Source organism: Geotrypetes seraphini, chromosome 5 (assembly GCF_902459505.1).
Source record: "Geotrypetes seraphini chromosome 5, aGeoSer1.1, whole genome shotgun sequence".
Taxonomy (NCBI): Eukaryota; Metazoa; Chordata; class Amphibia; order Gymnophiona; family Dermophiidae; genus Geotrypetes; species Geotrypetes seraphini.
Window position 1 is genome coordinate 159259030 of NC_047088.1, and position 243508 is coordinate 159502537.

Sequence of the window (243508 nt, forward strand, 5' to 3'; positions counted from 1 at the left end):
TACTATATTTGTCTATTTTTCTATAGTTACTGAGGTGACTGCATATTTTAAAGTCATCTGTCTTGACATCTTTGAAAACCCCCCAAATATAAATGATAATTAACATTTTCTCTGCGTATAGTATGCTTTGTGGTTTTTAAAAAATGTTATGGTTACCATTATGAATTAATAAGATATTATGTGTACATGAAAAATGAATGGAAGAAATTGGGGGCGGGATTGGGGGTGTGGTTAGGGCGGGGTTGGGTGGCAGGACTGAATATTAATAGATGTCCCATTTTGATGAAAAAAATAAATGGGTCACATTAATCATACCATCAATTACCTGAAAGCGTCCAATGCCATTGGCTGACATACAGCCCCAGACCATGATTTTTGTCAGATGCTTTACAGTCAAGTCCAGGCACTGTGGTTTGAAAGCCTCATTCTTAAATCATCTTACAAACAGTAGCGCTGGCCTCTTAACACATAGAAAGTATTCTCATCACTGAAGAGAACATTTTCCCACACCTCTGGAGTCCACAAGCTGTACTTTCTGGCCCACTCAATCCATTGCTCTCTTTGCATCGCCATTACCAACAGCTTCTTTCTTGCTCTACAGTCACGAAGGCCAAACTCCAGGCACTGCCGACATACTGTTGTGGCAAATACATTCACTAAACACATTTCCTGCCACTTGGCTGACAATTCTGGTGATGCGAGTTTGCGATTTGTCACTGAGATCCAGAAAATAACCCTGGCCTTTTGCTTTGTCACCATCTTGGATTTGTGTGGATTTGTGTGGTCTTCCATGTCGAGCCCTGTCAGTCACATTTCCTGTCTCTTTCTTACTGAGCAAGCATATGACTGTACTTTGATTGCACTTCACCCTGGCTGCACGTTCTTCTTTTGAAAGATTTCTAACTTTTTCCATGTTGCGATTATGCTGTCACTGGAGTAGCAGACAGTTATAAAAACTGATTTTCCCGCTTCGCCATAGATGCGTGTGAATGCTGCGCTGTGATTGGTTCATCAAAACAAACGCCACAGGTTGAAAACGGAGTGATCTGATTGGACTGTTTCGATCCGGTTTTGATGTTAAGATCTCAACATTTTTTTACATTCTGCAGTTTATGTATCACAAGTCTTAAATCTGAAGTCCTAAATCTATTTAAAATGTGCAGGGTGATAGAGCATAAAATTGTGAATACGTCAGTATATAATATGCAGCAGTAGGCATCAGAAATATTGCTGTGATCCAGCAAGAAAGAGGGAAAAATGTATTACTCGTAGGTGATGCAAAATGTTTGTACGGCTCAGTATTTTATTTATCTTAGTTTCCGATATATCTATACAATGATCCATTGCTGCTGCTTCTACTTGAATGCTGTGATCTAGGAAAGCTTTTTCTTTAATAATTCCTGTTTTCTAAATAGCTCTACCATTGCATATACAGATCTGTGTGAGGTAAATCCGTCCAGTCAAAGGGGCCGTGGCAGTGTTCCGACCCGGTCTCGCTCGCGCTTCCAGACGAAGGGGAAGAGAGAGAGATGGCAACGGGTCTTCTCCTTCCTGCTGGTGTGCGAGTACTGCCGACTTTGCTGCAGGGGATGGAGGAGATCCGAGAAGTTTGCGGCTTGTGGCCAGCACGACGTCAGGCTAATGGTTTAGGAGCAGAAACCGAAATGGAAGTCCGTGCCGCCCCGAATCTCCTGCTCTCTGTTGCCCTTTCCCGCAGTGCAGCCCCGCTTTAACCCACGGGTTAAAACCACAGGCTCGCACTGCGTGGAAGGGCGGCAGAGAACAGGAGTGCCTCAGCTGTCTGGTTACGTTTTCAGGGGACCCATAAGAGAGAATGTTCAGGAGAGTTGATCGGCCAGCCCAGTCGGTGTTCCTTAATTTTTTTGTGAATCACTGCCTTTCTACATTTGAATGCCCTTCCCCTCATTGGCATGCGCGGATTGGAATCGGATCGGGAGGAAGGTTAGTGAATCCGGTCCGGGTCAGTAAGGGGTCGCTAAGTGGTTGGGACTTGATCGGCGGGCTTAGTGAATATAGCTCCATGTCTTTCAAACACACAGAACACAGAAAACACCTTTGCCTAGTATGGAATATGTAATCACAAACTAACCCTTCCCCCTTTTATAAAACTGTAGTATGGTTTTTAGCCTCAGTGGTAACAGCTCAGATGCTCATAGAATTCTGAGCATCAGAGCTGTTACCATTGCAACAGACGCTAAAAAACGCTCTACAGTTTTGTAAAAGGGGGGATAAAATAGAAATATGTAGACAAAGGTTAAATTGAACCACCAGGAAGCACTTACCAGATGGTGGCCACTCCAGGACAGAATTAAACTGATACAGATTCTTGTACTTTAAACTGAGACTAGATAAGTCAGTTGAAGCGGTCCAACGTCCTGAGGTCTGCCAACCCCCCAAAAGGAAGGCAGCCGGCTAAGCAGACACATCAGCCGTAGGACCAGAAACAAGTGACCAATCGAGTAACCAGTGGTCAAGAGACCTTCAAGTCCCTGTTCGGAAGCCAAATGAAAGGTCACTTGGACACACAAAGTCAGAGGCGTGAAGAAAATACAAGTTTTATTCACAGCATGCATGCTGGACCCCTGAGCTCCAAGCTGGCTCAGAAGTGCCGAAACCAGGAAGTTACAGAGATATTTATTCATTTTTCTGGCTATACAACTGAATTCTAGAAAAAGTTTTTCACGTGTTACTTTTCTTAACACTCATTGGTTCTAAGCTCACACTAGCAGGTCACTAGCAGGACACTTATCTAACTCTTACAGTTAAATGTACAGAAGGGCAGGGTACATCATGGCTCAAACTCTTATCTATTTAGCTTACAATGTGGTAAGGTGGGGACATACATTTTAGGCAGATGAAGTCAATAGATTATACACTGTTTTCAGCTATGTAGGCCAGAGCAATATTTTAAACAACAGTTAACCATTTCATGACCCTACAGTAATAGCTCAGATGCTCATAGAATTCTGAGCATCAGAGCTGTTATCATCGCAACAGACGCTAAAAAACGCTCCACAGTTTTGTAAAAGGGGGGATAAAATAGAAATATGTAGACAAAGGTTAAATTGAACCACCAGGAAGCTGGACTTTGGGCTGGTTAGCACAATACCAACCGGACAATCCTGCAGCTGACCGAGCTCCAGTCAGCTGGAGAAGGGCCCTTGCCAGGCTCTTTAATTGCCGCGAAGCAGCGGAGATATTTCCGCCAGTGCTTGTTAGCACAATACCAACGGGACAGGCAGTCCCACAGCTGACTGAGCCCCAGTCAGCTGGAGAAGGGCCCTTGCCGGGCTCTTTAATTGCCGCAAAGCCACGGCCCACGGTTGCAAGCCTCGGGTCGTGAGTCTGAAGAGGCATGGCCAAAGGGGCAGGACACACCCCTTTTGAGCCCCTTCAGAGTAGAGAGTTGCGCGGGTACAGAAATCCCACCCGTCCCCACCCATCCCCGCGAGGAATCCCTCCATCCCCAACCATCCCTATAAACTTCAGAAATAGTTATTTCATTTAATTATGCTACTGAATTAAAGGCTCTGGTAGAAACCCATTTACAAATAAGCAAAAAGACTTTATTAATTTGGAAATATTAATTGGGAAGAATACATACTTTGTAAACGGGTTTCTACCAGAGCCTCTAATGTTTATAAATTTTTATCAACACAACTAATATACTACTTTATCCTGAAGCAAAAAAAAAAAAAAAGAAATATAATTTTTTTCCTACCTTTGTTGCCTAGTTTCTGCTTTCCTCATGTTCTCATTCAATTCCTTCCATCCACTGTCTCCATTTGCTCTGTTACTGTGCCTCTCCCTTTCTCCCCTCTTCCAAATTGGTCTGGCACCAATCTTCTTCCCTCCGCTCCCTCCATAGTCTGGCATCTCTGTCTTCTTCCCTGCCAGCGTCTTCGCCCCACTCTCTCTTCCCCATGTCCTTTCAGTGTCCTTCTCCCCCCTCTGTCTTCCACATGTGCTTTCAATGTCCTTCCCCCCCTCTGTCTTCCCCATGTCCTTTCAGCGTCCTTCTCCCCCTCTGTCTTCCCCATGTCCTTTCAGCGTCCTTCTCCCCCCGTCTTCCCCATGTCCTTTCAGCGTCCTTCTCCCCCCTCTGTCTTCCCCATGTCCTTTCAGCGTCCTTCTCCCCCCGTCTTCCCCATGACCTTTCAGCGTCCTTCTCCCCCTCTTGTCTTCCCCATGTCCTTTCAGCGTCCTTCTCCCCCCCCGTCTTCCCCATGTCCTTTCAGCGTCCTTCTCCACTCCTTTGTCTTCCCCATGTCATTTCAGCGTCCTTCTCCTCCCCTTTGTCTACCCCATGTGCTTTCAGAATCCTTCTCCACCCCTTTGTCTTCCCCATGTGCTTTCAGCGTCCTTCTCCACCCCTTTGTCTTTCCCATGTGTTTTTAGCATCCTTCTCCCCCTCTGTCTTCCCCATGTCCTTTCAGCATCCTTCTCCCCCCTACTGTCTTCCCCATGTGCTTTCAGCGTCCTTCCCTCCCCATCTGTCTTCCCCATGTCCTTTCAGCGTCCTTCTCCACCCCTTTGTCTTCCCCAGTGCTTTCAACGTTCTTCTCCCCTCTCAGTTTTACCCATTTCCCTTAAGCGTCTTTTCCTTTCCTCTCCACTCCACCTTTCCTCCCTCCCTGCCCCTTGCCTTCATGGCGCTTCCCCGCCCGCCCGACAACAAAACAGGCCCGGTCCGACAAACCTCCCTGCTCTGTGGCCGCGAGTCTAAATTACCTTCTTACAGCAGCTGGAGTATTGAAGCTGCTGTAAGAAGGTAATTTAGATTCGCGGCTATAGGGCAGGGAGGTTTGTCGGACTGGGCCTGTTGTCGGTCGGTCGGGGGAAGCGCCACAAAGGTAAGGGGACCTGGCCAGCTGCACCCGGGGCGGACCGCCTTCCCCGCCCCTCCTTGGTATGCCACTGCCTTTTCCCCACCTGCCCTCCTGCAGCACACAGCCGACCGGAAGTCTTCCCGATGTCAGCGCTGACATCGTGGAAGACTTCCGTTCGGATCGGCTGTGTGCTGCTTCAGGGCAGGTAGGGAGAAGACAAGACTCGCATCCAACCCCACAGGAACCCTGCGACCCTAGGGGGTGTCTCCACGGGATCCCCGTGACCTGAAGGGGGAACCCGCGGGATCCCCGTAGTCCCCCATTCCCGTGCAGCTCTCTACTTCAGAGCCCAAGAGGAGCAGGGAGCAGGTATTATCAAATCCTAACACTATGGACAAAAGGAATGCCAAAGTTGTTACATCTACTTCAGTGATGGGCCCGATGGATCATCATCTTTTGGCTCCCGTTTTACCATATGTGGAAGAGCAGATAACTTTAGATATTCAAGATGCTTCGTTATCCTCAGGGGAACCATCACCACCTCCTCAACCACTACATCTTGGGAAAGTAGAATCTTCCCCCTTACAGGAGGAAGCTGTCTCGCCCTTACATTTGTATATTCTATCTGGACTGGAGGTTTCAGGACAATCTTTATCGGGAGTTAAGGGCCCGACTCCTTTGTAGATGGCTATGGAGCCAGACTCCAATATTCTCCCTAAAGATAAAGTTATCACTTTAAACAATGTATGGCTAAGTGTTAATAGAATTGACTGGGAGTCGCCGCAGGAGCAGACTACTGGGCATGATGGACCACTGGTCTGACCCAGCAGCGGCAATTCTTATGTTTTTATTACAAAAAACCGTTTTGAATTTATGTAAAAATTAATGAGCATGAAGGTAAATTAGGAGATACAGCTAATAAGTTAGAAAAATTAAATCAAGCTGCGAGTACTTTACAGGTTAATGCTACTTCTAACATCAAAGATAGTATGATGGTTCATGCTAAAATAGAGAAATTGGAGAACTCACTAAGAGCTAAGAACCTTCACTTTTTAAACTTTCCTATTACACATTATCTTTCTCCATTAGAACTCTTGAGAATGTATTTGAGGGAAATATTGCATTATTTTAATATGGAAACTTTTGAACCGGATAACCTCTATTACATCCCAAGAGCTGCTAAGGAAACGGTAGAGGAAGGTGAAATGGATAAATTAGTTTCACTTGATAATTTGAATGCATCACAGTTTTTTGAATCTTCTAAAGACATAATAGATAAATGGGCAGCACTCCTGGTGGCCTTCAAGACAGAGTTAGAGAAACTGGCTATTTTGAAGCTATACTTTGTGGAAAAGCCTGTTTTGTGGCCAACGGGTAATAATTTTTCCTGATGTCTCTAGACAGACCCAATTTAAAAGAAGGCAGTTCCTACTGCTAAATCCAAAGGTCTTGGCAGTTGGAATGTCCTTCTTTTTAAAATTTCCATGTAAGTGCCTTATTTCATATGGAAGTGAGAAATATGTGTTTTTGATCCAGACCAGTTGGAGGATTTTGAGGATAAACCTATGCTGAAAGTTTAAGGGCTCCTTTTACAAAGGCACGCTAGCGGTTTTAGTGCACGCTTAGCACGCACTAAAATGCATGCACACTAGCCACTACTGCCTCCTCTTGAGCAGGTGGTAGTTTTTTGGGTAGCGCATGCTAATCTGGTGTGTGCGCTAAAAACGCTAGCGCACCTTTGTAAAAGGAGCCCTAAATTTTCATCTTTATTTGTTTAGGTTTTTGTATGACATAGTAAGTAAGCCACAAATCATGCCTGTCCACGATGGTAATGATTAATTATTTTGATTTAATTTCTTGGACTGGGAACTGGAGGCCATTAAATGGGGAGTAGATCACTGATGACTAATTTCTTTATGCCTCTTTATTGTATTTTATATGCTGAAATGTTGTTGATATTCATGAATATTTGTTATTTAATTGTAACAAATAATGATAAATAAAGATTTTTTTTTTAAAAAAAGAAGCTGGACTTTGCATACAATGCAACACCACAGAAACAACGAAGCATGTCCACTAAAGCAAAAAAATAAATAAATAGAAATTTTTTTCTACCTTTGTCTTCTCTGGTTTCTGCTTTTCTCATCTTCTTGTCACTCTCTTCCTTTCATACACTGTCTACTAGTGCTGCCCGATTCACGATTCAAATCGGTTCCTGATTCGGACCCTCCCCCCTCAAGCAAGCAAGCTGCTCTTACTGGCCAGCCACTGCCGCATCTCTTTAGAGGGCAGGAGGGAGAGTCAGTCGGGAAGTGCTGCTGTGGTTTCCCCCCGGCCTCCCTGAAGGACTTCGCATCCCATCCCATCCCCCCCCCTCCCGGGAAGGCCTCCGTTTTCCCTCTGGCCTCCCGGCAGCGTTTACCTTATAGCTGGAGCCTGCAGCGAAGATCGCGGTTACAGCGTCTTTACTAAGTGCTTTAAGCTGTTTCCTCTGCTGCGGTCCCACCCCTCCTCTGAGGTCAGAGGCAGGATCGGGGTGGAAGAAACAGCTGAAAGCACTTAGTAAAGACGCTGTAACCGTGATCTTCGCTGCAGGCTGCAGCTATAAGGTAAACGCTGCGGTGAGGCCAGAGGGAACACGGAGGCCTTCCCGGGGGGGGGGGGGCAGTCCTTCAGGGGATGGGACAGGCCTTGCGGGGTGCAGGCCTTTAAGGGGGAAACAAGCCTTCAAAGAGAGGGACAGGCCAGGGATGGTGGCACAAGCCTTCAGGAGGGACAGGCCTTCAAGGGGGGGACAGTACAGGGATGGTGGCACAAGCCTTCAGGGGGGGACAAGCCTTTAAGGGGTAGGACAGGCAGGCTTTTAAGGTGGGGACAGGCCAGGGATGGTGGCATAGGCCTTCAGGGGGGTCAGGCAGGCCTTCAAGGGGGGGGACAGGCCTTCAGGGATGGGGGTACAGGCCTTCAGGGGGAAGGTGCAGACCTTCAGGGGAGAGGCGCTCTGGTGTAGAAGTACATGGAGTGAAGGAAGGGGGGGTGTTCAAAGAGACGTGCATATGCCGGACTTTTGGGGGGAAGAAATAATGGGTCTAAAAATAAAAAAGAGGGAGAGAGATGATGGACAATGGGATTTAGGGAGGGAAGGAACAGAAAGGGAGAGAAGTTGGACACAAGGGATGGTGTGGAGGGGGGGATAGAGATACTGGATAGGAGGGTAGTTGGGGAGAGATGGTGGACCCTGGGGTGGTGGGGAAGGAAGGAGAGATGTTGGATGAAAGGGTAGTTAAGAAAAGGTGGATCTGTGGATGGAGACGAAAAAAAAGAAAGATGCCAGACCTCCGGGGGAGGTTAGAGAAATGGAAGGGGAGGACAGAGATAGCAGATGGATGGTTAGAACGGAGAAAGGAGAAAGAAGAAAGAAGGAGACCCTGGCAAGCAAGTTATCAGAAGACAACCAGAGCCTGGAACCAACAAGATTTGAATAATGACCAGACAACAAAAGGTAGTAAAACTAATTTTATTTTCCATTTTGTGATTACAATATGTCAGATTTGAAACTTGTATCCTGCCAGAGCTGGTGTTAGACCGCAAACATGAGCTAGGATTTAAGAGAGAGAGGAAAAGTCTTTTTTATTTGTTTACACCTCAGCGCCAGTGTGGTTAGGAGAAGGCAAAGGGAGTGAAGAGGCTATAAAAGGGGTGAAGAGGCTATAAAATAAACCCAATTTGAAAAAAACACCCAATTGGGCAGAAAAATCTAATCGAATTGAAAAACCAATTCAGTAGTCTGAATCAAATCGAATCAAAATTTTTTTCCTGATCGGGCAGCACTACTGTCTACCCTCTATCTGCCCCTTCTATATGACATCTTATCTCCTATGCCCCATCTAGAAACTGTATGCCTCCCCCTTCTATCTCTCCCTTCACCCCCATTGGTGTGGCATCCATCTCCTTCCCTCTCCCACACTCCCATGGTCTGGCATTTCACTCTCTCCTCTCCCTTCCCCCCACTTCCATCAGCCTCTTCCCCCTTTAATTCACTGACTGTACTGTATCATCCTCGCCATTTGTATTCTGTAATTCGCTAACTGTCCAGCTCTCTTCACTGTGAACCGCCTAGAAGTCGTAAGATTATGGCGGTATAGAAGAAATAAAGTTATTATTATATTATTTCTTTCCCTCCAACCCAATTCCATCCAGTATCCTTCCCCCTTATGTGTCTCTTCCCTATCCCTGCACACCAATTCCATCAGCATCTGCTCCCTTTCTTTCCCTCCAACCCAATTCCATTCAGTATCCTGTTTAATTACTGCCTGTAACCCTGGAGGGTTCTCTGAGCAGAGGGACCTGAGTTGTATTGCTAAGAATATCGGGAGGGACCAAAATTACTCCTACTCCCGCCAGGGTGTTAGTGTGGTCTATTTTCTGGCACAGGATGGTGATCAGCCACAAGATCATCAAGGCCTTTACCAAAAAGCATCTGGCATCTAAAGGAGAGCCTGCTCAAGGTAGCCTTGGATGCTAAGTTACCTGCCCACTGTCAGATCCAGAGCATCCTGCAAGCTGAGAACACATAAGCCAATACCTTCCTCATGACCCTAAGGTAGTATAGGGCATTTGCCATATAATCTACCCCTTCTTGCACAAGCATCATCCTCCACAGAGGGCTTTCGGTGCAGTCTAGTGTGGCAGGCCTGAGCAGCAAAGGAAGCTGCAGCACCAGCCTTGATCCTCAGTGCAAGAGCTTCAAACTGCTTCTTAAGAATCATGTCCACCTTGCGATCCTGAGCATCCTTCAGCATAACACTCCCGTCACTTGGGAGAGCAGTATGTTTAATGACCTGGATCACCGACAAGTCCACCTTCGGCTGGTCAAATAGCTGCTGGAACTCAGATGCCATGGGATAAAAGTCTAGCCATGGCCTTAGCAACCCTCAAGGACTCCTCCACAGTCTCCGACTGCTCTGTAACCAGGTCAGTAAGGTCTGGATGCACCAGAAAAGATGACGTCTGGATGTTAAAACCACTTATGATCGGGCACTGGGAAGTGGAGGGTTGAACTTGCAGCTTCAGTTTCTTAATAGTGTCAGAAATAAAGTGATGGACAGAGACAGACGTGAAAAGGCGGTGGATACGAGAGTTGTCCTCCTGGTCCAGAGCCAGGGAGGCCTTTTGAATTCCGGACTCAGAGAGGGAACCAGAGTCATTCAGGACTGTATCAAAGCCCCGAGATAAAAGCAGCATAGAGCAGTGATGGCTAACCTTTTTGAGCCCGAGTGCCCAAACTGCCGCACAAAACCAAAGAATTTCCTCAAAGTGCCAGCACGTCAATTAAACCTTAATAACAAGATTTTAGTATCTAAAAACTCTTTATAAAGTTGCCTGAACTATGTAACATCATTTTTAAAGGTTGGAATCTTTGTATTGTCAGAGAATCAATTTGATTCACAATCCTTTGGTTTTAATTTCAATTTATTGGCAATTTATAATGTTTTAATGATTTCATTCAATTTAATGAATTTAGGAAGAATTTGATTCAGTTACACAATATATTTTAAATGTATTATTCACATAACATGTCAAATGTATCCTGAGTAAAAAAAAAGATAAACTTCTTAAAACTGTTAACTGTGTCAAGACTCGGTGTGCATTCCCAAAGAGTCTATACGTTTTTTTGTAAAATTTACAATCAAATTAGAAAATAGTTAAATCATTACATTTCTAATAATATGATGTAAAGAAAACAAAAGAGCTTTCAATTAAACCAACCGTTTTTATTGGAAATTCCAGATTGGAATACAACAGGGCCATGTAAAGTCCCTTTTTTAAATAACATCTTTAAATAATATTTAAATAACTTAGAAAGTGTCTTAACTGCAAACTGAAAACACTGCTTCATGTAAACATATGCATTGGGCATGCTCTGAAAAAAATTAATGTGATTTTTGTTGTTGCATGCATGCTGATAACTTGTCAATCCTTGGCTCATAGTGCGTTAATTTCAGAGCAACACATGCAGCACTCATGTCATCCGTTAATCTGTTTCTAGCATCAGATTTTATATGATTCAAAGCCGAAAACAGCTGCTCACAAGCATAGGATGACCCAAACAAAGTAAGAAGAGCAATCCCAAGTGCTTTCATGGACTTAAAATTGTCTGGCAGAGAATTCCACGCTTTTAGGATTTCATTTTCAGAACTGCTAGCAGTGATTTCATTTGTCACCCTTTCACACTCAATACGTTCAAGAGCCGCACGCAGGTCATTGAATTTACTTTTCCAGATAGAGCTTTCTTGAAATTCCAGTAGCTCCATTTCCAAATTTTGAATATCCAACCACTGTAAGCAGGAAAGATCAGGATCTTCAAATGTGGACTTTTCTGGGGAAGTTATAAATGAAAGGGTTGTTTCCATCTTACGGAACTGAGAAAATCTTTTACTAAAATTCTCCTTTGCTTCGGCTACAATGGTGGAATATGCTTTGTGGATTTCCTGGTGTTTTTTATGACTGTCCACAAATGTAGAATTATCCAAATGTATTTTTAGGTTGGGAAAATATTTTAGCTGTCCACTCTCAAGGTCTTTTTCAAAAACATGCAATTTTCTCTCAAAAGCTTTGATGTCACTAAACATGCTTTCTGCTGTTTTTCCCATGCCTTGTAATTTTTTGTTTAGTACATTAAAGTGGTTAGTAAAATCTGTAAAGAACATGAGGTTGGTAAGCCAGGCCATGTTGGTGAGTTGAGGATAGTCTTCCCCCTTTTCGTTCATAAATAGCCTAACTTCTTCCAAGCAGGCCACAAATCTCTCTAACACTCGTCCTCTGCTCAGCCGGACATTATTGTACATCAGTAAAGTGTTATATTGTGCCTGAACCTCATCAAGAAGGGCTTGAAATTGTCGAAAATTAAGAGCACGCGCCATGATGAAGTTCACCATTTTTGTTACATCTTTGAGGACATCGTCAAGTTTTTTGCTGCTTTCTTTGGCGCAGAGAGCCTCTTGATGTATTATGCAGTGAAATTGAATCAGTGGATGTTTTGCTTCCTTAGCAAAGAAATGAATGAATCCTGATGTTGTCCCCACCATGCTAGGTGCTCCATCGCTAGTAACTGAAACCACTTTTTCTGGACTTATGTCTAGTGATGAAAAAGCCTCCATCACAGCATTGTGGATATCTATCCCTTGTGTTCTTCCAGGCAAAGACAGCAGTTTTACCAGCTCTTCTCTCATGATGTTACCAGTAGCATAACGCAAAATGAGCGCTAGTCTTGCATGGTTAGTAATATCTGTACTTTCATCTAAGCACATGGAGTAGAAGGGTGCTTTTTGTAATTCGCAAGTAAGCTGTTGACTAACATCAGCAGCCATTCGCAGAACCCTATCTTTTGCAGTATTTCTGCTTAGCGGCTTCTCAGAGATGTGCTGCACAATTATATCCTTGTTTTGGAAATCATGGAAGAGTGAATTACTCCCAGCCAAAATTGCCTTTTTGATAAAATCTCCATCAGAGAGGGGCTTACCATGTTTTGCCATGCAAAGTGAAATTTGATGATTAGTTTTTGAAAGATAGTTGCTAAAACTAAGAGACTGGGAGTGATATTTCTTTAATTTTCCTACAAGGAACTCTTTTCTTTGAGCTAAACCAAGTTCAGCAACACTGTTATGGTTGGTCTCAAAGTGACGTTTGACACTTGATGTGTGAGACACAACACTTTCATTACACATAATACACAATGCTTTCCCACTGCGTTCAATCACTCCATATGTCTCTGTCCAGGCCTCTTGGAATGGTCTTCCACTATCTGTTTTTGCTTTTTTTGCTGTACTCATTTTCTTTGTTCAAGACTTCAAGTCTACAAAAAGATAAAATTTGTATAATAAAAAAAATCTAATGAAGTGCTGTATACAAATCCGTCCCCATAAAAAAATATGTGATTGGGGAATTTTACTAATTGTAGACATCCGTTTTGGTCAAACAATATACTGTCCGGGTGAAAACCGGACTTGTGCAACCTGAGTGTATGGGAAAAGGACTTTTATTTTTCATTATTGGAGCCTTTGTTATTTTATTATGATGTTTACAAAAGCACTGTGAAGGGCCACATATGCACTTTACTGTTTTTTGCTATATTGAGTTTTCCATAAGGTACAGCGCAGAGGATTAGTGTGTTGGTTGTTCACAGAGAGCCCAGCCCTCCTCTCAGCTTACTGAACTTCTCTATGCAATCATCATAAGCAGCTTTTTTATTTCCTCGAATTTAGCATGTCCCCCATGGAAGATACAGAGGTTTTTACAGAGGAGCACATTATTAGACACATTAACTTCCCCCCATATCCTCACCTCTCTAGCATGGGAGCACTAGGAACTGTTCCTGATTACAGATGTCAATGTGGAGTCACACTACAGCCTCACTGAGTTCCTGTGACAGACTCAGTGTGAAGCTTCTCTTCTTCCCCCCACTTCCCCCTCACACACTGCCTGGCTCATAGGATACTAAGGGGAAGACAGGCAGGCTAAACATCCACTCACAGGACTGCAGCCAGCACAGGAGGATGGGCCGCGGCCCACCGGGACAATGCCCGGTCCTCCCAATGGCCAGTCCGGCCCTGTTGCCAGGTGAGCTGCAAAGCAGACAATGGCACACTCGCCTCCCGCCGTGCCTCATATCTTAATTGCGGACTAGAGAGTTGCGCGGGGACAGAAATCCCACCCGTCCGCACCCGTCCCCGCCAAAGTCTCACCCGTCCCCGTGAGGAATCCCACCCATCCCCGCGAGGAATGTCCTCCGTCCCTGCCCATCCCCGTGAGGAATCCCCTCCGTCCCCGCCCGTCCCTATAAACTTCAGAAATAGTTATTTCATTTAATTATGCTACTGAATTAAAGGCTCTGGTAGAAACCCATTTACAAATAAGCAAAAAGACTTTATTAATTTGGAAATATTAATTGGGAAGAATACACACTTTGTAAACGGGTTTCTACCAGAGCCTCTTTTGTTTATAAATTTTTATCAACACAACTAATAAACTACTTTACCTGAAGCAAAAAAAAAAGAAATAGAATTCTTTTCCTACCTTTGTTGCCTGGTTTCTGCTTTCCTAATGTTCTCATTCAGTTCCTTCCATCCACTGTCTCTCTTCCTTCTGCGTCTTCCATTTGCTCTGTTACTGTGCCTCTCCCTTTCTCCCCCCTTCCAAATTGGTCTGGCACCCATCTTCTTCCCTCCACTCCCCCCATAGTCTGGCATCTCTGTCTTCTTCCCTGCCAGCGTCTTCTCCCCACTCTCTCTTCCCCATTTCCTTTCAGCGTCCTTCTTCCCCCACATCTTCCCCATGTCCTGTCAGCGTCCTTCTCCCCCCTCTGTCTTCCCCATGGCCTTTCAGCATCCTTCTCCACCTCCCCCCCCGTCTTCCCCATGGCCTTTCAGCGTCCTTCTCCACCCCTTTGTCTTCCCCATGTGCTTTCAGCGTCCTTCTCCCCCCCCGTCTTCCCCATGGTCTTTCAGCGTCCTTCTCCACCCCTTTGTCTTCCCCATGTGCTTTCAGCGTCCTTCTCCCCCCCCTTCCCCATGTCCTGTCAGTGTCCTTCTCCCCCTTCTGTCTTCCACAAATGCTTTCAGTGTCCTTCCCCCCCACCCCGTGTTCCCCATGGCCTTTCAGCATCCTTCTCCCCCCTCCTTCTCTCCCGCCCCGGGTGCAGCACAGCCGGCCAGGTCCCCTTACTTTTGTGGCGCTTCCGCGACCGACAGACCAACAGCCCCGGTCTGACAAACCTCCATGCCCTTAACCGCGAATCTAAATTTCCTTCTGCTGTAAGAAGGTAATTTAGATTCGCGGTTAAGGGCAGGGAGGTTTGTCGGACCAGGGCTGTTGTCGGTCGGTCGGGTTAGCTCCACAAAAGTAAGGGGACCTGGCCGGCTGTGCTGCACACAGGGCGGGGCGGACCGCCCCCTCCCTTGGTAGCCACTCGAGCCCCGAGGCTACTCCTCCTTACCTACCCTGCCTGCAGCACAGAGCCGAACGGAAGTCTTCCCAACGTCAGCGCAGACGTCGGAGGGAGGGAGGGCTTTGTTTACCGACGTCAGCGCTGACGTCGGGAAGACTTCCGTTCGGCTCTGTGCTGCAAGCAGAGCAAGTAGGGAGAAAAGCCGCGCGACTTAGTACATCCAGCCCCGCAGGAACCCCGCGACCCTCGGAGGCGTCCCCACGGGATCCCCGCGACCCGTGCAGCTCTCTATTGCAGACCTTCCCGCATGCCAGCTGCAAGGCCTTCGCGTGCCATAGGTTCGCCATCGCTGGCATAGAGTCTGACCTCCAATCCAGCTAGTCGTGCTCCGAAAGATCATTGGAACTAGGGCTTGGCTTGCTTAATTGAGATGCTACCAAATACAGGCTTCAAAATATCACACCCTACCCATTACAAAAACTGAATAGAGAAGGTGGGTAATGAAATGGTTAAATGTTTATTTTTAAACCAATTTGTTAAATACTTGTAATCGCTAAGACCTGCTGACCAAAATACTCAACTTAAAAATAAATTTTTGGATAACTCTCTATTTAAACAGAAAAATGAACACTATGATGAACTATAATAAACAAGGGAGGTCAGCGTATCATAATGTGATAGAAAGGTCAGTTTATAGGACCTCTTATAAACTCTCTAAAGTTGAAAGGGGATAGATTCTGTACAAACGTAAGGAAGTTCTTCTTCACCCAGAAAGTGGTAGAAAGCTGGAACGCTCTTCCAGAGGCTGTTATAAGGGAAAACACCCTCCAGAGATTCAAGACAAAGTTAGACAACTTCCTGCTGAACAAGAACGTGCGCTGGTAGGGCTAGTCTCGGTTAGGGTGCTGGTCTTTGACCAGAGGGCCGCCGCGTGAGCGGACTGCTGGGCATGATAGACCACTGGTCTGACCCAGCAGCAGCAATTCTTATGTTCTTAGATATCAGTTCAAGTCCACATCTTGTGTCCTTATTACATAATCATGTAATAACCTCTCCACCCTGCTTATTAATCATTGCTTAATCGAGAAGCAGACATTAGCTAAGCACAGCAGATCAGAAACACCTCTGTACAGTTTCTTTGTAGAATAACTGGAAGGGGGCACTGTGCCCCACCTCTACTGTATGTGGGAGGTGCTCAAAGTTGTAAGCATTCACACTTCTGCAAGTCCAGTTCACAAGAATGGATTCATCACCATACGTATGGACTCCAGAGATGTATCAGAATAAATTTTGCTATTGATTGGAAAGCTTTTGATTTCACCTCCCTTGTGTTTTTGTGTGCATACTTCTGTAAGGTCGATGACTTCTCCTCCTCCTCCTCCTTCCTTCCCACAGGTCACAAATAACTCCCCAATTTCACTGTTGAGATAGAAAAGCTTCCAATTTATTTTTCAAACATATGTTTTGCATTAGCAAATAATTTTTACAAAGAAAGAATAAACAGATCATCCTGAAAATAATATACATTGTAGGGTTATTGGTCACACCTGTTTATTAGCAAGCGCTATTGCAGATACATGTATTATTGCAAGTAATGACAGCTGAAAGGAATGCAGCAAGTTCACAGTTGCAAAAGATAACATTCCAATGCATGAAAATGTATACACTCAGATAATTCATTGCAAATGTTACACATTGTTATATAGAGCTTGTGTTCTCAGTACTACATTTTGTTATATATACATGTAGTACTAAGAAAACCTTATCAAGCATAATTAATGCAGTTTTTTAACCAGTGACAGCAAGGCTTTTCTTTGGTAACCAACTGTTTACAGATTCAACATTATCATTCTATTTTGAATCCTGAGATACTGCTGCTTACTCTAAGGGCCCCTTTTACAAAGCCGCAGTAGTAATTCCCCTGCAGCAAATGTAGCAAAGCTCATTCAGTTTCTATGGGCTTCACTGCATACGGCACAGGAGAATTGCTACCGCGGCTTTGTAAATGGAGTCCTACCTATCCAGAGGTAACAAAAATTGTAGAGTAATAAAATATGAGTTCAGAAGTCTTCACACACCATAACCTAAAGCCATTTTGTTTTAAAAATACCTTTAGCAATAATTCTACATTTGAAAAAGCATTATAAAAATTTTTGTAAAAATGTGTATGGGAAATGTATACTAACATTTTATATTACAGATTCTATCATGGAGAAATGAATTCCCAGCAAATGAACAATATGAAAAACTTGAGTGCAATAAACAAAATCTTGATATTTATCATGGTAAAATTCTTGGTCATGCTGGATATTAAGGTAGTCCATTTCATGCTTTTATTTGCATGATAGTCCTGAGCAGAGAAATTTAAATGAATGATGAAATACCATACATTGCCTGAGTTACCCTTTTTTAAATAAAGAAGACTGCCTCCAGAATGCTAGAGAGATTTTGATTTTTCAAATTACAATTTTTGGAACTGACCATTTAACACAATATTAATAGTTTAACCCACTCCCCCCCTTGTTATGAAGCTGCATTATGTTTTTTTTATCGCAGGCCATGGCAATAATAACTCCGTTGCTCATAAGAATTTTATGAGCTTTGTTGCTTTTTACCGCTGCAGCCTGTGATAAAAACCCTAACCTGGCTTAATAAAAAGGGGCATTAATTAGCTGGACACTTCAAAGCCCCTAAAGACATAAGATTTAAGCACAGTTAACTCAAGTTTCAATAAGCTCAAGTCTGTATGCCAGGAGACAAACACGTACAGTACATAAAAAATTATACACTGTTCCAGCTATGGTTTAGTCATATACAGTTTCAAATAAGGCATGTTTTATAAACTGGAAAAAAAATAATTCATGTTTGTTAAAAAAGCAAATCAAAAACAGGTCATCAAAAATGCATTGTAAAAGTAGTTACTACAATATTTGTTCTCTTTGCTTCATAAAAAAAAACTATGAAGGGACAGAGTTCTTTCAGATTTTTTACTGGCAGTCTCAGACAAACTCCAAAAATCTATATTGATTATGATAAAATAGTTAATAAGAACTTTTGTACAAACTATTACATTTTAACAAATCAGATGTGTATTAAGAGAGAGTGCTCAAAAAAGCTGCATATCTTACAAAAAAATGCTAACACTAGTCTGGATCATGTCCCCAAGAAGTTAGATGGCTTAACAGCCTTTCAAAATCAGCCTTTCAAAATTCAATGGCACTGAAAACCAAGGAACATGCACTACAGCTCCAATTATACTTTGGTAACAGAATTTTCACTGTAGTGATAACAGCTCTTTGTAACCAGAACCACCATATTTATATATATTCAGTTCTGGGAGGAATGATTATGTTTTTGCTTTCCCAGGTGGAGATGTAATAAGGCTAGTGATATATGGCTAGTTGATGTGGAAAACTTGAAAGGCAAAGAAAAACACATGCAATAAAAGTACAAAAGTACATAGATGAGATGTAAATGCATGCTATTGACTTGCACACAAACAAATGTTCAGAAGTTATACTTGTTAGTACTAATACAAACATATTTATTTGGAATAACTCCATGTTATACTACCCATTTAAGACTTTTTATTAAGGTGTAAACTCCATGTATGTACGTATATTTTAATAATTTTTTTAAAGAGATGATTTCAAAGTTAATCAGTAACTAGATTTTCTAGGAGTCTGAACGTAGATAAATCCGTAATGTTGCAACATTTCATTTGTCCGATATGGGCTCTCAGATTTCTTAGTGGTCTGCATAGATCTGAATATTAGTTTTCAAATTTCGTATAGGCATTATCCCCTTTAAATAATCCTGAAAAAAAACACAAAGAAAAAAAGTTACTATTCAAGTAATATAATTTTTAAACATTAGAGGTCTTATGTTATACTTTATCTAAACTCCAAGTTTCTTACCAAGCAGAACTGGAAATCAAAATATACAAACTAATTATAAATTACTAAAGTGTGGTGCAGTGGTGAAAGCTACAGAATCAGTACCAGCACCCTGAGATTATGGGCTCAAAACTATACTGGGCAAGTCACTTAATTCCACCATTGCTTCAGGAACATTAGATAGATTGTGAGCCCACCTGGACAGACAAGGAAAATGCTTGAGTACCTGAATAAATTCATGTAAACTGTTCTGAGATCCCTTGGGAAAACGGTATAGAAAATTGAATAAGCCTAACTGCACTTATTGTATACTATAATTTTGACATAGTCATACCAGTTTAATTAACATTTTTCTAACATTTAGCATCTATTAACATAATCATAACTTTCCTTTACATAAAAAATTACTGTATTTTTTCGCTCCATAAGACACACTTTCCCCCCCCCCCCCAAAAGTGGGTGGAAATGTTATATTCATGCTATAAGATGCACAGACAATTTTTTACCCCACTCCAATCCCTCCCTGTCATACCTTTTTAAAATTGCAACCCCCCCCCCCCCCGGTACCTTTTTAAATCCCCCTTAAATCCTGGTGGTCCAGCGGTGTATTGGCAGGAGCGAGCTTTCCATGCTCCTGCCCCTCCCTTACTGGACGGCTGCCTCATTATGTCAGAGCCAGCGGCACACAAGGTAGGAGCAAGCTTTTTGTGCTCCAGCCTGGCCCCGTGCTGCTCCCTGAATGGCTGGCTGCCTTCAGTTCTCAGGGAGGGGGCAGTGGGAGTACTGACTCCGTACATGCCCAGTAAGCGTAAAGTTTACTAAGCTAGAGGAGAGCTCCGGCACATAGGCTTCACCAGCGGACTTCAACTACAAGTGTGCCTGCATACCCCCTGCTTGTCTCCAGAGAAAGCTGGTGTAAGTGTATGTGTACACCTTAAATGCAACAGATAAGTTACATGCTTAAGTAGGGGCAATGCCTATGTTCCACACATGCTCTACCCCTTTTATGTTAATTGCTCTTAGGCACCATACTAATATTTACACACCTAAGTACTAGTATTAACATTTACATGCATAACGCATGGTTACAGAACTACCCTTTTTACGCAGGATAGATAGCACTAGGCTTGATCTAATTAATTTTTTCCAATAATGGATATGCTGGGTAATGGAAATTTTTCCAGATAAAAGCATATAAAGTAAAATAGAAGAGTTTTCTTCAGTTAACAGAACATGGGCAAAGTCTATAATTTCTGTTAGATGATGGGTGATTTCAGAGAAAAGAACTTTGGTTTTAAAGGTGCTTTTCTGAAATGACATGTACAATATATGCTTGTATTTAAAAGCTTTATCCAAGAGGCACTCAATTTTTATATATAAATGTTCTTGTGAGGATCACCAATCAAATTCACCACGATATATATCAAGCTCAATATATACCTCAAACTCCTCACCTTTAATGTATAATCCCTAGCTCCTCAGAAGTACCACCTGGGCTCAAAAGCTTTCAAAGCCCTAGGCTTTATGTACTACCTCCTTACTGGAGCCGTTATCAATTTTTACTCACAAACTTTATTTTAAAATTTTTATTTAACAACCCTTCTAGCATGTTCCAAGGGTACTTAGCTTTTAATTGTGGTCTTCTTTTGAGGGAAATAGGAACCAACATGTTTCACCCACAGAAGGTTTTTTCAAGGTTTATTATCCCTTAGCAAGCTTTACACCGACATATATGACCACTCATATATGTTAGCCAATCACTGATTTTCAGTGGCATTATCAAGATAATACCTCTGAAAATCTTAGCAGACTTCCCTGGCACTATTCAGATAATGCTGAGGTGGAGCCAAGGCAAAATCACAAGTTGTCCAGATAGCACAGTTACTTACCGTAACAGGTGTTATCCAGGGACAGCAGGCAGATATTCTTGACTGATGGGTGACGGCACCGACGGAGCCCCGGTACGGACAATTTTAGAGTGATTGCACTCTAAGAACTTAGAAAGTTCTAGCTAGGCCACACCGTGCGTGCGCGAGTGCCTTCCCGCCCGACAGAGGCGCGCGGTCCCCAGTTAAGATAAGCCAGCTAAGAAGCCAACCCGGGGAGGTGGGTGGGACGCAAGAATATCTGCCTGCTGTCCCTGGATAACATCTGTTACGGTAAGTAACTGTGCTTTATCCCAGGACAAGCAGGCAGCATATTCTTGACTGATGGGTGACCTCCAAGCTAACAAAAAGAGGGATGGAGGGAAGGTTGGCCATTAGGAAAATAAATTTTGTAAAACAGATTGGCCGAAGCGTCCATCCCGTCTGGAGAATGCATCCAGACAATAGTGAGATGTAAAAGTATGAACTGAGGACCAAGTAGCAGCCTCAATGGAAGTGGAACGGAGGAAAGCTACAGACGCTGCCATACTTTGTGGCCCGTGACAGAACCTTCCAGTGTCAGGCCCGACTGAGCATAACAGAATGAAACACAAGCAGCAAGCCAATTGGATAGGGTGCGTTTAGATACAGGATGACCCAACTTGTTAGGATCAAAGGACAAAAACAGTTGAGGAGATGATCTGTGAGGTTTAGTGCGTTCAAGATAGTAAGCCAAAGCACGTTTACAGTCCAAGGTATGCAAAGCCTGTTCACCTGGATGAGAATGAGGCTTCGGAAAAAATTCAGGTAGGACAATGGACTGATTAAAATGAAAGTCAGACACAACCTTAGGGAGAAACTTTGGATGTGTACGGAGAACCACCTTATCATGGTGAAAAACAGTGAAAGGTGGATCGGCCACAAGTGCATGCAACTCACTGACCCTCCTAGCAGAAGTGAGAGCTATAAGGAAGACCACTTTCCAAGTAAGAAATTTGAAATGTGCTGTGGCCAAAGGTTCAAAAGGAGGCTTCATTAAAGTAGAAAAAACCACATTGAGATCCCAGATCACAGGAGGGGGCTTGAGAGGTGGTTTCACGTTGAAAAGGCCCCTCATGAACCTAGAAACCAAAGGATGAGCCGAGAGGGGTTTTCCATGAACTGGCTCATGAAAGGCAGCAATGGCACTAAGATGAACTCTGATAGAAGTAGATTTAAGACCAGAGTCAGACAAGGAAAGAAGATAGTCCAACACCAGTCCCACTGCTAGAGACATGGGATTATGGTGATGTAAGAGGCACCAGGAAGAAAACCGAGACCACTTCTGTTGATAACACTGAAGTGTGGCCGGTTTCCTGGAAGCATCAATGATAGAACGGACAAGCTGAGAAAGGAATGAGTGAGCCGAAGTCAGCCCGAGAGATACCAAGCTGTCAGGTGCAGAGACTGTAAGTTGGGATGCAGTAGGGTCTGCTGATGCTGAGTAAGTAAAGAAGGAAACAGTGGAAGAAGTATGGGTTCCCTGGAACTGAGTTGAAGTAGAAGGGAGAACCAATGTTGCCTGGGCCACCATGGAGCGATGAGAATCATGGTGGCTTGTTCCCTCTTGAGCTTGAACAATGTCCGCAGCATGAGCGGTAGAGGAGGAAATGCATATAGGAAGAGATTGGTCCAATCCAGGAGAAATGCATCGGGTGCCAGACGGTGAGGAGAGTAGAGTCTGGAGCAAAACAGGGGCAGCTGATGATTGTGAGGAGCTGCAAAAAGGTCCACCTGAGGAGTGCCCCATTGAGCGAAAATGGACTGGAGAGTCAAGGGGTCGAGAGTCCATTCGTGAGGTTGGAGAAGTCTGCTGAGATTGTCTGCTAAGGAATTCTGCTCCCCTTGAATGTAGACAGCCTTCAGGAATAAATGACGAGCTGTCGCCCAAGACCAAATCCGTTAGGCTTCCTGACACAACAGGCGAGAGCCCGTCCCTCCCTGTTTGTTGATGTAGTACATTGCAACTTGATTGTCTGTGCAAATGAGTAGTACTTGAGGAAAGAGAAGATGCTGAAATGCCTTGAGGGCATAAAACATTGCTCGGAGTTCCAGGAAATTGATGTGGTGTTTCTTTTCCTGGGCAGTCCAAAACCCCTGAGTTTGGAATTCGTTCAAGTGAGCTCCCCAGGCATAAGGGGATGCGTCTGTGGTGGTCACGAGATGATGAGGAGGTAGAGGACATTCAGACACTGTCTTAATCTCAGACACTTTTCTCACATACTCACTACTTTTATCCCTTAAATTTCTATTTTTAACATTTAAACTTTCACACTTGGAAATGGCAGGGAGAACACGGAGCGCCAAGACTACTATCAAGTTCAACACTCCAGTATCTGGAGAGACCCAGGGGATGGCCAAGGACTCTACACAGAAGGAAGAAAGTGCCACTGAGCGGAGGACAGATGTCTCAGTGCTGACCGAGGCCATCCCCCTCCCACGGTATGCTACAGTCTCTACGCAGACAGAGGAGATGAGACAGGTAGAAGTAGACGAGGATATCATGCAGGAACTGCAGAGCCTCAGGGAGGAGGTGAAACGCTTGAGGTGCATCAGGGAGGACGAGGCCTTCATCGACGATGCCATCCAGGAATTGTCTCACATCACAGAACGAACCCACGACAAGTCCATTCTTGGCACTTCCAAACCTACGGCTCTAAATTCTACGATTGGAATACAGGAAATGATTGGAGATGCCGGTCCCTGGCAGCTGGTAACCTCCTCTACTGGCAGGCGAAGAAACCCCCCCCCATTCTCACTTTCTTCTTCTTTTTCTCTCAAACAGGGCAATTCTACACCAACCCCACAACTCTCCCTGAAGAACAGATTTCATGTCCTTCAAGAAGGAACTGTCGAGGATGAAACAGAAGGGGCTCAGGAGAATTCCAAACACAGAACATCGGCTATAGTAATCGCTGATCAACCCCCTAGGAAGGAGCGTAGAGTGGTGGTCATCGGGGACTCCATGCTAAGAGGCACCGAAGGGCCAATTTGCAGACCAGATTTGCAATCAAGGGAGGTCTGCTGTCTCCCTGGAGCCAGGATCAGAGACATCACCACCAGTCTAGACAAACTTCTGAAACCTACTGACCATTTCCCTATGTTTCTTATTCATGTAGGTACCAACGATACTGCCAGGAGCACATCAGACAGCATCCCTAAAGACTTCGAAGCCCTGGGAAAGAAGCTGAAGCAGACAGGAGCACAGGTGGTCTTCTCATCAATTCTCCCAGTAAGAGGCAAAGGCAGAGACAGGGAAGAGCGTATCCATTGGACCAACGAGTGGCTTCGCAAATGGTGTTTGGAGATGAACTTTGGATTCCTAGACCACGGAGAGGCGCTACAAGGACTACAGGGATCTGACGGACTACACCTGACCAAGAAAGGCAAGAAAGTATTTGGACATCGACTAGCACGACTACTTCGGAAGGCTTTAAACTAGGTAAGTTGGGGGAGGGTACATACACACATTCCAGAAAAGCAAGGATCCACCCTGAGGAAGCAAATAGCACCCACACTTCTGAGCCTAGGGTAAGTACCCATAGTATACACAAAAAAATAGGAGCCATACTAACAGGGACAGGAGTTTGGAGAGCTATGTATGTTAACGCATACAGCTTGGGCAACAAAATCCTGGAACTAGAAACAGAGATAAGGAATGCTGACCTTGACGTAGTAGCGATATCCGAGACCTGGTTCACAGACTCGCATGGATGGGATATGGTTATACCAGGCTACAAACTACTTCGTCGGGACAGAGAGGGCAAGTTAGGAGGGGGGGTAGCACTATACACTAAGGATAATATCATAACCACCAGAATCACAGAGGTTAGATACACAGGGGAATCACTCTGGGTGAACCTGGCCAGAGGGAATGAAAAATGCCTTTACCTCGGTGTGGTATACAGGCCTCCAAGACAAAAGGAAGACAAAGACAAGGAATTGATAGAAGACATAGAGAACATCACTTTGCGTGGCGACACAGTACTGTTGGGGGACTTCAACATGCCAGATGCAGATTGGAACACACTCTCAGCAACTACGTGTGGTAGCAGAAGAATATTAACCTCCATCAAGGGTGCGCAACTAAAACAAATGGTATTAGAACCCACAAGGGAACAGGCAATACTGGACCTGGTACTCACCAACGGAGACAGTGTCTCGGAGGTATTAGTAGAGGACACGCTGGCCACCACTGACCATAACATGGTATGGCTCAACCTCAGGAAAGGCTTCTCTAAATCAAACACAGCGACGAGGGTCCTCAACTTTAGGGGCGCAGACTTCGACAATATGGGAGACTTTGTCCATCGAGAGCTGCATAACCATGCAGAAACCGACAATCCGGAAACTATGTGGTCAAATCTGAAATCCATACTGAACGAGGCAACTAACCGCTACATAAATACAGTAAGCAAACGCCGGAGAAACAAAAGACCACAATGGTCAACAAGGAAATTTCGGAACTCATTAAAAAGAAAAAAGAAGCATTTATCACCTACAAACATCTTGGGAAGAGGGAGGCAAAAGAAGACTATCTGTTCAAATCTAAAGCTGTCAAAAAAGCAGTCAGAGAGGCTAAGCTCCAAACAGAAGAAGATCTAGCATGGAACATTAAAAAAGGGGATAAATCCTTTTTCAGGTACATTAGCGACAGGAAGAGAAACAAAGATGGGATAGAACGCCTCAGGCAATCAGACGGAAACTTTGCAGAATCTGATTCTACCAAGGCAGAACTACTAAACGAATACTTCTGCTCAGTATTCACCTGTGAAGCGCCGGGAGCTGGTCCACAACTACAGACAAAAGACAGCCAAAATGACCTGTTTCAGGATTTCGAGTTTACGCCCAGTAGCGTCTACTACGAACTTTCAAGACTCAAAGTAGACAAAGCCATGGGACCAGACAATCTACACCCCAGGGTGCTCAGAGAGCTGTGTGATGTTCTGGCTGAACCACTATCAGTGCTCTTCAATCTTTCCATGCGCACGGGAAGAGTACCCCTGGACTGGAAAACGGCTAACGTAATTCCACTACACAAAAAAGGCTGCAGAACAGAAACAGAAAATTACAGACCGGTGAGTCTCACATCCATAGTGTGCAAACTCATGGAAACACTGATCAAACAGAAACTCGACAAAATTCTAGACGAAGAAAATCTACGTGATCCACACCAACACGGATTTACCAGGGGAAGGTCCTGCCAATCAAATCTGATTGACTTCTTTGACTGGGTGACTAGTCATCTGGATGCCGGGGAGTCCCTGGATGTGATATATTTGGACTTCAGCAAAGCTTTTGATAGCGTCCCACACCGTAGGCTGTTGAACAAACTAAAATCGATGGGATTAGGGGATACACTCACTACATGGGTTAAGGATTGGCTAAGCGGTAGACTTCAAAGGGTGATGGTAAACGGTACCCCCTCCAAAACGTCAGCCGTGACGAGTGGAGTACCACAGGGTTCCGTCTTAGGGCCGATTCTAAACTAAACTAAACTAAACTAAACCTTAAGTTTGTATACCGCATCATCTCCACAGAAGTAGAGCTCGACACGGTTTACAGGAATTACAAAAGAAAGGAGTTACAATGGGAAGAAGAGGAGCTTGGCAATAAGAGGAGAGAGAAGGGATTAAGTGTAGAGGAGAGGGGGGGAGTGGTTACATTTTGGAGAAAAGCCAAGTTTTCAAATGTTTTCTGAAGTGTTGGAGGGAGGTCGCGCTCCGGAGAGGGGCGGATAAGCTGTTCCACAGCTCGGTGATCTTGAAGAGGAGGGATGTTCCAAGTTTACCTGTATGGGAAATGCCTTTTAAAGAGGGGAATGATAGTATGAATTTCTGAGAGGATCTGGTGGAGTTGGGATTTGCGGAGAGCCAGGATAGTGGAAACAGGGGAGGAAGGATACCGTGTAATGACTTGAAGGTTAGGCAGGCGCATTTGTAGTGGACCCTGAGGAAAACTGGGAGCCAGTGAAGCTTAGATAGAAGCGGGGAGACGTGGTCAAATTTGCTTTTTGCGAAAATTAATTTAGCCGCGGTATTCTGAATCCGCTGGAGTCTGAGAAGACTTTTCTTTGTTAGGCTTAGGTAGATGGAGTTGCAGTAATCCAGTCTAGAAAGAATAATGGATTGAACGAGGATAGCGAAGTGTTGTTGGTGGAAGCAGGATCTGACTTTTCTTAGCATGTGAAGGTTGAAAAAAGCATTTTTTTACTAAGGAGTTGAGGTGATCGTTGAAGGACAGTGTAGAGTCCAAGATGATTCCCAGAACTTTGCTTGAGTGTTCAAGCGGCAGGTTGGTGCCTGAGGATAGTGGGATGAGGGTGGGCAGCTGATCTAATTTTGGGCCTAGCCAAAGGAGTTTTGTTTTGGTCTCATTGAGTTTCATTTGAACGGTGAGAGCCCAGGATTGGAGGTTCGTTATACAAGAAGAGATGTTGTCGGAGAGGTTGGTGAGGTTGGAGTCGGTCTCGAGGAGGACTAGAATGTCGTCGGCGTAGGTGTAGAGTGTCTCGAAGGGGGAAAGTTTGAGGAGTTTCAGAGAGGACATATAAACGTTGAAAAGAATCGGGGATAGAGGTGAACCCTGAGGAACCCCGCAAATCGGTTTCCAAGGGGAGGATGAGATACCGTTCATGTTAACGAAGTAGGAGCGAGAACGTAGGAATTTTGAGAACCAATCTAAGACTGTGGAGTTTATGCCAATTTCAGAAAGTTGAAGGATTAGTATGTCATGATGGACAATGTCGAAGGCTGCGGAAAGATCAAATTGAAGAAGGACAGCGAACTTGTTGCAAGAGTGAAGATGTTGGACTTTTGAAATTAAAGAGGCCAAAAGGGATTCAGTGCTAAAGTTGGGTCTGAAGCCATGTTGGTAGGGTAGTAGAATGGAGAATCTCTCAAGATAGGATGAGAGTTGGGTGGCTATGATGGACTCCAGCATCTTGGTCAGGAGAGGGATGTTAGCTATTGGGCGATAGCTGGACGGTGTGGAGGGGTTTAGATCGGCTTTTTTCAAAAGAGGGGATAAGGCAATGACTCCCATTTCTGCAGAAAATAGGCCTGAGAGTAAAGCAGAATTTATAAGTTTGGTGAGAGATGAGATGGCTTGTGTGGGAATATTTTCGTATAAGTAGGAGGGGAAAGGATCCAAGGTGCAGTTGCAGGCTTTTAACTTGAGGCAGAGTTTGGAAACCTGGGAATCGGAGACGAGATCGAAGGTGGTCCAGGATCTATCGGCTGGGATATGGTTGGCATCGGTTAGATTGGGGTTGGGGGCGGCGAGCACAAGGGAGTTATAAGAGGGTGTTGGAGGGAAGGAGCATCGTAAGGTGGTGACTTTCTCATTGAAGAATTTTGCTAGTTCATCAGCAGATGGAGAGGAGAGGGGTGTGGCGGAATCATGTTTGGAGGATATGGAACGCCAAATGTTGAACAGTGTATTACTTTGGTTGTTGGATCTGGAGATTTTATTGCCATAGTAGTTCTTTCTTGATTTTTTTAATTCAGTATTATAGAACTTGATGTTCTCCCTCCAGGACTGTCTGTCGGTGGTGGATTTAGATTTTTTCCATTTTCTTTCCAGTATTCGACATTTCTGTTTCAGATGTCTGTGGTATGGAAGGTACCAGGGAGCCTTGCGGGAGTAGGAGACGGTTTTAGTTGATAGTGGAGCAAGGGAGCGGTAGGTGGTTTCAGAGAGGGTGATCCAGTTGAGCCAGTTGGATTCAGGGCTTGGAGGATTGGGAGTGATGGAAAATAGGTTGAGGAATTTGTTCCAGAACAGGTCGCTCGTAATTTTTTTCGGAAGGTAATGGGATTGGGGGTGCGTGGTGGTGGTTCGAGGTATGACATGAAGATGGGGAGGCAGAAAGCTCCTAGGAAATGGTCGGACCAAGGGACAGGTTCCCAGCGAGTGTCGTCCACCGAGGTTTTGTAATCGGTGAGGTCGAGGAAGGTGATAAGGTCTAACGTATGCCCCTTTTCATGGGTTGGGAAGAGAGCCGGGGGGGGGGGAAGCCTAGAGAGTTGAGGAAATTATTGAAATCGATAACATCCTTGTTGGTGGTGTCGTTTATGTGAAGGTTAATATCTCCAATGATTAGTAGTCTTTGAAATTTGAGGAATGCGTTAGTGATGGTCTCAAGGACGAGATCAGAGGATTTATTCCAAGGGGAGGGAGGGCGGTATAGTAGAAGGATGCCCAGTGGGTGAGGATGGAGTTCATCATTGACAGAGGCTAGCATGTATTCTAGGGAGGCGTGGCTGCCCTTTTCTAGCAATTGGACGTCGAAGAATGATTTGTGAAGGAGTGCCAGGCCACCTCCTTTTCGATTAGTTCTGGGGGAGAAGAGGCCTTGGTAACCGTGAGAACAAAGTTCGTTTTGAGAGAATATGTCGTCTTTTGTGATCCATGACTCCGTGATGAATAGGAATCCAGGGTTAAGATCTTCAAGAAGGTCCTTCAGGATTTGGGTTTTGTTGCATGCAGATCTGGCATTGCAGTAGAGAGACGGTACTGGGGTTAGGGTTTCTATTCAATTTATTCATAGGAGATATGACCCAAGGGCTCAGAGGAAAAGTATCACTGTTTGCCGATGATGCCAAACTATGCAACATAGTAGGTAAAAGCAGTGTGCCTGACAATATGACACAAGACCTACGACAGCTGGAACAGTGATCGTCAACTTGGCAGTTAAGCTTCAATGCTAAAAAATGTAAAGTGATGCACCTAGGAAAAAAAAATCCACACAGAACTTATACACTAAATGGTGAAACCTTGACCAGGACCATGGTGGAACGTGATCTAGGAGTTATCATCAGTGATGATATGAAGGCTGCCAATCAAGTGGAGAAGGCTTCGTCCAAGGCAAGACAAATGTTGGGCTGCATCCGTAGGGGTTTTGTCAGCAGGAATCCTGAAGTCATAATGCCGCTGTACAGATCCATGGTAAGACCTCATCTGGAGTATTGTGTTCAATTCTGGAGACCACACTACCGGAAAGATGTGCTGAGAATTGAGTCGGTTCAGCGAACGGCTACCAAGATGGTCTTGGGGCTCAGGGATCTCACGTATGAAGAAAGGCTAAAAAAACTGCGGATGTACTCACTGGAGGAACGAAGAGAGAGGGGAGACATGATTGAGACCTTTAAGTATATTACGGGACGTATAGAGGTGAAGGATGATATCTTCTGTCTTACAGGGCCCTCGGTCACCAGAGGGCACTCGCTGAAAGTCAAGGGAGGGAAATTTCTTGGTGATGCCAGGAAATACTTCTTCACCGAAAGGGTGGTCGATCATTGGAACGAGCTACCTCGGCAAGTAATTGAGGCCAACAACGTGTCAGATTTTAAGAGAAAATGGGATATCCAGTGGGATCTCTAGGGGAGTAAAAGTCAGGGAGTGGGTCATTGGTATGGGCAGACTTGATGGGCCGCGGCCCTTTTCTGCCGTCAATTTCTATGTTTCTATGTTTCTAGATGAAACAGTAGACCTCTGGATAGATTTGAAGATGTCAACCACCAAAGAAGCGACTGTCGAAGAGACGAGGTCACAGATATGTGTTGAGAGCAAGGATCCATCGCTTGTGACCACTGGGTCGCTAGGGTCCATTGAGGAGTACGCAGGTGGAGACGTGCGAAGGGGGTGACATGTACTGTTGAAGCCATGTGCCCCAAGAGCACCATCATGTGATTCGCAGAAATGGTAATCTGTTGAAACACCTGCCGACAGAGATGAAGGATGGTCTGAAGGCAGTTGGATGGAAGAAACGCCCTCATCAGAACAGTGTCCAGAATGGCTCCAATGAATTGAAGTCGCTGGGTTGGAATGAGGTGCGACTTGGGTAGATTGATTTCGAAACCCAACAGTTGAAGGAAGTGAATGGTCTGGTTGGTGGCAAGCAGAACAGCCTGAGGAGAATAAGCCTTGATCAGCCAGTCGTCCAAGTAAGGGAAGACTTGAAAATTGTGAGAGCGGAGATAGGCCGCTACCACAATCAGACACTTGGTGAATACCCTGGGAGAGGAGGCCAGACCGAAGGGTAGCACCTTGTACTGATAATGATTTTGATTGATGAGAAAGCGTAGATATTGCCTGGACGTCAGATGGATAGGAATATGTGTGTAAGCCTCTTTTAGATTGAGGGAGCATAGCCAGTCGCCCTGAGAGAGAAGAAGGTAGAGGGTGGAAAGAGAGAGCATTTTGAACTTCTCCTTGACCAAACATTTGTTGAGATCTCTGAGATCTAATATAGGTCTGAGGTCTCCGGTCTTTTTGGGAACTAGAAAGTACCTGGAGTAAAATCCCTGACCTCGCTGATCTTGAGGAACTTCTTCGATGGCATTGAGAAGAAGGAGGGATTGAACCTCTTGAGCTAGAAGGAGGGACTGAGACTTGTTGGAAGCAGACTCTTTTGGCAGGCCTAACGGCGGAGGAGTCTGAAAATTGAGGGAGTAGCCGTGGGCTATGATAGAAAGCACCCATTGGTCAGTGGTGATTACTTCCCATCGAGTCAGAAAAATGTTTAGTTGACCTCCTATAGGCTGTGGAAGAGGACATGAGGGAGGAAGACTGGCAATGCCCTGGAGAAGTGAGTCAAAAGGGCTGAGTCGGTTTAGACTGAGCAACAGGCTTTATGGCAGGCGGCTGTTGTTGGCGAGCCTGTTGTTGTTGCTGCCGTTGCCTCCGAGGCTGAGGAGGATGAGGCTGAATTGGCCGAGCAGAAAAACGCCTCTGATACGACGTCTGCTGCCTAAAAGGACGAGGAGGAGGGGGTTTCTTTTTGTTTTTCAATAAAGTATCCCACCTCGTCTCATGAGCAGAAAGCTTCTGAGTGGTGGTATCCAGAGAATCACCAAACAGCTCATCACCCAGGCAGGGAGCATTGGCAAGGTGGTCCTGGTGGTTCACATCAAGGTCTGAGACGCGAAGCCATGCCAATCGTCTCATCGCTACAGACATAGCAGTAGCTTGGGATGTCAGTTCAAAAGTGTCATAGATGGAACGGACCATAAACTTCCTGAGCTGCAAGAGACTGGCAGTGCATTGCTGAAAAGCAGAAAGCTTGCGGTCAGGAATATTACATTACATTACATTACATTAGGGATTTCTATTCCGCCATTACCTTGCGGTTCAAGGCGGATTACAAAAGGTTAATTAAAAAAGTAGAGTTACAATGATTAGCTAGAGAGGTAAGTTGTAGATCTTATAAACATTTAACGTGTTGTTGTGGGTGAGGTGGTTTGTAAAAGAATTAATAGGTGGTCACAGTGGAGGTTCTTTTGTTATTGTTAGTGCGGTAATGGGTAGATCTAATGTCAGTTTTAGAGTTACTAAGAGGTCGTGATGTTATTGCTGCTTCAGGAATTTCTTGAAAAGTATGGTTTTTATTTCTTTTCTGAACGTCCTATAGTCTGGGGTGGTCATCAGAAGGTTGGAGATCTGGTTGTCCAAAATATATTTTTGAAAAGTGGCCATCTGCTGAATAAGATGTTTCAGGTAAAAGGAAAAATGGAATGCATAGTTACCTGAACGGTTGGCCAACATAGCATTTTGGTAAAGTCGTTTACCAAATTTGTCCATAGCCTTGCCCTCTCTGCCAGGAGGGACAGATGCATACACACTAGAGCCTGCAGATTTTTTTAGGGTTGACTCCACCAGCAAAGATTCGTGTGGAAGCTGAGGTTTGTCAAACCCTGGAATAGGAATAACTTTATAAAGTGATTCCAATTTCCTTGGAGCTCCTGGAATGGTAAGAGGAGTTTCCAAATTTTTGTAAAAAGTTTCCCTTAATATATCATGAAGGGGTAACTTTAAAAATTCTTTGGGAGGTTGGTCAAAGTCTAAAGCATCCAGGAATGCTTTTGACTTCTTAGAATCAGACTCCAAGGGGAGAGAAAGGGTGTCTGATATTTCCCTAAGAAATTTGGTGAAGGAAGAGTGCTCTGGCTTACTAGCAGGATCCTGCACCGATGGGTCAGCCTCATCCGATGAAAAATCCTCCTCGGTACCGAGGGAATCCTCGGAATCATCCCATAAATCAGGGTCACGTACCGATGGAAGACGGCCCTGAGATAGAGGAGTAGAGGATTCGGTATGCCTGGTTTTGCGTACCGATTTGCCTGAACGCATCGACACCGTACCTGGTGACTGTAAAACGGTACGGGTGTCAGAGAGCGGTACCGGATCAGAGGCCGAGTGAGCAGTACGTCGAAGAGACTTTGGCTCTGCCGATAAAATAGGCAAAGACATGGAAGAGGCAGATTTAAGCAGTGCCGATAACGTCGATGCCGACAAAATAGGCTGGTCGACGATCGGTACCATAGGCTCAGTGGGGACCGACACCGGAAGGTTCGGAGTTAGCAGAGCCGGGAGCAGGTGTTGTAATTGCTCCTTAAGCTGGACCTGGAGGATGGATGCTATACGCTCATCCAGAGATGGTCCCGATGGCACCGGTACCGCTTTTTTCTTGCTCGGTACCTGCGGTGCAGCTCGACGCTCAGGCGAAGTCGATGCCGATGAAGAGGCAGTGACTTCTATGGGAGCGGAGCGTTTGCGGGGCCGGCGCACAGTCTGCAGGATTTGGCTCACTGCATGTTCGACTGGCGGGCCAAGAACAGTAAGGGATGGCTTCTTAGCCAGCTTACCTGCAGGGTGCGACACCGAAGATGCATCTTGCGGTGTCGAAACCACCGGTGTCGATTTGGAGGAAGTTGCTGGAGTCGATGCCGGTGGAACTTCCATAGCGGCACCGAAAAGAATCCGCTGTTGAATTTGGCGATTTTTCAAAGTTCTCTTTTGAAGAGAACTACAGTGGGTGCACGTTTCTGCCCTATGGTCCGGACCCAAACACTGAAGGCACCACTTGTGCGGGTCGGATAAGGAAATAGGGCGTGAACACTGCTGACACTTTTTAAAACCCAGTGAAGGGGGCATGAAGGGAAAAACGGCCGTAGCAAAATTGAAGCCCGAGGCTTCGATGGTGCCAACAGGCCCCGCCGGGGCCGACCGAAAAAAGTCGAAAAAAATAAGACTTTTTTTTTTTTTTTTTTAATTTTTATCAAGAAAAGAAATAAAAAAGAAAACGTGAAGAGTTTCACGAGAAAAAATACGCGAGCGGGAAGGCGAAAAAAAGAGTATCCAACAGTCGTTGGAAACACGCGTCTTCTTAGCTCCGCGGAAACTAAGAAACTGGGGACCGCGCGCCTCCGTCGGGCGGGAAGGCACTCGCGCACGCGCGGTGCGGCCTAGCTAGAACTTTCTAAGTTCTTAGAGTGCAATCACTCTAAAATTGTCCGTACCGGGGCTCCGTCGGTGCCGTCACCCATCAGTCAAGAATATGCTGCCTGCTTGTCCTGGGATAAACCTATGATATTCAGTGTCCTATCTTTTCTGGCAAGTTATTTGGGCACTGGCACCAATATCAGTGGTATGGATAACTTCTGGCTACTGCTTTATACCTGAATACTGAGGGCCTGATTCTGTATAGGATGCCTGGTCTCAGCAGCCGCCTAAGCAGCTTTTTGAGAATCGCACATGGGCATCCTATACAGAATCAGGCCCTCAGAATCCAGGTATAAAGCAGTAGCCAGAAGTTATCCATATACCACTGATATCAGTGCCAACTGGAGTCTTAGGCCTCCTTTCTAGTGCATCCAGGAATGCACTGGAAAGGAGGCCTAAGACTCCGATTGGCCCAGGTGCCTAGCCATCTGAGCCAATCAGGACCTTAGGATCCTCCCCAGTGCATCTCAGAATGGAAGGGGAAGGGGAAGGCCCGCCATTTTCCATTGGCGAGCCTGCCAGCCGAAGGGTGTATGCCGAACCTTCTGTTTATAAGATACATGGGTGGGGGAGTGATCTCCCCTTTAGGGAGATTGCTGGGCGAGTGTGGAGGGGTGTCAACGGGTGGAGGATTGGTCGGACGGTGGTAGAAAGGAACAGATGGTAAAGGAGGGAGGGAAGGATGGTGGTGGAAAGGAATAGAACAGACATTGAAAGAGGGTAGAGAGGAACAGACCCTGAAAGGAAATGTGGAAGACAGAGTGGGGAGAAGACGCTGGAAGGGAAGAAGACAGATGCCAGACTATGGGGGAGCGGAGGGAAGAAAATGGGCCCAACCCGACCATGTGCCCAAGGCCCCGCCCCCAGGAGGGACCTAAGGCTCCCGGGCCTATTCTGATTGGCCCAGGCGCCTTAGGCCCCACCAGTAGGCAGAGCTTTGGGATGGATGGGCCAATCCGGCCTCATTCCGTCATTGGCTGCCTGCCGGACAGGCGGGTTTGGCTCCCGTCTGTCCGGCCAACTACACAAAGGTACGGGGAAGGGGGGTGGGGGTGTCGTGGGGGTCGGCCAGGGGGGTCGCGGGTTGGCTGGGGGGGCGGTCGGAGGTTCTTGGGGGGGGCAGTCATTGGGGGTAGGGGGGTTTGCGTCGAGGGCAGGAGGGCCTGGGATCCCTCCTGCCCGTAATGTAGTGCAGGGTGGGGGTAGGGGGTCGCCGTGGCCAGGAGGGTTTGGGCTCCCTCCTGGCCCGAACAACTAGCGGGGGGGGTCGCCAGGGCCAGGAGGACTTGGGCTCCCTCCTGGCCCGATATTGTCGGGGAGTTGGGGAGTCGGCGGGGCAAGAGGGCTTGGGCTCCCTTTTGCCCCGATCGTGTCGGGGAGTCGGGGGGCAAGAGGGCTTGAGCTCCCTCTTGCCCCGATCGTGTCGGGGGTGCCGCGGTTGGCTGGGGCAAGAGGGCTTGAGCTCCCTCTTGCCCCGATCGTGTCGGGGGTGCCGCGGTTGGCTGGGGCAAGAGGGCTTGAGCTCCCTCTTGCCCCGATCATGTCGGGGGTGCCGCGGTTGGCTGGGGCAAGAGGGCTTGAGCTCCCTCTTGCCCCGATCGTGTCGGGGAGTCGGGACCGCCAAGAGGAAGCAGCAGGACATCGGTAGGAGCTTCTACATGATGGGGGGGGGGGTCGGGAGGCTGTGGGGGTGCGAGCGGTCCTTCAGGGTGGGGGTGTGGGTGCGTGCGAGCGGTCCTTCGGGGTGGGGTGAATCGGACATCGGGGGAGGCATCAGGCTTTCAGGGTGGGGACAGGACTTCAAGGGGGAGAGGAGAGTCGGGGCGGGCGAAAGGAGAGACGGGGTGGCCAGAGAAGAGTCGGGGCGGGCGAAAGGAGAGTCGGGCAGCATGCGCGGTATACGGGTGTGCGCGGTATATAAAAATTTCTGTACATAAATTTGTGTTTTTCGCGTGCTATACCCGTGTGCGCGTTTTACACGGGTACGCGTTATCTACGTGAAAATACGGTACTTGACTACTGTAACATCGCTTATTTAGCAATTTCCCAAAAGAATATGCAACGTTTACAATTGATGTAAAATGCAGCAGTCAGACTGATCTTTGGGCTGAGGAAGTTTGACCACGTGACACCCTACTACCGGCAGCTGCATTAGCTGCCAATGGCGGCGCGCGTAAAGTTTAAATTTGCCTGCTTTTGCTTTAAAGCACTACACGGACTTGCCCCTAAATACATAACTGACCTTTTCTTCTTCTCAGCCAACAGACACAAGAGAAGTTCACATTCCAATTTCGTTTCCCCCCCAGTTCGAGGTTGTAAACTGAAAAAACACCATGAATACCTTCTCTCACACCAAGCAGCATCATGGGGTAAAGACCTAGAACAATTGCTTTCGCCCACTACTTATGGGGAATTTAGGAAACGTCTAAAAACACACTTGTTCCTAAAGCATCTAGACAACTGATCCTCTCTTCTCTCTCCCCTCTATAGCGATTAACTTGTCCTTTTGATCTCTCTCTCCTCAACAATGAATTTCCTGTCCTATTAATTCTCTTTCTTCCTCCCCTCTTAAAGTCAATTCAATTTGTTACCTTTGCTTAATCTTCTGTAAACCGCATACAACTTCACGGTATTGTGGTATATAAGCTGTTATTATTATTACTATTATATTGAAGATAGGCCCAAGAACCGAGCCCTGAGGCACACCGCTAGTTACTTTCTTCCAGTCCGAGTACTTCCCATTTATGCCCACTCTCTGTCTTCTGTTTTACAGCCATTTTCCTATCCATCTTAGTATATCCCCTTCTATTCCTTGTCTGTAGTTTTCTGAGAAGTCTCTCATGTGGTACTTTGTCGAACGCTTTCTGGAAGTCCAAGTATATTATGTCCACCGGTTCTCCGCTATCGACTTGTTTGTTCACCGTCTCGAAAAACTGAAGTAATTTCGTCAAGCACGACTTCCCTTTCCTGAATCCATGCTGACTACCTCTCAGCAGGTCATGGGTATCCAGATGCTGGACTATGCTATCTTTAATCAAAGCCTCGACCATTTTCCCAGGGACCAATGTGAGACTCACAGGTCTATAGTTTCCCGGTTCTCCTCTTGATCCTTTTTTGAAAATTGTGATGACGTTCGCTATCTTCCAGTCTTCTGGTATCCGTCCGGTTCTAATTGACATGTTAGCGAGGGATTGCCTACATATTTATATTCTGTGCTTGCCACCTTCACAGTATAATAGTAATCAATACTATTGAGATATGAACATTTTTTTCTAGTGGATGAAGAAATGAAGAAAAAAAAAAAAACACCTTCCTCCTTCTTGCTAAGACTGACAATGTGGGCCGGTGGGGTAAATGCTCCGACGCCCACAGGAATTTAATAGGCATTGGAGAATTTGCCTCACAGCATTCGGCCGCATGGTGTTGGAGTATTTGCATCGCAGCACTCGGCTGCATGGCTTAGTAAAAAGAAGGCTGAAATAATTTTTGATTAAGAAATTTTAAATACAAATTTATATTTTTCAAAACACATATGGATTACAAAACAGCTTATAGAAACAAAATATTCAGTAATAAATAAGGGTCTTACCATATTTCTTCCTGATTTCATCATGTCTATTTTTCATTTCTGCTCTCCTGTAGGAGGAAAAAAAACCTGCTTACCAAAACCTAATCAAAAATATATTTGCATTTGATTTGCTACTATCTGGCAGGCAGAAATGCTTGGTCATTTCCTTTGATTCACCATCTTAGGGCATCTTTTACAAAGATGCGCTACCTATTATTAAGCACGCAATGGATTAGCGCGCGCTATAGCGTGTTCTAGCCGAAAAACTACCGCCTACTCAAGAGGAGGCGGCGGCGGCTAGCGCGTGCGGCATTTTAGCGCGTGATATTCCGCGCATTAAAGCCCTAATGCACCTTTGTAAAAGGAGCCCTTTGTTTACTTTTGCAACGAGTGTTATGTATATCAGAAGCACGCCCATGAACAGTTCAAATGAGCAAAGGAAACTAAAAATAATATAAAACAAAGCTGAAACATCATTGACAATATTGCTCCTCACCTCTGGTACATCTCTGAAATCAAGGGCTCATTTTATAAAGGCACGCACTAAAATGCCATGCGCGCTAACCGCTACCGCCTCCTCTCGAGCAGGCGGTAGTTTTTTGGGTAGCCAGCGCTAATCCGATGCGTGCACTAAAAACGCTAGGGCACCTTTGTAAAAGGAGCCCCAAGTGTAGCTCTCGTTTTACCTTTTTCTTTCACAGCATTTTATCATCTCCTTTCTTTGGTGATTTTAGTGCATATCATATTTTTAATATTACCAGAATAGCCTCTCACTGTGACTTATCCTGCTATACACCAATGATATGTGCAAAAAAAATATTTTTGATAATTAAGAGATTTTTTCACAGCTATAGTGTTTGCACATATCATATTTATAGAACATTTTTATCCTACTCTTCTGCACCATCATTAGGTGTGTGTGTGGAGGGGGGTGGAGTCTGAAGCAGTACTGTCCTAAGATGAAACAAGGGAGAGAGGACTGAAAACAGTGACTGTTGGTAGGGGGAGGGGACTTGTGGACAGAAGTATATTAGTGACAGGCAGAAGAACACAAACGGGATAGTACGCCTTAGAACAGCAGATGGGATTTATGTGGAAACAGATTCCGAAAAAGCCAAACTACTGAACGATTACTTCTGCTCAGTCTTTACCTGCGAGGCACCTGGACACGGGCCACAGCTGGAAGCAAAGCCAAGCAAGGAAGACCCATTTCAGAATTTTGGGTTCTCACCAGCTGATGTTTACAGCGAACTGCCAAGACTCCAGGTGAGCAAAGCCATGGGACCAGACAAATTGCACCCACGAGTACTCAGGGAGCTGTGCGATGTCCTGGCGGAACCGTTAACCATGCTCTTCAATCTCTCCCTAAGTACGGGGAGAGTCCCCCTGGACTGGAAAACAGCTAACGTCGTTCCTCTGCACAAAAAGGGTTGCAGAGCGGAGGCTGCAAATTACAGACCAGTGAGTCTCACATCAATAGTGTGTAAACTCATGGAAACACTACTTAAATGTAAATTAGACACGATTTTGGATGAGGGGAATCTAAGGGATCCTAGTCAACATGGATTCACTAGGGGTAGGTCATGCCAATCCAATCTTATCAGCTTCTTTGATTGGGTAACAGGAAAGCTGGACTCGGGAGAGTCTCTGGACATAGTGTACTTGGATTTCAGTAAGGCTTTCGACAGCGTCCCACACCGTAGACTATTAAACAAGATGAAATCAATGGAGTTAGGTGAGACACTAATTGCATGGGTCAATGATTGGCTGAGTGGAAGACGTCAGAGGGTGGTGGTCAACGGCACCCTCTCTGAGACATCGGAGGTGACCAGCGGAGTGCCACAGGGCTCGGTCCTGGGTCCACTCCTTTTTAACATATTCATAAGGGACTTGACCCAAGGGCTTCAGGGTAAAGTAACTCTATTCGCTGATGACGCCAAACTATGTAATATAGTAAGTGAAAGCAATCTGCAGGATAGTATGATGCAGGATCCGCTTACGTTGGAAAACTGGTCCTCGACATGGCAGCTGGGCTTCAACGCTAAGAAATGTAAGGTTATGCATCTCGGTAGCAGAAATCCATGCAAACCTTACACCTTAAATGGAGAAACACTAGCTAGGACTTCAGAAGAAAGAGACTTGGGAGTAATCATCAGTGCAGACATGAAGGCCGCCAAACAAGTAGAGAAGGCCTCATCCAAAGCAAGGCAACTTATGGGATGTATCAATAGAAGCTTCGTTAGCCGCAAATCTGAAGTCATAATGCCACTGTACAGAACCATGGTGAGACCTCATCTGGAGTACTGTGTGCAATTCTGGAGGCCACATTACCGTAAAGACGTGCTTAGAGTTGAGTCGGTTCAGCGGATGGCCACTAGGATGATCTCGGGGCTCAAGGGTCTCTCGTACGAAGAAAGACTAAACAAATTGCAGCTCTACACTCTAGAGGAGCGCAGGGAGAGGGGGGACATGATTGAGACATTTAAATACATCACGGGACGTGTCGAGGTGGAAGAAGACATCTTCTTTCTCAAGGGACCCTCGGTCACAAGGGGGCATCCGTTCAAACTCAGAGGAGGGAAATTCGATAGTGACATAAGGAAGTATTTCTTCACAGAAAGGGTAGTAGATCACTGGAACAAGCTTCCAGAGCAGGTGATCAAGGCCACCAGCGTTATTGACTTTAAGAATAAATGGGATGCCCTAGTAGGATCCTTACGAGGGTCGAGTTAAGGAACTAGGTCATTAGTACTCAGACTTAATGGGGTGGGTCAGTAGAGTGGGCAGACTTGATGGGCTATAGCCCTTTTCTGCCGTCATCTTTCTATGTTTCTATGAAACAAGGGGAGGCAGAGAAGCAAGGCTGGAAAAAGTGGCTATTGGAAGTGGAACAGAGTAACTTAGGCCTAGATTCACTAAACCTCTAAACCGTGCACGATCCATTTGCATGCTGGCTGACGAATTCAGTAAAGGCCTGCATGCAAATGGGGACGATCGTTAACACGCCCCCTACCCATGGCCAGGATCAGTAGAGAGCGATCCCCGCTCATGTGCACATCCTGACAGTAGTGACAGGAGAAGCAGCTCAGCCCCAATCTCTTTTGCCTGCTCCCGGACTCTCCTGCTCTCTGCTGCTGTTCCCTGCAGTGCAAGCCCATGGTTTTAAAGTTGGCCTGCACTGCCGGGCAACGGCATCAGAGAGCAGGAAAGTCGGGGTGAGCAGGCAGGAGAGATTGGGGTAGGGCAGGCAGGAGAGTCTGCAGTAGCCCGACACCTCGGCCTGACATTCCCCCTGAATTAACCCTGACCGGCCCCACCACCTTACCCACAACCAGCCCACCCACCACACGTACCTTTTAAATAGTTGGGAGCAGGAGGGGTGCCTAGTCCCTCCTGCTCCTTAGGGCAAGGTTCCCCTTCGGGAGTAGGAGGGGAGAGCAAATCAGGGCAGTAGAAGGCCGCGAAGCAGCGTGTTTAGAGTGCTGCGGCCGCTGCTGGAGTCTGCACGTTTGTCGGGACCACGGGAAGGGAAGAGGGGCGGTGGCAAGAGACTAAGGGAGCCGGCCAGACCGCGGGAAGGGAAGGTCGGATGGGAGGGTCAGACCGCAGTGGGAGGGTCGGATGGGAGGCTGAACAGGGGTTTGGGTGTGCCGGGGAGGGGGGGCGAAGATGACGCCGACGAAGATGAACTGTCTTACAGGGAGGGGAAAAAACCCTAAGTGCGTATGCGCACTCCTGCGGCCACAGACCTACAGATCATGGAAGCACACAGTTAAGAGTGCGCATGTGCGGCTAGGGTTTTATTATACAGGATGTATGTCTTTCTTTCTCTCTCCCTGGCCCTTTTCTTTCTGTCTCTCTCCCTTGACCACTGTCTTGTCTTTTTTTTTGTTTCTCTCTTTCTTTTCTTGGCTTCTGGCTGTCTGTCTTTATTTCTGTCTGTCTCTCTCCCTTTCTGTCTGTCTCTCTGTCCCCCTGTCTGTATATCATTCTTTCTCTCTTTCTCCTTGGCTGCTGGCCGTCTGTATGTCTTTTTTTCTTTTTCTCTCTCTCCTTGGCCGCTGCCTGTCTCTCTGTCTTTTTCTCTCTCTCTCCTTGGCTGCTGGCTGTCTGTTTTTCTGTCTGTCTGTCTTTCTGGCACCCTGTCTGTCAGTCATTGCTTCATTCTCTCTCTCTCCTTGGCCGCTGTCTGGATGGCTGTCTGTCTTTCTTTCTATCTGTCTCTCTGGCTCCTTGTTTGTTTGACTTTCTGTCTGTCTTTCTCCCTGTCTGTCTCTCTGGCCCTCTGCCTGTCTGTCATTCTTTCTTTCTCTCTGTCTCCTTGGCCGTTGTCATCTGTCTGGTTTTTGGTTTTTTTTCTTCTTTCTCTCTCTGTCCTTGGCTGCTGGCTATCTGTCTGTCTTTCTGGCCCACTGTCTGTCTGTCATTCTTTCTTTCTTTCTCTCTCTCTTTCCTTGGCCGGTGTGGATGGCTGTCTTTCTTTCTGTCTGTCTTTCTGCCTGGTCCCCTGTCTCTCTCCCTGGCCCCCAGTTTTTGTTTGTCTGTCTCTCTGTCTGGCCTCCTGTTTTTCTGTCTCTCTGTCTTTCTGCCTGACCCCTGTCTTTCTTTCTGTCTCTCTCTCTGCCTGGTCTCCTGTTTTTCTTTCTGTCTGTCTCTCTGCCTGGCCTCCTGTCTCTGTCCTTGGCCTCCTGCCTGTATTTCTCTGTCTCTTCTGGCCCCCTTCTGTCTGTTGGCCTCCCAGCACACCCCTCCCTCCAAAGCAGCCCCTTTTCCCTCTCCCCCTCCACTTCCCTGAGCCGTATTTTTTTTTTTTTACCTTGCACACCCTCCTGCAAACCAGCACCGGAACCAACACTCTCCACTAACAGGAGAGAAAATGCCTGCACAGCCGCTGTGAAACTGCCACCACAACCGCCACTCTCCTGCCCCGACAAACCGCCAAACGCGCCTGAAGCTGACTGCGCAGACAGCGCGCCTTCAGCCACCACACCTGCCTCCAGCCCCTGCAAGCGCCGTGCGGTGTAATAGCATACTGCCACAGAAGCACACCTCACGGCGCGAGGAATCACGAAATTTCAAGAGCGCATGCGCGCTCTAGGGTTTTTATTATTATAGATGACTGGGAAAATAGAAACTATGGTCCATCAAACTAAAAACAAGTTAGTCATGCCGATTTACCTTTCCTCCTGACGAACTCGCCGTTGCTCATTCTGTCTGGCAATTTTTTCATCTTCTTTATCTGGCCTGCAGAAAAGCACATTTTATCAGTTATTGCATCAAGAAAAATTATTTTTGCTATTTAAATTTAAGGTCTAGAGGTAATAATTAATCACAGCTACTGGAAATCTAGCTAAAAATAAAGTCTTCAACAGTACATATAAGTATTGCATGAAGATCTACTTACTTTCTGCTCTTCTTTTTATTGCAGCAACAGTAACAGCAGACAAACAAGCCAATAATCAGAATTCCTCCTACCACGGACATTGCAATAATCAAGGCCTCAAAGTTTACTGGAAAAATAAAGAGTATACATTTAAATTATGTATTAAGGAACAGATTATGTCTATACTTACTGCTAATGACTTCTAAAGAAGTGGTTTCCCACTTGGATTACTGTAACCGAGGGGTCTTTTACTAAACAGTTTGCATGCAGCTATTATTAACACCGGATTTTACCATGCTGCAGATTTAACGGGGCAACCAAAGGGTGAATTCTTAGCATCTGCTGGTAAAGGTGTCATGTTAAACTTGCAGATTCCACACAGTACTTTGATTGGAGTTAGCACAGAGGCACTTAGGCCCAGATTCTGTAACTAGAGCCGTTGTTGGTGGTCGATCGCGTGTCAATCATGTGACAGCACTGGATACAGAATCGCACCCCAGGCAAAGGTAGGCACCAGAAATGTAGGCAAGGGTTTTCCAGGCCTATATTTCCAGTACCTACCTTTGATGTGAATCATGCCTCCATGCCTAACGCCACTTCTGGCATTAAGCACACTCACAGAAGCATTAAGCGGCCTAAAGTGCCTACAGAAGCACAATTCCAGTGCCGATTTTTAGGTGCAATGAAACTTAGTTAAAAATGTTGTTTAAAACTGTGATTTTTTTACTGAACTTAGGCACCTAAACAAAATAAATAAATAAATTGGTGCCAGTTAGAGAATTCAGGCCTTAGCACCTATTTAGGAGGCAATGTGGATCTGAACTAACTTAAAAATGCAGATTAGAGTGAAGTATTTGCAGCACGCTAACCACAAATGCTTTTCATGCTAATTCTTCACCCATAACACACCCCAACACAAAAAAAACACCTACCATACAATTTACAGCACAGTAACTGCAAAACTAGCGCAACGCCTCTTAACATGGTTATGCATTAGCATTTACTGTATGGCAAACCCTGTATTAAGTGTTAAACATGGAGTGAAGGAGTGGCCTAGTGGTTAGAGCAGCTGCCTCAGAATCCTGAGGTTGCAAATTTGATACCCAGAGTCACAGGGAGCTGCAGAGGGAAAGTCACTTAACACTTCATTGCCCCAGGTACAAAATATGTAAACCACTTTGATTGTAACCACACAGAAAAAGTGGTATAACAAATCTCATCCCCTTTACCCTAAAAAAGGCCCCTCAGCCTATAGGAGGAGTCCAAGCAAAATCTGTCGGTGCCTGTAGCCCATCCAGAATGCTGCAGAATACCAACAAAAATATGAATGGGATTACCTGAAACTTGAAATCCCAGCACTTGCACTGGGTACTTATGCTTTATCAGGTTTAAGACCCTGGTGCTGGCCTTTAAGATGATGCACCATTCTACCTCAACTACTACATACCACTCTGTTCTCTAGCCAAACCCCACTTAAAGTAGGGCCTATATGAACATCAGCTGGTTCAGTCCTAATAATTACATAAGTGTTGTCAAAAGGCCTGGAAGCAGCTGGACAACACAACTAATTTCCATCAACTGTGCAGAAACTAGTGATTTCCATAGTAATGCCAAGAAACTAAGGGGCTCATAATCAAAAAACAAAAACGTCTACAAAGGGGCCTAAATGGGTACTTGGACGATCAAAAGCCTGATCGTCCAAGTTCCCATAACCAAAGCTGGTTATAGACATATCTAAAACCAGCTTAGGCCTTTCCCTTGCCTCTAAACGCATAGAGTGAAAAGAGGTGTTTTTAGAGGAGAAAGGACGGGAGGTGGACCAACCTAGACATAGTCGTACAGCAGGTATAACCAAAAGTTTAGACAAGTTGCCTAGTCGGCACTTATACATTTTGCCTTAGACCAAGTCAAAACAGGTATAAGTGCAGAAAAAGGGGCCGCTGAGCTGATCGCGGCAGCCACGATCAACTCAGCATGCCCCAGCAACCTGCCTACCCTCCACTGCAACCATCGCGGCAGGAGAAATGGCTCATCTCCCCTGCCGCGATAACGATACCTGGAACACCATCCAGCCCCATCGCTTTGTCTACCTTTATTTTAGCTAGCTTCTCATGAACACAACCCTCTGAAAATCGATCAGAGTCTATTACTCCTCCATCCCTATTCACGTTTGTCTTCTGTGGTCCCACGCCTGGCAAAAATATTTCATCCTGTTACTTACAAATTCAGAGGAAGTCAGAATAATATGCAATAAATAATAATTTGCTTACCCCAGCAAACCCCCCAACGCGCTGCATTCAGTTTACAAACTGCCAATGGCAAGATACTTTTCACTGGATATACAAGGCACTGCTTGGTAGTACTACACCAGAGACACTAGAATAAAAAAGAGGAAAACACAGAAATGTTGCTTACACTTCTCCATCGTTATTCGCGGGGGATACGGGCAGAGTCGGACCGCGAATGGCAAAAAACCGCGAATATCCGGCTCTGACCCACCCCCACCTACCTGCCGCCTTCCCAGCCTTACCTCTCGAGACTATGACGCGAACTCCCTACAGCCATTTCCTCATGGCGATCTGCACGGGGCAGGAGCGTAGGAAGATCGCTCCTGCCCCGAAAGCCCGCTAGACCACCAGGTAAGGCCGGGAAGGCGGCAGGGAGGTAAAAAATATGGGTTTTTTAATTTTCCCCCTCCCCAGAAAAAAATCGTGATCATTTGAAATCACGAGTGCAGAAACCGCGAATGGGGAGGGGGAAGTGTACATGTATATTGGGGATTTAATATTGTGGATTGCACTACTGCATGCCTCATCAAAAAAAAAGTGTCAAAAAAAACAATATAAAGCAGGTGGTTTTAAATTGACCAAAGAAAAGCAATTTTGAGTTGTTAATGTCCTGTTATAAAACAATAAATTAAGTTCTGACATGGACAAGATATGTGGACAAATGCAGGTCAATGTTTTTTTACATATGGACTAGAAAAAAAAACACTGCTGAAAGTCATGGAATTTATTACATTTTATGTTTTTTATACCTCAGTCAGTTTTTTAAAGCACTAACTAAAAAGAAACTTTGTTCATATTATCAGTCGCATCATGTGATCTCACTGCTTTCTTCAATGGAATGAAAGGACAGGCTTCATATACACAAAAACTGTTGCTATCCAAGTAACTATACAGATTTTTGTTCTGTGCTCCTAAAAAAACTGTCCAGCTTATATTTTCCAATATGTTGGTGCCCCACTGGATTTGCAATGCAGCAAAACAAAAATAATTGTAAAACATACATACTCTAGAGCAGTGTTCTTCAACCACCGGTCCGTGGACCGGTGCCAGTCTGCAGAAATTTCCTGTCGGTCTGCAGGGTCGGCACGTGCATCAGGCCTTAGACAATGCTCTTCAGCCGCCGGTCCATAGTATAATCGATGTGGCATTGTCTTCGGGCCGGCTCCCTCTTCCTCAATGCTGCAGTGCACAAAACCGTGGGCACAGGCTCCTATGCGAGTCCTGCACCTGAACTGGGAGCCTTCTCTCCGACGTCGCAGCATCAGAGGGAAGGCTTCCAGATGAGACACGGGACGTACGAGGAGCCGCTGTCCATGGCTTTATGCACTGCAACACTGAGGAAGAGGGAGTCAGCCCAAAGGTAACACCGGAGGGCAGGCCAGAAGGCAAGGCACAGCATGGAGGGAGGGGATAACAACGGTAGGGGGGATGATTTTATTTTTTAATTTAGTGATTGATTTACATCTGCTGTCTGTTCAGGAAGGAATGCATTTGTTTCTTTCTTTTCCTCTGGGGTTGTACTGCCTGCAGTCTTGCATCTTAGGGTATGTTTGTATACATTAGTACTTTTAGTTTTTGGTCAAGTATTTGCACGAGGTTATCTGTGTTCTGGTAGGAATGAATATTGAGAAGCACACTGTATGCTTTGTGTAGTTTAATTTTCTGGTTAACCAATATGGGGTTAATAATCAAAAAAAAAAAAAAAAAAGAAACGTCTAAAAAGTGTCCTAAATGGCTACTTGGACGATCAAAAAGCCTGATCGTCCAAGTACCCATAACCAAAGCTGGTTTTTAGACGTATATAAAACAGCTTAGCCTTTCACCTGCCTCTAGACGCACAGAGAGAAAAGAGGTGTGTTTAGAAGAGGGGAAAGTGCGGGCAGTGGGCGGGAGGAGGGCCGACCTACACCTAGGCGTACAACAGGTATAACCAATCCATTTGACAGGTTGCCTAGTCGGCACTTAGACCTTTTTGACAGACGAAGTCAAACCAGGTCTAAGTGCTGAAAAAAGGGCCGCTGAGCTGATGGCCGCTGGCGCCATCAGTTCAGCAGCCTGGCAACCTACCCACCGCAAGCATCGCGGCAGGAGAGATGCCTCATCTTCCCTACCGTGATGCCATCACTCTTCTACCCGAACTGCCGCGACCCACGGCAGGAGATGCCCTATCTCTCCTGCTGCGGGTCGCGGCAGTTCCGATAGAGTGATGGCATCGCGGTAGGGGAGAATAAGCATCTCTCCTGCCGCGATCCATCACCCCTCCCCCCACACACACACACACACAACATCGGGGTAAGAGGGAGGCCAAGCCCTCTTGCCCCATTGAACCGTGGCACCCCCGACGATATCGGGGCAAGAGGGAGCCCAAGCCCTCTTGCCCCGGCGATCGTGCCCCCCCCACCCCCCCGAATCAATATGGCCAGGAGGGAGCCCAAGCCCTCCTGGCCCCGGCGACCCCCCTTCCGATTGAAAGGGCCAGCCCAAGCTCTCCTGGCCTCGGCGACCACCCCCCCCCCCCCACGACTGGATTGGGCCAGGAGGGAGCCCAAGCCCTCCTGGCCCCAGCGACCCCTACCCCCCACTACATTATGGGCAGGAGGGATCCCAGGCCCTCCTGCCCTCGACGCAACACCCCTCCCACCAACGACCCCCCCAGAACCCCCATTCGCCCCCCCGCCGACCAGTAACCCCCCGGCCGACCCCACGAACCCCCCCACCCCCACCCCCCTTCCCCGTACCTTTTAAAGTTGGCCGGACAGACAGGTGCCAAACCCGCCCGTCCGGCAGGCAGCCGACACCAGAATGGGGCCGGATGGGCCCAGCCGTCCCAAAGCCCCGCCCACAGGTGGGGCCTAAGGCGCCTGGGCCAATCAGAATAGGCCCGGGAGCCTTCTCCCTTCCCTGCTCCCCCTGTCTAGCATCCACTAGCCCAGACAGCCTCGGGGCTTTTGCTCGGCCGGCCCACCTCGCATTATCGAAGTTGGCCGGCCTAGCAAATGCCCCGCGACTGCTTGATGAAACCGCGGCTGCTACCGCTGCTGATCCAGGGGTGAGAAGAAGAGGCGTCCCGGTAGCGGCAGCTTAATCAGAAGGCAGAAAGTCAGCCAGAGATTGGGGCAGGAAATCAGCTGAGGCAGACACTGCACATGTGTGCCACGGAAGCACGGCGCACGGAGATTGAAGTATGCATGCGCACTATGGGTTTTATTATAGTGAATGCTACCTTTAATATTAAAAACATGATTTTCATGCACTAAGAATGTTGAATACAAAGTTCAGAGTCTGGAAAACGGATAAAAACAATTTTTTTCTTCTTACTACCGAATGGATGATGGAAAAAAATTATATATACAAAGGGTTGACAGAATTTCTATCTGAGGAGGGAAAGGAGAGCTGGCCTACATTGTAAGAGCTTATCGCAACATGGGATCTCCTTACCGTGATAAGTTTAGCGGCTGTGACCAGCCATCCCGCATAAATGATCGCCGGCAGGAGGGATGCCCAATCCCTCCTGCCAGAAACCCCCCCCTCACACACACACACGTAGATTATGGTAGGAGGGATGCTCAATCCCTCCTGCCGGAATCCCCCCCATAGATCGTACCGCTACCCCCCGGGTCCCCCATTCCCCCTCCAGACCCCCCCCCTCACCTACACAAGAACCCCTCCTAACCCCCCCCCCCCCTTTTTGGAAGGCAGATGGATGAGTCTGTCCGGCAAGCCCGCCTCCGTCTGAATGAGGTGGGCCTGCCCCTTCCCGGTGCATTGTGGGATGTATCAGGAACAGGACTAAGGCCTGATTGGCCCTGGCACCTAAGGCCCCACCCATAGGAGGAGCCTCAGGCACCTGGGCCAACCGGAATCTTAGGTTGACTCGTGCTTATGCAAAACGCTGCAGAAAGCAGTTACTTACCGTAACAGTTGTTATCCAGGGACAGCAGGTAGATATTCTCAACATGTAGGTGATGCCATCCACAGAGCCCCGTAGCGGACAGCCTCAAAAGCAGACTTGCTTGTAGAACTTCAAAAAGTTCACGAGTGCTGCACCGCGCATGTGTGAGTACCTTCCCGCCGAATCAGGTCACGCATCTCCTCTGAGGTACCTCAGATGAAAGGGAGAAATGTTGGATATGGTGGTGGAGAGGGAACAGAGGGACAGATTGAAGGTGATGCAAGGTAGAGGAATATTGGACATAGTGATGGCATGGTCCTGGAGAGGGGTGATAGGAGAAATGAGGAATGGGCATGGGGCTGGTGGGCAGTGGTGAAAAATGCTGCACATGCTCCAGGGGATGAGAGAGGGAGAAATGTTGGATACGGCGAGGGGAGGGTAGAGATGCTTGGATTTCTCAAGGCAGATGGACAGTGAGAGAGAGAGAGAGAGAGAGAGGGAGACATGTTGCCAATAGGGGTGGAAGAGAGAGGAAGAAAAGTTGGACTTATGGAGGGACAGAGAGAGATGTTAATTGGGGAAGTGAATGAGGTCCAACGAGATGAAGCATGCAGGAGACAGAAAGAAATATTGCATGCACAGTCAAAAGGAAGTGTAACCAGAGACTCATGACATCACCAGACAACTAAGGTAGGCAAGATGATTTTATTTTCAATTAGTGATCGAAATGTGTCAGTTTTGAGAATTTATATCTGCTGTCTGTATTTTGCATTATATTTATCTATTTTTCTATAGTTGTTACTGAAATGTCATTGTATATTTTAAAGTCATCTGCCTTAACCTCTTTGGAAAAAAAATGAATATAAATGATAATTAAGATTTTCTCTGCGTACCATGAGCTTTGTGGTTTGTTTGTTTTTAATTGTGTGGTTAACATTATGTATTAATACGATTATATTGTGTGTAGTTGAAAAATGGATGGAAAAACTTGCATTACAATTAGTATTATTACTATGGGGGTGGGGGTCTGGGGCAGAGCCTGGGTGGTCTGGGGTGGAGCTTGAATGGGGTACTCAGTTGATATTTGTTAGACTTAGGGAGTTACTTGGCTTGAAGAAGTTGAGAAACACTGTTTTAGATTGTCCAAGTGCCGGCTTAGGTAGGTTTGACATATTTAAGTTTTGATTACGAGCCCCCCTTAATATGTGCTTATATATTTATGCTATGGAAACTTCATTCTTTTTCTTGGATGCCGTTTGGCGATAGCCCTCATATCACTTTAATCTCAGACCACGACATTAAGCTCACCCACTATATTTTCTTTTGACTACCATCACATCCCAGAAACTTTTTTTTTTTTTTTTAAGACATGTGCTTTCCTGGTTTACTTGTTATCTGAAGAATAGCTATATGTTTTTCCAATTCTTCTTTCAGATCCCTTCATATATATTACGATACATTGAAATTATTAACCAGCCTTCTGTCATGCTTAATTTCCATCTAATCTACTCTAATACTTGGATTTGTATACCGAGACTTCAATCTAAGAGAGCTCAACTCTGTTTCCAATAGTTAGATTAAGCTGAAAGAAATATGGTGAATGGATCTCAAAAAGGATTAATTAGCAAAGTGTTTAGTAAACAGAATAGTTTTCAAAGCCTTACGAAAAGAAGAAAGGGAACCAGAACTTCTCAGGAAAAGTGGAAGATCATTCCAAAGTTGTGTGAACTTGAAGGACAGAGAGAGGCCAAACTCTTGGTTCTTAAGTTGTTGATCGCCTCTTGCAAATGAGAATCTATAAAGATTCCAAAATAAAGGAACTAAGGGAGTAAAAATACCAAGAAGAATTTTAAAAACAACACAGGCACACTTGAACTGGACTCTAAAAATACACTGGGAGCCAGTGAAGATTGAAGAGCAGTGGCCTCACATGATCAAACTTACACTTCCCAAAAATCAACTAGGCAGCAGTATTCTGGACCAATTGTAATCTGGAGAGACAGGTTTTTGTGATTCTGAAGTAAAGGGCATAATTGAGATGAGATAGAATAATCGATTGAACCAAAATGGAAAAGTGGTGTTGATGAAAAAGCTGTCTAACTTTTCTCAGCATGCGTAGATTGAAAAAACATTTCTTAAATCACAGAGCTGATCTGGTCCTTAAAAGAAAGCGAAGAGTCAAAAAGAACTCCCAGGATCTTAGCAGAAAACTCGATTTGCAGGAGAGAACCAGATATCAATGCTATAAAAGGAAGGTCTTCTAAAATGTCCCATTTCCTTTTATAGATAGGTCCTCAATTACAGACTTGGATCTTTCATGGAAAGACTGGTCAACCATAGACTTTTATGTCTTTTTTAACATTTTGTATTAATAAAGTAACTGTTGGGTTGATTCACAACATAAGAACATAAGAATAGCCTTACTGGGTCAGACCAATGGTCCAACAAGCCCAGTAGCCCGTTCTCACGGTGGCCAATCCAGGTCACTAGCACCTGGCCAAAATCCAAGGTGTAGCAATATTCCATGCTACCGATACAAGGCAAGCAGTGGCTTCCCCATGTCTTTCTCAATAACAAACTACATGGACTTTTCCTCCAGGAACTTGTCCAAACCTTTCTTAAAACCAGCTATGCTATCTGCTCTTACCATATCCTCTGGCAACGCGTTCCAGCGCTTAACTATTCTCTGAATGAAAAATTTTCTCCAATTGGTTTTATAAGTATTTCCGTGTAACTTCATCGAGTATCCCTTAGTCTTTGTAATTTTTGACGGAGTGAAAAATCGATCCACTTGTACCCGTTCTACTTCACTCAGGATTTTGTACGCTTCAATCATATCTCCCCTCAGCCGTCTCTTTTCCAAGCTGAAGAGCCCTAACTGTTTTAAGTCTTTCCACATAGGAGAGGAGTTCCATCCCCTTTACCATCTTGGTCGCTCTTCTTTGAACCTTTTCTAGCGCCACTATATCTTTCTTGAGATAAGGAGACCAGAATTGAACACAATACTCCACATGAGGTTGCACCATGGAGCGATATAGGGGCATTACAACAGTCTTGTTAACATCCCTTTTTTAATAATTCCTAGCATCCTATTTGCTTTTTTGGCCACCGCCAAACATTGAGTGGAAGATTTCATTGTATTGTCTACGATGACACCCAGATCCTTTTCTTGGGCACTAATCCCCAAGGTGGACCCTAGCATCCATTAACTGTGATTCAGGTTATTCTTCCCAATGTGCATCACGGCTTCGTAAAAAGAGCCCTAAGACTTTGTATATATTCATTGTATGTTCTATTGTACTTCCAGTAAAAATTTCATCAACTTCTGAGACAGTCAAGACCACTTGACCATAACATAATCATATTTGATATCATCTCTGGAGAAAATACACACAAGAAATCTAATACAATAGCATTTAACTTTTTAAAAAAAGAGAATATGATAATTTAATGTTTATTGTTTCTAGATATACCACTTAATCCAACACATGGGCCAAAGTGGTATATAGATATAAAATATATTAACATTTTTGAAAGGAACTCCATATAAAGATAGGAAAGAAAACTCACATACTAAAAAGAGCAACTGAAATTAAAAAATAAATAAATAAAATCATCAGTTATAACGAGACTATAATAATAGTTATCATGGTTTAAGTCCTAGACTCCCAAGGTCACACAGCAGACTCGTGTTAAGGTAGATGATGGTAGAAAATCAAGTAGGTTTAAGATTGAATACTTTTTCAAAGAAGAAGGATTTCAGCATTGCCTTAAACTTTATAGAAAGCTGGGTTCCAGGCGAACTTATGGAAGGAAATTGTTCCAAGATTTTGGTGCAAGAAAGAAGAAAGCAGACTTTCTGGTCACCTCAAAAACCTTGAAGAGAATGGTAAAGAAACTTAGAGGAGCAGCTGCAAAGGTTAAAAATTTACTTCATGTGTGAAAGTTAATTCAAAAATATCATCCTGGAAGCCCAGACCAGACCAAATATATTCCATGAATTAAAAAAGGAGGAAGGAAGACCAAACAGCAGCTAATGTGGTTAACAAGTGAGGTAAAGAAAGCTATTATAGTTAAAACCCCACTCGCACCCTCCGCTCAAAGTCAGAGATACGCCTATGCACCCCCCCCCCCGGAAGATCCCTGCTCACAGAAACTGCCCACAAACGATCCTACAGCCACTTCATTCCACACCTCTGGAACCAACTCCCCCCCCAACTTAGACAACAGAACTCATTATTAACATTCCGTAAATCGGTAAAGACCCTCCTCTTCAACTAAAGATCTCCTCTGTCTTCTCCCCCCCTTACGCCCCACCCCTCCACTCTCCTATCACCTTCCCAAATTCCAGTATAACCCTCTCTTACTCTCTCCACTAACAAATTGTACCTAAACGCATATAACTTTCCTTAAACTAAACTACTGTATTTCCCCCTTCTCTCTTTCTGCTATACTCTCCCTGTATTAAATTCTCTCAAAATCTATAAATCCAATCACTAAACCTGTTGTATTACTTATATGTCTAGTTACTCTCCACTGTGTATGTTCATTTGTAGACCGTTCTGAGCTACTGGGAGGACGGGATAAAAATCCAAATAAATAAATAAATAAAAGAAAACCATTCAGTAGCAGAAGGATCCGACTGAAAACAGGAGGAAACAGCATAAGGAATGGCAAGTTAAATGCAAGGCGCTGATAAGGAAGGTAAAGAGATCTTGAAAAGAAGATTGCATCTAAGGTAAAACACATAGGGCAACTTTTATCAAGCCGCGCTAGCGGTTTAACACGCGTAATAGCACGCTTTAAACTGCCAGCCGCGCTAGCCGCTACCGCCTCCTCTTGAGCGCGGGGGTTAGCTCATGATGAAACGTTGCGCATGTTAACCCCGCTAGCGCGGCTTGATAAAAAGAGCCCATAGTAAAAACTTTTTTAGGTATACTTGAAGCAAGAAGGTGGGACAAGAATCAATTGGACCTAGATGACCGAGGGGTAATAACAGATGCTCAGAAAAGAAAGGCCATAGTGCAGAAATTAAATTAATTCTTTACTTCAGTCTTCACCAAGAAAGATGTGGGGTGATACCGGTGCCAGAAATCGTATTTGAAGTAGAAGTCAGAGACACTGAAACAAATCTCTGTAATACTGGAAGATATAATAGGGCAATTTGACAAATAGAAGAGTAGCAGATCGCCTGGACCAGATGTACTGACCGAACTGAAAAATGATTGCAAAACTATTGTTAGTAATTTGCAATTTTAAAATCATTAAAATCTAGCATGGAACCCGAAGACTGGAGGGTGGTCAACGTAATAAGAATTTTTAAAAAGGGTTCTAGAGGTGGTCTGGGAAATTGTAGACTGGTGAGTCTGATGTCAGTACTGGGCAAAATGGTAGAGACAATTATAAAGACCAAAATTACAGAGCATATACATAAGCATGGTTAATGAGACAAAGTCAACAAGGATTTAGTCAAGAATAATTTTGCCTCATCAATCTATTACATTTTTTTTGAAGGGGTGAATAAATATGTGGATAAAGATCTTGTGTATCTGGATTTTCAAAAAGCATTTGACAAAAGTACCTCTTGAAAAACTTGAGGAGATAAGAAAGTCAACAGATAGGAAGTAATGTCCTATTATGGATTATGTATGAACTGGTTAAAAGATAAAAAACAGAGAGTATGGGGCTCATAATCAAAACAAAAAAACATCTAAAAAGTGGCCTAAATGGGTACTTGGACGATCAAAAAGCCTGATCGTCCAAGTTGCAAATACAGAACCTTTCTGGATAGAACTTTCAAGTTCCCAGCTGGCAGACAGCAAACCTAGTTAGGCAACTTCACTGACAAAGCCAGGCAGACCTATGGCGCCTTTCAGAAAGAAATCAAGACCGCTCTATTCAATAGATTTATTTCCCAGCCAGACAACGCCCCCCATCCTAAAACTTTTCTCTTTATGCTGATACTACGCTTCTTGACAAATGTATTCTGCTCTTCTCTTGACTATTCGGTGTCTTCCTTACCAACTGTATTCTGTAATTCGCTGACCATCCAGCCTCTTTGATGTAAAATGTTTAAGATTATACTATAACCTATTTGTAATCTGTAAACACTGATTACTCAGTGACTTCCTACCTGTTCTCACCTTGTAATTCGCTGACTGTACAGCTCTCTTTCACTGTAAACCACCTAGAAGTTGCAAGATTATGGCGGTATAGAAAAAATAAAGTTATTATTATTATAAGTACCCATAACCAAAGCTGGTTTTAGATGTATCTAAAACCAGCTTAGGCCTTTCCTCTGCCTCTAAATGCATAGAGCGAAAAGAGGCATTTTTAGAGGAGGGGAAAGAGCGGGAGGTGGGCCTAGACATAGGCATACAGCAGGTATAACCAAAAGTTTAGGCAGGTTGCCTAGTCGGCACTTATATGTTTTGATTTAGACCAAGTCAAAACAGGTATAAGTGCCGAAAAAGGGGCCGCTGAGCTGATCGCAGCAGCTCAGCGACCCCAGCAACCTGCCTACAGGCCAACTTTTTTTCAGGTACGGGGGTTAAGGGGGCGATCATGGGAGGGGGGAGCGCGAGGGTAGGAGGGCCTGGGATCCCTCCTGCCCATATCTTAGTGGGGGTGGGAGATAGGGGGTTTCGGTGGGGTAGGAGGGCTTGGGCTCCCTCGTGCCCGGATCGAGTCAGGGGGGGTCGCTAGGGCAGGAGGGCTTGGGCTCCCTCCTGCCCGGATTGAGTTGGGGGGTTACTGGGGCTGGAGGGCTCCTTCCTGCCCGATCCAATTAGGGGGGAGGGGTGGATCGTGGCACGAGAGTTGGCTCATCTCTCCTGCCGCGATAGCATTCCCAAGTGCCGCATTTGGCGGCACTTGGGGGTATCGCTATCGCGACAGGGGAGATGAGCCATCTCTCCTGCCACGATAATTGCTGGGGGGGGGGGGTGGATTCTGTAACCGGTGTTGTTTTTGACAGACACCGGTTACAGAATCCAACTTTTAGGTGAAGGACTGGCCCCTCCTTGGCCTAAAAGCCCTTGTTTTGGGCATTTGGGACTTCAGATTTTTTAGGTTGATTATATGGTGTAAGTTTAGGCGTAGTGGTGGACTGGGTGTTTAAATAGTCTCCTTGATTATGCCCCTCCACGGTTAAATGGTCAATATTCTCAATGGAGGAAGGTAAATAGTGGGGTTCCCCTGAGGTCTGTGCTGGAACAGCTGATTTTTAACAATGACCTAGAGATGGGAATAACTAGCGAGATAATTAAATTTGCTGATAACACAAAGTTGTTAAATCGAAAGTAGATTGTGAAAAATTGCAAAAGGACCTTGTGAGACTGGGAGATTGGGCAACAAAATGGCAGATGATGTTTAATGTGAGAAATGCAAAGTGATGCATGTTTAAAAGAGGAATCTGAAATTAGCTAGGTGATGCGGGGTTCCACATTAGAAATTAGGTGTCCCTCTTTCCTTAAAGAACCCCTCAGAAAAAGGATCTAGGCATCATTGTTGGAGGATACAATGAAACCCTCTGTTCAGTGTGCGGTATTGACGGCAAAGAAAGCAAATAGAATGTTAAGAATTATTAGGAAAGGAATGGAAATCAAAGATGAAAATGTTATAATGCCTTTGTATCGCTCCAATTGCAACTGCACCTTGAATACCGGGTGCATGCAATTCTGGTCGCCACATCTCAAAAAAACAAACAAATAAAAAAAGATATAAAGGAATTAGAAAAGGTAAAGAGAAGGGCAACAAAAATAATAAAAAGGATGGGACAACTTCCCTTTAAGGAAAGGCCTTTTTATATGGGACATACCCTTACATTTGGCAGTGAGTGTCCCCCGGGTTGGGGGATGGCGACAACCAAAATATACAGAAACAGACTCACCCTGCAAGAATGGGCCCCTGGGGCCACTGGCAACTACAACACCCAATGTCAGGGGCTATAGAGGGCAGAACCTCTCTGTGCTCAACCAGGAAAAGGTCCTTTGATCAATCCCTGAGAGCCTTGACCACAGACTTTATCAGGGAACACAGACTAGACTGTGGCCCAGGTAGATGTGTCCAATTTCTCAACCTGCTATACTAGTCCAAATTGCACCATCTGCTGGAGGCAGAGAAATACTGAATTATCCCAGGCTGCACCACTTCTTATGACAGGAGTATCATTGGAATAGTCAAACTTTCTGTCTCCATCATCTGCTTTGCGGGAGGGGGGGGCGGAGGGAGAGAAACACTGGTGTGAACTGGTCTAGAAGTATATCAAGTTTTAATATACACTTCTCCCTCCATATTCGCGGGGGGTTGGGGGCAGAGCTGGCCCGCGAATAAGGAAAATTCACAAATAACTTTTTGGCCAACTCTGACCCACCCCCGACCTTTCCCTGGTGGTCTAGCAATGACACGGGGCAGGAGCGATCCATGCAGAGCCATGCTGTGAGTTCCTGTGGTCTCATGAGACTACAACTGGAGTGCCCGTTATAGTCTCGTGAGACCACGGGAACTCACAGCATGGGTGCACAGCACGGCTCTGCATGGGGCAGGAGTGTAGGAAGATCGCTCCTGCCCTGTGTCACCTTTAGACCACCAGGTAAGGTCTGTGCATGAAGTTGCCACCGGAACTGTGTCCACAGCGAGCTGTGCTCTTGCTCGCCTCCGATCGCCGCCTCCTCCTCTGATCGCCTCCTCCACCTCGCCCTGATCAAAGTTCTGGTCGATGCGGGCTGCCAAAAAAATTGCAAATATTTGAAACCACGATTGCCAAAACCACGAATAAGGAGGGAGAAGTGTAGGTGAAGAACCTTTTTTCATTGGTCAAGTCTGTCCTAAAAAATTACACAGCAGATGAAACTGTTTGCCTTCTGGGTAGAAGACTTGAAAACCCACATTCCAAAATAATGCATACACACTACTCATTTCAAAAACGCTAGGGCAATTGTCCTCTAGGCAAGGAAATTAGAATTGCATAACCAGAAAATATGCTGTTCAAATAATGGCAGTATACTGTTTCAATAAATTTATCCAAATGAAAAAGATTATGTATGACTTTCTCCATTATCCAACTGTTTTAAAACAAACAAAATGTCCACATGCCAAGATAATGGACCATTACAAAACTGCAACCACTTCCCCCACTGATCAGTATCAAGAAGTTCTAATGATTTAACATACAAACTTTTTATAGCTACAAGGAATATATATATAAATGTATAAAAAAACAACAACACAAGAGTAATATTGTGTAGAACCAGTTTAGTATCACATGACTAGCATGTTTCTAAGTTAAATGAATGTCAGTGCTCATTTGCTCTTCAGACAAAAATTAGCAAAATCTTACTTACTGTAACATTGCTCAGGCACTGTTCACAGCTGGTATTAGTAAACTTAGAACAACCTATAGAAATAAGAGAAAGAATGTCAAACTTGGATTTGTCCCCAAGAAAAGTACCTATACCATATATGTCCACAACAAATTTACTTTCCCAACTGATAATCCTATTTTATTTTATTTGTATGACACTAATTTCATCTTTGTTCCTATGCTACCAATTCTAAGCCACACTGATCGTAAGTTATGATCACCTTTTCACCATTTAAATTATAACTCCATGAAAATGCAGCATTCAACTCGAGCAGGCTTTTAGGTGAACTCTAACCACCTAGTAGATTTATTACTTTCTGAGTTCAAGGAAACAAGACCTCTCCAGAAAGATAAACAGTGGTTGAAGATGTTTCTTCAGATAGTCTGGACCTGACTGGTTTTCTTGAAAAATCTAGAGAAGAGGTGATTATTTTTAAAGTAAAGTCTCATTAAAGCATCAAAGATCTGAATATTCTGTTTCCTGACTTGGCTAGAACTATGCAGTGTAAGGAAAAATTCCTTAGTTATTGCCTTGGAAGCTAAATCTCAAGATATCCTTGCAAATGTCTTATCTTACTTGATGCTCACACTGCAAAACCCTGTATAGGGAGGAAATAAGCAATCCAGTTGAAAAAATCCTTACTATATAAGTCGGGGAGTAGTACACCATATTCTGAAATCACAAATAATATAAATCTTTGAGGAGTGAACTCAGCATTAGGGTGCCCACCAATCTGGGATGAAATTCACTCCCATGGTGTTATAAACAGCTTGTTATAATGGCCAAAGACCACCGGACCACTCTGTTACATCATGTTATACTCCGTGACAAACCAAAATTGTGTGACTATTTCCCTAAAAAAATGTTTTAAGTTTAGATCAAAGAAGCTGTCACAAAATTCAAATTGGTGGGGACCCTAATACTGAGTTCACTCCTCACACATTTATATTATTTGTGGTTTCATAATACAGTGTACTGTACTACTCCCCGATTTATATAGTGAGGATTTTTTTCAACTGGTTATCTTACCCGATATCATATGTATATTTTCTACAAGTCTTTGTAATTTCAATTTTTCTCAGAAAGAAAAGGTTCTGCTAGTAATGGAGGAGTTACCCCTTAAACTGTGCTGTTTGTTTGGCTGTCACTCAACTTTCTTGTTCTTCAATTACTTTGATCCTTTTCCTTGGGTACTGTTGCATTCTTATCCCTCCTATATGGACTATTTAGAGTCTGTATTTTAACTGAACAAAATGAAAAGAAATGTTGCTGAACTGTTGTTTTTTTCTGTAGACAGCAGGATTAATAAATCACTTAAGTGGGCAATGGGATGAACAGCTCTCCCACAGCTCAGAACTTGGTGGAAGAAAACATGCATGATCCTTCCTTTGCATAACAGTCTCTTCAACTCCTCAGTTCTATAGCTATAGAAAGAAAGCAGCTCTCTTAGCAATCCTATTATCTACAGAAAACACCAGTTAACAAATAAGCAACATTGCTTTCTCAGGTACACAAATGACTCCTAAGCTTAGTTATGCTCAGTTTCATTTATCTTAGGGATAGATTCACTAACCTCTGAGTCTGTCTCCGATCCGTTCCCGATTGCATGCAGGCCAACGAATTCACAAAAGGCCTGCATGCAAATGTGGACGATCGTTGACATGCCCCCAACGATCCTGGAGCATGCACAGACCCAGACAGTAGTGACAGGAGAAGCAGCCTCCTGTCACTGCTGTCAAGGCTTCTGCCAACTCTTTTTTTTTTTTTTCTTTTTTTTTAATAGGCTGCAAAATATCAGACCTATATAAAAAAATGAAAAAAAGCCTCCCCCCGACATGGCATACATGCCCCCTGCCCGACCCGAACCGACACCCCCGTACTTAAAAGTTGGGAGCAGGAGGGGTACTCAGTCCCCCTTGCTCCATAGGCTTCCCTCCTGTGACCGGCACAGCCTTCACCCCCACCCCCGACCGGCACAGCCCACCCCCGGCTCAGCCCCTCCTGCTCCGTTGGGAGCAGGAGAGTAATCAGTCCCTCCTGCTCCTCTGACTCCAGCGACGCATCTGCTTGGGCCTTAGGCCCCGCCCCGGTGCATCATGAATAAAAAAGTCAGGCAGGCCTGTCAAAAAAACCTGCAGACCTGTCGGTAACTCATTTACTGACAGGTCTGCAGCAGTCAGGTTTGTCAATAGTAAAACCCGATTCAAATTAGCCAAGCAATTGTTAGTGAATCAATCACTTGTCTATTTTGCATGGGGTTTTACTAATTTGCATGGGAAGATCGGGACAGGATCGCTACAGGATTGCATGGGGTTGGAGGGAAATCGGGTCGCAAAGGTCTCGCAAACCGATCGGTACACGATCGGTTTGCTTAGTGAATCTTGCTCTTAGTCTTTATAGCAGCTTACATAATCAACTGCTGTAGTTGTAAGCTCATAAGGACTGAGTGGCCTGCACCTTTTGACAAAAGGTATTATTTGCACCTTTGGTATTTCACCAATGCTGTGCCAGATTTTATAAGCAGGTGCAAGGACTGTGTAAAGAAGCTTCATGTGATGAATAAACAAGGATTCAAGAGATAAAAAGCTCAAGTACATTATTTAATCTGTTAATACAAATTACTCTTTCTGATTCACAGATGTGACCTGGAGCAGAATGTTTCAAACATTTCTAATTTTCTCCTGCTTTATACCTCCTTTCAAACCCTTTGCTAATCCTCTTACAACTACTATCACCCACATACTTGCAATTCAATAAAATTCAGAAAACTACCTATGCTGCTCCCAAAGTATGAAACTCTCCCACTGGAGCTCAGGACTGAACCCTCTTCCTCAGCTTGCCAAAAAAAGCAGTTCATCATTCAGATGTATCCACTAAAAAGTAATTAACTCAAGACTGAATTTTTCACTCTGTTTTCAAAAACTACTGAACATTTTGACATTATCTTAGATGTATTTCATCCTCCTTTCTCCCTTTTTTCCTCTCTTCCCTCATTTCCCCCTCCTCTTACAAAAGCGTAGCGCCAGCAACAGTGGTAACAGCTCCTACGCTCATAGGAATTCTACGAGTATCTGAGCTGTTACTGCTGCGGTTGATGCTAAAAACTGCACTATGCTTTTGTAAAAGGAGGGGTTAGTGATCTATGGAAGAAGAGCTGACCATATTTACATCGATATTTAAAGAATTACATTGGCTGCCTGTTTCAGTCAGAATCATCTTAAAAACAATGTGTACACTCCTGAATATCTTTGATTTAAGGCCCCTGTAACAAAGCAGCAGTAAATGCACCAAATACCATTCAGTTCCTATGGACTTCGGTGTGTTTACCACGGCTTTGTAAAAAGTGCACCTACTGATTAAGTAGATCAGCAGTGGTTTGGGGGTTTTTTTTTAAATTGCATTCTTCTCAGAACTGTTTATTATAGCTCCCTTCCCTTCAGATGGTTAACTAAAGGCCCTCTTCCTTCTAGGAGTTAATTTATTCAGGACCTTCCATGTGAAACTCATTACCTGATATTATCAATAATGTGACTAGATATCTGGGTTTTAAAGACTTGGATTTCTGAAACTTATTTCTGTTAGGATAGACTGCCGTATTGATTTATCATTCAGAGTTCTACTGAATTGAGTAGTTGTATTTTATTTTATATTATGATTGTTTTACTATTTTATTGTACACCACTTTTTTACTTTTGTAATAAGCAGTTTATCAAATAATAAATCCAATCCAATCTGACCCAATCACCCTTTAACCCCCTTTTAGTCCCTCTGGACATGTAATTCTAAACTGTTTGGTTGCATTTTTAGTGTAAACAGTAGTATATCAAGCACAAAGAAATGTCTTATTGTTAGTTTATACAAGGTGGTCCAAAAGCATTCCTCCCCCCAGGAAGAAGGAAGCAAAAGTGAGAGCGGCATAAAATAAAGAAAGAAACTGTGGTACTGATACCCCAAAATTTGTAAATCAGAAATAAGAATATCTGCTGTACAAGGCCTGCAAATCAGAAAACCGCCGAGCTGAAGCCATGGCCACAAGAAACACCATGTTCAATGTCACAGCCTTTAGAGTCTCAAAGGACAAGGGAGAAATGGAGCCTTCTGTAAACTGCGAAGAAGTAGCTTAAGACTACTCCAGACAGGGCCTCTTAAGAGGTGTACGAATATACTCCTTTTAGGAACTGAACTACATGAAGCTGCAAAGTAAGCGAAGAGCGAGATACCTAGCCCTTTTAACAAGCTAAGATTGCCATTTGAAGGTGAAGGGAATTGAACGCTAAGCCCTTGGCAATACGCTTGTGCCAAAAAAGAAAGAATATAAAACGCAGAAGTCTGGAAGGGTGCCAAATGTTGAGAAGAACCCAAGAATGGAAAAACATCCAAATGGTAGCGTAAGCCACAGGTGATGATGTCTATCGCCTGGAGAAGAGATGAAATAACCTGCTTCGCATAACCCTTACACATCAGCCATGATTTTTCAAAAGGTAGGCAGTAATATCAAAGTGGGTTGAATATCTATGTTGATCGGACCCTGGGAGAGAAAATCCAGATATACCGGGAATCTGAACAGTTTGCTCGTCGAAATACTCATCAGATCCGCAAAGCATGGACACTGCGGCCAATCCAGAGATTCTCTAATCACTGTGCTATGAAAGCGAGCTCGAGAAGGCAAATCCATCCAATCATCGGCCATGGGAAACACCTACAAAAGAGAAACCATAAGCGAGAAAGATGTAATGCTCCTACCCCCTCTGACTATTATTCCCTGCGTCTGCTGAAGAAGCTAGGAAGCTTTGAATTTCAAGACGAGGCCATGAGGTCTAGATCTAGGAGATCTCACCTTTATACAAAAAGCTGGAACGCCTGAGCGAATAGTTCCCAATTTCCAGGATGTAGAAGATTTTGTGGAGATAAAGTCTATCTAAACCCTGTTCTTGTCCCATAAAATGATCTGCCGAAAGAAGAGGAAGATGAGATTCCACCCATTAAAGTAGAACCATTACTTTACTCGCCAACTGAGTACATCATGTTCTTACTTCCCTGGCTGTAGAGAAATACCACCGTCATAACACTGTCCTAAAAGACCTTTATCGTCATGTCGGAAGAATGGTCTAAAACTCCTGAAATGGTAGCCTGACCATGCTTCAGTGTAGAAGAATGAACGAGTACCGAGTCTCCTGTGAAGACCAGACTCCTTGCACTGAGGATTGAAGGTACTAAGCCCCCCAATCCGACAGCCTGGGATGTTTGGCGAGTATGAGCCAGTCCAGCAAAGACCAGGGCATGCCTTTGAAAAGTTTAATGTCGCTGAGTCACCAAATTATACTAAGCGATGCTTGAGGAGCCTACTAGTTACTACAATTGTAGCCTTGAAATACTGAGAACCACCGGAACAAAAGCAACTGCTGTAGCATTCTCACATGAAAGCGAGCCGAAGTGCCCAGTAGAGTGAGCACCATGGATCCTAGAACCTGTACAGAACCCCATACTCTTGTTCTTGATGACTGAAGAAGGTGGCAAACCTGAGACTAACCTGTTGCCCTAATCTCTGGGAATAAACACATTCCTCTGCTACGTGAATCACAACATCCCCCAATATTCCAATAATTAGTACAGGAGAAAAGAGTTCTTTGGAACTTTGAAGATTCACATCCAAAGAACTGAAGAAAAGAAATCACCCGTTTATGTCTGTCAAATTGACCTGGCTGGAAGATGTCCAAATCAAGCAGTGGTCTAAGAAAGAAAGTACCTGAATCTCTTATTTGCGCCAAAACGCCACTACTGCCCTCATTTTCTAAAATGTTTGTGGAGTCGTGGCTAGGCCAAATGGCATCTGCCAAAACTGATAGCACTGCTCGATAAGAGCCCAGCAAAGATAGTGCTGATTTGATGGCCATAGGGAAATGTAAATATTCTCAGTTTTTCTTCGGAAATATCTAACTCTGAGAAACTAATTTACTAGAATGAGATCCAGCCCCAGTCTGATCAATTCCCCCATCTTGGGCACTATGAAGTAAATGGAATAACTTCCCCTTAGTTCCAGAAGAACTAAAACTACTTCCCTGAGTTCCAGTACCACTTAAAAAGAGGTTTCGCACTAACGTAACCTTTGGAAGCTCAATACATGGTGACTCCAAGAAAGAATCTGAAACGAGGAGAATTCAAAGTTGCAAGCATCCTGAAAAATGCCCAAAGCTCCCTGACCTGGCATTATAGTGTCTCCCCCTTTACGAGAAAGCCTAAAGAGTTATCAGAGGAAGTCAAGACCCCTTCAGAGTGAAGGGCAGAAGATCGGAAAAGGGTAGACGAGAGCTGTAAGTTCTGGAAGAAGAAAGGAATTTCCCCACGAAAAATCCAGTTTTGCGATGTAAGGAGAATGTTGGAATTCTGGAACCAGTACTAACTCCATGAAATGTTAGTCAAAAACTTACTGCCTTTAAAGTGAAGACGTACTAGATGTAATCTAGGTGTATTTATCACCCCATGGGAAACAATATTCACCCTAATTGTTATCAGAAAAAGTTCACATTCCTAAAGAAAGCTTCAGGGGTGATTCCAACAGCCACATTGTATGTGCTACTCTGTGGGTTTGGGAGAATAGGTAACTTGCCCTGGTTAGAAGGACACGCACAGCCCTTCCTTCCAGTTTGAGGGGCTGTCTAGCAAACACCATAAGAAGATGGCTACCTGAGAAATCTGCGCGAGAAACTTCAAAACTTGCAGGTCCTGGCACCTTAGAAATAGAAAAAGACAGTTCAAATAGAAAGATGTGAAGTGCCATTATGACCCTAGAGACTCCCCCAATTCTTAATCTATTCGTACTACGTTCAGGAATCAATTCTATAGTGCTACCAGACACACACAGCGCTGCACAGAAGCACAAAGAATAACACCACCTCTAAACCTCCATAGACTCACCCTTCAGGGACCCCAAGAGAGACAAGAAGATACCTATATAAAACACAGGGTACTCTCATGCCACTGACATCACTGTGCAGCAATTTGCTTTCTGCCAACCCATAACGGCGAAAAACCGAGATTGGACGGCTGAGTACAGGGCAGAATCTCTTTCTTAAACACAGTGAGGTGTAACAGTACAGTCCCAATTAAAGTAGTTGAGTCTTTTGAAGTAAAGCGGGAAAACACACACACACCAAGGTATATCACCACAGCAGTGGTAAAAGCTGTTGAAACACTTCCGACACTTAGAGAACCCCCAAAACAGGGAAGTCGCGGGATACAGTGACCAAAGTCAGCTGCAAAATAAACCCCGTGAATGCTGCGGTGCTCCCACTAGCGCCGGAAACCCAATCACATGCTTGTTTCATGCCAAAATGAACCGGGTCTATCAAAGGTGTATTAAAAACATACACGGAACCAACCATTAAAATATTTTTTCACTGTCATGTCATAAAATGCTTATACATCTAGTAGTGCTATAGAAATTATAAGTAGTAGTAGTAACTTAGGTGCAGATATTTAGGTCTGATTTTTCTTGATCTAAATGGACACCAAAATGTTAGTAACACATATTGCCACTAAGTGCAATTATATATATGGTACATGCCTTTTATAAAATTGCACGAAGAACTGTTTTAGTTGGTGCCAATTTTTTGGCACTATATATAGAACTAGGCCCTTAGTACCTCCTAAATAGGAAGCAGTAAGTTTTCACATATTAGCTCAGAACAGATAGCATGTGTTAATCGAAATGTTAAACCATGATCTGCAAGAAACAATTGTGGGAATGCTCCTTCTTGATGTTTGCTAGAAGTCAGCGCTGTAGTGTGTTAACATACTTTAGTAAAAGACCCCCTCTTAAGGCCCCATTTTATCAAGCCGCAGTAGAGCATTTTAGCGCTGGCCGGTGGAGGTAAATGCTTCAACGCTGATAAGAATTTAATTAGCATCGAATCATTTACCTCACCACAGTGGCTTAATAAAAGGGGGCCTAAATCATTTAAGATTTGAACCAAAAAGAAAAAAATAACCTGCTATAAAAGATTGCAATTTTCTGTTATAAAATAGAGTTCAAAATTATAGCTCAGTTATTCTATACTGCCTGAAAATCAGTTATATACTTTGTTTAATCATTTGATTAAGTTCCATTTAGAAATTTTTCTCATGATTGTATTTTATTAAAATTTATAGCCTGCTTGTACCTAACACTGGGTTTTACTAAACAGTAGTAGAGGTTTCTACCACAGGCTGGCGAGTTACATGCTCCACTCACAGAATTCCTATGAGCATCGGAGCATTTATCTCGCCGTTTATGAATTAACTTCTGTGGAGCGCAGACTCGACTCTGAAGAAATAAATAATGAAACATGGTCATGTCGGTGGAGGAGCTCCCTAATTAGAATTATCTATAAACAAACAAAAAAAGATAAGTTATTTTAAGAATCCACATTGAGATTATATATATCACAGAAATATAAAAAAAGTAAAAACGATCTAATAAAGAAAATGGCTTATTGCACATGGGTTTGTTGGAGATTGATGTAAACTAGCAGAGCATTTGATGCTCTAACATGGTTTCCCGATGAACAAATAAAAGTGATCACTTTTAGTGATCCAAAAAATGAAAGATTAGGGAAAAAAGGTTAAGACTAGTCGTTTACCTGTCCTACAGATACAAATTAATATACAATCAAACCTTGGTTTACGAGTAACGTGGTTTCCAAGTGTTTTGCAAGACGAGCAAAACACTCTTGCAAATCGTGCCTCGTAAACCAAGCGTTGACTCGATTTGCGAGCCCCCACCCCCGACAAACCCTTACCACGATCTGGCACTGGCACACAGCACCAACCCAGAGGACATGCCGGTGCCGGAAGAGCTTGCCTTTTGCCGCCAATCTCTGCTGGGCTGGGCCTTGAGCATCTGCGCATGCTCAAGGCCTTCTGGCTCCCACTCTCTCCGAGATTCTGAGATTCTAAGAGAGAGAGGGAGCCAGGCCTTGAGCATGTGTAGATGCTCAAGGCCCAGCCAAGATCGGCGGCAAAAGGCAGGTTCTTCCAGCACCAGCACCGGCATGTCGTGTGGGTTGGTGCTGCGTGCCGGTGCCAGTTCGCGGTAAGGGTTTAGGTGGGCAGGCGATTCCGGTTCTCGGGGGTGGGGTGGGAGTGCACCAGTGGCCTCGAGGGTGGGGGGTCTTTTTGGGAAGGGGTGGGGTGGAAGCAAGCATTGCTGGTGATCTCGGAGGAGGGGGGATGTGGAATAGAGAATGACACGGTGGCGGTTTACCCGCGGCCACCGCATTTTAGCCGCGGGTCACCCGCCGAAAACGGGGAAGAAAACTAGCAGTCACTGCGGCGACGGGGACAAGGCCATTCACCGCCCGCGGGGCGGTGAATGGTCTTGTCCCCGCAGTGAGGCATGAAGGATCGCGCAGTCCCCGCAGCTCACACCCGCCTGCCCAATCGATTCTAGTGTTTAGCCAGCTCTCTCCCTTCTCCTCACCTTAGTTTGTAGATTTTCTTTTTCGGCGACCCGCACGCTATCAGAGAGCCGCGAACCCGCTGCTGCTCAGTTTCGATCTTCTGCTCTGATGCAACCGGAAACAGGAAGTTGCAGCAGAGCAGAAGATTGAACACTGAGCAGCCGCGCGTGCGCGGCTCTTTGGGAAAGCGTGCAGGTCGCCGAAAAAGAAAACCTATAAACTAAGGTGAGGAGAAGGGAGAGAGCTGGCTAAACACTAGGATCGATTGGGCAGGCAGGTAGTGGCTGCGGGGACCGTGCGATCACTAGTGTTCCCGGCTCAAATTGGAAGGAGGGAGTGAAAGGGAAAAGGATTCTGGGCCAAGGGGATGAAGTCGGAAAGAAAAACCCACAGCCGGAAAGAAAGGGAAGGACTGGCAGGTGAGCCAGATGCTAGAAGCAGGGGGGGGGGGAAGAAAGAGGGAAAAAAGCTAGATGGGGTTGAAAAGAAGAGACACACTGGTATGGAAGAGGAAGATAGGGGAAATCTGGACACAGGAAGGTAACAGAAAGAGGGGAAATTATGTGCATGGGGCATAGGGACAGAGACATAAAGGGGACATGCCATGGGGATGGTATATGGACACAGGGGGGGGCAATGACAGATACATAGGGGAGATATTAGAAATGGAGAAAATAGGAGCACAGAAGCGAGATGGTTTGTGGGGATGGGACAGGGACCGAGCTTGCAGGCTCCAGTGGCTTGCACAAATTACATTGTAATGTGCCATGAAAATAAGAGGAAGGAAGGTAGATAGGCCACGCGAGAGGAGCTGAAGGGTAGTAGAAAGGAACAGATGGTAAAGGAGGGTGGGAAGGGTGGTGGTGGAAAGGAATAGAACAGACATTGAAGGAGGGTGGAGAGGAACAGACCCCCAAGGGAAATGTGGAAGACAGAGTGGGAAGAAGACAGATGCCAGACTATGCGGGAGCGGAGGGAAGAAGATGGGTGCTAGACCAATTGGGGGGGGGGGGGGTTAAGGGAGAGGCACAGTAACAGCAAATGGAAGACGCAGAGAGAAGACACACAGTGGATGGAAGGAATTCAATGAGAAGATGTGGAAAGCAGAAACCAGACAACAAAGGTAGAAAAAAAAAAATTATATTTATTTATTTATTTTTTGCTTTAGGATCAAATAGAATATTAGTTGTGTTGATAAAAATTTATAAACAAAGCCCTGCCAGCTGAACATCTCTTTCTCTAGTTCAGCAGCAGGAACTTTGATTTATAAGAAAGGAATAAGCTAAATATTACAGTACTAAGGCTTATATGGATGCAGCGGGGACGGTGACGGGGCGGTGAATGGGATGGCAGTGGCGGTGACGGGGTGGTGAAAGGGATGGCGGTGACGGGGCGGTGAAGGGAACGGCGGTGACGGGGCAGTGCAGAGGATGGTGGGCCGGTGACGGGGCGGTGACGGGGACAGATTTTTTCCCCGTGTCATTCTCTAATGTGGAACCAATCAAGCGAGTTTCCCTTACTTCCTTTGGGGAAACTCACTTTGACATACGAGCACTTTGGTTTACGAGCATGCTTATGGAATGAATTATGGTCGCAAACCAAGGTTCCACTGTATTTATATTATGCCATACCTTTTTTTTTTAATGAGCACAGATGCTCTGTGTGTATGTTACACATGCATAATATCTGCTCCAATAAAAAGAAAAAACCCCAACATGAGCCAAGCACCGCCCCTACACAACCACAGGTCTCTTAAACCTCCCCCCCCCCAGTAGAGACAGGAAGGATGCACTCCTGCCACCGCATAAATCTCGTGCGCAAGCCAAAATTGGCTGGAGGAATTATGGCAAACCTCCGCTCAAATAATTTGCATGCAAACTTGTTTGTGCATCACTCGCTCTTTTGGAATCGGCAAAAATCGAACCGCAGCAGACGCACGCAGTCTTACCGACCCTATTTACTGCATCTAGCTCTAAGTGAATTAGAAGTAAAACACACATAAAATGCAATACATAACTACTCACAATAATACAAAGCTTCCAGATACACAGCCTAAACAATATCCTCATATAAAATTCCAGCACCAAAAAAATTACTTTTTACAAGCAGTACTAATTATTGAGTCTCCTCTGATGGTTCATGTTGCAGTTTGCAGTAGTACTGCTTGCAAAAAAAAAAAAAAAATTGCCACTGGAATTTTATATAGTAGTTCACTCATTGCCTCTACCAAGGAGTATTTTTCCTCATGGCTCTTACTGAAATCTGGTGTTTTATGCTTTACTTCAGTTTCCAGAAACACTGGGTTTTATCCAAACCTTGATACAGCAACAGCACTATTTTCCAAGAAAGTTTATTAAACTTCTTTTGGAAAATTAATCCACCATGCATCAGTCTCCCTTTTCAGTTCCCCCTTTCATATCCCAGTCGAACACTAAATCCCATTCATGCACAGTTAATCCAGCATTGGTTGCTTTGGAAGTAACTAATCCACACTTGAATCCACTTGCCTGACTAGAATTAATGACACCAAGAGCAAAGCAAAAAAAGAGCTAAATCAGCACAGCTGGGGGATTTACCAGTTGTGATCGTCACGGCTTTGCCTACAGTTGTTTGATGCAGCACGAAGACAGATGACGGTCACACTCGGGAAGCAGCGTGCGCTCCTCCGCTTGCGTGCCGAAGAATCTTAGCTCACCTGTGTCAGGTGCGATCACTGCGAAGCCCACAGCCGACAGCGCGCAGAGCCAGCCGAGTAGGCAACACCCGCAAAGCCTCACTCTCACCATCTCGGCGTCCAGAGCTCACGCAGAAACCGAATGAAGACAAGTTCCCTAAACGGGAAGGTGGTGGTAGGGGGGGGGTCTTTTTCCGGAGCTCTTCCTGATGGTTACCGACGAGATTTAGCGTGTAGAAAGCGTCCAACAAACCATTACCTCGTTGGTTTTCAAAAAAGTAGCTAACCTATTCCCCAGCTGCAGGAACAGGGAATAAAGAAAGCAGGGCGACGGTTCTACTTTCTCCCTTTCCCTCACTCGACAAATAAACAAAACTTTTTTTTTTTTTGTTACTAAACCGTGACGTCACCTTGTGTCACCGCCTTTCACGCTTCGAACCGCCCTCGGGCCGAGGCGGTGTGCGCGCGCGCGCGCGCGCGCGCTGGAAGACGAATTCAGACGGATGGGAGGAGGGCTGTGTTTAGTTTCACTATTGAAGCGTTTTGAAGGAAAAAAATAACTTTCAGTGGATGAATGGGGTTGCTTAATCTTTGATATTTAGGCTGGAAATTGGAACGACGAATGAGGTGATTAATTTGTAGATGTCGCCTTGTTAAAACGCATGCAGCTTGTGAAAAATTGTAGGCAGACCTTAGGAAATTGGAAGACTGGGCATCCAAGGGGCAGATGAAATTTAATGTGGACAAATGCAAAGTGATGCACATTGGGAAGAATAAGCCAAATCATAGTTACCAGTTGCTATGGTCCACCTTCGGGGTTAGCGCCCAAGAAAAAGATCTGGGTGTCATTGTAGACAATACAGCAAAAACAAAAACTCGTGGAGATGGTGATGTTCAGGATGCAGGCTTTATTAAGAAATATACAAATTCATAAGCCACATAAAATATATCTACGATCCAAACAGTTGGGAACTATGGACCCAACATGGTCCATTATTGTCTTCCTTGGGGGTCCTATAAATTTATTTATTAAGAAATTTATATACTGCATACAACTATGCGGTTTCTATGATATACATAGAATCTTGTTTCCCTCTGATTATCATGTATAACAGACATATCAAGACAACATCGTTAATCATCCCTGTTAAATAGGGATAGAACACAAATTCGATCAATTCAGAAGTATAAACAAGCTTGAAATCAGGAGTGTCCAACCTTTTGGCTTCCCTGGGCTGCACTGGCCGAAAAAAATGTTTCTGGGGTGGTGCAAATGCTGCAGCAAGACAGAGGAGGGAGCAGACAAAACGGTAAACACCCAGGGGCAGCAGAGGAAAACACTGCATTGCCTTCGACCATGGCCGCACAAAATACTTCATGAGGCCACATGTGGCCCTCAGGCCGCAGGTTGGACACCCCTGCTTTAAATTATACTTTGATTAACAATTTCATGAATATAATCTTACAATATTGAATGAGCGCATTCATATATTTTTTCGAGTGAAGTGGATGTGCTAAATTTATAAAGTGACTGGTGCAGAAAAAGGGGAAATATTGGCAAGACATGAGTAAATAACATTGTTGACAAGTGCTATGTAGCAGACAGATGTGAATAAATAACAGGCCAATCAAGGTGCAAGAGTATATCCAAATAAAGAGCTTTGCGATGAAAATCAAAAATCGAAGGATGAAAAACGGCAAGTGGATATGAGACTAACCAAGGTGCTTTACAGTGAGACCATCAGAAACAAAAAGATCTGCTATGTGATCAATACCAGATAAGACTTCATAAATTGAATTGTATCTACCCTAAAAGTCCTGATATAAAAACATGGATTATAAACTGAAAACTAAAAACATATGAGAAGTTGAATATGCTTAAACAAAAAGTAATAATAAAATAGCAAATTTAATCAGACCTTTAACAAGAAATTAAAAACTATTAGCAAGAAATTAAGAAGAAATTAAAAAATCTATTAGCAAGAAATTAAGAAGAAATTTAAAAGCTTCATGCATAGAGTTATGGCAAAGGCAAAAAACCTTAGAAACATATTTAAAAAGACTCTAAATTAGACACCTTCTGTCCAATGTGTGGCGGCAGCGGCGACCAAAAAAGCAAACCAGTTGCTAGGAATTATTATTAAAAAGGGATGGTTAACAAGACTAAGAGCTCCTTTTACAAAGCCGCGCTAGTGGTTTTAGTGTACGCACCGGATTAGTGTGCGCTAGCCAAAAACCTACTGCCTGCTCAAAAGGTGGTAGCGGCTAGCATGCCGGGTAATTTAGCGCACGCTATTCCAGGTGTTAAGGCCCTAGCGCGGCTTTGTGAAAGGAGCCCTAAGAATGATATAATGCCTTTGTATTGTTCCATGGTGCAGCCTCACCTGGAGTATTGCGTTCAATTCTGGTCTCCTTATCTCAAGAAAGATATAGCGGCACTAGAAAAGGTTCAAAGAAGAGCAACCAAGATGATAAAGGGGATGGAACTCCTTTTGTATGAAGAAAGACTAAAAAGGTTAGGGCTCTTCAGCTTGGAAAAGAGGTGGCTGAGGGGATATGGTTGAAGTCTACAAAATCCTGAGTGGAGTAGAACAGATACAAGTGGATTGTTTTTTCACTCTGTCAAAAATTACAAGGACAAGGGGGCACTCGATTAAGTTACAGGGAAATACTTTTAAAACCAATAAGAGGAAATATTTTTTCACTCAGAGAATAGTTAAGCTTTGGAACGTATTGCCAGAGGTTATGGTATGAGCGGAAAGCATATCTGGTTGTAAGAAAGGTTTGGACAACTTCCTGGAGGAAAAGTCCATAGTCTGTTATTGAGAAAGACATGGGGGAAACCACTGTTGCCCTGGCTCGGTATCATGGAATGTTGTTACTCTTTAGGTTTTTGCCAGGTACTAGTGACCTGGATTGGCCACCATGAGGACGGGCTACTGGGCTTGATGGACCATTGTCTGACCCAGTAAGGCTATTCTTATGTTCTTAACATTTTTGTATGTCTAATTTATCTTTTCTTTTCTTTTTTTTCGAGAAAAGAAGGTATTTTGGGCCCTCTTTTACTATGAGCGCTGGAGCATTTAGCGGCTTAGTAAAAATAAAAAAGGGGGGATTAATGATCACTATTGGGAAGGAAAGAGGAGCATAGGGCAAGGAGAAGGGATAGAGTCAATATTCTCTCTAAGGACCGAGTTCATGTGAGCAAAAAATGTATTTTGCGAGCAAAGGACTGAGTTGATGTGTGCAAAAAATTAATGTTACATTACCCTGATGGTATTACACACACTGCATTACAAATTAAGAAATACAAATATACCCCCCTTTTTACAAAACCATAGTGCGAATTTTAGGGCATACTGTGGCGGTAACAGCTCCGACACTCACTATGAGCCTCAGAGCTGTTACCGCTGCAGCCATCGCTAAAAATCACTCTACAGTTGTAAAAAGGGGGATAAATAAAAAAGATGGAAAATAAGATGATATTTTATTGAAAAGACTTAAAACTTTATTAATTTGACTCTCAAAGGCCAACACCTTCTTCCAGGTCAAGTAAGCTGGCCTGGCCTGAGAAAGGAGGTTTTGGTCTGACAGTTGGTCAAAAATGTATTAAAAAATAGTTCAATAAAAAGATATCATCTTAACCTATTTATGGCCCCCTTTTATCAAACCGTGTTAGGGGTTTTTATAACTGGCTGCTGCAGTAAAAGCTCCAATGCTCTTAGGAATTCTATGAGTGTCGGAGCTTTTACTGCAGCTGCTGGCGATAAAAAGAAACAACCCCTAACGTGGCTTGATAAAAGGGCCTATATTTATTAACCTTCATAAACATGAGTAGCACACTACTTTATCCTTAATTAAAAATAAAATTCTTTTTTCTACCTTTGTGTTCTGGCTATTCACTTCTCTGGTTTCTGTTTTCCTCTGTCTTAAGTCTCTTTCCAGGATTTTTCTCTCTTTTCCTTTTGGCTTTCTTCAATTTATTTTTCTACCTCTATGTCCAGATTTAACTCATTCTTACTAGCTAGTCTTCAACTTCCCTTTTTCTTACGGTCTACTGGCAGATTTTCATCTCTTTCCCTCACCCTGGCTTTCCTATTTTACTTCGTCTTATTCCCGGTCTTTCCCTAACTCTGCTCTCTTTCTCTTCCCCTTCTATACAGTGTTTGCCCCCTTCATATATCGGCCCTTTCCACTTCCATCATTGTCTCTCATCCCAAATATTTGCTCATTAATCGCCTTTCTTCCATCCAGCATCTCTCCCTCTTTCCATCCAGTGACTCCACTCTCTCCCTTTCCATCAATATCTCCCTCCTCTGTCTCTTACCTCTTCCATACAATCTGCCTCCTCTCTCCCCTTTCACTTCCACTTTCTATCATCTCTCTTTTCTCTCCCCTCTTCCATCCAGGCTTCTTTCTCCCATCTTTTTTTACAACTTATTCCTCCCTCCCCTTTCCATCCAGCATATCCCCTTCTATCAATATTTACATCTTCTTTGTATCTCTCCCCCTCACCTTTCATCTAGCATTTCCTTTTCACTTCCCCCGTTCCATCATGCCCTTCCTCTCCATATCCTACCCCCAACAGCTGCCCTCTCTTCCCTGTTCTTTTCTAGAATCTGTCTTACCACATTTATACTAAATCTACCCCTTCCCTCTCCCTCCATCCAAACTATTTCCACCAGCTTCTGCCCCTGTTTCTCTCCCACCCCTCTTCCCCTAGCATCTGCTCCCTAGCATTCCAACCATTTCTGCTGCTTTCCTGAAGTGCAGAAAGAAAGAAATGCAGTGCAGAAACTGAAACAAACTGACTGCAAGACCTTCCCATACATTTGCGCGGCTGCTGCCTTTGCCCCAGAAGAAGACATGACATCAGAGAGGTCAGGCCAACAGCCATGGGTATGTATGGGAAGGTCCCGCAGCTGATGTGTTTCAGTTTGCCGCTATTGCTGTAGGCTCGTGAGAAGATATAAGGTATTTAAAAGTTTAAAAAATGTTCCCTGAAGGTGGGGTACAAATGAAAAGAAGTTTATTGGTATTTATTGTTATGGTAAAGGTGTTGTGGCTGTGTAATTTTAGATCGCCGAGTTTAAAACAGCTGTTCTCGGCTAAGTGCACCAGGCTGCTAATGGCAGGGATCAGCTGATGCTGTTACTGTAAAAAAAGATTCTAAAGTTAACAGTTTTAGTCAGTTGGGAGGGAAGCAAGTGACAAGCAGCTGAGTGTTGAGAGCTATCTCTGTCACAGTGATATTTTGTGGTAATTTTGGAGTTTTGAGAGGATGTGCAGTTTAAAAACATAGAGCCTACGGATGTTAAATGGCTCTTGGTGAATGGTTTTTTTTAAAGGTTAAAATGGTGTGGTTAGTCCACTTTCCAAGGTAGTATAAAGAAATAAAACGAAAACCAAAGGAAATAAGGTGATGCCTTTTTTATTGGACTAACTCAATGCATTTTATGATAAGCTTTTGAAGGTAACCCTTCTTCTTCAGATCAGAAATAAGCAAATGTTGACAGATATTAATATATATAGGAAAACATGAAATCATTTCAGGGATAGGAAAAGGGAGGGGTGGGTTCTAAATGTTTAAATGTCTTTATAGTGGGAAAGAAAGCCCAGATCTCTGTTAAGTCCTGTCTGATAGGTGTCAAAATACCTTATTATTTTGATTTCAAAGGTTTTACATTCTTGGATTGTTTTATAGTTCCCTTTTAGTATTCTCCCCATAAAATCATTGGTGCAGTGGTCAGTTTTTCTAAAGTATTGTCCTGGTTCGTATTACAATTCTTAATATGATATCTATGTAGGTTGATTCTGATCTTTAGCAATTGACTTGTTTCACCACTGTAACATGCCTCTTTGCAATTTTTGCACTGAATGATGTATACCACATTAGAAGAAACATGTGGAGGATCTCTTTATGAGTAACCGTGGAATCCTTGTTCTTGCACAGTTTGCTACACCACAAGGATGTGCGCCATTCTCTTCTTCATGGGTTTGTGTGTGGAGCTTGCTTTTTACCAATTTTTGTTTGATTAGGTGGCTGACGGAAAGCCAGCAGAGGTGGAGCTGGGAATATTTCTGGAGTAGTGGTTGTAGATCTCATATTTTTTTTTTTCGTTTTTCCAGCTCTGAATTGTATGTCACTACAAAGGGGGTCCGGTCTATGGTTTTCTTGTCCTTGTAGTGTAGTAAGTTTTCTCTGGGTGTTTTAAAAGATGAGGCAATATTCTTGGAGACTAGTTTAGGGTTGTATCCTTTTTTTTGAAGGATTCAGTCTTTAGGTGTTTATCTCTGTCTCTTGGATCAGAGTAGATGCAGTGGTATCGTGTGGCTTGGCTGGGTATAATGGATTTTTTTTTATATGTTAAGGATGAAAACTGGAATTGTGGAGGTAGCTGCATCTGTTTGTGGGTTTCTTATATATAGATGATTGTATGCAGCCATTGTTAATAGAAACTGTAGTGTGTAGAAAATTTACTTTTTCTGGGGAATAGTCAATTTTGAATTTGATTGTAGGATGATATGTATTGATAGAATTATTTGAGAGTCTCTTCTCTCTCAGTCCAATTCATAAAGATGTCATCAATATACCAGTGGTATTTAAGGGATTTTGTATTAATTTTACTTGTTCAGTTTTCTCGATATTGGAAAGGATATTTGTGAGGATGAGAGGAGGGGAAGGGTGACAGGTTTTGTTGATCCTTGTTTTATATTTGTGATTTATAAAATGACAGCTGTGCAGAATATTGTTTCTTTTTATACTTTAATAAAATTATTTCAATATAAATATAAATTTGACCATGTAGCTCCTCTTCTTAAAGAAGCTCATTGACTACCAATTGTCCACAGAATCTCTTTTAAAATAGCATTATTAACATTCAAAATATTAACAACTAAAGCCCCATCATTCCTAGAAAGATATAGTATTCCTTATACTCCTACTAGAAGTTTGAGATCAGAGGACAAAAACCTTCTAGTAATTCCATCGCTTAGTATAATAAATACAAGACAAGATATGATCTTTTCTGTTACTGCACCTAGAATATGGAACTCTTTACCAGCATTTATTAAGGAAGAAAAATTGCTAATTAAATTTAAAGGACTGTTAAAATGCTGGTTGTATAAGGATGCCTTTGAGACATAATCGCCGGATTCTCTTTTGATCCCATTCATTGCAGAAACTTTCACTTCCTTTGTCCCAGACCTCAAGAAACTTTAAAAAAAAAAACTCTTGTTAATTTCCTTTTTACTTTTTCATTACACTTTTAAAATTCTTACCCTCCCCTTGTACTTACCTTTCTTGTTTACTTTGCTATGCTTATTGTAGTTCTCCCCACTTACCCTATGTATAAGTCTGTAATGTTCGTGTGTTTGTTGTAGTTAATAACTGAGACCCTATTTTTAATTGTAAATCGCTTTGAATTTATGATATTACGATAATAAAACTTGAAAACTTGATAACTATTCAAGGTTGTATGTCAACTGTTCAGTTGGGATCAGAGAGAGTTTAAGGGAATGTGGCAGGGACAGGGACAGAGTTTGTGGGGATTGTGCAGGGATGGGGACAAACCTTGTCCCCACGTCATTCTCTAGGTGCCACTTTCACTAATAAAATATTATAAAATATCTTTTTTTTAATTTTAATTTTTTATTGAGTTTAGAAATAATATACAAGATAACTCTTGCTAAAGAAATACAGATAAGAAAATCATAAGGTATATTTAAACATAAATAGGAAAAAAATATATATTCCTTAGACCACAATAAGGCCCTCCAGGAAAAGGAATCAGAAAATGGTGAAGAGAACCTTCTAAGGCAGGGGTGTCCAACCCGCGGCCCCATGAAGAATTCTGTGTGGCCCCGCTCATGATGTGGTGTTTCCTCGTGAAAAATTCTGTGCAGCCCTGCTCATGATGCGGTGTTTTCCTCTGCCGGCTCCCTCCTCCGTCTTGCTGCAGCGTTTGCTTAAAGTCGAGAGCAGCGGATCCTATGTGCCTCTTGCGGCTGACCCGGAAGTGTTCCCTCTGACGTTGCGACATCAGAGGGAACGCATCCATATCAGCCGCATGGAAGATGCTGCCCGTGGCTTTGAGCAAATGCTGCAGGCAGGGCTTTTGCTCCAAGAGCCGCAAGTTCAGTGCTGCCTGTAACTTCAGCCAGATCCTGGGGAGCCCATAGTGACTGAACATCAACGTGGCCACTGAGGAGGAGCTGATGACCCTGCCGGGGGTGAGCTGGGCCGGGGCAGCTGCAGGTGGTACGTGCACCCATCGAACCCTTCCCCGGTGTGCACAAGTGACAACTCTTGCTGTGCGTGGCCATATGGAATCTACAGCACTGCTCCATGGACAAGGCCAAAAACCCAGTGCTCTGCATGACCCTGCTGGAGAAAGGGTAAAGGATCAGCGGTATTAAGCAAATGCTTCACTTGGCCCTGAGGGGTAATTTTGGGGTGAATGCTGCGCTGCTGATGGTTGTGTGAGGGGGTGGAGAAATGCTGCTTTTGCACAGGGAAGGGAAGGGGAAAGAGAAATGCTGCTGGTGCTGCTGCTGCTGCACTCAATTGGGGAGAGAGATGGAAGGATGGAGAAGGAGAAGGAAAAGGGAGGGGAATGAGAGATGTCAAGTCCATGGGAGGGAGAGATGCCAGGGAGTGGAGGGGAGGGAAGGAGACAGATGCCAAGCCAGGGGAAAGGAAGGAGAGAAAGGAATGAGAGGGGATGCCAGATAATGGAGGGGGAGGGGGAGGGGAAGGGGGAGTTGGAAGGAGAAGAGAGATGCCAGGGCATGGGGCAGGGAAGGGAAACTAAGGAGACAAATGCCAGACCAGAGGAAGAAGAGGTGCCAGAGAGGAGGTACCAGTGCATGGGGGGAGGGAAGGAAAGGAGAAGAAAGAGATGTCAGAGCATAGGGGAAGGGTGGAGACAGAAAAATGGAGAGGGGGTGAAGCTGAAATGAATCATATACAAAGGAGAGAAGGAGCACAGGATAGACAGTTTATGGAAGGAGCATAGAAAGAGGGAAGATATATGGAACGGAGAGAGAGCAGACAGAGAAATGGAAGGGGCAGAGAGAGAGGGCAGACAGTGGATCGAAAGGGCTGATGTTGCATGGATGGCAGAGAGAGGACAGATGCTGTCTAGAAAGAAGAGAGTGAGAATAAGATGATTAAAGCAAGGGGGATTTGTTCAGAGATGGTTTTTTTGGGGGTATTAAAAGAAGTGCCAGATTGGGCGTGGGGGGAGAGCTTATGGGACCAGAAACAGAGGACAGAGAGAGATGGTAGGTAATGGTCTGAAGGGAGAGAAGTTAGACCTGGGGTAGTGTGGAGGAAGAGGGAAAGAAATACTTGAAGGGAGAACTGTTGGGAAGAGAAAGAAAGAAATGGTGGACCTGGAGAAGGGAGGCAGGTAGGGGAAGTGATGGGATGGGGGACAGTTGGGAAGAGAAAGGGAGAGAAGTTGGATCTGGGGATGGGAGGGAGGGAGAAATGTTAGGCCTGTGGATGGAAGGCAGAGAGATGCAGCATCTCTCTCTTTTTTTCCTCCATTTCATTGTTCAGCATCAAGGGGGGAGGGAAGAAGAAAAACAAAAGAGAGGGAGCAAATTTTTGGACCATGGAGATAGAGGAGGAGAGATGGAACCATGGGAGGGCAGGAGGGAAGAGAGCTGGGATAAGATGATGCTAGGGGATGGAAAGAAAGGAACGGCGTTATAGCCTGACCAGTGGAGAGAGGGAGGGGGATTCTTGAAAGTAGTGAGCCATGTGGATGAGGTAAAAATGGAGATGAGTGAGAGAGCAGTGAGTACAGTGGTAGAAATGTGGTAATGGGGAGTAGATAGAAAGGAATAGGAGGCTAGGAAAGGAGTGAGATGGAAAATGGGAGAGCTAGAGACAGAGAAGATGGAGAATTGAGAGATAGCAGAACATTTAAAAAAAAGAAGGGTAAGAAAGAAGACAAGATTTGAGTAGGCAGAGGCAGAAAAGAAAAAGTTAAGAAAGCTGAAAGGGAAAAATCAATACGTTGGAGACAGGCATAAGGAAATGGAACGAGAGAAGAGGAGAAAAAATGGACAGCAGACACTGGAAAGAGAATTAGTTGAAGATAGAGAAAAACAGAAAGAGAAACTGGGACCAAGATGATGGAAAAACAAAACATCCAGTCAACAAGGTAGAAAAAATGGTTTTATTTTGAATTTATTAACTGGAATATGTTAGCTTTGGGATATGTGCATCACAATTATTTTTGTATTCAGTGGCTTAGTCACATACAGCTGATTTGGGGGAGGGACGAGCCCAAAATTAGTGGATGGGCACCAAAGTTTCTCCCTGCCTGAGTGCAATTTATAAATACTTGAGCTAGTGGGGATTCGCAAGCCCTGCCAACTGAAGACATCTTCCTCCAGTCTGGCAACTCAAAATCTCCAAGCTTTGCAGCCAATGGCAATATCCTCAAGCTGCCCCTGCTTTCATGCATGCATGAAAGCCAAAGGGGGGGGGGGCAGGGAGGAGAGAAGGCAGCAGCTCTGCAATATTGCTGCCAGCTGCAGAACTTGGAAAGTTGGAGGGCGAGGGGGAGGAGGTGGCTGACAGTTTGTGAGGCTAGTGGATCCCTACTAGCTACAACAGGGGAGATGTTCATTTTGAGGGAGCCTAAGCTCAAAGTGGGAGGCCCAAAAAAGCAGTAATATTTACCCTGATTGAACAATCCTCCACATGTGCTCCTGATTGCTGATTCAGCATTCCGCTCTGATGAGGCTCATTTCTGAAGAGACTCACCATAGCTGTAATAGATGTGAATGGGAGAACCAGGAGCGCGCATCCCTGTTCATCAGAGTGGGGATGTGGAAGCCTGTGGCTGCTCCCACTGTCACGGTTCATGTGAAGGATCACTCAGTCAGGGTAAGTATTACTGCTTTTTTGGGTTCCTCTCCACAGTGTCCCTTTAATGAAGGTTTATTATTAGATACGTACATCTTCTATATTAGTGATTGCAAATTTGGGACCTGCTCAACCTTTTTTGGCTCATCGGCTAGTGTTAGTGTTTGTGCGGCCCCAGAAAAAGATTTTTCGGCCAATGTTGGACACCCCTGCTCTAAGGCAAACGTTCAGGTATTGGCTTCACAGAAAATTCCAACCTTATACTTTACTGTGTTGTAAGCGCTAAACTCCCCCTGTTGACAATTTCTTCATATCTATAAAAGCACGTAATTGTTCAGGTGAGAAAAAAACATATTTAGTCCCCAAGTACTTTATAATACACTTACAGGGGTAAGCCAAAAGAAAATTCCCACCCAGCTTTACTACTTCAACTCTCATAGCCAGAAATAATTTCCTGCGCTCTTGCGACTGTCTAGTATTATAAAATATCTTACATTTTATAATCAAAGAACTTTATATCAACATTTTTAAAATAGTTTAATCAAATTATCATCTGTGAAATAAGAAATTTATCACTATAATATTTGCATGACATACAATTTAACTCTATTAGGAGTCAGTACATTTTCACCGACTCCAACTCCAGTAACTCAAAAATTGCTTCCAACTGAGTCCACAGCCCTGATCTTTAGGTGACCTTTATTCTATTTTATGGAGTTTAACAACAAATTGGGTTCTTGTAGTACTGGGATTTGTGATGGTTCTAAATGCCACAAACTATTAGGTTTTTATTGCGGCCAAAGTGGCTTAAAAGCCATCAACAATTTCTCTTCAGAAGATCAAGAATTAACCTTTTCCTATCATGTGTCCCAGATGACGGGACATTCCAAAAATGTCGTTGCCATCGTATGTCCTATGGCGTGGGACATACAGTACACCTTCTACCTATCATTTGTCCCATCTATTTATTACCAAGTAGTTCGGAGTCTGAGTTGGATAATGATTCGGACTTTAATGCAGAAAATGTAGCAGGCAGTAGCGATAATTACGATTGGAACCAGCGTAACGTAAAATTTATTACGATAGGAAAAGATTAATAAAAATGCTCTGGATTTTGAGTTTATCTGTAGTATCTGTTCTTACTCTGAATCTTTGATTCTGACCAAATTTGAATTTTGACAGAAATCCTGCTGCAATTCCTTCAGGAAGCACAATCACAGAAAAGTCAAGGTCTGGTTAATTAACCTTGCTACAGCTGATCATTTGAAAACTTACCTCAATAGGAACTCCACTAATATGGAACATGAGGATGTTACTGGCCAGACTTTACGGTAGATATCCTGCAAACAATGAGATGGTTGGATAGGCTGTATCTTCCCCTGTTTCCTCAGGTCAGATAGTTCAGCATTCGGTTCCGCCGGTGGTGATTAAAGTGTCCAAGACTCCTAAGTCGAAACACACTCACACTACCTCGAAGGAACCTCCAGCCAAAGCAGGTGGTCCGGTTTCAGATGCGGATCCATCCTTGCCGGCTTCTTTCCAGACCATGTTAGAGAAGCAGTTTATTCAGTTCCTTACTAACATGAGACCTAAACTGCTTCCTCTTATCCAGCCTGGGCATTCAGCAGACTTCTGCGAGGTCGAGCCGCTTCCTTTGTCCCAGTCTGAACTTACACACTCTTTGCAGGGAGCAGAGTCTCTGCGAGTGTCTGGTCTGCCATCCAAGCAAGAAAAGCAAGGAGCAGATTCTTTGCGAGTGCCTCGACGAGAATCCTCACACTCTAAACAAGGAGCAGAGTCTTTGAGAGTGCATCGAGGTTCCTCCACCAAGCCTCTGGAGCTTCGATCTACAGCCTCTAGTCCTATACATACATCGGCATCGGCTGCCTACGTCTCCGAGGCGAAATCTCCTCGATCATCGAGATCTGGATCCAGACACAGTTCTCACCGACATTCAAAGCCTTTATCGAGGCATCCTTCCAGGCATCGTTCTTCTTCTCATAACAGACCATCTTCCTCGAAGCCTCGATCTACTCCAACCTCGACCAGACCACCGACTTGACTCCTCATTTGAGGTCTCCGATGCCGGACCTCGAAGATGTTCCGGTCTCAATTGCCTCATCCAAGTCACACTGGGTTCCTTTGATGCCTTTTTAAATGCCGAAGCTTCTTCTTCGACACAGGCTGCCTCAACGTCCTCGAGTCCTTCTCGAGGCAAAGCATTGGCAGATCAGCTATCTTTCTCGTCTTTCCTGCGACAGATGGCTGTAAACTTGGATGTTCAATTGGATACTGGCTCCAAGTATTCTAAGGAGTATCTAGAAGTCATGCATCTTCCTCAACCTCCGGCAGAGTGTCTTAAGCTTCCACTTCATAAGCTTTTGAATCAGACTTTTGCTCGATGCATGGAAACACCTTTTTCCATACCAGCTGTTCCAGGAAAATTTGACTCTAGGTATAAAACTGTGCATCGCAAAGGGTTTGACAACTCACAGTTATCTCATCAATCCCTGCTTGTTGAATCATCCTTGAAGAGATCCCACCCTTACAAGGTCTATGCCACAGTTCCTCCTGGAAGGGAGGGGAAAACTATGGACAAATTTGGACGTCGCATCTACAAGAATGCTATGATGTCCTCTAAAGTCCTCAATTATAATTTTTATTTCATCACTTACTTTGAATTTCTTTCTCTTCTACCAAAGTTTTTGGCTTATTTGGATAGCCAAATGCATTTTGAGTTTCAGGAAGTCATTGCTTCTTTCTCTCAATTACGTCTGCATTTCCTCCAATCATCTTACGATGCCTTCGAGTTGTCTGCCCGAGCGGCTGTTTGCTCTCTAGCTATGCGTCGTCTTGCCTGGCTTCGTACCATTGACATGGACTCTAACCTTCAAGACCACTTAGCTAACATTCCTTGTGAAGGCAACGACCTCTTTGATGAATCCATCGAGGCAGCCACCAAGAAATTATCTGACCATGAAAAATCATTTGCTTCTATAGTCAGACCTAAACCAAAGCCAGCTCCTGCCAAGCCTGCACGCCCTGCTCTTATCTATCAAAGGCGTTTTGCTCCAAAGCCGGCTCCTTATACTCGCCCTCCTCTGAAAAAACAACAACCTCAGAAGCAACAGAAACCCCAACCTTCTACTGCACCTAAGGCTTCTCAGCCTTTTTGACTGTTTACAACAGAACATAACCTCCACTGTTCTGTCTCTGACTCCTTTTCCCCCTATAGGAGGTCGTCTCCATCATTTTTCAACCGATGGACAATAATTACATCCGACCTCTGGGTGCTTACCATCATCAGGGAAGGATACTCTCTTCATTTCATTCAGGTTCCACCAGAGCTTCCTCCAAGAGAGTATCCTTCCAATCCATTCCAGACCACCCTTCTTCTTCAGGAAACTCAAGCTTTGCTTCATCTCAATGCCATGGAACCAGTTCCCTTGGAACAGCAGAACAGGGGGGTTTTACTCCCATTACTTCCTTGTTCCAAAGAAGACGGGCGATCTGCGACCCATTCTGGATCTCAGGGCTCTCAACAAATTCCTAGTCAAAGAAAAGTTTTGAATGTTGTCCCTGGCATCCCTTTATCCCCTTCTCGAGCAGAACGACTGTTTATGCTCTCTGGATCTCAAGGAGGCCTACACTCATATCCCCATTCATCCAGCCTCCCATCAATACCTCAGCTTTCGGGTGGGGAATCTGCACTGTCAATACAGAGTACTACCCTTTGGCCTGGCCTCGTCTCCCAGAGTGTTCACCAAGTGCCTGGTAGTGGAAGCAGCAGCTCTAAGGAATCATGGTCTTCAGGTATTTCCCTACCTCGACGACTGGCTCATCAAAGATTCCACATCTCAAGGGGTTATTGTAGCGACCCAATGGACTACCTGGTTCCTACAAAGTTTGGGATTCGAAATCAACTTTCCCAACTCTCAACTTCAGCCCTCTCAGAATCTACAATTCATTGGAACTGTTCTGGACACTGTCCAACTCAGAGCATTCCTTCCACAACATCCTCTGGAAGCTCTTCTTCAACTCTGTCACACAGTGTCTTCCCGTTCTTCCATCTCAGCGAGACACATGATGGTACTTCTGGGTCACATGGCCTCCACAGTACATGTGACTCCTTTTGTCAGACTTCACCTCAGAATTCCTCAGTGGACCCTGGCATCTCAATGGACGCAAGTTTGCGACCCTCCTTCTCGACATATTTCAGTCATTCCTTCCTTGAAGAAGTCTCTCCGTTGGTGGATGCTCTCTTCCAATCTTTCCAGAGGCTTGCTTTTTCAAATGCCCCCTCATCAGAAGGTCCTCATGACAGACTCTTCGATCTACGCTTGGGGCGCTCATCTCGATGGTCTCTGTACTCAAGGCCTCTGGACCAATACGGATCGTCAGTGTCATATCAATCAGTTGGAATTCAGAGCGATCCTCAAAGCTCTCCATGCTTTTCAACATCTCCTTCACGACACAGTAGTCCTCATTCGGATGGACAACCAAGTCACCATGTATTATGTCAACAAACAGGGAGGGACAGGGTCTGCCTCCCTTTGTCAAGAAGCTCTGGACTGGGCAATCCACCACAACACCTTCCTCAAAGCTGTCTACATTCAAGGGGCAAAGAATTGCTTGGTGGACAACTTGAGTCATCTACTGCAACCTCACGAATGGACTCTCCATTCCTCGCCTCTTCATCACATTTTTTCACAGTGGGGAACACCACAGATAGACCTCTTTGCGGCTCCCCACATCTGCCTCAGTTCTGCTCCAGGATATACTCTCCTCACCGCCTCGAGGCAGATGCTTTTCTTCTGGAATGGACTAATCTATTCCTCTACGCATTTCCTCCATTCCCTCTCATTCTCAAGACTCTGGTCAAATTGAAGAACGATCATGCCACCATGATTCTAATCGCTGCTCAGTGGCCGACACAACCCTGGTACTCCCTTCTACTTCAACTCAGCAGCAGGAAGCCATACCTTCTACCAGTTTTTCCTTCTCTGTTTACACAGAGTCAATGATCTCTGCTTCATCCCAACCTGCAGTCACTACACCTGACAGCCTGGTACCTCTCAACATAACCCCTCTTCAGTTTTCTCAATCTGTAAGAGACGTTTTAGAAGCTTCTAGAAAGCTTACAACTAGACAATGCTATCACCAAAAATGGACTAGATTTTCTACATGGTGTTTTTCTCATAAGGAGCCTCAGCATTCCTCCTTATCTTCTGTTTTGGACTATCTTTTGCACTTATCCAATTCTGGCCTCAAGTCTACATCTATACGAGTCTATCTCAGTGCAATTGCGGCTTTCCATCAGCCTATTGAAGGGAAACCCCTCTCTGCTCATCCGGTGGTTTCCAGATTCATGAAAGGACTTTTCAATGTCAAACCTCCTCTCAAACCGCCTCCTGTGGTTTGGGACCTCAATGTTGTCCTTACTCAACTCATGAAGCCTCCATTTGAACCAATTGATAAGGCTCATCTGAAGTATCTCACTTGGAAAGTGGTGTTTCTCATTGCCCTCACTTCTGCTCGACGAGTCAGTGAGCTGCAAGCTTTAGTTACTGACCCACCTTTCACGGTGTTCCATCATAACAAAGTTGTTCTTCGTACTCATCCGAAATTCCTACCTAAAGTGGTCTCAGAATTTCATCTCAACCAATCCATCGTACTTCCAGTGTTTTTTCCAAAGCCTCATTCTCACCCTGGAGAATCAACTCTTCATATTCTGGACTGTAAACATGCTTTGGCCTTCTACTTGGAACATACCAAAACACACAGAACTGCTCCTCAACTTTTTGTTTCCTTCGATCCAAATAAGTTGGGCTATCCTATTTCTAAGTGTACCATCTCCAACTGGATGGTGGCTTGTATCTCTTTCTGCTATGCCCAGGCTGGATTACCCCTTCACAGTAAAGTCACAGCCCATAAAGTCAGAGCAATGGCAGCTTCAGTAGACACAATCTGCGAGTACATAGAAAAAAATGGTCAACTGAAGGCGAGCCAGCACGGCTTCTGCAAGGGTAGGTCGTGCCTCACAAACTTACTGTACTTCTTTGAGGGAATAAACAGCCAGATGGATAAAGGGAAAGCCATGGACATCATTTACCTTGACTTCCAAAAGGCCTTCGACAAGGTACCCCACGAACGGCTGCTTAAGAAGCTGTGGAATCACGGGGTGCAAGGGGATGTCCACCGATGGATCAGACACTGGCTGGCAGGCAGAAAACAGAGGGTTGGAGTAAAAGGCCATTACTCAGACTGGCAATGGGTCACGAGCGGAGTTCCACAGGGATCGGTTTTGGGACCGCTCCTGTTCAATATATTTATCAATGACCTGGAGACGGGGACGAAATGTGAAGTCATTAAATTTGCTGATGACACCAAACACTATAGCAGGGTCCAAACCACGGAAGACTGTGAAAACCTGCAAAGGGACCTGACGAGGCTGGAGGAGTGGGCAAAAAAGTGGCAAATGAGTTTTAACATAGAGAAATGCAAGGTCATGCATGTGGGGAAAAAGAACCTGATGTTCAGCTACAAATGGGGGGAAAATTGCTAGGGGTGAGCAACCTTGAAAGAGACCTGGGGGTGATGGTGGACACAACATTGAAACCATAGGCACAGTGTGCGACAGCCTCCAAGAAAGCAAACAGAATGCTGGGCATCATCAAAAAGGGTATCACAGCCAGGTCAAAGGAAGTCATCATGCCGCTGTATCATGCAAGGGTGCGCCCGCACCTGGAGTACTGTGTCCAGTACTGGTCGCCGTACCTCAAGAAAGACATGGCAGTACTCGAGGGAGTCCAGAGAAGAGCGACTAAACTGATAAGAGGTATGGAAAATTTTTCATATGCTGACAGGTTAAAAATGCTGGGGCTGTTCTCTCTGGAGAAGAGGAGACTTAGGAGACATGATAGAAACCTTCAAAATCCTGAAGGGCATAGAGAAAGTGGATAAGGATAGATTCCTCAAACTGTGGGGAACCACAAGCACTAGGGGTCACTCGGAGAAATTGAAAGGGGACAGGTTTAGAACAAATGCTAGGAAGTTCTTTTTTACCCAGAGGGTGGTAGACGCATGGAACGCTCTTCCAGAGGTTGTGATAGGCCAGAGCACAGTACAGGGGTTCAAGGAAGGTTTGGATAGCTTCCTAAAGGATAGAGGGATTGAGGGGTACAGATAGAAGCAGAGGTAGGTTATAAGAATGGCCAGGAACCACTTCACAGGTCATGGACCTGATGGGCCGCCGTGGGAGCGGACCACTGGGCAGGATGGACCTCTGGTCTGACCCAGTGGAGGCAACTTCTTATGTTCTTATGCTCTTTCCTCAGATCTACACCTATTGAGGAAATTTGTAGAGCTGCTACTTGGTCCTCGGTTCATACCTTCACTTCTCACTATTGTCTGGATACTTTCTCCAGACGGGATGGACAGTTTGGCCAAACAGTATTACAAAATTTATTCTCCTAAATTGCCAGCACTCCCACTATCCCATTCTGGTTAGCTTGGAGGTCACCCATATGTGAGAATACCTGCCTGCTTGTCCTGGGATAAAGTACAGTTACTTACCATAACGTGTTATCCAGGGACAGCAGGCAGCTTTTCTCACAACCCACCCACCTCCCCTGGTTGGCTTCTCTGCTAGCTATCTGAACTGAGGAGACACATCCTGTGCTGGGCGGGAAGGCACTCGCGCATGCGCGGTGCGGGTGACTCAAAACTTCGAGTTTCTTCAAGCAAGTCTGCTTGTGAGGCGTCCGCATCCGGGCTCTGTCGATGACGTCACCCATATGTGAGAATAGTTGCCTGCTGTCCCTGGATAATACCTGTTACGGTAAATAACTGTGCTATTTAGCACATACTAATTGTTGGTGCATGCTAAATCAGCACACCTTAGTAAAAGGATCCCTACATTTGATAGTGTGTTAGCTCTTTTGTCTAATGGCCTCCCTATTTTTTTTTTTTATTCATTCTGGAATATATATGTTGTCAGTCTAATTTTAACATCTGAGCCTGATCTTTTTGTATGGAATGGTCAGTATTTTGTGTGCCTTTTTGAACTGGCATAAAATAGGTGCATTTTTCACTTTCCCCTAGGTATCTTACTATAAAATTAACCTTTCTTCTAATCTGCTTGCCGGGCTTTTAGCAAAACATTTGCAATCAATGTTTATGAAGGAGGTAAACCTATAGTTTTGAATCAATAAAATTCCTCTGCTAGGATTTTCTAATACCACCATCAGCAACTCCGCAGAGCTATATGTAACATCACCTTGAGTAAAGAAATGTGGAAACAATTTAGCTGAACAAGGTATTAAGGAGGAAAGTTATCAGCCTGGGCTAGCATTAAGATGTGTTATTTTACTGTTAACCTGGGTTAATATAATTAAGGTCTCATTGCATAAAATGGAACTAGTGGTAAAATACATCTTAACAATAGCCCACCTTAATAAACTTCCTCCAAAATATAATAATAACTTTATTTTTTCTATACCGCCACAATCTTGCGACCTCCAGGCGGTTTACAGTGAAGAGAGCTGGACAATCGGCGGATCACAGGATACAAATAGGGAAAATGTCACTGAACAGTCAGTGAATACAGAATACAATTAGTGAGAATACACAATATCAACATGTTGTTAATAGTTTTAAAAGGGGTATCTGACTAGGAGATAAACCTATCGAACAGAGCTGTCTTAGGGGTCCTTTTATCAAGCCTCAATAGCGGGGTTAGCGCGTCGGACATTTCATCACGCGCTAACCCCTGCGGCCGGCTAAAAAACTAATGTCTGCTCAATGCAGGTGTTAGCGGCTAGCGCGGCAGGCAGTTTAACACGCGGTATTACGTGCGTTAAATCCCTACCGCAGCTTGATAAAAGGACCCCTTAATTTATTTCCAAAGTGCGCCGTTCCAAAACTACACATTCAACAAAGGCTTAATATTCATGCACAATGGTTACAACTTTACAGTTCAGTTTTATTTGGAAAATATCACACATTGTATATGTTGGTAATCTTTATTTTTCAGTTGTAAATACATGCAACTTCTCATCCTTTGGTGTCAGGCACTGTAATGAACAAACGTAGAACTGTTGTTATTACAGAGAAGGCTACAGGCTGTGCAAGCATTTCAACATCTTTATCACATTGCAAAATGTGTCATTTTTAAGTATGCCTGGACACAAAGGCGTTGATTCTACCAAATTCCTCAGTCATGTAAATGGTCAAATAGCTGGAGGTATTTGGGCTGCCTTGAAAGAGGTATTTGCATGGAGATTTAAATAGTTTTCACATACATTTTAATGTACTTTGCAGTACATCAACATATTTTTCCTGATTATAAAGCTGATTTTCCCAGTACACAGTTTGCTATGGTTTGAAAAAGAATTCTCTTTCTGTGAACCTTTAAAGTACTATTCTCATGCATTTACATAAGCAAGAAAAATTCAGTTAGTCTTCCTTTCTTTGACAAATATACCTGATTTTTATTTTTTATGGCTAGTATCACAGTTTGATTTTAATAGGGAATTTTCAGTCCACGCTAAATTGATTTAAGGCTCGTTAACTGATGAATGAAAGCTCACTAAGTTAATGAGTATGCATTAATTCAATTTAGCAAGTACTTCATTTTTTTTTTAAAAGTGCATTAACAAGATGAATGCATGTTAATGAATGTATGCCCCTATCTCCTGCAGCAATAATTAGTCATTTTACCACTTCCTTGTGATTATGCTTCTCTGGATCCCATTGGCCAGGAGACTTGGAGTCTGTTGTACTGTTGAGTTGTGAGTAGCAGGCATAATTTTAAACCACTGAACAAATCTGGGCTATTATTGAAAGCAACTATGCATGTCCTTTTCAAAAATGGCCCTCCACATCTTTTTTGAGATATGGTAATCAGAACTATGTACAATATTCATGATGAGGATGATACAAAGGTATTATAATATTCTCGGTCTTAATTACCATCCCTTTCTTTTTTTTTAATTTATAAATTTATTAATTGTTAGAACATAACAAATTCAAGCAATATACAAAGCATAAAGAAAATACTTCAAATTAAAATATTGATATACAAGTCCGCATTATTAAGGGCTGGCTAATCTTGTCGCTGACTTTATATTCAAAGAAATAAAAAACTAAACATCAGTAATCTAATAGACTCTGCAGTCAGGCAAATAATAATCATTTCATTTCATTCCTTTTCACCTTCTGCACTAGTAACAGGCAATATGTCCAATTTAGGTTTATCTAAAAGAAAATTTTCTAAATGAACTGGATCTAAAAATATATATCTAGTGTTCTGATAGGTTACCAAGCATTTACAGGGGAATTTAAGAAAAAATGAAGCACCCATATCCAAGGTTCTACCCTTGAGTTGCAGGAATTGCTTCCTCCTGTATTGCATTTGTCTAGAGACATCTGGAAAGATCTTTATCTGTTGACCACAAAACAGGGCATTTTTGTTCAAAAAATACACTTTAAGTATATCTTGTTTTTCTAATTCAGTCATAAAAGTGACTAATAATGTTGCTCTCTTGGCTATATAATCTTTTGATGATTCTAGATATTGGGAGATATTTAAACTATCAGGTGACACTAATTGATCTCCCCCCCCCCCCTTCTTCTGAAACCTTTTTGGTACTACTAGGTAAATAATAAAGATTGTCTGGAGAAAACTTTTCTAAACCATTATAAGAAAGTACCTCTTTAAAATACATTTTTAGTAGTTCCAAAGGAGAGAGAAAATGAGATATAGGAAAATTCAGAAATCTGAGGTTCCTAGATCTCATAGCATTTTCCATTTTTTCCAACTGGAGATGTAATAAGGTATTATCCTTAACATGAGATACAGCAGAAGATTGCATTGTAGATACAGATATTTCTACTTTCTCCAATTTCTTTCTCATAACTGCCAATTGAGAATCATGCTCGGCCACTTTGTTATTTCTGATGAAAATTGACAAAGTTGAACTACTGTGCCCTGTAATGAGTTCTCAATTCTATTTACTACAGTCCAGACATCTTGCAATGTAATTAATTTATTGCCCAACTAAGGCCTAAAAATAGGACCGGTAGGCATTGACACAGGAGACATTATCATCCCTTTCTTAATAATTCCTAGCATCCTGTTGCACACTGGGCAGAAGATTTCAGGGTAGTGCCTACAATAACACCCAAATCTTTTTCTTGGGTGCTGACTCCTAAGGTGGACTCTAGCATAAGATAAATGCAGTAATTGGTGTAGGGGGAAGGGGGCAACATGTTCTCTTCGGTTACTGCACTGAAATGTTCTTTACAACATGTTGAAGAAGCATTAAGTGCATCCACACTAACCGCACAAGGGATAGCACCACTGTTTCCTCTAAGCAGAGTAGGAATCCTCCAACTAAAGTCCTGCCAGTGGGGGGTGCTATTTCACTATGACATTTTATTTAATGAGAGATAGGATTCTGCCTATCCCTAGTGATTGAAAACACAATATTGATTCAGCACCTCCCCCCCCCCACTCCAGCAGAAATTCAGCTGAAGGACTGCCGCTCAGCATAGAAGAAACAGTGGGCAGTACTTGATAAGTACTATGTGCTAACTACAGAGTGCAGTCCACATCCATTCTCTATATATAACCCATTGAATTCTCGTACCCTAATATAGTATGCATTTAATGCACAAATTAGCATATGCTGTCATGCAACAATGGTAAGTGTACATTAATTTGCATGTTAACTGCTTAATGCACTTTAGTAAAATGGTTCCATCTGTCTTATATAGAAAACATTAGTAACACAAATTATACAATGGAAACAAAAATATTTCATATTTTAAGATTCTATTTTATGTTATACTCATAGTATGGTATGTTTACATTTCAAAAGAAAGAACACGAGCACGAATAAGGAGTACAACATAAAAGTATACAGTACATTTCTTTGCAGTCTATCGATCAAGGGTAGGGGTTTAGGCAAAGAGAGCGGGCTAGTCGGTGTCCAAAGACGTTCTTTCCCCTTCTGGTCAGGTGGAGCCCGTCTGGTCCCTATAGTCCTTGCAACGCCTCTCCATGGTTCAGGAACCCGAAGTTCATCTCCTTGCACCATCTGTGCAGCCAGTCATTTGTCCTAAATAAGGGTTGCATTACAGGTACTATGGCAGAATCATTGACTCTAGTTTTGCCAAAGCCAAACAAAGATCCCACATTGGTTTCCAATTACAGGCCTATATCATTAATCAATGTAGATGGATAACTTTTGGCTAAGACATTGGCTTTACGCTTAGCCAAGGCTCTCCCTTTTATTATTGATGTGTACCAAACTGGATTTGTTGCTAATAGACATTCATCTATTGGTCCAATCTTCTATTCTGAATGTCCTGGATTACTGTAACATCATATACCTAGGCGCCTTCAAGAAAATCACCAGGAAGTTGAGGTTGGTCCAAAATACCACCGTCCGCCTCATCTTTGGCTTGAAGAAATGGGAACACATAACCCCTTTCTACCACAAGTTGCACTGGCTGCCGTTCGAATCCAGAGTTCTATTTAAGTTCTCATGCATCTGCCACAAAACAGTATTTGGTATGTCACCGGATTATCTTTATCCTCACTTCAACCTGAATTACAATAATAAGAGCTCCCGCAGAATAAATCTGTTCACTTTTCCCTCATTGAAATCGTGTCATCTTAAAAGATTCTTCGAAAGAACCTTCTCTTTTCAAGCGGCCAAACTAAATTCATGGCTCGCCCAAATTTTACTTGATGCTTCTTCACATCTCAACTTTAGAAACAGATCAAAACTCTACTTTTCAACAAACCAAATCCTTAACGCACTCCTCTTCTTCCTTAACGTTTTCCACCTCTTCCCTTCCCACTCTTTCAAGATTGTTGATCCCTCCATTTAACTTATATGCATTGGCTTCCTTCTCTTAAATTCAATGTATTCTCATACTGTATGCACTGTATATAGTCCTTCCCTCTCTTAATTATAAACCTATAACTAGTTTGACTTTACGATTGCTTTGTTATGTTCTTCAATTTCAACCGCATTGTGTGTATTTCATCTAACTGTTGTGAACCGCCTAGAACTCCCTGGGTATGGCGGTATACAAAAATAAAATTATTATTATTATTATTATTATATATTTTTATTGCTTTTCTAAAGCTGATGAGTCTTTCAAGGGATCTGATCTGCCAGGGCAGTTGATTCCAATGGCTCGGTATAAAGTGGAAGGGCACGATCAGGGGGCATTTTGAGGTGTATTTCATCCTGGGAGCGGAGGGACTGGTTCGGCACATACAGAGGAAGCTTAGTCGTCACGTAGGCTGGCGCCATGTCATGCAAGGATTTGAACGCAGGTGCCTCTATAGATATAATTCTCATCAAACATAGGCGCCAGTGATGTAGGCCTGCAAAACCCTGACCTACATTACTGTTGCCTATGTTAGACATAAGCCGCAATTCTCTTAATGGTTCCTACACGACTGAATTTAATTAATAATTGAATTTAATTGGGGTAAATGTTTATTATGTTTAGAACAACATTGGATTTTATAGATTTGCAAAGCCTGCACCAAAAGGGATTAAATTCAATTATAAAATGGAAACATTTTTTCTGAAATGGAGCCATCTATGTCTTCGATTTGCTATGATCAACCATTAGCTGATGTTAATATTCTGTTTCCCACTGACTGTATCACATAGGAATTTTGAGAAACATGATGGTATCTTTAATTGACTATATAACATGTTTTAATGCACAAAGTTTCTGATACACTGTGATAGTTTGACGCGGCTAAAAGTGTTTTTCCTGCTTATTTTCATTTGTACTTAGTGTCTGGTGCATCTCATTGCAGTGTCCAATAATAGCCTGCATTGATGAATTCCAGTAGCCCTGATATCTTTTTTCTATAGTGACTGCACCAAGATTTTCAAGAAAGAAGTGTGAGTGTACTGTAGATAGTGCATCTTCAGTGACATGTTGCACTTCATGGTTTTGTATCCTCTAAGAAGTTTGTCAACCAGTTGAATATAGTTTGATGCTCTGTAACTGCCAAGAAAATTTTCAGCAACATCCTTGAATGCTTTCCAGGCGATTTTCTCTGGCCTGACTAACAGATCTTCAAATCTCTCGTCATTGATGATATGTCTGATCTGTGTTTCAAGTTTATTGAAATTTTGATTTGAACGCAATATCAAGTATTTTCAATGCGTATAACAATAATAATTTGGGGGGACAAATAAAACCATTTAAAACAATAAACATACAATCATATCCATAGTGAATTGGCGATACATAAGGAAGGCAGGGATAAATTACAATTGTTAAAAAAAAAAAGGAAAAACATTGAGGGAAGAACAGCATCAGGAAGGGTATTAAAAAAAATACCCGGACTGATAAAAATGCTTTTCTTAATCTTGGTGTCGGTTATTCTTGGAAATATCTGTCTTAGATTTTTAAAAAAGCCCCCAAAAACTTTGCCTGCCTTGTTCATTGCTTTTCTAAAATTTTTCATCAGTCCAAGTTTTATGTGAACAGGAGGCAAAAATATCTTTTTCAGATCAACAAGTAGTTTATGTACCACATTCTTCTGTCCTGGAACCAAATTCTTACAGAGTGGCCAGTTCTTTTGAATGTAATGCAATTCCTTAGCACAGCTGTCCCATTCACAAATAAAACAACAGTACTTGGTATATCCAAGCTGCATTCCAAGTAGCAGAGCTACTACTTTAAGATCACCGTAGATGTTCCAGTTGTACTTTGTGTACTGAATATGCTTTAACAACAGTTCCATGTTCTTATATGTTTCTTTCAAGTGTGCAGCATAGCCAAAAGGTATCAATGGGTAGACATTGCCATTGTTTAACAAAATAGCCTTGAAGCTTAACACTGACGAATCAAGAAAAAAGACGCCACTCCTGTGGGTCATGCATACAACTCTAAGCTGTGAACAACCCTTCAATGTCAGTGCAGATATAGAGGTTTTCAACCTGTGCAAAGAAATTTATTAAATCATCTTGGCGGCTTCGAAAGACAGAAATTTTCATACCTGGTGAGAACAAAAACCATCCCTGCAGCATTGAACCCAGTAATTCTGCTTTTGCTTTTGACAAACCTAAGACTCTGACCAGGTCATTTAATTCTGACTGTGTTATAAGATGAGGCTCACCAGACTTACATGGTTCAAAATCAGGATCAATGTCACTGTCAGTGCTTGACTGGTGCATTGTAGATTCTTTGTTGGTTTCGTTTAAGCTCCATTTATCTGTTGGCTTCGGTACCAGAAGACTGTCATCATAAGGCACTGGTCTCATGGCTGAAGGAAGACTGGGGTATTCAATTGATTTCTTATTTTTATCAGAGAAACCAGATACATTTGTCAGACAGAAGTAACAGTCTGTCAGTGATCCTTCTGTTCTTGCCATATCATTGGGATAGCAAATGGCATTGACTTCCAAGTACTTCAGAGCCAAGTTCTAAGATCGATGGCACATCTTGCACAACAAATGTAAGGAGCTCATGGTTAGGCTTGATCACCAATCTTGCAACCGAAGTACAGCTCATATCTTTCTTAACAAGTCGAGTCATGATGCATCTTTGAGGATTAGGCATGTGCTTGGCACAAATGTAGCAGAATTTCTGCTGTCACAAATCATCCTATAGCAATTAATAATTAACTGTCTTGCTAATTAAATTACTTACAGAGACAATACTATGCCTTGAAGCATCAAAATGCACCCGAACTGACAGACACGTAATGAAGATTATCCCTGTAAGTGAACTGCTTTTATATAGCCTTTTCAGGCAGCATCCATCAAGCCCATGTACAAGCATGCCCAGAATGCATAATTTCTATGGATGTTATGCAATCTGCCCTGAATGTATACCTGGACATGCCCACACTATATTCGGCAAGGTATAACATGAGCAATAGGCCTATATTAAGAATTAGGCCTGATTGCATTAGCCTGAAAGTATAATAAGTATAATTGCATTAGCCTGAAAGTATAACAAGAAATTGTAAAAATTATACTTTTTTTGTTAAAGCAGTACGTGATACATAATTTTAAATGTGATTTTTGTGATCAGTAGCCAAAAATCTGTAAGATATACCCCAAAGTGTTGAAGAAGCAAAATCATTGTTGTCCAGTGTTATCTTTTTATTTATTTAGATTTTTATCCCGTCCTCCCAGTAGCTCAGAACGGTTTACAAGTAAACATTCACAATGGAGTGAATTGGACATACAAGATTATACAGTAGATTTAAATACTTGGACATACGAGACTGTGCAGCAGTGTAAATATAGGGACTATACAGCAAATTAAGAACAGTAGTTTAAATATAAGTAGTTTAGTTTAGATACAAGTTATTTGAGTATAGGCTGAGTATAGGTCTCTGAGAGGCCTATTATGTCTACATCTTTGTTCAGTACCAAGTTTAATCTGTTAATTTTTTTCTCATGTATTCACTAAAATAAGCATCTTAGAGATAATATTAGTAACAGAAATGGAATCAGTGGCATCTAAAGGGTAATGGGACTATGACCCCCTCCCCTTCCCCAGGCATAAGCTTGAAGACACTGAAAACAAAAGTATGAATGTTGTCTTTGCTTACTCAAGGCACTGCCATGCCTCCACCCCATTCTTCCAATTGCTCATATCTCTCCCAGTGTTCAGTAGAAATCTTCAGAGCACCAGGTAGGTTGATATAAGCTGTGAATCAGCAACAGGAAGAACAGGTTATATAAGCTCTTCTGCTGTCAGCTGGGACTGGATTGCCCTGGGGGTGGGGAATGGATGGTAGGAGATCAGAGATCATGTGTATGCGTCAGGGGAAGCACAAATGTAATCACTGGCCTCCAGGTGTTGGAGATCTATGGCATGCAACGGTATGGAGTAGAAACTCATATTTAGCAAAGCAGTTCCTCAGTGCTACCAGGTTTGTGCAAAGTATTGGTTAAAAATTAAAATGATCAAAATAAAGTTTTTTTATATAGTGCGTAGGAAAAAGCAGATATTGATGCCCCTATATAAGACTCTGGTGAGATCTCATTTAGAATATTGTGTACAACTCTGAAGACCGCACCTTCAAAAAGATATAATCAGGATGGAGTCGGTCCAGAGAAAGGCTACTAAAATGTTAGGTCATAAAGTGTATAGGGACAGACTTAAAGATCTCAGTATGTATACTTTGGAAGAAAGGAGGGGGAGATATGATTCAGCCATTTAAATACCTATGTGGCATAAATGCACATGAGGTAAGTCAATTGAAAGGAAACTCTAGAACAAGGGGACATAGAATAAAGGGGAAAAGGGATAGAGATAGATATACAGGACAAGATTGGCCCATACTTGTCCTGTATATTTAATGAAGTTTCTTGGTTTTACATATTCCTCCATAAGGTATAAATCTGAATTTTGTCAGTAGTTTTAGTTAGGAGGGAAACTAGAAGGGCATTTAATCCACCACACAAATCATTTGGAAGATAAGTGTCAGAGAGTGGTCCATTTTTTAATCAAAAAGAAATTATCCTTTCCTCAAAGTATCGACTGTAGTAGTGGATAGATTCTTACAAGACTGGGTGAGTTGTAGGACAACTTTGTGCAAAGAGTAGGAGTGCTGTCTCCTGAGATTAATATCAGGATGAGTACAAGTTATTTTTCTGTAAGTATCATTAGAGTAAACTTTCAGGGTCATTTTTAGAGGAAAACAGGCAAGTCACAGATAAGAATGGAATTGTGGAATGTGTGTTATTCTCAACTCTGCATTTGCCAGCAGCACAGATTCTTGTTTATATTCCACTAGGAGGGGCAGAAGGAGGTCCTGACCTTGGCAGAACTTATCACTTATTATACATTACACTAACTTGTTAGTTCTTAGTGATTTCAATTTTCATATGATCAACTCTTGAAGAAGGGCAATTTTATTTTTGTCTCATTTGGAAAAAACATGGATTTTAGTTAAAAGATTTCAGTTTCAACCCATCAGCAAGGAAATATTTTGGGCTTACTTTTTCTCTCTCTGTACGTTCAGGCGTTTAGTCGCCCACTTCCACTATGTCTATCTTTAAAACATATTCCCAACCAAAAATTTGCCCAAGTCTCAAACGCCCAAACCAAGACCTTTTAGGTGTAGAAGGGGCCAGTCCTTCGCCTAACAGCACAAGCGCCGGTTAGAGAATCAGGGAACCTGTTCCCCCACCCACCCACGAAGACTACAGCAGGGAGAGATGCCCAATCTCTCTTGCCGGACACCCCACATTCCCCCAAAAGTTCACCAGCAGGAAGGATGCCCAGTTCCTCCTGCTGGAAAGCCCCCCCCAAAGGTAGCCCACCTTTTAGGAGGGGCCTAAGGGATCTGGCCATTCAGAATTTTAGGCCACTCCCAGTGCATCCCAGAATGCACTGGGAGATGGGCCTAAGATTCTTGTTGGCTCAGGTGCCTAAGACCATCTCCTATTTGAGGGGCCTTAAGCGCCTGGGCCAATCAGGGCCTAAGGCCCCTTCCTGGGGCATGTCAGGTGGGGCTACCTTTTGGGGGGTGGGGTGTCCGACAAGCGAGATTGGGCATCTCTCCTGCCAGCTATCATTGTGAGCGGTTTCGGTTGTGTCCGAGAGGAGGGACTGGGCATCCCTCCTGCTAGTAGCCTTAGCGGGAAGGGGGGACGGGGGATGGACTGCCTGGGCCGCTAAACTGATCGTGGCAGCTGCGATCAGCTTAGCGGCAACCCAATCGGAACTTATTTTTGACTTCATCTAAGTCAAAACATGTAAGTTCCACCAAGGCAACCTCGTCAAACTTTCGATTATCGCTGCAGGATGACTAGGTTTGGTTGGCCCACATCCCACCCACCTCCTACCCTAACCACTCCTTGAAAACACCCCTTTTCTCTCTGGACGCACAGTGGCAGTCGGAGGCCTAAAATGCCTCTAGATACGTCTAAAATCCTGTTTCCATTATCGGCATTATCTTTTAGGTCGTCCAAGTGCTGAATTAGGTGGGTTTTTAGACGAATTTTCATTTTGATTATGAGCCCTGAAGGCACTCTTCTATGCACAAATATCACAGTGTATAGGTGTGAGTGGGCATAAACATGAACAGAAAATGGGCTGGTCATGGATACATCTTGGAGATATACATGTGATTTTTAGTTACAACTGCCTTTGACTTGGCGTAACTGTTGCCTAACTTTATAGTTTATAACAAATCTTGGCACCAAGAAGCTGTGATAGAATTGGCACTAAGAATATGGCATTCAGATGCATAAATCTTGACCCAGTTTATAGAACTGTCATCATTTTTAGAGGCATTGATTTGGACATAGAATTACACTTTGAGGATGATGGCAGCCAAATCGATGTGACCAAAAGGTTTCTAGGTTATTGCTCTTTTAGTGGAGCTTGTGCCATTCAGGGTTGAGTTTGGTGTGCAGACAGGTGAGACATTTTGGGCCAAATTCTATAAACGGTACCTAAGCTCACCTACATTGTAGGCACTGTTTGGCACCGTTAGGCACCATTCGGCCATTTATAGAATCCCACCTAGCAGCGCCTAGGCATGCTTAGGAGTCGCTGGGCATCCTAGAGGTACAGTACAATAGGCGCCTGTATATTAGGCCAGGTTATACTGGGCCTAATTTACCGGTGCCTAACTCGGACACCTAGCATCGCCTAAGTCAACCATACCACCTATGTCAACCATGCCTATTCTCCACTCATAACCACTCCTACTTTTCAGGTAGGCATTTTTAGGTATTGGAGGGTGGCCCCAATTAGGCGTCACTAGGTCATTGGTGTGGGCAGACTTGATGGGCTGAGGTCCTTTTCTGCCGTCAATTTCTATGTTTCTATGTTTAGGCATCTTAAGAGTTTGACACTGAACTCTTAATTGGTAATTTTTTTTAAATTTGCTGAAAACCTGCACGGTCAATTACTATGCTGATTAATCCAATTAAAAAAAAGTTGCATGCTGATCCGAAAGTTAGGCAACGTTAGGTGGCCGCAATTAGGGCACCTAGCAGCGTCTAACATAGGCATCCTTTATAGAATCTGGCCCTTTGAACATAGTTGGTGAAAGATGCAAAAAACTAAAGATATGCAGCATTGCTCATAGGTTGGAAGATAAACAATATCATCTGCTCCTGAGAGCTACCAAGAGAGATCATTTTAATAAGAAGCTTTCAGGTACTGAGAAAAATAACCATTGTATCATTTTGTTTGCTGCTTGGCTGGTATAGAGAAATTCCCATTAGGAAAAGGATTTCCACAGTTGATTTCATTACATTTTTGACTCAAAGATATCACAGATGAAACAGGCTTTCTTCAAGGGATCCTAGTTAGAAGAAAACAGGTTTGGAACCATTAGATGGCACCAGATCTCCATTAGCTAAATTTATTTCTGGTCACGTTTTTCTATATTTCATTGATTTGGCTGTGGTGTTTTCTTTTGATTTTCTGCTAATTTACCTTTTCCTGTATTGCTTACCACTTGTGATTTTGCTAGGTATACATTCCCCCCCCCCCATAACAACAAAAAAGTCCCTGACTCTGCTTTACTTTTGCCTTCCTGTATTGCAAGCTGCTACATTTTTAGATATTAGCTAAAATTAATATCTGGTTTTTCTATATTTGGCTTTAACAGATGGGTGATCAGGGACTGCTTTAGTGGTGCCTTGTGCGTTTTAGTTGGTATATCAACTTCCATGAAAAAATGTAAGGATTTTACCCTGTTTATTTATTTATTCAATTTTCTATACTGTTCTCCCTGGGAAGCTCAGAACGGTTTACATGAATTTATTCAGGTACTGAAGCATTTTTCCCTGTCTGCCCTGGTGGACTTATAGTCTATCTGATGTACCTGGGGCAATGAGGGGATTAAATGATTTGCCTAGGGTCCCAACGAGCAGCATGGTTTTGAACCCACAACCCCAGGGTGCTGAGGCTGTAGCTTTAATCAATGCACCACACACACAGTTTGCTGGGGGGGGGGGGATCTGTGCTGTACAGTACTAGCCCCTCCAGTATAACTTTATTTGTATTACTTCCTTGCACAATGTTAGCAAGCTCTTTTCCTAGCAGAGGTGTCAGTGCATCCAGAGGGAGGGGTATATTGTACAGTAGGCACCATATTTTTACCACTAAGTGAATTTCATGCTACAGTACTTTTTCCTATAGTTTGGCTCTGATTTTGGCTTATAGATTATCTGCTAACCCATCTTTACCAATATTGCTTTAGTTATTTTTTATTTTGCTAGACATACAGTATATATTAATACAAAAACAATGAAAATTCCTGAGTATCTTGCTCTCTTCAAAAGAGAACAGGACTTTTTTGCTTTCCTGTTCTGTGAACTATTAATAAACTCTTATATTTTTAAACATTTGCTTTAAAGAATCTCTGGTTTCTGTATATTTTCCACGTTGACTTTAATAGATGAGAGATTAGGAATTGCTCTCAATCCAGACAAGGTCTACAGCAGTGGTTCCCAACCCTGTCCTGGAGGACCACCAGGCCAATCGAGTTTTCAGCCCTAATGAATATGCATGGAGCAGATTTGCATGCCTCTCACTTCCATTATATGCAAATCTCTCTCATGCATATTCATTAGGGCTAGCCTGAAAACCCGATTGGCTTGGTAGTCCTCCAGGACAGGGTTGGGAACCACTGGTCTATAGGACAAATTGTTTATTGCCTCATCCAGCATTAGAAAAAATATCTTTTCAGACTGAGGAGCAAAAAGGTGGTAAAGATTCCATTTCTATCAAATCAAGTTGATTTGCTGGCTGATCCAAGTGATTGTCACCAGCAGACTGGATTATTGCAATGCCCTGTACATAGATTTGGCAAAGACCAGTCTGAAAATATCTGTAGCTATTACAAAATACTGCTGCTAAACATCTAATAGGCAATGGGAAATGAGACAATATCACTCCTTCGTTTCCTCCTCTGGAGGCTTGACTGGATTTCAAAATATTTTGTGTAGCTTTTAGATCCTTTAACAAAGAACTACCTCTTTACTTGGCAACCAAACTTATTTGAAACAGCCTTCTCAAAAGAATTTATTTAAGATTCCACCCAGAAACTTGCTTTAGCTACCTGGGCCCTTGTTTATGGAACCAGCCTCCACAAGAACTGAGGGATCAAAATAATTGTGTGGTTTTGAGAATAGTTTAAAGCTTGCTTATTTGTTCAGCATTTTGTCTTAAATGGATGAACAAGGGGAGAGGCAGATTTTGCTTCCTACTGGTTTATGGCCTCTGTAAATAGTTGATGTGTTGACTTATTTTTATTTTTGACTTGGTGTTTTTAAATTGTAGTACTGGGTTTTTCAATGGGTGGTATATCAAGACAAATCAAATGAACTCTGTTAGGCAAAACAGAGTGACACAAAGCAGAATTAAAACATATAAGTCCTTGATGCAAAATTATTTTTCCTTATTTGATTAGACTTCATCAAATACTTGGTGTAGCAGTTCAATTTCATTCTCCGCTGAACTTAGGGTTGACAACTGTAGTAGTCGCACTCTTAAAAAGTGGGTTAGCACCCTGGCAAGAGAAATCAAATATTTGATTTATTACATTAGTCACAATATCCAATGGTTTGCTAGCTGTTAGTTTCAGAACACCTGCCTTACACTCAACCTACATGTCTTACATTGAGTATATATATATTCTCCCTTTGGAGGTAGTTCTGCCTTTAGTTTTTCTGTTTTGTTGTGCTAGGTTTCTGCACATAGCTGTTTTAATGCAGCTATGCTCTGATACTAATTTGATGTTTCAAACATGCAAAAAAAGAAAAAGATTCCAAAAGAAATAGACATACTATAGGAACAGAATGCACAAAAACTGGCATTTCCCTAAATAAAGCTTGGTGAAATGTTTCCATTATGAAATATAGTGCTTTCTCTTTGGGTTGCACATAGTATCCCAGATTCTATACAGCAGTGGTTCCCAAACCTGTCCTAGGGGACTCCCAGCCAGTCAGGTTTTCCCTAATGAATATGCATGAGAGAGATTTGCATATAATGGAAGTGACAGGTATGCAAATCTCTCTCATGCATATTCATTAGAGATATCTTGAAAACCTGACTGACTGAGGGGTCCCCCAGGACAGGTTTGGGAACCACTGCTATACAGGTTGTCCAAAGTTGGGTTCCAGGTTTCCAGGTTTTGTGCCTGCCACATCTAATAAGTTTATAGCTAAAGCAATGATTTGCATTACAAAACACGCATGTCAGCGGAAGTGCAATTTGAACACTGCAGACAACTGTTAAAGTTTTTCATTATGCTGTGCTATTCAGATAAGTTGAAAATATTTAAATATATAAGTTAAATATATAAATAAAAACACTTAGGGCTTCTTTTACGAAGCCGTGTTAGCGGTTTAACACGCGTAATAGTGCTCATTAATTTGCTGGCCGCGCTAGCCGCTACCAGCTCCTCTTAAGCAGGCGGTAGTTTTTCAGCTAGCGCAGGGGTTAGCACGCGCTAAAAAGTTGCGTGCGATAAAGCCGCTAATGCGGCTTCGTAAAAGGAGCCCTTAATTTATTTTAAGATAAACACATGAGCCGATGAGGAAGCCCGGCGGCAAAGAAACTCTATAAACTTTGTATTTAGAGTGCCGCTTCTGATGGCTCTAGAAATGTGGTAGTTTGACTAATCGAAAAAGAATTATGAGAAGATGAGAAAAGAACAGTGTCACTTCATTTATTAGAAATATAAGAATGATTTTTGGGGGGACTGTAGCTTCTTGTTGGTTTTGATTCCTAATTTACAGGTGCTGTGCACATATTTTATAGCATTTTATAATATCACGCCTAACTTCTGGGAATATGGGTTCATAGACAACTCGGCGAAAGACAAAGGCGCGCGCCGACAACTGAGCGCAAGACGGAGGTGCGCGCCGAAGAAAATTACAGTTTTTAGGGGCTCCGACGGGGGGTTTTGTTGGGGAGCCCCCCCAGTTTACTTAATAGAGATCGCGCCGGCGTTGTGGGGTGTTTGGGGGGTTGTAACCCTCCACATTTTACTGTAAACTTAACTTTTTCCCTAAAAACAGGGAAAAAGTGAAGTTTTCAGTAAAATGTGGGGGGTTACAACCACCCACACCCCCCCACAACGCCCCCACAACGTGGTGCGATCTCTATTAAGTAAAGTGGGGGGGTTCCCCCACACACACACCCCCGTCGGAGCCGTAAAAACTGTAATTTTCTGCGGCACGCACTTCCGTGCTGCGCTCAATTGTCTGCGCGCACCTTTGTCCCGGCGCGCTTTTGACCTGACACCAGGAATGTGCCCCCATCTGCCTATGCTCCTCCCATTTCCACACCCCTTTGGAGTTGCACGCTGTAAAATTTAGGCATGGATGTTATAGAATAGCATCTAGGTGTGTACGTAACTTTAGATTGTTGCAAATTGCCAATTGAATGTTGATACCACATTAGGGGCTCCTTTTATGAAGGTGCGCTAGGGTTTATAGCGCACGCACAAAATTACCACGCACTATAGCGCGCAGTAGCCGAAAATCTACCGCCTCCTAAAAAGGAGGCGGTAGTGGCTAGCGCGCTCGGGAATTTAACACGCGCTATTGCGCGCGTTAAGGGCCTAGCGCACCTTTGTATAAGGATCCCTAAGTCTATATACTACGCCCAAATCTGTGTGTGTTGCAGATATACGCGTGCAACTTAATTGGTTAACAAATCAATCAGCGCTGATACTTGCCAATTAATAAGCAATGTCACTAATTAGAATGTACATGCACAACTTTCTAAGCGTATTTTATAAAGTGTGTATAAATTCTAGTGCGCGGATCTCAAAAGGGGACATGGCCATGGGCAGGACATGGGCATTCCTAAATGTTAGGTGCACTATTATAGAATATGCCTGATCTGTGCACAGCTTAGGTGCAGGCATTTAAGCCTGGTTTTCATTAGCATAAATGCCTTCGTCTAAATGTTAGTTGTTTGAACGGGTGCTATGCATGAATCTATAAATCACGCCTAACTTTGGAGGCAGTTTATAGAATAGCGCTAAGTGGCAGGTTTTTTGGCAACATATATAGAAGTTACTCCTTACTTCATTATGGGGTCATTTACTAATGCTTAGCATGCACTATTTGTCATTTTATTCACAGAACTCCTGTGGTAAATTGCATGTGATAACCATTAGTAAATGACTCCTATGTAAGATCTGGCTCGTCTTTTTTGTATAAAAATGCACCTTAATTTCCTTTAAACCGTGGCTGGTGTAACTCTGATATATATATGGGTAGGTTCAGAATGTATTGAAATGTGGAGCTCATTGTAATCTTTAAAATATATCTATACAGTGTACATAACTAATGACATTTAATATTCATATTTTAGGATGATAATGATGGCTGGGAGGTGGAGTTACTGTAGTATATGAGCAGAACTTCTGAGACAGTCTTATTAGCAACATACGAACTCAGTTCAGAATGAAAATAGGTCAGATGTTAACTAAATAAACTGTCTAAATCAAAACAGGCAGATATTCCTAATTTCAATACAGTGAATATCTTACATCATCACTCCACTTGGCTTTTGATTTCTCTTTTTCAAATCGACTGTACTCTCGCCGGTCAATCAGCTCTGTCACCAGCTTCCAGGATAGAAGGAGCACCAGGCCAATTAGTGCAACACCAGCAATGGTGCCCCCAATGATAGCTGCATAATTAGGAGGCTCTGGACATTCTAAAAAAAACAAGACATTTATCCTACCATCTCAACTGTACTAAAATAGCAAGAAATAGTGGTAAAATAGTACATGTTATTGGTGACCCCACCTTGATGTCTACACCCATTTGTGTCTTACAAACATCTATGAACAAAATAGCAAAAATTATGTATTTTGTTATTAATTTATTTGTAGTTGTTTTCAGTGGCGTAGTAAAGGGGGGTGGTACGCCCCGGGTGCTGTCTTGGTGAGGGTGAAGGAACCCATCCTCTCCACTGTCGCGTGTGTGCGCTGCTTCCCTTCCCCCATATCTCTGTAACGTTCCTGGCGTGAACAGCAACCCGCAACCTGCTGTCATGCCAGCGTTGGCTCTTCCTCTGACATCACTTCCTGGACCTGTGCCTAGGAAGTGATGTCAGAGAAACCCGGACATGTCCTCTTTTTAGCGGACTGTCTGGGTTCCTGGACAGACTTTTGTCCGGGTTATGGAAAGCCCTGAACTCTGACTGCATCTGCAGGTCTTCAACAAGTATTTACGGATGAGGTAACATGCATCCATGCATGTTGGAGGTCTTCCAGATGTGGCCTGGAGGTCAGCAAAAAAGAAATGAGGCTTTTGGGGGCAGGGCTGGAGATGGAAATGGGCGGGTTGGAGACAGAACAGGGTGGGGCTGGGGGCAGAACAGGGTGGAACCATGTGTCTGGGTCTGTCCTTCATAAAATATGGTAACCGTAGGCAATATATAAGCTTCAGTCTGGATAATTTACCTTTTAAGTTAGGACAGCAATTTTTCAGCCTTATCTTTATTGGAGACATACCTAGAAAACAAACTTCATATTGCCTCTCTCCAGATAAATTCCAGCTTCACTCTAGCTCACCCACACAGGTTTTGCCACTATCTAGATAGTGCTGAGCTAGTGCCTAAAGATTTTCAGTGTCACTATCTTGATAGTGCTGCTGAATATCCATGAATATTAGGATGTTTGAGACCCAAGAGGGAAATATTATATTGTAGAGTGGATGAGTAAATATAATTCTAGAACTCTTCTGTTTTCATGGAACTGTATTTTCTATTGGTTCTTTTTATGAGTACTCTGTAATCTGCTCTGTACACACTAGTCTGAGCGATAAAGCAATTTTAAATATGAATTGAATTAACAATTACTTCCAAACAAAAATAGACATGTTTTGTGTCTTGTTAGAATTTTATCTCTAGACAAAATGGCCTCTGTATAAGACTACGGGCTCCTTTTACTAAGCTGCAATAGCGGTTTTAGCGCGTGCTTAGCGCGCGCAGAATTGCCACACCCACTAGACGCTAATGCCAGCATTGAGCTGGCGTTAGTTCTAGCCACGTAGCATGGGTTTAGTGTGCGCGGCAATTCTGCGTGCACTAAAAACGCTATCGCAGCTTAGTAAAAGGATCCCATAGGTTTTAGTGTATCCCTTATTTGTTTTTTTTAGCTTTTACTTTTTTTGTTTTATTTTTCTCTTCAGTTTAATTTAAGTGATTTTACAATAATCTGGCCTTCCTACCTATCTCTGCTATGGTGTGAGGGTCGGATGAGGTTCACGGTTCTGCTTTTCGATGTTGTGGTGCTGGATCTGGTGGGGCTTGGGTCCTAACTCTGTTCTGTGTCGGCTCTCCCTTCTTCCTGCATTGCACTGCTGCTGCTTGCTCTGGACATGGTAAGGCTAGAAGTCAGATCCTAGGGGAAAAATGGATATTCTGGCAGCATGAAGAATTGCTCTTACACTGAAGCCTTTGATATATCCAGCTTCCAGCTGTGAGAGGATGGCCCATCTATCTTTATAATATCTTCCTTTTTGGAACAGGCTATTGGAACCTGGCTTACCATGGACATAGACTGATGTTTATTTTATATTAATTTATTTGAAATTTCTTTTTCTTTTTGTTCTGTTTTATAGGGTGCCTTAGTATTATATTGTACTAGTCTTTAAGCCCATTACATTAACGGGTGCTAGAATAGATGTTTCTGTCTGTCTGTGTTTCTTTATCTCTCTCCTTGGCCGCTGTCTGTGTCCTTCTGTCTCTCCCCCCCCCCCCCCGAGCAAACACCTCCCCAAGCACACACCCCAAGCACACACCCCCCTCCAAAGCAGCCCCCTTTCCCTCTCCCTAACTGTCTCTCCATGGCCCTCTTCTGTCATCCCCCCAGAGCAAAGCTGTTTGCCCTAAGCACACCCCTCCCCCAAAGTAGCCCCCTTTCCTTCTCCCCGTTTGTCCATGGCCCCTTCTGTCTTCCCCCCAGAGCAAAGCTGTCTGTCCCCAACACACCTCCCACCCAAAGCAGCCCCCTTTCCCTCTCCCTATCTCTCCATGGCCCCTTCTGTCTCCCCCCAGCACATCCCTCCCCCAAAGCAGCCCCCTTTCCCTCTCCCTGTTTCTCCATGGCCCCTTCTATCTTCCCCCAGAGCAAAACTGTCTGCCCCCAGCACACCTCCCCCCAAAAGCAGCCCCTTTTCCCTCTCCCTATCTCTCCATGGCCCCTTCTGTCTCCCCCAGCACACCCCTCCCCCAAAGCAGCCCCCTTTCCCTCTCCCTGTCTCTCCATGGCCCCTTGTCTTTCCCCCAGAGCAAAACTGTCTGTCCCCAGCACACCTCCCCCAAAAGCAGCCCCCTTTCTCTCTCCCCATCTCTCCATGGCCCCTTCTGTCTCCCCCAGCACACCCCTCCCCCAAAGAAGCCCCCTTTCCCTCTCCCTATCTCTCCATGGCCCCTTGTCTTCCCCCCAGAGCAAAGCTGTCTGTCCCCAGCACACCTCATCCCCAAAGCAGCCCCTTTCCCTCTCCCTATCTCTCCATGGCCCCTTCTGTCTCCCCTCAGCACACCTCTCCCCTCAAAGCAGCCCCCTTTCCCTCTGGCCCCCTGAATTAATCCCCTTACTTACCCTCCCTCCATCCTGGCGTCTTTTGGCCTGCTCCTCTTCAAAGCAGGCCGCGATCGTGCTGGCCGACCCCAGCAAACTTTGCAGGCCGCTCCCCAACCCGGAAGCACGCTCCCCCCCCGACGCGATCCCGTGCGTCAGAGGGAACGTGCCACCAAGGCCGGAAAGCGGCCCGCGAGGCCTGCCAAAGCCGGCGAAGAGGATCAGCGGCAGCGGTGAGCGAGGGCGGGAGGTATGTTCCAGCTTGCTTCGGGGTGGTGAGGTGAGGGAGGGAGGTGTGTTGAGCGTGCTTCGGGTTGGTGAGGACGGGAGGAGGGGAGTGGCCAAAGTGATCCCTGGCCAGGTTCTAAAATGGAACACGGCCACAGATCACACACCACAGCGGCAGGAATCATGCTTTTTTAAAAGCGCATGCGCCGCTAACGTTTTATTATATATAGGATGTTTAATTTAGGTTATTTACTTTAACTTTTAACTTTGTTTTAGTAAGCTTGTTCTAATTTGCTATTTGTGGGGTAGACATTATATACCATAGCCTCTTTTTAGCGTGTGGCCATTAAAACAAATTAATGCTTGAACTCTTATCACCACCTATTATATAGGTAATAAGGCCTTGATTCTATAAATGATATCTAAAACATAGGCGCTGAAGAAAGTGGAGCATAATGCATATCAATCTTAAGTTAGGCACAGATTATAGAATCTTGCCTAGTTGTGCCTAAATTGGACTTAGGTGACACTGGGCGTCAAAACCTTAAGTGCAGCCTATTTATGCTAGGTTTTTCTTGGCCTAAATACCAGTGCCTAGGTCTAGTTTAGGCGCATACATGCAAAACATGCCCAAGATTTGCCCACACACTGCCCTTAACCGCACTGACTTTCTGGTAGGTACCTTGGAGTAGGCACCTAGCTGAAAGTGGTAGGCACCTAGCAACCAATTAATTTTAATTTAAGGTAATTATGAGGTGCTAATTGCTTATCAGTGCTGATTAAGCTTTCAAAATATTTAAGTTAGATGCAGTGGCCTGTGGGCAGAGCCTTCAGGCTAAAGCAATGCGCTGCTCCGGACTCCCAGCTCCTGCTCCTTACCTCCATCCTGAGCATCGTGCTCTCAGGAGATTCATTGTAATGAATCCCGAAGCCCTGTGTGCTTTTTTTTCTTGGTGCAGTTTGATAGGTTGAGCTGGCAGTCTGCTCAACCAATTAAACGTCAACAAGCAAAAAGATTTAAAAAAAATAAAAAAGCATGGCTGTAGGGTTGGGATTCTCTACTGTTCCTGAATCCCCTAGGGTGTGCACTTTTGCTTCATGCAATTTGACTGATTAGCAGGCAGCTGCTCAACCAATCAAACTGCATGAAGCAAAAGTTGCATACCCTTTAGGGCTATCCTAGCCCTAAAGAGAAGTAATAGAATCCACAGCCAGGGCCAGGTCAATGTATTATAGCATCCCACTCTACCCTGCACCGCCCTGCTCTTCACCCATGCCAGTTCCTTCTCCCCTCCTCTGATGCAAGGCTCCTGTCGGGGTTCCTAGGTCTGTAGCGGACACCGGCAGCAGCAAGAAATTATTTGCAGGCACTGCCTCCATTATATGCATATAGATCGCATGCATAGTCATTGTGGAAATCCTGAGAACCTAGTTTGTCACCCCTGCTATAAATGTCACTGCACACCACTGGTTAAACTTGCTGGTTAGGTACCTAGGTGCACTGATCCTAGGTACCTAACTTTACATGCCTTTTATAGAATTTGGGCCTCAGGGCTCACACACTAACCACACATTAATTGGTTAGTGCATGGTAACGTGGTTATGCTGATTAGTGGAGAACACACCACCATCCATCCCCCAAACATGCTCCCGTTGCAAAAAAAATGTTATTTTCAGTGCATACATCCCAAAATTAATGTGAGATACTTCAGCACACCCTGTGGCGCACAATTTTTTTTTTTTTTTTTCTGCAGTAAGCATACATTAATGCTTGCTGCACCTTTGCAAGAGAGCCTCAAAAGCTCCTAAATTAAGAAAACTTAGGCTTTTAAATTTGGCTGAAAATGGACACAAAGTTAGAAGGATAATTTAGGAGCATAAACAATTTGGTGCTCAGCATTTTGGCCCAGATTCTATAAATGGTACCTGAAGCTAGGTGCCTAGATTGGTGCACCCAGCCGACCTAGGCTCCCAACTTAATTTCTTAATTGGCTTAATCAGTGCTGTTAATTAAACAGCACCATTAAAAAACCATTACAAACAATTTTAAAAACTTAATCAGCTGGTAGGTGCTTAACTCAGTAGGAGCAAACCACTTTGCAGTAGGTGTCTACTCAGAGGCACCTACCAGCAAGTAGGCATGGTTAGGGGCAGTTTCTGGGCAGATTTTGGGCATGGTTTGCCTTAGGCTCACTCCCGTAGGCCATGAAAATCCTGGCATAAATGGGAGTGCGCCTAAGATTTCAACGCCAACTGGTACCTAAGCCTATTTAGGCACTGCTAGGAGTGATTCTATAAACGGCACATAGCGGATGATTGACAGCTGCGCTCAACGGTGCCTAGACGTTAAATGCCATTTACAGCATCAGGCCTTTCTGAATACTTGGCCCAGAGATTATACTCTGCAATAATCATTCATAGTGTTGAAGGGGTTGGCAACTACTTAACTGCAGCAGAGAACTGAGATCATGTACATGTGAATTACCTCTCTCCTTTGTGATCCTAAAGGAGTATTTTTCTTCACCTGCCTCCTGTTTCATTTCATAATGCATCCAACAGTTTGTGGAGTCTTTTTCCTTGCAGACTTTTGCATTTTGCACTGTCTTTTCTGTCTTATTAAGACCTGAACACATGAGAGAACAGTTCTTCTCATGTGCACCAGTCCCATATTCTATGCACTCCACACAAGGCCTGAAAAAGGAGAAAGCAAGCTGAAAACATTGATTGTCTTAGCATACTGTAGAGGTACTAGTCTGAGAGATACTAGATGCTGCATAGAAAATTGCAGTGGTCTCACACATCATAATAATTACTTTTAAGGAGAGCTTGATGTTTCTAAGTGTTTTATAGTAAGTCTCTTGATGCATTTTTTCTTAGGGTTACCATATTTGAAGATGAAACCTGGACGAGTGGCCCTGCCCCGGCCCACCTCCAACCCTCCCTGTTCTACATCCAGCCCCACCCTGTTCTGCTTCTAGCCCTGCCCCCAAAAGCCGCATCTCTTTTTGACCTCCAGGCCGTGTCTGGAGGGCCTCCAGCATATGCGGTTGAGTGTGACGTCATGCTTGTTGAAGGCTCTTTAGACACAACCAGAGCTCAGGGCTTTCTAAAACCCGGACAAACTGCCGTATTTTGGAAAGTCCATCCAGGAACCCTATTTCTTCTAAATCCTAAAGATTATGCCATTCACTATCATATTATCTCCAAAGAATTCAGAAGCATCATAATTACAGAGTTACTAACTCTCCCTCTTTGTAGAAAAATATTTCCCATTCTTCCCTACAAATACATGTCAGCGGGTGACTTTTTATTTCCTTGTTTCTCACTGACTATCCCAAGGGAGTGCACAGCTGGCCACCCACCGGGGAATAGGCTGCCGCTGGGGAAAGGCTTCCACTGCCGCCATCGGGAACAAGCCGGCCCTCCATCTTACCTACTGGGGCATTAGCTTTCAGTTTTTGGGATGAACCATCCTTAACATTGCTGCAGTTTTAAACGTTCTCTTGAAGGTAATGCAAAAACAGAGAATCTACTTAGCTATTGACCATTTGACTATGTTTCTAATTTACTTACGCGTATTTAGAACAGGGTGAAGGGCAGCCAATGCAGTCTTCGCAGAATGGAAGCTGGTAGCCTGGTTTGCAAATGCAAACGTTGCACTGACATTGCCCACGTCCACTGCACACACCTTGATCATTCGAGCACTCTTTAGTTGATTTTTCACATTGGCACGCACCACCTTCATAATCTGTCTTGCATTTACATTTCCCACAGTCACAGATTCCTCTTTCTGAAATGAAAAAAAACCCCACCAAACAAACAAACCCCATATAGTTTAATCATGATTTTAGGAAAGTGACTATATAGCTCCATGTCCAGGGGACAAAGTGAGCCACAACTATGGGGTCCTTTCACTAAAGCTTAGTGCACGCTACATCCTAAAAGGCCCATAGGTATAAAATAGGCTTCATATCATTTAGCGTGCACTATTCCATTAGCACATATTTAGCTTTAGTAAAAGGGCCCCTTTATCTTGCAATGGGTTAAAACCAGGTCTGGATAAGCTTGTTCCCCTGGACTAGAAGCCAAATGGTCACCTTAACTCTGAAATATAACTACTTTCTTTACCAAAATAATATATACTGTATGTATCAATATGACATGTTAGAAAATTGATTATAGACCAGGGGTGGGCAACTCCGGTCCTTGAGGGCCAGAATCCAGTCAGGTTTTCAGGATTTCCCCAATAAATATGCATTGAAAGCAGTGCATGCAAATAGATCTCATGCATATTCATTGAGGAAATCCTGAAAACCCGGCTGGATTCCGGCCCTCGAGGACTGAAGTTGCCCACCCCTGTTATAGACCAATAAAACAAAGCAGTATATTTAATAATTGACATAATTCAAACATAACCCAAACTAGAAGCACTTCTACGTGTGAGTATTTTAATTAGTAGTTAGTCATACATGTGGAAAAATAAACTAAGCCAGATGGATTAGCAAGAAGACTCTCCGTTTTGCAAACCATAACTTATAAAGTCCCATATATGACTATTCAATTGAGGATGGATTGAGGAGGGCTTCGGCTGGGATGATTTAGATAGGCGCTAGAGTGAACTTCAATGGAGACTCCAACAATTGGATCCTAAGCCCAGAACTGTGCAGACCTATAGATCTCTGGCCCAGAAATATCTAAGAAAATAGACAATTTAATTTATTTTCTTCCTCTTTGAATTAGTTTGCTTATGTTTATCTAAAGCAAGCAGCTAATGCATATTTTTATATTCAGTTTCCATTAGAAGAGTTTCAAAAAGATCTTGCAAAAATAAGCTTTACTACAATCTTAGCAGATTCTAAAGAAGATGATCCTGGTGATTTAAGAGCATTCTGGCTACACATTAATAGACTATGCCTGGCAAATAGAAGCATTGCCTTATATTAGACCTGCTACTTAGTTCTTGATCTTGTCCTCTGTCCTCAAACACTGGATTTGAATCACCGTTTTCCCACACACCAGAGCTGCCAAGGGAGCCGACCCACTCAGTGGAAGATTCAGGGCCGGTTCCCCTGCCTGGCCCATTATTCCACCTCTGGCACAGCTGCTTGGCTGCCAGAGGCAAAAGGAGTAGCCACTCCATGTTGGGAGCAGAAGGAAACCTTCATAAAACTTAATCTCCTGCTGTCACGGCATGGGGCGGTGACGTTTTATGAAGGTTTCCTGCCACAGCACAAGGAAGCCACTCAGTGAGAAATAATGCCTGAGTCAACCCACTAAAACAGGAGTCTCCCAGTGAAAGCTGGAGATATGGAAGGTCTGACATACCTATGTAACTTTTTGCTGAAAATATCTTACAGTGGTTAAAGATAGGGATTAAGAAGCATTATGTTTCTCTCTTAACTCTGGATAACGTGACTCACCTTCCCCACCACAAATCTTGCCATTGAAGCGCTCACAATTCACATTGTCGCATTCGCAGAAGGGCCCATAAATCTGCTTCTTTGGGTCATCACTGGCATGGCAATTGCAAATCCCACACTCGCAGTCCCCAAGTCCAGAGCATATTGCTGAAGCGTTGTCTTTCCTGCAGGTCACGTCCAGTTCTTGACTGGTTCTGCCCTCTGTTGCACATTCACAGTTCTTACCCACAAATTTATCATCACATCTGGCATAGGAAGAGAAAGGCACAAAAATCAGAGATAAATATTGGAGGACATGAGGAAGGGATCACCAGTATCCTGTAAAAATGATAAGTATTTGAATCCTAAGTAATCCCTGTCTTAAGTCTGGCTTTACTATACTATAAGAACTGATCCTTTTCCTTACTTCACTTACAATTTTTTTAACCCTGATGTGGATTCTTCTCTGGGGGACAGAGTGTTTGGGTGATGAATTTCTATATCCTTACAATTAGAAATGGTGCAAAAATTATTTAACCCTGAGTTCTCTGGGTTATATCCACTCTAGGAATCAAAAACTTAAATATCTTTGTCTGTGATCCCCCTCAATTTTCTTTTCCCCAAGTTCTTATGTTTCCTTTTGGTGCTCAGGTCTGTAAATGGAAAACTCTTGCTCCATAGTGAATTGTCCTTTGCATGTTCATACACTTTGCTCAAGTTGTATCTTTTTGTTATCTCGTTTACCTTTCTTTTTTGGACAAAAGAAAGTCACTTATCTGTGTTTAAGCAAATGCCAACCATTGAAACTGAATTTAAATGTAGGAGCCATTGTACTAGGCTGTGCTAAGGAGTGGCCTGCACTATGACTAGCTCTTGGGTTTCCCAACAGGTTGAGACCACTTTTAGCGCAGCCGTAAAATACAATAATGGCCTTGTACCTATTTTCTAGGAGTTAAGGGCTCAAATGCTAAACCCGCTCTAATCGGTTCGCATGCAGCAATGTAGCTGCGCTAACTGATTAGCTTTGGCCATGCCTACTCTCCACCCTCAAACATGCACCCAGCGCTAAAAAAATAAAAACTGTTTTTTCAGTCTGTGGAAAGCGTGCACAGATGCCAAAACTACTGCTGGATGTCTGAGGGCACCCAGTGGTAGTGGTTTTTTTAACTTGCAATAAGCATATGTTAATGCTTACTGCAGCTTAGTAAAAGGGTCTGTTAATGCTCATAAAAACCATTCCAATCTTTGGCAAAGAGAGTTCCCCCTCCACTCTTTAAATGCCTATACCATAGGCTTCGTTGCCGAATCCCCTTATAGGGATGGAATGTCTCCCCTTTGAGGAAAGCTAAAGATGTTAGGGCTCTTCAGCTTAACCCTTTCAGGACCAAGGGACATATTTGTCCCATAACTTTAAAATCCTATCAATTTTGATTGGGATAGTCTACAGTTCTAAATTTGATATGTACGGATTCCATATGATACTGCCTTTATGTAAACAAACTGGTTCCGACATTCATTCATTAGCGTCGTTGCCAGATTGACGAGAAGATTCACTTGCCACACTGTCCATAAGCCAGAAGTTTGATTTTTTTTTAAAAAAATAATGATATTTCACAAAAAAAATCAATTTTTTGGCATCTGCAAGACCTTTTTACCATAAAAATGTCGTCAAAACCACAAAAATTGGCCTACGATCCTTATGGTCCTGAAAGGGTTAAGGAAAATAAGATTAACCCCCTCTTTTACTAAGGTGTGCCATGCTTTTTAGTGCGCGGTAAATATTAGCAGGTGCTAAACACGTGCTAAACGCTGACGCGTGCATGTTATCCTATGGATGCGTTAGCGGTTAGCAAACACGTTGATTTAGCATGTGCTAAACGTGCGCTAAAACGCTTAGCGCACCTTTGTAAAAGAGGGCCTAAGTGGCGTTGCAAGTGTGGGAATTGCCTCCCCATGCCCTCCTATCCAACCCCTGCTCCTTCCGTGCCCTCACGCCACACTTGCGCTATCCCTTCTCACCCCCATACCTCTAGATCTTCTCCAGCGCGGGCAGCTTCTCCGCCTGCTGCTCGCGTTGGCTTTCCTCTGATGTCACTTCCTGGCCTCGCAACCCAGAAGTGATTTCAAACGGAGCCAGGCCTGTGTGAGCAACAGGCTAGAGTAGTTGCTCATGCTGGCGAAGATTTTAAAGAGGAGTAGGGGGTGGGGAAGGGAGGGTGTGAGCATGGTCTGGGGAGGTGGAGAAGTGCCGCCAGCTCCCCCTAGACGGCAGTTCACTTCCACCCCCCCTTCTTACTATGCCACTGAGGGGAAATATGATAAAGGTCTACAAAATCATGTGTGGAGTGGAACAGATAAATGCAGATCAATTGTTTGCATACCTCGAAGCTATAAAGTAGAACATTTTTACAAAATTGGGGAAAATATATTTTTTCACTCAATGCACAGTTATGCTTTGCAATTTATTGCTGGTGGATATGGTTAAGGCAGCTAGGATAGGTAGGTTTCAATAAGGTTTAACAAATTCCTGGAGGCAAACCTGGATAAGCCACTGTTTACAGCAGGGTAAGCTGTATTGAATCTTACTACTAAATTGGAGGCCCTAAGGCCCCGATTCTATAAACAGCACAGAGGAATGCGCTGTATAGCGCCTGTCAATCCTGAATTAGGTGCCATTTATTGAATTGCACCTAGCAGTGCCTAAATTGGATTTAGGTGCCAGTAAGCATCAAAATCTTAGGCACCCCTTATTTATGCTACAGTTTTCTTGGCCTAAATATCAGTGCCTAAGTCCAATTTAAGAATCTAAATGTAAAACATACCCAAGATCTGCGCACGATCCACTTCTAACCATGCCCACTTTTGATAGGCACCTTGGACTAGACACCTATCTTAAAGTTGTAGGTGCCTACCATCAATTAATTTAAATTTTACCAATTATGAGCTCATTATTGGTGCTGATTAAGCTTTTTAAATAATTAACTCCCCCTTTTAGCAAGCCATGCTGCCGAGCAGTGCAAGTTAAATGCTGAGCAACCATTTCTATTTCTATGGGTGCCTCGGCCCATAGCTCGCGTTGCTCACCAGTGCGGCTTGATAAAAGGGGGGATAAGTTTCAGAAAACCCCCAGTTAAAGTGCTGTAACTGGGGGTTACAGAAGATGAGCAGAGGATTGGGAGTTAATACCCAGGCTCCCACACTGAATACACAACCTACATCCACTGCTGCAGCAAAAGGATCTCCAATGAAGCACACAGGAGCAAAGGACTTTATCATAAACGCAGATGTGATAGACAGACAACAGAGGAAGATATTACCTGCCAAAACACGGACCGTGTCAAATCCTGTTATAATCTTCACCACTGTGACCTACTATTCTGATTTTGGATTTTTATATATTTTTTAAATAAATATTTTACGTTTTTATCCATACTCCTGTGTCATCCTTATACTAAGTGGTCTCCTTGCACTTTATTGTAGCACTCAATGTTGACCATGTAAGTGATTTTCAATAAGGCCTATTTTACCCTCTCCTTTACAAGCCGCACTAGCGTTTTTAGCGCCAGCTGTGGCGGTAAGAACTCCGACACTCATAGAATTCCTATGAGCGTCGGAGTCCTTACTGCCGTGGGCGGCGCTAAAAATGCTAGTGCAGCTTTGTAAAGGAGTGGGTTAATAATATCCCTTTTTCTATCAGTAGATAATTAGGAAACCCCCTATATCCAACTATATCTTTTTATCCTGGAGGTTCAGACCTGTTGAGGATAAATCAACCCCAGACAGCAACCATAATAAAAGGTGCAAACCTTTCATAATGAGCATAAGAAATCAAATATGAAAAGTAAAAAACAAATGAAGAAGACCTACATTTAAGAACAAGAAAAGTAGTAACAAAGCCAAGAAAGAAGCTCATATTTTGAAGAAGTTGCCTGCTTAAGGATATAGAGTTTCTAAATCATACTCAAGCTATCATAATTTAACATGCAAGAGTCATTGTCTGACTAGTTCATTTACCTGCAGATTCCACAATGTATCTTTCCATGGCCACTGCAGTCACCTGCATTTAAAGCATCGTCACAGTCACAATCACATTTTGCCTTCACCTTGACAGTCAGCGAATCAGTGAAGCCTAAGGGTCGGATTACGAAGGACTGATCAGGGACACACTTTGTCGCTGTGACTTTTATCAAAAAGGAAATCTGGAACCGTAGCAAAATATGTTATCAATTTACTTTCTGAGCTCATTAACCTCCACACATCTTCCCCTGGTTGAATGATGGGGTTTCTTAGGGGTTTTATCCTTATATTACATGTGTGACTACCAGTAATTAGAGTTCATGAAATTTTATTATGAATTTTACAAAAAGAATACAATAAATTTAACATAGAGACAATGGAGTCCAACAGACAATAATGGCATAATAGTAAGGTATCACTAGTAACAGATATCATATAATTGTATTACAGTCCCCACTGCTCAATATATAACCATATAATCTGGAGAGAGAGATCTAGTGGAATAATGATACGAATAAAGGGTGTAAACCATATTCACCAAAGTGTAATATTACCAGAGATAGGCACAAATTTAAGAAAAGATGATAATCAGTGAAACAGATGAAAAGGAACATCAACTAGCAACCGCATAATGAGACAGAGGTTCCCATATTTTGAACACTATGGAGTCTATTCTTAAGTTCAGCAGCCTTAATTTCATATTGATAAGTTTAAAGAATTGATCACCAAGTAATAGTAATTAAAGGTAAATTAAACAATTCAGCCTTCTCAAAGCTACGTGTTATTGTTAGAAAGAAAATAGTTTGGATAGAGAAAGCAGGTAGTGGACTGAACTATTGTTATAAGGGGATCACGAACAGATCGGAGAAGGTTATCATGCCGCTGTACCGGGCCATGGTACGCCCCCACCTGGAATACTGTGTCCAGCACTGGTCGCCGTACATGAAGAAGGACATAGTACTACTCGAAAGGGTCCAGAGAAGAGCGACTAAAATGGTTAAGGGGCTGGAGGAGTTGCCGTACAGTGAGAGATTAGAGAAACTGGGCCTCTTCTCCCTTGAAAAGAGGAGACTGAGAGGGGACATGATCGAAACATTCAAAATAATGAAAGGAATAGACTTAGTAGATAAAGACAGGTTGTTCACCCTTTCCAAGGTAGAGAGAATGAGAGGGCACTCTCTAAAGTTAAAAAGGGATAGATTCCGTACAAACGTAAGGAAGTTCTTCGTCCGGAGGCTGTTGTAGGGGAAAATACCCTCCAGGGATTCAAGACAAAGTTATACAAGTTCCTGCTAAACCAGAACGTACACAGGTAAGGCTAGACTTAGTTAAGGCACTGGTCTTTGACTTAAGGGCCGCCGCAGGAGTGGACTGCTGGGCACAATGGACCACTGGTCTGACCCAGCAGCGGCAATTTTTATGTTCTTATGTTCATCCATAGGAGACTGCAAGAATGTGGTTCGTTCTGGCAAAACAATACAGTGACCCCCAGTAGTCTTCCAGAATACAGAGAAAAATGAGAGAGAGTGGTAACGACAAGCAGGACTGAATCAGACACACAAATAGGTGACTCTCAAACTGCTCAATTTGATATTGTCAGTTTGTAAAGCAACCCACAGTAGTCAATTACAAGAGTTCTTAGCTCACAGGGACAAACTGGCTAGGATACTTGACCAAACGCATTGTCCTCTGCTGAGGCCTGATCCAAACAATAATGTACAATGAAAATATGAAGAGAGTGCTAAGAAGCAGTTTTGCAGGTAATATTTAGCAAGGCAGTCTTTTAAAGGGCCACTGTTGCTGCAGTAGCTCTAATTTCACGAGACTTGACCTTTGAGCTGAGAGAAGCATTGAATTGGTCATAGTAGAATTATATATATGAAACCAGTCAATTTTCTAGTCTTTTTTGCAACTGGCACACCAGGTCTATTTGGACTAAAGGAGACAAAAAGTTGAGTAGATTTTCTAAAGGATTCAGTTCTCTACAAATAACAGGTATGAGGATGATGCACTCTGCTGAGTCTGTTGGCTAACTGATTTTGTGGAGTAGGTATGTAATTTGTTTGTATCTGGATGCAGTTGACCATAGCAAAATCTCAGATTCTGTTGGCTTTTCTGCTAGAGCCTGTGCCCATTGTTTATGCCACATAAACAAGCCTGTGCCACATAAAATCTTGCCACTTGACTGCTCAACTGAATAAGTACAGAAGAACTGTGAAGGAAGACTCATACACCATAGAAGATTGCGCTGAATTCCACGTAGTTCATATAAAGAGTTGCTGCATATTTTCAACATATTTCCTGTGAATGTTGGCTGTTGAGACAAGTTCTCTACCCTACGTTTTCAGCATCTATAGTTGGGATTAATTGATGTTCCCAGGTGTAAAAGAAACACCCATCTCTAGGTTATGAGTCTACAATGATAACATGAGGCGGAGCTTAAAAAGTGGGTAAAATATCAAGAAGAGATTGGGAGGATTGATACCTTTGGAATCTGAAATCCCACTGAGCATATCACATTTTCAAATAGATTATGAAGATGACATGAACAACTGTGGCCATATGCCCCAGCATCTGTAAGTATGCTTTGGTTGTGACCATGAGGTCTGACTATACCTCAAATGTGGATATTACCATCTGGATCCTGTATTCTGGAAGGAAAGCTTTGGACTATAGCATCTAAAACTATTCTTACGAAGGAAATTTGTTTGGTTGGATGCAGGGAGAGTTTTGACAATTGACCAGAAATCCAAGAGACTGAAGAAATAAATTGTTTTCTTGAGGAGAGTAAAGTCCCGTGATTCTGACTGAGCCTCTAGAAGCCAGCTGTCCAGATACAGAAAAACATGATGCATTTGCTTGTGCAGGTGGGCAGCTACCATCACCAGGCACTTGGAAAACACTAACAAGAGCCAAAGGAGAGGATTTTGGACTAAAAATGGTTGAACTGTAAACATGAGCTAGTTATCGTAACAAGGATAAATTGGAATATGTGTGTGTGCATCTCAGATCCACATTCATGCCCCTTTGTGGAGCAAATGAATAATGGAGGGGTTAATTATCATTTTGAATTTTTCTTTGAGGAGGAAATGATTGCAGTTGGCAATTCCTCTCCTGTGGTGGAATGGGTTATATGCCCTTGGCCTGGAGCAGGAGGTAGTCTTCCTTCTACAAAAGACTAAGACAGTTGGAAGTTGGGTCCATGATAAAAGTCGATCCTGGGCATGGCCAGTGAACCTGAGTCATATCCATCCTGGATTATAGAGAGGACCCAGGTGTGCATTGTGATCTCCTATCATGTCAGAAGTAAAATAATGAAACTAACCCTCCACAAATAGGGCAGTATGAGAATTATAGTAAAAAAAAGACTTGTTTAGATTGAACTGATGACATTTACTCAGACTGAGAACATTTTCTTTGCCTTGGTTTCAAGGCTTTTTCTGATAATAAAATTTTTATGGTAGTAATAACTACATCATTATTGGTTGAAAGGAGTACACATGGCAGAGAAGGGTGATGCAAAAGGCTGAACTGAAAGATGCTGAAGTGTCAAACAATGATCTTTCATCATGTCAACTGTGTCTTTCATCTTATCTTAGAAGAGTGAGTTTGCAATTCAAGAAGCATGCTAAAAGTGTTAATGCATTATTGAGGTTATTATTTTACATTTGCACTAAAATATGTAGCACATTATATATTAAATAACTCTTTGGTAGGCAAAATAATCTTTTTAGCACATCAAGCATGCAAAATAAAAATAGTGCAAGTTTTACAGTAGGTCACAAGCTCCTTAGTATCCTCCAATTCTCCAGCATTTTGTTGAAATTCCACCTTCTACTTTTGGTGCCTCAGAATCCATCTCATCAGCGTATCTGAGCAGACAGCAAAATTTGAGAACAGGGAGTTTCAGCCTGGAGAGAGGCGCTTCTGGTAGGTTGAGATTTGGTAGAGGGTCTATTATGGAGGAAGAGGAGGGGGGGATTGAAGCTCTGCTAAGGGGGGTTACTGGGGGTTACCAATAATCCCTAAATTGTAATTCTCCTGGAAATGTCCATTTATTTTTTTGTAATCCTAAATCCATAATTGTAACTTTCCTGGATATGTTCCAGTTAGCTTCTTTTGTAATCCGCCTAGAACTGCAAGGTACGGACGGAATAGAAGTCACTAATGTAATGTAATCTTATACGAAGAATGAAGGGAAGAGCAATTAGCCTACTGATACACTCAGAACACTTGCTGAAATGTGGTTGTTTTATGAAATTAATTGACACAATACCACTAATTGTTCTTAATGCATAACATATTACAGAGTATTAGGTTTTTTGGAATATCAATAATGAATATGGATGAGATATATTTATATATAACTAAGGCAATTCATGTAAATAAATCATATGCACACTCATTATGGATATTCTGAAAATGTATTAGGTTGAAACATATATTAGGTTGAATATTTCTTGAGCCACTTCGGGTGATACTCCTTGAGTTATTCTGAAAATGTGGTTGATATTTCTAGGTATAGGATTATACACCCAGAGCTAGTAAATTGTTCTGCACAATATCTACTTTTAGGGGGGAAGAATGGAAACTTGAAAACATAGCCCTACCTATTTCGATAAGATGATACATCACTTCTTGGTCATTACTCTGTAACTGAGCCCAGAACTGAACAACAGTTAAATTACCAGTATTAACCATCTACAAATCTTCCAACATTTGACACTGTTATTTCTTCTTTGACAATAAAAGTAATATGACATTTGCACTAGCAGTACCCTTACCTCCTCATTGATCTTGACATTATTGCACTCGCCTTTTGGTTTATTCTCGGTCTTATCTTTAGAACAGAAGGAATCGTATGTGATCATGAGAGAATCTGGAGTGGTTCCATGGTCAAGAATGACCTTGGATGACAAGTTCTGCAAGGATAAGTGAAAGGAAAAATACACATGAAAAGGAATGTGACTCTTATCTAAACAACCGCTTAAACCAAATCTCCACCTCAAGACACAGAAGAACCTCAAACCCTTTCGCCTTCCCTCCACTCAAAGGCACACAACGCAAGAAAATGTTTGACAACCTTCTGGCAACACAAGCAGCAAAAATCAACCATTCCATCTCCAATCTTATGACAATATCAGACAACTTCAAAACATTCAGAAAAGAAATCAAAACCCTGCTTTTCAAAAAATTCATCCAAATATCTTAACCCCTCCTCTTTTACCTCCAGAAGATTCACCTACCTTCAGATAACCTTCCCCCAAATTACCCACCTTAACACCTTCCAATTAAACAAATACCATAAATAGATTGTAACCTACCCTCTCTAACTGCATTCATATGTATTTTTCATACAGTTCTTCACTGTCAGTTTAATTTCCATCCTATAAGTTCACATAGAATTTTTCTTTTTTCAACCATCTTTATTTTCTCTTCTTTATTAATTTCCAGGTACTTTAGTTAGATTGTGAGCCTTCGGGACTGTAAGGGAATTTTTTAAGTACCTTCTTACTTCTCATTTATAATCTTAATGTATATTTTCTTCAAACCACTTAGAACCTAACGGATGTAGCGGTATATAAGAAATAAATTACATTACATTACATTACACAACTGTAGAAATGAATGCCAGATTCTATATATGGTACCAGAAAACTCGGTGCAACCTCTCCCCGCATTTAGTGTTATTCTACTACAATAACTTTACCTCAATTTAGGCATGGTTTTATAGAATACACATAGTAGCTGGCCCTGTGACTATTTATGCTATCTTAAACCTGGTATAAAAGCCCCTGCCTAAACTCTGCATGGATTACGCGTATTCTAGAATAGTGCACATAAGTTTAGGAATGCCCATGGCCCACCCATGGCCCTACCCCTTTTCAGATTCATGCATTAGAATTTAAACCCACCACTTTATAGAATATGCATGTGTGTACGTTCTAATTAGTGCAAATTAGTGCTTCTTAGTGGCCAATTATCATCACAATTGGCTCATTAAACAATTAAGTTGTACATGCAATTTGGCTATGTCAGTGGTGTTCAGTGAGGGCTTTCAGGGGATTAAGTGAATCCCCAGCTCTACAGCCCTGCTTTTTTGTTGTTGTTTACTTTATGCTTGATGCAATTTGATTTGTTGAGTAGGTAGCCTACTCAACCAGTCAAACTGCATCAAACAAAAAGTAAACCCCCCCAAAAAGGAAGTGCTCTTGGGCTAGGGATTCTCTGAACTCCCTGAAGGCCCTGACAGTACTGATCTGAATTTGACTGGCTGAGCAGCATCTGCCGCGTGCCTGTTCAACTAATAAAATTCAAAGCAGTGCCCTCAAGGCCTTTAGGGGGGTGGGGGCGAATCTCCTGAAGGCCCTCACTACCACTGCACGCCACTGGGCTATGAGGCAAAATTTGCACATGCAACTTTAGTTGCCATATATAGAATATGGGGGTGAAAGAACAATTTTAGAACATGTAGCCTAGGACTGGAGGCCAGGTAAGCATCTATTTTATAAAGACACGTAGGTACATGTATAGTTTATAAAATACCAGCTGAAATTGTGACTCAAATATGCATAGTTGAGCTCTGAATGTTGTATGCCTTCCCCTGGTGCTGGGTGAATCTATGCTGCAGGGAACTCTTTGGGGAAGTGATATAGTGGTGCAGAGTCAGGTTGTCAGAGGTTAACTCTGGTAACAACATCAGCAGTGATTGAAATCCTACTACTGGGAATTTGCTGCGGTAATGAGACATTGCCCGGAGGCAGATCTAAGGAGAAGAGGGGGCTGGGATTCTGCATTCCAGCCCGATGAATGCTCCTGCTGTTCAACTGACCTCTGTACTGACCAGATTCCCCTGCCACAGTGGAAAGAGGGATGAGTTGTTAATGCTAGTTGGCAAGTTTAATTAGTGATTACCAAATTATGACTTTGGCTTTAGAAATAAATATTAACTCTGTACATATGAAGTGTGAGTTGCCCAGCTGTCTTTGTACAATGGGCGGGATAGTAAATTCTTAAAAACTTGGAAATTTTGGTTAGTGGCACTGATGAAAGATTCCACATTTTTGCAGCATAAGATTGAAATAGATCTAGGAACTAAGAATCTTAAACTTTCCTCTTTCATGAAAAGTGGCCAATAAAGATCTTTATAAGTGGGTTTTTTGTGAAACAGTTAGAATACCGGAAGGTGCTATCCACCACTAAATGATGGTATTTTACTTCTCTTGTAGGTGACAGTTGGAGCCTGGGAGAGAAGTAGAGGATCCAGTGAGATGTTTGTCAGCTACCTTGGATTTAACAGAGTATTTGGAGTCTCCAGAGGAGGATGTTCAAGTCAACCCTTTGATGACTTTTGTATTTGACTCTGATAAAGAATCTACTGTATGTTTTAAAACTATTGGGAGAGAGTTCCATAGGATCACTCCCTTACTGAGGCTTTTCAAGCAAGCAAACAACAGTCCTGGTTGGGTAACTATGTTGTCCTATGGCGCTTTTAGAAAAGAAATCAAGACAATATTAAATTCATCTCTTAATCTGTGCTTTTATCTTTATTTTTTTAACATAATTAATCTTATCCTATCAATTTTGCATTTTTAATATCTTTTTAATACAACAGGTTGTATTCATTTTTTACTATTTTGTATTTCACTGATTGCCCAGTTTTTCTCTTCTGTGGAAACCGCCTAGAATTCTTTTGATTAAGGCGTTATAGAAAAATAAAGTTATGTTATGAGGCTGAAAAAGAACCACCTTATGACAGTGGCAACAACCTCCTGAATCAGATGACAGAGCTCAGGGAGGGGTTAAATGCCCTGAAGCAGAGCAGTTCAGAGAGGTCCCAAGTGAAGAGGTTTCCAGTAAAGAGGCAACCGAGGCTACAGTACCTGAGGGAAGTGCCAGGGAAGAGATGTCACCAGAGCTAAGTGTTTCCCTAGGATGGGAAACTGTAAGCAGTCAAGTCAGCCTCTGCCAAGATAGGACAGAACCCTTGCAGTGTATTCCTAAAGTACTCAGGTTGGCCACTGTTGGAAACAGGATACTGGGCTTGATTAGGGTTAACATATGGCTACAGAAAAAAAAAAAGAGGACAGATCGAGACATCCGGATTTTACTGCCATTGAAAGCAATGGGACTAAAACCCGGATATCTCAATCTATCAACTTTTTTTTTGGTCCAAGCAACTGGTTGACTTAATGGTTCTGGTGAACTCTTGGTATATGGCTAGAATTTTTGTATACTTAGTTGATTGTTCCTATTTCTTTTTTTAGTTGTTTCCTTTTGTTGATTTATGGAAATTATCACTCTCACTTGAGATCTCCCTTTTCTTTTATTAGTGACTTTGAGGGTTTGCTGTGTTAGAATTTATCATGGATATTTTCTTCTTGGTTTTATTTTTCTTAACTCACATCCATAAATAGGATGCTATTATTTTACATACTGTCGCATTGAGATGCCATGCTATAGAAAAGTACATAGCTGGATTATCAGCATATATGCATACATGTGCAAGATATATGCCAGTGTTCTGGTTATTTATTGGCATTTTTGGCACTTAAATATTGGTGCTCTCTTCATAGAATTACCACTCCCCCCCCCCCTTTTAATGTCATCTGTTTCCATATCCTTTTTTTATGAGGTATATGACACAGGTTTCCAGTCAGTCCAGTTTAGGGGACAAATTATCAACATGAGCTACCATTAAGATGGATTATTTTACTGTTAACTCCAGTTATTAGTAACTAGGTTTCATTGCATAAAATGGCACCTGTGCTATAATAGCACAAGTTGTGGTAAAATAACCCATCTTAACAGTAGCCCACATTGGTAATGTCCCTCCCTTAGTGTCTTATTCAGTGCGATCCATATAGAGCAAGGCAACCCTCAAAGGGAGGAATGCTGGTTTCGGCCTAACCCTCGGTAAACCTGAGTTAGACTGGCCTGTTTGGTAGAACTTGGGGGTGACCAGAGAGGGTCAAGCTTGACGACCAGAAGAGAGCCTTATCAGGGCAGGACAGGATCTTGAAGCCGTCGGTGCAATGTGCGGCGGCAGCGAACAACGAAAATAGAATGCTAGGCATGATAAAGAAGGGAATCACGAGTAGATCAGAGAAAGTAATAATGCCACTTTATAGAGCGATGGTAAGACCACACTTGGAATACTGCATCCAACATTGGTCTCCATACCTAAAGAAGGATATAAAACTGCTGGAGAGTGTGCAGAAATGAGCAACGAAGCTAATAAAAGGTATGGAGAACTTGGAAAACGAGGAACGACTTAAGAGACTGGGATTGTTCTCCCTTGAGAAGAGGAGACTGCAAGGGGATATGATCGAGACCCAAAATACTAAAAGGAATCGACAAAATAGAGCAGGAAAAAAAATTATTTACAATGTCCAATGTGACACGGACAAGAGGACATGGACTGAAGCTAAGGGGGAACAAGTTCAGGACAAATATCAGGAAGTTCTGCTTCATGCAACGAGTGGTGGACACCTGGAATGCTCTCCCAGAAGAGGTAATTGCAGAATCCACCGTTCTAGGATTTAAGGGTAAGCTAGATGTACATCTCCTTATGAGTGGCATAAAGTGATACGGGTAAGGGTAAACTAGATGCACATCTCCTTATGAGAAGCTTAGAGTGATATGGGGACTAAAACTATGCCAGGGTACACCTTGCGGGGCCTCCGCGTGTGCGGATCGCCGGACTTAATGGACCTAGGGTCTGATCCGGAGATGGCAATTCTTATGTTCTTATTAATTCTTCAGTGGGCCCTAGGCACCCAAGTACACAGGGCCCCCTGGACCTGCCCTTCCATGGCCCTGTCCCCTCCCTGCCTCTGCCCGCCTATGTCCCCCCAGCTCCAAAAATCCAAATAAAACTTTCTCCTTCCTTCTTCATTATTCAGTGCAGCCGAATTTGCAGTTGTCAAAAGGCCACGGGCAGCGGTTCCTACACACTACCCACAGCTGACCCAGAAGGCTTCCCTCTAATGCAAAATCCCAGCATCAGAGGAATGGCTTCTGGGTCAGCTGCGGGCAGCATGTAGAAACCACTGCCCATGGCCTTTTGAAGACTGCAAGTTCAGCTGCACTGAATAATGAAGAAGGCAGGAAGAGGCAATACTTGGACGCCTGAAGCCGGACACAAAGGCAGGTACACTGACGTCATCGGAGCAGGCAGCATTCTGGGGCCTCCTGAACTCTCTGGGCCTGAGGCACGTGCCTACTTGGCCTACCCTTTAATCCTGCCCTAGGCCTGATGGAGAATGCCAGAGGGACTGGGAGAGTCCTCAATGAGAGTGCCTGAGGGACCAAGAGAGTACCTAGGGAGTGACCGGTGAAGGGACAAGGGTACCAGTGGAGGACTGGCTGAAAGCGGCTGGTGGAGAGAATGGTGGGGAAGACCGGTGGTGACCAGCGGAGGAATCAGAGTTGTCCAGGAGGGACCAAAGAGGCCAGCAACCTGAGAAACTGGTGGGGACCCAGACTAGCAACCAGTGACCAGTAGTGGCTCCAGAGTGAGTGACCAATGGTGACCAAAAGGGACTGGCTACCAGAATATCAAGGGATGACCAGTACTGACCAGAGTGATCAGAAGTTATTAGTGTGGCGCAATAGTTAAAGCTACAGCATCAGCACCCTGGGGTTGTGGGTTCAAACCCACGCTGCTCCTTGTGACCCTGGGCAAGTCACTTAATCCCCCCATTGCCCCAGATACATTAGGTAGATTATGAGCCCGCCGGGCCAGACAGGGAAAATAATAATAACTTTATTTTTGTATACCACCATACCCAGGGAGTTCACATCAATTAAAACAGAGTTACAAACGGTTCAGTATCAATTGATCAGAGTTGCAGGCAACAAAATAGTTGAGTTTGGAAGGAGTAGGAAAGAGTGGGTCAAGGGGGGGGGTAGGGTGGTACAATAGGGGGAGGGAGGGAGGTTTTGGTTCTTTGAGGAGGGGGCATTAAGGGTCCTGGCCTTGGAAGAGGTGGATTTTGAGTAATTTTCTAAAGCTGAGGTAGGTGGGGAAAAATGCATGAGTACCTGAATAAATTCATGTAAACCGTTCTGAGCTCTCCTGGGAGAATGGTATAGAAAATTAAATAAATAAAAGTAACCGGTGGTGATGTGATATGCAGCCTATGCATGTTAGCTGTGTCCCTGAAGCAGTGCACACACTTGAGCCTGACATACACACCATGTCTGTTCATTCTGAGGCTGTTCCTGTCCAGTCCTCCCGGGGAGGGGGATGTAAGATCACAGGACTGCCTTCTTTCCACAGCACACGTCAGCCTCGTGGTTTTTCCTCTTATCACATGTGTGTGTGGGGGGGGGGGAGGGGAAGGAGTAAAGCAGGCTATGCTATGAACTGTATAAGCCTAACTAGAAGTCTTGTTTTTCTGCTATTGTTTCTATGAACTGTTGCTAGTGTAAAACTAGAGGCTTGCTGAAGCCAGAACTGTTACCAGCTTACCGTTTGAAACTGTTTAGTTTTGGGGTTTTTTTTGCGTGTGGCAGAGAATAAAGCTGGGGGCAGGGCACTGCATGAACTGCTGATACAAAGAGACTCATTTAGGAGTTTTGTTTTTGAAAGACAATTTCTTTTCTGAAACTATTTAATGGGAGCATTCAGACAATTCCGTTGCTGATCTTTTTGGACTTATTTTGCCCTGATGAACTGAGCCAAAAGTTTTTATTTTTTTTTTTATTGGTGCCTCCAATAAAGAATGATCATTGCCAAACTTCACTAAGATAGTGGTAGTGTGTGCTTATAGTTAATGCTCATGAGTCCGCCTTAAAATCCTGTGTGGTTCAGATTGGCCCATTGACAAAATCTGATCGCAGGTACCCTAAGAGCCTTGAAGGTGCCTGTGACAATGAGCAGAGGAACCGCTGGATGCTAGAGCAATCTTTGGCAGCCAGAGAGACCAGGGAAGTATTTGGAGGAACCTGGTCGTGTTTTTAGCAGTGTGTCAGTGAAATGTGAAGAAGAACCTTGTGCAGGGGTGTCAAAGCCCCTCCTCGAGGGCCGCAATCCAGTCAGGTTTCAGGTTTATTTAAAAATATGATATACCACCTTATCAAAATTCAAAGCGGTTTTACATAATATAAAAACAAAGTATAAAAAGAGCATATGTTAAAAACAAATGACAAATAATGCTACAAACATCAAACGCACTGATAAACATTAACTTACCGATACAGGATGGAAAAGGGCAGAAATACAATTTGTATAAAAGAAAGAGAGGGAGAAGGACCAAAACAAAAGGATTTCCCCAATGAATATGCATGAGATCTATTAGCATACAATGAAAGCAAATAGATCTCATGCATATTCACTGGGGAAATCCTGAAAACCTGTCTGGATTGCTGCCTTCGAGGAGGGACTTTGACACCCCTGACCTATTAGAAGAATGAAAGGAAGTCCAGAAGTGCCTGGGAGTGATGAAGTGACGGGTGGTGTCCGCTCAGCCCAATCACATCAACTGGAAAGTGTTTAAGCTATTATGCAAAAAGAATGGATAAAAACAGCACTTCATGCTGTGCAGAATTGGTAAATATATATCCTAAAAAAACTCATGACTAATGTGGCAGCAAAAAGAGGCTTCTACCCAGTCAAAGGGCATGAAGACTTATACAAGACAGGCATTGTTGCTTCTTATTGTTAATAAATATTTCTATAATTGTTTCTATAATAAATATCTAATATAATAAAACGCTAGGCTGCGCATGCGCACTCCCATCGCGTGCATCCGTTTTCCGTGAGCTGTAGCGACCCGCAGATAGGAGTGCGCATGCGCTGCTTAGGGTTCCATTTTTCCGTCTGGCCTGCTCCCTGCTGTTCCTTGCCGTATTGTATTTTTTAGTTGAAAGACGCAGCGGTGGCTCCTCTCACGATCCCCGCCTGCGTCGGACTTCCGCACCTGCTTCATAAAACACTTCTAATGCAGGCGGGAACGTTAGAGGAGCCGCCGTGGCACCTTTAAACTGCAAAAATAACTCCGGCAAGGGAGTCGGCAAGATCACCACGGCAGCCGCTCCCCCCCTCCCGCCCTCTCGGGAGCAGGCGAGTGAAGCCCGGTACTTCCGGGTAGGTAAGGGGCGGAGCGCGGCGCATGCCCAGGGTCCGGGTGGAGAAGCCAGTGCTGGAGCCGTTCGCGCACATTACCGCAGGTTAAAGCACCCCGGGAAAGGCCTGAAAGCAACAGGGAGCAGCCACCCCCAACACAAACATGCCAGCAGAAATGGAACAGGGCTGGATTTTCAAGGTCTGCTTGACTTAAAGCATTTATTTCTCGAAGTTCACAAATGCAGACTGCTTGGTGGGGGGGGAGGAAGGGAGGCCTACTGCTGGACAGGGGGAACAGGAAAATGTGCTGATGGACAGGGGGGAGGTAAAACAAAGGGAGAAGGGCTGCTGCTGGATAAGGGGAGCAGTGAAGGGGTGGTGGTGGACACAGGAGAGATAAAAGGAAGGGAGAATGAACAGGGGAAGCATGCAAGGGGTGGTGGTGGACAGCCAAAAGAAAGACAAAAAGAAAGAAAGACAGAAATACAGAAAGCGGCTAAGGAGACAGAGAAAGAAATAAATAAAGACAGACACACATATATATTCTAGCACCCGTTAATGTAACGACCTATTCAGTGAGTGTCTGGGCAGGGAGAGGGACAAAAAGAAAAAAAGATAGAAAGAAAGAAAGAAAGAAAGAAAGAAATAAAGCGGGAGGGAGAAAGAAAGATAGAAGGAGAGAGACAGAAAGAAAAAAGATAAACGGGGCAGGGAGAGAGACAGTAAGAAAGGAAGAAAGAAACAGGGGGGCAGGAGAAAGACTATTTAAGCCCGTTAATGTAACGGGCTTAAACACTAGTTTTAAATATTTCTTTAATTGTTCTTTCATCTGAGGCTTGTATGAGGCTTGTAAATAATAAGGAAACTAGGATCTACCACAAGAAAATAAGAGATATGATGTTTTCAGTAGTGGGAGTACAGCTCTAGAACTCACTTCCCGCAGTTATGAGACTGTGTAAAGAACGTACACTTCTCCCTCCTTATTCGCTGTGATAGAGGATTAACAGAACCGCAAATACAGAAAAACCACGAATAACTTTTTCATATGTTATTTGCTGTTTTCTATTAAAAACCATCGTGAATATGGTGAAATCGCGAATAACATGGTGGGAGACCTGACCTGTTCCTGAAGGAGAGGCAAAACACGGTGAAGAAAGTGCTGGGAAGTGGTGATTTTCTCTGTAAACGCTTGGAATCAGCAATTTCTCTAATTTGTGGGGGAGAGTAGCCAGCATGCTAAAAAACGTGAATAATCGAAACCGCGAATGCTGAAACCGCAAATATGAAGGGAGAAGTGTCCATGTTTCAGGAAACAGTTGAAAACTCAACTGCTGTTTGTCAATGCATTTATGTAATATGTTTAGAATGAAAATTGAATAAATCTGGCGTTGCATTGTCCTTATGGGTTAATGTAGTGATGTTGCAAGATGAAGTAAGAACTCCCAGCTTGATAAAGACTGATATGTTAATGTTAATTTTGTTTGATGTATATTTGGTTTGTCTTTATAATATGTATGTTATTTTGTACATCACTTCCATTTTAAGTGTTTTATACATTTTTTAAATAAATAAATATATTGACAAAGTTTATGACTTAACTTCTACTACACATACATGTGTAACACACATAATTGATAATACATTTTTGTTAAAGATGTAGACCTTATTTAAAAAATCTTACTTGATAAGCATCTTTGATTAACTGGAGGACGTTGCTGGAATCCTGAGACAGCTCACCTACTTCAGACTTTGGAATAAGTTTACTCAATTCCTGCAAAAAGATAGGGATATTACTTGTAATATATTCTCTGATTGATCATTTCCATTGCTATCCCACTATCAGCCAGTATTCTAGTGTACCAAGGGTGGAGCAGGTGCTAGTCCACAATGGGTGCAGGGAGCTGGGGGGTGCTGGAGCGGTTATGGGACCACGGTCTGCATATGTACGGTCTTCGGCTCTGCCAGCCCCCAACCCCTCTGATATCAACTTCCTGTTCCCGGACCGGGGACCAGTAGAGCTGACAGCTGCATACATAGGGACTGCAGCCACATGACCTCTCAACAAACGCCCCCCCCCCCCCCCCAGTACCTAGAGAAGGGCATATTTTGCCCTGGATAGCCGGCAAGCTACTGAGCTCTGTCTTGAGACTTTTTCTTTCTCTATACTTGTTCTCTTGCTTATTTGATTTTCACTCATGGTTTTTCAGTACCATATTTATGTTGACGACTGTCCCAGATCTACTTCTTTATACCTGAAATTTCACTGGGAATCTAGGCCCGAGTCTCAGTTTGCTTATCTGTCATTGCTGATTGGATGTCCCACTGCTCTTATCCTGACCTGAGGAAGAAGGATCTTGCTTTCGAAACTGCCTTATGTTAGTCCAAAAAGAGTATTCAGTCATCTTATTTTCCTTTTGTTTTGTTTTATTTCTGTCCTAAATTATCCAGCTAAGTTATCTGGATAGCATATTAAATATCCAAATAAGTTCTGGTGCTGTCTACCTTGTCCGGATATTCAGCATCTTTCATTATTCAGACAGAAGCACTGAATAACTGATTTTTTTTTTTTTTTTTACCACTATGGCCAGCAATAAGAAAAATGTGGCTGAATATATTGGCATATAGGCTTTGACTAGTTTACAGATAGTTATTACGTATTATAAAATTTATAACCTGATCTTCCAATCCAAAAAAGGACTAACTAGAACAGTGTTCAAAAATAAAGCACAAAGGGCCAGATTCTGTGAAAGGCGCCCAGTTCTTAGGCACCTAAAAAAAATGGCATCTACCACATGTCAATCAAATCTAGGCTTAGAAAGTAGGAAACAAACAGTGAAGGAGACTCTGGTGCCCAATCAACTTTTATTAATATCAAGACTCGACTTGCTCATGTTTATGTTTTGACATCAAATTTTTTTATTAGTGTGGTATTAAAACACAACATGTAATTGTTTTTGAGATTGCTATGTGGGTTTTTAGTTTTATTAGGTTTAAGCAAATGTATCTAATATAATAAAGAGCTAGCCGCGCATGCGCATTGCTATTTGCGTGTTCCGTGCGTGTAGGTCTGTGGCCGAAGGAGTGCGCATGCGCACTAAAATGTCACCAGCCGATTGCCTCCACAGGCCGCACCGCAGCCACACGGACCGCGGGAAGGGAAAGAGGGGGGAGGAGGGTTTCGAGGGAGCCGGCTGGCCACATAAATTATTTTCATTTCAAATCTGCTGCCGCCGCCGCAGCTCCTCTCTCATCTTCCGACATAATATAAGTGCAGCTCATGAGAGGAGCCGCGGCGGCGGCTTTGAAAACGGCTCCCTTAGTTCTTCACTGGATTTTTTTTTTAAGTTTAAAACTGCCGCCGTGGCTCCTCTCACGATCCCAGCCTGTGTCAGAGAAGGCTTCCGACGCAGGCCGGATCGTGAGAGGAGCCGCGTAGGCATCTTTAAACTTAAAAAAAAAATCCAGCAAAGAACTAAGGGAGCCGTTTTATCTCCATGCTGCTACGAAGGAACAGGTGAGGGGGAGGGAAATGCTGATGCTGATGCTGATGCACAGGGAGCAGGCAGGCAAGCAGGGGGGAGAGGGAAAGGGGCTGCTTTGGGGGTAGGGGTGTGCTGGGGATACACAGCAATCATGGGCAGGGCATCACAGAGCAGGCAGCCATGGCTCAACAAGGGGAGAGGGAAAGGGGGCTGCTTTGGGGTGAGGGGTTTGCTGGGCCAGACAGCAATCATAGGGGGAAAAGAGAAGGGGGCCACGGAGCAGGCAGGCATGGCACAAAAGGGGGCAGGGGCATTGGGAAACAGGGCTGCTTTGGGGGGAAGGGTGTGCTGGGGGCACACACCAATCATGCCGGGGAAGAGAAGGGGGCCACAGAGAGCTAGGCAGGCATGGCGCAATGGAGAAATACAGGCAGGCAGGGCGCAAGACAGAGACACAGACAGAAAGAATGACAGACAGACAGACAGCATCCAAGCACAGAGAGAGAAAGGAAAAAATAAACAGTCGTTTACTCTAGCACCCGTTGGACAGGAGGAGAACCAAAGAGATGCTGATGGACAGGGGGTTGAAGAAAAGGAACGGAGGACTAATGTTGGACAGGGGGAGAAGGAAAGAGGTGCTGCTGGACAGGGGGGAGGTAAAACAAAGGGAGAAGGGCTGCTGCTGCATAAGGAGAGCAGTGAAGGGGTGGTGGTGGACACAGGGGAGGTAAAAGGAAGGGAAAATAGACAGGGGAGCAGGCAAAGGGTGGTGATGGACAGCCAAGGAAAAAGAAAGGCAGAAAGAAAAAAAGCAGCTAAGGAGAGAGAGAGAAAGAATTAAAGACAGACACACACACATATGTTCTAGCACCCGTTAATGTAACGGGCTTAACCCTTTCAGGACCAAGGGACATATTTGTCCCATAACTTTAAAATCCTATAAATTTTGATTGGGATAGTCTACAGTTCTAAATTTGATATGTACGGATTCCATATGATACTGCCTTTATGTAAACAAACTGGTTCCGACATTCATTCATTCATTAGCGTCGTTGCCAGATTGACGAGAAGATTCACTTGCCACACTGTCCATAAGCCAGAAGTGTGATTTTTTTAAAAAAAAATAATGATATTTCACAAAAAAAATCAATTTTTTGGCATCTGCAAGCCCTTTTTACCATAAAAATGTCGTCAAAACCACAAAAATTGGCCTACGATCCTTATGGTCCTGAAAGGGTTAAAGACTACTGATATATATAAGCCAAGAAATGTGTAAAAGCCTTACTCTAAAGGAGAGGGCTGTGGAGTTCTTCTGAATATTTAAGTACTCTCGCTTTCATTTGTAGTTAAACCACACCACAGAGAACCAGCACTTTCATTTAAACTGCAATGGGAGATGCCCCTGAGGTTGCCCTTGATGAAGGTCACGAAACGGGGCCCTGTAGGGCGATCAGCTGGCACTCTTTGAAGAATGATAGCGGTCTGTTGAATAAGATAAGTTTCCTGTTTTTCAGTAGCCTTATTAATTGTTGATAAAGCGGACACGTGAATTTTTGGCACTGCAGAAACTTTTTCAAATGATTCGATATTGTATCAGTAATTTTGAATTTTTGAATTCTTGAATTTAATTGTTTAAATTCCAGGGTATTTGGGCTACTTAGCATGTTTTAAAACACTACAAAAAACTATTTATTAATATAAACTATAGATTTGGGGCTCCTTTTACGAAGCCGCGTTAATGGCTTTATCGCAAGCACCTTTTTGGCGCTAACCCCCATGCTAGCCGAAAAACTACCGCCTGCTTAAGAGGAGGAGGTAGCGGCTAGCGCAGCCAGCAAATTAGCTCACGCTATTACGTGCATTAAACCGCTAATGCGGCTTCGTAAAAGGAGCCCCTGATTGTTACAGGGTGTATAATGTGATGTTTGTGGGTGATTTCTGCTTGGCATTTATGGGTGCTACTTGCGGTATCAAACCCTGGTGAACTTGAGATAAACTCTCACATAAGTTCCCATGAACTGATTTAACACCCTGTAGTTAGTAATTTTATTAAAAATAAAATCTTTATTGATTCAAATCAGCCTATAGGGCAGTGGAGTACCAAGGGGGGGGGGGGGGAGGGGAGGGGAGCGGTCCGCCCCAGGTGCTGCTTTAGGGGGGGTGTACAGCCAGCCAGGTCCCTTTACCTTTGTGGCGCTTTCCCCTCCCCCACCCACCCGCCTGACCGACTGACAACAGGCCCGGTCCGACAAACCTCCCTGCCCTGTGGCCACGAGTCTAAATTACCTTCTTACAGCAGCTGGAGTATTGAAGCTGGAGTATTGAAGAGATTATATTGGCTGCCGTAAAGGTCATCTCTGACGCAACCGGAAGTTACTAGATGTCCGGATTTACCCAGACATGTCTTTTTTTTAGAGGGCATGTCCAGGCATCAAATCTGGCACTTTGAAAATATTCTTCTTTGGGACCGCCCTCCTGACCAATGAGAACAGGTTGAGGGGGCGGGTTGGGACATGACATGGGCATAACAAGACAGAACTAGAGGCAGGGCTTTGAGTCCGGATTTTATTTAACTAAAATCTGGTAACGCCTCTTTTCGCTCTATGCTTTTAGAGGCAGGGGAAAGGCCTAAGCTAGTTTTAGATACGTCTAAAACCAGCTTTGATTATGGATACTTGAACGATCAGGCTTTTTGATCGTCCAAATACCCATTTAGGCCACTTTTTAGACTTTTTTTTTTTTTTTTTGGTTGAGCCCCTTAATTTTTTTTAATTGTTTAATTGACTTTTAATGGCATTTTCGATTAAAATGCCAATTAAGCTCAATTAAGTTTCGCACAAATTTCAGTTAGATGCCATTAGGTGCCATTTACAGAATCAAGCCCAAAATATATAATTAAAAGAAAAATCTTTCACCTACCTGATAAGTTTTTACCATGTTGTTGGTTACTGCAAAAATGGGTTGAATGTTATTTTCAGCAAGTTTCTGTGCCAGTTGACCAACAGAGGGATAATCCTAGTTTAAAGGTGTACATACAGTTAGTTCATATTACAGCCTATATAACATAATAGAAATACTTGGAAGTTAGCTCAAGGGTGCTCTTGCAATGAGTGGTCTAAAATATGTATGTAAAATTCCCATGATCTCTTGCTGAACTTATATTTAAATTCATACACTAGATGAGAGATTCCATTACTCTAGATCCATGCATCTTTGCATATATCTGCAAATTAGTTTGTGCCAGCTAAGGAGTATGAGGGCCTCTAGAAAGTTCTTTGGAAATAACCCAACAGAAAATGTCTTAGACCAGTGGTTTCAAACTCGCGGCCCGGGGACCACATGCGGCCCTCCAGGTACTATTTTGAGGTCTTCGGTATGTTTATTATAATCACAAAGTAATATAAAACAGTTTCTTGATCATATGTCTCTTTAGCTATAAATTACAATATTATTGTTAAGACTTAGCCAAAAGGAAAGATTTCTAAACTATAAAGAGTTTTACCTCATGCAAAATTGCTATTTCTTTAATAAGACATTATCTATTTTTTCTGAGGCCCTCCAAGTACCTACAAATCCAAAATGTGGCCCTGCAAAGGGTTTGAGTTTGAGGCCACTGTCTTAGACCAAGGGTGGGCAACCTTTAAATACATATAGGGTTGTACAAATGTCAATGCTACCCCTAGAGGGCAAAAAAATTATCTAATGTCAGGAATGGAAATGCACAGAGCTCGACAGACCTTCTGTGATAAGTATAAATATAACTAAAAATGATAACAAGAAACTGCTAGAATGGCTATTCTGAAAACATTTGCAAAATACAGTATTTAAAATCACCAAAACTCTGGTTAATGATGTTTTTATTATAAGATAGCATAGCTAGTTTTAAGAAAGGTTTGGAAAATTTCCTGGACAAAAAGTCCATAGTCTGTTATTGAGAAAGACATGGGGGAAGCCACAGCTTGTCCTGGATTGGTAACATAGAATGTTGCTACTCTTTGGGTTTTGGCCAGGTACTAGTGACCTGGATTAGCCCCTTGAGAACGGGCTACTGGGCTTGATGGACCTTTGGTCTAACCCAGTAAGGCTATTCTTATATTCTTATGCTCTTACTTCCTTTGGTCTCAGGGGCCATAGGTTGCCAACCCCTGTCTTAGACAATGGATCTAAATATAAGCAGACAGATCAAGCCCACTTTGAGGATAATTCTTTAAAGGACTGCCTAGATTTAGGTGGCAAATATGCATATAACTGCCGTATTTGAGTCATTTACCCACATTATGAGCATGTGCTTTAATGCTTATTGACTTCCCATCTGTTTCCAAATACAATTCAAACTCCTCTTACTCATCTACAAATGCTTTCACTCGGCTGCCCCCCTGCGAGCTCTGCTCAACTGGTAAGCCCTTCCTATCTGTGCCCTTCTCCTCCTCTGCCAACTTCAGACTCCGTCCCTTCTATCATGCTGTGCCGTATACCTGGAACAAACTGCCTGAATCCCTACATTGGGTTTCGTTTCTGGCAATGTTCAAATCCAAGTTGAAATCCAAGTTCAAATCCAAGTTGAAATCTCTTCAAGACTGCTTTTAACTCCTAACCCCTCTCACCTTGGGTTCTGCATCCCCAACTTTATATGTCATGTCTGCCTGTCTAAGTTAGATTGTAAACTCTTCCAAGCAGAAACCGTCTATTAAATGTCAAAATGTACAGCGCTATGTACGCCTTCATTGCTATATAAGTGATAAATAGTAGTAATAATAGTCTCCTGCTATGTGCAGTGTCTAAGTACACACCAATACTCAATGGTGCTTTGAAGATGGATGTTCACATAGGTAGTGTTTGGGCAGGATCTTGGTTACATGCATAGATCATAAAGTAGTATGATCTGTTCTCATACAATCTAGGCGCAAACATTTACATTAGCTCTATGGCAGTGTTATATACACAAGCCTAAATTATAGGTGCGTAGTTAACCTGTTAAGCAAACATTTTATTTAAAAAAAGTAGATGTCGATTTTTCTTTATAGAATAGGTTGGTGTCTAGAAATAGGCATGATAAATTAAAGACCAGTTGTACCACTGGTACTATAACAGAGGCAACAGAAATATTTAAAAAAAAAAAATCAGAATATTAACATTTATTATTGCCTCTCACTGTTCTTTTTTTTTTTTAAAGGCTGGGGTTACCAGACGTCCGGATTTACCCAGACATGTCATCTTTTTAGAGGGAATATCCAGGCATCAAGACGGCTTTTCAAAATCCGGCACTTTGTCCGGGTTTTGAAAATATTCTTCTTTGGGACCGCCCTTCCGACCAATGAGAGCAGGTTGAGGCATGACATGGGCATAACAAGACGGAACTGGAGGCAGGGCTATAGATCCGGATTTTGTTTAACTAAAATCTGGTAACCCTATCTATGACAGTTTGATAAACCTGGAGAATACTCCGTCTGCCTGCAAGTTTTTTTTCCCCCCTTTTATTCCTGTACTATAGTACCTGCTACCACCATTCCAGATGAAGACTGATCTTAGCCCTGGAAGTGATACTTCTTTCCCAACTTCCCTTTTGTCTCATGTACGTTAATGTGAATTTGCCTAGTATTTTAATATATGACAAAATATTGTTTTTATTTACCCATTTTAACAGTTTTCTACAATTTTTTTTATATTGTACACCAATTAGACATTTGTTTTGATAGACGGTATATATAAAAAATAAAAAACTTGAAGAAAATCACAAATTTTTGGACAGGAAGGGCAGGAATTTCATGGCCAGAACTTTTCCTTTATTTTCATAGAAAAGAAAATGAAGAGCTTATTATGAATGTGACATTTCTACTTTAGGTACTTTAGATAAGTGAACAAGAGTTGCAAAATCATGAGCAGAAAATATTTTTTTTCATCAAGATCTGTAAGGTTAACAATGAATAGAACTGAAGAAAGATTCTGGAGAAGAAGAAGGAGGGCTACATTTAAAAATACTCTTATTTATAATCTGTTCTCATTTGCCACTTACAAATTCATTGCTCTTCTTGTAGACATTGTCTTCCAGGTGACAGTGCCCATCATTCGGGGTCAGAATGGCTGCAAGTTTCCCATCTCCAGCAAAATGGAAGCCATCGTCTGTGGCATACACAAGCAAACGAGTCACATTGCGCCAGCCAATTTTATCCTGCAAAGAAGGACGAAAATAACATTACAAAGAGAAAGCAAAGGAAAGGTGGTGCAGTTCAAGGGACGACTGTCACAGAAAAATGTGAAAAGTGAAATATACTGAGATGCCAGTTAGACTCTCAGAGAAAGACAGAAAGCTCAATATGTGTGTCAGAACCCCCTCCCCCCATATATAAAGCTCTATTCACAAGAATATTGTAAGATTTATTATTGGTCCCATCAGTTGAATCAGTCTAAGAACATTGGCAGAAAGGCATAGACAAACTTAGCAATGGGGAGAGAAAATATACAGCTCATAGGTACACAGTCATCTATAATTAAAAAAACAGAGTTCAGAAGTACAGATATAGACTCCCAGAAACACTACTTGCCTACAGTATATTCAGGCAGATGGAACCCACAGGCATCCACTCACCTACAGTAAGTGAGATGGAACAAAGACACAAATACCCAGATAGAAAGATGCAATTCAAAGACACCCACCTACCTACAGTCAGACATAAGAAGCACTAAGCCAGGGGTAGGCAATTCCTGTCCTCGAGAGCCGGAGCCAAGTCAGGTTTTCAGGATATCCACAATAAATATGCATGAGATAGATTTGCATCTCAAGGAGGCAGTGCATGCAAATCCATCTCATACATATTCATTGTGGATATCCTGAAAACCTGACCTGGCTCTGGCTCTCGAGGACCGGAATTGCCTACCCCTACACTAAGGTATACACCCATATTTACTTACAAGATGATTGGATAAAAAGAGAATCCTTTAGATTTTGTCATCTATTTGTGTTGTTTGTACCAAAATAAACATCAAGCAACATTTTGCACAACTGACGGATAGAACTCACTAGAAACATAGAAGTATGATGGCAGATAAAGGCCAAATAGCCCAGTGGTTCCCAACCCTGTCCTGGAGGAACACCAGGCCAATTGGGTTTTCAGGCTAGCCCTAATGAATATGCATGAAGCAAATTTGCATGCCTATCACTTCCATCATATGCAAATCTCTCTCATGCATATTCATTAGGGCTAGCCTGAAAACCCGATTGGCCTGGTGTTCCTCCAGGACAGGGTTGGGAATCACTGAAATAGCCCATCAAGTCTTGCCCATTCGCAGAAACCATTATCTCTTCCTCTCTGTAAAATAGGGGTCCCCAAAGTACCTCCTTGAGGGCCGAATCCAGTCGGGTTTTCAGGATTTCCCCAATAAATATGCATTGAAAGCAGTGCATGCACATAGATCTCCCGACTAGATTCGGCCCTCAAGGAGGGACTTTGAGGACCCCTGCTCTAAGAGATCCCATGTGCCTACAGTATTTATTTTATCTATTTGCAAAAATGACTCATTTATCTCATAACATGAATTACTGTGCATCTATTTAAGTCAATTTTTCAGTAAACGTGCAGAAATATATTGAAAACAAAACAATAACAGTATACATTATTATCATACCATAATGCTGCTGTCCTATGCCCTCTCCTTTACAAAGCGTTTTTAGCACCAGCCGCAGCGGTAACAGCTCGGACGCTCTTATGAATTCTAGGAGCGTCCGAGCTGTTACCGCAGCAGCTGGCGCTAAAAATGTTTGCGCGGCTTTGTAAAGGAGGGGGATACTTCCCCCCTCTTCTAAAAAAATCGCGCTAGCAGTTTCTAGCGCGGGGGAGCCACGCTGAATGGCCCACGCTGCTCCCGACGCTCATAGCTCAATGAGCATCGGGAGCAGCGCAGGCCACTCAGCGCGGCTCTCTGTGCTAAAAACCGTTAGCGCGGTTTTGTAGAAGAGGGTTTTTTTAAAACGCAAAACTCAAGCATTTGAACAAAACATAATGGTTGTCCTGCGTGCATTTAGCAAAAACTTGTGTTTTTTGGTTGGTTTTTTTCAATTAGCAACAAATATAGAGCTACTCCTTCAAAGTAAATGATCAGGTTAATTTTAGTCACTGAGTTTGAATAGATTTATTTATTTCTCACCCCCCCTCCCCCTTTTACAAAACCGTGCAAGAGGTTTTTATTGTTGGCCAGTACAGTGAAGGCTCTGCGCTGCGCCGGCGGTCATAGAATTCCTATGAGCATCGGAACAGCACAGAGTATTCAGCATGCTGGCTGGTGCTACAAATCTGTTGTGCAATTTTGTAAAAGGGGGGAGGGGCATTTATTTATTTAATTAATTCATTTTCTACCCCGTTTTCCCCAAAGAGCTCAGAATGGGTTATAGGTTAACATACATAACATACAGTAAACAGGTTACACTTTGCCATAGTTATAGCATAAGTTTTTTTTTCGGTATACCGTAAGTTTTTTTATCCTATACAAATGTGGGGACAAATTTGTCAAAAGATGAAAAGAATGGAATTGTCCAAGAGAGATTGATGCGCACTAAAATAGTGTCCACAAACTCATCTGTTGGTGTGTAAAGCCTTTATGCTTCCAATATCATCATGGTACAATCAATGATTCAATGACTCGACACGTACATCTTTCGGTCAACAGGCCTGCCTCAGGAGTCTTAAGAATCACAGTAAAAATATATGAATGGATTGCTGCATAAAAACTAGACGTTACCAATGTTCAATTGAAACCTAAGAAAACCATGTGGAAACATCACAAGTCCAAAACCGAATCATGGCGTCTCGCATAAATTTGTCTCCATCTCCACAGGATCTCAATACCCCTGTCACATCCCCGCAAGTTCTGTATTCCTGCAAGCTTTGCCTTAACCACACAAGCCTCAAGCACTTATGATTTTAAAGTGTTCAAGGCTTGTGCAGATAAAGACCAAGCTTGCAGGAATGGGACAGGGACAGAGCTCGGCGGGAAGGGATGGAGCTAGAGAGATCCCACAGGGATGGGGACCATTTGACCTGAGTTATTCTCTAAGTCCGTGCACAACTGTCTTATTTCATTGTCAATCATTTATTGATCAAGATCTTCCCATGCAGTCACTACCGTTCTGAGGTTCTGTTGTACCAGTTTCATCAATCTTTTCAGAAGCTTAATTAAGACTCCCAGTATTCGATTCTTTTTTGGAAATTCATCAATAATTCATTTCACACCATAATGTTAGTTTTCGCAAAACTTGATCTCAGTCTTCTTCAGTAAACACCATTTCCACAGTTAGTATAAAGAATGACGTCACACTGGAGCAGTGAGGTGTGGTGGTCAATTATACAAAGTGCTGCTTGACATTTATTTTGGTCAAATTACCCAAGTTTGCCAAAAATTATACTGTTAAACAACAAAATGAGATGACCAAATCCAGATGTTTCCTTTTTCTTTTCCAATCGCTGTGTATTTTAGAGATTTATGGCCTCTCAGGAGAAGGGCCTACTACCCGCCTCAGCAGGTACAGCATAACATAAAATATCCAGTTAAAACATTTACAAATAAGAACATAAGAAATGCCGCTGCTGAGTCAGACCAGTGCTCCATCATGCCCAGCAGTCCGCTCATGCGGCGGCCCTTTTGGTCAAAGACCAGCGCCCTAACTGAGACTAGCCCTACCAGCGTATGTCCTTGTTCAGCAGGAACTTGTCTAACTTTGTCTTAAATCCCTGGAGGGTGTTTTCCCCTATGACAGCCTCTAAGAGAGTGTTCCAGTTCTCTGGGTGAAGAGGAACTTCCTTACATTTGTACGGAATCTATCTCCTTTCAACTTTAAAGAGTGCCCTCTCGTTCTCCCTACCTTGCAGAGGGTGAACAACCTGTCCTTATCTACTAAGTCTATCCCCTTCAGTACCTTGAATGTTTCGATCATGTCCCCTCTCAATCTCCTCTGTTTGAGGGAGAAGAGGCCCAGTTTCTCTAATCTTTCGCTGTAGGGCAGCTCCTCCAATCCCGTAACTATCTTAATCGCTCTTCTCTGGACCCTCTCGAGTAGTACCATGTCCTTCTTCAAGTACGGCAACCAGTGCTGGACATAGTACTCCAGGTGAGGGCGCACCATGGCCCAGTACAGCGGCATGATAACCTTCTCTGATCTGTTCGTGATCCACTTCTTTATCAAGCCTAGCATTCTGTTTGCCCTTTTCGCCACCGCCGCACATTGCGTAGAAGGCTTCATCAACTTGTCGATCAGAACTCCCAAGTCCCTTTCCTGGGAGGTCTCTCCAAGTACCACCCCAGACATCATGTACTCGTGCTTGAGATTTTTGTTACCGACATGCATCACTTTACACTTATCCACGTTGAACCTCATCTGCCATGTCGATACAGTTGAAAAGTGTGCCTCAGAAGGGCAGCAGGGAACATGTGGCACTGTAGAGACTATATTGGTTGGTATGAGTGCTATCATTTATATTTGTGTATATCTTGAGATCATAGAGATGTATGTATAGGGATATAAAATATGTTTTGAAGGAGAGGAATATGTGTGTTTAGGAATTTTGGAGGTGGAATAAGATTTTTTTTGGGGGGGGAGGTTGGAGTGTTGATGAATGGATTAATGTGTGTGTCTATGAGTGTGAAAGGATACAGAAAAAGATGTGGAGGTGGTATCTGTGTGCCTAATGGTAGAAAGGCACTCTGTTCCCCTTCTCCATTGTGTTCTTTCTTGCTCCCATCACACATACTTCACTAACCTTCCACCATTTTTTACTCTTCTATCTCTTTGCTCCTCCATTGCCTCTCAGCCATCTTCCATTCTTCTCTATTTCACACTCTCTGCTCCCTCTCTTCCATTTCCAATCTCTTTCTCTCTCTTCTTTTTCCTTCTTACATTTTTCTGCCACAAGGGATAAGTAGCTCCATATTTTATAGCAGCTAGCAATGAAAAAAACTATGATAAGGAGAGATCTAATAAGAACAACCCAGCAGAGTTATAAACCATCTGCAGTACTCAGATCAATGTCTTTGAAAGATCCCGAAAGATTGTTACAGCTATCTCTTAGAGAGATGAGGTACAGATACCTCCAGTCAGACACTGCAATACAGCAAGAGCTATGCTGGTCAATATTTAGCTGGCAACAAACAGTATTTTTAAAAATACTGTCACTGGCTAAATTAACCTGGATATTTAATGCCAGGCCATGTCTGGGCACCTGCATTGAATATCCAGCTCTCACTGGACTTCTGACCATCAGAACTTGTGCAGGTCCTAGCCAATATTCAACAAGGACCCACATAAGATACATATGCAAATCCTGACTGAATGTCACCCAGGACCCACATAAGTGGAGTCCCCCAACTTCTCCCTCCCACTTCCCCATAGTCCAATTCCCTCTCCCTCCCACCTTGTCCTGAAGAAATTTCAATCCCCCCTCCTTACCCCCTTCCTAAGTTGCAAGCAGATCCTCCCTCCCAGGCCTATCATAATAGACCTAGTGGTCTAGTGATGATTGGAACAGATACAAACCCCAAGCACTCCTGCCCCTTGCAGCCCCTGTTGAAAATGGCTGCTACAACCTTTAGTATAGTCTCGTGGAGTCGTGGTACTTCTGCTAAAGGCTGACCCTATTTAATGCCGGACTGCTATTTATGTAGTCCTACATGCAGGCGCTGAATATTGTTGGTACTTGCATAATTCCAGGCTCTTCCCAATTTCTGCCCCCCAAATGCCCCATCCTGCCTGTTTGCAACATGATCAATTAGTGGCAATATTCAGTGGCACTGCCCGAATAAGTGCCACTGAATATCAGAGGATAGCTGGGCACAGGCAATTTAACCAGGCTGTACTTCTCTGTCTAGTTACATTGCTTTGAATATTGACCCCATGGGGTTCAGTGGTGCACAACAAATTGTAACAGGACAGACATGGAAACTAGGGGCATCTAGCGGCCTACAATTCACTTGGTGTCAGTTTCTTTGCTGACTTACCCCACACACTGCAACTTGCATCATTGCGTCTAGACCCCCTTCAGGAGCATCCAGATTTCCGGAAATACTTTGTTTCCCAACCTGCTCCTGAAAGTTTTTTCCATTTCCAGTAAGGGTAAGAACATGTTTGAAAGCAAACGGAGGTTGGCACGAGGATGTCTTTTCTGGGCAGGGATTTTTTAACTTCTCAGGGTGGGTATTGACAAACGGTAACACAGTTTTATCAACAAAAGAACCAAAACCTGGTGTTAAGATGAAAATGAGAGAAGAAAGAAAATAGCATTATATCATGAGCTCAGAAACATATAGTGAACATAATGAGAATAATTCTCTAAATGTGTATCTATAAATATAGATGCCCAGAGGATGCCTGATGCATATTCTATCAAAGAAAGTAGGAACAATACTTAGACTAACCGTAGAGCTTGCATATACTCACGTAAATTTAAGACATACTTATACCACTTAAAATAGACTTTAAGTTATTTGTATAAATTTATACCCCACATCCATTACACCCAGAGAGCACCCATGTGTATCTCCACCTACAATGAAACTGTTTTTTAAAATCCTATGCCCCGTTGTTTTAGCCCTTTTTTGTTCCTCTTTACTCTAATAATTTGAAGTTCTACCCCTCCTTTCCTGAGCTTCAAGTAAGTAATGTTGATGTCAGTAACTACAGTATTTACTATGGAAATCGAATAAAAATTTTATAAGTCTTGTATCAAATTTTTAAATAAAACTTGAAGCTGGATATTTGGGCACTGCTATTTGGGCGCCATGGTATAGGCACTGCCCTTTCGGCACTCATAGGGAAAACATGTAAAAATCCTCTGCCTCCGCTCCCCTTCACTGACTGTGTAATCTGAGCCAGCGGCCATCTGGACAAGCAGAAGCACAGTGCTGCAGGTAGGGCAGTCCTCGGAACACAGTGCCTGTGAGAGAAAACATAACCAGTAGCATGTTCCCTCACATGCACAGCTTGGGGCAGCCATAATCTCCCTTATGCTCTGAGAACTGTCCCACCTGCAGCACTATGTCTCTTTTGGCCCAGACAGCCTCTGGCTCAGATCACAGTCGGTGCAGGGGAAGTAAGATAGATGACCAGTGGCATAGTAAAGGGGGGAGGGTCCTCCCCGGGCGCCTTCTTGGTGAGGGCGCAGACACTTGTCCTCCTCTCCACCCCCTGCTCCTTCCTGGCCCCCCACTACGCAAAAGCACCCCTTCCCTCATGCCTCTTTGATTTTCCTGGTATGAGCAGCATTTCAAGCTTGCCGCCCGCATCTGTGTCGGCTCTTTCTGATGTCACTTCCGGTTCCTGCACCTAGAAAATGATGTCAGAGGGAGAGTGGGCAGCGGGTTTGTGATGCTGCTCATGCTGGGAGAGTTGGAGAGGCAAGGGGGAGGGGGCATGCGCCCGGGGTGGGGACGGGAGGGAGCGGAAGCGGAGAGGAGGGTGGGGAGGGGTGCCACCACCCCTGGCGCCTCTCACTTTCACTACACCACTGCTGAGGACTATTAGATGCTGCCTGCTTCGGTGATCAATAGTCTGGCAGCAATACGGAGCACCCAAAAGTCATAGGTGCCAAAACAGTGCATAGTGGGGAATGTAACTTCGGTGCTGTTATCAGAGATTTGCATATAGTTATAGAAGGCACTTATATGCCAGTATTCCAATGATTTATTATTATTATTATTAGCTTTATTTATATCCCATCATATCTTTTCAGTTCAAGATTGTAGTGCCTAAATGTAGGCACCTATGTTATAGAATTACCCCAAATCTGCTTTCAGGATGAAAATCTGGCATCGATGCCCTCAATAAAATAGTGCAAAGTGTCAGGATCTGTGTCTAACTTTGGGCAACTCAAGCCAGGTGTAACTTTCCATGTGAAAGTTGCGCGCAGTTTAAAGAAACTCCCCCTGACCTGCCCATAACTTTGGTGCTGTTGCGCCTGGGGAGGTGGCGCCCTTCCCCCATCCTCTTCTCCACCTCCCACTTCTTCCCCCCCCCCACCATGCGCACCCCCCCTTCCTTTCCCCCATACCTTTTTCATTTTCCAGGCAGGAGCAACATCATGAACTAGCTGCCTGCATCCTGTCAGCTATCCCTCCTACGTCACTTCCTAAGCGCAGGGTCTGGAAGTGATGTCAGAGACAGGCGACACCGATGTGGGCAGCAAGTTCATAATGCTGCTCGCACAGAGAAGATTAAAGAGGTATGAGGGGAGGGGAGGGAAGGGGCACATGTACGCAGCAGAGGGGATCAGGAAGGAGCAGGAGAGCAGAGAGGAGAACAGGTGCTGGCGCCCCTACAAAGACTGTGCCCGGGACGGACCATCCCCCTGCCCCAGCTTTCTATGCTACAGTGTCCATAGAACAGTTCAGAGACCTGTTCAATAGACCTAATGTCCAGAGTAAGTTTGGCACTAAGTAACGTTAGACAAATGCTACTAGAACAATTTGACGTCTCAGCAGCTTTCGGCACGGTAAACCATGCTCTTTTATTAAATAGGTTATTTATCTGAACTAAAAATCACAGTACAGGTCTTACAATGGTTTCAAGGGTTCCTTGCAAACAGATGATACAGAGTTTAAATGACAAAATCTACTCAGACTACTGGACCCCACCATGAAGAGTACCACAAGGATCCCCTATTTCACCTCTACTATATAGCATCTTTATGGCCACTCTAAACTCAATTAAATTAAACCCTGGGGAATGGCTATTCTCATATACAGACAACATTCTTCTGCTAATCCTCATAGATCTGAATTTAACTAACCTCACTACCAAGTCATCCCAAGCCTTAAGTAGAGTACAAGAATGGGCAATAAAACATCATCTTAAACTAAACACCCAAAAAACGAAGCTACTATGGTTTAGGCTACAGATGCACATGATCCCTTCCTCCGTCACACTGCCAAACGAAGTCAATATCAATATCAAGAAATCCACCAGGGTCCTGGGAATCACCCAAGACAACTCATTGACATTTGGTTTTGTTTTTTTTCAAAATCTTTATTCATTTTTACATCTCACAACAAGTGTACAATAATAAAACAATTGATTCATATAGAACACTTGAAAATCTTTATTATCAACATAAATGTATAAATTGAAGACCCTTCCCCCATCCTCCCTTTTCTTCAAAATCAATCAATCAATCATATTATACATATATTATATTCAAAGATATTGAAAATCACATCAACAACCTGATCTGAAAGTTATATGCCCCATTGCAACAGTTGAGAAGGATTATAGTAAACCCTATTTTCTCCGACAATACTACAGGATACTCATCCAATCAATAATCCTATCACTACTAGACTACAGCAAAGCACTTATCTCGGGACTATCAAAGAAATTAATGAAAACAATTCCAACTAATTCAGAACACAGCAGCAATACTCATATTCTACAAATCAAGATTCAACCACGTCACACCACTAATGATTGAACTACATTGGCTTCCAGTTGACAAGTGAATCAAATTCAAGCTATGCTGCCTAACATTCAAGATCCTCTGATAGCTTCCCCAGATTTGCTGAGCTACTAGGAAGATCTGCCGAATATCATAACACCAACCATTTGATATTATCCTTTCCATCCCTGAAAGGAATAAAATATGAGGCTGGACTGCAACTCATTTAACTATCAAATTACAAAAAAAAAACGTGAAACTCACTACCCACAGAGAGCCGCACTAGCACCACATACACTTTCTTCCGTAAATCTCAAAAAACACGACTCTTCCAAAAATCCTGGCTAGGAGCCTAGCTCGACCCAAATTTGAACTACATGCGCACGATTATAATGTGAATATACTACCCATGAACTCACTGCATCAGAAATCTACGCTAGGAGCAAAACCGGACTGCTCCCCGCACTGTATATTCATGCCTGTATTGATGTTGTATTGTTCATGTTATGTTGATCATTGTTGTTTCATTGATTGCTTGCTATTACTGTTGCATTGATTGCTGTTGTTTACATTACTGTTGTAACCTGTCTCAAATTTCACTTCAGAAGATTTGGTGGGATATATCACATCACATAACCTATTTTCTGTTATAGAATATTAATGTAACTGGGCATATACCCATATGTGCACTTGGTGCAAGCGTTTACACCAGCCATTAAAACTGGTGTAAATGCTTATTTATGCAACTTACGGTATTCTCTAAATTACATATGTAAGTTTGCACCTCACCCATGTGTATGCCCATCTGTACAATATGTTATGCTAGATATTCATGTTTATATGGAGTAGCACAAAGGCTGAATTTTGGCATTTACATATTTGTGCATATGCCAGTATTCTAAGGGCCTCTTCTATTAAACTGCGCTAACAGTTTTCTAGCATGGGGAGCCGCACTGAATGGCCCGCACTGCTCCCGATACTCACAGAGTTCCTATGAGCGTCGGGAGCAGCGCAGGCCATTCATCGCGGCTCTCTGCGCTAAAAACTGTTAGCGCAGTTTAATAGAAGAGGGGGAAAGTGTATTTACTTAAATACACTTAGAAAAAAATCACTGGATGTTTTCATAAATCACTTTTATCATTTTCAATGTCACATTCAAACATTTTAAACTTCCAGACCTCAACAACACCACTTAAGACTCAATAAAGCTTTCATTGTCTTTCATTGGACACAGAAAGCTTAAAGACAATGAAAGTTTTATTGAGTCTTAAATGGTGTCGCTGAGGCCTGGAAGTTTAAAATGTTTGAATGTGATATTGAAAAAGATAAAAGTGATTTTTTAAAACATCCAGTGATTTTTTTCTAAGGGCCTGTTTTACAAAGCCGTGCGGCAACAGCCCTGAAGCCATTTAAATCTCTATGGGCTTCGGGGCCGTTACCGCGCAGCAGCCGCTAGCGCGGCTTTGTAAAAGAGGCCCTAAGTGTATTTAAGTAAATGCTGGGTCTGGAAAATATTTGCCGATAGTAAATAGATTATGCCAGTATTCTAGTCATTTATAAAATTTTCCTGTATATGCATATATTCTTCTTTTTCTAAAATTACTTCATGTCAAGGAGGTTTAATTAACATGAGACGACAGGAGCAGGTTTGGCCCATGTAGCACTTAGTAAATGAGGCAAAGATTCATATTTGAAAGGTAAATGTTCACATTTATCTTGTAAATATGATTATGAAATGAACAGGAAAATAAAACAAGGACAATGTAATGGTAAAGTATCTACCTATCTGAGCGGATTTGGTGATTGAATTCAGTGCATTTAGCAGATCATTTCCCAACTTTTTCACATTTTCCAAATCATCTTTCATAGAATAGGAGAGATCCATCAGGTAATACATGTCAACCGGATACCCCTCAGCTCGGCGAAACTTTACGGTAAAGTTGGCAGGATGCTCTACAGAACGAGAAGCAAAAGTGATGCTATTCCAACTATTTAAAACAGATAAGTAAAGAGTGGGGCAAAGTCTGTCTGAATTAATGTTTTGGTTTAGCAGCAACTGATAGGCTGGGCTACTAAATTGGTTGAATGACCTCCTTAGGTATGACTGGAGATGAATGCTGCAGTTGATAAACACCAAATCAGTGAAAGGGGTGATGGGTTTGCAAGGGTGAAAGGAAGGAGATGAGATTTATGTGATCTTGCTTGCTGTGCTTTGAGTCAAAATGGAGATATTCTCACTGCGGAGGTGGGGGGGGGGGGGAATACACTGGACTACCCAAAAAGCTAGGAGCTCTGGACTTTATCAGTATTGTCAAAGGGATCATATGCAACATTTACGCTATGGGTATAAAGGATACTGGATCATAGCAGGAAGCAGCTTACATAGCTTATGGCTGTCAGTACAATACAAACCAAACATAAACACGCACAAACAGCTATGGGGGCAGAACAGCCAGAGAGAACAGGGCATGCCAAGCAGTTATCCAGTTAGCATAAAACTGCCAACTGGATTCAGATTCAGATTTCCCCATTGCATTCTCTAAGAAAAGCAAGACCACAAGTCACAGAACTGAATCCACCCTGTTCTGTGAATCTGAATCCAGTTGGCAGCCTTAAGTTATTAGCAATATTCAAGGAATCTTCCCAAAATTTCCGCACTCTTATTTTTATTAAATATCTCAAAAGCATCACTACCTTCAAGGTGAGATGGCTTGCCTGACTGACAAGTCACATGACATTCTATGACATGCCCTCTTACCACTTCTCCCACCCCAGCCATTTCCCGTGAAAATATGATAGTACGGAAACTTTTTGAAGAACCCTTGTAAACACAATTAGGACAGTAAAATCTGCATTTCACTGATATATGAATAGTGTTGCTATGTGCTGCCCTATCCAGATAATTCAGCACTGCCCATGATCTGGATACTGTGCTGATAGCTGGCATTTGAAAAATTGCATACCCTGGTGGCTGGATATCAGGCCATATATCTTTGATCCACATCAAGTACTGTCTTCTCAAAGAATACACAATGCCAACCAGAATCCCACCTACAGCATGCCAAAAATGTTTTATGAACTTGGAAAAATGCAACCATGGATGCTACCAGTGGCATAGCGAGGATAGGAGGTGCCTGTGCCCTCCTCTCCATCCCCACCCCTGCTTCTTCCGTGCCCCTGTGCCATACTTACACCCTCCCTTCCCACTCCCGTACCACTTTAAATCTACACCAGCGCAAGCAGCTTCTCCGGCCTGCTGCTTGTGCCGGCGTTGGCTTTCCCTCTGACATCACTTCCTGGCCGTGTGACATGGAAGTGATTTCAGAGGGAGCCAGGCCAGCGCAAGCAACTGGCAAAGATTTAAAGAGGTATGGGGGCAGGGAAGGGAGGGCATGAGCATGGCATGGGGGGGACGGAGAGGTGCTGGTTCCCCCACCAAGATGGCACCTGGGGCGGTCTGCCCCCCCCCATTACTACACCACTGGATGCTACCATGGCTGGTGAAGGTATGAGACCCCATTGTAAAATTAAGTGCTTGAGTAAGAAAGAATAACCTTTTGGTAGGATCACAGTAAAACCTACCTGGTCTCAGGCGCAACTCAATGTTCTTGGGAATTAGTTGTACACTGTTGCTCAGCACATCAGATCCAAAAGGAAAACTTTGGCTCTCTGGAGAGAAAATCTCTGTCTCACTGCATCCCCGCTCCATTAATTGCTGAACTGTGTCACAACGTGCAGAATCTGGCTCTCCCGCTTTTGTGAAATTCTGTACAGTACAAAGGAAAAAGAAATCAAATCTGCCCAGTATTATTCAGGCTGGCTCTAGTTTAGAGCCTCAAAACCTTTTATGAGACAACCAAATATATAGCACATCAAGAAAAGTTGTTGCATGACTAAACAGGTGGGAAAATCAGAATGTAATTGAAGACATAAGAATTACGAATTGCCGCTGCTGGGTCAGACCAGTGGTCCATCATGCCCAGCAGTCCGCTCATGCGGCGGCCCTCTGGTCAAAGACCAGCGCCCTAACTGACATTAGCCCTACAAGCGTACGTCCTTGTTCAGCAGGAACTTGTCTAACTTTGTCTTAAATCCTTGGAGGGTGTTTTCCCCTATGACAGACTCTGGAAGAGCGTTCCAGCATTCTACCACTCTCTGGGTGAAGAAGAACTTCCTTACGTTTGTACGGAATCTATCCCCTTTCAATTTTAGAGAGTGCCCTCTCGTTCTCCCTACCTTGGAGAGGGTGAACAACCTGTCCTTATCTACTTATCCCTTCAGTACCTTGAATGCTTTGATCATGTCCCCTCTCAATCTCCTCTGTTCGAGGGAGAAGAGGCCCAGTTTCTCTAATCTTTCGCTGTACGGCAGCTCCTCCAACCCCTTAACCATCTTAGTCGCTCTTCTCTGGACCCTTTCGAGTAGTACCGTGTCATTCTTCATGTACAGCGACCAGTGCTGGACGCAGTACTCCAGGTGAGGGCGTACCGTGGCCCGGTACAGCGGCATGATAACCTTCTCCGATCTGTTTGTGATCTGCCAATCTCTGTTTTGGTTCCCAGAGCCTTGTACTTTATAAAGTTGCTGGGCAAGTGGTTAGCATTTGGATGTTGATGCTTCCAGACTCCAAGCCAATTTGGGCCTGATATTCAAAGTGAGCTTTGCTTTGGGGCCGTTTTACTAGGCAGCGCTAAAAAGTGACCTTGCTCTATCACCAGCATGGGTCTTTCCCGCGCTCGAAGGCCACTTTTAGCGCTGCTGGGAAATGGCAGATTTTCGTATTTCATCAACAATGGCCACACGCTAATTTTCATACTAGCACGTGGCCATTAATGAGTGAACACTTAATGGTACCTATTTTGTGGGAAGTAAGGGCTGACCCGCTAACCGATTAGCATGTGGTTAGCATACAGCACTATAGCTGCGCAAACCAATTAGAAAAGAAAATGCTTACTTTCCACCCATTGCCTAGCACTAAAACAGGGGTAGGGAACTCCGGTCCTCGAGAGCCATATTCCAGTCAGGTTTTCCCCAATAAATATGCATGAGATCTATTTGTATGCACTGCTTTCAATGCATATTCATTGGGGAAATCCTGAAAACCTGACTGGAATATGGCTCTCGAGGAACAGAGTTCCCTACCCCTGCACTAAAAAATAAAACATGCACATGCAAAAACTACTGCGGAATGCCTGAATGCAATAAAGTATTTTAACCTGTGGTAAGAGTTAGAGAATGACATGGGGACAAATTTTTCCCCATCCCATCCCTGTGAGTTTTGTCACTGTCCCTGTAAGCTATGCCTTAACCACACAAGCCTTGAACACTTATGATTATAAAGCAGGGGTTTCAAAGTCCCTTCTTGAGAGCCGCAATCCAGTCGGGTTTTCAGGATTTCCCCAATGAATATGCCTGAGATCTATGTGCATGCACTGCTTTCAATGCATATTCATTGGGGAAATCCTGAAAACCCGACTGGATTGCGGCCCTCAAGGAGGGACTTTGAGATCCCTGTTTTAAAGGGTTTGAGGCTTGTGCAGATGAGGACGGAGCTTGCAGGAATGGGGCAGGAAAAGGAAAAGAACTCGCCGGGACAGGATGGGAAAATGAGTTCCCACGGGGATGGGGAAAAATTTATCCCCGTATCATTCTCTAGTAAGCACGCATTAGTACTTACTGCAGTTTAGTTAAAGGATCCCTTTGTGGGTCCTTTTACTAAACACAGTTGGGTTGCGTTATTTCCGTGGAATATTCTGATCATTATGTCAATGATGCAAAAGGCGCATATAATTTGCACATGCTTCTTTTTTGGAGGAATAAATGAAGGTACCTCTTGTTCCCCTGGCTGCATACGAGGGACCACTGAAAAATTCTCAGCCCAACCAAGAAGAGAATGATGTGGAACCACGAAACTTACAAGTTATTCCACACTTTTCGTTTCATTTCATATCACTGAAACAAAAAGTGTCAAGAAAAGTGTGGAATAACTTGTAAGCTTCATGGCTTCACATCATTCTCTTTTTGGCTGGGCTGAGAACTTTTCAGTGGCCCCTCATATAGATGGACGTCATTGCATACTTCTGCCACTAAGGGCTCTTTTTAAGAAGGTGTGGTAGCGGTTTAACGCATGTAATAGCGTGCTAAACCACTGGCCGCGCTAGCTGCTACCGCCTCCTCTTGAGCAGGCGGTAGTTTTCCGGCTAGCGTGTGATTAAAAGCCGTGCGCGTTAAAGCCGATATCACAGCTTCGTAAAAGGAGCCCAAATTCCTTTGAAATTTGTCCTTCTTATGTATATTACTGTTTATCATTGTGGTTGTCATTTATTTATTGTTTTATTGATTATTGTAACCATCATGATCTCGTAGGCCAGGTAGCGTATCAAATTTTAATAAAGGAAAGGAACTCCATTAAAATAAATTAGGAAAGACTTAACTCAAACATGCCAAAGAAGACTCAAATAGTAGTCATAAAAGGAGCACAAAAATACCTTGCAGGCACATCTAATGAATCTTCCTCTTACCTTCAATTTGACTACCTTATGCCTAGATGAAAAAAATGAGTCTTCAGCAGGGTCTTAAACTTTTTTCAAACTTGCTTCTGCTCATATTGTTATAAGGATTTTATTCTAAAGGATGAGAGCCAACTAGGAAAATTTGCTTTTGCACGTAGACTCCCAACGTGCCTTAGCAACTGGCAGAAAAACCATTTTGAAGTCTTGCAGAGATCTCAATATCCTAGTTACATAAGAATAGCCTTACTGGGTCAGGCTATCAGGTCTATCTAGCCCAGTAGCCCATCTTCACGGTGGCCAATCCAGGTCACTAGTCATTGGCAAAAACCCATATAATAGCAACATTCCATGCTCATTCCAAGGCACGCAGTGGCTTCCTCCATGTCTGTTTCAATAACAGACTAAGGACTTTTCCTCCAGGAAATTGTCCAAATCTTTCTTAAAACCAGCTGCGTTAACTGCTCTTACCACAATCTCTGGCAAATGCGTTCCAGAGCTCAACTATTCTCTAAGTGAAACAATATTTCCTCCTATTGTTTTTAAAAGTATTTTACTGTAACGTCATCGAGTGTCCCCTAGTCTTTGTTATTTTTGACAAGAGTGAAAAATCAATCCACTTGTACCCATTCTACTCCACTCAGGATTTTGTAGACTTCAATCATATCCTCCCTCAATCGTCTCTTTTCCAAGCTGAAGAGCCCTAACATTTTTAGTCTTTCCTCAGACAAAAGGAGTTCCATCCCCTTAATCATCTTGGTCACTCTTCTTTGAACCTTTTCTAGTTCCGCTACATCTTTCTTGAGATAAGGTGACTAGAATTGAGCACAATACTCAAGGTGAGGTCACACCATAGAGCAATACAGAGGTATTATAACATTCTTAGCCTTGTTAGCCATCCCTTAGTGGGAAGGGGTGGAGAGGAGGACAGGTGCTGGCACCTCCACCAAGAGGGACCCACTGCCCCTCTTTACTACACCACTGGTTGCCTCAAAGACTGGTTTGGGAATTACAGTTCTAGTATGAGGTACATCCCATCTATGTATTCAGGAAGCATTTTCTTTAATACAAATGTTTTCCCATTGACATCAGATAATAAACATATTTCTTGCAAAATGCTCTCTTGTGTCCCTTCTCTGTTATTGCTGTAGTTTTGAGTGGCTTGGATTCAAATGCGAAAATAAGGCAATGACTTCTACTTACCCGTTTCCTGCACCAGGCACATCCAGGGCCTGACTGGATGCATTCTTGGCAAGTGTTTACTTTATACTTTGGGCATTCTTGGGAATAAGCTGAAATATAAAATAGTGGATGGAAAGATATGAGGAATTCTCCAATCAAACCATAATATGAATTACTTTAAGAAAGGAAAATTTAGAGGACCGCTTAACCCTTATATTTATTTAATTTTCTATACCATTCTCCCAGGGGAGCTCAAAACGGTTTACATTAATTTATTCAGGTACTCAAGCATGTTTGTCTGTTCTGGTGGGCTCACAATCTATCTAGGGGGAATTAAATGACTTGCTCAGAGTCACAAGGAGCAGCGTGGGTTTGAACCCACAACCTCAGGGTGCTGAGATTGTAACTTTAACCACTGCGCCACACTCTCCCCATAGCTACCCAATTTGCGGCAGAACAGATTCTGTTTCAAAAGCTGGAAAATTCTTTGGCAGTTTCTGAAAATATGTGTCATATGTTCATACAATTGTATGTGCAATATACATTTTTTAAAGTCAGGTTATTTTTAATTTAGGTAATTATTTTCGGACATTTCTATGTCCAGTTCATTTCTTGGTTCTTTATTGGCAGAAAAGCAATTTTAGAGGGAAGGGAGGAGGGGGATGGAGAATTGGGGAAGGGATCTGGGGCATGAGGACTGAGTGGCTTAAAAGAGTGAGAATAGATTTCAGAGGAGAGAAATGGAGAAGGGAACTTAGGAAGAAGAGAAGGAAGGTAATGGAGATATGGCAGGGGAGGACAGAGAAGAGAAAAAATGGGAGAAGAGAGGAGAAAACAAAAGGAAGGGGGATCCAGGATCACAATAGGGAGGGACAAAATCCACTCATGCCCCATCACTTGACATTGAACTGTTCTCTTATCAAACCCCTTCCTCACACTCCACATCCATTCTGATCCTTTTAGTCCCTCTCTCCTCCTTCAATGCCTTCATTCACAGCCTCCTCCCTTTCCTCCCTCTCACACACCTCAGTAACTTCTACCCCCTTATATCCCTTATACCTCTTCTAATTCCTCCACTCACTGTCTGATCTGTCTTCCTTCTCCTCTGTTGCACTATTCCTTCACTTACTTTTCCTCTTTCTGTACTCTGATCCCCTCACTCATTCTCTTTCCCTCCTTTCTTTCTCGCACCTATTCCATAAATCATCCTCTCTCTATATCTATCAGTTACTCTCACTTGACTCATCTCATCATTCATTCTTATTCTTTATCACACTGTCATCAACCTTCTCCTCCAGTTCATTTTATTGTCTTTCTCCATGCCTCACTTATGTTCCCAATTCTTTTCTTCCACAGAGATTTTTCAGGGAGTGGGAAACTCCATTAGAAAGAATGGATTCTGCAGCTATTTCCCATGGCCACATATCACGGGAGACCAGGGGCCCTGCTTGTGACATAAAGTGCCAGGTTTTATGTTCTCAAGTGACCAGTATGTCCACTTAATTTCTCCACTTGTTCTGAGACAACAGTAATAATATTCTTACTTTGGGACCCTTTTACTAAATTGTATTAAGGAGTAAGTGCGGGTTTTACTGCATGGTAGACATTAGTGCAGACTTATATTAATGGCTACCATGTGTTAAGACCTGTACTACCTGCTTGCTTATTTATTTATTTAGAACTTACTATACCACTTTAACTGACCAAGCAGGGCAAGTCGGTTTACAGACTAAGCAAATTAGTAGAAAAGGGAATGGGACTTGTATAATGCTTTTTCTGTGGTTTACACTTTTTAGACAGGTACTTATTTGTACTTGGGGCAATGAAGTGTAAAGTGGGAGTGTGTGGTTGCAGTGGTTAGATCTACAGCCTCGGCACCCTGAGGTTGTGGGTTTGAATCCTGCACTGCTCCTTGTGACCCTGGGCAAATCACTAAATCCCCATTGCCCCAGGTACATTAGATAGAGTGGGAGCCCACCGGGACAGTTAGGGAAAAATGCTTGAGTACCTGAATAATATGTAATCTGCATAGAATTGTAGGATATGCGGGATATAAATTATAAAATAAAGTGACTTGCCCAGAGTCACAAGGAGCTGCAGTGGGAACTGAACTCCCAACCTCAAGGTATTGAGGCAGCTGCTCTAACCACTAGGCCACGCCTCCAGTTTGTGCAAGGAACGACAACATTCATATCAACAAAGAAAGACAAATATTTTATATCCCACTCTACCAGATCTCAGTCACTTTAGTGTGAGCAAGGGTGGAAACCATGTGTGACAAAGGCAGAGTGGTGGCATGACTAACTATCACACTAGATGTCATCACTGCCGATAGCATGGCCATACATAACTCCATCTCAAGATCTACGGCCTCTTTTACAAAGCTGCGCTAGTGGCTGCCACGCGGCAACAGGCCCGAAGCCCTTTAAATCTCTATGGGCTTCAGGACCATTAGCGCAGCTGCTAGCGTGGCTTTGTAAAAGAGGCCGTTAGTGTTTTGTGCAGTTGCACTATCAGTAGTATGGTATCTTGACATTGCCAACTAGGCAAAAAAAGATGAAGCCATGGCAGTGGTGGTCCCCTCCCAATCTCCCCAGTACATAAACCAGGTTCCCTCTTGATCCTACCAGTGCTACAATCCACCTCCATGAAACCCTTCTCAACATCAGAGCCCCCAAATAGACCCAAACCCCTTGAGTCTGTCTAACCTCCCTCTCCTTGCTCCCAATACTCACCCAGGGGTTCTTTGTTAGTCTCATTCAAGGGTAGGCAATTCCGGTCCTCGAGAGCCACAGACAAGTCAGGTTTTCAGGATACCCATAATAAATACGCATGAGATAGATTTGCATCTCAAGGAGGCAGTGCATGCAAATCCATCTCACATATATTCATTGTGGATATCCTGAAAACCTGACCTGCCTTTGGCTCTTGAGGACCAGAATTGCCTACCCCAGTCTAGTGGAATGGAATGGGAGCTACCCCTCTCCACTCCTGCCCCATCTGGCTCTGGGTTTCAAATTGGTGCTAATGACTCCTTTTGCTAGTTTCAAAGGACTATCACTAGTGGTCATCTTTTCATTAAAGGAGTGATCGCTCTTATGTGGAAGGATACCTGATAGTACTGTGAGACTACCATTTAAGGATAATCAGTACCATTCTTTGAAACTCTGTGCCAGACAGGCCAGGGGCAAAGGGAGCTCATTCCCATCCTAATCTATTAGAATGCCAGTGAACTTCTAGTGAGTCCCCAGAGGGGCATCAGGGGTTGGGGGGAGGGTCTGACTCTTCTCAGGGTGAAGTTTGATCTGTTGGGGTGTGGGTCCTGCTGATGGAGGGGGGTTCTGATGTTGGGGAGGTGTACAGATTATGGTGGGGGGGGGGGGAGAGAAGATTGGATGGAGTGGTGTGAGGGAATCAGGGATCCTCCCTCACCAGCACTACACATGTACCTTTGGGCAGTAGGGGGATCTAGCCCAAAAGTAAGTGGACTCCAGGTCCCAGAAGGCACTGAGCCTCTGCAGCTCAGTGCTGAGGCACTTTGGGAGAATGATGCAGTTCAGCTGAAGCAAAGGGACAGGACTCAGCTAAAAAGAAGGATTAAATGTTCTTGCAGGGAGTTAATCAGAGAGGTCCCACAGAACAAACCTCCACATAAAAACCTTTCCAGGTTGTGAGCTAGAAGGGAGCCCGGAAGGGAAAGTGTTTAAGAGTGCCAAGGTGACAGCTGACATGAGGTTTACAGAGAGAGACTGGCAGAGTACCTAAGTGTTATCTTGTAACAGCTCATGCAATTTACCGGTACATAGCATGTAAATGAATGGGGCAAGAAGTGGTCAGAAAGAGCAGAACACATGAATGGATGTGTGAAGCTGGTCTCTAGAGCAGTGTTTCTCCACCTTTTCAAGCCAAGAACCCCCTAAGCCTAACAAATACCAACCGAGTACCCTCAGCCAAACTCTGCCCAAGACCCACCCAAACTCCACCCCCGACTCCGCCCCCATAATAATAATAAGAAAAGAAGAATTGCCGCTGCTGGGTCAGACCAGTGGTCCATCATGCCAAGCAGCCCACTCCTGCGGTGGCCCTTAGTCAAAGACCAGTACCCTAACTGAGTCTAGCCTTTCCTGCGTACATTCTGGTTTAGCAGGAACTTGTCTAACTTTGTCTTGAATCTTAATACATAATGGTAACCACAAAATTAAAAAAATAAAAAAGCACACTGTATGCAGAGAAAATGTTAATTATCATTTACAAGTTTTGGTTTTTTTTTTTCAAAGATGTCTAGGCAGATGCAATGTCACCTCAGTAACAACTATAGAAAAATAGACAAATATAGTGTAAAATATAGACAGCAGCTATAAATTCACAAAACTGATACATTTTGATCACTAAATTGAAAATAAAATCATTTTTCCTACCTTTGTTGTCTAGTGATTTCTTTCTTTTTTTCTTTCCTTCCTCAGCCCCACACAATTGTCCCTTCCTCCCCTCCCTCCTATGTTTCCCTCACTGCCTTCCAGCCTTTGTCCTCTCCTCTTCCTCAGGCCCAACAATTGTCCCTTCCTCCCTCCCATGTTCCCCTCACTGCCTTCCAGCCTTTGTCCTCTCCTCCCTCCTCTTCCTCAGGCCTAACAATTGTCCCTCCCTCCTTCCTTCCTCCCTCCCTCCTTCCTATGTCCCCTTTAATGCCTTCCAGTGTCCTCTTCCCTGACCCCTGTTGTCTGGTGATTTCTTTCTTTCCTTCCTCAGGCCCAACAATTGTCCCTTTCTCCCTCCCTCCTTTGTTCCCCTCACTGCCTCCCAGCCTTTGTCTTCTTCCCCCCAGCTCGCCCGCCCGCTGGATTTAATTACCTCCCACTGCTGCCGCTGTGAGGACATGTCGCCAAAGGGCGAGGGCTCCAGGCGGGATGAAGCAGCAGCGACGGGGGAATGCCTGGCTCAACAGCGGGGCAAACTCCAGAGTCAGTGCTGCACCGCAAGCCATGGCCTCGCTGCAGCCCAGACCTTCTCTCCAATGTCAGAATTGACGTTGGGGAGTAAGGTTTCTGGGCCGGTGGTGTGCAATCGCTGCACGCACCTGGCCTTTCCCTTCCTCTACTTGCAGCGGTGAACAATTGACAAGTAGCAGCTGCGGTGGCGGCGGGCGAGAGGTGGGCGGTGGTCAGCCCGCTTACCCCCAACAGGCGGTCCACGTACCCCCTAGGGTATGTGTACCGCAGATTGAGAAACCCTGCTCTAGAGTAACTTGTTGGTTAGTGCAGTAGACTGTGCAAAGGAGACCAAGGCACATGTCCCACTTTAACTAGTACACTTGTTGTGGAAGGTGTGAGCCCTTCATAACACCCCCAAAACCTACTTCTACTATCATATAGGCAGTGGCGTACCTAGGGTATGTGGCTCCCGGGGCACATCATTTTTTGACACCCCCTCATGTAAAAAAATATTTTTGGCAATAACCATGAAACGGAATAAATGGGCAGAATAGAAACAGGCAGTGAAAATTTTCTTTTATTGAACCTCATATATGTAACCATTAATCGAAACATAACATAACATAAATTATGTCTGAATTGTCATGACATTAGAAGTACATATGGAGTAGTTGCAGGTGATGCTTGGGACATTTCTGATTGAGTTAGTTTGGTTTTATGTGTTTTTTGAATAGAAGGGTTTTTATTTCTTTTTTGAAGGTTTTGTAGTCTGTGGTCGAGGTTAATAGGTTGTAGAGTTGGGGGTCGAGTGTTGCAGCTCGAGGGGCTAGGAGGTTGTCTTACAGTTTTTTTCTTTTGACGTTTTTGGTTGGAGGGTGTGTGAATCGTGTGTGGGTTCTCCTATGTCTGGTTGAGGTGGATTGAACTAGTTGATTGTTCTAATAGGCTGGGCTGTCTCCGTTTATTGCTTTAAATAGTAGGCAGGAAAATTTGAGGTGTATTCTCACTTGTATTGGGAGCCAATGTGAGTCGTGGTATGCCTCTGTGATGTGGTTGAATTTCTTCAGTGAGTAGATCAATCTTAGGGCTGTGTTTTGTATTGTTTGTAGTTGTTTATCATGGTTGTGGAATCTTGACTGTTTTTCCTCCATTTTCTTTCTAGTTGTCTGCATTGTCTTTTTAGTAAGAGTAGTTCATTGCTCTGGGAGTTGGTAAGTATGAAAGAGAAAGATGAATGTAGGCAAACTTGTTGGAGACAAAAGACTTTTCACAGGGTACATGAGAAAGAGAGGAGGAATAGGAATAAGATTGGAAAGGAGGCAATTTGAACCAGTGGGGTAAGAGTTAGGATTGGGACCAATAGCTCAAGCAGAGGAGAACAAACAAGAGAGAGAGTATGGAGAAGAGAACGAAGATGGCTGAATGAAAAGACCAGTAAAAGCCATCACATTGTTTCAGATAAACTGTGAAAAATATGATCTACTCTTTAGTATTTGCCAGCTACTTATGATGCAGACTGCCCAAGGAACTTGGCTTGACATAGCATGGCTTATCTTAAGAACATGTGAGGAAAGTGGATACTGGGAGGGGTGAAAGAAAGAGGAAGATAGGTAAAAAAAAGGAGACATTAAAAAGTTTGAGAACCTCTAATCTAGGGATCCAATACTGTTAGTATATCCATTTTTAATGGCCTGGCTTCTGAACACCAAAGTAAACTTATTTAGCAAAGAAATTAGTTTCCCCCTCCACCCCATTCCACACACATTAATTCTCTTCCATTTTTGTTCCCATTATAAAAAAAACACTGATAAGTTCCTAGAAAAAGAAATACATAAAATAAGAAATGAAAACAAAGGCTCCTACAGATGAGAACATAACATAAGAATAGCCTAACTGGGTCAGACCAATGGTCCATCATGCCCAGTAGCCCATTCTCATGGTAGCCAATCCAGGTCACTACTACCTGGTCAAAACCCAAAGAGTAGCAACATTCTGTAGGGGTGTTTCCTTATTTGCACCTGAAGGTTAGGCTTCTCTGACATCATCAAGCCTGAACCATTATTTGCAAGAAATCATTCCAGCCTGAACCTAGCAAGAAGAGAAAGAAGAACACATCTTTGCTGTTTCTGCCTGATGCATTCTGGGTATGTACCAGAATTGTATTCTAGTCAAGGACATCCATCTATGCCTTCATGCTTAGCCTGTGTGAATCTTGGGGGAGGAATTGCTCCTGTACTTCTTATCTAACGAAGGTGCCTCTGTTTCAGATAGTACGAGACTTTATACAGAAAGGCTATTTATCTAAGTTCTGTTTCTGGATTGGTCCGGAGAGGTCATCTGACGAGATCCAAATGAAAACATGCTAATTATAATTTAGTCTGTGTTAGGATGTGGGTGAACTCGCATCTTATCATAGGTGTTCTCTGCACATCTTATAATAATTAAGACCTGGAAAGTTACCTCTTGTGCCTCTCTGCCTGAGAGTGAGAACCGGACCTTTGAACAGATCTGGATTCCATCATATAAAGGAAACCTTTGCTGCCAACATAAGTTACAGCTTCTCCAGTGGCTGACGAACTCTTGTTCCGGTACCAAAAGAATTCTTATCTTCAGAGCTGAGTAGAGGACATTTTCCCTTTCACCTGATTTTGTGCCAAGGTCTAATTGGATGGTGAGCAACCTTATCTTATCAGCTGAGGTTAGATAAATGAATCCTATTGTGGTTCGGGATAAGGAGAAGTAAAGCTACTCTTGGTGATAATCTGTAATAGGTGCTGCTAATCAGGAATTATTATTATAAGGAATTATAGAGTGTAAGAATTAGTTTTACTTATTTATCTAGCAAGTGTGTTGTGATAATTGTGTACTGAGTTTCATATATGTAATTGGATAGTTTGTGAACAATATTTAGTTATTGCTGCTGGCTTTTGAATTATATTTTTCTATTTTCATAATAAAAGTATTTCTCATTAGCCTGGGTCTTGTGTCGTGTAAGTAGGCAAAGAAAGCTGAACCTGGATAAGATATTATGGTCTTCCCTAGAAACTAACAGGCACGTATTTGTTTATGTAACTGATTAGTGGTCCATAAATCTTTCTACAATCCCATACTACCGATCCAGGAAGCAGATGCTTCCCCCATGTCTTAATACTAGACTATGGACTTTTCCTCCAGGAATTTGTCCAAACCTTTCTTAAAACCAGCAACGCTATCTGCTTTTACCATAACTTCTGGCCACTTCATTTTTAAGATTAGATCTTTCCTTCCAAACAAAGACCTTGCTAGATGTCAAATACAGAACGAGGTAACTTCACATGGACTTAGCTGTGCAGAAAATGTGAATCTCCTCATACACCCACCATATAATGCAAAAATGTGCAAAGGTCTGGTTTTTTCTTTCAATCACTACAAAGCCTAATGCCACACAAGCAGCACTGTTACAAACATATTCTGAAGGTCAATGCTAAGTTTAACAAAGTTTCCTTCCTTGGACCACAAGGAGATACTGACAAACCACTGGAAGAGATCCCAAAACAACTACCCAGGCACAACATCTAAAGACCCACTCAGTATGTGAACCAGTTGACTGGAGTGGACTAACTGGGGGGTGGAAATAGGCCCAGAGTTTGCTCAGCAGAATTTCCCAGACCACCTCTTCCTCTCAACACATTGACACGCTGCCACCACTACCACCACTAGGAACACTCACTGGGTAGGCCAGCAATCCTTATAAACTTTATAAAACACATTATTATATTTTCGTATAAAGCACATATTTTAACTGAACTCTCTGACATCCTCAGCCTTGCCATTCACAAAAACAGAAGGAAGAAAAGTTCCCATTTCCTGCTTTCTCATGTCCCCGGCATATACAATATTTTTCTTCTGCAGACCCTTCAAAAGTCTGACCAAATCCTTATTTCACTTGCATTATAAAGTACTGAGGATGCCATCTCTCCCCATTCCCAGATCCTAAAGTCTAAGACAGTAGCGCAAACTAGTGCTGCCCGATTCAGGAAAAAAATTTCGATTCGATTTTCCTGCCCAATTGGTTGTTTTTTCAAACATCCTGGTGGGTTTATTTTATAGTTTTTTCACCCCCTTTGGCTTCTCCTAACCACTCTGGTGCTGTTAAATCCTAGCTCACGTTTGCGGTCTAACACCAGCTCTGGCAGGATACACTTTTCAAATCTGACATATTGTAATCACAAAACAGAAAATAAAATTATTTTTTCTACCTTTTGTTGTCTGGTCAATATTCAAATCTTGTTGGTCCCAGGCTCTTGTTGGTCCCAGGCTCTGGTTGTCTAGCTTGCCAGGGTCTCTTTCTTTCTTCTTTTTCCTTGCTAACCCTCCATCTGCCATCTCTGTCCTCCACTTCCGTTTCCCTTCCCTCCCCTGGAGGTCTGGCATCTTTCCTTTTTCTTCGTCTCTATCCACAGATTCACCTTTTCTCAACTACCCTTTCATCTAGCATCTCTCCCTCTTTCCCCACCACCCCAGGGTCCACCATCTCTTCCTTTCTCTTTCCAACTATCTTCCTATCCAGAATCTCTATCCCCCTCCACACCATCCCTTGTGTTCAACTTCTCTCCCTTTCTGTTCCTTCCCTCCCTAAATCCCATTATCCACCATCTTTCTCCCACTCCTCTTTTTTTAGACCCATTATTTCTTCCCCCCCAAAGTCCAGCATATGCACATATCTTTGAACCCCCCTTCCCTCCCTCCCTCAGTGTACTTCTACACCAGGACTCCCTCTCTTGGAGGTTTGTCCCCCCTAAAGGCCTGCCCCCCCCCTGAAAGACTGAACCTCACCCCCCGAAGTTCTGTCCCCCCTGAAAGCCTGCACCCCACCCCTGAATGCCTACACCCCACCCCTGAAGGCCTGCACCCTCCCGAAGGACTGTACCTCCCCCGAAGGACTGCACCCCCATGAAGGACTGTACCTCCCCCAAAGGTCTGTTCCCCCTGAAGGCCTGCACCCGCCCTGAAGGCCTACACCTCCCCCGAAGGACTGTACTTCCCCCGAAGGTCTGCACCCGCCCTGAAGGCCTGTACCTCCCCCTAAAGGTAGGTGACTCCTGAAGGCCTGTACCCAACCCCTGAGGCCTACACCCCATCCCTGAAGGCCTGCACCCCACCCCTGAGGCCTACACCCCACCCCTGAAGGCCTGCACCCCCCGAAGGTCTGTCCCATCCGGAAGGCCTGCACCCACCCTGAAGGCCTACACCCCACCCCTGAAGGCCTGCACCTCCTCCCCGAAGGTCTGCACCCCCCCTGAAGGCCTACACCCCACCCCTGAAGGCCTGCACCCCCCAAAGGACTGCACCTTCCCCCCTGAAGGCCTGCATCCGCCCTGAAGGCCTGTACTTCCCCCAAAAGTCTTTCCCCCCCGAAGGCCTACACCCCATCCCTGAAGGCCTGCACCCCCACTTGAAGGCCTGTCCGCCCCAAAGGTCTGTCCCCCCATGAACCCCTGAAGGCCTGCACCCCCCCTGAAGGCCTGCACCCGAAGGACTGCCCCCCCCCCGAAGGACTGTTCCCCCCCCCCCGGGAAGACCTGTGTATTCCCCTCTGGCCTCCCGCGCCTCCCTTTAACCGACTGCAGCAGAAAGCAACCTGCAGAAATGATCGCGAGTACTTTAGCGATCCTTGCAGGTTGCCATAGGCCTCCGGATTTGTTGTCTCTCTGCCGCGGTCCTACCCCTTCTCTGATGTCAGAGGCAGGATCGTGGCAGAGGGACGACAACTCCAGAGGCCTATGGCAACCTGCAAGGATCGCTAAAGTATTTGCGATCCTTTCTGCAGGTTGCTTTCTGCTGCAGTCGGGTAAGCGAGGGTCGGGCCATGAGAAGGGAAGTTTCCGGGCCATGACACCAAGGCGGGGAGCACCCCCTCATGGCTTGCACCTGGGGCGGACCGCCCCCCCTTGATACGCCACTTCATATAGGTGACACTTGCAGGAAAAAGGACTATTGGTGTGGTGTACAGTTGGGTCTATAGATATTTGGCGAGTGCTGGAAGGCTTACCACACAGTATAAGAGGGTTATGGTGAGGTGTGTATCTGGGACATTTATGTGCAGTTCACTGCCATTGCTGGGATGTCTGTGTGGGCAGTCTACTGAAAATTTTGGTCTTTTCTGCATCTCAGTGGCTTGTGTTATGCATTTTTCCTTTGGACCTTTTTTTTATGGTTTAAAAAAAATGGAAATTTTCACAAAAACAAGCTAGACGTTTTGTAGTTTTGAAAATGGGCATCATGACTACTGGACTTTTGTGCATCTTCCGCAAAATATCTAAACTTGGATTTGGATGTCATATGAAAAATGGCCCTCCAAATATTTCTTATATTTTCACACGATCAGAACTTTCACAGCCACCTCAATTTTTTATAATATTTTTGGGTTTCTGCTGTTCTAACATGCTGTCATGAGGTCTGATGACGAGTATTCTCATTAAGATGTGGAATAGGAAAGAGAATCTTGCTTAATAATTGCTCACCTGAATTTAGTATGTGGAGAATCGCTGTTAGTGTCCAAGGCAAGAGAAAATGCATAGCCGCGTCCTGTAAGAGTAAAATCATTTGGGTTAATCCTACGCTGGGTTTCACAATTCCTTAATGACTAAATGTGTGATCACGTAAAAGCAGAAGTACTTTCAATATGCTGCAAAATGTCAGTTTCTAGGAGTAGGAGTTAAATGAAACTTCTTTTTTTTTGGGGGGGGGGTTGATTTGGTCTTTAATAAACGTAGAAAACAAGTAAAGAACAAATTGCAGAACAATGAACTGTTCTTTTTTTCTTACAACACTGAGATTTCTTGGAAACTTCTTTTTTTCTTCTGCCTCTGTAGGCAGCAGAACTTGTAACATTATATAATTAATTTTTGCTGGATCTAGTAGTTATAAAACTCTAGACCTCTGTCTGCAAACCTGAAACAAAGAGGTTAAGCACCTAAACAATGGGTAACACAGGATGGCAGGGTGTATCTCCTCAGATCTGTACTTTGCAAGGTATGCACCATAAAAGAAGGTACAATAGTGTTAAATTGAATTCCATTCTCCAAACTATTTACAGCAAACAGAGAGCCTAAGCCATTCAAAACTGAAAGATAGAGGCACTGGCCATCTCCAGACCCAAAGATCCTATTATAATTCAATTAGGCACTGCCCTACTAGCAATCAAATGACTAGCTAAATCAGATGACATCATCCAGCCAGAACCAGAAAACAAGTTTGAATTGAACTCCTGCATTGTGATTGGCCACTACGCCTGAATTGGGACTGGCGAATACTCCTAAGCTCCTGCCTTGGTGATTGGACCTGACGTCAAGCCCCTATAGGGTATTCACTTAAGCTTTTCCCTTTTTTGAGATCATCGCTGGACACTCTACAACACACCTTGAAGATATATCTCTCCTTTACATCCACTCTGCCATGTGGTCCTGAAGAACTGTTCTTCCAGCAACGTCCTGTATCATAGTGGGTTACTTTTAATCCAGATTAAATTAATCATTCTGTTTATCTAACAATATTTTATTTTGTGGCACATTTCCCTTGTTCAAAGATCCCTATATTGTAACTGAATTCACTGTATTGCCTGCATAATCTTGTAATTAAACGTTGCTCTGTAAAAATACAATTCTAGTTCCTCTCAAATGCTCTGTTTCTGTTCTTAAATGATACACAAAGCTACGGTTCCCTAGCATTCCCCAAATTAACATATATCTATCTATCTATATATTCTTCTCTTCAATTATTATACACTCATAATGGCCACAAGCAGTCAGTATCTATTGCTCTAATTAGTAGAACACTTACACATTTTGCTTGTTCTGTAATGATACCCCCCTCCAAGCTGGTTGCTACATATTTCTGAGATATTTTTTGTACACTTCAAGGAGCAGGGTCCATCTCTTATGTGGCTCTGTAAAGCTCTGCAGATGCCTAGTAGTGCTATACAAATAACTATAATAATAATAAAATCCAAAGATAAAAGATGTGATAAAAGGGAAAGACAAAATTTAGTTCATTTTAAATATTTGCTTAACCACCCTTCATTTATAACAGCAAGATGATATATATTGATATATCATAATCCTTCAAGATACACACAATATTATATCAAAAAACATTTTGGAATCATTCAGGAAAACATCTAGATTACAGTTTTCAACCCAGTCCTCGGGGACTCCCAAGCCAGTCTGGTTTTCAAGAGATCCACAATGAATCTACATACAGTGCAAACAAATATATTGGATATCTTAAAAACTAGACTGGCTTGGGGTTCCCTGAGGACTAGGTTGAGAAACCCTGATTTAGAGTGTCCAAACCAAGTGCAGGTAGAAGATCAACCCCCTGAATTGTAGAGACCCTACATGCTTAAAAACCCTACATAAATAAATAGAGGGGCATAATCGAAAGGAAAGTCTAAGTATGTTTTTGTCCAAGTCGCAAGTCGTCCAAAGTAAAAAAATAGTTTAGGACACATTTTCAATAAATACGTCCAAATTTTTTTTCGTTTCAAAAATTGTCTAACTATACGTCCTGCTGATCTGATCGTCCAAGCCGCTAAATCGTCCATCTTTATACCACATTTTCGTCCAACTTTTCGTCCAAGTCAAAAATGCCTAGTACAAGCCCTGTTGGACATGGGAGGGGTCTGCAAAGTGATGGACTGAACACCCAGACATGGCACCTAAATAGTGGGGTACCTTACTGGGCACTGCTGTGAACGTCACAAAAAGGGTGCCATGTCTTCATTTCACTACAGCTCCCTTATAGGGCATGGTGAGCCCCCCAAACTACCTCCAGAATCCCCTAGACCGGGGGTCGGCAACCCGCGGCTCCAGAGCCGCATGCGGCTCTTTTCCACCTTTGCTGCGGCTCCGGTAGTGTGTCACGCAGGAATGCAGCTTACAAGTCCGGCGTCGCGGCGGGAAATAGCCATGCTGAGCAGTGAGCTCAGCACATACACAGATGAAAGCCTTGCTTGCTGATTGGTCCGGCGGCCCCGCCCCGCCGTGCCGCCGGACCAATCAGCAAGCAAGGCTTTCATCTGTGTAGTGCTGAGCTCACTGCTCAGCATGGCTATTTCCCGCCGCGACGCCGGACTTGTAAGGTGCACGTCTGAAAAAGAAATCATCCTGGCCGGGGTCGGTGTCATGCTCCGGAGATCTACAGCCTTCCTATCTCCCTCTCCCTTCTACCTGCTTCCGGCCACATCCCCTGCTCCGCGGCTCTCTTCGGCAACTCAGCAGCAGCGATCGACACAAGCTTCTGACGTCGGGGCCTACCCTCTGCGAGTCCCGCTTGTTTCAACTTCCTTTTTCCACAAAGGCGGGACTCGTAGAGGGAAGGCCTCGATGTCGGCAGCTTGTCTTGATCACCGCTGCTGACAAGTTGCTGAAGAGAGCCGCGGTCAGGGGGGTGTTGCCAGGTGCAGGTAGAAGGGAGAGGGCCAGATGCAGGACTCGTGGGTGAGGGAGCAGAAGAGAGAGAGAAAGAGAGAGGGGAGGGAAACAAAAGGAAATATTTCATACTGGGCTGGGCCTGAGTGGAGGGAGGGTGGAAAGATTCTAGCTACAGGGTGCAGTAACAAAGGAAAAGGGGGGGAAAGCTGAAAATGGAGATAGTGACACAAAGAAGAGAAAGGGTAAGCAGGACCTACTGAATAAGGATAGAGATACAGAGGGGACATGAAGAGGAGGTGAAATAGAGACATAGAAGTAATACTGAAAAAGTGTGTGTGTGGGGGGGAGATAAAGACATTGAAAGGGCAAATGGTGAACATGGGGTAAAGACAAGGACAGAGACAAATGAAGATTCTGAAAAAGTGGTGAGATAGGGATATAGGTGAGATGGACACAAAGAAGGGGGATGCTGGAAAATAGGTGGAATGGTAATTCTGACAGACACAGAAGGGAAATGCTGGATCAAGGAGAGATGGGGCTCAGGCTGGATGGAATGAGGAGAAATGCCTTGTTGGCCCGGAACTTCCTCTCCTACATCAGAATTGACGTCAGGGAGCGGAATGCTGGTCAGCGCAACACTTCTGCAGGGAAAGCTTGGGACGGCGGTGGCTTGGGGGCTGTTCCCCGATTGCGGTGGCAGCAAACCGAGTGGCTTGGGGGACGGCACGGAGACAGAAAGAAGGGGGAACAGGGAGACAGAAAGAAAAAGTTGGGGGAGAGAATGAGGTCTGGAGGAGAGGAAACATACAGGAGGCTGAAAGAAAGGAAGAAAGATTAGATGCACAGTCAGAAGAAGAAAGTGCAACCAGAGACTCATGAAATCACCAAATAGCAAAGGTAGGAAAAATGATTTTATTTTCAATTTAGTGATCCTGTATATAGCATTAAGATAAGAAACAATATATGCAGTGTTAGATTTGTTTTATAATGGTTTTGCGGCTCCAAGTTTTTTTTTCTTTTCGAAAACGGGTCCAAGTGGCTCTTTATGTCTTAAAGGTTGCAGACCCCTGCCCTAGACACACTTATCTACCATCCCAATAGCCCTTATGGCTGAAGGAGTCACTTATATACTAGTAAAAAAGGGTTTTGGGGTATATAGGGAAGTGCACGTTTCAATATCAATGCAGTGATTACAGGGGCTTATGGGCATGGGTCCACCTCTCTATGGGTCCCTAATCCACCCCAAGACGGTTTAAGACGCCTCTGTGCAGCATGACTGGCTTTCCTATGCCAGGCTGCCAGGTGATGATGTTCTGGAGGCACAATTTTCAAGTTGTGATTAATATTTTTATGGAGGTGTGGGGGGGGTCAGTGATCACTGGAGTAGTGTGTGGGGGGTCTGTATTATGTGTTTGCAGTGCTTATCTGGTCACTTTAGGTGGGTTTTTGTGACTTAGACCATGTTTTAAATGGTTTAAGTCATAACGTCCAAGATTTGTCGATCCTGTGCTGTATAACTTTTGGTTATACATGCAGTACGACTAAGTCTAAGCTGGCCCACATCCTGCCCAACTCCCGCCCTCGACACTCCTCCTGAAACGCCCTGTTTAGCGATGTGGTTCAGCGGCACTATGAAGGCCTAGGTCATTTAGAAATACATCCAAAACCCGTTTTTATTATCGGCACTTGGACGTATTTTGACAATGTTCATCCAAGTGCAGACTTAGGCTGGTTTTTGGTCGTTTTTCTCTTTCGATTATGAGCCCCATAGGTTTTTAGGCCAGTTTAAGCTTAGGATACAGTCTAAGCTCATCAGGTGATGTGTTCTATTGGGAGATAGATGAAACATTATTTCTAACAGAATTCTACTGGTTGAAGAAACAACCAGGAGGTTATGATAAAGGGATTATAGAGGCTGAGGACGGACCTATGGAGTGAGAATGTTTGCTGGGTATTCAGGTACCCCAGTGTAATGTGCATGATGTGTCAAGATCAAGATTTTGACTTTTTATCTACTGTATGTGTTATAGATAACCAGTGCTTCTTAACCAGAGGTGTGACATGGTCAGACTGTGAGCATTACAAGGGGGTGCTGAAATGTTCTCAGCCCAACCAAGAAGAGAATGACGTGGATATGGTTCAATCAATGATCTGAAACAATGTCACAACATAGAATTTTGTTTCTGCAAAATGGCACAACAAAATAAGATAACACTCTTCTCAGCTACAGTGGCAAAATAATTCTCAGAATTTAGGAAGCTGGTTGTTTGGGCTGAGATCTTTTCAGCACTCCCTTGTACATAGTCACTTTATACGCAAAATTTTATATTAACTGGAATCATTTCAGAGAGGTGTGCGTTAGATTTTAATACAGAGCTTTGGAGTTTTCTGCTTGATTTAGGATGAGTGTAAACTTTAGGAGTTGCAGATTCTCCAATAGGCATTTGATGGAGTAGATTTAATGCAAGGAATTTATTTAACATGTCAATCCAATATGTTCTAGAATCAGTAGTTCTTAAACCTGTCCTGGGGGACCCCAGCTAGTCAGGTTTTCAAGATATCCCTAATGAATATGCATGAGGCAAATTTGTATATAATAGATGTGACAGATGTGTAAATCTGCCTCATGCATATTCATTAGGGATAGCTTGAAAACCCATCTGGCTAGGGGTCCCCCCAGGACTGGTTTAAGAACCATTAGACAGTTAACAGAAACTACTGAGACAAATCAAGCACTACTGAATGTCTGTCCAAAAAATGTTTTATTTTATGTGATAATGAAAAGTCCTAAGTCAGTAACACCCTAATGACAAGACATTTCATAAACGGGAAGTAACCACTAAAAAAGCTTTATCATGCAATCACAACTTACGAAAGGACCTCAAACTAGGTACTGTACTACAAAAGCACTATGCAAACAGGCATGAGGAGGCCTATCAGAAACATAGGTCATTAACCTGTCAGTAACTGAGTCCTGGTTATTTTCCCCAATTTCCTATCTCTAATCAATGAATCCATTCTTTCTCTATTTCCTCCTCCCCTCCCCCCCCCCGCTCAAATCCATGAGCCCCTAATCAACCTGACATTATCTTCATTTTTCCTTACTCTTCTAGCATTCATGTGACAAGAAAGCTATTATTCAGTTTGAAATTTTGAAATTAGAATGGATCTTTTATTTATTTATTTAAAATGTTGTCAGTTATTAGTTTGATATGTGTCTTCATTTTTATGTTATACCGGTATTGCATTATAAGATTCTTCTTAGGGGCCATTTTACTAAACTGTGTTATTATTATTATAATATTTTATTTCATTTCTAGACCGCAAAACCTCTGAGATCGATGCGGTTTACAAAGCCAAGAGACTGTACAACCCCAGTGACCTACAAGATAACCATTATTGCTATTAATTTCCTAGAAACCTGAAAAATAAAATTAATTTTAATAATTTTCTGAAATGTATATACAAACACGATAGTGCAAACAATTATGTAACTCCTTGTCCCAATTGGCTGCCTGTTAGGCAAACAATTGTTGCAAGAACTTCTTATAAATGCAACTTCGAACAGAAAAAAACACGAATAAAGAAGTAACCCATAATGGACAATCTACTTTTAAAGATAGTGAATTGATCCAATGACTACTCGGGTACCTGCCCATATAAAGCTTTATAACAAAGGGTCCCAAATTTAAAGAATACTCGGGCTTCAAATAGAAGCTAGTGCAGCTTTCTATAATACGGAGTGTCATACGCTCACTTTTTCAAGAAAAAAATCAAACGAACTGCCACATTCTGAATTTTGTGTTATCTAACTAGATTTGTACAATACTGGCCAAACGAACTGAATTGCAATAATCTAAAGTACTAAATACTAAAGATTGAACCAGAGTTCTGAATGACAAAGGGTCAAAATAAGATTTAATTGTACACAGTTTCCTTAAAATGAAAAAGCATTTTTTACCAACACAGAAATGCTTTCATTGATAAGTTACTATCTAAGTACACACTTAGAATTCGAATTTCTGATTCAACAGGATAAGTAACTCCACATAGTATTAGATTTTGTTCCACTACCTGGTTAGAAGGAGAAGTGACAAAGAACTTGGTTTTATCCAAATTTTAATTTATAGTCTCTCATCCAACTATTCATAGCACACATAATCTCTTGAATGATACTGAGGGATGCTGTTAGATTTAAATTAATAGGAATTGCAATAATAATATCATCTGCATAGCTTTAGATTTTCAAGTTGAAATCTGCTAGATTTTACCCCAAAGATGCAAGATAGATGTTAAAAAGCACTGGGGAAAGTGGGGAGCCCTGTGGAACACCACCAGGATTACTCCAAATTTCTGAATGAACACCCTTGATATACATTTGAAATGTACGGAGTTTTTAAAAGGCCCCAAACCATTTCTGTACCGTACCAGAAATGCCCATGGCATCCAAACAATTAAGTAGGATATTATGATCAACTAAATCAAAGGAACTACTTAAATTGAACTGCAAAAGCAGTGCTCCCATTCCCCTACTAAACAGGGCATACAGATCATTCAAAAGTGAAGTCATTAATGTTTCGGCACTATGAAATGCTGAAATCCAGATTGAGATTCATGTAGGAAAGGAAACTGATCCAAATAGTCCAACGATTGTTGGTAAACAGCTAGTGCAGGTTTTAGCACCTGGTAGACATTAGTGCTAACCCATGCTAACATCTACTACATCAGTGGTCTCAAACTCGCGGCCCTCGATATGTTTATCATAATCACAAAAGAAAAATAAAACAGTTTCTTGATCATATGTCTCTTTAGCTATAAATGACAATATTATTATTATTAAGACTTAGCCAAAAGGAAAGATTTATAAACTATAAAGAGTTTTACCTCATGCAAAGTTGTCATTTATTTAATAAGACATTAACTATTTTTTCTGAGGCCCTCCAAGTACCTACAAATCCAAAATGTGACCCTGCAAAGGGTTTGAGTTTGAGACCATTGTACTACATGATAAAACCAGCAGTATGGTACAAAGCCATAAGATAACTGTTTAACATGGATATGTAGGGCAAATATTGGGCATGACATGGGTGGGTCAGATTGGCAACTAGCAATGATAGCATCACATGCTAATTGTATTAATTGTTGACAGTGCGGAGGCAATAAGTGCTTGATTCTATAAACGATGCCCAAATCAGTAGACACCTAGTGAAACAGCACCTACTGCATATCATTCAAAGTTAGGTGTTCTTTATAGAATTGCTCCTAACTCAAGTTAGGCTCCGGTAGGCATCAACAACTTAGGGGTTGGTTTATTAGACCAGAGTTTTCTTGGCCTAAAGTACCAGCACCTAACTCAATCCATGCCCAAATTCTGTCCCAAATCATGCCTACTTTTCAGGTAGGTGCCTTGGTGTAGATGCCTACATGGCACCTACTGAGTTAGGTTCTTATCAACAAATTACTTTTTTAAATTGTTTTTTAATCATTTTTAATGGCACTTTCAATTATCAGTGCCAATTAACTAATTAAAAAAAATTATGTTAGGTGCCTAACTCAGTAGGCACTCCAATCTAGGCGCTTACCAGTAGGCACCATTTATAGAATCATCTGTGCTACCAGCAGTCTGGTAGTGCAATCACAGATGCACTGTCATAGAACCTTGCCCCCGCTTGCCATCCTCCCTGACACCCCCCCCCCTCTTGCTCACATTCTCCAACTTCCAGGACACCTCTGACGTAAACCCCAAACCATTCCCCCCACACAATCCCATTATATGGATAAGTCCCTCCAATGAATCCAATGCCCCATCAACTCACCACCATCCCCAGGACTTTCTTGGAGCTGATATAATGGGCTGAGAAGAGAGCTTTATGCCTCCATTGCTGCCCTTTCTGACTCTGGGGATCAAAATTACTTCGGCATTGAATACCCGGTTTATGCAGAGACGATTAACGCTTAGCCAGTTAATTCGATATTCAGAACTTAAACAGCTGTGGTCTACTTTATGTGGTTACCCTGGCCAGTTAAGTATTGAACATTGGCATTTAACTGGCCAACTGCTGACCCCTCCCCCACTAATTTCCAGTGCTAGTTAAGTGCTTCTGAAAATTAGTGGATACAGGTAACTCCAAATAAGCAATTTAATTGGTCAACAGCCATTTCTGGCCCATTAAATCGTTTTGAATATTGACTAGCTTATTTGAAATTTCCACATGAAAATTACATGCCCATGTAAATGACAATTTGGATGGTGTGAATTCTATGACACTCTTAACCCCATCTTTCACTCACTCAGCACCCCTAATAGTCTGAACTCTGTTCATTCACCTAACCATTCCACTGCTTCTAATTCATCACCAACTCCTAGAACAGGTCTCCTGGGCTGCTCTGCTGAACTTTTTCAGTGATTGATGACTTTCTCAATACTTCTCTAGCATCAAGAGTGCTCTCAGAAGACTGGAGAAGGACAGAAGTGGTCCCTCTCCATAGAAGGGGAAGTTGGAAACTGTAGGCTGGTTAGTCTGTCCTCTGTGACAGGTTAATTAAAACAGAGAATAGTAAGCTTTCTGGTATCCAAGGCAACACAGTTTTACTAGTGACAGATCTTGTCAGACAAATCTGATTAATTTCTTTGGTTGGGTGATTAGAGAGTTGGATTGTGGGAGAGCTCTAGATGTGGGGAACATAGATTTTAGCAAAGCCTTTGATGCAGTTCCATATAGAAGAGTGTACTTGGTAAGGACTCTAAAGTATTTTACCAGATTAGGGACTGTTTAAGTAAAAAATAAAGGGTAGTGGTAAATGGAACTAAATTTTTTTAAATTATTTATTTATTAATTTTCAAACTTAAACATCAAGTATTACACTTGTACAGAAAGCAATAATAGTGGACAAATGAAATTCCAGTAAAATATAAATCTTTAACATTCATTAATGAGAGAAATTTTTAACATTCATTTAAATAAATTTACTAACTATTTATGCTCAAGTCCTCTATAGGAATCCAAGATTGAATAAGCGAGTAAAAGAAGAAGAAATATATATTAAAGAATGCTATTGGCTATAGAGCTGAGAGCAAGGTTCCATATTTAAATCCAAATCTATAGGGTTTAAGATTTTTCTACATCCAGATGAGATAACGCCAAGAAAGTTGTCAACTGATTCGGTTAAAAAAAACAAACATATTTAACAATACAGTAACACACAATACACTTACAAGGATGTCTCAAATAAAATGTGGCTCCCAGAGAATAACCCTAGGTTTCAAAAGAAGAAATTCACAGCAATGCTTTTGCGTCTCTCGTGAAAGGTCAGGAAACATCTGTATTTTATGGCCTAAAAATTCCTTCTGTCTATTTTTGAAGAAAGTTTTTAACAACCATGATTTATCTATCGAAAGAGCTAATGTTATAATCAGTGTTGCTGGCACTGCTGCCTCTTTATCTGACATCTCTAATAGTTCAGAAACATTCATTGGTTCTTGAGCTGGAGACTCTTTTTGTTGTTGAGTTGGACTTCTATCAGGCAAGTAATATACACGCGAAAATGGAAGTAACGTTTCTTCTGAGACCTCTAAAATTTCTAATAGATATCTCTTAAGCATTTCCCTAGGGGTTACCATCGCCAACCTAGAAAAATTAATCAGCCTTAAATTATTACTTCGAGAGTTGTTCTCAAGCATCTCAATTTTTCTTCTCAAATTAATACTATCTTTTATTAATGTCTCTTGCAGTTGTTTAGATGTTGTCGTTTCCTGTTCAAGTTTCTGGATAGAAGATTTAGAGAGGAAAGGGATGGGCAACAAGGATCAGTTCTTGAACTGGTTCTTATAAACATTTTTGTAAGCAATATTGCATAAGAGCTGTTTGGTAGCGTTTGCCTCTTTGCGGATGATACCAAAATCTGCAATAAAGTACATTCCCCTGATAGTGTGGATAACATGAAGAGTGACATAGCAAAGCTTGAAGAATGGTCCAGAACTTAACAACTATGATTTAATGCTATAAAGTGCAAGGTCATGCATTTAGGCTACAAATATCCAAGGTTGAAGTACATAGGTTCTCTATGTGAGAGGAAGGGATGGTATGAATAGGCAGACTGGATAGGTGACATGGTCTTTATCTGTCTTCATGTTCTCTGTTTCTCCATCTACTCAGTGTCTCACCAAGATCACCCCGCCAATTTTAATCCTCAAATATATCCGCTCACTCAGCCCTCATCCACCACTCATAATCTACCCCCCCCCCATGCACACACTCACTAACCTCCTGCCACTCACTTGGCCTTTCAACCTCATTATCCTCACTCAGACTCTTCCTGTGTCACTGCCACTCATAACCCCAACAAATCTACTTTAGAAGAAAAGGGAGAGAAGGGAGATAATAATAATAATAATCTTCATTCTAATATACCGCCCAACCATAAGTTCCAGGTGGTTCACATCAAAGAAGGACTGTACAATCAGTGAAGCATACATATAAGCAAAGATACAACAATATTCAAGTTACAAATTTATCAAACAGATATGACAGATACCTTTAAATATTTTCATGGCTTTTTCTGTGTCCAAACTATGACTCTGGGCTTGGTATTAGTGGGAGGGTTTGGGGAGTATGGAAAGGGGGTGTTGCTGATTTGGGAACTTTCTCTTTGCATTATATTTTGGTAATTTCCCATGCTCTTGTATTGTTCTTTGGTGATTTCTCTAAAACAGATTTTCCATAAATATAGGTGGGCCTCTTCCAACTTAAAGGAAGTTCTGGAGCAGACGTGTCAAACTCTGGCCCATGGTGTAATCAAATTTGGCCTGCAAGATAATTAAAAATTCGCAATTAAGCTGGACTGCCGGAAGGCATCAGCTGTAGAGAATCACGTGCCTCAAGTCTCGCGGCCACGCTTCATGACTCCATGCTTTGCGACGCTGTGCTCTCATCGTGCCTTCCTCTGCTTTCGCCCTCGCCTGCACGGTGCAACCTCCCAGCTGCTGCCCACCTGGTCCTCCCGACTGCCTGCACCTGCTTTCCCTGAGGTGAGTTCTTATAACCCACAACTACTGATGCTAAACAAAGTGAAGTAAATAAGAGAATAATATCTAATATCTTAGCAGTTCAGAATGCAGCTACGAGCCACTGGAGATAATGTAGACCAAAAAGGCTCCCAAATTCGTTGAAAGGCCCGTCCAGGCAAGGAAGAAATGTCCTGAACACCTCTCCGTTCCCAAGAAAGCAACGTAATCATGTGACTACGCCAAAGGGAATAGGGTTGGGTTGGTAGGGTGGGTTTGATGGTTTTAGTATATAAATTTGAGCTACATTGTTGTTTTCTGCTTTTGATTCTGATTGTTGTGCTCAATAAAATATATTTAAAGATAACCCACAACTATATGATACAGATTAAATGCGGGTCACAGCTCAAAAGAAAACTTGGCCATCTCAGTCACATCACTACTGCCTGATAAGCCTTACTGTGTAACTCCTCACTTTTTCCAGCTGGTTTAAGTTTGCCTGTTTTTAAATGTGTTCGATACTGTGGTCTTAAACATATTAGGGCAAATGTTTCATATTGTGAATTAAGTTTGCCTGTTTACAGCCTGTGTGTTAGGAAGTAGTGAGAGTAAAAGTCATGCAACATGAGTGCCTTTTATTAAATGTGTTTTTATGCAGCTCTGTGATCTGAACCACAAACCAGTCTGACAAGCTTGGGTCCTGCCAAAATAGAATTGCTCCTTTCCATAATCCTCTGCTATACAACACATAAACAAGCTAATAGTAAGCTGTTTCATGCTGTTAATACATTTTAAGCACTCAAAAAACTGTATATCAATAAAATGGGCAAGTCTCCTTAACTCTCCATTGCCCCAGGTACAATCAATCCTTGGTGTAATGATTGACAACAAAACTGTCCTATTGCCTTCGGATTAGTGCAGTTGTCAAGAATTGTTTCTGGAAACTCAAAATGATCAGATCCTTAGCCAATATTCTTGATCCTCAGTCTCTTAACATTTTAATTCACTTCCTCATAATTTCCAAACTCAATTATTGTAATTCCTTATATAAAGTTATCTGTCAAAAAGACATCCGACCCTTACAATTAATATAAAACACTGCCATAAAAATTATAACAAACAAGAAAAAATTTGACCACGTAATCCCTTTGATAAAAAGTGTACACTGGTTACCAATCCATCACCGTATTACATATAAGATTGCTTTATTCTCCTTTAAAACGATGAACACCAAGGAACCTACTTTTATTCATAAGTTCCTTATTCCTCATGATCCTCTGAGAACTTTAAGATCTGCATCTCAGCAACTTTAAGATCTGCATCTCAGCACCTTCTTCATGTCCCATCCTTAAAAATCATTAGTATCCACAGGGCTTCTTCATTCGCAACTAGATCTCCTACAATATGGAATTCGTTACCATTGCATTTAAGGTCTGAGCAAAATTTTGATAAGTTTAGAACATTGGGGCCTGGTATGCCTTTTAAAGTGGCTCTTTATCTGTGAGGGAGTTCTGCTAAAGGGGGAGCGGTAATTTCCTACAGACTCCCTCATAAGTGGTAGATATATAGAAAGACCTTCCAGTGGAGGTGGTTGAAACAAGGATAGTATCTCAGAATTTAAAAAAAAATCATGAGGCAGGCACAGAGGATATGAAAGGGTGAAGAAAAAATAGCAGAAATTAGCAGTTGGTATGGATAAGCTATATGGTCTATACCTGATGTCATTTTCTACATTTCTATGTTTCTCCTTCACCGCTTCTCCTTGGAATCCTCTGGGTCAGCACTGAATGAGGAGCTGCTCCTATGTACCTCCTTTTTAGTTGGCACATAAACCCTCCAGGACTGGAAGCAGTCACCTCTCATGAGATCCAGAATGGGTTCTTCTCTCCTGACTCCTTCTCCAGCGAGGGTAGAAGCACATTGGGATTGCTGCTTGTCCACAGGCTTCATTTCTAGTTGCTAAGAGATATCACTTCTAGGTCTCTCACCCTCTCAGCTCACTGAACCTGCCTCTGCATCATACTGCCTCCAAACCATTCACTGGTTGCTGCTCTAGCATCCTGCTACAAATTCTCAGCAACTTCACATGGGCACAGTGATCACTGGTTGGATTGCACCACATAGGGTCATTCCTGTGAGGATGCTCCTCTAGCAGTGGTCCAATCCTTCATGTTCTTACTTCATTGAATCGACCATATACTTCCCAGTGGGGAAACACAGGCAGTAATAAGAAAAAATAAAGGTCCTTTTACACAACCCCACCCTCAGAAGGACGCAGGAGCCCCATGCAGTGTTTAGATTGCTTTGCTCAAGCTGTGCCCCTAAGTCAGTAGAAGTGGACCAGAGGCTACATTAACATTTCTGTCACACGTACAACAGCTATGCTATATTTATCAAGACAGTACAAAATGAGCAGGAGGTGATGTTGCCTGAAATAGAAATATCATGTGGTGTGATCATGGTTGCTCTTCAAAGCTGATACATAGCATGCTTTCTTGTTCTTAAATGTATTTCTTAGTCCTGTGTGTCAGATAAGACAGTCTAGAAAGTCCTAATACACCATAAATAATAAAGAACTGTAAAGTAAAAGGGTAGGAGGGGGTGCAGGATGAATGATGCATTGGTAGAAAATGTACAAAGGGATGCGAGGCTGCTAAAACAGGTCAAGAGAGTGCAGATAAAAATGGACTATCACATGCACAAGATAACACACTGCATAACAAACCAGAGCAATATTCCCAAGGAGTATACTTTTCCAGGTTACATCATTTCACCATTGACCTTGCAACCAGGATGCTTAAAAAAGAACTTCAAAGCTAAAAACATACAATATTGGAATAAGAATGATTCAAACTAAGGTTGATGCTATTTACATCATCTGAAAATTGGAACAAGTGAGGTAATTTACCAAGCCTCAGTAGAGGTTTCTACCATAGTTTGACTATTTACTTTGGAATCAATCATTTGATCTGATGTTTTTTGTTTTTTAAGAACATAAGAATTGCCGCTGCTGGGTCAAACCAGTGGTCCATCTTGCTCAGCAGTCCGCTCACGCAGCGGCCCTTAGGTCAAAGACCAGTGCTCTAAATGAGTCCAGCCTCACCTGCATACATTTCAGTTTAGCAGGAACTTGTCCAACTTTGTCTTGAATCCCTGGAGGGTGTTTTCCCCTATAACAGACTCCGGAAGAGCGTTCCAGTTGTCTACCACTCTCTGGGTGAAGAAGAAACTTCCTTACGTTTGTATGGAATCTATCCCCTTTCAGCTTTAATTGGTGAATGTTGTTTTGCTTTGATTTACTGATATTTTATATTGGGGGGATGTTTATGATGTTGTCCAGACATGTCTATGTTATATGTGGAAATCGCAGGGAAATAAGATTTTATGTATATGATATGGAAACTGCATAATTGTATGCGGTATACACATTTTTAAATAAATGCTCTAACGCTCATAGAATTCCTATGAGTGTTAGAGCAACGTTGGAGCATGTAGCATTCCAGGCTCTGCTAGAAACCTCTATCGCACCTTAGTAAAAGGGGGGAGGGGGGAGGTAAATTTGCAGATGACACAAAACTATTCAAAGATCAAAACGCATGTGAAAAATTACAGGAAGACCTTAGGAAATTTGAAGACTGGTTATCCAAATGACAGATGAAATTTAATGTGGACAAATGTAGTGATGCACATCGGGAAGAATAATTCAAATCATAGTTACCTTATGCTAGAGTCCACTTTAGGGGTCAGCACCCAAGGAAAAGATCTAAGAATCATTGTAAAATCTGTTTTACTACTTGGGATCTAGCTAGGTACTTGGGACTTGGGTTGGCCACTGTTGGAAACTGGATACTGGTTTTGATGGACCTTCGGTATGTCCCAGTATGGCAATTCTTATGTTCTTATCTTCTGCCCAGTGTATGGCTGTAGCCAAAAAAGCAAACAGGATGCTAGGAATTATTAGGATAGGGATGGTAAATATGACCATATAAGAATATTATAATGCCTCTGTATGGCTCCATGGAATTGCCTACTGCTGCCTACAACTGGGACATACTGTAGAATTTGCCCCAAGATGAAAATAAACTTCAAACCTCACATTAAGTATTGCATTCAGTTCTGGTTGCCGTAGCTCAAAAAAAAATATAGCACAATAAAAAAGTTCAAAGAAGAGTGACCAAAATGTGAAATTTGTTAGAACTCCTCATGTATGAGGAAAGACTAAAGAGGTTAGGACTCTTCAGCTTGGAAAAGAGACAGCTGAGGGGGGAGATATGATTGAGGTCTACAAAATCCTGAGTGGTGTAGAATGGGTAAAACTGAATCAATTTTTCACTTTTTCAAAAAGTACAAAGACCAGAAGACACTCAATGAAACTGCATGGTAATACTTTTAAAACAAATAGGAGGAAATATTTTTCATTCAAAGAATAGTTAAGTTTAAAAAAGATTCCTGGATAAATTCCTGGAAGAAAAGCCCATGGTCTGCTATTGAGAGAGACATGTGGAAAGCCAGTACTTGCCCTGGGATTGGTAGCATGGAATGCTGCTATTATTTGGGTTTCTGCCAGGTACTTGTGATGTGGATTGGGCAATGATGGAAACAGGAGACTGGGCTAGATGGGCGGTAAGGATATTGGTTCCTCACTCATTACCTGAAATTGCCCCCTCCCCACTATTGCAACAAATTCTGTTCTCTTGTTTTTCACACTTCTCTGCAATCACCTCCTCCCTCACTTTACGATCCTTTACGATGTTTTGAAAACTACCATGCCACCATTATAATACAAACTCTATTTTACTGGTATATTTGGAGAGCTTTACCTCTATCTTACATTACATTAATCTGAAGAAGGGATCATAATTCATGAAAACTAGTCATAAGTGTGTTATGTTAGTTCAATAAAAAGTTACCACATACATAACAGTTATTTACTTAAAAAAAACCAAAACTTTTATTCATTGAAATGAGTCTGGCCACTTGTCTTCTGAACCTATTAGGATATTCAGTTTGGAGACATCCAAATCTGACATTGGACATTTTACAAAAAAACATCCAAAAATCCAATGTCAAACATAGTCACTTTTGAACCAGAAAAACATCTCTTTTTTGTTTGGAATTACCCTAGTTTAGACATTTTTGTGCTTAGTACATCTTTCTTTAAGGGCCATTAAAAAAAAAAAAAAGGTCCAAGGGAAAAACACACAAAACTTGTTATTGGGATGTCTGGGGGGCCATCAGTCTTACTAGACTAGCCATAAAGATATGCCAGCAGAACAATGGGGCAGCCTAGGGTGCACTGTAGTGAATGCACATAAAAGGTTCCCAGTATACATCACATCATAACCCTTTATATTGTATGGTGGACAAATACACTACTACAATAGCCCTTATACCTGCAGCTGTTACCTATATGTGGGTTCAGTAGATATAGTATGGTGTGACCAGGTGAAGTTCCTGTCACAGGTCAGCAGAGGGAGTCTGAGCAGCAGAAAGAAGGAGCTCATTTGCATAAAGATCCTGCAAAGGCTGCTGGGAGCTACCCACTTACCCTGAGTGAAGTAAGGTGCTGAAAAGGACAGTTCAGTTCCCAAGCTAAGAGTGATGAAAGGCAGAAGCTTCATTAGAAGCCAGGCAACACTTGATAAGCCTGATAGATTGGCCTACCTAGTAGAGCTTGGAGTGACTAGGCTTGATGACCAGCAGGGGGCTGGGTGGAATTGTGTGAGTGACCAGGGGTGTGAGCAACTGGGAGAATCCTCACAGAGAGTAGCTGAGGGACTGGAAGGAGTTCTCAGGAAGAGCCCTCAGAGAGAGACTGGCTGGGAAGGAGTCTTTAGTGTATGTGTCTGGGAGAAGATGACTGAGGAACTGGGAAAGTCCTCAGTGCATGTGTCCAGGAAAAGACAACTGAGTGACTGCAAGAGAGCCTGGAAGAAGGAGTAGCCAGAGTGCCTGGTAGAGCCTGGAGTCTAAGGAAGGGAGGGAGGGAGGGGGCGGGCTCAGGTTTGATGACCAGCGGTGGGACCGGTGAAGTTTCCAGGACCCATGGGGACCCAAGAGGCTGGGGAGTAAGGGACCGACAGTGGCCCCACAATCAGCTGGAAGAGTCCAAGATTTGAATGAGGAGCTAAGGTCAAGAAAGCCTAGGATAGTCACGTGGGATCTCTTAAAGAGAGGAAGAGATAATGGTTACTGTGGATGGGCAAACTGGATGGGCCATTTGGCCTTTATCTTATCTGCCATCATGTTTCTTTATGTCATGGAGTTCTTTTTAGTTTTAACCTTGTATTTTATATGTAATCCGCTTAGAACTTTTGCAAGATTTGGCAAAATATCAAATTTTAATAAACATAAACAAGTATTGTGAGTGGTGCTGTGAGGTAGAAGAAGGAGGTAAGTCATAGTCCATATGCATTGTGGATATCCTGAAAATCTGACTGGCTAGGGCAGTGTCTCGCAAACTTTCTGGCCGTCAGCACACTAAATTCAGCGCCCCGGCCAGAAGGCACCTGGAAATGCGCAGAGGCCCATCTGGCCATGACCCGCTTCGGTGGAGGGATCAGGGAGGTGCAGGGAGAGGAGGAGAGACACCAGCCAAGAGGAAAATCATCTACGCCGGTTGACTGCCTACAGGATGTGCCTCTCGCTGCAAGAGGCACGTCCTGTAGACAGTCAGCAGGTGTGGACGACTCTCCTCCTCACCAGTGTGTTGCGGAACACCTGAAATCTCAGGAGGCACACTGTTTGTGATACACTGGGCTAGGGGGTGCACCAGGACCAACTTGGGAAGCACTGCTTTAATGAACCCAACCCTAAAATAAGACCTAATATGGTATTTCCACTGTTGTCAATTGATTTAAAATCACACACATTGAAGTTAACATATTTCAAGTTACAGCTTACTATGGAGTCTGTGGCAAACCACTTTAGTTCATGTTATGATCTGAAGGCTAAGATAACTAAGACTTTTTTTCTTTCATTGACCCCACAATCATCTTAAGAGTTCTGTGGAAAGTCTGGGCCGTAGCCTTAGGAATAAAACTTGAGTTTAATCCTTCCATGGGCAAAAGCAGCACTGTGGCCAGAGCTGGATTACAGGAAGTCCAACTGAAGCTCTAAGCACAGATAAAAACAGCCCAACAGTGTTGCTCCTCAGTCCTTCCATTGGTTAAGTGAAAAAACCATTAAGGTTCAATAAGTGCTGAGAAATATCATTATTGTACGAAACTAAACATCATACATATTGTCACAGGGAGAATAATAACTTTATTTTTCTATACCGCCATAGTCAGGCGACTTCTAGGTGGTTCACATTGAAAGAAGGCTGGACAGTCAGCGAATGATAAGGAGCCTAAAATGGAAAAGTTACATAAACAAGGTACATACTAATTTAAGTTCCATGAGTAAAGAATACATGAAAATTGGAGCTTCCTGAGAGATTGAATAGTGTTTACGGGGGGTTTGTTTTAGTTTAAGGGTGGTCTGTTTTAGTCAATGAATTTGTCGAATAGGGCGGTTTTTATTGCTTTTCGGAATGCATTGTAAGTCAGTTTGGGTTCATTTATGCAGTTTCGCAACCAGACTTGTCTTTTCGCTTGGAACATGAAGGTTCTATCCAGGAAGGATTTGTATCTGCAGCCTGAGATCTTTGGGTAGGCAAAGATGTTTTTGTTTCTGGTTGTTCTTGTGGGGTTGTGCAGAACGAAGTGAGTTTTCAGGTAGGAAGGTGCTAGTCCCCAGACTTGTTTGAAGCAGATACATGCAAATTTGAATAGTATTCGTGCTTCTATTGGTAACCAGTGTAATTTTTTGTTGTAGGGGCTGATGTGGTCTTTTTTTCTCAGTCCGAAGATTAAGCGAACAGCGGTGTTTTGTACTAATCTCAATTTTTTTACTGTTTTTTGTGGGATACCCAGGTAGATGATCTTACAGTAGTCAAGGAGGGATAGGATCAACGATTGCACCAGCAACCTGAAGGATGTTGGGTCAAAGTATTTTTTTATGGTCCTTAGCTTCCACAGCGTGTAAAAACATTTTTTCACCAGTAAGTTTGTGTGGTCAGCCATGGTTAGATGTGTATCACTCTGTCACTAGTGCTATCCCTTTTCCAAAAGAGGTAAATCAGCCAAGCAAACCAGTTGCCACCCCAGAAGAATTCAGGGAGTGTCACTACAGAAGGATCCTGAGGGGAGGAACAAATTTCCTACAAGCATTCGCTATTACCCCTTTTATGAGAAGGCTACTAACTTAAAGCTCAGATCACAGCCAGAGCTTTCTGACATAGAAAGGGTTAAGAGTGGGGGTGCGGCAGAAAGAAACATTGTGCTAAAGACACAGCATACTGATTTCCAAGGGGGTGGGGGGGAGGTGAAGTGCACAGCAGCTGTCCCAGTATAAGAGATTAGGCACACCTGGGAATCCAGTCAAGCAGGCTGAAACTCAGAGGGTAGAAAATTCCAGGGGCAGCTCACAACAGGAGAAGCAGAGCAGAGTTCCTGTGCCTCTACCATGAGGAAGCTGGGTTCAGAGGAATAGTAAGGCTGGCTGGAAGGAAGTCCCAAAGCAATACCAAGCCAGAGATGCATGTCTCCAGGTACAGGATTATCCTAAAGGGGAGCCAGATGATTATATGTGCTCTTATTCAGATGAGGAAAAGAAGTTCCTTACTGTGGCAATTCCTTTGGAAGAGGGAGAAAGTTTCCCTGAGGTTACAGAGTGAATCTGTTATGGATTGGGAAGACACGTCTGCAGAAAGTATGTGTGAGTAGTGCATAGTGTGTAAAGTTTGATTTAAAAAAAGCTGTAGCCAAGGCAGATGGTCCTTAAGACTAAGGCATGAAGTATCAGGGTGTTCAGCCAAAGTGATTTAAATGCAATGAATGTGCAGTGCTAGCTTGTGCTAGGAACCTAGGGCTAGATTCCCGATCGGGCCCAATCCGGGTGAAGGAGTCTGGGACTGGTTTTCCAAGTCTGTGGTAAATTCAACCTCTCCAACTGCTGCCTTGAACTTGAGTAAAGTGATTGAGGACGATGTGGATCATATCACCAAACTGGCTCATGTTCCTGACCAGACCTGGCGTGACCTTACTACAGACTGGATCTCTGGTACCTTCGGCTCCTGGTTACCCTCTGGTTCAGCAATGAAGACCATCTTGCTGGTTGCCATCCTGTCTTCTCTGCTCCTTTGCTGCCTGCCTTGTGTAGTCCCCATAGTCATAAAGCTGCTCCACCGAACTGTTGACTCTGCTGTTGACCGTTCCACTGCTGCTATGACCCTTGCGCTTCCCAAGTATCAACCAGTCCCTACAACTGATCCTGACCTTCCTCCTTCTTGAACTTATCAGGCTCGTCTCCTTCGTCCTTCATTCGACTAGCCTGATAGGGGGGACTGAAGGAGTCTGGGACTGGTTTTCCAAGTACTGAAGGAGTCTGGGTCTGGTTTTCCTAAGTGTTGAACTAAGTTTTCTCTTTAATAAAATGCTGAATTATGTTTAGCTGCAGACCTAACTTATCTCATGTTCTAGCCTGCCTGTACTGGGTGTTAGCTTGGATATTCTAACTTCTTATGGCTATCTCAGCATAAACAAAATGAAACAGACTTGTAAAATAATAGATTCAAGAGGTATAATCAGACTGTACTCTCAGATACCTGCTGGTAAATCATCAAAGATCTCAATAACCAAGATTGTGTTAACTTCACTAAGATAAGTGTGGTTTATTTATTTATCTATTTAGAATACTTATTTTGAGCACTTTAGAACACTTTTTGCATTTCATTCTGTATTCAATGGTTGATATCTTAAACCTGCAATCTTGGTTATTGAGATCTTTGATGATTTACCAGCAGGTATCTGAGAGTACAGTATGATTATACCTCTTGAATCTATTATTTTACAAGTCTGTTTCATTTTGATCTTGGGATTTTTTGACTTGGTGCATTGAAGTTTGATTTAGTATTTTACTATCTCAGCATAAACGACATGCAACAGAAAGACTGCAGGGCCTAGATAAGTGACTTGCTAGTGACCTGCTAGTGTGAGCTGAGGACCAATGATTGTTAAGAAAAGTAGCACGTGAAAAGTTTTTTCTAGAATTCAGTTGTATAGCCAGAAGAATGTATAAATATCTCTGTAACGTCCTGTTTTTGGCACTTCTGAAGCCAGTTTGGAGCTCGGGAGTCGCAAATTTATGCTAATAAACTATCTGTGCCTTCTTCAAGTCTCTAGGTTTTTTGGCTGCCCAAAGTGACCTTTCACGGGCAGGTCCGATGAATTCTCGAAGCCCCACTATGCAGATGGGGCAATTGGAGGAACACCCCCATCTGCCTGCCTAGATCGCTCGATAGCGATCTCAGCGTATGCGCAGACCATTTGTAGATGGTTTGCGCATGTGCTGGACCTCTGGGCCTGGCAGAGATTTTTTTAACTTTTGGAGCCCGTGGTTGTAACCCGCTTAGGGCCCGTGGGTTAAAACCATGGGCCTGCACTGCGGGGAAGGGTGAGAGAGTCAGGGCAGGCAGGCAATTGGGGCAGGCAGGTGTTTGGGGCAGGCAGGCGTTCAGGCAGGCAGCTCCAGGGATACAGGTGATTGGGGCAGTGGAAGAGTTTGGGGCTGTAGGAAGAGTTTGGGGCTGCAGGAAGAGTTTGGGGCAGCAGGAGAGTTTGGGGCTAACGGGGCAAAGGGCAAGGCGGCAGAGAGCAGGGCAGTCGGAAGGGGCTTGAGCGACTGGTCCTCAGCAGTCATTTATTTGTGATCGGCTAGCCCAGTCAGTGTTGTAGGGTTTTGGTTTGTGAATCGCTTCCCTGCCTACTTTGCATGGCATTGCCCTCATTTGCATGCGCGGATCGGAGGATGGTTGGCAGAAAGGTAAGTGAATCGGGCCAGAAGGAAATTTGCTCATAAAGGGGTCGCAAACCGATTGGTACACAATCGGTTTGCTTTTTGAATCTAGCCCCTAGTCCCTGAAAGCTGTGATAAAGAAATATCTGAATAAGGAAGGGGATGGGATTAAAGGTATTTTGTGCTAGAGTTTGTTAGCTACTTCTAGTACTGGGAAACCCTGACAAAACTGAAGCCCATAATACAAGGGGAACCTTGGGAGGGAATTAGGGCCATCTTAATCATATGGGAGGCATGGTTCCCTTTGCACTGACCCAGGCAAATAAATAGGTCACTGCAGTGTATGTGGAGTACAAGCAGTGATGGGAGAACTTCCCAGAAACATTCCTAGTAAAGTGCACCTTGATTCTTAAAAGAAAAGAAAACAGCCAAGGGACATCTAAGGGTGGCCTCAGGGCTGACTCTGAAGTCAAGTGGTGGAAGTATCAAGCTCCAGAGACTTTGTGCCATAAAGCTTGGTTTGAAAAGAAAAGACTGGCAAGTAACAGTGCCTGAATTTGTACTGCATGTTAGCAGGTTCTTGTGGATTATTTTTTTATAGTTTTCTTTTGCTTTAAACAACTGTGAGAACTGCATTTCTGAGTTAAGATAAGAGATGACCAGTGATACTCTGCTAAAGGAATGCCAATGAACCGTTAACTGGCGGAATAAATGCTTTGAACTGTGCTCAACTCGTGAGCTGTGTCTTTTTTTTCAGCACAAGTAGCCATTCCCTTGTGGTCACTCCAGGGCACACTGATCTTTAGGCCCATGGCAGAAGTTGGGCCTTCCATCAAGCTGTTGGACCCCAGCCCTGCCACAATATTTATGATGATTATAAAAACACTAAAATTCATGTTAGATAATGGCAGACGGCAGTGAAAGAGTGGAGGGCATGATAGCTAAGAGGAAAAATCTCTGTGGTGCCCCTCTTCCCTTGGTACCCTAAGCACGTGCTTTGCTTAATGGTTAATTCAGGGCTAACTGTGGTCTGTTTTCCGCAGCCACTGCAAAACAATCTCTTACTGCAATCCGCAGCAAGAATTAAGTCACGACTCACAACCCAACTGAGTCACTGGTGAGATCATGAGATCTTAAATTCATACACTGATGATTCTTCCTCCACCTCTGAAACCATTATCATAAGATACTGCTCATTAGTTTATGGCCTTTGGGTGTTACATTAAGAAAAATGTACATTCTGGATCAGAGATCACAATTAGTTCAGCTGAAGAGAAAGAAATATGTTCTTAATGACTTAAGTTGTGAAGTGTCCATATGTTTAAAACTCATAAGTGACAAATCACCTGGAAAAGAAATGAGCACCCATGGTTTTTGTCTTATGTCTAGGTTATTCTTGATATACACTGCCTTGGGTGAATTTCTTCAAAAAGGCAGGAAATAAATCTAAATAAATAAATAAATGACTGAGGAATAGGACTTTTCCATTTATTATTTAATGTTCAACTTCTGAGCAACTTGATTAATAAAACCAGCTTTGATTGCATGATCCATGCTAATGATTATTCATATTACAGTATATCAAGATATGAATCTTAAACCCTTTTACTGTATTACTGATTACTGTAACATCGCCTATTTAGCAATTTCCCAAAAGAATATGTCGTGTAAGTAGGCAAAGAAAGCTGAACCTGGATAAGATATTATGGTCTTCCCTGGAAACGTATTTGTTTATGTAACTGATTAGTGGACCATAAATCTTTCTACAATCCCATGCTACCGATCCAGGGCAAGCAGATGCTCCCCCCATGTCTTAATAACAGACTATGGACTTTTCATCCAGGAATTTGTCCAAATCTTTCTTAAAACCAGCTAAGCTATCTGCTTTTGCCATAACTTCTGGCCACTTCATTTTTAAGCTTAGATCTTTCCTTCCAAACAGAGACCTTGCTAGATGTCAAATACAGCACAAGGGAACTTCACACGGACTTAGCTGTGCAGGAAATGTGAATCTCCTCATACACCCACCTATAGTGCAAAAATGTGCAAAGGTCTTTTTCTTTCAATCACTACAATGCCACACAAGCAGCACTGTTACAAAAGGTCAATGCTAAGGTTAACAAAGTTTCCTTCCTTGGACCACAAGGAGATACTGACAAATCATTGGAACAGATCCCAAAACAACTACCTAGGCACAATACCCAAAGACCCACTCAGTATGTGAAACAGTTGAGTGGAGTGGACTAACTGGGGGGTGGAAATGGGCCCGGAGATTGCTCAGGAGAATTTCCCAGACCACCTCTTCCTCTCAACACATTGACACACTGCCACCACCACCACTAGGAACACCTCACCGGGTAGGCCAGCAATGCTTATAAACTTTATAAAACACATTATTATATTTTCTTATAAAGCACATATTTTAGCTGAACTCTCTGACATCCTCAGCCTTTCCATTCACAAAAATAGAAGGAAGAAAAGTTCCCATTTCCTGCTGTCTCATGTCCCCAGCCTATACAATATTTTTCTTCTGCAGACCCTTCAAAAGTCTGACCAAATCCTCGTTTCACTTGCATTATAAAGTACTGAGGATGCCATCTCTCCCCAATCCCAGGTCCTAAAGTCTTAGACAGTAGCGCAAATTGCCCGATTCAGGAAAAAAAATTTCGATTCAGCCTATTTAATTGGTTTTTTGATTCGAATTTCCTGCCCAGTTGGGTGATTTTTTTCAAAAATCCTGGTAGGTTTTATTGCTTTTTCACCCCCTTTGGCTTCTCCTAACCACACTGGCGCTGTGGTGTAAATAAAATAAAGAAACAAAAAGGACTTTTCCTCTCTCTGTTAAATCCTAGCTCACAGCTCTGGCAGGATACACATTTCAAATCTGACATACTGTAATCACAAAACAGAAAATAAAATTAATTTTTCTACCTTTTGTTGTCTGGTTATTTTTTCAAATCTTGTTGGTCCAAGGCTCTGGTTTTCTTCTGATAACTTGCTTGCCAGGGTCTCCTTCTTTCTTCTTTCTGCATGCTAACCATCCATCTGCCATCTCTGTCCTCCCTTTCCATTTCCTTTCCCTCCCCAGGAAGTCTGGTATCTTTCCTTTTTTTCATCTCCCTCCACAGATCCACCTTTTCTTAACTACCCTTTCATCCGGCATCTCTCCCTCCTTCCCCACCACCCCAGGGTCTACCATCTCTCCCTTTCTTTTCCCAATTATCCTCCTATCCAGTATCTCTATCCCTCCTCCACACCATCCCTTGTGTCCAATTTCTCTCCCTTTCTGTTCCTTCCCTCCCTAAATCCCATGGTCCATCATCTCTCTCCCTCTCCTCTATTTTCAGACTCATTATTTCTTCCCCCCAAAGTCTGGCATATGCATGTCTCTTTGAACACCCCCTTCCCTCCTTGTACTTCTACACCAGGGTGCCCCCCCAAAGGCCTGTTCCACCCTTAAAGGTCTGCATCTCACCCCTAAAGGCCTGCACCCCCCCAAAGGCCTGCACCCCCTTGAAGGCCTGTCCCCCCCTTTGTAGGCCTATTCCCCCTTGAAGGCCTGCCTGTCTGTTCCCCCCCCCCTTGAAGGCCTGTCCCCCCCTTGAAGGCCTGTCCCACCCCCTTGTAGGCTTGTCCCCCCTTGTAGGCCTGTCCCCTCCTTGAAGGCCTGCACCCCCCCAAAGGCCTGCACCCCCTTGAAGGCCTGTCTCCCCCTTGAAGGCCTGCCTACTTGTCTCCCCCCGAAAGCCTGTCTCCCCCCATGAAGGCTTGTTTCCCCCTTTAAGGCCTGCATCTCCCTCTGAAGGCCTGCCTGTCCTCCCCACTCCATAGGACAGCTCGCCCCCCCCCCCCCCCCGACTCCGGTTCTTCCCCTCTGGCCTCCCCGCACCATTTAGAGTAGCGAAGCAGCCTGCAGCAAGATCGCGATGTCAGCGATCTTGTGCTGCTTCTGCTGTCCTCCGCCGCAGACCCGCCCCCTCCTCTGACGTCAAAGGAGGGGGGCGGCACCGTGGCAGAGGAAACAGCACAAAGCAGCGCAAGATCGCTGACATCGCGATCTTGCTGCAGGCTGCTTCGCTACTCTAAATGGTGCGGGGAGGCCAGAGGGATGTTGCGGGGAGGCCAGAGGGGAAGAACCGGACGTCGGGGGGGGGGGGGAACGGACGCCAATGATCAGGCCGGGAGCACCCCCTCAGGGCGTGCACCTGGGGCGGACTGTCCCCCCCCTGTCCCCCCTGCCCCCCCCCCTTAGTACGCCACTGTGCAGGCTATTACTTGAACCGAAACCCGGACCATGTAGGTCTTTTGGCTCCACTCATTTCTACCATCTAGATACTGGCATAGACTTTTGCTGTTTCATTTAACAGACCAATATTGTAGCTTGCCAGTTAAACTGTTACACTTTTTGGATCAAGTTACTATTCACTGCTACTACACAGCTCGATAGCTGTATTTAGTTTTATTGACTGATTTATCAGTGAAAATAAACTTGGTTTATCCAGTCCATCACCACGTCCTTGTTTGTTTTTGTGGCTCTCTCCATTTGTTCAGTGGAGTATTGAGGTTTCCTTGGTTGTTGCTATCCATGTAAAGATAATCAGATAACTTGATCTTACTCTCTTAGCTAGTTTATGAATATCCACTCTTAGTAGAAGAGCTTTTCAATGTCTTCCTGACATTGTAGTTTTAAATGAAAGTAAATAACATTATGAGAAATGCTTTTTGAATATTTTTTTTTACCACCACTTGTGAACATCGTCTAGGTGGCTCTAAAGTTTGTATTATATGTTTTAAAATACTTGCTAAACAAAACCCTGCATCCTGTTTCCCACCCTTTGACTTGTGGATAAAAGAAACCTCATCATAGATGCTATCAACAGTTATTGGTAAACTTTGTGGTTTCAGACTTGCAAATGTTTGTTCTTTTCCCCTCCCCCCCTCAAAAACTTGCACCAATTCAAAGATTAAAAGATGTCGCTGCTAGTATGCTGGGTTTGGCAGTTTGCTAATATATATATATATATATTTGGTTTAGTGATAATTTTAAACATTATACATCATAAGATACATCACTGCTGCTTTATAATAAATATCTTGGAGAGGATTTTTCTCACACCCCGATGTAAACCCCGTCTAGAAATGAGCTAATTAGCCAAACAAACTAGGCTGTTTCATAACACTGTTAATAAAGAGACTGCTACAGGCTGGTGAGTGTTCTGGGTTCCTCAATATATTCCATATCATATTTATTTATTTCATTTATATTCCACTCTTTCACTGATTTCTAGGTGGATTAAATAATAAACATACATATTTTAATCAGGACCCTCAGTGCAAACCATGCTCCCGTTCCACACTTGAATCACTTCTGGCTCCGTCGGTCCCTCGCCCCAGAACAGGAAGTTGATGTAAGAGGAGGTGGGGGACCTCTGTGCTCTGGTGGACCCCCCTCCTCCCCACCCCACCATTGATACGCCACGGGTCCAAGCTTGAGGTAGTCTTTTGCATTCCACTAGTGAAGTATGTTCCTCAAGATGCTTGTGATAAAATTTTAAAGCAACTTTCAGTTGCAATCCCAAAGTATAGACAGTAGAAAGTGTTTCATGAATGTCCAAGGACAAAGTAGAGTCAAGTTCAGCTAGATAATAGCTGAGCTGCAGGTACACTAAAAGATATACAGTAATGCTAAGGCCACTTTTTACTGCAGTTTGTTAAAAGCAACTGCCTAGTCTTGCCTAACTGTTAAGCTGGTCCTGCTTGCAGCCTTCCAGAGGAAAGATGCAGTGTGAATCCCCTGAGAATGCGACAGACTCCTAAATCGTTCAAGCAGAAAAGCCATGAAGGGATCATGGTTTCAGCTCTTGCATGCTTCCCTTCCTGACTAAGTCTCTCTTTCTCTTCACACTGATAAACAGGCTGGTGGTGACTTTTTATAGGAGAGGCAGGCAACAAGCAAAGCTTGAGCATCAATGTTATAGCCCCAGGGATCATCGTAGTCTTTCCACTTATGTAGTGTATATTTTGAAAAAGGACCAGCTGTACATTTCCAAAGCCTTTTAAATATATATATATATATATATATATATATATATATATATATACTAGCTTTATAGCCCATTACATTAACGAGTGCTAGAATGTATGTGTGTGTCTGTCTTTATTTTTTTCTCTCTCTGTCTCCTTAGCCGCCTTCTGTATTTCTGTCTTTCTTTGTTTTGGCTGTCCATCACCACCCCTTGCGTGCTCCCCCTGTCCATTCTCCCTTCCTTTTACCTCCCCTTATCCAGCAGCAGCCCTTCTCCCTTGTTTACCTCCCCCCTGTCCATCATCACCTCTTCCTGCTCCCCCTGTCCAGCAGTACGCCTCCCTTCCTTCCCCCCCATCCATCAGCACCTCTTCCTGCTCCCCCTGTCCAACAGTAGGCCTTCTTTTTTTCCCCCTATCCATCAGCACCTCTTCCTGCTCCACCTACTCCCCCTGTCCAGCAGTAGGCCTCCCTTCCTTTTCCCCCCCTGTCCATCAGCACCTGTTCCTGATCCCCCTGTCCAGCAGTAGGCTTTCCTTCCTTTTTCCCCCTGTCCATCAGCACCTGTTCCTGATCTCCCTGTCCAGCAGTAGGCTTTCCTTCCTTTTTCCCCCTGTCCATCAGCACCTGTTCCTGATCTCCCTGTCCAGCAGTAGGCTTTCCTTCCTTTTTCCCCCCTGTCCATCAGCACCTGTTCCTGATCCCCCTGTCCAGCAGTAGGCTTTCCTTCCTTTTTCCCCCCTGTCCATCAGCACCTGTTCCTGATCCCCCTGTCCAGCAGTAGGCTTTCCTTCCTTTTTCCCCCTGTCCATCAGCACCTGTTCCTGATCCCCCTGTCCAGCAGTAGGCTTTCCTTCCTTTTTCCCCCTGTCCATTAGCACCTCTTCCTGCTCCCCTTGTGCAGCAGTAGGCCTCCCTTCCTTATTTCCCCCCCCCACCCCCTGTCCATCAGCACCTCTTCCTGACCCCCCTGTCCAGCAGTAGGCTTTCCTTCCTTTTCCCCCCTGTCCATTAGCACCTCTTCCTGCTCCCCTTGTGCAGCAGTAGGCCTTCCTTCCTTTCCCCAACCCCCACCAAAACAGAATCTCCCCTCTTTCTATCCCCCCAACAGTCCAGCATCTCCCATCAATCCATCCTCACCTCTGTCTGCCGTTCGCCATGTGTTCGATCCGCTGCCGACAGGCGGGGTCCAGCTCCGGCGCATCGCTCTCGCACAGCAGCGGGAGCAGCGCCACCAGCAGCAGTGCCGCTATCGGGAGCCCTTCTCGAGGGAGCGGGACAGCCTGCTGAGGAGCTTCAGGGGCTGCTGAGACGGCAGAGATGGAGCGGCCGAGGTGAACTTGCTTCCCCCACCCCTCCCCGGTGCCAGCGACGCTCTCCCTCTCAGCGAGCCGGGCTGTGACGTATAAGCGCGCATGCGCACTCGTTCCCTCGCGATGGATCAGGGAACACGTTTTTCAAGTGCGCATGCGCGCTTACCATTTTATTATATATGATATATATATATATATATATATATAACCATTTATGTCATTAATACAAATGTATACATAAAGAATAATATCCATCTTTCATTACTTTTCATGAGACATTTGAAGACAGCAAACCTCAGAAACTATGTTTTTGTTTGTTTGTTTTGGGGGGAGTTGCACAGAAAAAAACCAGTTTATTTTCTAGTTTCCAAACTTTGCCTCTGAGGTAGCTACCTGAAGTCATCAAACTGCAAAGGTAGTATGATCACTACAAAGTACCCTGAACTGTGCAGAAAGAAAGGATGGTGCACCATTATGAGATATGGAATCCTCTGAGAGAGGTTATTGGAGCATGAAAATGATGTTTGGAATGCACAGAGAGGTGGCCAGAACATCAGACTGAAGCCTGGGATAGAAACATAGAAACATAGAAGATGACGGCAGATAAGGGCCATAGCCCATCAGGTCTGCCCACTCTACTGACCCATCCCCAAGTCTACTATCCTAGGGATCCCACGCCTGGTGACAGGTTCCCTTGGCTTAACCCTCTAAGGGATCCCACATGGGCATTCCATTTGCTCTTAAATTCTTGCACGCTGTTTGCCTCGATCACCTGCACCGGGAGCTCGTTCCAAGGATCAACCACTCTCTCGGTGAATAAATATTTCCTGGTCTCGCCATGAAATTTCCCGCCCCTGAGTTTGAGCGGATGCCCTCTTGTGGCTGAGGGTCCTTTGAGAAAGAGAATCTCTTCTACCATCTCGATACGGCCGGTAATATACTTAAACGTCTCGATCATGTCTCCTCTCTCCCTACGTTCCTCGAGTGAGTACAGCCGCAAATTTTTCAGCCTTTCCTCGTACGATAGATCCTTGATCCCCGAGACCATCCTGGTGGCCATCCGTTGCACCGACTCTACTCTCAGCACATCTTTTCGGTAGTGTGCTGAGAGTAGAGTCGGGATACTCACTGGTTAAACAACAAGCAATAACCAACGTGCTCCTCACAACCGCATTGTCTCTCCTGCTGAACAAAAGAATTGCCACTGCTGGGTCAGACCAGTGGTCCATCGTGTCCAGCAGTCCGCTCACGCAGCAGCCCCCAGACAAAGACCAGTGCCCTAACTGAGACCATCCCTACATGCGTTCGTTCTGGTTCAACAGAACTCATCCAACCTTGTCTTGAATCCCTGGAGGGTGTTTTCCCTTATAACAGACTCCGGAAGAGCATTCCAGTTTTCTACCACTCTCTGGGTGAAGAAAAACTTCCTTATGTTTGTACAGAATCTATCCCCTTTCAATTTTAGAGAGTGCCCTCTTGTTCTCTCTACCTTGGAGAGGGTGAACAACCTGACCTTATCTACTAAGTCTATCCCCTTCAGTACCTTGAATGTTTCGATCATGTCCCCTCTCAATCTCCTCTGCTCGAGGGAGAAGAGGCACAATTTCTCTAATCTTTCACTGTACAGCAACTCCTCCAGCCCCTTAACCATTTTAGTCACTCTTCTCTGGACCCTTTCAAGTAGTACCGTGTCCTTCTTCATGTACGGTGACCAGTGCTGTACGCAGTACTCCAGATGAGGGCGCACCATGGCCCAGTACAGCGGCATGATAACCTTCTCTGTTCTTGATCCCCTTCTGTATCATTCCTAGCATTCTGTTCGCCCTTTTTGCTGCCGCCGCACATTGCGCAGATGGCTTCATTAACTTGTTGATCAGAACTCCCAAGTCCCTTTCCTGGGAGGGCTCTCCAAGTACCGCCCCAGACATCCTGTATAGGATTATAACAGACTCCAGAAGAATGTTCCAGTTTTCTACCACTCTCTGGGTGAAGAAAAACTTCCTTATGTTTGTACAGAATCTATCCCCTTTCAACTTTAGAGAGTGTCCTCTCATTCTCCCTACCTTGGAGAGGGTGAACAGTCTGTCTTTCTCTACTATGTCTATTCCCTTCAGTATTTTGAATGTTTCGATCATGTCCCCTCGCAATCTCCTCATCCAGTACAATCCAACATAAACCTATATAATTCAGTACAATCCAATGCAATGCTAAAGCCAAAACCAGATATTGATGGGGTGGGGTGGGGTGGGGGGCAGGGTGGAGTCAGCATTTAACCAGATGTGCAGATATTCAGCTCTAGCTGGTTGTATCCTTCTTCTCCTTATAACAACTGAGGAAGACAGTAGTGGGACCAAGTTGTCAGGGAATTCCCATGAACACTTGGGGATATGTTCCTGGCAAGCAGGTAAAGTGAGGAGTTAAGTCAGATGATCTTCCTTTAAGAACAAGGCTCTCAGAGCACAGGCGCAGAGAAGTTACCTCTAGAGTCTAGAAGATCTGCCATCCACCCCACCCACAATGATGGCACTGCTAGCTGTGTGGCAGAGCCCAGGGAAATCAAAATGGAGGAATGATAAAGAGTACTCCCAAACATGGATCCTGAAGCTTCTTGGAGACTTTGAGGCATGGGTTATGTAAGGTACTGTGAGAAGAGGTTGGCTCCTCTTCTGAAAAGTGTTTTAAAAAGCCAGTTAGGAAGGCTATGGAAATAAACCTGAAACTTTTGTGAATGAATTCCTTCCACATGTTTTCCTTATTGGCCTTAACCCTATGGAAGAGGAACAGGAGAAAGCCAGAATTACTTGAGGAGTGAGTGGAGAGGGATTCGTTTTTCCCTTTCCCTTTGGGGGGTTTGTAATTGTTGGCATGAAATGGTGTGGTGGCTGTGTTAGTCCACTTTTCAAGGTAATAAAGAGAAATAAAAACCAAAGGAAACAAAGTAATACCTTTTTATTGGACTAACTCAATTGTTGGCAGAAACAGTTTCAGCGAAAGAAGAAACAATGGTAAAGGGGGCTGGATCAGCCTGTAACTCTTTGTAGATTCCTAATGCAAAGGGAGCTGGGAGACACTGCAGACCAGGAAGTGAACGGTATAATCTAGTAAAATTTGTCTTACCTTGGATGAAGCCGACTCAGCTTAGTTTGAAGAGGCAGTTCAGAATTTTGTTTTGTCGGCTGAAGTGATGTGGTAGCCTTGTGACAGAGAGACAGATTTTTTGAGCATCTGTGTCTCAGTTTATTAAAGGGTCAACAGCCTGAGTTCCAAACCTTGGCTGACTCATTATAAAATATACTGGCTTCCTGGAAGCCCTATGAATAAGACTATTATTAAACTCCATTAGCCCACTATGAGAACTGGTGAATGTTTAGCAGGAATTACAAGCCTGAATATTTGAATGCAATATATGGAAAGGTCTTCTGCATTGGAGAAGAACTGAAGTAAATCCACTAAAGGAATGTAATTGCATTCCTACATTGAACTGTTTATGGAAAGAGCAGAACCAAGTGTCTTCACTCCACTTGGAGTGTGGGTCACAGCATGGGAGAATTGATCATTCTATGGCAAGAATGTAAGGGTAGAGCAATATTCACCTAGGAACAAAAATGGAGCAGAGATAATAATAATTTAATAATTTATTTTTTTTATACCGCTATACCAAAAAAGGTTCAAAGCGGTTCACAGCAAGATAAAAATACAATAAATAAAATTGAAATGACATAATAAAACAATCAATTAATTGGAATACATCAATTAAGAATCAGTTAAAATTGAAATGCATCGGCTAAGAAAAAAAAAAATGAGTTGAACAGTTGTAGTACTAGGATATAGACATGTCAAACAGACAGGTCTTTAATGTTTTCCTAAAATCAAAATAAGAAGTGGCCTCTAGTATAGGTTTTCCTAGCCACATATTCAGTTTGGCTGCCTGGAAGGAAAAAAATTCTGTCAAAACTTCTTATATTGGCAGGATTTTAAAGGGGGATAGTTGAATAGATTTATTCTACATGTACTCTTGTTGAGATAATTCAAAGAGAAATGGGAAGCAAGATAGTCTGGTAACATCCCCAAAACTGCTTTGTAACAAATACAGGAAAACTTAAGCAGAACTCTGCAAGGGGCCACTGAAAAGTTCTCAGCCCAACCAAGAAGAGGATGATGTAGCGCCATGAAACATACAAGTTATTCCACACTTTTCATGACAATGATATGAAACGGAACGAAAAGCGTCATGGAAAGTGTGGAATAACTTGTAAGTTTCATGGCGCCACATCATCCTCTTCTTGATTGGGCTGAGAACTTTTCAGCAGCCCCTCATCAATGATACCGAGTCAAGAAATTCAGAGCCATCAAAAGCATCTTTCAAGAGTTATTTAGAGATATGGTGACACTACTCACAAAGTGGAGCTTTTTAATATGGTCTTGAATTCAGGGAATAACTCTAGAATTATAAACATTCTAAGCGGAATTAAACAAGGACTCCATTTTCAAAAGGCTTTCTGTGTCTTGTTACACATGGAATGACATTTTAGAAAGGATGTCCAACTCGGAATTTGAAGATGATCCAATAGCATAGTAAGGGGAGCAGGGAGAGGGGCGAACCACCTCAGGTGCTGTCTTCACGGGGGGGCTCTGGCACCTCTCCTCCTCTCTGCCCCCTCGTGTACCTCCTTAAACATTTGCCAGCTCGAGCAGCATCTTCCACTTGCTGCTCGTGCCAGCCTTGGCTCCTTTCTGACATCACTACCTGGTCGCAAGACTTATGATTTATGACTGGTGTTAACCGCTGCATTTGTTTGCATTTGCGCTGGCAGTTGGGTTATAGCCCTATATGGACATTAATAGGGTCTTTTTCTCCACTTATATTTGGTTGGTGGCTGTTGTGATTCAATTCTTTGGAACAATCGAAGGAACAAAGAAATCGTGGAAAATGCACCGCGTAGAAGTTTTACGTTCATTATTTGATCCATACGCCTGAATTTAGGACCACATAAGGACCCCTGAGGAAGACTGTTTTCTCAAAACACGGACCGTGTTGGGTCCATATGTTTCCCAGAGGTTCAGGCCCTAGACATTTTTATGTGGATTATTTATTTGTTTGAATAAAGCCTTCATCTTGGACATCGACTCTCCATGATTTCTTTGTACCTTCGATTTTTCCTTCTGTGGAGGGACCAGGGTCAATTTTCTTGTTGCGATTCAATTATTTCCCTTATAGCAGCAGAGGAACGGTTTGGTTTATAAGTATTGTTTGAGTCCTTTACAACCACCCCATTTTGTAGGCAGTAATCAAATGCTAATCAGTTAGCATGTGGCAATGCGGCTGCACTGATTGATTAATGCAGACACACCTCCTTGACCAAAAAATAAAATGTATTTTTTAGCATGTGGGTAGCAAGCGCATGTTGGTTTTCTACTGTGAGATTCCTTAGTGCACCCTGTAATATGACATTTTAAGCTGCGGAAAGTATGTGTTAGTGTTTATTGCAGCTTAGTAAAAGAACCCCTTAGAATGGACGACTTATGAACCTAATTCATTCTCTCTAGAATTTTTTTTATAAGGAAGATTTTCATGCCCCCCTGATATTTATAGCTATTTAACTGGCCAGAAATTGCCGCTGACTGGTTAAATATCATTTAGCTGGCTAACCATAAATATGCAGTGTGAGATAACCAGTTATCCATGCAAGTGTTTGGTGCAATTTGGGGGAATAAATATGTCTTTTTTTTTCCCCCTGAACAGTTACAGACCTTTGTTGACCTGAAAAGAATTGTACGGTGAGATAATGTGTGACTGTAAATTGGAAGTTAGCCTCAGTTTAGTTGTGCCTTGCATGTTTCTTCAGTCTCAGATTATTTCTTGATCTCCTTATTTGTCTTTAAGCATCCCCTACTTCTTTATAACTGTGATCTAAGTCAGTGGCTCCCAACTCTGTCCTGGAGGACCACCAGGTCAGTCGAGTTTTCAGGATAGCCCTAATGAATATGCATGAGAGAGATCTGCATATAATGGAGGTGCCAGGCATGCAAATCTGCTCCATGCATATTCATTAGGGCTATCCTGAAAACCCGACTGGCCTGGTGGTCCTCCAGGACAGGGTTGGGAACCACTGATCTAAGTAATTGAACATTGTTTCTATTTTTCTGGTGTCATAGGAGCCAACATTTGAAAATGATTGGGGGGTGCTGAACTCAAAACTCATAACAAATTCCTGTCACCCAGCAAAGAAAAACAAAACACATCTGGTAGTGAATGACCAGCCTGTATCTAAATGTCACGAGCAGGGCAGTTAATTTGGACAAATCAAAAGATAGGGTCCTGATACTCTCTCCTCCCCCTCGCAGCTTGTCAGCATCATATTCTTTCTCTCAATCTCTCTCTCTCTCTCCATTCAGGTCATCTAGAGCACTTTTCTCCAACCAGTCCCTCAGCCTATAATCTACATTTTTACCAGACTTTTTTTCTTCAATTTTTTTTTCAATTTTCCCTAATTTCCTTTTCTTCTTTGTCCTCTTTCCCTCTCTCCCTACCCCCTTGCACTTTTTTATTTATTTATTTTTTTTTACCTTTTGCACAGGCATAATCTGATGTTTTATATTTGGTGGCTGGAAGTTTAAGAGCTCTCTTCTTGCTCCATTCTCAAAATCCTTAGGGCTCCTTTTACTAAGCTGCGCTAGATGCTAACGCCTCTATTGAGCTGGGGTTAGTTTTTCCGCATAGCGCAGAGGTTAGTGCGCACTAATCTGCAGCCGCGCTAAAAACACGACCTCGGCTTAATAAAAGGAGCCCTTAGCATGTTCTACTTCGCATTTCCCCTTGACCCAAACTTCTATTTCTCTATACTCCGCAAAAAGCTCCAGTGTACTTTTCCCTAACAAGTTGCTATTTAATGCAGATTTAGTGCCTCCATCCCTTCACTGCTTTCCACTTTTCACTCTCCTGTGCAGATGAGACTTCCTTTCCTTGGTAGGTTTAACTCATCTTCAATTTGTGACTCCCTATTGACCACAGACATGGATTATTTCCCTGTCTTGCTCTCTCTGGCTTCAGGCATATGCCTATTTTCTGAGATTCCTTCCCCATCCCCTTTTGCACTGCAACACAGTACTCAGATTCCAGGCCAATGACTACCCTCTGCCTGTAGAGTCTACAGTACAGGTCCTCGCCAACTTATGATCGCAATTGGTTCTGACTGACAGGTCGCAAGTCGATCTGGACTTAAGTCGGCCTATACTAACTACAGTATTTTTTACCCCTCCCAATGTACCTTTTCCCTGGTGGTCCAGCGGTGAGGGGTAAAAATAGTTAGTAAGGTCTGGGATAGGAGATGGGGGAAATGCATCGTAAAGTCAAACCATCATAAGTTCCATAGGTCGTAAGTCGACGAGTATCTGTATATGAGATTCTTTGCCACATACTCACCCTGAGCTCTTGAAGCCCAGTAAAGATCACAGTTTGAGACCTCAAAGATTACGCGTTGTAGAGGAAAACATATTCCAACAGCCCAGGGCACAGAAGCATGTACTCATTCTAAGCTACTATGTTTGAGTTACCTGCATGATATTGCTCCAGTGGCCAAGGAGCAAGCATTCAGCTCAGGGAGCCAAGTTGAGACATGGGAGATGGCTGCAGAGTTTACAAAGAGCTAAGAATGAGGATTTAGTAGTTAAGCACATGGAATACCAGGGAGCCAAACTGAGTTTGTGAGATAATATGTTCCTTCTCCTCCTCCCTCCAGCTTTGTCAGTAATCTCATAAGAACATAGGAATTGCCACTGCTGGGTCAGAACAGTGGTCATGCGGCGGCCCTCTGGTTAATGACCAGTACCCTAACTGAGACTAGCCCTACCTGTGTACGTTCCGGTTCAGCAGGAACTTCTATAACTTTGTCTTGAATCCCTGGAGGGTGTTTTTCCCCTATGACAGACTCCAGAAGAGCGTTCCAGTTTTCTACCACTCTCTGGGTGAAGAACTTCCTTATGTTTGTACAGAATCTATCCCCTTTCAATTTTAGAGAGTGCCCTCTCGTTTTCCCTACCTTGGAGAGGGTGAACAACCTGTTCTTATCTACTAAGTCTATTCCCTTCAGTACCTTCAATGTTTCAATTGTGTCCCCTCTCAATCTCCTCTGCATGAGGGAGAAGAGGCACAGTTACTCTAATCTTTCGCTGTACGGCAACTCCTCCAGCCCCTTAACCATCTTAGTCGCTCTTCTCTGGACCCTTTCGAGTCCTTCTTCATGTACGGCGACCAGTGCTGGATGCAGTACTCCAGGTGAGGGTGCACAATGGCCCAGTACAGTGGCATGATAACCTTCTCCGATCTGTTCATGATCCCCCTTCTTTATCATTCCTAGCATTCTGTTTGCCCTTTTCGCCGCAGCCGCACATTGCGTGGACGGCTTCATCGACTTATCAACGAGAACTCCCAAGTCTTTTTCCTGGGAGTCTCTCCAAGTATCGCCCCGGACATCCTGTATTCGTGCATGAGATTTTTGTTACCGACATGCATTACTTTACACTTATCCACATTGAATCTCATCTGCCATGTTGATGCCCATTCCTCGAGCCTGATTATGTCACATTGCAGATCTTCGCAATCCCCCTGTGTCTTCACTACTCTGAATAACTTTGCATCGTCCGCAAATTTAATCACTTCACTCATCGTACCTATCTCCTGCCACCTTTTCCTACTGCTGCTGCAGTTCTACATTTTTAGGCTCATATAGCCCAGTGTCCATTTTATCTCCTGTGGGATATAATGTGGAATAATATTTTTAACTTTTGTGATGAACTGGAACAGTGCTACTTTCCGTTCCCTCTCAGTGTAATCCCTGTCCATTGCCCTTCTCAATACCAGAGCTGCCAAGAGAAAGGGAGATTTCCAGTTCATGGAATTCCATGCTTCCACAACCTTGTTCCTTTTTTCCATCCTTCTAATTAAATACCTTATTTATCCCTGTGACTACAAGGTTGGGAAAAAAAAAAGCAGATACCCAAAAACTGACCCAGTTCAATTAGCAATATAATATTTTATAATCCTTCCTACTCATTTTTGATCTCACTCAGTTGTAGGGAACAGCTGCCCCCCACCAAAAAAAATCTGAAAATTGTCTTTACTTTGCTTGTTCTTGATATTATTCCTGCCTAGTTTCACCTCTTCTGCCATGTCCATCCCTCCAATCTGATCCTCTTTCTTCTCAGAATCCTTTTCTCTGGCCCCTGCTCTTTGAACCACACATAAGTCCTCTCCCTTTCTCTTTTTTTTAGCCCATCCCTTTCCCACTTATCTTTGTATCACAGCCCATGCTCCCCAGTTTGTATTCACTTCAAATCTGTCCTCCCTTTCATAGCCAATATTTCTTCCCTCAGCCTCGCTTCCCCTTACAACCCATTTATTCTAGCTCCCAGTGCCTATACTACTCTTTCTCTCCTCACTCCTTTCCCAGAGCCTCCCTCAGCACTTCTCCTATCTATGATAGACCAAAGGCAGGAAGCCTCTCTAACCTACACTGCAGCTCTTCTCTGTTTCCTCATTATTCATATATTCCTTAACCAGCCAAGACACCAACCTTCAGTCCTGCTTTCCCCTGCAGCCTTTTGGCTGACTAAGGAATGTTGGACTAATAGGTTACAGGGGGAGGGGGTAGCAAGTAGCTACAGAAACACTGCCTTTCTTCCTGCTTTCCCCTGCAGCTGTACACTAGGAAGATTACCGCTCTGGTGTTTGGGCAGTGCTGGAAATAATATTGGGGGTACTCTAGCACACACAGCACCTATAGAGCTGGCGCCTAATGTCTGGTGTTACACTGTTTGCAGAGGTTGGCTTTTTGGGGGTTCAGTTTAGTTTTAGTCTATGTATTTCTATTTTTTAGTTTGTGGTGGTTTAATACAAACATGGTTAGGGTTTGCATGTGTTTTGCATTTGTAAAAGAGGCTACTTTTTCTGATATCTTTGATTGTCTGTGTATAATCAATCTGTACTAATCCAGTTTGTTTAATAGATGTATTAATGATTTTAGTGCTACCTTTACCTAGGTAGGCCCTAGTTGTGTGACTCCTGGAAGAAAGTGCTATTATGATATGGTAGATTTGCTTCATAGGTCTTTGCATTAGGTATATTTAATGTGCCAATATTTCCCGTTTTAAGATCCCCCTGTCCCGTTGTCCCCAAGCACAGCTTCGAGATTCTGAAATGTCTCGTTTTCAGAGAGAGCATCCCGAAGCTGTGTGTGGGGACAACGGGACAAGCGATCACGGAGCCTAGGCTCTCTCCCTGCTTTCCTGTTGCCGATGCAGCAATAGGGCTAGGCCAGGCGAGTACAGCGACTGCACAACGGCCGGCCCACAAGCCTTCTCCCCGACATCAAATCTGACATCAGAGAGGTAGTTCCGGACCAGCCAGTGATTGGCCGGCCCAGAACTTCCTCTCTGATTTCAGAATTGACATCGGGGGAAGGTAGTGGGCCGGCCGTTGTGCAGTCGCTGCACTCACCTGGCCCTATTGCTGCGGTGGTGGCGGGGAAGCAGGGAGAAATCGGTGGTGGCGGTAGCTTGGAGGGAGGTAGGGAGAGAGAAAGAAAGAAAAAGTTAGGGGAGTGTGGTGGTGGTGGTGGCTTGGGGGGGCAGGGAGACGGCGGTGGCTTGGGGGGCAGGGAGAGAGAAAGACAGAAAGAAAGAAGGGGGGCAGGGAGAAATAAAGAAGGGGATGGGGCAGGGAGAGAGAAAGCTTTCTGGAAACAATATATGGACTGAGGCTAGCGAATGCCAATAAGACAAGAAAATTAGAACCCACTGCATTTTCCCTAAAACCACATTGACAGAACCCCTTATTAAAATCTAAACACACAGTCAAGAAGGCATCTTCTTTTTGGTATCAGACACTACTAAATCCTTGTAAGCTTGTTTAACATTGGTGCTGTTTGTACAAAGGCACTAGTGGAACCGGTGATACTGGCATTGTTGTTAATACCTGATTTTGAAACACAAAGATTTTTATTGTTTCAGACACCCAGAGGAAAACAAATAGAATGCTGACATACTGAATCCAGGCAAACTTAATCATCTCCCAGAAACCTGGCTGGTATGAAATAACTTCCACTGGATATAGAATGACAGCATCAATCACAAATGAAAGAGAAAAAAAGGGGGGAGGGGGAGCAGGGAGAAAGAAAGAAAGAAAGGATGCACAGTCAGAAAGAAGTGCAACTAGAGACTCAACAGACAACAAAGGTAGGAAAAATGATTTTATTTTCAATTTAGTGATCAAAATGTGTCAGTTTTGAGAATTTATATCTGCTATCTATATTTTGCACTATATTTGTCTATTTTTCTATAATTGTTACTGAGGTGACATTGCATATTTTAAAGTCATCTATCTGGGGAGGGCTTCAGTGACTGGGAGGGTGTAGATGGGCTGGAGTAGGTTTTAATGGACATTTTGGCAGTTGGAACCCAAGCACAGTACCGGGTAGAGCTTTGGATTCTTACCCAGAAATAGCTAAGAAAAAAAATTTAAAAATTTAAATTGAATCAGGTTGGGCAGACTGGATGGACCATTCGGGTCTTTATCTGCTGTCATCTACTATGTTACTATGTTGACCTCTTTGAAAAAAAACCCCCGAATATAAATGATAATTAACATTTTCTCTGCATATAGTGTCCTTTGTGTTTGGTTTTTTAATTTTATGGTTACCATTATGAATTAACAAGTTATTACATTACATTACATTAATGACTTCTATTCCACCTGTACCTTGCACTTCTAGGCGTTTTACAAAAGAGACTAACTGGACATATCCAAGAAAAATACAATTTAGGAGATATGGATTACAGAAAGATAAATGGACATTTCCAGGGGAATTAAGTTTGGGGAGTTGGTTACATTTCCAGGAGATTTGCAATTTGAGGAGTTGTTTACATGGTTGAGTCTTTGGAGATGAAGAAATTGCAGAATAGGAAGAGGCTTTGGGGGGTGGGAATTATAAGGGAGGGGGGAAGGGGAGGGGTTAGGAGAGCTGTATAAATTTTTTGAAGAGCAGGGTTTTGATTTCTTTTTGGAATGATTTAAAATCATTTGTTGTTGTCAGTAAGTTGGAGATGGTGTGGTCAAGTTTCGCTGCTTGCGTTGCTAGTAGGTTGTCAAACATCTTGTGCTGAGTACCTTTGAATGGGGGGAAGGTAAATAGGGACTGAGTTCTCCTTTGTCTGGTAGTAAGGTTATGATTTGCCAGTTTCAGTTTCTTTCACCTCTCGACGGACCTCAACACCTCTCCCCACGGACCGGGAGCACTCGGGGCAGAGCGGGAGCAGAGTAAGGCACACTCTGGGCGTGGGAGCGAACTCCACCCCCTCCCCTCCCGATGGTGCACTGCTGAGCCAGTTGGAAGGCTCAGCGGGATCTCCCCAACAGTTTAAAAGTTTGCTTTTGCCGGTTTCAGTTTCTTTTACCTTTCGCCGGACCTCAACACCTCCCCTCACGAACCGGGAGCACTCAGGGCAGAGCGGGAGCAGAGTAAGACACACTCTGGGTGTGGGAGCGAACTCCGCCCCCTCCCCTCCCAACGGTGCACCGCTGAGCCAGTTGGAAGGCTCAGCGGGATCTCCCCAACAGTTTAAAAGTTTGTTTTTGCCGGTTTCAGTTTCTTTTATCTCTCGACGGACCTCAACACCTCCCCCCATGGACCGGGAGCACTCAGAGCAGAGTAAGGCACACTATGGGCGTGGGAGCGAACTCTGCCCCCTCCCTTCTATTTATTTGTTGCTTTAGGAGACATGTGTCACTGTTTCTGTGGTGTTGCATTGTATGCAGAGTCCAGCTTCTTACTGGTTCAATTTAGCCTTTGTCTATGTATTTCTATTTTATCCCCCCTTTTACAAAACTGTGGAGCATTTTTGTAGCGCTAGCCAAGGTGGTAGCAGCTCTGATCTCAGAATTCTATGAGCGTCAGAGCTGTTACCACCGTGGCTAAAATCCACACTACAGTTTTGTAAAAGAGGGAGGGGTTAGTTTGTGATGACATATTCCATACTAGGCGAAGTTATTTTCTGTGTTCTGTGTGTTCGAAAGACATGGTTTTCTGTTAGGATTGACGGTGTAGGATTGATCTGTACTGGTCTGGCTTGTTTAGTTTTACAATGGGTGTATTGATGTACTGTTCACTGCAATATGTAAGATGCTGCCTTGTCCTAGGTACTCATGTGTGATGTGTGGCTTGTTACTAAAAATCATGTTTTTCGTACAGATGGGGGGGGGGTGCCAAAAAATGATGGGCCCCGGTGCTAGGTACACCACTGTAACTCAGTATGAGTTACATTCACATACACTAAATATTTTTTGGGGAGGGCTTACAATTGAAGTTTGTACTTGAGGCAATGAAAGGTTCAAGATCTTAAAGGACAGCAGTTGGATTTGAAGCCTGGCTTCCCTGGTTCTCAGCCCACTGATCTAACCATTATTAGGGTTACCAGACGTCCAGATTTCCCCAGAACTTGTCTTCCTTTTTTTTATTTATTTATTTATTTTATTTAATTTTTAATAATACAAGCAATAATGCTTTACAGAAACTCTAGCAACAATAATACATAATCATATCCTGATTAACAGTTGGATTTTAAATGTTAAATCAAAAGAAACAATTCTCAGTCCTCAAATAAGGGAAGAGAGACAAGAGTGAAATCTAACAAATAAAGAAATTATCCCTATATTTCAAGGAAATAAGTAGGTACCTTCAAGCACTAATAAGTACCAACACTATTAACAATGGATTATCTTAGAGTGCAGTAGACACCCCTTTCCCTTCAAGAAAAAAAATGCAACTGCTCTGGCTCATAGAAAACTTATTTGGTACCTTGGTACAGAACAAAACACTTACATGGAAACCTTAATTGAAATGTAGCCCCTAAAGAAACAACCTTTTCACGATATACAAGAAATTCTTTCCTTCTTATTTGAGTCCACTTAGACACATCTGGAAATATATAGATTTTTCCCCCAAGATAGAACACCTGTTTCATAGTATAATACAATCTTAAAATCGACTCCTTATCTTGATGAAAAACAAATGAAACTATCCTTGTTGCTCTCCCTATTATTTCGACCTCAGATGTCTCCAATATTGCTGATAAATCCTGCTGAGAAGCAGCTTTCGTCTCTTTTAATGTTTTATTTAAGTAAGTGGTATATTTGTGTCCAAAATGTTCAAAGCAGATAGCAAAAAGTCTCTAAAGGTCTCTCTGGGGGATTTATACTTAGCTACCGGAAAGTTCAAAATGGACATGTCCTCCTCTTGAGGACATGCTCAGGAGTCCGGATGGCTTTTCAAAACTCCCCACATGCATGTGTATGTCTCAGGGGCATAACCAGACCTCAATGTTTTGTGGGAGCCAAACATTTCATCTCCCCAACTGCCCCTCTTTCCCCAGCCAAATCTTCTTTGCTGGCGGCGATGTTCAAGGCTCGTTTGTGTTGCCTGAGTAGTGAAGAAGCTGACAGGGTGCCTCAGCTTCCCATGCCGCACTTATGCCCATGCACAGTTCAATGCATGAAATGAGCATGTGCAGAAGTGCTGAAGTTGGTAGCTAGAGCACTTCGCTGACAGCCTGCTGCCCGGGCAGCATGGGTGAGGGCCCAGGCGATGAATCTGTTTGGCTAGCAGGGCTTGAGCTTCTGTGCTAGCGAGGCATCCAGTTCTCAAATTTTATTGGGGCCTACGCCTTCCTCTCCCCTCCCCTTCCATGCTATGCCCCTAGTATGTCTGGTATAGTCTATGAATAAAGGTTGCTGTATAGTATCAGTTCTGTAATTACATGCTTCATTTCATAACCAAGCACCCTGCATTTGGAGACATGATCATCTGAGCTCCACATTCCTCTGCTGATTCAACAAAGCAAGGAAAGTGCTGCAGGTTCTTCATGCTCACACAAAAAGAGAAGAAACGGGCTTGAAATCCTCACTATTGCTAGGCACAGAAGAATGAGCTAACAAAAGAACGAGCTAACTTTTTACTCCTCCTCAGACCACGCATTACTGCTCCAGCTTTAGAAGCAGAACAAGAAGAAAAGGCAAGGGAGGTGCCTTTTCAACCAATGATAAAATCTTTATTAGCAATCAATGATAAAGTCTATATAAATAAAACAGTAGTCCCAACAAGTATCCCAGTTTTGGCATATAGAAGACACCTTCTTCAGGGGACACTTTGCAGAAACGGCGCTGAAATTGATTGATTGCTAATAAAGACTTTCATTGGTTGAAAAGCCACTTCCTTTGCCTTTTCTTCTTGTTCTGCTTATATTTCAAGGCGAGGTGTTCTTCTGTCTGCCTGGTTGCTCCAGCTTTAGAAAAATATGTATGTGACCTTCAAGTATTCTGTGTGCTTCGTTGGGTTTAGTAGATAATACCTCCATTATCATGTCATTGCATGTATTTATTTAACTGAATTTCTTTTATTTATTTATTCAGTTTTCTATATCATTCTCCCAAGGGAGCTCAGAATGGTTTACATGAATTTATTCAGGTACTCAAGCATTTTCCTTGTCTGTCTTAGGGGGCTCACAATCTATTTAATGTACCTGGGGCAATGGGGGGATTAAGTGACTTGGCCAGGGTCACAAGGAGCAGTGTGGGTTTGAACCCACAACCTCAGGGTGCTGAGGCTGTAGCTTTGACCACTGCGCCACACTCTCCCGCTATACTGCCTCCACACTATACTGCCTGCAAGCCTAATGGCTATCAAAGTGGTGTACATTCAGGTAAAGTAGGTGTTTTTCTGTCTCTGGCGAGCTTACATTTTGAGTTTGTACCTGAAGGAATGGAGAGTTAAGTAGAAACAAGCAACGCACTGATGTTTTTGGACAGTTCTCTTGTGCGCTAGGGTGGCCATAAGAGAACAGCAAACTGTGCGTAGAACGCACGTTAACCCATCCCACATTTTTATTACATTGGCCCAAAGAATGATAGTAAAGCATTACAGAACTCCCCCGAAATTCGCGGGGGTTCTGTTCCAGGAACTCCTGCGAATTTTGAAAAAAACGCAAATATGGTTTTTAAAGGCAGGAGAGGGCAGCTGGGATGCTGGCGGGTGCAAAATCACTCGCGGTATGCTCCGACTGCCTCTTCCTGTTGCTAAAGTCAGGCTACACCAATCAGGAGCTGCTTTGACACGCTGCTCCTGATTGGTGTAGCCTGAATTAGTACAGGAAGAGGCGATCGGAGCATACCCCGAATTAGTGAGTCCGCGATTCATGAACAGCAAATTCACAGGGGAACACTGAACTACATAATTATAATAAATAGAAAAAAGAAATAAAAGAAAGTTAAATAGTTATGTCTGATGTACTGGACCAACAATACTTTTTTTCTCAAGCTTTCAAAGGCAAAATCTTCTTCAGGACAAGAATGAGCAAAAGATGGCAATATCAAAACAGACTATAAGAGTGCTTTGAAGAACAGAGAAGCTCCTAAGCCTCTTCTCTATAGAGAACAACCTCTGTACTGTTGTGCTAATTTGACTTCTCATGGCCGCAAACATTATGCTTAAGCCCTTCATCCAGGGGAAGAGTCAGAACATGCCTGTATTCCTCCAGGCAAAAGCCTCAAGCGTCGCATAAACAGATACAGAAAAGCAGCTAGGAATTATGTTATAAAACACAGATCCTACCTCAGATGTTGGATTTCTTGCCTTTGTCAAGCATTTAACTGTTGCATAAGGAAAATTTAGAGAAGAGGCTTAGCACTTCCGTGCTTGCTGAAAACATCATTTCTGTAAGTTCCTCTTTTGGAGGCGTGGTGTCCTTACAGTTGCTTAAAACACCTACTGCTTTTCTTAGGTTATTTTTTAAAATCAGCCCCTAACATCCTGCTTTGAGGTCATACTGGGTTTACTGGATTTACAAATGTGGTTCCTTAAAACAAGAAAAGTCGAACAACTTCAACAGAGACCACATATGCACAGTGAGACTAGATTATAGTATTTATTTAAAAAATTTCTATACTGTTTAAACCTAAACGGTTTACATAATTTTACATACTATAAAACAAATAAGATCAGACAAGCATAAACAAAGAATCCTCAGAAAATCAACTATAAAAAATGAAAGCCACAAAGGCTTTTACAAAGAATCATTGGAAAATTCTTCAACAAACAGCAATCATAAAGGATCAGTATCTAGAAAGAGGCATTTACAAATAACTGTGTCTTAAGTAGTTCTCTAAAGCTGCACTTTTCACAACATTTTCACAATTGACTGACAAGTGAATTCCACAGTTTAACCCCTGCACGACAGAAGGCCATTTTACTGGTCTCAACATAATTTGGATTAACATTTGTTTTTAATAAGGCTGTTTTCAGAACGCAAAGCTCTATTTGGTAAATAGCAAGCAGCTTAAATCCACACTTGTGAACCCTGGACTGTTTACATATGCCTTGTCAACCTGATTTGTCAGGGAGAGCATGACTATAGAGGGCTATACAATTTAGAAAAGTATAATTGCCAACAGCATACTTTAGACTAGTGGTTCTCAACGCTGCCCTCAGGACACATCCAGCCAGCCAGATTTTCAGGATCTTTATAATAGATAAGAACATAAGAAGTTGCCCCCGCTGAGTCAGACCAGAGGTCCATCTTGCTCAGCGGTCCGCTCCCGCGGCGGCCCATCAGGCCTAGTGCCTGAACAGTGTCCCTGATTAATTTTGTAACTTACCTCTAATCCCATCCCTATAATCTACCTCTACTCTTATCTGTACCCCTCAATCCCTTTGTCTTCCAAGTACCTATCCAAAGCTTCTTTGAACCCCTGTAGCGTGCTCCTGTTTATCACATCCTCTGGTAGCGCGTAAGACAGATCTATATACTGGCTCTTTGGTATGCAGATCTATCTCATGTCTATTCATTGTGGACGTCTGGAAAACCCAACTGGCTGAGTATGTCCCAGATTGAAAACCCCTGCTTTAGACAAATATGCTTGGCCTCTAGAGCATTGGTTTCCAAACCTGGTCCTGGATAGTTACCAGATTTTGTCTCAAAAATAAGAGGACATGTGGCTGCGCCCCATTCTGCTCTGACCCAACCCCATTACGCCCACAGCTCAGCTTCATTCCACCCTCCCCAACCCTGGCCCCACACAAACCTCGTCTCTTCAGAGAAACATAGAAACATAGAAAGATGACGGCAGAAAAGGGCCACAGCCCATCAAGTCTGCCCACTCTACTGACCCACCTCGTTAAGTCTGAGTGCTAATGACCTAGTTCCTTAACTTGACCCTCGTAGGGATCCCAAGTGGATGTCCCATTTATTCTTAAAGTCGAGCACGCTGGTGGCCTTGATCACCTGCACCGGAAGTTTGTTCCAGTGATCTACCACCCTTTCTGTGAAGAAATACTTCCTGGTGTCACCACTAAATTTCCCTCCTCTGAGTTTGAGCGGGTGCCCCCTTGTGACTGAGGGACCCTTGGGAAAGAATATGTTGTTTTCCACATCTGGAGGACATCTGCGCATGCGCGGATGTGATGCGGTGATGTCGTGACACATCTGCAGATGCCCTCCTGACATGGCCCCGATCTCAGCACTTTTCAAAACCCGGACAAAGTGCCGGGTTTTGAAAAGCCATCCAAACGCCTGGACAGTCCTCTAAAAAGAAGACATGCCTGGGTAAATCCAGACGTCCGGCACCCCTAGTCCTGGAGGCTCCCCAGCCAATCAGGTTTTCAGGATATTCACCATGAATATGCATGAGAGAGAAGTGCATGCAGTGGAGGCAGTGCATACGAATATTTCTCGTGAATATTCATTGTGGATATCCTGAAAACTTGACTGGCTGGGGAACCTCCAGCATCAGGTTTGGAAACCACTGCTGGAGAAGATAGGTAGTAGTGTGTCACTGCTATAAAGGGAGTAGACTAGGGTTCCATGTTGCAACTCCTGTTTCGTCAAACTGCTTCCCTCTTTTCATCTGCTTCTTCTTTGACGTGGCAATGAGCAGGTTCCCCAATCCAGCTTACACGGCTAAGCAAGTACAGATGCTTCAGCAATGCTGTCACTGTTCATCACTTCTTTAGTTCTCCTGGTACACTGGCAGGGCTAGTCAAAGATCCCTCCCTTCATTCTGCGGTACGACGGCCATAAAAGCAGGAGCCACAGAAATCAAACAGGCCTTGGGTTTTATACCAATCACTGTTTCATTTCATAAGGGGTCTCCTCCTACTATTATCTCACTGGTAAGGGGAGATATCTCCTTGTTCTGGAAACTTAGAATATTCATGGCAGTCTGTTATTTTTTGTAGTTTAGGCCATAGACACCTTTTTCATGCTACACCTGTTTCAACCACAGGGAATTGTGTGGTTCAAACTGATAATGTTCCATGTTTGAACCACTCAAGATTCCATAGACACCCATATTGTAGGCAGTAAGGGCCAGATTCTATAAAAGGCACCTAAGGATGCCTACATTGTAGGTGCTGCTCCACATGGTTGTCAATCAAATGCTAGGCGCCACTTGTAAAATCACACCTAGCGGTGTCTAAATGGACCTAGGTGCTGACTGAGGTCAGTGCTAGGCCAAGTTTTATTGGGCCTAATATACTAGCTTCTAACTCGGATGCCTAGCAATGCCTAAGTCAACCATGCCTATTCTCCACCCCCTAACCACGCCTACTTTTCTTCAGGTAGATGTCGTTAGGCATTGGAGGACGCCTTGACTTAGGTGCGATAGGTGCCGCTCTGACAACAATCACAATGTATCACTCACAACTGGGCAGCTACAAAAAATAAACACTACATTTGTTCCATCACCAAAGTATCCATACAAAAAGATAATGACATACAAAACCAGAAGGTGCAATTCCAAATTTTTCACCTATCTGGAAACTACTGAAGACAAATATATAAATGTATAAATAGAACCACTTATATTAAAAATTGTATAACTACTTTTACTAAGAATGGAGCAAAGGTTGATATGGTGATATGTTGTGATTGTTGTCAGACATATTGCACTTGTTTAATACATTTTGTTTGATGTTTGTTTTATATATTTGCTTTACACTTTCAAGCTTAGCCCTGACATAGCCATTGAAGGGGATGAAACATGGCCATGTCAGGCTTTTAGGAAGTGTAATGTATTTTTTTAAATATTTTTTCAAGGGGGATCCAAGATGGCGTCGGGCTGGACGCGCTGAGATCCCGCTCTGAGGATTTTTCTTCAACAATTTTCAAACAATTTGTAAACGGTTCAATTACTTACCCGATGCCTAAACGGAGGGGCCGTAGCACCGCTGGTGCCTCGCGGCCCACGGCCACCCCCGCGGCTGGAGACATCGGGGAACTCATCAGGCGGATGCAGGGTATTTTTTCGGCGTCGGAGGGAGGCCCGCAGAGGAGTAGCGGCGTCAGTGAGGACGTCGAGATTCCTCCGGGATTGGAGACATCGTTGAGCCCCGACGTTAGGGCGCCGCCCCTGCAACCTCAGCTAAGCAGCTCTCCAAGGGGTAAGGTAACCCCGGAGGTCGGGGTCTTGTCTTCCCCTGAGGCAAGTAGTCCATCACAGAGCCTGCTGACAGGAGCTCGTATGGATATGAGCTCCTTTGAAGAAGCTGAGGGGGAATCATCTGAGAGGCGAGTTAACCTTCAGGGACAGCGTAAAGTTATTCAACTGGACGGTGAGCACTATGACATTTCTTTACCTGTATTTTCTTTGGAAAAACCCTCAGAAGTAACTCTGGACTCACTATGGGATCTTATGGTCGGACTAGTGAAGACCATAAGTCCCAAACTTCAGTTAATTGAGGGGAAATTATCACAACATTCTACTGAACTTAAAGATTTGAAAAAGGATATGACTGCCTCTAATTTCTCGGTTCAAAAGCTTGAACAGGACATTAAATCATCTAAACAATTACAGGAATCTTTAATGAAAGATAATATCAATCTTAGAAGAAAAATGGAGAACTTAGAAAATAACTCTAGATACAATAACTTAAGAATCATTAATTTTCCTAAGCTTCCATTGACACCTCCTAGAGAAATGTTTAAAAGATATTTTCTTGAAGTTTTGGGGGCCTCAGAAGATTCATTACCTCCTTTATCAAGAGTCTATTATTTACCTAATAAGACTATATTACCTAAAAAGCCGTCGGATCAAGGACTATTGGATGTATCAGAGTTATTGGAAAAATCAGATAAAGAGGTTGTAGAACCGAGCACTTTGATTATAACAGTAGCTCTCTCTATTGATAAAGTATGGTTGTTAAAACTGTTCTTTAAAAATAGACAGAAAGAATTTATGGGTTGTAAAGTCCAGGTATTTCCTGATTTATCACGAGAGACGCAAAGGCGTCGTCGTGAATTTCTTTTGTTGAAGCCAGGTGTTATATCTTTGGGTGCTACTTTTTATTTGCGACACCCTTGTAAATGTATAGTCCATCACCGATCAGTTAAATATGTTTTCTTTGAGCCTAATCAGTTGACTTCTTTTTTAGCGCTCTCCCGATTGGAGGTAGAAAAATCATAAGCTCTATGACTATAGGTTAATCCCAGCAATCAGCCTTCCAGCTAACTTTATGAAAGAGTGTACATTAAGTTCAATTCTTTAATTTTGGCTTTATTTTTAAGAAATCTTGGATCCAATTTAGAGGACTTGAGCATTTTAGTTAATATATGATTTAATGTTATTGGAATGTTTCTTGCTTTATTTAGAATTGCTAATTTGCTTTCTGTACAAGGTATTCTTGTTTATATGATTTGAAAATCAATAAATATATTTAAACATAAATATTTTTTCAATAAATTATATACAAGTTTTTAATGCATGCACATATTAAATACTAGGCACTCGTGTTATAGAATTACCCAGTTTATGTGCTTCAGATTGACTTTTTCTAGCTCTGGGAATTCTCTTGTTTGAATCATAACTTTGTTCTTTCTATTGTAAGACTGTCACAATTATGATACCAGTGCTTTTTCCATAAATAAGTGGGAAAAAACTCTGTAAATGTCACTTGTCTTTTAAAAAGAAGCTCTTTCGTAATGAGAACATAAGACAAAAATGAATGAGATATGAGTTTGCAAGTCATTAAAAAGTTGCCTAATAGGAGGATTCATGGTTCTTCATAAATCAGCTAGACTAAATCTTATGGCTTGTTGTGCAATGCATTCCAGGGCTAATGTGTGGGGAAGGGGTGAAACTCCTCTTCCCTACCCTGGGGCCATGTTGGATGTAGGGATAGCTCACTGCCCCTACACCAACATGGAGCCCTACCTCAGCAGAAGTTCTCATCTGACACAGTGTCACGCCAGGCATTGTGATCCCACATACTCTCCAAACTAATCCATACCAGAGCAGTCTGGTTTAACTCCCAAATCTAAGCAGGATTATGTACAAGAACAAAATCTATTATATAGACAGATGTCTCTCTGGGGATTCTGGATGTTCCAGGGGAATGGGAAGGAGATGGCTACACAGGAAAACAGGCCATATTCAAACAACTATTGCCTTTAAGCGCTTCCACAACGTGGCTCCCTACTATATAGCTGAAAAACTCCCCATCTATCACCTAGCCAGACCACTCAGATTACAACTGGAATGCCAACTATACATCTCACCAGCTCCAACTTGAAAATGCCTGGAAACAATCCTTCTCTCATAGTGTGACAAAACTGTGGAACCAGCTTCCCCCAGACATTCGAGCTATAGATAACCTACTACCCTTCCAGAAAGGAGTAAAAATTATATTGTTCTCAAACCACCTTGAAACCTTAAATGCCAAGCTCTAACAGTACAAAATTTAGCTAAGAAATACTTTCATTCCTGCTAAACAAGCAACCATATTGTAATTTTTACCGACCCTCAGTGGCACCACTCAGGACTCAAACTTTTCATTGTCCTGAGCTTTACGTGTCTGCTCGTCACTGGGTCTCATAATCTTTTTAGAGCTAAATATTTTTAGACTTTTTATTTATTTTATATAATTTATATGTGTTTTTTTATACTTAGCTTAAAACTGTGGCTAAGTCTGCTTGGCTTGCGATGTCAGCGTTTATAAGGGATGTCCAAGCCGACATGTTTCGCCGAGATAGCTTTTTCAAGGCTTCATCCCTGCAAGTATAACCGGCATAGCCATAAGTTAATAGCTTTTATAAGTAAATTTGTTTACAAGTAAAAGAAGAGCTCTTCTTATAGATAGTTAGCTCTCGCTAACACGTAGACACGTAAAGCTCAGGACAATGAAAAGTTTGAGTCCTGAGTGGTGCCACTGAGGGTCGGTAAAAATTACAATATGGTTGCTTGTTTAGCAGGAATGAAAGTATTTCTTAGCTAAATTTTGTTATATGAAGTAAGCACCTAAATTTACACATAGTGCTTTGGGTTTGAAGCTCTAACAGTATGCATCTGAAACAAATCACTCATTGATGATGGCAGGGTATTGTTCTCTAAGGGCACCTTTCCAACACCCCAAGGTCCTACCAGCCCCTTGTCTCCAGTTTAGCTATGAATATACCACTGTCACCATTAATCCTTGACTCGAGTATATGGCAAAAGTACTCCAACCAAATACCTCCAATACAATGTGAATGCATCTCTATGTGCCCTGACTCGAGTATATGACAAATGTAATCTAATCAAATGCCTCCAATACATTGTAAATGCATCCTTATATGCCTCCAATACATCCAAAAATACCTCTATTACTTGTGCCAATCAAAATCTAAAGCCCCTACCTAGTATGAATATACCTCTGTAACCCTCACTCCCCTTTCCCAGTGTACTGTGAATGTACCCTTGGTGCTCCGCCTCCAACATATTGTGAAAGTACCTCTATTTCCCCAGATATTCAGCGCTGGTGTCTGGATGTGGCTGACTGCCATGGGTTGAATATTAACTGGGTAGTGGATAATGGAGCTTTTGTAAATATTGTTGATGGTAAATTCTGCCTAAGAGACTTTCTCTACTGAAAATTTGTTCTGTTAATTGATTTACCAACATTCTTAGATAAAAGGAGTTGGTTCAGACTGAGCACAACTGGAGGGTCTATATTAATTACTGAGAATGCAAGAGACACAGGTGCATTAGGGCCTTGACGCGCGGAATAGCGCGCGCTAAAATCCCACGCACGATAGCCACTACCGCCTCCTCTTGAGCGGGCGGTAGTTTTTCAGGTAGCACACACTATAGCACACGCTAATCCGGAGTGTGCGCTAAAAAGGCTAGCTCACCCAGAACCACCTGTCGCTAAATCTGTACTTTGTTTGTTCATTCAATCTGTAACTCTGTTTATTCACTCAATCTGTAACATTTCTAAGCATTGTAAACTGCATAGAACTTCACGGTCCTGCGGTATATAAACTGTTATTCTTATTATTATTAAAAGGAGCCCTAAGTGCATGTGGCCTACCACTGGCCTCTTGGAGTAATCCAGCTCTGGGATCTGGTTTGAAAAATACAATATTGTTACATGCAGGGTGTGGCTTTAATCCTGGGAAACAACTAGGTGAATTCTCAACAGACTAATGAACACCAGCTTACATCATTAATAAATGGAGGAGGTTAGTGGTTAGAGCTGATGCCTTATCACCCTGAGGTTGCAAGTTCAATCCTAGCCTCCTCCTTGTGACTCTGGGCAAGTCACTTAAAACTCCATTGCCTCAGGTACCACAGTTAGATTTTGAGCCTGCCAGGACAGATAGGGTAAAATACTCAAGAGTACCTTATTACTATTCAATAAATTGTAAGCCGTTTATTTATTTAAGAGTTTTGCTCAAAAAGAGATCAGGTGTTTACAGCTAGTTCAAAATGCTTCCATTAAAATCATCATGAATACAAAAAAGTTTGACCATGTTTCACCACTTCTCAAAAAATCTCATTGGCTCCCAGTATCACATAGAATAATTTACAAAATATGTCTGTTAACACTTAAGGCTCAGCTCTATAAGTCTCCAGCTTTCATCGACAGGATTCTAATTCCCTACGCCTCCACTAGATTACTTTGGTCTAATGACCAAAATTTGCTAACCGTTCCATCACTTAAAACTATTAATACATGAAGACAATACATTTTGTCAGTTGTGGCCCCCCAATTGTGGAATTCCTTGCCAATCTACTTAAGGGAAGAAAAATATTGACAGATTTAAGAGTAAGTTGAAATGCTTTCTTTTTAAAGATGCTTTTGACTGCTAGACATCGTAAAAACAAAACAAAACCAAAAATCCATCCTTTTGTAAAAACAAAAAAAAACCCTCCTTATGTAATTTTCCTTGATTATCTAATTTGCCTCCAATTATTGTATTTCTATCCCACTTCCCGTACTGGTCCTGTCTGTCATGAAAGTCATATATTTGTTATATGAACTTTTGTCCCCCTGTATATTGTTATAAACTGTTTTTAGAATTGTGCATTGCCTTGAATATATGATTAGGCGATCAATCAAATTTTAAATAAACTTGAAATTTGGATGAATCTCTTCATGAAAAGGCAGTTAATATATTAAAAAAATAATAATTAATTTTAAACAGGAATATTCCTAAAAAAAAGTTTTTTGTGACTGTCATATAAATACAGATCCCCGGCCCCACCTGGGCTGCTAGGTTCTGGATGACGCTAACCTCCATTTCTCGGGTCTTCCCTTTGAGACCCCTAGGCTGGATGTCTCTCTTCATTTCTTGAGGTGCTGCTTGTCCCTTGTTGGTTCATCCATTCCTCTGGGATTTCCTCCCAGTCTCTTCTCCTTCCCAGGTTCAGAGGCTGGTTGAGCTTCCAAAATCGTCTCTAGAATTAGCTTGGTGTGTTGTCTCACCCATTGTCTCATAGATGGGATAATCCATCTAGAAACTACTTCAGTAGAACTATATTGGCTACTTCTACATTGTACCTCTCCTCTGGTTGCAACCATCTCTATGCGACCTTCTTTAGTTTACAGAAAAAATTGCAAGGATTCTCTTTCAGCTGGAGGGTACTTTTCTGAAACCTTTGCCTGTAATATTCTGTAGTACTCCCTGCTCACTCCAAGACTGTTGCCTTGACATTGTTATAGGTAGCTCAGCTGTCGGGGCTGGTACTTTGGAAGGCCATTTGGCTACCACCAGTTAAGAAGCTTCCCAGATATGTAGTGTGCCATCCTCTCAAAATTCACCAAGAAATGGTCTGGATCATCCTCCAGTGTAATTTTATATAGGCATAAGCACGTTGTGAGGTACCTGGATCCCTGTAATCTTGGGGATGATTGGGCCTGAGAGCCCTGTGGCAGTTCCATCAGTTTTTGTAGAACCTATCATTGCTGCTCCAAGTGTGCCTGCATGAACTGCTTCTGTTGCTGTATCTGTATAAATTGCTGCTGCCCCTTCATCATGAGATGGATTAGTTTCTCCATGTTTTACTGGCAGCCCTAGAGCACTCTGAGTACAAACAAAATAAATCTTGCCTGTCTGGCACTGACTATATAGTTTCAGGTCCCTCTCTCTTGATGCAGCTAATCTCTTTATCATCCTGAAGTTCATGGAGTCCGCTTCTTCTGGCAAGTTTGAGCAGAATCCTACTTCTGACACCATCTGGGCCAGTACATAAACAACCAGACATGAGCACAAAAGATAAAGGAAACTTCTTTATTAACTCAGCACCCTGTTTCTTCACAGGGTCAGGCATACACGGAACTGTCTCTTGTTCAAAAAGTTCTAAGAAGGGCCTGTAGCTGACAGGACCGAAAACATGGACCATGGCTTGTGAATGCCACACCCCACAGTTTTTCAACAGTTTTACCCAGTCAGGCAACAGGATCTGGCCCCAGGCAGACCTCAGAGCAAACTCACAGGTGTTCTGCAACAGAAGGAAGATTGATTTACCTCAGTCAAATTCAGTATTTAAGGGTTGCAGTCAAGGCGCATACAGGAATCACCTCCTTCTTTCCCCTAGGCCTTCCTGATCTAGCTCTGGCCCTACCTTTTTATACTTTCTGATTCCTGTCTCCCTGGGGGAATGGTAGCATGTAGACTCCCTCACATAGGGTTGCTGTATTTCCTCTTTTAAAAAATGAGGACACCTGGCCCCACCCTGTTTTGCCGCAGCCCCGCCCTGTTCCACCTCCAGCACTGCCCCATTTCACCCCAGCCCTTCTCCCAGCCAAACCTCCTGTCCCCTTCCCCAAGGGCCTCCAGACATAATTTAAGTGACTTTATCTTTTTTATAAGGATTGAAGTCGTATAAATACTTGCATATTCACACGTTATTAAATTCAACCCCCAGCATTTGTTCTTCTTTCTTCCAGGTCTTTCTCTGCTTCTCTCTCTCTCCTTCCTCCCTCCCTGGTCTAGAATCTTTTCACCTCTCTGCAGTCCCTTTCTCTTTTCCCTCTATACACCCCCAAGTCCAACATCTGCCCCACCCTCTCTTCTGCCTCCTCTTTGTTTCATGTTTCTCCCTCTCTTCATCTTCCTTCTGCTAACATTTTGAGTCCTACCCACCTTTGATCCAGGTCTTTCCGTCTCTCTCACTCTCTTTGTCTTCCCCCTCTCCAGGGTCTGGCATCTCTCTCTCCTTGGTTCAGGGTGTTTTTCCTCTCTACTCCCTCTAGTCCAGTAGCTGCCCTGTCTTCCCCCTCCCTGTTGGTTCAAGTCTGCTTTCTCGCCCTTCCTCAATGTCCTTTTCTGTCCCTGTCCCCGGTGTCCAGATCCAGCGTCTCTGGCAATCCTCATTCTGCCAGGGCCCTTGCAACGGGCAGAGCCTTACCTCCGCTGCTTCCCGCAACCCAGCGAGGTCGTCTTCTGCGCTGTGACTGCTGCCGCCACTTATTGAGGAGGGGGCACTTTTTTTTTTTTAAATGTCCCTGCAAGTGTCTGATCACCTGAGAAACTAAATCTTATGTGTTTTTGGAACTTATGCATTTAGAAGTCTTCCTTTCTGATAAGACTAAGAGTTAATCTGTAAGCTATGTCTCCATTGATTATATTTGTTATTGGGTTAGAGGGTATAAATAGATTTTCCTGCTGTTCAGATGGTTTCTCTTTTTCCCCAAGATGTGGGCTTGAATTGTATTAATTTCCTTGGAAAACTGCTATGTGATATTGCATTTGAATTTATAATATTTTCTTTAATAAGTGTTTAAGATCTGACAATGTTGTTGTTTTTTTCTGTATTACTTGTTGATTTCTGATTGTTATATGAAGAAATCTTAATTTAAAAAAACAAACAAATCAACTACCGTATTTTCACGCATATAACGCGCACGTTATACGCATTTTTACCTACCGCGCATACCCCTCGCGCGTTATATGCGTGAGCGCGGTATACAAAAGTTTTAAAACATAGTTCCCACCCCGCCCGACGCCCGATTCACCCCCCCCAGCAGGACCGCTCGCACCCCCACCCCGAACGACCGCTCGCACGCGCTCCCACCCGCACCCGCATCCACGATCGGAGCAAGAGGGAGCCCAAGCCCTCTTGCCCGGCCGACTCCCTGACGTCCGATACATCCCCCCCCCCCGGCAGGACCACTCGCACCCCCACCCCGAACGACCGCTCGCACGCGCTCCCACCCGCACCCGCATCCACGATCGGAGCAAGAGGGAGCCCAAGCCCTCTTGCCCGGCCGACTCCCCGACGTCCGATACATCCCCCCCCCCCGGCAGGACCACTCGCACCCCCACCCCGAAGGACCGCCGACTTCCCGACAATATCGGGCCAGAAGGGAGCCCAAACCCTCCTGGCCACGGCGACCCCCTAACCCCACCCCGCACTACATTACGGGCAGGAGGGATCCCAGGCCCTCCTGCCCTCGACGCAAACCCCCCTCCCCCCCAACGACCGCCCCCCCCCAAGAACCTCCGACCGCCCCCCAGCCGACCTGCGATCCCCCTGGCGGCCCCCACGACCCCCCCACCCCCCTTCCCCGTACCTTTGGTAGTTGGCCGGACAGACGGGAGCCAAACCCGCCTGTCCGGCAGGCAGCCAACGAAGGAATGAGGCCGGATTGGCCCATCCATCCTAAAGCTCCGCCTACTGGTGGGGCCTAAGGCGCGTGGGCCAATCAGAATAGGCCCTGGAGCCTTAGGTCCCACCTGGGGGCGCGGCCTGAGGCACATGGGCCCAACCCGACCATGTGCCTCAGGCCGCGCCCCCAGGTGGGACCTAAGGCTCCAGGGCCTATTCTGATTGGCCCACGCGCCTTAGGCCCCACCAGTAGGCGGAGCTTTAGGATGGATGGGCCAATCCGGCCTCATTCCTTCGTTGGCTGCCTGCCGGACAGGCGGGTTTGGCTCCCGTCTGTCCGGCCAACTACCAAAGGTACGGGGAAGGGGGGTGGGGGGGTCGTGGGGGTCGCCAGGGGGGTCGCGGGTCGGCTGGGGGAGCAGTCGGAGGTTCTTGGGGGGGGCGGTCGTTGGGGGGGGGGGGGGTTTGCGTCGAGGGCAGGAGGGCCTGGGATCCCTCCTGCCCGTAATGTAGTGCGGGGTGGGGTTAGGGGGTCGCCGTGGCCAGGAGGGTTTGGGCTCCCTTCTGGCCCAACTACCAAAGGTACGGGGAAGGGGGGTGGGGGGGTCGTGGGGGTCGCCAGGGGGGGTCGCGGGTCGGCTGGGGGGGGCGGTCGGAGGTTCTTGGGGGGGGGCAGTCGTTGGGGGGAGGGGGGTTTGCGTCGAGGGCAGGAGGGCCTGGGATCCCTCCTGCCCGTAATGTAGTGCGGGGGGGGGTGAGGGGGTCGCCGTGGCCAGGAGGATTTGGGCTCCCTCCTGGCCCGATATTGTTGGGGAGTCGGCGGTCCTTCGGGGGGGAGGGATGTATCGGACGTCGGGGGGGGGGCATCAGGCTTTCAGGATGGGGACAGACCTTCAAGGGGGGACAGTGCACGGAAGTCAGGGGGGGTGAACGGAGAGTCGGAAAGTCAGGGCGGGCGAAAGGAGCGTCGGGCAGCATGCGCGGTATACCCGTGAGCGCGGTATACCAAAGTTTTTGTACATATCATCGTGATTTCTGCGCGCTATACCCGTGTGCGCGTTTTATATGGGTGCGCGTTATTTGCGTGAAAATACGGTAAATGGGCCGGATATGGCCCACGGGCTGTAATTTGCCCATGTCTGGTCTAGGATGTTTTAGTGTGGTCTGATCAGCTTGGCCATTTCATCGCATCCCTTTCATTGTGGCCATTTCAGTTCGCCCAGTTTAGAGTGGCCATTTCACCGTGGAGAATCCCACAATTGTGTGCATAATGAATGCAATGTGTCTACCACTGGCAGTTCTTTACTTTACACTATTTGCAAGTCCTTAATGCAGACAATATCGTGATTGTATTCACCTATAGAACCAAGTATCAGTATGATAAGGGGAGAAGCAGGGAAGGGGTGATTTAGACCTAGATCCTCCTTTGATACCAAAAACAACCCTGCCCCATCCCTTTTAGCCTTTAGGCTGGGAATGGCTGCTTTACAGTCCTTGGACATGTGCTTGGATGAAGAACAACATTTATTGCAAATCCTGTATTTTCTCAGCAGTTAGAAACATAGAAACATGATGTCAGATAAAGGCTAAATGGCCCATCCAGTCTACCCATCCGCAGTAACCATTATCTCTTCCTCTCTCTAACAGATCCGATGTGCCTATCCCAGGCCCTCTTGAATTCAGACACAGTCTCTGTCTCTACTACTGCTGCCCGATTCATGATTCGAATCAATTCATCAATTCAAATTGATTCAATTTAAAAAAAAATCGGCCTCCCAATTCGATGATTGATCCTTCCCCCGTGCCTTCCTAAAGCTGCCTCTTGCTGGCCGTCCGCTGCCGCTCCTGCTCCTGCTTGAGGGGGGAGGGTCAGTCAGAAAGGCCTGCATCTTCCTCCAGCTTCCCCGCTCTTACCTTAAGGTTAATACGGCAGCCTGCAGGATCGCTGGTGCTATAGCGATCCCTGCAGCTGCACGTCGTCCTCAGCGGCACGTTCTCTCTACTACAGTCCTGCCCCTGCTGTGCCGTATTATCCTTAAGGTAAGAGTGGGGAAGCTGGGGGAATATGCAGGCTTGTGGGGGGGAGCAGGCTTTCACTGCGGGGAGAAGGAGGAAGAGTGCCTTCTCGGCAGGGGGGAGGGGGCAGGTCTTTGTGGGGGGAGCAGACCTTCGCAAGGGGCGCAGGCCTTCACGGTGGGGAGGAGGAGGAAGAGTGCCTTTGTGGCAGGAGGCAGGCCTGTGCAGAGGGAGGAGGAGGAAGGAGTAAGAGAGGGGAGGGGAGATGCCAGAACTGGGGTGAAGGGAAGAGAGAGACCAAACCAAAAAGAGGGGGAGGAAAGCAGAGGAGAGGTGCTGGACTAATGGAGAGAGGGAGAGAGAAATGCAAGACCACAAGGGGAAGGGTACAAGAGGGACAGATACTGCTCCAAAGTAGGTGGGCAGGGTGCAGGATGGCAGGAGAGATAGGAGAAAGCCTGTACCTGGGGAAGGGGATACAGGAGGTAAGGAAGAGAGAAAGAAGAAGCTGGATATGGGGAGAGATAAGATGCTGGGCATGGAGGGAGCACAGGAATAGAGACACAAGGGGGACAGTACTGGAGAGGAGAATAGGGACAAGGACACAGAAGAGAGATGCTGGATGACAGGGTAGTTGAGAAAAGGAGAGATGGTGGATCTGTGGATGGTGGGGTCCATTGCTGCAGCTGTGGGGGGATGGAGATGAACAAAAGGAAAGATGCCAGACCTCCGGGGGAGGAAAGGGAAACAGAAGTGGAGGAAAGAGATGGAAGATGGATGGTTAGCACGGAGAAAGAAGAAAGTAGAAGAGCCTGATCAGAAGACAACCAGACCAACATGATTTGAAAAATGACCAGACAACAAAAGGTAGGAAAAATAATTTTATTTTCTGTTTTGTGATTACAATATGTCAGATTTGAAATGTATATCCTTCCAGAGCTGGTGTTAGACCGCGAACGTGAGCTAGGATTTAACAGAGAGAGGAAAGTATTTTTTGTTTGCTTATTATATTTACACCATAGGACCAGTGTGGGTAGGAGAGGGCAAAGGGGGTGAAGAGGCTATAAAATAAACCCACCATGATGTTTTGAAAAAACCACCCAATTGGGCAGGAAAATTGAATTGAATCGAATCGAAAAATCGATTCAATAGGCTGAATCGAATCAAATTTTTTTTCCTGAATCGGGCAGCACTAGTCTCTATCACCTCTACTGGGAGACTGTTCCACACATTTACCACCCTTTCTGTAAAAAGGTATTTCCTTAGATTACTCCTGAGCCTATCACCTCTTAACTTCATCCTATGCCCTCTCATTGCAGAGCTTCCTTTCAAATGAAAGAGACTTGACTCATGCACATTTATATCATGTAGGTATTTAAACATTTCTATCATATCTCCCCTCTCCCGCCTTTCCTCCAAAGTATACAGATTGAGATCTTTAAGTCTGTCCTCATACTTTAAATCTGTCCCCATGACGAAGACCACGCACCACACATTTTAGTAGCCTTTTTTCACTCTTTTAATGGTTTCTCTCTGAACCCTCTACATTTCTGAAGAGGATGTGTTTTTTTATGTATCGGACATTGTCGCTCTGGATCCTCAGTTGGTTGAGCTGCTGTAGGTAACACGTCTGTCTTGTGCACAGCTATGGATTTTCTGGTAGGGTTGCCATAGTTTTTAACTTGCTTCTCATTCTGGAAGTAGCTTGTCTTCCCTACTTCAGGTACATCATCCCGGAAACTAGGATCATTTCTTCTTTTCATCAGTTTTCTGATGAACTCCATAAAGACTGTAAAAGGAGGGTGCTTCCCTTGATTGTCCTCTTTGTACTGCATGCCTAAAGATGACCATTTTTTATGTCATATGGAAGCTTTATTGTAAACTTTTTTGTGCCACAAGATGTTTTTAGGTTGCTTAGGCCTGGAAAATCAGCTTTGAGTGCTTTCAGTTTTTTGAGACAATCTCCTAGATCCAGTAGCTTGTCATTATCTTTGCTGGTGATTTTTGGAAAGTTGTCTATGCTCCTCATCAATGCTTGCTGGATGGTTTCTTGGTTGCCATATTGCTGTTCGAGCCTCTCCCACATTTCTTGCAGGCCTTGGGCGTCATCATGCTGAAACACATCTTTCAGTCTCTTAATCTTCACTGATGATTTAGGTCCCATTTTATCATCAGGTTCATCTCTTGCCTTGGTGTAGGCTTCATAACTGCTATGGCATCCATAAAATTGGATTTCCACCCTCGATACCTTTCTGAGCGGTCATTAAACTGGGTGAGTCCCATGTTCACCAACTTTTTGCATGCAATGTATGCTTCCAGATATTCTCTCTCTAAGATCTCTAGCGTGTTGTCAGTGGTTATCTGTGGCTGGCTACTTGCTGCTGTCTGCCTGGAGTCAGGTACGGAGTATGGCATGTTGGGCACCTCTTGCTTAATCACAGTGTGTTTAACTGAGGGTGGTTGCTCCGTCTTTACTTGAGCCCAATTCCTCTATGGCAGGAACCTCTCCATGCTCTTTCCTTTTGCTCATCTGACATCTCTATCTCCCCTCCCCCCCCACACACACACACTTCCCCATCCAGTGGTCTTAACATCTCTCTCCTTCTCTTCCACCTCCTCCTGTGGTCTGGCATCTCTATTTGCCAATTCCCTGGCATCTTTCCTTCCCTTTCCTCACCATCCTTGCGGTCCAGCATCTCTTACCCTCCCCATGCTATTCCTCCCCACCACCACTCCGAGATCCGGTACTTGCTCACCATTCTCCCAGCAGTGCTGCTCTAACTCTTCGGCTGTAGACAGTGTGAGTGAAGTAAACACGCTGCCACCGGCAACTCGAAAGATTTCTCTCTGCTACTGCTTCCCACCTATGTGGGGGCAGGAAGCAGTAGCAGAGGAAAAGCTTCCGGGTGTGTTTACTTCACTCATGCTTAACGTGACCATTTATTTTTTTTATCAAAATGGGACATCCATTAATTGTCAGTCCTGCCCCCAATCCCGCCCTAGCCCCGCCCCAATTTATTCCATTCATTTTTCATGTACACATAATATCTGATTAATTCATAATGGTAACCATAAAATTTAAAAAAAAACACACAGCACACTATACGCAGAGAAAATGTTAATTATCATTTATATTTGGGGGTTTTTCAAAGATGTCAAGGCAGATGACTTTAAAATATGCAATGTCATCTCAAGTAACTATAGAAAAATAGACAAATATAGTGCAAAATATAGACAGCAGATATAAATTCTCAAAACTGACACATTTTGATCACTAAATTGAAAATAAAATCATTTTTCTAACTTTGCTGTCTGGTGATTTCATGAGTCTCTGGTTGCGTTTTCTTCTGACTGTGCATCCTTTCTTTCTGCACTCAGGCCCAACAATTGTCCCTTTCTATTCCCTTCCTCCTTCCTTCCTATGTCCTTAGTGCCCCCAGTGCCTCCTTCCTATGTCCTTAGTGCCCCCAGTGCCTCCTTCCCATGTCCCCAGTGCCTCCTTTCTATGTCCTTAATGCTCCTTCCTATGTCCTTAGTGCCCTTCCCATGCCCTTAATACACCCAATGCCGCCTTCCTATGTCCTTAGTGCCCCAGCGCCTCCCTCCCATGTCCTTTGTTTCCCCAGTGCCTCCTTCCTATGTCCTTAGTGCCCTCAGTGCCTCCATCCTATGTCCTTAGTGACCCCAGTGCCTCCACCCTATGTCCTTAGTGCCCTCAGTGCCTCCTTCCTATGTTCTTAGTGCCCTCAGTGCCTCTACCCTATGTCCTTAGTGCCCCCAGTGCCTCCACCCTATGTCCTTAGTGCCCCTTCCTATGTCCTTAGTGCCCTCAGTGCCTCCTTCCTATGTCCTTAGTGCCCCCAGATCCAGTGTTAGTTCTCCTTTGTACCTTTGGCATGGTCTTCCTCTCTCTCCCTCCTCTGTTACGATCTTGCCTCTCTCTGCTCTTCCTCAGTGTCTCTCCCCCTCTGTCTGCACCTCCTATAGTCCTGCATCTGCCTCCTTTCTTCCCCTTTGGTCCAGGTCTTTCTCTCTCTAATCTTTCTTCTGATTACAACCCCCCTTCTCTGCCTCTTTCTCTCCTTCTTTCCTATGTCCCCCTCACTGCCTTCCAGCCTTTGTCCCACCTCCTCCCCCGAAGCCAACCTGTCTGCCTACCTCCCTCCCTACCGTGCCAAAGCCAGCCTGCCTGTCTGCCTCCCTCCCTCCAGTGCCCGAAGCCTGGCCTACCGCCGATTCAAACCCCCACCCCTGGTCCGCCGTCGCCACTGCTTGCTGCTCAGAAAAGGAAGGTCCAGGCGCCAGCCCACAAGCCTTCAACCCGATGTTAATTCTGACGTCAGCGATGAAGTTCCGGGCCAGCCAATCGCTACCTGGCTGGCACGGAACTTCCTTTCCATCAGAACTGAATCAGTGCTGGAGGGAGGGAAGGAGGGAGGCTGGTGAGCAGCGGTGGTGGACCGGGGGGAGGGGCTGAATCGAGCGCTGGAGGGAGGGAAGGAAGGAGGCTGGCTTTGGCACGGCAGGGAGGGGAAGCGAATGCCTGTCCTGTTGTCCCCGCGCACAGCTTCAAGACGCTGTCTCTGAAAACGGGACATTTCGGCGTCCCAAAGCTGTGTGTGATGACAACGGGACAGGGGATCTAAAAACAGGACGGTCCCATTCAAAATGGGAAATGTGGTCACATTACTCATGCTGCCTATGGCTGAAGAGTTAGAGCAGCACCGCTGGGAGAATGGTGAGCAAGAATCGAATCTCATATGGGGGGGGGGGGGGGGGGGCAGCAGCAGGAGACTCCATAAAGGTGCGCAGGCCTTGCAATAAGACAGGGGTGGGGATGGCAGGGGATTCCAAATTGGTGCATAGGCCTTTCAGTGAAGACAGGGGGTTGAGGGGCATGAAGCTCAGGATAGGTGCACAGGCCTTGCAATGACTGCTACAGGGTTTCCAGATATCCGGTTTCCCTGGACAAAATTAGCAAAATAGAAAAGCTGCCTACACTTCCTAGAAAGTCCTCAAAAAGAGGACATGTCTGGGGAAATCCACACATCTGGTAACCCTTTTCCTAGGGTCATTTGTAATTACTAGAATTTTTTTTTTGTATCCTACTAATTTTACTGGAGTTTAAACAATGCTTTTATCCAAAGCCTTCACACCTCATGTGAAGAACCATTGTCAAACATATTGTATAAAAAACAGAGATCCATAAGCAGCTGCATGGAGGGGGGGGGGAGGGACATTATTTCTAGTACAAATGAGAGAGTTTTGAATAAAAAAGATTAGTGGATTCAGCAAGGAAGTTGACCTTGTGGGAGGTGGAACAGTCAGCATGAACTGTAAGGCTAAAGGAAGTGAGCAGGAAGGAAATGTACCAATAGGGGAGTGTGGTAAGATTGGCATGGGCAGGGCTGCTAGGTTTTGTCAACAAAAGCTAAAAAGCTGAATTCTGACCTACAAAGGTAAACTTTCAGCATGATAGCTATGAGCAAAACAGGCCAATATTCAAAAGAAATTATGTGCTTCTGGTAGTCAGTGTAGATATAACTTCACTATCTATAGATTTCAAATCTTACATTCATAACTTGAATGGCCCAATGCTACATACAGTAGAATCTCAGTTATCCGTCACTCACAGGGATTGGTGGCTACCGGATAACTGTTTTTCTAGTTAATTGAGAGTATGCTAGAAACCTTGTCTAACATACTCTCAATTACTTACCCCCCCTCCCCGCTTCAAAGCGGTCCTGAGCCGCAAAGCCCTCCTCCTTCCCTCCCTCAAGCCCCAAAATGACAGAAGCAGGTGGCGGTCATGAGTTGTAAACCCATTAGCTCCCTCTCTTCCTTACCCGAAGTGCTCGCAGCCAGCCTTGGTAGGGCCTTTCCTTTGATGCATCAGAAGAGACGCATCAGAGGAAAACCCTGGTGAGGCTGGCTGCAAGCAGCCTGTGCCTCCTGCTGACCATGTGTTTCAGGTAAGGAGGAGAGAGAAAGGGAGTGAGGGAGTTTGCGACTCAGGACCACTGCCTACTTCTGCCACTTCGGGGCTTTAGGGAGGGAGGAGGGCTTTGTGCCTCAGGACCACTGCTGTGCTGGTGCTTCAGGATGGGAGGGAGAGGGGTTCGTAACTGCTTGGGGACTTGAGGGAGGATTTGCGGCTCGGGATATTGCCACCGGTGTTTCGGGGGACATTTTTTTTCCACCGACGATTTTTTTGCTAATTGTGTGAGTGTCCCGGTTAACGGAGACTCAGTTAACTGAGACTCTACTGTATCTGAATAAAAAGGGGCCAGGTTTGAAGCAGGGCAAGGACAGGCTAAATAATTAGCCATTTAGTGACAATATCCAGCTTATACTTTAAATGGATAGTCAAAGCAGCTCTTGATTGGTGAAGCACGACTTTAGTATAGGAAGAGGCGGTTGGAGCATCGGTTGGAGCATACAGCGAGTGATTTCCTTCACTTGTCGGCGCTCCAGCTGCCCTCTCCTGTCTCCCCTGCCTATAAACAGTATTTGCAGTTTTTCAAATTTGCGTAGATTGCTGGAATGGAACCCCCGTGAATGTTGGGGGAGTACTGTACATACTTTACAGTCTAGCACCAAGAACATGCACTATGGGTAATATGAACATACGTCCTGTTTTGAACAGGACCATCCTGTTTTTAGATCCCCTGTCTCGTTGTCCCCACGCACAGCTTCGGGACAATCTCTTTGAAAATGGGACATTTCTGCATCCCGAAGCTGTGTGTGGGGACAATGGGACAGGGCTCTCTCCCTGCTTCCCCGCCGACGCAACAGGGCCAGTCCAGGCGAGTGCAGCAACTCCACAACAGCCGGCCTACAAGCCTTCTCCCCGACGTCAATTCTGATGTCGGAGATGAAGTTCCGTGCCAGCCAAGCAGCGATTGTGGGCTTGTGGGCTGGCTGTTGTTCAGTCTCTGCACTCGCCTGGACTGGCCCTGTTGCTGCGTCAGCGGCGGGGAAGCAGGGAGAAATCGGTGGAAGTGGCGATGGTGTGAGGGGAAGCAGGGAGAGAGAAAGAAAAAAAGTAAAAGTTAGGGGAGTGTGGCGGTTGTGGCTTGGGGGGCAGGGAGAGAGAAAGAATGACAGAAATAAATAAAGGGGGCAGGGAGAAAGAAGGAAGGAAAGAAGGGGGGGCAGGAAGAGAGAAAGCTTTCTGAAAATAATATATGACTGAGGCTAGAGAATGACAATAAGACAAGAAAATTAGAACCCACTGCATTTTCCTTAAAACCACAATGACAGAACCCCTTATTAAAATCTAAACACACAGTCAAGAAGGCATCTTCTTTTTGGTATCAGTCACTACTAAATCTTTGTAAGCTTCTTTAACACTGCTGCTGTTTGTGCAAAGGCACTAGTGGAACTGGTGATACTGGCACTGTTGTTAATACCTGATTTTGAAACACAAAGATTTTTATTCTTTCAGACATCCAGAGGAAAACGAGTAGAATGCTGACATATTGAATCCAGGCAAACTTAATCATCTCCCGGAAACCTGGCTGGTATGAAATAACTTCCATTGGATATCGAATGACAGCATCAATCACAAATGAAAGAGAAAGAAAGGGGGGGGGGGGCAGGGAGAGAGAAAGACAGAAATAAATAAAGGATGCACAGATAGAAGTGTAACCAGAGACTCACCAGACAACAAAGGTAGGAAAAATGATTTTGTTTTCAATTTAGTGATGAAAATGTGTCAGTTTTGAGAATTTATATCTGCTGTCTATATTTGTCTATTTTTCTATAGTTGTTACTGAGGTGACATTGCATATTTTAAAGTCATTTGTCTTGACCTCTTTGAAAAAACCCTAAATATAAATGATAATTAATATTTTCTCTGTATACAGTGTGCTTTGTGGGTTTTTTTTTCTAATTTTATGGTTACCATTATGAATTAATAAGATATTGTGTATATATGAAAAATGAATGGAAGAAATTGAGGGCAGGGCTGGGGTGGGACTGAAAATTAGTCGATGTCCCGTTTTGATGAAAAAAATAAATGGTCATGTTAACTATGGGAAACTGATCATTCTTGTAGCAAGACTGAGGGTAATTTTTAGACAGCTAATAATACTGGAGCAAGTCACTACTTACCCAAGTAGACAGCACGATTACAGCTGAGATTTATAACAACATAAGAATTGCCTTACTGGAACAGACTGAAGGTCCATCAAGCCCAGTATTCTGTTTCCAACAGTGGCCAACCCAGGTCCCAAGTACCTGGCAAGATCCCACGAAGAAAGAGGACAACACTTAAAAACACACCAAAGCTGGCATTACTATATGACAAAATGTATAAGCATGTGTAAAAGTAGACTTGTGTTCCAGGTAAGCAAGGCCATCTTAACCACTGGACCACATGAGGCTCTGGCCCAGGGCACCGGCAATTAAGAGTGCCAAAATACCCAGCCTTTAACCTTATCTGGTCTACAGGTTAAACTTTTTCTCCCCCCTCCCCCCACTCCAGTCTCTCTCACCTTCTCATCCTCCTCTCTGTGGGTCTGACACCGCTCCCTCACTTTTCTAGTCACCTGTGGTCCTGTAAAGTTTATGCAGGTCGCCAGCAGCAGACTGACAGGCTGCCTTCAACTAGCCCCCGGGTCTTTCCTCTGCTATATTCTGCCTCTTCTGATGCAATTTCCCGAGGGTGAGTCGAAGATCCAAGGCCTGGCCGGAGGCAGCCTCTGATGCTGCTGCCTCTGATAACTGATATAAACTTTACAGGCCCATGTGAGAGCAAGACAGGTGAAGAAGTAGTGCCAGTCCCATGGGGAGAGGGGCAGATGAGGGAGAAAGACTGGACTGGGGGGTAGGGAAGGAGCGAGATGCCAAACCCATGGGGGAGGGGGATGGAGAGGGCACTGGAAGCAAAGCAGGGGGGGGGGCACCACCAAGAAAGTTGGCTCAGGGTGCCACTATCCTTTCAGCCAGTTCTGCAAGTGAGCCACTTTATACTGTATACAGGAGCATATTTGGAGGGCAGTTCTATAACACTGCACCTGTGTTATGCCTACTTTCCTTTATATATGTGCATATAATTTAAAACATGAGCATTTATATTAGCCATAAAGGTGGTGTAATTGCTTAAAAATTCATGGAATTGATAGCATTCTATATTTTATACATGTAACCGTGCACTCCAGCCACACTCCATTCAGATTCCACCTATGTGTATTTCCTCTTTTACAGTATGCACTATTGCATTGAGGTGCCTTTACATTAAAAAAAACCCACCTAGTTAGACTTTTGGCACCTAAATGCACACATACACATGCAAATGGAAATATTCTGGTCATTTGCATATATACTTAGTACCTAAATGTCAGCTCCTACTTTACAGAAATACCTGCTTGTGTTTTTCTGTAAGATTCTGGGGTCTGTAATATACCTGTGCATACAATGACCCATCAAAATGATATGGCATAGTGAAAGACTGTTCATACGTAGCTAAATATTACTGTATTAGGGATGGTTTGTGAGAAGAACTTGGAAAAAAAATGTTGTGGCTCAGTAACGCCATCGGTCTCTATATTCCATGCAGAGCTGCCTTCATCTCATCATTTTTCACACAAAGAATAGTTAAGCTCTGGAACTCGTTGCCAGTGGATGTGGTAACAGTGGTTAGCATAGCTGGGTTAAAAAGATTTGGACAAGTTCCTGGAGGAAAAGCCCATAGTCTGCTATTGAGACAGTAATGGGGAAGCATGGGATCAGCAGCATGGAATGTTGCTACTATTGTGGTTTCTGCCAGGTACTTGTGACCTGGATTGGCCACTGGATTGGATACTGGGTTAGATAGACCATGGATCTGATTCAGTATGGCTATTCTTATGTTCTTTTCTTAAACTTAATCCCAGCTCCCATATTCCAAATTGTCTGTCAAAAGTGTAATACGGCCTGCCATAACATACTTGTATCCTGATTTCTGAACCATTTCCAGATGGCAGGCTGCACCAGGCTTCACAATTATTTGTCTGTCTCTCAATCACTCTCTGTGCCGTTATAAAATTTTCCTCATAATAGCATTTCTCTGCTTCTCATCAATCCCTAAGAATTTTCCCCAGCTTGACATGTAGGTCTGTTGTCTTTTGACTATATCGTAACAGATGAATGCGTATAGTGGTTTTGCCGTTGATAAAAACAGGCCTCATGGTGGCCACACGATTCACTTTCTTTTCAAAAGCCAGCTATTTTCTTTTCTATATTCTCTGTCACCTTGCTGAGCTTTTGCTTAGGATGGCTGTTTATTACCTTTTCCCAAAACCTTTTTAAGTGATGCTGTCTAGTTCCTTCCTCTGAGCAACAACGTCTCAGTTTTACTATTAACAATGATTTTACAGCTTGCTTTGCTGGTACAACAAAATCACAGAGGAACAGTAAAAGCTCATCATCAGCTTTTTCTATTTATAACCAACTAGGAAATATACCCAGGAACTGAACGCCTCTGATATATTTATTTGATCAAATCATACATACTTCTGAAAAACTTGCTGCTATAAGCACAAAAAGGGTTATTCTATATAGGGATATCTCTTTTTAGTGCTCAAGAACATGCTTGTTCAAAATCTATTCTATAAAGAATAGATTTCCTCAGGTACAGATAGATTATGAGAAAAATACCTCCATACCTGAATGTACACCACTTTCAGGCTTGCAGGTGTATATAAGAAATAGCTGGAGGAGCTCTAATCAAAAGAGGAATAAATAAATGTTATGCTAAAAAGACAGATTTTTTTTTTTGTTTTCTGGCTGGCAAATTCCCCCCACCTTTTTCTAAGCCCTGGTAGAGATTTGCACTGCGGCTGGAGAGCTATATGCTCCGAGCTCATAGAATTCCTATGAGTATAGGAGCAGCATCGGAACATTTAGCGCTCTGGGCCACAGTAGAAACCTTTACTGCGGCTAAGTAAAAGGGGGGGGGGGGGGTCAATTCTTTCCTGATATTTCTAGGGTCATGGAAAACACATTCAATTAAAAGCAAGGACGTTTTGCCCTTGGTGTGACTCTTTTATTGGAATTTCCCTTAAAGGACCTAATTCTATATCAGGTATGAAAAAAATGGCTTAGCGCTATTCTATAAACCGCATCTCAAGTTAGGTGTGGTTAATAGCAGTGTTCTCCCCAGAAATTTTTTCCAGCCAGGTGGCATGAAAAAGTAGCCAGGTGGGGCAGGACGGGGAAATTTGGTGGTGGGGAAAATGAAGGGCTCCTTTAACTAAGCTGCAATAGCGTTTTTAGCATGTGCAGAATTGTCGCGCTACACGGCTAGAACTAACGCCAGCTCAATGCTGGCGTTAGCGTCTAGCACGTGCGACAATTCTGCGCGAGCTAAGCACATGGTAAAACTGCTATCGCAGTGTAGTAAAAGGAGCCCTAAATGTGTACTATTTGTATTAGTTAATTATTATTAGTTATTTTCCAATGCTCAATATGACTGCCTTTTTTAAGGTTTGACACTTGTTCCATAATTTTTTATTAAATTTAAGAAGAATCCAATTCTAGAAGTGAATAATTAAATATTTGCCCTCTTTCAAATGGTATAGAGCAGCGTCTCTCAAACTTTTTTAACTCTGGCACACTAAATGGAGCAAATGTTTTTTGTGGCTGGAAAAAATTTCTGGGGAGAACACTGTTGCTGTTAGTTTTTCAAGGTCCAATCACGTCAAAGAATGATGCTTATCTGGGCAGTTGTATAATAAAAAGAATGGATAAGATAACATGAGAAGTGAAATTGTCATGAATCAGAGGGATACATACCCTGTAGGTCCTAAAAGCAGGCTT

At 43.5% G+C, this 243508-nt stretch overlaps 2 protein-coding genes and 1 long non-coding RNA gene across 6 annotated transcripts; 1 reads left to right on the top strand and 2 right to left on the bottom strand.

The window, feature by feature from the left end:
• Window positions 1-16218: 16218 nt before the first annotated feature.
• PTTG1IP (PTTG1 interacting protein) lies at window positions 16219-70873 on the bottom strand. The gene is made up of 7 exons (XM_033945891.1): window positions 70509-70873; window positions 58356-58408; window positions 45102-45207; window positions 42853-42958; window positions 42627-42692; window positions 37470-37516; window positions 16219-18612 (listed from the first exon to the last, which is right to left on the bottom strand). Exons 1-7 carry the CDS (start codon window positions 70597-70599, stop codon window positions 18569-18571), a joined length of 513 nt encoding a protein of 170 aa, XP_033801782.1. The 5' UTR covers window positions 70600-70873; the 3' UTR covers window positions 16219-18568.
• LOC117361067 lies at window positions 22645-30128 on the top strand. The gene is made up of 3 exons (XR_004539587.1): window positions 22645-22770; window positions 24039-24042; window positions 30076-30128. It is a non-coding gene; the product is annotated as an uncharacterized LOC117361067 (long non-coding RNA).
• A 26757-nt stretch (window positions 70874-97630) lies between the features above and the next one.
• Window positions 97631-217492, bottom strand: ITGB2 (integrin subunit beta 2). 4 transcript variants are annotated; one of them, XM_033945932.1, is made up of 16 exons: window positions 217440-217492; window positions 170691-170754; window positions 159278-159366; window positions 155148-155331; window positions 153348-153518; window positions 148138-148379; window positions 142169-142324; window positions 139075-139170; window positions 134355-134444; window positions 124386-124523; window positions 119599-119783; window positions 115606-115850; window positions 113759-113975; window positions 112671-112876; window positions 106913-107082; window positions 97631-103915 (listed from the first exon to the last, which is right to left on the bottom strand). In XM_033945932.1, exons 2-16 carry the CDS (start codon window positions 170743-170745, stop codon window positions 103850-103852), a joined length of 2310 nt encoding a protein of 769 aa, XP_033801823.1. In that variant the 5' UTR covers window positions 170746-170754; window positions 217440-217492; the 3' UTR covers window positions 97631-103849. The 4 variants fall into 4 exon arrangements, with proteins under 4 accessions (XP_033801823.1, XP_033801824.1, XP_033801825.1 ...); XM_033945933.1 differs by lacking the exon at window positions 217440-217492 and adding an exon at window positions 203899-203968; XM_033945934.1 differs by lacking the exon at window positions 217440-217492 and adding an exon at window positions 200609-200659.
• Between the last annotated feature and the right edge of the window lie 26016 nt (window positions 217493-243508).

Excerpts from the sequence above, each read along its gene's own strand:
- PTTG1IP (XM_033945891.1), bottom strand. The coding sequence starts at position 70,599 with ATGGTGAGAGTGAGGCTTTGCGGGTGTTGCCTACTCGGCTGGCTCTGC. Across the intron at positions 58,409-70,508 it reads AGTGATCGCACCTGACACAG|GTTGTTCTAAGTTTACTAAT; the intron begins GTGAGCTAAGAT and ends TTATTTCTATAG. Across the intron at positions 45,208-58,355 it reads AGTGCCTGAGCAATGTTACA|TGTCTCTGGTGTAGTACTAC; the intron begins GTAAGTAAGATT and ends TTTTTATTCTAG.
- ITGB2 (XM_033945932.1), bottom strand. The coding sequence starts at position 170,745 with ATGCATTTTCTCTTGCCTTGGACACTAACAGCGATTCTCCACATACTA. Across the intron at positions 159,367-170,690 it reads TCTCCACATACTAAATTCAG|CTTATTCCCAAGAATGCCCA; the intron begins GTGAGCAATTAT and ends TTTATATTTCAG. Across the intron at positions 134,445-139,074 it reads ACATGGTAAAAACTTATCAG|GAATTGAGTAAACTTATTCC; the intron begins GTAGGTGAAAGA and ends ATCTTTTTGCAG.